The sequence below is a fragment of the Microcebus murinus genome, chromosome 4 (assembly GCF_040939455.1).
Source record: "Microcebus murinus isolate Inina chromosome 4, M.murinus_Inina_mat1.0, whole genome shotgun sequence".
Taxonomy (NCBI): Eukaryota; Metazoa; Chordata; class Mammalia; order Primates; family Cheirogaleidae; genus Microcebus; species Microcebus murinus.
In genome coordinates, this window is record NC_134107.1 from 32,709,262 (window position 1) to 32,978,951 (window position 269,690).

At 36.7% G+C, this 269,690-nt stretch overlaps 4 protein-coding genes, 1 non-coding gene and 1 pseudogene across 7 annotated transcripts; 3 read left to right on the forward strand and 3 right to left on the reverse strand.

Annotated features, from left to right (window-relative positions):
- Window positions 1-6,380: 6,380 nt before the first annotated feature.
- Window positions 6,381-29,825, reverse strand: PRRG4 (proline rich and Gla domain 4). 3 transcript variants are annotated; one of them, XM_076002049.1, is made up of 7 exons: window positions 29,725-29,825; window positions 29,337-29,635; window positions 28,551-28,675; window positions 22,983-23,146; window positions 21,421-21,469; window positions 20,449-20,581; window positions 6,381-10,845 (listed from the first exon to the last, which is right to left on the reverse strand). In XM_076002049.1, the coding sequence occupies exons 3-7, from the start codon at window positions 28,651-28,653 to the stop codon at window positions 10,611-10,613; spliced, it is 684 nt and encodes a 227-aa protein (XP_075858164.1). In that variant the 5' UTR covers window positions 28,654-28,675; window positions 29,337-29,635; window positions 29,725-29,825; the 3' UTR covers window positions 6,381-10,610. The 3 variants fall into 3 exon arrangements, with proteins under 3 accessions (XP_075858164.1, XP_012595304.1, XP_012595303.1); XM_012739850.3 differs by lacking the exon at window positions 29,725-29,825 and having other exon boundaries at window positions 29,337-29,652; XM_012739849.3 differs by lacking the exons at window positions 29,337-29,635; window positions 29,725-29,825 and adding an exon at window positions 29,020-29,296.
- Window positions 29,826-37,456: 7,631 nt separating this feature from the next.
- LOC142870467 (protein lin-28 homolog A) lies at window positions 37,457-38,140 on the forward strand. Its single transcript, XM_076001273.1, has one exon. It carries the CDS (start codon window positions 37,457-37,459, stop codon window positions 38,084-38,086), a length of 630 nt encoding a protein of 209 aa, XP_075857388.1. The 3' UTR covers window positions 38,087-38,140.
- Window positions 38,141-63,921: 25,781 nt separating this feature from the next.
- CCDC73 (coiled-coil domain containing 73) lies at window positions 63,922-186,792 on the forward strand. The gene is made up of 18 exons (XM_076002050.1): window positions 63,922-64,222; window positions 87,900-88,052; window positions 98,002-98,073; window positions 107,079-107,150; window positions 109,241-109,276; window positions 110,192-110,266; window positions 126,062-126,100; window positions 132,379-132,514; window positions 132,751-132,830; window positions 150,458-150,586; window positions 151,063-151,122; window positions 151,891-151,995; window positions 161,246-161,356; window positions 166,076-166,210; window positions 176,806-176,992; window positions 178,344-179,852; window positions 181,841-181,974; window positions 185,956-186,792. The coding sequence occupies exons 2-18, from the start codon at window positions 87,915-87,917 to the stop codon at window positions 186,169-186,171; spliced, it is 3,234 nt and encodes a 1,077-aa protein (XP_075858165.1). The 5' UTR covers window positions 63,922-64,222; window positions 87,900-87,914; the 3' UTR covers window positions 186,172-186,792.
- Window positions 78,019-78,123, reverse strand: LOC142870753 (U6 spliceosomal RNA). The gene has a single exon (XR_012919097.1). It is a non-coding gene; the product is annotated as a U6 spliceosomal RNA (small nuclear RNA).
- LOC105857472 (RRP15-like protein) lies at window positions 146,706-150,451 on the forward strand (annotated as a pseudogene).
- EIF3M (eukaryotic translation initiation factor 3 subunit M) lies at window positions 186,555-208,040 on the reverse strand. Its single transcript, XM_012739847.3, has 11 exons — window positions 207,901-208,040; window positions 205,269-205,401; window positions 203,758-203,896; window positions 203,370-203,493; window positions 203,112-203,206; window positions 194,768-194,851; window positions 193,689-193,788; window positions 192,987-193,068; window positions 188,200-188,343; window positions 187,216-187,276; window positions 186,555-186,750 (listed from the first exon to the last, which is right to left on the reverse strand). The coding sequence occupies exons 1-11, from the start codon at window positions 207,940-207,942 to the stop codon at window positions 186,630-186,632; spliced, it is 1,125 nt and encodes a 374-aa protein (XP_012595301.1). The 5' UTR covers window positions 207,943-208,040; the 3' UTR covers window positions 186,555-186,629.
- Between the last annotated feature and the right edge of the window lie 61,650 nt (window positions 208,041-269,690).

Below are 269,690 nucleotides of genomic sequence, written 5' to 3' on the forward strand. Positions count from 1 at the left end.
AGAACATTTATATCACCCTGAACAGAAACCTCTTATCTACTGGCAGTCATCCCTCATTCTCCCCTCCCTGCAATCCCCGGCAACCACTAATCTACTTTCTGTTTTTATGGATTTTCCTATTCTGGACATTTCATATAAATGGAATCATACAATATTTGTGGGCTTTTTTGTCTGGCTCCTTTTCTTTCACTTATTATAATGTTTTAGAGGTTTGCCAATGTTGTAACAGTATTTCATTCCTTTTTATAGCTTAATATTAGTAATATTCTCTTGTATGGATATACTACATTTTGTTTATTCAAAGACTGATGGACACTTGGGTGTTTCTACTTTTTTGTTCTTATGAATAATACTGCTATGAACATTCCTGTACAAGTTTTTATATGAACATATGTTTTTAATTCTATTGGGTTTATACCTAGGAGATGGAAAATTAAATTTTTCAATTTTAATTTAAAAAAATAAGAAGACATGAACTATTTAAGGAGTAATTTAACAAAATATATGCAACACCTGTACACTGAAACCTATAGACATTGCTAAGAGAAATTTAAAAGATCTCAATACATGAAGAAAACATATTATGGATTATTTAACATGTCTAAATTTTTCTATAAATTAAATGCAATACTAGTCAAATTTCCAGCAGTCTTTGATTTAGAAATTGACAAGCAAATTCCAAAATTTATATGGAAATGTAAATAGCCTTGCATAGACAAAATAATTTTGGGAAAAAACAAAGTTTGAGGACTTACACAATTTGTTTTCAAGACTTATTACAAAGCTACAGTCAGCAAGATACTATGATATTGGCATAAGGATAAATAGAGATCAATGGAACAGAACAGAAAGCCCCATATATATGATTAACTGATTTTCAACAAAGGTGCCAAGATAGTTCAGTGGGAAAAGAACAGCCTTTTAAATAAATGTTTGCTAAAGTAACTGCACAATTACAAGGAAGAAAATGAACTTCAATCTTTACCTTATATAACAAAAATTAGACTTACATGTAAAAGCTGAAACTATAAAATGACTAGAAGAAAACATATAAAAATTCACAACCTTGAGCAAACAATTATTTCTTTTTTTTTTTTTGAGACAGAGTCTCACTTTGTTGCCCAGGCTAGAGTGAGTGCCGTGGGGTCAGCCTAGCTCACAGCAACCTCAAACTCCTGGGCTCAAGCAATCCTCCTGCCTCAGCCTCCCGAATAGCTGGGACTACAGGCATGCGCCACCATGCCCGGCTAATTTATATATATATATATTAGTTGGCCAGTTAATTTCTTTCTATTTATAGTAGAGACTGGGTCTTGCTCTTGCTCAGGCTGGTTTTGAACTCCTGACCTTGAGCAATCCGCCTGCCTCGGCCTCCCAGAGTGCTAGGATTACAGGCGTGAGCCACCGCGCCCGGCCTATTTCTTAATAAGACACAAAGAACAGTGGACATAAAAAGAAAAGCTGATAAATTGGATTCCATTAAAATGTTAAACTTCTGTTCTTTGAAAGACACTGTTAACAAAATGAAAAGGCAAGCAAGCCATTACCTAGGAGAAAATATTTGTCAAATACATACCTGACAAAAGACTTATATCCTGAGTATGCAAATAACACTTGTAACTCAAAAGTTAGCAGATAAACCACCCAAGAAAAAAATGGGCCATGAAGAATTTGAATAAACACTTTATTTTTTATTTTAGCGTATTATGGGGGTACAAGTGTTAAGGTTACTTATATTGCCCATGCCCTCCTCCTCCCTCAAGTCAGAGCTTCAAGTGTGTCCATCCCCCTGAATAAACACTTGACAAAAGAAGATACATTAATGGCTAATATGCATATAAAAAGATACATAGCATCATCAGTCATCAGGGATGTGGAAATTAAAACCACAATAAGAGACCACTGGAGTGGATAACATTAAAAGGGCAGCAATAGCAAATGTTGGCATGGATGTAGAACCACTGGAACCCTCACACATTCCTTTTGGGAGTATAAAATAGTTCAATCACTTTGGAAAACAATTTGGTAGTTTCTTTTAAAGTTAAACATACCTATTACCAGAAATTCCACTCCTAGATATTTACCCAAGAGAACTGAAAACATATGTTTACACAAAGACTTGTATTATTAATAAATATCTTTAGTAGTTTTATGCATAAATACTCATCAATAGGTGAATGGAGAAATTGTGGCATATCAATACAATGGAATACTATTCAACAATAACAAGGAACAAACTACTGATACATGCAACAACCTTCTGCTGAATAAAAGAGGCCAGAAACTAAAGAGTACATGTTATATGATTTGATTTATATAAAATTCTATTATAGGCAAAACTAATCTATAGTGACAGAGAGCTGATCAGTAGCCTGAGGATGGGGGTCAGGAAATTGATAATAAAAGGACAGAATGGAACTTCTTGCAGTTGAATGATTGTTACATGGATGTCTACATTTGTTAAAACTCATGGAATTGTCCATTGAAGACAGCCTCATTATATGGCATGTAAATTATACACCAATAAAGTTGAATATAAATATGAAAAAATGAACAGGATGGTATTGAAGGGAGCTCAAGAAATTTCACCCCAGAATATGACTCCTTGGTATAAAGAACATTTTGAATTAAAGGACCTTAGAGAGCAACAGGCTTTGGAGGGGGCTTTCCCTGTATTTGCATAAACCAGACAGACCCATCAAAAGAACTATTAACTTCCCTTCCCTTCCCAGTTACCTCAATATATTGCAGCAAAGAAGTTCAAGAATAGCAACCAGGCCTGGCCCAAATCATTTGAAACATGATACCTGTCTCTCAGGTTAATTTAGTCAATCTATTTCCCCATCCATTTATCCTCCCTAGCAACCATTTATTGCCCCTAAACAGAATGATATATTCTTCATTTCCCCCTCCCCTCTAAAAGGAGGGTATAAAAATAGTATCATAGTATCATACAGAATAGTTAGGTTTTGGGGTTTTTTTTGTTTTTTTTTTAGAGACAGAGTCTTATTCTGAGTCTTACTCTGTAGCCCCAGCTGGAGTGCACCAGCTGGAGTGCAGTGGCATGATCATAGCTCAGCCTCGAACTCCTGGGCTCAAGCAATTCTCTTGCCTGAGCCTCCTGGGTAACTGGGCTTACAGGCACAGGCCACCACACCTGGCTCATACAGAATAGTTTCACTGCCCTAAAAACTTCTGTGCTCTGCCTATTCATCCTTCCCTACCCCCTAGTCCCGGGCAACCACATATATTTGTACTGCCTCTATAGTTTTGCCTTTTCCAATATATCGTTGGAATCACACAATATGTAGCCTTTTCAGATTGGTTTCTTTCACTTAATATTATAATGTGCATTTGAGTTCCTCCATATGTTTTTATGGCTTGACAGCTCAGTTCTTTTTAGCACTGAATAATAAAAATACCATTGTCTAGATGCAACACAGTTTATTTATCCATTCACTTACTGAAGGACATCTTGGCTACTTTTAAGTTTTGACAATTATGACTAAAGCAACTATAAACATCTGGGTGCAGAATTTTTTTTTATTTTTTTTGAGACAGAGTCTCATTTTGTTGCCCAGGCTAGAGTGAGTGCCGTGGGGTCAGCCTAGCTCACAGCAACCTCAAACTCCTGGGCTCAAGTGATCCTCCTGCCTCAGCCTCCCAAGTAGCTGGGACTACAGGCATGCACCACCAAGCCCGGCTAATTTTTTCTATATATTTTAGTTGGCCAATTAATTTCTTTCTATTTTTTTATAGTAGAGACGGGGTCTTGCTCTTGCTCAGGCTGGTTTTGAACTCCTGACCTTGAGCAATCTGCCCGCCTCGGCCTCCCAGAGTGCTAGGATTACAGGCATGAGCCACCTCGCCCAGCCCGGGTGCAGGATTTTGTGTGGACGATAGTTTTCAACTCCTTTGGATAAATATGAAAGAGCATGATTGTTGGATATGGTAAGAGTATGCTTACTTTTTTTTTTTTTGAGACAGAGTCTCGCTTTGTTGCACAGGCTAGAGTGAGTGCCGTGGCGTCAGCCTAGCTCACAGCAACCTCAAACTCCTGGGCTCAAGCAATCCTTCTGCCTCAGCCTCCCGGGTAGCTGGGACTACAGGCATGCGCCACCATGCCCGGCTAATTTTTTCTATATATATTAGTTGGCCAATTAATTTCTTTCTATTTATAGTAGAGACGGGGTCTTGCTCTTGCTCAGGCTGGTTTCGAACTCCTGACCTCGAGCAATCCGCCCGCCTCGGCCTCCCAGAGTGCTAGGATTACAGGCTTGAGCCACCGCGCCCGGCCTATGCTTACTTTTATAAGAAACTGTCAAACTATCTTCCCAAACAGCTATCCCATTTTGTATTCCCATTGCCAGCCAGCATTTGGTGGTGTCAGTGCTTTGTATTTGGGCTGTCCTAATAGATATGTAGTGGTATCTCACTGTTGTTTTCCTTTTTTGTTGTTGCTTTGTTTTAGAGATGGGGTCTTTCTCTATCATGCTAAAGTGCAGTGGCAGGATCATAGCTCACTGCAATCTTGAACTCCTAGGCTCCAGAATCCTCCTGCCTCAGCCTCCTGAGTAACTAGTACTATAGGTGTGCTCCACCACACCCAGCTATTATAATTTTTAAAATTTTTGTAGAGACAGGGTCTTGCTATGTTGCCTAGGCTGGTATTGAACTTCTGGCCTCAAGCAATCCTCTCACCACCTCAGCCTCTCAAAGCACTGGGATTACAGGTGTGAGCCACCACGCTAGGCCCTCACTGTTGTTTTCATTTATACTTCCCTAATGACATAGGATGTTGAACATCTTTTCATATGCTTATTTACCATCTATATATTTTGTTCTTGAGACAGAGTCTCACTATGTCACCCAGGCTAGAATGCTGTGGCATCAGCCTAGCTCACAGCAACCTCAAACCCCTAGGCTCCAACAGTCCTCCTGCCTCAGTAGCTGGGACTACAGGTGTGCACCACAACGCCCAGCCTGTATATTTTCTTTGTTGAAGTGTTCATTCAGATCTTTTGACGAGTTTTTAATTGGCTTGGTTGTTTACTTATTGTTGATTTTTAAAAGTTCTTTATATGTTTTTGAACACATTTTATCAGATGTGTCTTTTTCTATTTTTTTTTTTTTTGAGACAGAGTCTCACCTTGTTGCCTGGGCTAGAGTACCATGGCATCAGCCTAGCTCACAGCAACCTCAAACTCCTGGGCTCAAGCAATCCTCCTGCCTCAGCCTCCTGAGTAGCTGGGACTACAGGCATGCGCCACCATGCCCGGCTAATTTTTTCTATATATATTTAGTTGGCCAATTAATTTCTTTCTATTTATAGTAGAGACGGGGTCTCGCTCTTGCTCAGGCTGGTTTCACACTCCTGACCTTGAGCGATATACCCGCCTTGGCCTCCCAGAGTGCTAGGATTACAGGACTGAGCCACCACTCACGGTCCAGATGTGTCTTTTGTAAATATTTTTTTCCCAGTCTGTGCCGTGCCTTACTCTCTTGATAAAAGTATTTTTAAAGAGTATAAATGTTAACATTTGTGTATAACTCACTTGATCCAATAAAATTTTAAGGTGGTCTAAATATTTAACATGAAAGTAAGTGACATTTAGTAATAATCAATGTTCATATATGTGTATGATAGTATTATTTAATTTGTTTCTCTTAAGTTGGAAGTACTATGTTACTCCTATCATTTAGTATAACATTATTATATTTTCTTCTGATTTTTCAATTATATATAGATATAGGTCACAGAAATAAATTTAGGCCGGGCGCAGTGGCTCAAGCCTGTTATCCTAGCACTCTGGGGGGGCCAAGGCAGGCGGATTGCTCGAGGTCGAGAGTTCAAAACCAGCCTGAGCGAGACCCCATCTCTACTAAAAATAGAAAGAAATTAATTAAGCAACTAAAATATATATATACAAAAATTTAGCCGGGCATGGTGGCGCATGCCTGTAGTCCCAGCTACTTGGGAGGCTGAGGCAGTAGGATTGCTTGAGCACAGGAGTTTGAGGTTGCTGTGAGCTAGGCTGACTCCACGGCACTCATTCTAGCCTGGGCAACAAAGTGAGACTCTGTTTCAAAAAAAAAAAAGAAAGAAATTTAGTTTTAAGGAGTAATATATTATGTTTGCCTCAAAGGATACATTAAATATTAAAAACTTGTTACACAAAATAACAATTCTCAATTGCAACTATATTGTTTAAATAGAATGCTAGCTATACTTAGTGAAAGATATATACAGCAACACCATGCTATAAACATTATTTTGAAAACATGCAATGTGTTTTCAGATTGAATTCACGTAATGGCATATGTCATTATGTGCCTTTATATGACAAAGAGGAGTGTTTAAATAGAACAGGCAATAAATATTTACTTAGTACAAAGTTTATTTACATGTAGAAAAAGTACATGTAACAGGAAACTTATTAAAATAAAAACACAATAAGGTTTTAGGAAAAAATATGTATTCAAAAAAGTGGGCTGCTTTTTCCAGATAATGAAAATACTGATATATTTGTACTGGGTTACCTTAAGCTATTAAACTGTTAGGGAAACATTTTTAAACTGCAAAAAAAGTTGCAAGACACACACAATACAGAAGAATGAAGGCATCAATATATGTCATACATGTTCTAAAATGGCCACATAGGCAGTATTGACAAAATAATTTAGTTTTTTTAAAAAATTATAGAAATGCTAGACATTCCCCCAATAGTATAAGTGTCCTATATCACATTTCAAATCAAACTAATAAGTAATAAAGATTTAATTAAAACAAAGCCAATATGAATAATATTAAAATTGAGCTTTTGTTAAGCTCTAACAAATCTTTTAGCATTGAAAATTCTCTTGTATATATATATGAAGAGCATGCACACACATAAATTATCTGAGAAACAGAAAAAAATTGATTATAATTTCAGAGGCAAACAGGAAATCAAAGACATGGAGGACACTGTTGCTCTGCAGTTTTTAATTGTTCCGCATTTCCCCCCTTCTCTCAAGGGCACATTGTTAACAGATGCAAAACTTTGACACAGTCAGAGTCTGTGCTCTCTTTAATTTTTTTTTATTTTAAAAGGAGAATATTCTATGTATAATTTTCTATCCTACTGAAGGTATAACCTTATAAATGTGTATTTGTCTTTTTCAAGTCCAATTCTCCTTTCTTTCAAAGAGACGGGGTCTTGCTGTGTTGCCCAGGCTGGAGTGTAGTGGTTACTCACAGGCATAATCCCACTACTGATCAGCACAGGAGTTTTCACCTGCTCTGTTTCCGACTTGTGCCAGTTTGCCCCTCCTTAGGCAATCTGGTGGTCCCCCGCTCCTCCTGGGAGGAACTTAGTACAGACACCCTATTGGCATAGTGGAGACTACAGCCCAGAACACATGGACTCAAGTGATCCTCCTGTGTCAGCCTCCCAAGTAGCTGGACTACAGGCACCACTGTGCCCAGCTCCAATTCTCCTTTTATACCTATATTCATGTATTTCCTGATTTTAACAGAGTAGAAAACTGATCTAATTATATATAAAACCCTATGTCAAAATAGACTTAATGGGCCTGGCCCAGTGGCTCATGTCTGTGATCCCAGCACTTTGGGAGGGAGAGACAGGAGGATTGCTTGGGGATGGGAGTTCAAGACCAGTGTGGGCAACATAGTGAGACCTGTCTCTAGAAAAAAATCTTTTAACAATTAGGTGGGCATTGTGGCATGCACCTGTATTCCTAGCTAATCAGGATGCTGAGGTGGGAGGATCACTTGAGCCCAGGAGTTTGAGGTCACAGTAAGTTATGATTGAGCGACTGCACTCTTCAAGGCTGGGTGACAGAGCAAGACCCTGTCCCTTAAAAAAATAGATTTAATGGTTAACACTTATCAATTGCCTGAGGAAGAAACATGAACAAATCAAACAAAGCAACAAATCCATCACCAAGTGTACAACAGGAATAAAAAAAGGTGAACAAGACAGAAATATATGTCAGTGATTTTATATTGAGATATTTTCCTTTCAGTCTTTATAAGCATTTGCCAATAAGGGTTCTGTCACATTTTCCTTTTTATATTTAAAGTATTATGATCTCCACATTGTATGCTCTATAAGTACCAGTGACTTCACAATCTTATTGATGAATTCTAGATTCATTCAAGCTAGAGCAACTGTTTTACACAAAATGAGGGCAGATGACAAATCTAGGCTGTTGCTGGGGCAGAGTGGGGTTATCACAGGTTCTGAAGCTAGCATTGTGGTTAGATTTTGGGGAGTCAATAGAAAAAAATGAGTTCATGGAATATTTCACATTAAGATTCAGCGAGAGATACATACATATCCTATATTTCTATTTGTCATAAGTATTTCTCATGTGAGTGAGAATGTATAAACATATATATATGTAATATACATATACATATAAAATAATGTATGTATAGATGAAAAATTCTTATACATTTCTCTCACCAATTTAGAATTAAATGACCATTCCCTGTATTTCATAATTTGAGGCACTGTAATTTTATAGGCACGAGATGGGACTAGAAAAATATGCACACTTATTCCAAACCCAGCTGTCCTCAACCTGTTAGATTGTGGGCAAGTTATCCTTCCTATGCCTTAGAGTGATTATTACAAAGTGAGCAAAGTAGAATTTGGCTATAAATTTTTAAAGAGGACTTAAAAAAGTGCAAAGTGCAAAGTTACATGAGAAAAAGTGCTTATTTAAAGCAAGATATGACCAATAGAATTTTTATAGGTAACATAGGTTTTAAAAGAAAAGTTAGACTTCCTAATTACATCTCAATGTTGCTAGATGATTTATTTGTGAAGCAACCAAAGAGACTCAGAGAATCTGAAAGGTGTCTGGCAGTCTGTAAAGATGAAGGTCTTACTTTTATCTGCCTTAAGATCATGCTATCTTTAAATGGAGATACACACACTCACACATGCACTGTGATACAATTTATACTTTATAAACATTTAATTTGGAAGGAATTATCAAATGTATGTGGGTTTGCAGTCTTACCCCTACAAAAATTATAAAACAAAATGCCATTTTGTAAATGATCCTAAATAATAAGAAAATGCCTAGCAAAAACATAAAGAACAGAATTTTCTGTTCTGTTTTTCAGAAATATGTTATTTTTTGAGCTCCTGCAAAGAGGAAACAAGTTCACATTTATATATACATACCCACCCACATACATTGGTACACACATACTCCAGATGTTTATAGCTTATACTCTGCTACATTCTTAAGGAAAAACTGGTTATGTATGATTATAAGACTAGATAAAGAATGGGTTAAAATGATTACTTACAGTGTTTTTCCTTTGTATTTCGACGTATTATGAGATGGAAAGGGCTTCTGGTAACTTTAATCAATGTTATTTTAATAGCAGAAAAGTAAATGACTTTTTCCAGATTCTCAAACTATTATTTATAAAGTTCAACAAATTTTCAAGATAATCAAATGTAGTTGTAGATATACATTATGTATATGTAGAAAATGTAGCAGTGAAGATGGGAGTATCTACTCATCAGTAACATGGGCACGTTTATCAAATTCTAGTCACTCCCAGATTGGAGGCCTATTTATTTATCCGATAGTATAAGAACCCTTATAAATCCTTTCCATTGTAACCCTGTACCTTCTGAAGAACTAACTTCATAGCAAGCAGTATTTTTTAGAAAAAGAAAACTATCGGGTCAGCCACAGTGGTTCACACCTGTAATCCTAGCACTCTGGGAGGCTGAGGCAGGAGAACTGCTTAAGGTTAGGAGTTCCAGCCTGAACGAAAATGACATCCCTACCCCTACCAAAAATAGAAAAAATTAGCCAGGCGTGGTGGTATGAGTCTGTAGTCCCAGCTACTCAGGAGGCTAAGGCAGGAGGATCACTTGAGCCCAGGAATTTAAGGTTGCAGTGAGCTATGATGACACCATTGCACTCTACTTTGTGGCGACAGGGCAAGACTCTATCCTCACCCCCAATAAAAGGAAAACTACTGATCCTACTACCCATAACAAAACATGACTGATAGTAAGAGTTAAGAACCAAAACCTACAAAATATGGTGACTACTTTGTGATAATTTAAAATATAAAACCACATGATTATATTAAGGTCACAGATTAATATTGAAACAGCAAATTCTGTGAAGTATTTCCAACCAAAAAGAAATCCTGATAAAGAGTACATCTAATACCCTGATTTTGGATAATCTTAATGATTAGAAATTCTTACTTTTAAAATATTCAACACAAGAAATCCACAACCTTTATCTGTACAAAGGATACAAATAGTTCACTAGTTTTAACTATGCTATCTATAACATAGATTTTTTTCTGAATCATGAAAACATTAAAAAGTGCTTTCTTCTTAACCGCAAGGATGTGGAGTCGAAGTCTCTTATCAAGCTGATAATGATCAAGTTCAGGTCAAGTTGCAGATATAACATCTGTGGTGCAGTACATGTGTTCATTTCTCCTTTATTCCTTGTAGTTTATCATAAAGAGCTGAATACATAATGTGTTTTTTGGTTCAGGGAGAACAAACCATTTAAATAACATGAATTTCTTATACCAAGATGGCAAGGTGGACTTAGTGAGATGGGTGAGACATAGATTTTTTAAATACCCTAAATCCTTTTCCTGGACCAGGGTATGGTGGTGGCGGTGAAACATTGTGTTTTCTGGTCAGTGCCACTGCTTGTTCATAAGAAGGTAATCCTGTGTCTTCCACAGAAGGTGACAATGGAGACAAGACAGCTTCTTCAGGTCTTCTAAAAATGATGGAGGGAGTGTGCCTACCCCTTCTTGCGTAGACGGCTGAAGAGCTAAACAGAGAGACAGGATTCAGATCTCGGAGAAGGCAGCCTTTTTTGGGGTAAGATGGCAGTATTTAAAAATCCAGCTGGCTATTTTGATAAACACAGAACACAATTTACGAATACAGCAGTTTTATTTTATCCACACTCTGGAAGCATCTAGGTATAGGGGAATGACCAAGAGCTTTGGAGTCAGACATGAGTTTGAAACCTGATCCTGTCACTTCATAGCTAGATGAGCAAAGGCAAGTTACCTAACTCAGTTGCCTCTTCTCTAAAATGGGGTTAACAATAACTACCTCAACAGAGTCGCTTTGTGCAAATTGAGTAAGATGTTGTATGGAAAGCTTCTAGCAATGTCTGGCACGCTACAACAAGGACTCAAAACACATGAATTCTCTTTTCTCCCACTCCTGAATTAGAACTTTCTCAAGGCCGGGCATGGTGGCTCACACCTGTAATTCTAGCACTCTGAGAGGCTGAGGCAGGTGGATCGCTCAAGGTCAGGAGTTCCAAACCAGCCTGAACAAGAGCGAAACCCCGTCTATACTAAAAATAGAAAGAAAATTAATTGGCCAACTAAAATAAATAGAAAAAATGACCCGGGCATGGTGGCGCATGCCTGTAGTCCCAGCTACTCAGGAGGCTGAGGCGGAAGGATTGCTTGAGCCCAGGAGTTAGAGGTTGCTGTGAGCTAGGCTGACGCCATGGCACTCTAGCCTGGGCAACAGAGTGAGACTCTGTCTCAAAAAAAAAAAAAAAAAAAAAAAAAGAACTCAAAGTATGATGCAAAGCCAAATCTTGGCCTTATTGAAAGGTGGCACAACTCCAAGCCAAGGAAATAGATGCCACAGAGATAATCACAACAGCTGATGCCCGTCCTTTTCCTCTGTTCCCTCCTGTAGTCCTGCTGCCTGGTCAAACCTTCCTGAACAGTACTTCCTTCATGTCACTCTTCTGCTCAAAAGTCTAACTGCAGTCTACTTTCCACTGAATCAAATTCTAACTCCTGTGCCTTCTTTTCAAAACCTCCCTTATCCTGGCCTCGCCTTATTTTTTTAGAGCTCTCTGCTCTTGCCAAGGCGGCTTCTTTACACTCCCCTCTATGTGTAGTGAATTCTTAGGCTTTTCTCTCTGCTTTCACCGGTATTGTTCCTTTTCTTGAAATATTGTCTCTCTCCTCCCCACCCCTCACTGATCTAAACCCAACAATTTTTTTAAAAATGTGGCTCAGTTCAAGTCCCACCATTTTCGCAAAACCTTGTCAGCCAATGAAAATTGAAATGCAAGAAGAGTCTGGTGTTTTAAACCTATGGTTTTCCCTTCTTGCTTGTGAATTACAAATTGTAATTTAAACATCAGTAAATCGAACTGTTTAGACTGTAAAGTTGGCTGTCTATAAAGAATCTATACATAAATTAACCTCCTATAGTTAGGGCTAATGAGATCATTAAAATTCATAGGTAACCCTCAACCTCTAGTCAATATTTACAATATTCTCCCCATCAAAAAACAGTTTAACAGACCCTAAATACTGCAAACTTTTCCAAACTAAATCAGCCAATTTGTCCCTTAGAACACCTTTTTCTTTTGGAGATAATAATGAGATTTGAAATTAGAGGGAAGGAGAGAGAAAAATTGCAGAGAGAGAAGAAAAGCAAAAGGTCTATGTAAGTCTGGGAACTGGATAATCAGCCTGTCAATCATTGAGAGGTGACTGAGAGGATCACAAGTTTACTTAGAGGGCTCAACACAATTCCTCCTCTGTCAGAAATCTGGAACGTATTCATGGTAGGCAATCACTTGCCACCGTCAATAGCTTGTGATGAAAAGTTCTATTTGTTTGCTTATAGGAAATGGTAGAGACAGATATTTTATTTGAACAAATACATTTTTCCATGTTCACCTTCAAAATTTAACATATACAAATGATGTAATAATTATATCAGCTATTAAATATCCACACAATGTCTTCTTACACATCACACACCCTACATGATTGAAATCAGAACGCATGCACTAGTAGCATCTCGACCTGCAACATCGTATTATGCCTGTTTTCCTCCACAAAGTATAGGAATGAAGAAATGAAAAGATCTTGTCTACGGCCATACCACCCTGAATGCGCCCGATCTCGTCTGATCTCGGAAGCTAAGCAGGGTCGGGCCTGGTTAGTACTTGGATGGGAGAAATGAAAAGATCTTGTTTTCCATTTCTTGGCATGTTTTTACAGAGGAATCAGGCAAGCTTTTCTGACAATGATCTTATTTTTTATTCTTTTCTTTCTCAAATATTCCCTCACTTTTAGGCTTACAAAATATAAAAAGAGAACAAACAACTCTGCTGAAAGAATTTCTTGAGATAATAAATGAAAGGTACTTTAGTGTTAAAAGTTAATACCAACCTAAGAGAATGTCTAATAAACTTAGTTTGAAATTTCCCCTAAAAGTCAGAGGGTTGCTGTGAGGATCAGAGTGAGACTACAGATATAAAAAATGATCTGTGAACTACACAGCATTACACTGTACTAACATTGAGTATAACTAATTTTACTTTTAAAATAAGAGATATCGTAAGGTTTGAAATTTTACAATAACATACAAGAAGACAGGCCACAATCATGGTGCCAATTAATGTTCTCTTTATTTTTTTTTTAAAGACGAGGTCTCACTCTGTCCCCCAGGCTGGGCTCCCAAGTAGCTGGGACTACAGGTGTGCATTGCCATGACTAGCTAATTTTTTAAATCTTTTATAGAGATGGGGTCTCATTGTGTTGCTCAGGCTGGCCTCAAATCCTGGCCTCAAGTGAGACTCCAACCTTGGCCTCCCAAAGTGCTGGGATTACAGGAGTGAGCCATTGAGCCCAGCCCCTTCCTTGTGTCTTTGAACTCTTGCTTCTGTCCTCATGCAGGGAAGAAGGTAGGAATGTTTCACAGACAAGAAGGTGTAAGGGGAGAAGACACAGTGGTGCAGAAAAGTAGAAAAATGAAGAAAAGCAGAGAAGAAGAGAGAAAGAAATGTCAAGCACGGGGGCACTGAATAATAGTTGGGCTATCACAGACTTTGAGAGAAATTATTAAATATGAGGACATACATTATCTTTTCTAGAAAGACTTTGTGAATCAGGTAGAAAAGAAGGAAATATAAAGAAGCAGGAAGACTCTCCAAAGACAAATTTTGCCTATTTCTTTATTAACCTTGTGGAGTCCCCCAGCTTGTAGAGAAAGCCCTATTGAATAAAGTCTTAGTGAAAAGCCCTAGAAAATGGAAAGGCCTTGCTCATTTTCTCTCTGTGAAATATGGTAAATTAATAGAGGTCTGTCAGCATAAAGATAGTGGTTTAAGAAAAATTAAACAAATTCTTCCTTGGTTTCTCTCACTTCTCAAATTTTTAGAGGATTTACAGAGACAAACTGCTCAGTCCATGCCCATCAGTCACATACTGCCTCAGGGAGCTTTTCAAGCATTCGGTCTCGGGGCTAGAATGACAGTGCATGTTCCCTCTTCCTCTGCCCTCTTAGCTGGCACCTCCTTTCCTTTCTGTGCCCTGACTGTGGGTATCCTTTAAGGCTCTGTCCTTTCCCTTCTGTGGTTTTATTACACTTAGAGAACTTGCCTACTCTCATGTTTTCAACTTTATCCCCCACTAGGTGAATCCCCATTCCACATCTGTTGTCTTAAACTCTTACCCTTTCTTTCATTTTTTCCAGTTAAAAAAAATTTTGTCACCAAAAAATATATATATAACATAAAGTTTGCCATTTTAACCATTTTTTTTTTTTTTGAGACAGAGTCTCGCTTTGTTGTCCAAGCTAGAGTGAGTGCCGTGGCGTCAGCCTAGCTCACAGCAACCTCAAACTCCTGGGCTCCAGCAATCCTCCTGCCTCAGCCTCCCGAGTAGCTGGGACTACAGGCATGCGCCACCATGCCCAGCTAATTTTTTATATACATATCAGTTGGCCAATTAATTTCTTTCTATTTTATAGTAGAGACGGGGTCTCGCTCTTGCTCAGGCTGGTTTTGAACTCCTGACCTTGAGCAATCCGCCCACCTCGGCCTCCCAGAGAGCTAGGATTACAGGCGTGAGCCACCGCGCCCAGCCCATTTTAACCATTTTTAAGTGTACAATTTGGTAGTATTAATTACACTGACAATGTTGTACAACAGTCTCCACTATCTATATCCATAATCCTTTTATCACCCCAACAGAAACTCTACATATGAAGCAATAACTCTCCATTCCCCCTGCTATGGCATGAATGTTTTTGTCTCCTTCCAAACTCGTATTGAAACTTAATCTTCAATGCAACAGTGTTGGGAGGTAGGACCTTCTAGGAGGTGTTTAGGTCATGAAGGCCTTGACCTTGTGAGTGGATTAATGCCACTATAAAAAAGCCTTGCAGGAGGGGTTCCCTCTCGCTCTTCTGCTCTTCTGCCATGTAGGAAATAGCTTTCCTCCCCTCTGGAGAATGCAGCATTCAAATCACCATCTTGGAGACAGAGACCAGGCCCTCACCAGACACCAAACGTGCTGGCACCTTGATCTTGGACTTCCCAGTCTCCAGAACTGTGAGAAATAAATTTCTGTTCTTTATAAATTACCCAGTCTCAGGTATTCAGCTATAGCAGCACAAATAGACTGAGATACCTCCTTCCTCCCAGGCCAAGGTAACCTCTAATCTACTTTCTGTCCCTATGGATTTGCCTATTCTAGATATTTCACATAAATGAAATCATACAACAGTTGTCCTTTTGAATCTAGCTTTTTAAATATGGTATAATGTTTTCAAGGTTCATCCAAGTTGTAGCATGCATCAGAACTTCATTTCTTTTTATGGTTGAATAACATTCCATTGTATGAATATATCAGATTCATGCAATGTATATGTATGTATATGTATATTTTCTTTGAAGAAATGTCAATTTGAGTCCTTTATAGTTTTAAAAATTGGGTTGTCTTTTCGTTGTGTTAGTCTTTTTTTTTTTTTTTTGAGACAGAGTCTCGCTTTGTTGCCCAGGCTAGAGTGAGTGCCGTGGCGTCAGCCTAGCTCACAGCAACCTCAAACTCCTGGGCTCGAGTGATCCTTCTGCCTCAGCCTCCCGGGTAGCTGGGACTACAGGCATGCGCCACCATGCCCGGCTAATTTTTTATATATATATCAGTTGGCCAATTAATTTCTTTCTATTTATAGTAGAGACGGGGTCTCGCTCTTGCTCAGGCTGGCTTTGAACTCCTGACCTTGAGCAATCCGCCCGCCTCGGCCTCCCAAGAGCTAGGATTACAGGCGTGAGCCACAGCGCCCGGCCGGTTGTGTTAGTCTTTATTAAGCTATCTTTAAAATATACCTTATTTTGTTCTGTCAAATCCAAATTTTATTTTCTTCCTCCCAGTTTCCACATATATATATATATCTTCAGCACAAAAGTTTAGATTCAAATCACATTCTTCCAACATCCCCTAGTTCTTTCTAATCAGGCATCAAGTCCTACAGCTTCTTTTTCCTTGAAGATAAATCTAGACTCATGATCTCACATGTGAATTGCAACACAAGCATCTTACTTGTTTTCCTCCGTCCTCCAGTTTCTCCCTCTTCTAGCACAAATTAATTAAGAAACCAGAATGTGAGATCCATGGTGGCAGGCACTATACTATGTCTGTTTTACTCACCACTGTGTTCCTAAGACTTAGCATATTACCATTTCTCGAAAATCTTTCCCAAAGGCCATTTTTCCTTTTAATCCTCTGCATAATTGGCCCACCCCTCCTTGTCTAGCAACTCAGATATAAACTCCTTGTGGCTTCCATTCTAATTATCCAACAATTTCCCCAGTCACTTGCTACTCTTTATCAGAGCTCTTAAATCTATAGTCAAGATTATTTTGCTTATCATCTCCTACATGAGCCTTGGTAGTAGCCATCTTTGCTCCCACGATTCTATCTCCTTAGAACACCCTTCTCCAGTAATTTCCTCTGGAACTCATGTCCTCCAAAGTGACTAGTTGTATCCCACACTGATCATATGCCTGCTTGACATTCTGAGCCATTTACGAGGAGAGTGAATGTTCTATATCTCATATGTTTATATTCAAGTTGCTTTTGTTATCAAATGGCCTCAATCAAATGGTCATCATTCCATGTCTTTTCCTCCACGTGCCATAATACACTTTCTACAAAATACAGATAATACTAAAAGAGAAGGTGGTGTGGCAGTGGTGAACAATGTATGGTTAGCAATGATGTGTGATGTGGAAGGCAAATCTGGGCTAAGGGAAATTTCAGAGGCCAAATACATTTTTTGTAGATCTGCTAAGTTTGAATAAAATTTATTTACAGTATAATATCTCTGATTTACCTGTATTACCTTCTAATAATACCTTTTAATTCTATTTGAATGATGGATAACCTGTAGCTTATTCCAAGTCCAGATCTATTTTTAAAGAAACAATGAACACTGGATACGAACACAAAATTCTTACACAAACTTTTAAAAGAATCTTAGTTTGCAAATTAATAATAATAGCTAACATTTACTGAGTACTTGCTACATACCAAGCACATTATATTTTTTTATTTTATTTTTTTAACATGTCTACAGATTTCTAGAACATTTTAAATACTTTTTCTATATAAAATTATTTTTCCTTATAATTCCCCTATGAAATACATATAATTATTATCTGTGCTACCATACTGCACAAAATATAGTGTAGTCCGTGTAAATGGCACCTCTCTAGAACTATGTCATGTGATGGTTCCAATTATTATCCTCAATTTACTTATGGGGAAACTGAGGCAGAGTGGACAGTTTTTTCTAAAAAGAAAAAACTAGCAGGTGTGGTGGTGCATGCCTGTAGTCCCAGCTACTTGGAATGCTAAGGCAGGAAGATTGCTTGAGCCCATGAATTTGAGGTTGCTGTGAGCTAGGTTGACACCATGGCACTCTAGACCGGGCAACAGAATGAGACTCTGTCTCAAAAAAATGAAAAAGAAAAGTAGAATTATGGGAATTTTCATTTTTGATATTATATCTTTCTATTATATAATATTTGAATGTTTAAATAATGCATGTATTACTTTTTAGGCACAAAATACGATAAAATTTCTTTAAAGACCCTAATCTCCATTATTGATACATTTTCAGATGTTCTCATCACAATGGAAATGATTTTTAAGTGATTCATGGCAGATAAAATGAAATAGCCTACTTTAAACCTTCTTCAAAAGAAAATACTTACACTAAATTTTAGGGGAAAATATACTATTTATATTTATGAATTTCACTTAGATCTATATGTATGTAAAAGTTTTTTTGAGCCCAGTCAAGTGAAGCAGTAGGAGTGCAGAAGGAAAAAGTTTCTTTTTTAATAAATAACTTTGAAAACTTTAATTCTGGCTGGGCGCAGTGGCTCACGCCTGTCATCCTAGCTCTCTGGGAGGCCGAGATGGGCGGATTGCTCAAGGTCAGGAGTTCGAAACCAGCCTGAGCAAGAGCGAGACTTCGTCTCTACTATAAATAGAAATAAATTAATTGGCCAACTAATATATATAGAAAAAATTAGCCGGGCATGGTGGCGCATGCCTGTAGTCCCAGCTACTTGGGAGGCTGAGGCAGGAGGATCGCTTGAGCCCAGGAGTTTGAGGTTGCTGTGAGCTAGGCTGATGCCACGGCACTCACTCTAGCCTGGGCAACAAGTGAGACTCTGTCTCAAAAAAAAAATAAAAATAAAAAATAAAAAATAAAAACTTTAATTCTGACAATATAATCAAGGGCATAAAATGTATTCTTGTCTTTGGTAAAATAAAAAAATATTGCGGAATTTTAAGAGGAATCAGAGTCCATTTCCTTCATCTTACAGATTAGGAAAGCTCGAAATACCAAGGAATATGCTTCAAGCTCCATTGTTAAATAGTGGCAGAATTAACATGATAATCTTTGTCTCCAAATTCCAGTTTGATACGCTTCCTCTACATGTCATTCTATTTTCAATTTATATCTGATATGAAACAATTAAGAATAACCTTACATCAATTAAACATTTATGATTAAAGTCTTCTGGTTTCCTATATGTTTACTTTTATATTGCATTTAGACTTGAATAGTTGTACAATACTCTTTTAAAATGGACAAAAACTAAAAAAATTCAACCAATTAAACATAATTTTTAATGCTATGTTGTTTTAATTAGCTTTTTTTAAAAATAGTGACTGACAATAGAATTTTAGAATCATTATATAATTAATATTTTGAGAAGATCTTCACATAGTTTTCAAATTCAGGAAATTTAACACTGGTTCAATATTATTTAATATCTAGTCCATATTCAAATTTTCCTCCAAACTTTCCTTTGTAGCAATTTATGTTTCTGGGCCATGATATAGTCCAGGATCTACTATAATTGTTACATAATCTACTTTAATTTGCAACAGTTAGTTCCTTAGCTTTTCCTTTGTCTTTCATGACAGGGACATTTTTTGAAGAGTGTAAGCCATTTTGTGGCATTTAAATTTTACTTGATGTGAGTTTAAAACCATTCCTAAGTTAGAAAAAAAAGAATCTTTTAATATATATGATAAGGAATACTTTCTATTCTATTGGAAGGATACCAAAACACTGCCCATTTTTGCTAAAAAGATAAATCAAAAGACCAGTTATCACAACAAAGTACACCTGGTCACCATGATGAGCTAGTTCATAGAATGTGAAAGTGTGATTAGAGATATACAAGCATCAATTTCTAATAGCCTGTTTAGCATCTGGTGCTTTTTTTTTTAATAAGGTTATTTCTGCATCTATTCATCCATACTTACTGGGAAGATAATTGGCACTTTTATTTCAATAAGGATACAGAACTTTTATTATACAAACAATTATGGCCTTTATGAATCTTTATGAAGCTTCATTAATGTGCTATTGTCCTTAATTGGTAACCATTTTATTATTTTTTATTTAAAGTATCAATAAAAATAGTTTAATTAAAAAGCCAGACACACTGTTTCTATTTGGGTAGCCACATAGATCTGTTAACTCTGTGACTAAGAGGAAAAACTACAGGGCTTCTTGCCTCTGGAAATAATGTGGAGTTTCTGGGATCTGCCTCTGGCTTAAGAAGGAAATACTGAAAAATTGAGCTGACATATGTGAAACTTCTTGTATTATTGAAGAAGCTTAGAAATTGCATCATTAATTTGTTTATGTAAGTGTTAAATTAGATGACGGAGTAATTGTCACAGACTAGAGGAGCCTGGGAAGACAAGACAACTAAATGCAATGTGGTATTGACTAGATCCTCGAGGAGAAGGAGGACACTCATGGGAAAATAGATAAAATCTAAGTAAGGTCTGGAGTTTAGTTAACATTATAGTTATGTACCACGTCATTTTCTTAGCTTTGACAAATCTACCATGGTAATGTAAGATGTTCATAATGTGGGAAACCGTGTGAAGGATATATAGGAACTTGCTATACTACTTTTCCAACTTCCCTATATATCTAAAATTATTCCAAAATAAAAAATTTATTTAAAAAAATACGCAGCCATTTCCTTGATCCATTTAAAAATAACAATGTAGAATGTATAATAATGAATTAAATATTTTTACTTGGTACTTACCCTGGATGTTGTTGCCTATTACACTTAGTGATACAAAGATAGTAACCAAGTAATCCAAAAATAACCAAAAATACTCCAGCAGCAATTAATCCAGTAAGAAGGCCCATAACGTCGATTTTCTCTCTGTTACCATCTTAAGAGAAATCATTAAAATAACATAAATTTAACATAATATAAATAACATAAATATAACTGTACAGTATCATTTATGATTTCAACAAAGTTAACACTGGGTCTAAATAGGGTCTAAACACATTATTAAGTATCTAATCATTGATACTGATTTCTCTGAAAGTCCACACTAGCGAATCTACCTGAAAAAATTTAAATGACACTTTTAAAAGCCCTAGATATAGCTATTCATTCTTTTATTTATTTTAAATAAGTCATATTAAATGGATAATATTCAAAACTAAGTGGAATAAATATATTCTTTGCTCAACTAGACATATTTTGTTATTAACCACAAAGATATATTTTTAAGCAACTTGGGGTAACTCTGCAATATAGTCTCCCATAGGGAGCCCTGTTGATGAGGAATTGAAAGAATAGCTGGCAAAAAATAAACATCCGACTAAAAACCAGTTAGAGATGATCAATACAGATAGGATAAAGGCTTTCTTAATTAATTAATAAGTTATTTATATCTATTCAACAATCTTAATTTACCTAGTGTAGGCATTCCATTTACTTGTAATGATAAAAGGATCCTACTTTTATTCTGTGCAAGTCTTGACTTAGCTGAGCTGTTTAAAACAGCTTTAAGCCGATTATCTCATTTCTGTAGTATCTCACCAAACTTGATTTTCAGTGTATAAACAGACGAATGTAGTCTTCTCTGTCTCTTAATTGAGAAATATTTCTTGGATTTATAAAGTATGTATGTTGAGCAACCAAACTCAAACAATAAAACTAAAATGTATGACAATAGGAGTCAAGAAAAACATTAAATTTGATCAATTCTTGCTTTACCTGATTTTGTAGTTGGTCCTTTTATTGAATATTCCTGCCAAAATGCCATCTAAGAAAAAGGTAAAATTTCCACATTTATTCCATTTTTTTATTATCATTTCATTTGGTACCAAGGACCTAGACTAGGGGTGGTAAACTCTTTACATATGCCACAAGTAGGAGACCAGTTCATTCAAGCTGGAGGGCATGACTCACTCTCATTGAGTCATGCCCTCTCTCTAGGTAGCTCTCATTAAAGCGCTCCCTAAGATAAATTGCTGTAGAGGAAATTTTAAAAAAGTACTAACAGCCGCCACTGTCTCTGCCATCTCTCTAACTGGTCAAGGGATTACGGCCAGTCCCAGCTTTCTACTACTGTGTCCTGCTATTCTTCCTTCACCTGACTGGAGCCCCATCTCAGGCATAAGGGAAAATTACTGCATTAGAGAGGAGGTGAAAGTACCAAAGGTAGAAATTGAGGCTGTGGAGCCAATGCCGTATTTGAAAAGGAGTCTGAATTCTATGCTAGGTGAATTCTATTCTATGCCCTCAGTTTGTCTCAGGAGATTTTATTGAAAGGCATTTATTGATTTCAGAAGACATCCCTGAGACAATTTAAGTTCAGTGTTACTTGAAAGAACAGAAGTGGATAAAACAAAAGTGGATAAGGAACCATGATAAAATGAGAAAATGGGTTTGTGAAAAACAGAATAAAATCCAAACAGGCACAAATACAAAATATATACTTTGTTTTCCCTGTTTAATAGCTGTGGCAAATACTTGTATAGGATGGGAGGCTGGACACAATTACAGAAGAATCAAGAAAGAGGTTCCATTACCACCTGCATTCAAAGGACACCTGGGGAGGTTCTTATTGACCAAAGAGTAAAATGGGACTCTTAAAAAAAGGGAAAAAGGGGCTGGGGTTATTTAACCTATTAATACTAAAGTAAAGAATCTGGGTCACTTAACATTCTTTAAGAATATGCCCATTTATAACAGGCACAGTGCTATCTGTTTTGTACTTTATCAAGATTAATAGATAGTATTTAATTTTCTTTTTGGGAGAACTTCTAAAAATTTTTCCCTTATATTACACTCACAAACCAAACAATAAACTCCTGAATACAGGGGCTATGTATTTTGTATCCTCAGTGTAGCAGAGCACTTGGCACATAGTAGATTATAAGTAAATACTGGAAATATAAATATGGGTAATCAAAAAAGGATAAAGTCACCATAGGAGAAATTGCTCAGAGTCATAAATGATAGAAGCCTGAGTTAGAGTACTAACGCAAATAATATCTTAAGTTTAATTCACTCTGCCCCCTGATTATTTTGAATATAACAAACATTAAACACACAAAAATCACAACATAGTCAATACTTTGCTAATTACTATAAATCCAGTGAATTAAGAATAAAGCCTAGTCTAAAAAGGTTAATTAGCATTTTAAGGAAATAAAAACAGATACACATCCTTGATTTTGTTTAAAGCATAAAATCTGTAATAACTGAAAGTTCCACTTTCTCAAGTACAATTTAATAAGTTTCCAGGAAACCAACATAAACAACCAAATTACCGTTTTATCTTCATCCACAAAAATCTCTCTGGCTTCTTCATAATTACAAAGTTCTTCAATGCACTCCCTTTCTAGGTCACCAGGAGTGAAGAGCTCCAAATCAAATCTGTTATAAAGGAGGCGTCTATGTATGAAGAAGTTTGCTTCTTCTTTTGATGTAAAGACTAATAAAGAAATAAAAAAGATTTCAAAAATAAGGCACAAAATTCCTGTTTTATTTATTTATTTATTGAGACAGAGTCTCACTTTGTTGCCCAGGCTAGAGTGAGTGCCGTGGCGTCAGCCTAGCTCACAGCAACCTCAAACTCCTGGGCTCAAGCAATCCTTCCGCTTCAGCCTCCCGAGTAGCTGGGACTATAGGCATGAGCCACCATGCCCAGCTGATTTTTCCTATTAATTTCTTTCTATTTATAGTAGAGACAGGGTCTCGCTCTTGCTCAGGCTGGTTTCGAACTCCTGACCTCGAACAATCTGCCCGCCTCAGCCTCCCAGAGTGAAAATTCCTGTTTTAAATATGGAAAAAGTGAATAGTTTTCTTGGTGTGGTTAAATTATATCAACTTTCTTATATGGCTTTAAAATCTGACCCAAAAAAATAATATCAGTAAAGAAAATTTCTGATAAATATGAAATATAAATATTAGCATAATTCTAGAAAATACTTGAATTGATTATGTCCAAAATTAGTAGCATAAATGAAAATTATTTGTATATCACTTTTCCTTCCAATTGTTTTTCCAATAAATGACAGGTCAGACTATTCTATTTCTAAAGGATTGGTTCCCTATTACGTCTACCGAGAAAAATTAGTGGGCATAATGGATAGAACATTGGACTGAGAGTTAGAGGAAACATTTTTGGTTTTGATTTCGCTTAAGCTATCAGCTGGGTATCATGGGATAAATCACTTATCATGTCTAAGCTGCCATTTCTTCTTTATTTGTAAAATTGGGAATTGAACTAATCACTAAGATCTCTTTAGGTTCTAAAATTATAAATTAATACTTTTATATTAAAATTGTTATATTCAAGTTTATACTAAAACATAAAATTCTAAACTTTTAAGTTAATGAAATCATAAATTAGTTATAAGATTAACTCAAAGACATTCACCCCTTTCTCCCAAAGGAGCAGCTCCTTCCACCCCAGACACCAAATATATATCCATAATGCGTTGGGAGACTCCCTTTATATTTGCTGAAAAGGTAAATGGTAAACTTAAAAAGGCTGAGCACAGGTTGACACAAATCCAAAACATCACACTATGGTAGTATTTTCAAAACTCACAAACTTTAAACTTTTTCTGGTATCAAACAAACAAAACTTAAGTGATTTTGTGCCAGATCATATTACCAAGACTAGAATTCAGAAACTCTCTGAGAACCACATTGAAATGCCTGAAAGAATTTAAAAGTGTTGTTACTTCTCACTGCTAACCATTACTAAAGGAAGAATATATTAAAGTAGGTCTGGAAAGCTAATACATACTGATTTGTTAGTGACCTTAAGTTGGGCATTTATTCTTAACCCCTTGAGAAGTCACATTTCATCCAAGATATTTTTTCTATGAATTAATTATCTTTCCAAATAGGTCTGAATCTTCTAGAGCTGTTTTGTCCAATACAGTAGCCACTAGCCACATATGGCTATTGAGAACTTGAAATGTGGCTAGTCCAAATCAAGATGTACTATAAGTATAAAACACACACAGGATTTCAAAGACATAGTATGGGGGGAAAAAAAGAATGTGAAATAGCTCAATAATGTTGTATATTATTTATATTTTTCAATTATGATTTTTGAATACTGGGTTAAACTAAATACATTATTGAAATTAATTTCATCTTTTTTTACTTTTAAAAATGTGGCTATTAGAAAAATTTTAATTATTTATGTGGTTCACAGTATATTTCTTTTGGCCAGTACTACTCTACAATGTCTATGTTATAAATAGCAGATTCGGACTATTTAAACCTAGGGGGAAGCTAGAATGGGATACTTGGTGATAGTTGTTTTAAGAGGTATTCTAAAAGACAGATGGAGAGGAGCCAGTGTGGTGAAATATTTCTATTCTTCTTCCTCCTTTGTCTTCTTGTAGATTTTATGCTACTAACAAATGGAGACAGAAAGATTTTCCAAGCTTCCATCACCCCTCACTGGGATTCCTACAATGGCCTTCTAAGTGGTTTCTTTGTTCCTCTACAATTTGCTTTTTTTTTTTTTTTTTTTTTTTTTAGACAGAGTCTGGCTTTGTTGCTCAGGCTAGAGTGAGTGCCCCGTGGCATCAGCCTAGCTCACGGCAACCTTAAACTCCTGGGCTCAAGCAATCCTGCTGCCTCAGCCTCCCAAGTAGCTGGGACAACAGGTATGCGTCACCATGCCCGGCTAATTTTTTCTATATATATTAGTTGGCCAATTAATTTCTTTCTATTTATAGTAGAGACAGGGTCTCGCTCTTGCTCAGGCTGGTTTCGAACTCCTGACCTTGAGCAATCTGCCCATATCGGCCTCCCATACAATTTGCTTTTAACATAACAGCCAAAGAGATCCTTTAAAAAGGTAAGTCAGACTTTGTTCCTATTTTTTCCTACTTTGCTTTTCTAAAACCTCCTAATAGTTCCACCTCCTGCAGAGTAAAAACCAAAGTCCTTACAATGGCCTACAAGGCCATATATGATATGGTGATCTGGTCCAAAGCCCTTACCCCTCTGACCTTCATCTTCTACCACTTTCCCTCCTATATTCTGTTGCAGCTACGCTAACTTCCAACACACCTGCTTCTTGTCGGCTTTTGTACTTGCTATTTCCTCTGAATAAAACTTTCTTCTTTCAGTTTGCCCCCCTCACCTCCTTCAGGATTTAATTCAATGTTACCTTGAACCCCCATCGCTACCCACCCACCTCTGGCATGACCTGTCCACACTCTGCTTTTCACCATAGCACTCATCACCATCTGGTGTTCTATATGTTTTACTTATTTATTTGATACTACTCTGTTGTCCTCACTATTAATAGAAGGGAAGCTCCATTAAAGCAGGGATATTGGTGCCTGGCCCATAGGAAGTGTTCAAAAAATTACTGAATGAATGAACAAATTCAGCTTTCCAATATTAGGAAGAAACTCTTGACCTAAAGTCTACCAGTTGAGGCAATTCATAGATATAGTCTGGTGTTTCTCAGGTTGGCATAGGTTTAAAGTATTAAACCAGTGGTGAAGCAACCCATAGCCTGCCTCACTTAGCTATATTCTGCATGTCATCTAATTTCAGAATGCAGAATAGAAATCTGCCTCTGCATTGCCACTTCTCAGATATGCCCAGGATCTTTACATTTTATTGACTAAAAAAACGGTGCCAAATTTCCCATTGACAGTCTTCTGCTGAAGTGGTTATCTGAGTTATAAAAAATACCCCCCCACACAATGAGATTTAAAAAAGCTATTTTTAACTTACAGGGAAATTTTTTAAAAGCCACATTTTTGTTTTTCCCAAAATAATATTTATGTGGCAATCACAAATATATTTATGACTATCATGATAGTATGATTAATACTATATTAAACATGCCTTCCAGGGGTTGCTGTTTATGCTTTCCCTCAGTATGAAAGTTCTGGTTCTGTTAGTGACTGACCTTAGACTTAACCTTCAGTGCCAGATCAAATTTTTCTCTGCATCCCTTATGAATCTCAGGAGAAATACTGTCTTATCTTATTTGGATTCTAAGTAATCCTGAAAAGAGGCAAAATTCCCTGACCCTGGAGCATCCTTGGCTCTCAGCAAGAGCTTGTATTTATTTTCCTCTTGATCATTGCCAGAGGATGCACTGGACTTTGCATCTGCTTCCTTAGATTCTCTTCCCTTTTCTGTTTTTCCTTAGACTGTTACAAGAGGCTTTCCCTGTATTCCATTGTTATACAATATTCCATTCTCTTCCTCTCCTCCCTCTTCCCATGTTTTCTAAGTAAGTTCCTTTTAAGTCATTTCAACTCTGCTCTCAGGATTTATCAAAATTTAGCTAAAAGTCCCCTTTTTCCAGTTACTTTTCATATCTCCATTTATTATATCCCATTTGCATCTGGAAAGCATTGGCTTCTGTGGGGGACAACTCTCCCAAGGCACAGTTACTGGTACTCTTTGCTCTCACAATTCTCCGTGCCTACTTCTGTTATAGAGCTTACGGAGGTTATCTGTTTACACCCTGCCTCCCCCGCCAGATGAAGAGGTCCTCCAGGGCAGGGATTACAGTGTCATTTCTATGTCTCCAGCACCTAGCACAGGGACTAACATATGCCATGTATTCCTAAACTGGCTACTGACTGACTAAGTTGGCTTTTCAAATGTGTAGGATCCCTCATCTACATTTCCCACAGACATCTCCAGCCCTCTGCACCCAAGAATGATCTCTAAATTCCCTCCACAGTTTGTGATGTCCTTGAGAGTGTCTTTTAGGCCTCTGTCCTGTAAATGAATGAATACACTCACTGTATATTCATTCTGGGGAGGTGCATCTGGTCCTACTGAGTATGAACCTTTTAAGTACAACCTTTTATATGGCTGGACTTATATATATGGTACAACTTGGGAGGTACCAAGAAGGATCCCCTTCCATAATCTCTCCTTATCCCACCAGTAGCTAGCCTATTCAGTTGCCTAGAATTCTGTTATCAGAATTTGATTCCTTTGGGTTAAGGGACTGTCCTCTCTTAAAACACACACACTGTATACATACAGAATAAGCTGTCTTAATAATTAATAAATCAGCTAGGAGTATTAGTGTAACAGATCCTTCCCAAATGAAAATGAGCTGAGAGTAGCATCTGATGAGAAGGGATAAGGGACAGGAATGTGTGGGGAAGTAGATTCAAAACTGCTGGCAGTGGGTGGAGAAACACAGTTTCTTCTAACTAGACAGATAAAGGGATACTGAGAATCACAAGCAATTTTTTTTCTTTTCTGGTTTTGCTAGGTTAGGCTTTTACAATATAGGCAGGAACCAATTTGTTTATGACCTGGAATTTAACAGCTGTGGAATTCTAAACTAGCAAGCCCCAAACCTAATCTCTCAACCATCTGCCTCAATCTAGACAACCAGATATTTGAAAGTCAAAAAGATCATTTTACATCCCACCTCCATCATTGTACAGCCTAAGACATTCAAGCCCAAAGGGATTAAGTACCCTGCCCAGAGTTAGGCGGCAAGTCCAGACTAGAACATGGACTTCCTGTCCATCTTTCCAGGAAGAACAATTATGCCCACTATAATCACCACACAGCTTGATCTAGAAAAACGTCACTAATTTTCATAAGTCAAAATAGCTTTTCCAGTTAACCACAGACCAGGTCTTATATTTATCAAAGGGAACACACAAATAAAGTTATATACATTGTAAAGAACATAAAAAACACACAACCTTACCAAATAAACCACAAATTAAAACGAAAGCATATTTTAGTGCTTCTACGATTGATGGAGGCATGTAATTTCAAATATTGCACTTTCCCACTTGAGAGCCACAACGTGTGGCTCCAGTTTCTAGAAGGGTTTTCTTAGAAACTGACACCTTGCTTACCTTCTTCTCCCGCATGCTGAGAATCCTGCGGGGTTCTTGTGCAATGAGGAAACGCGAAGGTAACCATGGGCAGCTGGCTGAGTAGAACCAGAAGTGTAAACATAGTCTGGCAACTGTCAAACAAACTAAAACAAACAAACGAACAAAAAAAAAGGAAAAAGAAAAGAAAAAAATCAGAAAACCCCCAGGCTCGGCACTTGAGTTGCTGTGGGAACTGAATCACCGACCTGTTGTCGCCGCGCGAAGGCGCCCGGCGCGGTTTCGGTGGCCCGAGCCCGACGCGCGCGGGGAAAGCGGCCGCGGGAACGGCCGGGACCGAAGCCGCGCCCCGGGACTCGGCCGGGGGCTGGCCGGGCACCTGTCGCCGCGGTCAACTCTCACCCTCGCCTTCTAACGCGACCCCGTCCGCCGAGGTGGCCCCCTCGGAGCAACCCCTTCCCCGCCACGGCCCCGCCGCCGGGCCGCGCACCTGTGTCCCCCGGCACATGTTCCAGCCGCCCCCGGGCCGGGGTCTGGTTTTGGAGCGGTTCCTGAGGCCGCCAGGCCCTCGATCTCCGGGCCCCCCCAAATCTCGGCGACGCTCTGGGCCTCGCTCCCCGCAGGGCCCGGGTGGCGCCCGCGCGCACACGGAGGGAGAGCCAGGGGTCCGCAGAGGGGATCCGGGGACACGCGAGGCGCGGGCTCGTGCTGCGCTCCCAGGAAGGCGCCGCCGGAGCTGTGGGGAAGGGCGGAGGCGGCCACCGGGGGCGCACCTGGCCGCGCGCCTCCTCCCGGGGGCCGGCCTACCTGCGGCGGGAGGGCGGGGGCCGGCGTCTCGCGGAGTCCGCGCTGCGCTCTCCCCGCCGCCGCGGCCTCTGCCCTGGGCCCGGGCGAACCCGGCCGCCCGCCGAGTTCTGGCCCCGCCTCGGCGGCGCGGGTGGCTGGTTCTCGACTCGCTTCTAGACCCGGCTTCTCGGCGAATCCAGGGGAGCAGTTCAGTCCCCAGTGCTCGGCTCACCTCGGCGCGTCCGGGACTTTTCGCTTTGGGTTCCACTAGGCTCGGGGTCCTGTGGTTACCCCTCGGCCGTCTGTTCTCAAAGGGTGGTCTAGGAGAACGAAAGCAAACTATTTATCAGAGAAAATGCACTTTATTAGTAACATGAAATGGAAAACGACCTTAAACTCAATCGATTACATTGGTTCTCCAATGGTGGTCCGCCAGGGATGTCCTCAAGATCCTTTCAAGAGGTCCATGAGGTCGAAACTATTTCCATATGGTGACAACACATGATTTGCTTTTTTCACTTTCATTCTCTCAAGAGTGTACAGTGGAAATTTCCGGAGGCTATTTGACATGAATGACATCATCACTTTGCTAATTAAAAGAATACATGTGTGTACTTGCTTGCATTTTCTATGGTAGTAGGTATAAAGTATCAATATGTACATTTTAGAGAGATTTTGGTGGATTTATAGAGATTAATAAAATTCATTTGTTCTCAAAACTTCTGTATTTTTATTAGCTATCTTTGTTCATATCTACCAGGATAGCTGTAACTTCATTATTCTCAAATAAGTTATTATCTTGGAATCTTGAACTTTTCCTCAAGTCTATGTGGAAACACAACAAAAAGTAAGTACAGTTTGTTGTCTTGATTTGAAATAATATTTTGAAAATTTCTCAGTTTTGATATGCTATATGGTAGATATCATTAGATATAATTCACGTAAGTGAAAGCTCTTTAGGACGCTCAACAAAGTTGAAGCATGTATAGAGGTCATGAGATCAACGAGTTTGAGAACTCAAGTAATGAAAGCAGCAGGTGGAGAGAGGACCTATGCTAGGTGAGGTTCACATTCTTCCTTGTCCAAATACAATTATTTGGAACATTATTTAAGGTTCCATGCTTTGGCCAAAGTGGCCTGGCATTTGCTGGAGGCCAAAGGAAACATTTTTTCCTCCTTTCTAATCTTTGATTAATTAAATATTCACCAATTTTTTTTCTTCCCATCAAGGCTTTTATCTATTTTATTCTGATTATTGAGAATCAACTGAATTCTTCCTAAGTTTTCTGCAGAAGTTTTTGTTTTCATGGACTTTTTCTACGTGGTACTTTTTCTTTTCCCTTCTTCCATTCTTCTTCTCTTCACTTTCCATTTGTCTACCTTGTGGTCTCTGACCTGTTTCCATGATGGATTCTTCTTTCTCCCTCTTAATTAAGCATTTGGAATCAGACTGTGAAGAGGCTAGAAATGTAATTTCTTATAACTGAACACAAGAACAGGAACCATCTTCACTAGAACACCCATTCTTCTGTGTATTCATTCAGTTAACCTGTAGCACTAAGCCCTGGAAATAGGGAGAAAACACCACAGCCTCTGTTCTGGAGGAAAACTGAATCTGGCTGAAATCTGTAGCTGAGAATGTGGGCCTGTAAAAGGTCTTATCAAGGGCAAGGACTAACTTTTTCATCTTGACATCCTCCACAGCACCCAGCAGAGTTCCTTCTATGTTGCTCGTGCTCAATACGTTTTCGATGGGTGAAAGCAATTTATTTTCAGATGCAAAAAGTGCTTCACACTGCTTTGGGGAGAGGCAGATGGTCTCTCATGTTATGGAATCAGCAGATGTGAACTTTGATGACATTCCTTGGTAGAAGGAGTCCACCCATGTATCTGGATATTTGGACCAAAACAAGTGAGGCTTTGTGCTTACATCAAATATCAGTTTACAGACTAAGAGGAGAGGCGGGTAAAGAAATGGAAGTCTGTTTCTCAGGGGTGAATTACATCCCTGTGTGTTTCCCTGCAATACTGGGTTCTAAAGAATGTTAGAGCATTTGGCAGTATGCACACAAAATTTGATCACTACAGAAGATGTTTTGAGGTTAGATGGCTAAGAGAGAAAAGAGAATAGCCAGTAACAACAGTGTCCAGGATTGTTAATTTCTTCTGTTACTTACTCGCTGTATTCCTTTTCTTATTTTGTACCATTTTCTTTTTAAAGTGACAATATTCTTATGTCTTTCTTCCAAAGCATTTTAAGTGTTCTCACAGATAGTATTTCTCTTATTCTGGTTCTCTATAGAGTTGGGCCAGATATGATTCTCATTTTAAAAAGAGGGATACTGAAGCATGAAGATGTAAATGAATAGTCATTGGCCAAGTGATACGCTGGTTATTGACTTTTTCTAGTACTTTTATTTTTTTGAGTTTTTGTCAAGCAATGAAGGGCAGTAGGTGAATAATTATTTAGTTTCAAAGGAAATAAAAAAAATCAGAGCAATGAGATTAATGGACTCAGAGTAATGTGATAATTTGTCTCTAAGTTTGAGCACATACCCACCCACTTGCCTGAGTGAATTCAAGAATGAAATGAAAACTCACTTTACTGTGTGGGCATGAGGATTGACTCAAAGACTGTGACAGGAAATGTTAAGGTTGCAGCCATGAAGCTCTGCAATGTAAGGTCACAGCCACATCCTTAAAGACACCTTGATGATTGTATCATTAGACTACTCGGAACAGGAGATACGACTTTACTGAACTTGGTGTTTCTGTGACATTTTAGCCTTGACATTTCAATATCAATTGTTTGCTGTTTTAATTTATCCCAGTAAAGTCAGCAAGTGGGAAGTGAAAGACTCCTACTGTTAGCTGGGCGCAGTGGTGCACGCCTGTAATCCCAGTTACTCAGGAGGCTGAGGCAGGAGGATCCCCTGAGCCCAGGAATTCTAGGCCAGCCTGGGCAACATAGAGAGACACATACCCCCACACACACACACCATTGTCCTGTCTCTTAAAAAAAAGAAAAGACTCCCATTGTTCAAGGTTAATTATATATCTGTATGCAGGTATTTTTCAGATTCAACAAATAGGTAAAGATTTTATTTATTTATTTTTTTATTTATTTTTATTTTTTTGAGACAGAGTCTCGATTGTTGCCCAGGCTAGAGTGAGTGCCGTGGCGTCAGCCTAGCTCACAGCAACCTCAAACTCCTGGGCTCAAGCAATCCTTCTGCCTCAGCCTCCTGAGTAGCTGGGACTACAGGCATGCGCCACCATGCCCGGCTAATTTTATATATATATATATTAGTTGGCCAATTAATTTCTTTCTATTTATAGTAGAGATGGGGTCTTGCTCTTGCTCAGGCTGGTTTCGAACTCCTGACCTCAAGCAATCCGCCTGCCTCAGCCTCCCAGAGTGCTAGGATTACAGGTGTGAGCCACCGTGAAAGATTTTATTTTAAACATTTTTTTTAAAGCCATCCAAGGAAACCTTTTGAGAGAGCTTATATTTAATTCTATCATTTAAAAACTGATTGTTAATAACAAAATGATTAAATAAAATAGAACAGTATGAGAGGTCATCTGGTTTCATGTCATACTTTGGGTAGTAATAGGATTATATGTCCTGCTTAAAAAAATAGTTAATCCTTATAGTCCTTACAGAGCATGTAGAAACTTGGATTAATGTGGATGTATGTCACAGCTGGCCACAGAACGATCACTGTGTACAGGTTTTGGCATTTTTACAACTATAATTAATTCCCTCATCACATTCATTTTATCATTATAGTCTTACTTTCTTTTTTTTTTGAGACAGAGTCTCGCTTTGTTGCCCAAGCTAGAGTGAGTGACGTGGCTCAGCCTAGCTCGCAGCAACCTCAAATTCCTGGGCTCAAACAATCCTCCTGCCTCAGCCTCCCGAGTAGCTGGGACTACAGGCATGCAGTCCCACTGTGGCTGGCAATAATGCAGTTTTAATGTTGCTGGTAATGATTATAATAAAGAACACATATTAAATGGAAGTTCCATTAGAAAATCTATAAACCAGGATCCTGTTTATCCTCCTTTGGAGAAAGAGTCTCTGTTATTTTAGGTGCCACCCTGGCTTGAAGCTCTCAAAGTGTTAATGGAGTTTTGAAATATAAAATGTAGATTTTTAAGTATTGTTTCTTTTACTGATGTTCTGTAATGGCTTTAGTAAAGTTTATGTCTGTCCCTCCCCATCCTGAATATTCCTACCCTGACAGTTCATTGAGATCTAAGGGACAAAATTCACCCCTCTTTGTATTTTTGCTGCTTTAGTATCTCACCTGGCACAGGGCAGGATTTCCTAACTGTTAAGTGAATGAAAGAATAAGTATTAAATAAATTCTAGTCCTAAGTCTGCTTCTCTCTAGCTAGATGACTTTGAACAAATCACTTCTCTAAACTTTCTCTGCCTCTTCTGAGACATTGAGGTTTCGGTATGAATGAACTCTGAGATTCCTTCCTGTGCTAAAACTCTATGGTTCTTTGATCTTCCTTGATAACAGAACTGGTAAGAGGGCTCTATTTAAGGAATTTTCTATTTATTCTTTCCTGTTCTGGATAGTCTTGAATTACTTGCTTTTATATAATTTATATATTATATAAAAAGGAAATCCATAATAGAAAAATATAAATTTTAGAATTTGTCCACACATACAAATTATATGTTTTATAAATTGTTCACCCACAATTATATAAAGTCGGAAATCTCTATGTGGCAAAAGAGATATTAAAACACTTTTAGATTTACTTCAGTGGCCTCTCTACTCTGATAACTTGATTTACACTTCTCATACCTGTGTTATCAGGTGACATGACTGCAGAATCTTTCTATTATCAGAGCTTCTATTTTTTTTTTGAGACAGAGTCTCACTTTGTTGCCCAGGCTAGAGTGAGTGCTGTGGCGTCAGCCTAGCTCAAAGCAATCTCAGACTTCTGGGCTCAAGCAATCCTTCTGCCTCAGCCTCCCGAGTAGCTGGGACTACAGCCACCATGCCTGGCTAATTTTTTCTATATATATTAGTTGGCTAATTAATTATCTTTCTATTTATAGTAGAGGCGGGGTCTTGCTCTTGCTCAGGCTGGTTTCGAACTCCTGACCTCGAGCAATCGCCTGCCTCGGCCTCCCAAGTGCTAGGATTACAGGTGCGAGCCACTGCGCCCAGCCAGAACTTCTATTTTTTATTTCTTTCCAACTTTGCTTTCTTTTTCTTGGATATATATTCAATTTATATATCTTTCTTGTATTTCTACTATTGTTTTCCCTGTTTTAGCTCTGCCACTGCCTCAATATTTTTTTCATTTTCTCTTTACTCCTCAGATTTTAGAAATTTAAAATTGGGGCATATTGATCTGTCTTTCATCTTTAGGGAGAACAATGTCTTTTCTTTCTTTTGAGGCACATATTGTATCTACCATGACATTGTTTATATAGTGTTGGACACTCAATAAATACTGGATGAATTAAATTATTAAGAATTTGTCAGGTTTTTTTTTTTTTGAGACAGTCTGGCTCTGTTGCCTTGGCTAGAGTGCTGTGGCGTCAGCCTAGCTCACAGCAACCTCAAACTCCTGGACTCAAGTGATCCTCCTGGCTCAGCCTCCCAAGTAGCTGAGACTACAGGTATGTGCCACTATGCCCGGCTATTTTTTCTATTTTTGGTTGTTTTGGCTAATTTCTTTCTATTTATAATAGAGATGGGGTTTCGCTCTTTCTCAGGCTGGTCTCAAACTCCTGAGCTCAAGCAATCCTCCTGCCTCGGCCTCCCAGAGTGCTAGGATTACAGGCGTGAGCCACTGCACCCAGCCTGTCAGTTTTTATTATTATATGTTTTTATTATTCTTTCTATTTTTGTTTGTATGTTCCCCTTTTACCATTTCCTAATTTTATCTTTTTCTTCCTCTTTTCACTGTTTCTTATTTCTACTAAGTTGTTACTTTGAAAATTTTTTCTTATGCTTCTCAACTCTTTCTTATTTTCTTTCCCTCTCTAAGGAATTTCTGTAATTTTCTTAGGTTGAACCATTTGAAATTGCCACTTTTATAAGTCAAAAATAGCCAAATATCAGCAATATCATATGGTTCAACAATCATTTTCCTCAGTGCCTAGCACAGGGCCTGGCAGATGCTCAATTAATACTTGTTGAATAAATTAATAAAAAATGCTCTTTTTTATCACTTTCGGTCAACCTATTCTAGGAAATTTATATTCTAGAGCCTGAGGGCCTAGATTACATTAAGGAGAGAGCTCTTTTCCAATTTTGGACTCAAGTCTTTAGTAATAAATGATCTTCCCAAATTTGCTAATTACCTGATTCTCTTAGTCCATGTCATCAACATGCTATAGATAAATCTGAGGATGTACTTGTCAGCAAACACATGGTGACCCACATTAATATTGTTCTATACCTTTTTATATGAATATTAGTAAACATCAATTTATAAAGCATGCATCTTTTTGTTTTGTGCTTGTATATATATGTATACACACAAAAAGCTGAAATATATTCAAAGAGAAAAAGCTTTTCGGACATGGCAGAGACTGAAAAAAGTTTAGGTTTCTTAAAATACATTATTATTTCAGTCTCATTAGCAGTAAAATGACATATCTGTTATTCCCAAACCATTAACCTCTGGTAATCCACTTCCCTCAATGGGCCTTTGAGATTTTATGCACACTGAAATAATAGCTGCGTGCATGTTGGAGAGGAGACTTATTAATTGAGGAAACATTTTAAGCTTCCTGATTTGCTTGATAACTGCAATTGCTGATCCTATCCATTGAGATTTTATTTATTTTTTTTATTTTTTATTTTTTTTCTTTTTCTTTGCAGCAAGTGGTATGTATGCATTGAGATTTTAGTTCAAAATGCTTTTAATACTTAAATATGTTAACTCACAAGCCCATCATTTCTAACAATTGAATAAAATCTTTAAGGCACTGACAAACAGGTGCAGAAATTTTAAGAGATTAGTCTCAGGAAGGTTAGTAGGTGAATCAGAGGGAGCATTGAAACTAGGTTTTCTGGTTTCTACCCAGTAGGATTTCCACTTCACCCCCTGGCATTTGAATTCTACTTAATCATTCAGTAATTGCACTCATGATTCATTCCCTATGACTTATGACGATATTGTCTTGTTCACTTTTAGTCATCAAAAGGTGAAATTCAAGATCTGACTCTGACATGTGGAATTACCTTCTCATGCAATGAAAGGCGTTTTAGCTTTTCTTTCTTTTTTAAAAATAAAATTCCAATTTTTTTTGAGATAGGGTCTTTCTCTGTCTCCTGAGCTAAAGTACAGTGGCATCATCATAGATCACTACAAAAATTCCAATTTTTTAATGGGAAAGCAATCCATACCCATTGTAAGACATCCAAATAATATGGAAGTTTATTAGCAAAAAGACACTTTTTCCAAGAAAAAACTGTTAAAATAAGTTTGCATACAGCCCAATCTTTTTTTCAATGAACTCTGAAGAACTGTTTAAATACTTACACCATAGGAAATTTCATTGTATTAAGTGATGGTTCCTTGGACACATTTAATATTGCAAATATTTCTTTACACAGAATCTATGATAATGCATAATGTTTTGAAAATGTGTTCTTAAAAGTTAGTTACCACTCTCACATCTTATTGTTAAATAAGTTCCAGATGGCATTAAGAATTAAATTAAAAAGTTATCCTATAAAAGAACTAGAAGAAAATACAGGTGGATAGTGTCTTCCCCTGGAGTGAATAAGGACTCTCCAATAATAAAGGCAAAGGAAAAATGATACAGGAAAAGATTGACAGATTTGATTTTGTAAAAATTAAACAGTTTTAGATGTCATAAGACACCATTAAAACAAATGGCAAACTGGGGGAAGTATTTGCAATATACATGAGAGATAAAGGGTTAAGATCTTTACCCTTAAAGTGTTATAACAAATCAGCAAGAAATAAGATAATTTAAAAACAGATATAGGTGGGCCCTCCCACCGCTATTGTGCGGGGGAAGATGTAGCAGCCTCTTCTCCGAACCACCCCTTTGCCTCCGGACTTCTCTGGGGCCAGCAGCCGCCTGAGCAGGGGCCAGGGGCCAGGGGCCGCGGGCTCAGCCGACGACCATGGGCTCCGTGTCCAACCAGCAGTTTGCAGGTGGCTGCGCCAAGGCGGCGGAGGAGGCGCCCGAGGAGGCGCCGGAGGACGCGGCCCGGGCTGCGGACGAGCCGCAGTTGCTCCATGGTGCCGGCATCTGTAAGTGGTTCAACGTGCGCATGGGGTTCGGCTTCCTGTCCATGACCGCCCGCGCCGGGGTCGCCCTCGACCCCCCTGTGGACGTCTTTGTGCACCAGAGTAAGCTGCACATGGAAGGCTTCCGGAGCCTGAAGGAGGGTGAGGCAGTTGAGTTCACCTTTAAGAAATCTGCCAAGGGCCTGGAATCTATCCGAGTCACTGGACCTGGTGGGGTGTTCTGTATCGGGAGTGAGAGGCGGCCAAAGGGGAAGAACATGCAGAAGCGCAGATCAAAAGGAGACAGGTGCTACAACTGTGGAGGTCTAGACCATCATGCTAAGGAATGCAAGCTGCCACCCCAGCCCAAGAAGTGCCACTTCTGCCAGAGCATCAGCCACATGGTAGCCTCGTGTCCACTGAAGGCCCAGCAGGCCCCTAGCGCACAGGGAAAGCCAGCCTACTTTCGGGAGGAAGAAGAAGAGATCCACAGCCCTGCCCTGCTCCCAGAGGCCCAGAATTGAGCCATAGTGGGTGGGGGCTATTCTTTTGCTATCAGGAAGTTTCAATGAGCAGCAGAGTGGAGAAAGTGGGGATAGGGTGGGTTGGGGGTGGTTGGCACTGCCATGTATCTCAGGCCGGGTTCATGGCATCACCCCTTCTTCCTTCTTGGTGGGGGGAAAGGGTGAGGCAAAGGAACCCTACCCATGCTCTATCCAAATGCAAGGGAGGACTTTATGGGGAAATCACCCTAGAACCTGAATGCTTTATCTGAGACTCCATCCCCAAATCTCTAGCTTTTGAAAGTGGCCTGGATAGGAAGTTGTTTTCCTTTTAAAGAAGGATATGTAATAATATAATGCCCATGCCAGAGTGAAACGATTAAGTACAAGACCGGACTAATGGACCCCACCCATAAGCCACTACATTCTGTGGGAGGGAATCTCAGGAGTAAGGCAGGGTTTTTTCCATATCTTGTATTCTTATACCCATTCTTAAGATAGGGTGCTGGGAACTGTCCCAAGTGATGGGTAGTGATGACAGGCAGAAAGGGTGGTTGAGGGAACAGCTGCAGACCTGCTGCTCCTAAGCTCACTCTCACCCCATTCTGGGCCAATGTGATTTTATTTATTTGCTCCCTTGGATAACTGCACCTTGGGTCCCACTTTCTCCAGGATGCCAACTGCACTAGCTGTGTGCGAATGACGTATCTTGTGCATTTTAACTTTTTTTTCTTAATATAAATATTCTGGTTTTGTATTTTTGTATATTTTAATCTAAGGCCCTCATTCCTGCACTGTGTTCTCAGGTACATGAGCAATCTCAGGGATAAGTTCGGCAGCATCTCCAGGTCTGCACAGCAGGAATGGTTTTTGTTGTTTTTATCACCATAGAGAGCAACTATTTGGAGTGCACAGCCTATTGAACTACCTCATTTTTGCCAATTAGAGCTGTTTTTTCTGCCATAGTATCTACTTGAAACCCCTTCCACCTTGAAAACGTTTCATGGGAGACTAGGTTCTAACTGGGTTGCCCCATGACTTGATCGCCTTCTACTGGAAGATTAGAAATTAGTCTAAACAGGAAAAGGTGCTGCAGAGAGGTTAGGAAAGGCGGGGCTAGGTGGAAGGCCCAGAGAGGAAGTCAAGGTTAGGTGAGGGTTGTCTAATCCTAGGGCACAGGACATGCTTTACATACTCGATCCATCCTTCACTGGGTTTGGCTAGACCTACTCATGCACAACAGCGTGTATGTGTGTTTTTGTAAAAACTGTGAGTTAGTAAGGATAAGTTTTAAGACCAATACCCCTGTACTCATCCTATGCTGTTGAGGGATGGATATATGAATTGAGGACTAAAATCCTTAACCTTTCAAATGTCTTAGGTTCCAGGGAGACCCATAAACGAGGGCCTTTTGTGGTGCCCTGAGCCAGTGTCCTGCCCTGCTGCAGTAGTCATTAATAGTGTCATGGTAGCTGAAGGAGCAAAAGGGGGTTTCGTTTACATGCTGTGAGATCACCGCAAACCTACCTCACTGTGTTGAAACGGGACAAATGCAATAGAATGCATTGGGTGGTGTGTGTCTGATCCTGGGTTCTTGTCTCCCCTAAATGCTGCCCCCCTCTAGTTATTGTATTTGTCTGGGCTTTGTAGGACTTTACTGAGTTGGTGATTGCTAGGTGGCCTAGTTTGTGTAAATATAATGTGTTGGTTTTCATGTTCTTTTGGGGTTTTATTGTTTACAAACTTCTTTTTGTATTGAGAGAAAAATAGCCAAAGCATCTTTGACAGAAGGTTCTGCACCAGGCAAAAGGATCTGAAACATTAGTGTGGGGAGGGCCTCTTCTTCAAGTGGGGATCTTGAACACCAACCTTTTTCTTTTGTGTTCCCCATGCCCTGTTTCCTATTTTCCACCAGATCTTCTGTCCTAAAAACTTGTCTCCTACCCTACCCTCTTTCCCATCCCCCCCAAAAGAAAACCTACACACCCACACACATAATGCATTTAATTCTTGGGATGCCTCCACAACTCTTCAATGATTTATGCAAAAATCCTGAAGAAGCTAGGAACCCTCCATCCCTTGTTCCCAACCTCTTAAGTCAATACCATTTCTTGATGGTGATTCATGCCAAACACTTGCAACAACTGCTGTATTTTGGATGGATCAAACCTACTTAATCTGTAATCTGAAAGTAGAGAGATGCAATTGGGGGCCTTCCATATAGAAAGTGAGGGCAGGAGACCAAGAAAGGGATTATGAATGTATATCCAAGTCACTCAGGAAATTTTATTATACAGGTGCAAGAAACTTATGTCAAAGTGGCCACAAGATTGTTTAATAGGAGACGGACGAATGTAACTCCATGTTTACTGCTAGAAACCAAAGCTTTGTGTGAAATCTTGAATTTATGGGGAGGGAGGGAGGGTAGGAAAGCCTGTACTTGTCTGTTCTTTTCCTGATCCCTTCCCCTTATTCCTGAACTGCAGGAGACTGAGCCCCCTTGGGCTTTGGTGACCCCATCCTGGGGTATGTTTATTTGATGGTTGATTTTGCTGTACTGGGTACTTCCTTTCCCATTTTCTAATCATTTTGTAGCACACATGCTGACTCTTTTCCCTTCCTTTCTACTTTCCCTGGGAAAATACAATGAATAAATAAAGACTTATTGGTACTGAAAAAAAAAAAAAAAAAAAAACAACCAGATATAACATGGAAACAACTCACAAAAGAAGAAATGCAAATAGCCAATAAGTAAAACCTCAGAAAATGTTCAGCTTCACTAGCAATCAGAGATAACAATTAAAATGAGATTCTATATTTTGCTAGTTTGATGCAAAGAGAAAAAAATTATACATTCAGTGCTGGGAAGGGTGTGGAAAAAGGGCAGTTTCCATTCACTAGTAGAATAACCATTTTAGAAGGCAATTTAGCAATTCACTTCAATAAGCGCGGAGAATCCGTTCTTAAAAGGAGGAGATTACAGGAGATTATAGCCGCACCTTTTTTCAGGAACGTAATATTGCACTTTTGCATTGCTGATTTGTAAAAATAATATCTCGAGTCATCTTCTAATTACGTATTTATTCTAGGCATATCAAAAAAGTTCTAGTTTATTCTTAAAATTAAAAAAAACACAGCAAGTTGACTTCAATAACTGGCTCCCCTCTCCACTCCCAAATGACCTGTCAAAAAGTTGAATGATACTTTTATTATTTTCTATTCAAAAAGCAATACTTATGTTTATTGTAGAAAAATTAGGAGATAAGGGAAAAAGAGAAAATGCCAAACTCTACCTCCAAGTACACCACTTAGAATGCTTCATTCCAATCATTTTGCCAGGATAAAGTGTAAGTATGTATTATACATGTTGTCAAATTAACCTCCAGAAAGGATCACTAAGGTATATGTCCACCTTCATATAATAGAAAATGACAAGTATTTCCCTTTGTCAACATTTTAAGAACATGGTTTAAAAATAGCCTCTTGTTTTAATTAGGATTTTTTCATGTACTCATTGGTTAGTTGTAGTTCAAAACATTAGCCTTTTTTGTCGAGTTGCATTTAAGCCAAGTATAATCCCAAGATTTTTGGAACTGTTTTTAGTTGGGCCTAGGCTGTTCTTGGAATTTCTATGGAAGAATAAATTACTATTTTATCTAGGGTTTGTCCTGCATGCAAATTGGAATAACTATAATTTATAGAGGTTACTCAAATCATTTCACTTTTGCATTTAAGACCACATTAAATATCTTTCCCTTTTTAAAAAAATCACCTTCTTAATGATATCTCCTTAAATGCTGTAGGGGACATAAAGATGAATGGTAATATAAAAACCATTTTTTAAATTGAGATAAAATTTACATAATATAAAATATACCATTTTAACCATCTTAAAGAATACAATTTAGGGGCTTTTAGAATATTTACAATGTTTTGCAACCATCACCACTATGTAATTCTAGAACATTTGCATTATCCCCACAAAGAAGCCTTGTACCCATTAACCAATCACTCCTCATTCCCTCTCCCTCTGTCCCCTGGCAACCAAATCTACTTTCTGTCTCTGTGGAGTTGCCTATTCTGGACATTTCATAAAAGTGAAATCATAGAATATGTGGTCTTTTGTGTCTTCCTTCTTTCTCTTAGTATACTGTTTTTAAGGTTCATCCATGCTGTAGCATGTCAGTACCTTACCCCTCTTTATGGCTAAATAATAATCTATTGTGTGGATATACCACATTCTGTTTAACCTGCATCAGTTGATGGACATTTGGGCTGTTTTCACTTTTTGGCTATTATGAATAATGTTGCTATGAACATTTATGTGCAAGTTCCTGTGTAAATGTATATTTTCAAATTTCTTGGATATATATATATATATATATATATATATATATATATATATATATATATATTTACACACACACTCAGAACCGTAATTGCTAGGTAATATGGTAACTCTATTTATAAGTTTTTGAGAGGTATATATTTAATAACATTCTTGAAGGCTTAATATGTATGTGGCACTTGGCTAAGTACTTGACTTACATTTTCTCATTGAATCCTCACAACTTTCTTCAGTAGGTGCAATTATACTGCCCATTTTATAGTGTTCAAAGATATTAAACAACTTGCTCAAGGGCATATAGGTATTTGGGATGGGTCCAGGATTTAAACTAACTCAGTCTGGCTCCAGAATCTGAGCTCTTTACTATTCTTATTGCCTTAATACTTTTATAGTCAGTCTCAAAAGGGCAGAGGGCAGCACTCATGTAAACAAAACAAAACAAACAAACAAAAAAAAACAAGGCAAAATGAACTAAGACATGTAAGAGCCATTGTAATGTGCTTAGAGAATTGCATGTGGTGTGTGGAATCAGGAAAGGCTTTCTAGAGGAGGGAGCATTTGAAGTGAACATCAGTTCATGGGAACAAATTCAAGAAGAGGAGCTGGGGTAAAGGCCAAGTAGGTGAAAGGACTATTAGGATTGGCAAGTCAGTTTCACCTCAAGTGCCAATTCCAGTTAATTGGTAGGGGCAGTTTGTAGCACTATGTGAGACATTGTATCCCAGCTCAGTGGGAAAGAGTGCGATGATTAATTAGCAATGTCTGCCATGGGCAGGGGAGGGGAGATATACTGTATTCATGATATGAATATTCACCACTGAATGATTATGACATGGAGATGAGAAATTATGGGTCATATTTTAAAAAACAATGACTGTATGATTTTGACTGGATCATAGAGTATGTGCAAGAAAGAGGAGGCTAAAATAAGATTAGAAATATGTGATGAGGTCATATTGCCAAGTGTCTTAAATGACAGACTAAAGAGTTTGTACTTGAGTCAGTAGGCAGTGGGGAGTCAGGGAAGATTTTTAAACAGAGAAATAGTGTCATAGGATACTGCTGTAAGAAGATTAATCTGGCAGTGGCGTACAGAATGAATTGACGTGGTGAAAGATGAGAGACAAGGAGACTATTTAGGGCAACGCTGAAAATTTTAGCGGGTGGTGATAAAGCGCTGTCAAACCAAGGAGCTACCATTTTCCCCATTAATTTGATAAAGATTAAAATGCAGGTATGAGGAAATGAATATCCAAATAATCTGCTGGTGATACATTGGTTCAACTTTTTTGGAGAGCAGTTCGGCAACACAGACACAGCCTTAAAAATGGTCCTTTCGTTTTAATCCAGTGTCTGGACATTTATGCCACAGAAATAATCCTAGATATGTGCAAAGATGTAGCTCTAAAAATGGTTCATTGCCTTGCTATTTTAAAAAAACAAATGCAGCCCAGATACTGGCTGTGCAGTTTCTCTTGTCACCAGCCAACCTGAATCAAGACTTGGCACTTACTTACATTCACCATAGAGAGCTCACTGCAGGAAAACCATTTAGTCAGCAATGTTGAATTTACTAAAGATTATGTAGGGGAGGTGGAAGACAGGCTTTAAAAAAAAATGGAAAAACCGCTCAGCTTGATGAATTCCCCATAGATGTTTCTTCTGTCTTCATAGTGCAAAACTGAGATCCATATCTCTGTGACTCTTTTCCACACAGCATTTGGTCCTGGTCCTCCTCCTCTTCTCTCTTTAACTGTACAGAGTCACTTTTTTCCACTTGACTTTGGGCATCAGAGTCTACTCTGAGCAGGCCTCTTTTTTAAAAAGCAAGTTTATTTTTAGAAAAAAATTGTTATAAATATTTGTGGATGATATAAAAATCACTGATGCGTCACACAAAATATTGGGAATACTTCTATGTTAATAAGGGGGGATTTGTTAAATAAATTTTGGAATAAATGATATAAAATAATTTTTTCAGCAAAGGACATAATGAAAAATGTGAAAGATAATTCACAAAAAGGAAGAAATATTTTCTAAATGGATAATTGATGAATAATTGGTATTCAGGATATATTAAAAAAAATCTCTAGCTAATCAATATGAAAAAGAAAAACCAATAAAAAATGATCATAGGAAAATTCACAATGGCCAATAAATATTTGACAACATGCTCAAGTGTTACATTAATCAGTTAAGTGTAAAATAAAACTATCACCTGATTGGAAGAAATGAAAAAAAAATTCATTTTCAAGGATATAGATCAATGGGAACTAAAAGTCACTCTTAGATGGAACAAAATTGGTAAAAATTACTCCAGAAAGCACGTTGGCATTATTGCAAATTTGAAGATGCCCATACCTTACCATTGAGCAATTCTATTACTGGGGCACTCTCACCTCCATGCAACAGGGGTTAGGTGGAAGAATATTCTTGGCAGTGATGTTTGCAATAACAAAAAAATCATATCAACCATCAACAGAAACAATGGATAAATATATTTTGGTATGTTCATCTAATGGCATGCACTATAGCATTGAAAATAAATACATTAAGGCAGCATGCATCAACATATAATATAACAATTCTTCACGAAATGTTGAGTGAAGAAAGAAAACCGTAGGAACATATTTATGTTTATGCCACTTATGTAAAGTTTGAAAGCATGCACAAAACTAAACAACGTATTGATTAGGGATGTACTCACAAGTAGTAAAACTAAAAGAAAAAGCAAAGAAATAATAGAAAAGAAAGAAATGACAGGAGAGTAATTAGTTACTTCTAAGCATGGGAGAGAAGATGTAATCAGGGAAAGATAAAGAAGAGGCCTTAGTGGTATGTTTTATTTCCTAAAATGGGTGGTGGGTACAACCAGGTACACACACAAGAGTGTGTGTGTGTGTATACTTCACAATACTGTTCATATATAAAGTAGTAAAATAAAATCTCAGAGTTGTTTTAATGAAGAATGGTGGAAGAGTAATGAATTAAGTGGGAACTGGGTTTGTACAGGAGTCTAAAATGGAGCTTGGTGTGGTGGTATATGTCTATAGTCTCAGCTACTCAGCAGCCTGAAGCAGGAGGATCCCTTGAGTTCAGGAGTTTGAGACCAGCCTGGACAACATATTGAGGTCCCATGTTAAAAATAAATAAATAAAATAAAATAAAATGCAGAAAGGGGGAATTAAAGAAAGACTTGACTTCACAATTTTGCTCAAGGTTTGCTGTTTCCAAGATCATGGTTCTATTTCTTCCCACCTGAACCTCACAAAAAGAAAATCAGGAAAAGTTACATATTTTCTTCTACTATTCTGCATAAGGGATTACTACCTTTCAGAGCATGAGAACCAAAAGCATGAAAAGTCTAATAAAGGAATTTCCTTTTTTCCACCTTTAAAGGGCTTGATGAATTTGAAAGAGGACTGGTTTAACAGTCAGAAACTTAAGTTTCTAGTTTTGCTCTGTCCTTAATTGTGTGACCTTGGGTAAATAATTTAGCCTAACTGAACCTCAGTTTCCTAACAAGATGATTACTAAGTCTCAGCTTTAAGTTCAGTTATTGTATGAGTTAGAGAGTCTCTCAACCAAAAAGAAAGTGGGCATGTACATCCATCATTTTAATAAAGATATATTCTATTAATTTGGAAAAGCTGAAGACAGTATTAATTTTCCTCCCACAGTCTTAATGAAGAAATAAAGAAACTAATTTTCCATTACCATTCAAGGGGCAATCCACTCCTTCACAGATTGTGAAATTAATGTAACAGATCCAACCAACTGAACAATCTATGCATCTTTCTTCTTTCCAATTCCAAGCCTTGGAACTGTATTTTATATAAACAAAGTTTTAAAAGTTAACTAAAAATTAATGCAGTTTTAAAACTTAAGTTTATATATAATCTAATGAACTTAGAGGAAAATATTTGCAGTTTCTAGTATCTTTGAGTTAGTAACATTCATTATTAACTATGTCTGAAGCACAGCAGATATTGTGATCTTTACTAATTATAATTTCCGTAATTAAAATAACTTGTATCCATAATGTGTTCTTTTCCTGAGGTGTTCAGTGTAGTTAGCAGATATTAAATCATTTATCTTATACATCATATCAACAAAGCCAGTAGGAACAAGTATTGTTCTCATTATTTAAAGAAGATTAAAAATCAAGGATTAGGTCATGATCACATAGTAATTTTTTGTCATGAACATTAAGACTGGAACTACAGAAATATATATATTCCTCCCCCATCTGCCTTCCTTCCTTCCCTGTTGTGTGCAACTCTAGTGGGACGCGGGGCCTGCCTTCCACTAATGAAACCAAAGAGGGGTAATCTTCCTCTCCCTGCCTTGTGGCAGCCAGGGTAAGGGCACTTTACCTAGGCTCCAAGATTTGGACACTCCAGTCCAGGGAGTGACACCCATCTGCAGTCAGTAGTGTCCTGTGGTGTGACACCATTTCCCCTCCTGCTGCCCCCTAGTGTCCTAGTCAGACTCTTCTTTTGGTATTACCTGGATTGTGGCTTTTGCTACCTTGATTTCTGCCATTTTCTGAATTTCTTCCTTCAGGTTACTCATTGATTTCGTGAGCTCCCAATAACCTTCCAGTAAATTCCTGTTTTGCTTATGTTAGCCAGAGATGATTTCAATTGCTTGCACCCGAGAATATAGATTGCCTTAATCTTTCTTTTGTTGGAAGGCACCTTTTTTTTTTGTTGCCCCAGCTAGCGTGAGTGCTGTGGTGTCAGCCTAGCTCACAGCAACCTCAAACTCCTGGGCTCAAGCAATTCTCCTGCCTCAGCCTCCTGAGTACTTGGGACTACAGGTGCAAGCCACCACCCCCGGCTAATTTTTTGTTTCTATTTTTAGTTGACTGGCTATTTTTTTTTTTTTCTATTTTTAGTAGAGACGGGTCTCGCTCTTGCTCAGGCTGGTTTTGAACTCCTGACCTCCAGCGATTTACTGTCTCAGCTACACTGTTTTATTTCACTTTTAATTTAAAGGAGTCTCAATACTGATAAAGATGGACTAATAGGGAAAAGATTCAACCGTCTTTCTTTTTTTTTTTTTTTTTTTTTTTTTTTTTTTTTTTTGAGACAGAGTCTCACTTTGTTGCCCAGGCTAGTGTGAGTGCCGTGGCGTCAGCCTAGCTCACAGCAACCTCAAACTCCTGGGCTCGAGCGATCCTTCTGTCTCAGCCTCCCGAGTAGCTGGGACTACAGGCATGCGCCACCATGCCCGGCTAATTTTTTTTATATATATCAGTTGGCCAATTAGTTTCTTTCTATTTATAGTAGAGACGGGGTCTCGCTCTTGCTCAGGCTGGTTTTGAACTCCTGACCTTGAGCAATCCACCCGCCTCGGCCTCCCAGAGAGCTAGGATTACAGGCGTGAGCCACCGCGCCTGGCCTACAACCGTCTTTCTTAAATAACTTAGAAAACCAGAAAGCAACAACAATAAAAATTTAAATTCATTGGACAGAAGGGAGTGAATAACCATTATTCTTGAAAGAAGAGAAACAAACAAGATGAATTCTACAATTACAGCAATCTACTTCATGGAGGCAGTTTTCCAGCCACAGCACAAGTAGAAAACCAAATAGAAAGTCTAAGAATCTTGCTAAGTTGATGAGATTGAGTTGGAATTTGGGAAGGCCAACATGGCTAGAGTTTGTGGAGAGAGGCAAAGATGTGCTGAAAGGCAGCTTTTGTATGTTACTTTCTCTTTTAGGAATTCTTATTAAACATGTTTTTCTTCCATGCATTTATTCCTATCCTCGTATTTTTCTTCCCTTTATCCTTTATCTCTTTAATTTGGTTAAATTTGCCTCCTGATTTACTAATTCTACTTCCCACTTTGTTGTACACTGACTTCAATGTAATTTTAATTTTGGTAATCATGTTTTGACTTCAATCTTTTCTGTTCTCAAATTGTTTCATTTTTATGAATGCTTATTTTGCTCTCATAAATGCAATTTGCTCTTTGATCTTATTAAAAAGTATCAGAAAATTTTCTAAACTTTTCTCATGTTTTTTGTAGTGAATTTATTTTAGAGGGAGCCATTCCTCTGATTATTCTAGGTTGAGGTGGGCAAGCTAAAGCTGCCTATTTTTGTAATGTGAACTAAAATAAAATCTTAAGCCCTCTACCTACCTGACTGAATGGACCACCTGTTGGCCAAGGGGACCCCCCCCCAAAAAAAAAAACTTTAAGGCTGAGTTGCCAGCCATGAGGAGAAGACAGGTCAGACATACCTAGTTATTCCCTGTCCCTTTTGGAGTTGTTCTTTTTAATAGGATGATATAAAATCCTTAACAAGCCTAAGGCCATGTAAGACAAAGGTTACACCACACCTGCAGGTCATCAATTTACTTAACAGATCACTTGAGTCTCGGTATATGTCCAGTGGTTTGTCTCTGATTAAAGACTTCCTTATCTTAACTTAAAACATTCCAAGTCTTTAGACAAAGCTTCATTTCTTTAACCAACTAACTACAAATCAAATCTGAAATCCCCCGCTTAGTAATGTCCTGCCTTTTGGGGCCAAACCAATGTATGCCTTGCATGTATTGATTTATGACTTTACATGTAATGCCTGTCTACCTCAAATGTATAAAACCAAATTGTAACCCAACCACAGCGGACCACTTGCTCAAGGTTTCTTGGGTGTGGATCTCTGGGCCATGGTCACACATATTTGGCTCAGAACAAACCTCTTTAAATTATTTTGCAGAGTTTGGGTTATTTTCCTTTGACAGTAATAAAGTTTTATTAGAATGCAGCCACACCCATTCATTTGCATAGTATCTATGGCTGCTTTTGCACTATAAAGCTGCAATAGTTGCTTCCTTGTTACAATGTAGGACAAAGTTGTGACAGAGTCTATATGGCTTGCAAAACCAAAATATTCACTACCTGGCTTTTCCAGAGAAAGTTTCTTGGCTCCTTTTCTAGGAGGTTTCTTACTTTTGAATTTCAGAATGTTTTCATAGGTTCAGAGATATTTTTAAAGTTTGCATATCAGCAGTTATCAATAAGGGCTTAGTACTCCAGATTCAAATGGGGGCTTTTTCAAATTTGCCTACCAAATGAGAATTCTCAACTGTGCCAACCTTCTTTCTCACACAACCCTGTTTTCACTGTTCATACTGTCCAGAAAATTTCCTGACCATTCAGCCTTTATGGCCAGCTCTGTGATTTGGACCCAGAGAGGCTAACTACCTGGAAAAAGTGTACTTGGAAGATGAGCTTTTATCTCCTTGCTTTTTCCTGCTTCTCATCTATGTTAACACAAACCAACAGGAATCAAAGTATTATTTTAAGAGGTTTTGGCTTGACATAAACAACAATCAATAATGGAAATAAATTTGCATTTTTAACCTCCTTGAACTGATTTCCTGTTTACAGCATAGGTTATAAAAAATACAATGTGAGTTAAACACACTTATTGTCTTGGGTCAAATTAGTTTACCACTTTATAACAAGAAAAGAAGACTTTCCAAAAATGGATCTTAGATCCCGTGAAGGCCACAATATAAACTGCAGATTTGGGATTTGTTATAGAGTATCTGACATTGGGAAAAGTATTTAAATTCTCTGGGCTTTTAACTGTCAGAAGTTGTAGTTTGAGTTGAGAATTGTATTTCCTTCTGGCTCTCAAATTCTTTGATATTATTCCCAGTGCAGTCCGGAGCCTGTCCCTGCTCAGCTCCAGTGAGTCTCCACAGCGGTGGATTTGTTGGCTCAGAGGGCTGCTCAGGAGCAGGGGGAAAGGGCATAAAGATGTAGAAATTGACTGAAAAACAATGCCATAGTTTTCCCTCAGACTCTTCTAGGTCTATCTCATTATGTTTTGTGAAATTGTTAATTGACCTTACATGGGTGTTTCAAGTCACATTTGGCCAGAATATGAATTTGTATGTTAGATAAATCTGATCTGAAGAATTTCTTCATAAAATTACCTCAAGTTAGTTTTGTGTTTTTTAAAAAATTTTTATTTATTTATTTTTATTTCAGCATATTACGGGGGTGCAAATGTTTAGGTTATGTGTATTGCCCTTGCCCCACCTGACTTAGAGCTTCAAGCATGTCCATCCCCCACATGGTGTACATTGCACCCATTATGTGTTTTTTGAGACAGAGTCTCACTTTGTTGCCCAGGCTAGAGTGAGTGCCGTGGCGTCAGCCTAGCTCACAGCAACTTCAAACTCCTGGACTCAAGCAATCCTACTGCCTCAGCCTCCCAAGTAGCTGGGACTACAGGCATGCGCCACCATGCCTGGCTAATTTTTTCTATATATATTAGTTGTCCAATTAATTTCTATTTATAGTAGAGACAGGGTCTCTCTCTTGCTCAGGCTGGTTTCGAACTCCTGACCTCAAGCAATCCACTCACCTTGGCCTCCCAGAGTGCTAGGATTACAGGTGTGAGCCATTATGTGTTTATATACCCATCCCTTCTGCCCCCCCATCTGCCAGACACCTGATGAATGTTACTACTATAGATGCACTTAAGCATTGATCAGTTAATACCAATTTGATGGTGAGTATATGTGGTGCTTGTTTTTCCGGTTTTGTATTTTATACTTTTGTTTAACTTAGATCCGCATTTTGGGTACAGTTTCTTACACTTGATTTGACTCACTGAACTATATAAATAAAGGGGCCCAACAAACATTTTAGTATATTTTACAGCAGTGTAAGTTTTAAGAGCTCTTTTATCCTTTTTCTACTTATATGGAATGACTATTAATGTCACAGGGATTTACTACAATTGAAGTGAAGGGAGCCTGTGCCCTTGAGAAGTTTGTAGGCAGTCTGTAGTATATAAATGATATTACCTGTTTATGAACATCAGATAAAAGTTCAAATAGCATTAACATGAAAAGCATAAAATAAGATGTTAGAGACGTCTATATTAGCAATTGAAGAGAATTTAAAGGGAAATTGAATTATTCATAATTATCTGGGCAACTGCTTCAGTTTTTCACTTTAAAGTTGGGAGAATATTGGGAGAAACTCACTACTCAGGGTGAGTAATGGAAGTACCTTCTTTGAGCTATAAGGTTCTGTATGTTTGAGTTAGTGTATCAAAGATTGCAAGGATAGAACTACTTTCTGATTCTTTTCTCTGTTCTCATAAGGTGGTTTTTATCTGTTTCCACTCCTTTATTCTGTAGTTTGAGTCAGGGAAAAATGGGCAAGTGTCTTATCTATTTTCTATAACTAATTTTGGAGAAGGAAGGTGGTGGAGGTTTGGTAGAAGATAATATTTATTACATACTTTAGCATAAGTGGAGGCTGTTCTTAATCTCAATGTAGAATATTCTTACTTTATATATCAAAGGCACTCAAACAGGCAGGGCTTAAGTAAACCTTTATTTTGAGGTTATAGACTAAATCTTTAACCACAGTATGGAAGAAAGAAGGAAGAGAGTATGGAAAGCTCAGGGTAACCCATCCACTATTTTTGGAAGAATTCTTGACCGATTGAACAGACAAATAGTTCAGCATTTGAAACCATAAGCAGAAGGTAGGGTCAGTTAGCTGTTAATGTGAAAATGGAGTTAATTTTAATTCTCTGACCCTCCCTGTGATTATAAGCAGTTCTAGTTAGTAGAGAAAACTCTTGACCATGAAAAGTTACTAGAAATGATATCTTCAATTTGACAAGAATACCAGGTTTAACAAATTACCCACAAAATAGTTACATACTGGACATTAGGTCATACTTCAATTAAAGAGAGCCAGAAGGCAGGGCTTGGTGGCTCACGCCTGTAATCCTAGCACTCTGGGAGGCAGAGGCGGGCGGATTGCTCAAGGTCAGGAGTTCGAAACCAGCCTGAGCAGGAGCGAGACTCCTGTCTCTACTATAAATAGAAAGAAATTAATTGGCAAACTAATAGATATAGAAAAAATTAGCCAGGCATGGCGGCGCATGCCTATAGTCCCAGCTACTCAGGAGGCTGAGGCAGGAGGATTGCTTGAGGAGTTTGAGGTTGCTGTGAGCTAGGCTGACGCCACGGCACTCACTCTAGCCTGGACAACAAAGCGAGACTCTGTCTCAAAAAAAAAAAAGGGAGAGCCAGACATGATTAACAGTATAATGTTCAAATATAAAGAAAAATCTATAGCATTATGTCACATTATACTATCTAGGGTAATCAATTAATGCATTTCAGGCATGGCAACACAGGATAGCCATAATTTGGTGGTGACATAAAAGGTTCAATGTCTAGTCCTTAAGTTAAAGATATAAAATTCAATTTTATTTGTTCTCTTATGGAATTGATTTGACTAAAGAATTGAATTATGTGAACTAAATTGATAAATGATTTATTCAATAAGAAGTTCATGCCATTTAGTATATTAATCTATTGGTGAAGATAAACTAGGATCAAAAGTTGTTACAGTAAAGGTAAATAGAGTGTCAGGAAAAAAGGGATGATCTGAAGCCACGATAGCCAGATATAAGAGTTCTCTTCCATAGCAAAATTATTAGTGAGTGGTCCACAAACTTTGGTGTAACAATCACCAGGAGTTGCTTGTTAGAACAATTTTTAAATTATAAAGCCCAACAACATTTTGTTAGGAAGAATTCTGTATAAAGTATATGTAAGCCCATCGATTGCTCATTGATGCTTGTAACTTGCTTTTATATTTTGGTACACAGCTTTTTCATTGATCATCTATCATTTCTTTACAGAAGTGTACAATCTTAGCATGATGGTGTCATGTCATACCAACCGATATTCTCACAATTGGTGATACTAATGAAGACTCTGAGAGATAACAATATAGTGACAAAATTTTTGATTCACTAAATAAGATTAAATTACGGTTGGTATGTTTTGATATTAAGCACATTTTGCTGTGTTTGAAAATTGGTCATACATTTAAGATATTAGTAACATTTTATAAACAGAATTTTGAGTTAATTAGACATTCCATATAGTAATCATTCCAGAGAAAAAGACAGAGAACATAAATGTTAACACAGTAGGCAATCATCTATAAAGTGTGATATTGGGAAGGTCTGCCTGGTAGAAAGTATCTTTTCTCTTAGGATGTTATTGTGACTGAAATTTGGCTATCAGATATATTGGTTTACATACTATTAGATATTGAGCATGACTATGTATCCAGTGCTTTATACTCATTATCTCAAATGACTTTCATAAAAATCCAATAAGGTATGTAATGTTATTATCTCTGCTTTAAAGATGATTAATTTAAGGCCCTCTTCTCTATACTGTCTTGCTAAGTGATCTAATCTATTCCCATGGATTCAACACTATCTTTATGCTGCTCACTTGCAAATTTATATCTCCAGCTGAGACCCTTCTGTGAGCTTCGAACTCACATTTTCAATTGCCTTTTTGACTTTTCCAAGTGGCTGTACCATAGAGACCTTAAACTTAATATTTGCAAAAACAGAACCATTGATTTTTGTAGCAGATGCTATTGGTTGCTTATTCAACTCCATTTTCCCTTTCTTTCTTATTGGCAGAGTCACAATATTGTTAGGTTTTCCATACCCCTCCCCACCACATGGCTTGGGGAAGATGACTCTGTCCTCAGGTCCAGGGGTAAATCTTGGTTATCTCATTCCTTTTGTCAGTGATTGGTTTAAGATAGGAACGTGAGTGAGTTTCAGCCAATGAGATATGAGGGGATTCTGCTGGGACATTTCTGGAAATGATTTTTCTTCCTTCTAAGTAGTCATTACACAATATAGTCTTTTTTTTCCTTTTTATATTGTTGTACATGGACGTACTACTCAACTGAAAGCAATCTTGCTACCAATATGAGAATGGAGCCACCATTGGAGGAGGGCAAAACAAGAAGAATTACTGAGAAATAGAGCAAATAATTTAACAAACCACATCTGGAGCCCTCCATCGCTTGACTTATCTGAAATAATAACTTTCTTTATTATTTAACTCAATTTAAGTTGAATATTTCTGTTACTTGCAGCCAAAGGCATCCTGATAATAATTTCCACCCCATACACTGTTGACATTTCTTTCTTCTCCATTTTACACCATCTACCCAGTTGCTCAAGCAAGAGCCCTAGAACTCATTATTTCACTTTTCTTCTCTGATTTTGTTCAAACTCCATCAGTAAGTCCTAAAACTTGGAGGAAAGGAGGAAGAGAGAGGGAAAGAAAAGTATACTATTACTCTGATGTTTCTATCTTAACTAACTAGGAGAATGATGCTATTAACATAAGTAAAGGAGTACAGTAACATAAGTAAAGGAGTACAGAAAAGTAGTTAGTTGAGGGGGCCAAAAAGATTAATTTTATAAACTTGTTGAGTTTGTCTTATTGTGTTTTTTTAATTATTATTATTATTATTATTTTTTGAGACAGAGTCTCGCTTTGTTGCCCAGGCTAGAGTGAGTGCCGTGGCGTCAGCCTAGCTCACAGCAACCTCAAATTCCTGGGCTCAAGCAATCCTACTGCCTCAGCCTTCTGAGTAGCTGGGACTACAGGCATGCACCACCATGCCCGAGTAATTTTTTCTATGTATATTAGTTGGCCAATTAATTTCTTTCTATTTATAGTAGAGATGGGGTCTCGCTCTTGCTCAGGCTGGTTTTGAACTCCTGACCTTGAGCAATCCTCCCACTTCAGCCTCCCAGAGTGCTAGGATTACAGGCATAATCCTGTTTTTCATTAAGTTTTGAATTAGAAGTTCAGAAAAGCCTAGTCTATTAGAAAAAACAAAAGTCTTAGGAAGAATATGCTTAATCCCAATTTTCTAATAAGAATAACTTTTTATTTTTTTCCCATGTAGACTATATCTAAAATAAGGTTAAATAAAATCAATAAATCATAAATTTGTAATAAAAATCTCTCCCATAGTATATGTAGTACATCTTCTAGATAATGATTTACAGTTGGTTAATCTATCATCCTGATTTTTTTTTTTTTTGAGACAGAGTCTTGCTCTGTTGCCCTGGCTAGAGTGCCATGGTGTCAGCCTAACTCACAGCAACCTCAAACTCCAGGGCTTAAGTGATCCTTCTGCCTCAGACTCCTGAGTAGCTGGGATTACAGGCATGTGCCACCATGCCAGGCTAATTTTATTATTGTATATATTTTTAGTTGGCCAATTAATTTCTTTCTATTTTTAGTAGAGATGGGGTTTTGCTCTTGCTCAGGCTGGTTTCGAACTCCTGGCCTTGAGCAATCCACCCGCCTCGGCCTCCCAGAGTGCTAGGATTACAGGCGTGAGCCACCACACCTGGCTTTATCATCCTGATATTAACACCTAAAACTCAATAGCTAATTGACATGTTACAATATTATATACCAAGTGATAAGCCAGAGTGAAAACCCAATATAACTAAGAGTGGGATTGGAGTGTTCATAACACAAGGAAATGATAAGTGCTTGATGTAATGGATACCCCAATTACCCTGATTTGATCATTACACATTGTATGCCTGTGTCAAAACATCACACATACCCCATAAATATATGTACCTTTTATATACCCATGATAATTAAACATTTCAAAAGAAAAAGAATCTTACCTTCTGTAGATGGGGTTCTACACTGGGTCAAGGTTTTTTGGTGATAAGCAACAGAAATTAACTCTGGCTACTATAGAAGAAAAAAACATATTAGAAAGATTAATTGCTAGCTCATAGAATCAGACCGTGGTGAGCAGGAAGGAGCCAAGAATGCAAGGCACAGCAAGAGCTAGTCTCTGTCATAGTGAGAGTCTTCCTACGGCACCGTGTTAAAGCATTGAGATGGTTGAACAGAGCTGCTGCTGCTGGCCCTGGTGCTCCTCTACACTCACATCCACCCCATTGGCCCTTCAACTCCTCCACAGCCACCTCCAATAATCTCTGATCCTCCTACACCAGTAGTCAGCATTTTAGAGGGATCATCTAATTGAGCCTCATTCACACGCCCTCACCTCAGTTGCCAGGGAGCTGGCAAGGGAAACAGCTTTTTTCCTTTAGGTTCCAAAGTGAGAGAAAACGGATTGCTTTCTATTTTTTTCTGGGATACTGCAACACTGGGAAGGAAAAATGACAACTATATAAATCTTAACTTATGAAGAAGAGAAAAACAGGGAAGTAATTGAAGTGTGTGATTTCTGAATTTATCAGTCCTATGTGAAACATAGTGTGAAAAAAATTGATAACCATTATCTATAATTTCCCATGATGTCATTAGATGTTATATACATAAACATACTCTTGTGGATTACCCTTTCTTCCTGAGGGAATGCTATTGAGACATTCCTAGTTTCTTTTGTTGATTTGTTTAATTTATAGAATATTCTCCTTACTAAAATAATTCAATCAAGTCATTTGTTATAATAGTTAAAATGTTTCAAGTGAGGGCCACCAGGAGAATAATATGCAGCTTCAAGGAAAATGTAAAGTCTTTCTTTTTGTCAGGATGTCACAGCCAAAGAAAAGATCAATTCTATCCAGACTTCTTGGATAAGGATTACGTCCTGAGTTATGTGGCTCATTGCTTCAAATCTTTTCCTTTGCTTTGTTTGATGTGATGGTTAATTTTATGTGTCAACTTGGCTAGGCTATAATTCGTAGATGTTTGGTCAAACATCAGTCTGGATGTTGCTTTTTTTTTTAGATGTGATTAACATTTAATCCAGTAGACTTTGAGTGAAACAAATTGCACTCTATAATACGGATGGGCTTTGTCTAATCAGTTGAAGCCCTTAATTTAAGGGCTTACGAGACAAATACTGAGATCCCCCAAGGAAGAAGAAATTCCACTTCCAGACTGCCTTCAGACTCAAGCTGTAGCATTAGCTCTTCTCTGTGTCTCCAGCCTGTTGTCTTAGCCTACCGATTTGGGACTTGCCAGCCCCCACAACTGCATGAGCTAATTCCTTAACATAAATCTCTTTCTGCATCTATATGTACACATCCTATTAGTTCTGTTTGTTTGGAGAACCCTTACTAGTACAGTTGGGAAGTCTTGACTTGCCATGATTTTTCTAATAGGCTAAGCTTACTAGAGTGGGAGCTTACAAGGATTAAATAGAACTGTCTGACATTGCTGTCTCCAATATAGTTGCCACTAGCCACATGTGGGTTATTGAACACTTAAAATATGGCTATGCCATATGTTGAAATGACAATATTTTGATATACTAGGTTAAATAAAATAGATTATAAATATTAAAACACAAAGAAAACCCAATATATCCAGCAAATTTTGGAGAGATTTCTACTACAATTTGTGGTGCTATCAATGATTATATGAACTTTTTGAGTGACATGGAACTTTGACTATAAGTATTTAGCCATAAATATTTGCTAAATGAATATTATGTGCTGAACACTCTGCTGAGGTTGCAGATACAAAGATGAATATGATACATTCCTTGCTTACAAGCATGGAAACAAATAACTATGATGAAATGTGATAAGTGCTGCATCTATAACAAATTATGAGCACTTGTTTTCACCACAGCATTTAAGTGGGCTGTAAAACCCTGTTCATTTACTTTGTGCATATAACATTATTTTTTGATATAGATATATCTCTTGTTATTCTCCTAGGGAGTCATTGTGCTTATTCACAACAAATTCTAACTACCTCCAGGCTTATTAGTCCAGGATAGGAAAACTATGATTCTAGAGAACTTAGTTTGGGAGATATGTAAATATGCTCACTCCCTTTACTACATCAGGTAAAAATGACATATTTTCACTCACTGACAATTATAGTTAGGACTGGATTAAGACATTCTGAGGCCTTAATCTATGTTAAATGTAAAAATAATTCCCAATGATAACCAAGATTCACATTCTATTCACTAAAAATGAACACAGACTTTATAGTGAAAGAAGATTTTAATTTGCATATATGTAAAATTACATTAGATTAATTGAGAAACTAAAATGGGGAGAGAGAATAAAACAGGAAAGAGGGAGGGTGCAGAAGAAAGAGGAAGAACTTACCATCAGCTTGGCTTGGATTTAGATACCTGAGCAGCCACCTAAAATATCTTTGCCCATTCATTCATTCAATTAATACTTATTGAATTCCTAAAAATAATAATGACAATAATAATAACAGCCAATACTTACTGAATGCTTACTATCTGCCAAGCACAGTGCTATGCACTTTATGTATGTTATCTACCATGTTTGTATTTCAGAGGTAGGTATGGAGTACTTTGAATATTCCTTATCCAAAATTCTTGGGACAAGGACTGTGTCAGATTTTGGATTTTTCTGGAGGCAGTTTGAAATATTTACACATACATAATGAGATATTTTGGGAATGGAACCCATGCCTAACACAAAATTGATTTATGTTTCATATAGACCTTTTAAACATAGACTGAAGGTACTTCTAGATAATATTTTAAATAATTTTGTGCATGAAACAAAGTTTTGGCTGCAACCTGTCACATGAGATCAAATGTGGAATTTTTTACTTGTAGCATCATCTTGCTGTACAAAAAGTTTCAAATTTTGGAGCACTTTGGATTAGGAATGCTCATCCTATATCATTTTTTCTTTTTTTTTTTTTTTTTTTTGAGACAGAGTCTTGCTCTGTTGCTAGGGCTAGAGTGCCGTGGCGTCAGCCTAGCTCACAGCAACCTCAAACTCCTGGGCTCAAGCGATCTTCCTGCCTCAGCCTCCTGGGTAGCTGGGACTACAGGAACATGCCACAGCACCCAGCTAATTTTTTCTATTTTTAGTAGAGACAGGGTGTCTCACTCTTGCTCAGGCTGATCTCAAACTTCTGAGCTCAAGTGGTCCACCTGCCTGGGTCTCCCAGAGTGCTAGGATTATAGGCGTGAGCTGCCATTCCTAGCCTTCATCCAATATGATTATTTCCATCTTACCAATGTGGATTTTGAGGCACAGAGAGGTCAAATGCCTTGCCCAGAGTTACGATCTAGTAAATAGCAGAGTCTGGATTTGTACCAAGCCATTTGCTCTTAACTAGTATGCTATGTGTCATCCCCTGTACTAACCTTAGGGGATTTAAAAATAAATTTGACAAAGTCCCTGTCCTCAAGGAGTTCACAGTCTATTAGGAGAGAGTAATTATATACAAATAATTGCAGTGCAGTACGATAAATACTTCAATAAAGATATGTAGAGTATAGTGATTGCACCAAGCAGGGAACGATTAATTCTATTTAGATGGGAGCGGAGAGTTAATGAAATTTCAGAGAGGACATCTGTGAACTGGAATTTAAAGGATGAGGAGGTGTTTTTAGGCAGGCCTAATGACAGTAAAGAACATTCCAGATAGAAGGAGCAGCATGTACAAAGGCTAAGGGAACTGTGGGTTAGTGTGGAGGGAGGGTGAGAAAAGGACTACAAGGATATGCCAGGCAAGTGGAAGAAGATGCATGGAATTCTAAACATTTTTAGTATGTTTATTTTTTTGATAAGGCATGTCTCCATTAGCTACTTATTCAAAGAAAAACAGCCAATCCACTAAATAAAATTCACTATAAAAATATAACAACTTTTATAAAAATTTTAAACATTGAAAGATTTAACCATTATTTTCACTTTTGGGATATCACTTTCAGGTCATGGTACATGTGAAAATTTTGAAAAACATAATTTCCATTTTATTATCTTGTATTAAAAAATAGATTTTAGGGTCAAGTGGTGGCTCAGGCCTGTAATCCTAGCACTTTGGGAGGCCTAGGCAGGAGGATCACTTGAGGTCAGGAGTTGGAGGTTGCAGTGAGCTATAATCACACCGTTGCACTCTAGCTGGGGCAACAGAGCGAGACTCTGTCACAAAACAAAACAACAAACATTTTAATTATGTTTGCATAGATAGATCAGGCAGTTTCCATCCAGCTACTAGAATAAAAATTCTGGAGTTCAGAGAGGAAAAAACAAATTAGGCAACATGCCTTACCGAATGAAGTCTTTAGGCTTCTATCTGTGGGGTATACATTATGTAAGTAAGCATTGTGAGAAAAACCTTTACTTGGGGAGAGATGTCTCGCTTAAAATGTATCCTCATTTAGGCTCTCTGAGTTTCACAGGCCCTTCTATAAAGAATCCTGGGCTGGGGGCAGGTGGGTGGAGTAAAGCTTTCCTTTGGGGTTTTCCCCCTTTAGATGTCAGGCTCATCCTTGCTCCTTTTCCCAACATGGTTGACTTAAAACCACAAATTCCATCACTGACAGATATAGGCAGTAGGTATCATTGTTTCTAGTATGAGTCCATTAAGCTAAAATGGTAATCTTATGATAAATAAAAATTCTATGTAATAACAATGTTATGACTATAATAAAAAGGGGTTTGTTCCCTCACAATTTTTCCATTATTTCTGGGGTAATCTTTAAAGTATCATTTTAGTGCATTATAATTTACTCAATCATGCTTTTATTTTGATATTAATTATTTCCATTTTCATTCTATTATAGATAATGTTGTAATAAATATCTTTGTTTATATGGCTTTTTTCTCATGTTATTTCCTTAGGATGAATTCCCAGGAATAAGGGAAAAAATAGCATTTTTATAGCTCTTCTTGTGTTTTACCGTATTGCTTTCCAAAAAGGTTGTACCATTGATAAAGTCATTAAAAGTATGTGTGACCACTTTAATCACCTCTTCACCAGCCTTAGGTATTATGATTTAACAAAAAATTTGCTAATAAGAATTAAAAACTACCTCAAGTTTATTTTGATTTGTCATTCTTTGAGGAACTACTAGGATGGTCATTTCATGGGTTCTCTCATTGCATGTAAAAGAAAATTTTCAAATATGGCTTAAGGAAAGTCTACATAGTTATAACTGGAAAGTATAAAGCTTTAGACTTTATTACGTTTTGTTAAATACTTTAACAATTAAAAAAATCCTATGTGTTTAAATGACCAGTTACCTCATTCTAAAGTTTCCTCCAATCTTTCTCAGAATTCAAACATATATTTATAGTTTTAATTAGTGTACCTATTGTTAGGTCCTGTCTTTTTCATTTGAGATTACTCACATTTTAATGCATTGAAATAGTATACTTATTTTTAAAGGTTATAAAGAGTTTGAATTTATTGGTATATAATATAGTTTTTCAAATGTAAAAACTATTTCAGAATAGTTATTTTAAAAATTTCACTATTCTAAATAGTAGTGCTATAAACACCTTTGTATACTGTTTTTCCTTTTCCTGTTTCCATTTTATTTTTCTCCTTGGAATGTTATCTCAAAAGTGGGATTACTGGGCAAAGGATATGCTTAGTCTTATTGCTCTTGTTAACATAATAATGAGATTATTTTTAAGTGATTAACCAAGATCTTGTTTTAAATTGAAACCAAGGTGTTTTCCATTGTAGTAGAAACATCTATAATGAACACTTTAGAAAAGTAGAAATGGCAACAACAACAACAACAAAAAAAAAATTCTGAAAATTATTTCAAATCTCTCTTTTAGGAACAAGTTATATTTTATATTTATCAATTGTCTTTGTCCATTTGTGCTGCTATAACAAAATACTACAGATTGGGTCACTTATAAAAGACAGAAATTTATTTTTCACAGATCTGGAGGCTAGGAAGTCCAAGATCAAGGCTCCAGGAAGTTGTGTGTCTGGTGAGGGCTGCTTCCTGCTTTTAAGATGGTGCTTTGCAGCTGCATCCAGAGAGGAGGAATGCTGGGTCTTCACATGTTTGAAGTGGTAAAACGGGCTAAAGACCTTCCATCAAGCCCTTTTATAAGGGTACCTGATCCTATTCCCCCTGCTGACTCAATCATCTTCTAAAGGCCACACCTCTTAATATTGTTGCTTTGGGGATTAAATTTCAACATGAATTTTGGAGGAGACAAAAACATTCAAATCATAGCACTGATCATTGAGAAAACCTTATAGAGTTAGAAAAGGATCCAGAGGTCATTAAGTTCAACTCATTAACCTACCTACGACTTAGTTTCCTTATATGCAAAAAGTATTTAGTAACAGGATTGTTGTGGAGACTAAAATGAGATAATGTATGTAAAACACTTAGCTCATTGTCTGGCACAATTATAAATTACCAGTAAATATTACTTATTAGAGTATAGCTGTAATGGTTAGTATATACCAAATGAAAGATAATAATATCCCATCCATTCATTCATTGCAATTTATTTGGCATTTGTATACCAGACATGGTGCTACAATCTGGTATGCAAAAGTGAACAAAACTCATCTCTGCTTTCATGGAGTTTGTGTTCTATAGACAATCAACAAACGAAGTTAGATGGTGATCGTGCTATGGAGAATAATGTAAGGTGGGGCAAAATAGGGGACATGTGTGGGTGTTACTAAGGGTAGGCAGGGACAGTCACCCTAGTAAGATGATATTTGGGCAAAGGCATGAAGGAAGGGAGGGAGTAAAAAGAGTTCCAAAAAGATTTTTACTTAGAAATGTGGTTAAAATTTTGAGGGCAGGAACCATTTCTTTCGGATTTGGGTAGCAGGCAAAAACTATGTAGGCCTGAAACATATTATGTTCATATTGAATGAATATTTAATGTAACATATTGAAATATATTGCTAGTTAGGTGCTGGAATAAGTGTGATAACCAGTATAATTAGAGCTACAGTTTCTTTTCTCTTTAATATTTCACTTTAAAAAAATAAGCAACATTTAATTTTTTAAACAGATAACACATTCACATGATTCAGACATCAAAAAGCATAAAAAGGTATACGATGAAAAGTCTCTCCCTCTCTCCTGTCCTTATCTATACAGTTTCGATTGTTTCCCACAGGTATTCTCCTGGGCTCAAGTGATCCTCTTGCCTCAGGCTCCCCAGTATCTGTGACTACAGGTGCGCACCACCACTCCCAGCTAATTTTTCTATTTTTTGTAGAGAAGAGGTCTCGATATGTTGCTCAGGCTGGTCTTAAACTGCTGAGGACAAGCAATCCTCCTATCTTGGCATTCCAAAGTGCCAGGATTACAGGTGTGAGCCACCATGCTCAGCCCTAAAGACTTTTTTTTTTTAACATGGCTTCATAAGCCAATAAATGTTTTACTTAACACATTAACTGCCATGTGAGTTGTATTTAATTCATGCTAGTTTTGAGCCTGGGGCCTTGTGAAGCATATATTACTCACACATCTCTTTACTTTGGGAGCTGTGTGAACTATTTTTCAAGTTGCTTATAATTCTTGCACAGAAAACAATGAAAAATAACAAATTTTTCATTAAATTAGAAAGGATCATTTTGTTTTCAAAGTTTTTATTCTATTTTTCTAATAAAACATCATGATCCCCAGGAAAAATTTTTTTTTTTTTTTTTTTTTTTTTTTTGTTGTTGTGTGGCAGTAAGTGTGTTAAAGAAAAGCATTAAACATCCGGAAAGATCTTTTCAGGAGCTTGTATCTTTAAAAAAAAAAAAAATCAATCACGTGTTGCCCCAGATCCTCACGGTTTCCCACTCATCCTCAGCTAATGACTGTTTAGCCCTAAACCGGAAGTGCCCTAGGGCAGAGGGGAAAAGGTCAATCGGAAGCTCGGAAGCTCCTGCAGCAACCGAAGACGCTTCCCTGAGGTAATTTGGAGCTGACTAGTTTTTTACTGGGCTGTTTAGGAAGCGCCCTAATCTTTTCACCCAGGGTCCACTTAATGATTTGCCCTGCACCTCTGGTTGCCTGACTTACTCTTCCGCGGCTCTGGCTGCCGAGGGGCCGCGTTTCCTGGAGTCTCCTCACTGTCGTGTTGTGTCTAGAATCTTCCATTGCAATCCAGAATAAGCTGGCACCTCTGGCCACCGTCTTGATCTCTTTGTACAGACTTCTCTTTGCTTTTCATGAAACGGTATCAAGGTTACAGGTTAGTGATAAGAATCTTGTTTATTAATCATAGGGAAGCACGTTCTATACATGTGCCTTACGTGTTTTTTGTTTTTGTTTTAAACCTGGTATTTGTCTTATGAATGCGATGTGATAATATTGGTCATTCTTGTGAAAAATTTCAAACAATTCTGGTGCTCAGCGTTTTTAACATTTCAAATTGTTACTGGTGAATCTCGACTTTCTTTGGTGGATGTTACTTTGCAGAATGTTTTTTTTTTTTTTTTTTCAGAATCTTTTTAAGTATAGTACAGAGGTGGGAGGATCACTTGTGCTCAGATCATCCTATCCTGGGTGACAGAGGGAGACCCCATCTCAAAGAATAAATTTCTTCTAGCGCAATGAACAGTCTTGCAAGTGTGTAAATCTCCAAGGAAATTTCTCTATTTTTTTCTTTATTCGTCTGGTAATTTTATTCCTTCTGAAGTGCCTTGTACAAGTAAATTAAATGGAATTTCCCTGGGACTGAAATGACTGTCCTGCTAATCCAGATAATGCCAAATCATAGATATAAATTTTTCATAAAAATTATTTATGTTATTGTCATAATCTTCCACTCACTTTGCTTTTGGAAATAAGTGTTAACTTTTAAGGCATTTTTTTTTTTTTTTTTTTTTTTTTTTTTTGAGACAGAGTCTCACTTTGTTGTCCAGGCTAGAGTGAGTGCCGTGGCGTCAGCCTAGCTCACAGCAACCTCAAACTCCTGGGCTCGAGTGATCCTTCTGCCTCAGCCTCCCGAGTAGCTGGGACTACAGGCATGCGCCACCATGCCCGGCTAATTTTTTATATATATATCAGTTGGCCAATTAATTTCTTTCTATTTATAGTAGAGACGGGGTCTCGCTCTTGCTCAGGCTGGTTTTGAACTCCTGACCTTGAGCAATCCGCCCGCCTCGGCCTCCCAAGAGCTAGGATTACAGGCGTGAGCCACAGCGCCCGGCCCTTTTAAGGCATTTTTGGGAACCTTTATAATCACTACATTCCATTTAGAAAGAAAATGTGAAGTTTCCAGCAAGCATCTTTCACTTAGAAGATTAATTGAGATCCTCTAACTTTTGATTATTTGCTATTTTTGCCTTAGTTTTGATAAATTCCTATGGCTTTCTTTATTTTGTACCTTGAAGGAAAAATACTTATTGACATATTCTAACTTCTCAGCAGCACCCAGATTGGTAAAACACAAAATAAAATGAAAAATTAAAAAAAAAAAGAAATATTCTAACCTGAAAATCAGCAAATACTATGTGGGTGGAGTTTGCTCTGTAGTCCTTCAGTTCTCTAGCCATTTCTTACCCTCCCTGGTTTCAGGGTGGCCTTGAGGTAGTTATTAAATTTTGAAAATTTAAATTCCTCACTGTGATGATTATAAATTGTGCTAATGTAGCTTGAGAAAATATTGTAATTTTTATACTGCTTCATTCTGTAGTGTGAGAAACCTAATTATCCATTTTTTAAATCACAGTGCCCACTAGGCGGCAGCACAGCGTTTTTATTATATTAATAGTTTCTTTAGCTCTGTGTATTTCATAATAACTGTACTGGTGGTGTGATAGTGCTATTCTGATAGTAATAGATATCATATGTTGAATGCCCTTTACATTCCAGGAGCTGGAATAAATGACTTATGTACATTATCTCATTTAATCCTAAGAAACAAACCCCAAAACCTGTGACATAAGTATTCATGTTATTCTTAAACCACATGAGAAAATTGTGGGAAGGATTAAATAACAATGCAAGGATGATAACTACACAGCCAGTAAGTGGTAGAGCTAGAATTAAAACCCAAGTATTTAACCACTTCTTTGTGCTAACCAAATTCAGATTATGTAAGTTTGACTAAATTATGAAGGATGGCTGCAATTAAGATGAGAAATATGATTGTGGGTATTCTGAAGGAGGTGAGAATTGAGCATTGTTTTATATAATGTGCCTCAAGACAGTTGAAGGTGTACTGTTTCCAAAAGACAGTATTTCCTAAATTGTGTTCCAAGGAGCACTAGTCCTCTGAGATGCTTCAATAAAAAAAGGTTCTTGTGGCCAGAAATGCTCTTGGAATTTATTAAAGACTCTAAAATGTTCTGCAATAAAGAAACTTCTTTAGCCCAGCTTTTTTTGAAATAGCGTTCCTGAACTTTTTTGATTATAGTCCACATTATGAAATATATTTTACATGTAGGCTAGTACAAGTATATGTATATACACCTGAAATAAAATACACGTGAGGCAATATTTACCTTTACCATAAGCAATGTACTGTTATATTTTCTATTTTATTTTTTTCTAGTCTAGCTTTTCATTTAAAAATATTTTGTTCAAGACTCATTACATTGATTTTGTTTTTTACTTTTTTGAGACAGAGTCTTGCTCTGTTGCTGGAGCTAGACTGCAGTGGTGTCTTCATAGCCCACTGCAATCTCAAACTCTTTGGCTCAAGCAATCCTCCTGCTTCAACTTATCCAGTAGCTGAGATTACAGGCACATGTCCTCCTGCCTTGGCCTCTCAAAGTGCTGCTATTACAGGCATGAACCATCACACCCTGCCTCTTACATTGGTTTCTTGACTCACGAGTGAATCAAAGTCCACAGTTTTACTATCATGGGATCCCATTTTTTGATGAAGCACTTATTAATGGAGTATACCTTGGGAAATTGTGTAAGGGCTGTAGTTGAAGAAAGAGATTGATGTATTGGTAACAAAGATTGACAGGTAATGTTCTTTTCTCAGTTTTGGTTACAGTTGAATGAAACAATGTTGCTTACTGGGAAATTATTCCTTTTTTTTTGAGACAGAGTCTTACTCTGTCACCTCAGGTAGAGTGCAGTGGCATCATCATAGCTCACTACAACCTCAAACTCCTGGGCTCAAGGGATCCTCCTGCCTCAGCCTCCCAAGTATTTGGGACTATACACGCACGCGCCACAACACCCAGCTAATTTTTCTGTTTTTAGTGGAGAAGGGTCTTGGTCTTGCTCAGGCTGGTATGTAACTCCTGAGCTCAAGCAATCCTCCCTCCCACCTCAGCCTTCCAGAGTGCTAGGATTATAGGCATGAGCCACCATGCCCCCCCCAGCAGAAATTATTCTTCGTAATCATTTCAGGGCACTAGGGAAGGAAGAACATACAATAATTTTGTAGATTAAAATCCTGAAGTATGTTCTTTGGAGTACATGTTCCCCAGAATATTAGTTTGGTTTATGAATTATGAAATAAAGTGTTTCATGGTCAAGGTAAAGTTGGGAAATATGGGTTAAGTAGGTTCTAACTATGCTAATGGGAATATTAATTCTTTTTTTTTTTTTTTTTTTGAGACAGAGTCTCGCTTTGTTGCCCAGGCTAGAGTGAGTGCCGTGGCGTCAGCCTAGCTCACAGCAACCTCAAACTCCTGGGCTCGAGTGATCCTTCTGCCTCAGCCTCCCGGGTAGCTGGGATTACAGGCATGCGCCACCATGCCCGGCTAATTTTTTTATATATATATCAGTTGGCCAATTAATTTCTTTCTATTTATAGTAGAGACGGGGTCTCGCTCTTGCTCAGGCTGGTTTTGAACTCCTGACCTTGAGCAATCCGCCCGCCTCGGCCTCCCAAGAGCTAGGATTACAGGCGTGAGCCACAGGGAATATTAATTCTTAAGATGGGGAGTTGGTATGAAACATATTCCCAGTTTATTTGACTGTGGAACCTATTTTTAGAGATATATCTTGTGGACCTTGTGCCCCTTAGAACACACTTTGGAAATGGTCATGTAGATAGTTAAGGCAGAAATACTTTTGTTGTAATGTATATTTAGGTGAACATTCAGGTAGAATTTTTTTTTTTTTTTTTTTTTTGAGACAGAGTCTCACTTTGTTGCCCAGGCTAGAGTGAGTGCCGTGGCTCACCCTAGCTCACAGCAACCTCAAACTCCTGGGCTGAAGCAATCCTGCTGTCTCAGCCTCCCAAGTAGCTGGGACTATAGGCATGCACCACCATGCCCAGCTAATTTTTTCTGTATATGTTAGTTGACCAATTAATTTCTTTCTATTTATAGTAGAGACGGGGTCTCACTCTTGCTCAGGGTGGTTTCGAACTCCTGACCTCGAGCAATCCGGCCCGCCTCAGCCTCCCAGAGTGCTAGGATTACAGGCGTGAGCCACCACACCCGGCCCAGGTAGAATTTTTAATTGTAAGTTATTTACATTGTTTTCATAATTCATTTATTTGCTAATCTCAATAGGATAGAGAAATGCATCAGGGGCCAGTCAGCTTTCCTAATTTTCTTATGACCCATGGAAATTTTCTGTTAATAGTAAGAAAAGCTTTTATGAAACTCTCTAGCACTGGTTAATTTCATATAAAACTAAAGCTTATTTTAAATTTAAGTTTAATGAGCAATACATTTCTAGCTTTTTTAAAAGAATCACTTTTTATTAAGACATTTTGGCATTTTATTTTGTTTCACGTTTGGAAAAATTTGGAGTTTAGTTATAAGTGTTTTACGGAGTCTTTAAAGGATTTTCCTATATTTTATTTGTAAGATGGCCAAAATTAGTGTTTATGTACTTGATTCAAAGGTATCTATTATGGTGCCTTAGTATATATAGCATGTTTGGTAGTTTATTTCATGTTAGGGTTTTATGATGATCCTTATGGAGAGACTTTCTAATACTCTCATTCTCTTCATGCATATCAGACAGCTCATGTTTAGTTTAAGTATTTCTAATTTCTAAAACTTATATATGAAATCCTCACTTCTCTTAAAACAAGTAGAAATTTGGTAATGATTTTTACTGTGAATAGAGAATATTTTACTCGTAATAGTGTATTTTCTTTTAAGAAACTCAAAATGTTTCTCATAATTTTATATAATTTATAGTAATTTAATAAAACATTTATCAGTGTCCCTGGTGCTCCCAAGGTTTATTTCCTACTTGGAGCTTAATAAACCTTCTTTAAACATGAAACAATCAAGAAAAAATAGGATCATTTATGTCAGTATTACAAATTGACAAAAGAAAGTGCAAAATATGTGAAATACACAGGAGAATGGAGCAATATATACAATAAAGTGCTAATCATATGATTTGGACAATAAATATGGTTCAGAAAAGGAGAATTTGGCATGAGTAGAATTCATAAGAAAAGCTTCACAGAGGAGATGAAATTTTATCTGATTTTTAAATGTTTAAACAGAGGATATCGGGCAAAGCATTCCATATGAGAGAATAGAATGTGTTAAGGTGTTAGTTCAAGCTCCTTGACATGGCTTAAAACCCCTTCTAAGACTTGTGTGCTTCTCAAGCCTCATCTTATCTTCTCCCAGCCTTACATGTTAGACTCCAATCTTCTCGTTTAAAGTGATATTTCTTCCATTTGTGACTTTGCTTATGCTGTTATGTCTTATGTTCTTAATGTCCTTATCTGATTTTTCATTTTACTAACATCTTAACATTTTAAGATTGTAAATCTCAGCGCAGAAGTCACCTTCTTTAGAAAGTCTGACCTTCCCAAGCCATGCCTGATTTTTCTCGTGCTGGATTAGAAGCCCCGTCTTTGTGCTACCATAATACTTTTCACAGATCTCCACCATTGCACATGATCACATTATAATTATTTTTGTAAATCTGTATCTCTCTATCAGAGTTCCTTGAAAACAGGGTATATATTTTAAAATCATTACATTTTGAATATAGAAGGGGCTCAATAAATATTTGTTGAATGAATAAATGAATTCTCTTTCTGTCTCCGTTTTTGTTTATATTAATATTTTTAGCCTTTAAGGTTCTCCTTAGTTCTAGCATTTTGAAGTTTATTTAATAAGATCAGGTTTACACTTGATTTTATAATCTATTATTATTTTTTTTTTGGAACTCAATGGTCTTTGTATCTTGGCCCTTTCACTTATTCTTCATTCTACTTTCAAAGAAAGAGAAGAGTGTTACTCCTCCCCCCCCCCAGGCCAAGCATTCATCTTCTATACAATTCCCCTCTAGTCAACTCTCAAACCTCACTTCTTTTATTATCCCCTCTTTTTCATATATAATTGCTTGATCTTTTTGGCTTCTTTCTACATAATGTAAGATGTTTGAGTTTCTCTCCTATGCTCTACATTTCCTTGATTACTTACTTACGACCTTAAACTACTATCTTATATCTTACTTTGCATCTCCTATTTTGAAAACTGCTCATCAATGACCTCCTACTCTCCAAAACAGTTTATATTAATGAAAAAAGTTAGTAACAACTAATCTTCTTATACTTCAGCCAAATGCAGTTTCCCCTTGCTCAGGGTCTCTGTTTCAAATCCTTCTCTGTGAACTGTTTCTTGAATTCTCAGAAGCCTAAAATCTCTTCTCCATAGGTTAATTAAATCAGAATTTTATAGTGAAAATTATACTAGACACCATCTACTCTAATTTGCTATTGTACTTACAACTGTTTTTGCAATGAGACAATATATTTACAAATTAACAAAAAATTAAACTTAGTTTAGCATCCTTATTTTCTAGATGGTGTGAATGAGGCTTGTACACTGTGACTTTGAACTCTTTGAACACTTACAGCACCTTTTTTTGTTCATCTACTGTGTCTTTTATATCATGGCTGGTGTTATCATATTTACTTGAATATGTGTTATCATACTTACTTGAATATGTACTTTATCCACCTTTCTAGACTATAAATAGGTGGAGGGTAAAGACTATTAACTCAAATTTGTATTACTTGTAGTTTTTTTTTTTTTTTTGAGACAGAGTCTCACTTTGTTGCCCAGGCTAGAGTGAGTGCCGTGGCGTCAGCCTCGCTCACAGCAACCTCAAACTCCTGGGCTCAAGCGATCCTCCTGCCTCAGCCTCCCAAGTAGCTGGGACTACAGGCGTGCACCACCATGCCCGGCTAATTTTTTCTATATATATTAGTTGGCCAATTAATTTCTTTCTATTTTATAGTAGAGACGGGGTCTCGCTCTTGTTCAGGCTGGTTTCGAACTCCTGACCTTGAGCAATCCACTCGCCTCGGCCTCCCAGAGTGCTAGGATTACAGGTGTGAGCCACCGTGCCCGGCCCACTTGTAGTTTCTTAACCAGAAATAGTTATTGAATTCTATCACTGTTATTCTTTATTGTGTCTATATAAGAAGCCTAATTTAAAAAATCCATATATGGACACATTTCCATTTCCTTCATTACATAATTATTCCTTTTAGGTCTTTCTGGCTTTGTGATAGCTTTCTAAAAGTTTGTCTATCACACTTTGATTGCACACACTGCCTTCTTTGATTCTGGGTTTACAAGTATTTTACTGCCTTTTCCAAAGGATCTGAGTGATCTATTCAATTCAGTGCAATATACAATGCAACAAATATTGTTAATAATTGAGTGCTTGCCTTTCGTAAATTATTATATTTGGCAGTGTGAGAATACAAAAGTAAGACTTGTAATTGGTCAAGGAGTTTACAATATAGTGGCTAACGCAACTGTTACTGTACAAGAAAGAATATGATGAGTGTAAATGTAATCATGTCCAGTTTGGCATTTGTGCTATATGGGACATTAAAGACCTTATAGTCCTTTAGTTTTAGAGAGGGTACACATTCGGAAATGTAATATTTATAATATCGTTAGATCACAAAGGGTGTTGATGGAGTTAAGAAGGTTCCCAATGAATCCTGTAGTAATCCAAGATCAGATAATTAGTGTTTTTATGTTTTTAGATCACATTTTTTCTTAATCATAGTTTTTCTTAATCTTTGTCACTCTACACATACACCAGCTTGTGTATAATTAAGGAAAATAATTTTGCACACAAAGATTCACTTTTTGTGACAAATGTCATTCATATTTTGCATTTGAATACTAATAATAGTATATAATTACTTCCTTCATAATTACTTATGAAGGAAATATGCTTATAAGACTGATTTGGCATGTGGTTCAAGTCATAAGAATATTCCTAAGAATAAAAGGCAATGTGATTAAACCAACTTATGTGATATTTAAGGAAAAAAACTTAGGAGTTATAGTTCTTTAACAAAATTTTTGGGGAAAATGTTTTAGTTACTGAAAAATCAAATTGTTTTTCATATTTGTAAAGCTGTTGACAATTTTGCTTATATTCTTTGAATGTTTTAGCTAATGTCAAAGCCTACCGATTGTTATTATGTGAAATGATAGTGTGAAATTGATGCTGTTATAAGTATAACAATAAGGACGTGACTCATGTATTTTATGTACACATGCATTCAACTGTAGTGACAAATGGCTTCATGCTGTGTGATTAAATGCATATTAGCGTTTGCCCTAGGCATTTGATTATTACCATCTTTACTTCATTACATTACCACAGTGTATGGCCATATAATTTATAAGATAATACACACATCACTTTGTTGCTGATAGGAATTATTCTGTTTTATGGATGGTGTCCTTTAATTTTGCCTTTCATGGATTATAAAATTGGTTAATATCTGCTGAAGTGAATCACTGGAGAAGCAAATAAAGATGTTGGCCTCAGGTCACAGTGTCATTTGTGATACTGGCAAAATCTTACAGGCTCATTTATCCCTGTACATGATTGATAACAGTATGGGTTAAATGGAGAAAGCTTTGCTTCCATTAAAGGATCATCATGAATGAAGACCTCCCACTTAAAAGTCAGGCATGATGAGAAGACAAGAGACTATCTACAGGTCAAATTAAATAACTTAAATAATTTAAGTAGAATGACAGTGTAATTTGTCCATTCTGTGTTATTACTCTGACCCCTATCAGGATTATAGGCTAACTTACTTTCTACTGTGGAGTATTTAAGATGTAATTTTTAATAAATACCTTCAAAGATATAAAAGCCTTTATACCTCTTAAACTGTGAAAAAGATTTTTGTTATGTACTTTTAAAAAAATATTTTAAAACCTGCAGTACCTGTAAAATATAAAATCAGTAATATGATGAATCTCAAGATAATGTTTTAAGCACTTTATATTATATTTGCTTTATTTTAAAATATATATTTATAATAAAATATTTGTTATAAATAACAAGTATCTATTATAGCTGCAAATATTTATTACATATTATAAATATATATAAGAGTATTATCAATTACTATAAATAAACGAACTATTTACAAATGTTTATTAGTAACAATTTGAAGCCAAATGTTAAAAGATAGTCAGCATTTTTAATGGCTACTTTCCTATATGGAATCTTTGTTTGAGTTTATTCGAACTGTGGTTCAAAATAGGGGAAAGCATATGCAGTTTTCCAGATGCCTATAATAAAGGCATTATTGGAATGTGAGAATATTTTGATCTGTTAAAAGTAAAAAATGGATGAAGCTTCAATGGAAATATTGTATGTCTTTTTTAGATGATCAGAATGTCATGTCATGTTTTATACATATAAGTATTCTTATTTCTTCTTCATTGGCTTTTTGTTTTATTTATTATTTTTTTTATTTCAGCATATTATGGGGGTACAAGTGTTTAGGTTACATATATTGCCCTTGCCTCTCCCCCAGTCAGAGCTTCAAGCATGTCCATCCTCCAGACAGTGCACATCACACTCATTATGAATGTATATACCCGTCCCCTCCTCCCCCCTCCCATCTGCCCGACACCCAATGAATGTTATTCCTATATGTACACTTAGGTGTTGATCAGTTAAAACCAATTTGCTGGTGAGTACATGTGGTGCTTATTTTTCCATTCTTGGGATACTTCACTTAGTCAAATGGGTTCCAGCTCTATCCAGGATAATACAAGAGGTGCTATATCACCATTGTTTCTTGTAGCTGAATAATACTTCATCTTCACTGGCTTTTGAACCCCTATTATAAACCAGGACTTTATATACATTACCTTATTTAATCCTTACATTCTTTGAAATAACTATCATTATCCTTGGCATACAGATGAGGAAACTGAAATCTAGAGAGGTCACGCAGCTAGTAAGAGGAGAGAGAATTTTAATTCATATCTGTTGTGGATTCTGACATAGGAATCTACAGAAATACTTATGTCTTTTTCAAAAGTGCAGAACAAAAATCTACATTTTATTATACAACTTCAAAACTGCTGCACTTCTCACTGTGCCAAGTTGTCTGTAACAGCATTATAAAACTTTTTTGACAGTGGCCCACAGTAAGAAATGCATTTCAGGCCAGGCGCAGTGGCTCACGCCTGTAATCCTAGCACTCTGGGAGGCTGAGGCGGGCAGATTGCTCTAGGTCAGGAGTTCAAAACCAGCCTGAGCAAGACTGAGACTCAGTCTCTACTATAAATAGAAAGAAATTAATTGGCCAACTAATATATATAGAAAAAATTACCCGGGCATGGTGGCACATGCCTGTAGTTCCAGCCTTTCAGGAGGCTGAGGCAGAAGGATTGCTTGAGCCCAGGAGTTTGAGGTTGCTGTGAGCTAGGCTGATGCCATGGTACTCACTCTAGCCTGGGCAACAAAGTGAAACTGTCTCAAAAAAAACAAAACAAAACAAAACAGAAATCCATTTCACATTTTGATCTGGTATATGTACATGTATTTACATTTACATATAATGAAACAAAAGTTTTATAAAATTTATCATCTGTGAAGATCGCTGATTAATCTAATCTACTCTGTTTTGTTTCATCATATAAAATGATGAGTGCAACTAAACTTATTTTATATATTTTAGTCTAAGGATTCTGTACCAACTTAAAACATACTCAAAGTTTCCCCCTCCATTGTAGAAATTAATTATACTCTTCATAGAAAAATAGAATGCAAGGGACAAAATCACTCACACTTTTTTATAAGCTTTGTTCAGAAATATAGGGATCCACCTGCCATTTCCTCCTCTCCAGAGCAACTACTTAAAACTATTTTAGCTCATTCTTTAGACATTTACTTCCATATCTTTAAATATGCTTGTCATTGACACTTCCTGATTTTCAGTTTTACACATTATCTAATGACTTCCCATAATGGAAAATGAGGATTTAGCTTTCTTTTATCTTTTGTCCTAATCATTCCCCCTTCACATACTATCCATCCTCAAATAGTTATATCATACTTTTGATTATATCAGTGTTTAGAATTATATTATTATGACTACATAAATGGTATTCACAGCTGAACTGTTGTAATATTACTATCATTATTTTCCTCACCACCTTGGAATATCTTATTTCTTCCTATTGCTTTCTTTTTGATGTATTCATTATAATTCAACCCTAGACTTTTCTCAGTTATGCGATTTAAAAATAGTTGGTAATCTGTTAATTTAATCATGCTGAGGCAATACCAGAGCCTAATAAACCACTCTAATCTGGATTGGTTGCACTATCTCTCTTTTCATATAAGTGTATCTTGGTATCCTCCTCCATCATGCCAGGGTTCCTTTCCTCCTCTCTTTCTTGTATAGAATTGCTATAGACTGAATGTTTGTGTTCCTCCTTTGCCTCCAAATACCTGTTTTGAAATCTAATCTGTTGGTATTTGGAGGTGGGGGCCTTTGTGAGGTGATTAAGTCATGAGGGCAGAGCCCTCATAAATGGAGTTAGTGCCCTTATAAAAGAGATACCAGGCCGGGCCCTGTGGCTCACACCTGTAATCCTAGCACTCTGGGAGGCTGAGGCGGGCGGATTGCTTGAGGTCAGGAGTTCAAAACCAGCCTGAGCAAGAGCGAGACTCCCGTCTCTACTATAAATAAAAAGAAATTAATTGGCCAACTAAAAATATATACAAAAAAATCAGCCGGGCATGGTGGCTCGTGCCTGTAGTCCCAGCTACTCGGGAGACTGAGGCAGAAGGATTGCTTGACCTCAGGAGTTTGAGGTTGCTGTGAGCTAGGCTGACGCCATGGCACTCACTCTAGCCTGGGCAACAAAGCAAGATTCTGTCTCAAAAAAAAAAGAAAAAGGAGACACCAGAGAGCTCCCTCACCCCTTCCACCGTGTGAGGATACAGTGAGAAGATGGCCATCTATGAACCAGGAAGTGGGATCTCAATAGACACTGAATCTGCCCGCACTTTGATCTAGGACTTCCCAGCCTCCAGAACTGAGAGAAATAAATTTCTGTTGTTTATAAGCCACTCAGTCTATGCTATTTTATTATAGTAGCCTGAAGAGACGAAGGTAAGGGGATTTCGTTTCCTGGATCCCATGCCTTCCTCTTTCTTGGAGAAATCCTTAAGTAGCTTCTTGAGCACAGAAGGTAAATTGTTTTGGACACTGCTTTTCTGAAAATATCTTCTGTCTTCACACTTGACATGGCTAGTAAAATTCCAATCTGGTAATCATTTTACCTTAAAATTGAGGGTTTAGTTTCTTATTCTAGCTTTCATTGTGGATATTGAAAATTTCAATGTAATTCTTGATCTTTGTATGAAAAATTTTTTTCCCTTCTGGAAGCTTGTAGGATCTTTCCATCTTCTCTAGTGTTCAGTTATTTTACTGTGATGTGTCTTGGTGCTGGCATTTGATGGGCTCTTTTAATATGCAATGTCAATTTTTTTCATTCTGGGAAAATTTATTTTGAAAATTATTGATGACTTTTTTTTCAATTTCTCTGTTCACTCTTTTTGGGACTTCTAGGGTTCAGTTATTGGATCTTTGGGATTAATCCTTTGATTTTCTAATTTATTTCTTCCATTTTATATTTCTTTGGCTTTTTGCTCTTTTTTGCAAGATTTCTTTAACTTTGTCTTCTAACCCTTCTATTGTATTTTTCATTTCAGTTATCTTCATGTTTTAAAAGAACTGTTTCTTTCTGTGACTCTTCTTTTTATGGTAGCATTTTTTTCCTATAGATATAAAATATACTCTTATCTCTTCATAAGAATATTAATCATATTCATAATATAATTATTATGATATTAATCTGTGCTTCCTTTGAATTGCTTTTTAAATTTTTCAATTTGTTTTGGTATTTGTCATTGAAATTAAACACTTTCCCTTAAAAATTGGTCTTTAACTCTCTTCTCTGTATTTAAGAATGTGGCACCAAAAAGTGAATTGGAAGCTGTATATGCATCGATAGGGCTTATTGACTGTGGTCTTCATCTTAGGGTTATCTGACTAGAACATTTTGTGAGGAAATTCTTGGTGTCATATTATTAATATTTATGGTTTTTTTCTTATCCAGGTCAAATCCCCTAGAGACCATACTTCAATCTAGTGCCTCAAGAGCTTCTTGGCTGTCAGCAGCTGTGGGAGCCCTGTGGAGGAGAAAGGCTGGTGGGGCAGGGTGTCTCAACATTTGCTACACAAATTTTTCTATATAGTAGCCACTCCCACCCCTTCTCAACTGTGTCTGTCATCCCCCATTCCAGAGGCTCATTTTAGTCATCAAAACAACGTTCAATCTTCTGTCCAGGTGAGGGAGGAGCAGTCATCTGGCTAACTAGAGAGGGAGAGGGAATTGGTATGTCGACCCTGTTAAATAGACTTTCAAGTAATCATCCTGCTTTTGGCTTCACCTGTACCTTCAACTTTAGAGGTCCTAGGTATCATCAGACCCTTTGTTGTCAGTGGAGGGGAGAAAGAGTAGAGAGTGATGTAAATCCAATTGTGTCTTAGTTTTTATTGCTGACTTAGCTTTCTCAGGTCTGGTATATATTTCTTCTCCTCTATCTGCCTGTCAAAAAACAAAGTTTTGTTGTTTTTGTCTCATCTCCCATTCTCTTTGTCCTAAGGCATATGCTTTAAATCACCCACCGTCATTTTAGTGGAGTGGAACTAAATACCTGTGTTCAACCCACTTTCTTTATTTGGAAGACTCTGAGTTCTGCTTTTGTTATTGTTGATAGTAGTTTTTTTAAAATATGGAACACTTCATGAATTTGCATGTCATCCTTACGCAGGCCAGGCTAATTCTCTCTGTATTGTTCCAGTTTTAGTATATGTGCTGTCAAAGCAAGCACTGATACTAGTTTTTTTTTTTGAGACAGAGTCTCATTGTGTTGCCTGGGCTAGAGTGCCATGGCGTCAGCCTAGCTCACAGCAACCTTAAACTCCTGGGCATAAGCAATCCTTCTGTCTCAGCCTCTCGAGTAGCTGGTACTACAGGCATGCACCACCATACCCGGCTAACTTTTTTTTCCTCTATATATTTTTAGTTGGCCAATTATTTTTTTTCTATTTTTTAGTAGAGACGGGGTCTCGCTCTTGCTCAGGCTGGTCTCGAACTCCTGACCTCGAGCAATCCGCCCGCCTTGGCCTCCCAGAGTGCTAGGATTACACGTGCCCAGCCTGATACTAGTTTTTAACAAAACCTTAATCCGAATATTTTCTGTTATTATAAACTCCTCAAGCACAGTTTTTTTTTTTTTTTTTTATGAGACACAGTCTCGCTTTCTTGCCTAGGCTAGAGTGAGTGCCGTGGCGTCAGCCTAGCTCACAGCAACCTCAAACTCCTGGGCTCAAGCGATCCTCCTGCCTCAGCCTCCCGAGTAGCTGGGACTACAGGCACAAGCCACCATGCCCGGCTGATTTTATATATATATATATATATATATATATATATATATATATATACACATATACATATATATATATATATTAGTTGGCCAATTAATTTCTTTCTATTTTTTTATGGTAGAGATGGGGTCTCGCTCAGGCTGGTTTTGAACTCCTGACCTAGAGCAATCCGCCCGCCTCGACCTCCCAGAGTGCTAGGATTACAGGCGTGAGCCACCGCGCCCGGCCTCAAACACAGTTTTGAGAGGCAATGTAATGTAGTGGTTAAGAGTGCAACTCTGGAAAAAGATTACTATGTTCCACCCTTTACTGTGTAACTTTGGGCAAGTTACTTCTCTATGCCTCAGTTTTCTCATTTAGAAATGGAAATAATAATAGTAAAAATGTCTTATAAAGTTGTTTGGAGAACTAAATATAAAATGTTAGAAGAAAGTCTTGCATGTGTGAAGTGCTCAACAAATATTAGCCATTATCATTTTAAGTGACTTGCATGCATCTATTCCATTAGGTAATGATAAATTACTTAACTTTTTTTTGTTTGTTTTCTTTTCGAGATGGAGTCTCTCTGCTGCCCCAGCTAGAGTGCAGTGATATCATCATAGTTCACTGCAACCTCAAACTCCTGGGCTCAAGCAATCTTCATGTCTTAGCCTCTGAAGTAGCTGGGACTACAGGTGTGTGCCACCACACCTGGCTGATTTGTCTGTTTATTTGTAGAGACAGGGTCTTGCTCTTGCTCACCTTGGTCTTGAGCTCCTGACTGTAAGTGATCCTCCTACCTAGGTCTCCCAGAGTGCTAGGGTTAAAGATGTGAATCACAGTGCCAGGCCTTACATGCTTTTAAAAATCTATTATCATTTAATTTTTTTCTTTTAACATCTTAATGTAGAAAATTACGTTTAATTGATTTTCTGTTTTTATTTATTTATGTCATTCTTTAGAGATGGGGTCTCTCCTGCCTAGGTTGGAATGCAGTGGTACAATCATAGCTCACTGTAGCCTTGAATTCCTAGGCTCAAAAGATCCTCTTGCCTCAGCCTCCTGAGTAGCTGGGCCTACAGGCTTGTGCCATCTCACCTGGCTAATTAAAAAAAGTTTTTTAGAGATGGAGTTTCACTGTGTTGCCCGGGCTGGTTTCAAAATCCTGGCCTCAAGCAGTCCTCCCACCTCAGCTTCCCAAGTAGCCGGGATTATAGGTAAGAGATGGTAAATGAACCTTACGTTTCTGTGATAAAGCCAGGTTGGTTATGATATATTATTTTTATCCATTGTCAGGTTCAGTAGGCTATTATTTTGTTTAGAATTTGGATCTAATTTCATGAACTATATTGGCTTATAATTCTTCAATTCTGTTTTATTGATTCCTTGATTTGGTTGTATCTGTATGCTTTATATCCTTTGAAATTTTGTTGATATTTGCTTTATGGTATTTTTAGGGTAAACTGTGTGTGTTTGAAAAAAACATATTCTAATCTTTCACTTTCAAGCCATCTGTATATTTATGTTTCATATTGGTGTCTTGTAAACAGTAGAAAGTTAGAATTTTAAAAATCCAAACTGACTTTTTTTTCTTTTGACTGGAATAGATAGTTCACTTATGTTCAATTTCATAAGCAAGATATTTGAATGTGACTATAGGATCTCATTTTGTACTTCTTATTTTTGGATAAACCTCATTTGATTGTGGTATATAATTCCTTTTATATGTTTGTGGATTTGGTAGTAGTTTCTTGAGAATTGTGTCTGTTTTATTTATAAGGGATATTGATTTGTGGTTTTATTTTCTTGTGATATCTTTGTGTGGTTTTGTCATGAGGGTAATACTGACTTCATGGAATGAGTTAAGTATTCACTTCTCTACTATTTTTGAAAACATTTTATGAAGGATTGGTGTTACTTCTTTAAATGTTTCGTAAAATTCACCAGTGAAGCCATCTGGTTCTGAGCTTTACTTTGTGGGAAACTTTCTGATTACTAATTCAATCTCTTTGGATGTAATAGGTTTATTCAAATTTTTGTGTTTCTTCTTGAGTCAGTTTTGGTAGTTAATTTGTTTCCAGGAATTGTCCATTTATCTAGGTTCCCTGGTTGGTTGCCCTACAAGTGTTCATAATGTTCTCTTGTCATCCTTTTTCATTTCTGTAAATTTGGTAGTAATATTCCCTCATTCATCCTTGATTTTAGTCATCTGAATCTTGTCTTTTTCTTGATCAGTGTAGCTAAAGGCTTGTCAATTTTTTTGATCTTTTCAAAGAACTGTTTTTTTCTTCATTGATTTCTCTTGCCTTCCTATTCTTTCATTTATTTCTGCTCTAATCTTCATTATTATTTTCTTCCGTCTGTATGCTTTAGGTTTAGTTTGCTCTTCTTTTTCCAGTGTCTTAAGGCGGTAAGTTAAGTTTTGCTTTGAGATCTTTTTTTCTTTTTTAATATTGGCATTTAGATCTATAAATTTAAGCACTCTGTTAGCTGCATTTCATGAGCTTCAGTACATTATGTTTTTGTTTTAATTCATCTAAATATATTTTCCAAATATAGGTATCCCTGGTGATTTCTCCTTTGATGCATTTGCTTAATTAGGAGTCTGTTGTTTAATTTCTACATATTTGTGAAATTTCCAAATTTCTTTATATTATTGACTTTTAATTTCATTACATTGTGGTTGGATAACATACTTTCTATTATTTCAAACTTTTAAACTCACTGAGACTTGTTTTTTGACTTAGTGTATAGTCTAACCTGGAAAATATTCCACGTGCACTTGAGAAGAATGTGTATTCTGCTGTTGGGTGGAGAGGTCTATAGATGTGTTAGGTGTAGTTGGTTTATAGTATTGTTAAATCATCTATTTCTTTGTTGATCATTTATCTAATCTAGTTATCCATTATACAAAGTGGGATATTGAAGTTTCCAAATATTATTGTAGAATTATCCATTTCTCTTCTTAATTCTGTCAGTTTTTGCTTCATGTAATTTCAGACTGTTCTAGGTACATATATGTTTAAAATTGTTACATCTTCTTGATGAGTTGACCCCTTTTCATTAAAAAATGTCCTTCTTTGTCTCCAGTAGCACTTTTTGTTTTAAAGTCTTTTTTTCCCTGATAATAGTATAGTTTCGCCAGCTCTCTTTTGGTTGCTGTTTGCATGATACATCTTTTTCTGTTCTTTTATTTTCAACCTGTGTTTTGGTTTTGAATATATAATGTGTCTTTTGTTGATGGCATATACTTAGGTTATATTTTTAAATTCATTCAGTCAATCATTGTCTTTTGATTATAGTGCTTAATTCATTTATATTTGAAGTAATTACTGATAAGGGAGAATTTATATCTGCCATTTTGCTATTTGTTTTCTATATGTCTTATTGTTTCTCTCCATTCTTTAATTACTGCTTTCTTTTGTGTTAAAAATATTTTCCCATGACCATTTTAATTCCCTTGTATTTTCTTTTACATTTTTTTTTTTTGGCGTTATTTTCTTAGTGGTGTCCCTATGATTACAATTAACATTTTATTTTTTAACAATCTGGTTCAAATTAATACCAATTTAATTTCAATAGTATATAAAGATTTTGCTTCACTATGGCTCCATTCCCTCCCTCCTCCTTTGTGCTATTATTGACATGCAAATTACATCTTTATACATATAAACCTATTTTTTTTTTTATTTTTATTTTTTTAATTTTAGTTATAACACATGAGTAGCTGTTGTATATATAAACCTATTAACACAGTTTTATAACTATTGCATTTTGTCATTATCTTTTAAATCAGGGGAGAAAAGAGTTATAAAACAAAGAGTTACAAACAAAAATATATTTATACTGTCTTTTATATTTACGTATATAGTTACAGTTATTGTGCTCTTTATTTCTTTGTGTGTATTTAAGTTACTGTCTAGTGTCCTTTCAATTTAGCCTGAAACACACCTTTTAGTATTTCTCGTAGGGCATGTCAGTGATATATTAACTCAGTTTTTTCACACACATATAGTCTGTGTGTCATAGTGATCTGAGAATATTTTGTTGATATGGGAATTTTTATTTCATTTGAATGATAGTTTTACTGGATATTGATTCATCTTTTTTTACAGCACTTTGAATATGTCATATCATGGTTTCTCATGAGAAATCTGCTGTTAATATTATTGAGGATCTCCTGAACATGACAAATAATTTCTCTGTATACCGCTTTCAAGATTATTTTTGTCTTTGCCTTTTGACAATTGTATTATAATGTGTTTAGGTGTGGATCTCTTTGAGTTTATCCTACCTGGAGACTTTGTTAAACTTCTTGAATGTGTAGATTAATGTTTTTCATCAAATTGGGGATGTTTGTAGTCAGTTTTTCAAATATTCTTTCCTGTTTTTCCTTTCCTTCTGGTACTCCTATGATGCATAAATTGGTATGCTTGATGTGGTCCCAGAAGTCTTAGAGACTCTGTTCATTTCTTTTCATTCCTTTTCCCTTTTGTTCCTCTATTTGGATAATCTCAATTGACCTATCTTCTTCAGGTTTGCAGATTCTTTCTTTTGTCAAATCAAATCTGCTGCTGAGTCCTCTAGTGAATTTTAAATTTTAGTTATTATATTTAAATTCCATAATTTCTATTTGATTTTTTTAAAAGTTGGTCCTGTGTTGTTATTGTTATTTTCTGTTTTGTGAGACATTGCTCTCATGCTTTCCTTTAGTTCTTTCAGCATGTTTCCTTTAGTTCTCTGAACATATTTAAAGTAGCTGATTTAATTTTTTTTCTAGTAAATGTAACATATAGTCTTCCTCAGGAAAAGTTTCTATTAACTGTTTTCTTTTCCTGTGTATGATCTATAGTTTCTTGGGTTTGTTTTCTTTTTTACATGTTCATAATTTCTTTAAAAAACTGGACATTTAAAATAATATACAATGTGTAAACCATGTATTTAAAATGTAATGAATGTAATATGGCAACTGTAGATACGAGATTCTTCCTTCTCCACAAGGTTTATTTCTTGATGCTTTTTGTTTTTGTTGTTTCTGTTGTTGTTGCTGCTATTTGTTTGTTTAGTGACTTATGTTCTAATTCTTTAAGGTCTGTATTTGTTGTGTGTGATCATTGAAGCCTTTATTTGGTTAGCTTAGTGGGGATCAGCTAATGATTTTTCATTGATGCCTGCACAACCAATGAATCTTCCAGACTTTGCTGAGATGCTCTTTGTGCATGTTGAGGCATGCCCTCAATGCATAGGCAGGCAGTTTACAAATCTGCCTATTGACATGTAAATAAATATTCACTGCTTGATTGTGCAAAGCCAAAAAGTCAGCCAGAGGTGAGAGTTTAGGACCTTCTCAAGTCTTTCCTCAGCATAAGCACAGCACTACCCCTGTGTGTAGCATTCTAGAGTCCCAGGAACATGTCAAAACTTTTCAAAGCACCTATGTATGTCTCCTTTCCTGGATTTTCCTTTTAAATTTTTTTGTCTATTTGTTGTGCATTCCAAGTGTTATCTTTGCTTCAGGTCATTGTAATTATGAACAATCATCAGTAATTTTCTTCAGAAGATGCCTCTGAGGAAAAATGCTGTTCTCACTAGATGAACTCTGTGTCAGGTTAAATAAAGATTAGTGAGTGGAGTTTTCTAGAGAACCACCAGACAGGTCAGTTAATAACAATTCTCTAGAAATAGGGGTTTGGAGGTGTTCCAACTCCATTTTAACTCCTAGTGGCTGCTATGCCATTGATTGTAGGGTCATTGGTTTTCAAGGCTCTTATAGATCTGGGGAGAGGGCAAATTAAAACAACACAAAGCTTCCATACTTTACCTAGACTTGTCTGTTTTTCTCTATAAATACCCTGGATTGCTGTAAGTCTTTGGTTAATTTTCAGAACTTGAAAAAATTGATTGTGACAGTGCTTTCCAGTGTTCTCACTTGCTTTTATAGAGGAAAGGATTTTTGGAGGTTCTTACTAATTTCATTCCTGCTGATGTCATTTCTCTCTTATTCTTGGAAGTTATTTTTGCTGGGTATAGTAATCTAGGTTGGCATTTTTCTTTTAAGCACATTGAAGATATCATTTCATTGACTTTTGGCTTCAAATACTGCTTTTGAGAAGGCTGCTGCCACTTTAAGATTTTTTTCTGATTACTTTGGGTTACTTTACTATCATAGGTGTGGATTTATCCATTGTGCAATTTTTTTTTTGTAATTGTGCAATTCAGTGGGATTATTGATTTGTATATTTGTTTCTTCTTCAGATCTGGAACATCATCAGGTATTAGCTCTTTAAAATATAGTCTTTGCCCCTTTATTTCTCTCTTCTTTCTGGAATGTACTATGGCTTCTCACTTTATCTTCTATTTTTCATAACCTTTCATTTATACTTCCCATTTTTTAAACTCCTGGCTGCATTCTAGTTACTTTACCTGATCTTTTTTCTCTTTCTCTTTTTAAAAAATTTTTTTCAAGCTGTTCAGTCTTCTGTCAAACATACCAATTTAGTTATGTATTTTTGTTCATATATTTTAATGAATATCTAGAACTTTCACTGGGATCTTTAAAAATCTCCTCTTTCTTGCAGATGTTTTCAAGCTTGACTTTATTTGTTTAAATATAGTAAACATAATTGTTTTATAGTCTGTGTGTCATAATGTCAAATTATGTAGTATGCATGTGTCTATTTCTATTATCTATTTTTTCTGCTGGTTCTCATAATGCTATGTTTCCTTTCATGCCTGGTTATCTTTGTGTGCTGCTCATTATCCTTGAAAAATTACTTGTGAAGATTCCTTCAGTACCTAGAATAAAGTTAGATTCCTCTAGAAGAAATTTTCATTTGCTTCTACAAGATTCTTATGTGCATTACCAATTTTGAAACATTTTAAATTATATTAATAGATTGAGGTTTCTTTCATCATCCTATAAGCAACTTTTATTAATAAATTCATACAAAATTAAGTTTTTTACAACTTTCTGAGATAAGACTTTTTTCTCTTCTCTTTGTCTTCCCCTCCCTTTTCTTCTCCTTATACTTTATTTGCTTGATGCTAAGGCAACTCTCCTGTACAAGGTGGGTTACTTTTGGTTCAACTTTACCTGAGAGATTAACTCTTCTGAATTCCATTTAATATAGTGTGACTTTTATTAGACTCCCTAATTTGGCAAGCCCTAACTTTGAATTCCATATCTCTTAAATCAGAGTCTAGCAAAGCCATAGTTTAATTTTGCTTCATTTACCAGATGCCCCCCAGGGTAAAGAAGGCTTTTTGTTCTCAGTTTACTTCTTGGTTCTGTGTCTCTCTTAGAATGACTTTGGCTTCATAATTTGTTATTATCTTTTCAGGTCATTAATACTTTTAAGAAGATTTAGAAATATTTTATTTAGGATTGTTAGTTTTTAATAGGAGGGTTTGTTCAAATAACATAGCTTATCATTTTCAGGAATGGAAGTTTTCCTGTTAGAAAGTTTCTTGCATTCACACCTGTGTTAGTTAATTTTATGTGTGTCAACTTGGCTAGGTTATGGTACCCAGATATTTGGTCAAACACCAGTCTAGATAACATTGTGAAGGTATTTTTATGGATGTGATTAGCATTTAAATCAATAGACTTTGAGTAAAGCAGATTACTCCCCATAATGTGGGTGGGCCTCATCTAATCAGTTGAAGACCTTAAGAGCAAAAGAGGATTCCCCAAGAAAGGAGGGATTCTGCTTCCAGACTGGTGTTGGACTTGAGCTGCAATATCAGTTCTTCTCTGGGTCTCCAGCCTGCTAGCCTATCATAAAGATTTTGGCCACCACAATTGTGTGAGCCAATTCCTTAAAATAAACCTTTTCTGCCTCGTGTGTGTGTGTGTGTGTGTGTGTGTGTGTGTATGTATGTAACTCTTTCACATATCTTTCTCCCTCACTCCCCACACTCCCTCCCTACATATGTAAACACACACACGCACACACACACATTCTATTATTTCTGTTTCTCTGGAGAATGCTTATTAATATCTTACCTGTAAGAATGGCTAAAATGAAAAATAGTGATAACACCAAATGCTGGCAGAAAATTGGAAAAAGTGGATTACTCATACATTGCCAATGGGAATGTGAAATGATACAGCCATTCTGGAAAATAGTTTGGCAGTTTCTTTTATGACTAAAAATGGACTGAGTATTCATTCAACCCAGCTCTTGCTCTCTTGGGCATGTATCCCTAAGAAATGAAAACTTATGTTCAGATAGAGACTTGTACATGAATGTTCATAATAGCTTTATTCATAATAGCTCCAAACTGAAAACTGCTCAAGTGTTCTTCAACGAGTGGTTAAATAAATAATAATAAATAAATAAAAAATAATTCATACCATGAACATGTGACAACATGGATGAACCTAAAAAAAAGGCCATAGGTTACATTTTCTGGGTTGAGAAAGTTATTTAAGTCCCTTGGTTTTTAATAAAAGGCAGTTTTCCCAGGCTTCCTCTTCCAACTTTGTTAAATTTAAAGATTGCTTTATGGCCAGGCACAGTGGCTCACGCCTGTAATCCTAGCACTCTGGGAGGCCAAGGTGGAAGGATCACTTGAGGTCAGGAGTTTGAGACCAGCCTGAGCAAGAGCAAGACCTTGTCTCTACAAAAAAATAGAAAAATTAGCCGGGTGTGGTAGTGGGCATCTGTAGTCTCAGTTACTCGGGAAACTGAGGCAGGAGGATTGCTTGAGCCCGGGAGTTTGAGGTTGCAATGAGCTATGATGATGCCACTGTACTCTAGCTAGGGGAACAGAGTGAAACTCTGTCTCAAAACAGGGAAAAAAAAAAAAAGATTGCATTGCTGTTAATTAGTATTCACATCACCCATCATCCTTGCAAAGTAGCTTTATGTGAAGGCAAAGTTTAGGAAGCAGAATGTGTATCCAGCTTTGGCATGAATCAATCACTGAAGGGCCAAGCCTTGCCTGCAAGATTATGAACACAGCCTGTAGGAGACTGGTGTGTAGAAGCAGAAAATCTTAAACTTTGAGGGTACTCCATTACCAGAAAAGGCTGCAGCCATAGAGAAACAGAATAGGACCATTGTTGCTGAGTGTTTTTTGTATCAATGTTAGAGTAAGAGTGATAACAAAAACTGTTATTTGGTATTGAACTTGGAAGATTATGGGATATAGGTTGTTGCATTTTTATGGTAACCATCCTTTTAGTTGGAAAACCTAGGTAAATGATTTTTTTGGTTAAAACCTTTTTATATTACAGGATATAAATATTAACATGGAGGATGATTTCAAGACTGAGTCATCATCATCTACCTTTACTCTTCAAAGTTCTTCAGAGACATTGCTTTCTATTCAGCTATTAGATTTCAAAACAAGTTTATTGGAAGCATTAGAAGAGTTGCGTATGAGAAGGGTAAGCTCCTTTTTTTAAATGCTTTTTTAATAAGAGAAGTTGATTTTCTTCAGTTATTTTGTTTCTCAAGGGGAAAAAAAGACCTAAAATCCCCTCTTGTTTAGAAAGAAAATATACAGTCCAAATAATGAAGTAAAAGCAAATAGGACAGATTAAGTCAATGATCAGGGAATGGAAAATAAGAATTTGGAAACTAAAGCAAAAAATAAAACAGGAAATTTTAGATTGTTAATACTTGATAAGTCAACTAGTATTTATTGAGTCACTGGAAATACACAGATTGTACTATAGTTAGATACTAGAAAAGGAACTGCTTGTGGGGAGATTATGTTTTTGTTAAAGTTATAATAGAGGTGCCTATGAAATGATTAAATAATGAAATAAGGCAGCAAATGATTAAGTGACAAAATAAATGTATGTAGCAAGTGTTCTGGATTCAAAGAGTGAAATATCCTTATTTTAAAAAGTCATAACTGATATTTTTAAAAAGGATATATATAGTATAAAATTGTAAAATATGTTGATTTCAGCAGGAGATCTATATTATGCAAATCACCTTAAAAAGTGTTTCATTTCTGAGACAGGTATGTGAAACTTTGAAAACTTTGAAACTATGTTGTTAACTGTATAGAATGGATTGGAGCTTGTAAGATTCTGGAGAAAAGAAAATACACTATAAATCTATTGCAATAATGATCTAGGAGTGAGTTCACTAGGACTTATATATGACTGTGAAGATAGAACAGAATAGGCAGAAAGAAGAATCAGTAGAATTTGATGACATCCTGAAAATAAGCTACAAGTGAGAGATCTGAAATGTTTTTATTATAATATGAACCTGTTCTAGGATATAAAATGTTGAAATTTATTGTTATAATAAGAAAATTTAAATATTACAATGTTCATTTTATATAAAGCTACTTATTAGTGTAACAAAAGTCTGTTTAAAGATGAAATCCTACTTAAAAAATGGTATCTTAGATAAGTATTACAAAGAACTATTTTTATAAAATTAGTTTAAAATGTTACCTTTAAATAAAATAACTTTATGCCACTATTTAACACTTAATATTCTGTTTTAAACATTATATTTTAGTCTGTTCATATTTCCAACTTAAAAATATAATCTTCTTATAAAAATCTGAAAAATTTTAGGTTAACAAAGGAACAGTGTTAGGGTAAGGTGGTATCTCATTGTGGTTTAATTTGCATTTCCCTAATGATTAGTGATGTTGAACATATTTTCATATGTTTGTTGGCCATTTGTATGTATATCTTCTTTTGAAAATCTGTTCATCTCTTTTGCTCACTTTTTGGTGGGATTATTTGTTTTTTTTTCTTGCTGATTTGTCTTAGATTTCTTGCTGATTGTTTTCTTGCTGATTTGTCTTAGATTCTGGATATTAGTCCTTTGTCAGATGTATAATTTGTGAATATTTTCTCCCATTCTGTAGGTTGTCTGTGTACTCTGTTGATTATTTCTTTTGCTGTGCAGAAACTTTTTAGTTTAATTAAGTCCCATTTATTTATTTTTGTTGTTGCTGTATTTGCTTTGTTGTTGCCAAATTTAGTCATACATTCTCTGACTAGACCAACATCCAGAAGAGTTTTTCCTATTTTTTTCCTAGAATTTTTATGGTTTCATGTTTTATATTTAAGTCTTTAATCCATCTTGAGTTAATTTTTGTATATGGTGAAAGATAGGGATCCAGTTTCATTCTTCTGCATGTGGCAGTGAAAACGGAACAGTTATACACTGTTGGTTGGAATGTAAACTAATACAACCTCTATGGAAAACACTACAGAGATTCCTCAAAGAACTAAAAATAGATTTATCATTTGATTCAGCAGTCCCACTGCTGGGCATCTACCCAAAGGAAAAGAAATCATTTTATAAAAAAGACACCTGCACCTGAATGTTTATTACAGTGCAATTCACAATTGCAAAGATATGGAATCAGCCTAAGTGCCCATCCACTGATGAGTGCATAAAGAAAATGTGGTATATATAACATGGAGTACCACTCAGTCATAAAAAGGAATGAAATAATGTCTTTTGCAGCAACTTGGATGGAACTGGAGACCATTATCCTAAGTAAAATATTTTAGGAATGGAAAAACAAATACCACATGTTCTTACTTATAAGTGAGAGCTGAAGAAAGGGTATGTATGGTCATAAAGTGGTGTAATGGATGTTGAAAACTAAGAAAGGCAGAGGGTTGGAGGGAATAAGAAATAAAAAAACTACCTCTTGGGTGCAGTGTACACTATTCTGGTGATAATACACTAAAAGCCCTGACTTCAGTATTATACAATTTGTCCATGTTAAAAAAAAATTTGTATCCCTAAGTGTATTGAAATAAAAAATAATAAAGGTAAATAATTCTATTACCAGGGTTTGATATGGCCTAATTGTGTTAGAGGCTATATTATAGGAAAGCCTATCCTGATATATCAAATGCTGCACCATTTTCAGTACTTTTAGACATTATCTTTGGAAGAGGAGAAATAGTGTTTTTAATAATCACATGTAAGAATATATGCTACCCACGCCTGTAATCCTAGCTCTTGGGAGGCCGAGGCGGGCGGATTGCTCAAGGTCAGGAGTTCAAAACCAGCCTGAGCAAGAGCGAGACCCCGTCTCTACTATAAATAGAAAGAAATTAATTGGCCAACTGATATATATAGAAAAAATTAGCCGGGCATGGTGGCACATGCCTGTAGTCCCAGCTACTCGGGAGGCTGAGGCAGAAGGATCACTCGAGCCCAGGAGTTTGAGGTTGCTGTGAGCTAGGCTGACGCCACGGCACTCACTCTAGCCTGGGCAACAAAGCGAGACTCTGTCTCAAAAAAAAAAAAAAAAAAAAAAAAGAATATATGCTACCTTCAATGAAATTCCTAGTTGAAAAGAAAGCTTTCTTCTTAAAAACGGGAAAAAATTTCTCTCTTTCATGGAAAAAGATTGTTTTTATTTTTCACATTTACACCGATGGCAACACTTTATCTACATTCCTGGATTTTAATTTTTTCCCAACATTTTATTAGGAAAATTTCAAACATACATAATAGGTGACTAATAGGTGAAAGAATTTCATAGTAAATAATCCATATACCCACTGTGGTAGACAGAATAATGGCACCCATGGATGTCCATGTCAGAATCCCCAGAACCTGTGAATATGCTATCTTGGATGGCAAAAGGGACTTTGTTGATATGATTAAATTAAGAATTTTGAAATGGAGGGGTTTTGCTGGATTATTTGGGTGGACCCAGATGTTGATTCTCATAAGAATCATAAAGCTGTTTACAAGAGAGAGACAGGAGAATGAGTCAGAGAAAGAGATGTGATAATGGAGGAAGGGGTTGTAGTCAGAGAGAAAGGGAGTTGAAGATGTTATGCTGCTGGCATTTTGAAGATGGAAGAAGGTTCTGAAAGCCAAGGAATGTATGTAGGTGGAAGCTGGAAGAGGCAAGGAAATGGATTCTCTCCCAGAGACTACAGAAGATATGCAGCCCTGCAGGTACCTTGGACTTCTGACCTACAGAACTATAAGAGAATAAATTTGATAATAGAATAATTTTGTAATAGAATTGTTTTAAGCCACTGAGTTTCTCATTATTTGTTGCAGCAGTAATAGGAATCTAATATACATATATCATCTAGAATCTATACTTGATCTCATATATATCCGTTTGTCTTTGATCTTATTTTTTGATGCATTTCCAAGTAAGTTGGAAGTTATACACTTTAGTATGCATATTATTAACTAGAGTTCAATATTTGTTTATATATTTTTTCTTTTAATATAAAACGTATTATGGCTGGGTGTGGTGGTTCACACCTGTAATCCTAGCACTCTGGGAGGTAGAGGCAGGAGGATCGTTTGAGGTCAGGAGTTTGAGACCAGCCTAAGCAAGAGCGAGACCCCATCTCTACCAAAAATAGAAAGATTAGCTGGGCACAGTGGTGTATGCTTATGGTTCCAGCTACTCGGTAGGCTGAGGTGGGAGGATCGCTTTAGCCCAGGAGTTTGAGGTTGCTGTAAGCTGTGATGATGCCACTGAACTCTAGCCTGGGCAACAAAGCAAGACCCTGTTTCTAAAAAAAAAAAAAAATCTGGGAATTTTCTTTTACTTTTTATTAACCTTTAAAAATTGGTTTCTAGCTTATTTCTACTATATGAGCTATATGCTCTATATAATTTCAGTCACTTAATATAAGTGGATATTTGCTTTCTGGCCAAGCATGCAATCCATTTTGGTAAATATTCTAGCATTGATGAATTATATTGATCAACTTTGTCAGTCTTGTTAAAATCTCCTATATTATTATTGAGTTTTTGTCTATATTTTCCGTCTTTTTCTCTCTCCATGTTTCAGACTGGCTATTTTCTCTTGTCCTTTCATTTCCTTAATGCTCTCATCAGTTTGTTATAAAGTCAATATATTGGGTTCTTAATTTTATTCATTGTATTTTTCAGTTCTAAAATTTCCATTTGGTTCTTCATTTATAATTTTCAGTCCCTGTTGAAGTTCATTTTCATGTAATTTAAGTATATTAATCACATATATTTTAAAGTGTATGCCAATAAACTCTAACATATGGACCTCTTGTAAATCCATTTGTATTGTCTTTTTTCCCCCCTCGATTTTGGTCATTTGATCTTATCTCCTGGAATGTAGGGTTAATTTTGATTGAATGAATGACTTTGTGCATGAAAAAAGGAAATTTGAGGCTTTGGTTGGTATTATCTTTCTCTAGAGAGATTTACATTTCTTTCTGGAAGTTAGTGTTGGGCAGATAATTTTACTAGTGAGAGATTGACCTGACTGGAGGCCGAGTTTCCATCTTAGTGAGGGTTGGTTTATTTCTACTCTCTACTCCAAGAGTATAGCTGCTTGGGGTTTTACCTAAAATCCTGGGATATTTGCCAGCATTCCACTTCCTTGGTGGGCCCTGAACACTAACTAAGCCTATCCCCATAAGACTGCTGGTAGATCTGCCTCATTTTCTTACCTTCTAGTCAGCTGTCAAATGCTGATTATCAACATCACCTCTCTATGCTTCCCTTCTCTCTGTGATCTTGGAGATGTATTCTAAATCATCATTCTTTTTGCAGGATCATGAAATTGTATAGTGTTAGAGATGGAAGTGACCTGAGATAGCTTCTAGGCTAACCTAAAACCCAGAGACTTTAAGAAACTAGTACTCAGATCTCTTATTTCTTGTTTAATACTCTTCCATTAATATATCTAATAAATCACCTGGAATGAATAACGTAGTCAACACAGTTGAGCTATACTGTAATGGGTTAGATCTCAAAATGACTTTAGTTATAATGAGCAAAACACAGTTAAGTGTTTTATAAGTAAATAAGACAACAAAATACAGTAGTCTACCCCTTCAGGGGATAAGTTTCAAGACCCCCAGAGGATGCCTGAAACCTTGGATAGTACCAAACCATATATGATGTATAGTATGTTTTTTTCCTATACATACATACTTATGATAAAGTTTAATTTGTAAATTAGGTACATAAGAGATTAACAACAACAATAATAAAATAGAACCTTTATAATAATATACTGTAATAAAAGTTACGTGATTGTGGCCTCTGTCTTACAATTATCTTATTGTACTGTACTCACCTATTTTTGGACAGCAGTTGACTGTGGGTAACTGAAACCTTGGAAAGCAAACCTGCAGATAAGGGGGGACCACTGTAAAGTCAGAGAAAAAGACTTTTCCTACTCTACTAAAGTGTATTTCCTGCTTAACTATACAGTAATTGACAAAAGAGAGAGGGCACATTACTCATTTTTTTCCTTGTGGACCTAAATTGATAATGTTAGTACTTGAAAAAAATGGAATGTTTTAAATTAATAGTAATTAACAAATTAACAGTCCTAATCAACAAAATACTTTATATTGAATCCACAATGTGTGCATTTTAGAAGTTAGACACCATTACTGATAAATGTCCTTATCAGATAGATCCACAGACTTACTGATAAAGAGTAGGGATGAACAATAATAGCGCAGGAGTAACAAACTCAGCTCCAGTCAGGATACAGGTAGTTGGCATGTGATGTGAGTAGGGTGGGGATTATGTTGAAAAGCCTGTATCTTCAGTTCAACCTACAGCTGCCATGCCAGGTAGAAAAATGGGTATTGTGCTATCAGCTCTTTCAGTTGTTGAAGAGAAACTAGAAATCCAGATTGCAGTATGAAATCTATCAGATTCTAAAAATTGGAAGTAGGTTGAAAGTTTTTAAACAAAATATATTTCTGAGCCAAATTATCTGTACAATGGGGATAAAGGACCTCTACCAGAAAGCTTTTAGGCTTTTAAAATATGCATTCATTTGATAACATTTTACAAATCATTTCTCAGTCTATGCATTAAGAGAATTGAAAATTTATTATGTACTACATGCCATGTAAATTCATAACTATACTATCACATAGTATGTATTATGTATCATAATAGACTTATGAGCAAAGTATTATGATAGTTCAGAGAAAGGGCACATTACATTTATTAAATATCTAAATAGGAATAAATTTTAGAATTCTAAATTAGCAATAAATAAAACTCAATGGGATTTTGGGTAGCCTAAAATAACAATAATTTTCTAAGAAAGTTGTGAGGGAAAACTGGGTAATTAATGGTATAATATGTGGTAAATAACATTAAGCAGCCCTTCAATGGCCCATAAAATTAAAAATGCTATAAGAAGAATCATACTCCTTTCTGATTATTATGATTTGTAGAATATATTTAATATGTCTTTATACTACATGGAAAACTGTTAAAACGAGAGTTAGCCACATTGCCAAAAAATAGCATTATAATATACTTCTATATTAGGATTTTATTAATTTATGCTTTCTATTAAAATCATTAAACTTTTTATTAGAACTTTCATTTTTTTCTTCTGTCCATTAGCAGCTTAAAAAAGTTATTAATAAAAATTCCTTTTAAATTGTCAATGAGAAAAACTATATTAGATTTAGTAAGAAAATTCTATCTAACTTCAATAAAGTATCCCAGAATATAGAATCTTGAAAGTGTTTATTTTTTATTAGATGCCTTAGGACCACAAGGATTTAAGTGTTTTTACAAAAACAATAAAAGAGGAGTAATTTGATGGTTTATTTACTCTTTGTAACCTTTAGAAAGTGTCATGCTTTTTTTAAAGTGCTTGCTTCAGGCTGTAGTTTTACAAGATGGGCTGTGTATTGGTCAGGCCTTTTCAATTCTTGACCCTGAACAGATTTAGGGACATAGTACATACAGCAGGCACACGTCCAAATAGCCCAAACTGTAAGTGGGCACTTTTACATTCCTTTTCAAAGTCTTAATCCACCTCTTACGAAATTGTTCAAATTGGTCTCTTATGTTGTGTAAGAAAATACTAATCACTTTTCCAAATAGTTTCTTAGTCTGATTAGCTTAAAAGTATTCAAGATAATTATCTCTAATATTCATGGGATAGGCTAGAAGTTAATGTTTTTAAAAAATCTTTTTCCCAATAGTATTTAAACCACTGTTTTAACATGACTTGATTTAATATAAAGATTTCTGATATAGAAAAATATTAATATTAGAACATTCAAAAGCAATTCTTATTCTTTTGTTTTTCATTCAACAAATTTCTAGTTTTATTTTGAAATGTTGTAATGAATAATCAGAATGTAGTTGCATATTTAACGTAGGTTAAATGATTTTGAATGGTTTTCTAAATTTTGGAGGATATGAAGATTAAATTCGGAAGGGTTTTTTCTTTTTCTTTTTCTTTTTTTTTTTTTTTTGAGACAGTCTTGCTCTGTCACCCTGGCTAGAGTGCAGTGGTGTCATGATAGCTCACTGCAACCTTAAACTCCTGGGCTCAAGCCTCCTGAGTAGCTCCTGCCTCAGTCTCCTGAGTAGCTGGGACTACAGACATGCACCACCATGCTCAGCTAGGTCCGGTTTTGGTAGTATGGTAAACAAGCCTCATAAAATCAGTTGGCATTTGTTTCATCCTCTTACATTTTTCTGGAAGAGATGTGTAAAAATGATGTTAATTCTTCTTTAAATGTTTGGTAGTATTCTCTAGTGAAACCACCTGGGCCTGGAGATTCCTTTTTAGGGAGGTTTCTAATTAGATATTTAGTTTCTTTATTGTTACAGGGCTATTCAGATCGTCTGTCATCTTGGTTGAGTTTTCGTAGTTTGTAATTTTTGAAGAATTGGCCCATTTCTGTAAGTTGTCTTATTTATGAGTATAAAGTTATTTATAGCATTTATTTATTATCTTTTTAATGACTATAGTTTTTTTGTACATAGTTTCTTTTAGCTCTTTGAGCATATTTGAAATGGTTGATTTAAAGTCTTTGTGTAGTAAGTCCAACGTCTGGGCTTCCTAAGTTTCTATTTTTTCCCTGTGTATGGGTCACACTTTACTATTTCTTTGCATGTCTTGTAATTTTTTGTTGCAAACTGTATTTTGTGTATGTAAGCAACTCTGGAAATCAGATTCTTCCCCCTTTCCAGGGTTGCTGATTATTGTCCTTTGTTTGTTTAGTCACTTTACCGAACTGATTTGTGAAAGTCTGTAGTCTTTGTTGTGTGTGGCCACTGAAGTTGCTGTATTGTTAGTTTAGTGGTTAACTAGTGACAGATTTCCCTAAACACTTAGAACCAAAAGAAAAAAATCTTCTAGTCTTTGCAGAAGGGCTCTATGTATGTTTGCTGAAGCACACCTTCAACATTCAAACCAGGCAGTTTTCAACTTTGCCTATTAAAGTTTTCAGATTTCTCTAGTGAAAACTTATGTTTATGGTGTGGGCTAATTCAGGAATATTACATTATTTTAAACAAAATCAGAGAGTTTTTCTAAAATGACTGCTTGGCTTTGGGCCTTTTCACTTGACTTTGAGTGTTCCTTTGTGCTACTTCCCAGAGAAAATCTGTCTTTGTAACTCTCCCAGCTGTATCTCCCTCTTGTTTTTACTTTATGCTTATTGGTGAGGTGGTGGTGGCAGGATAGGGAAGAAGGGCATTCATTCTCTGATATTCTCTGTAGGCCTCAGTCTTAGGTGAACCCAAGTCTCGGGATAAATTCTTCACGAGTGTTTTGGTCCCTCCTTCATAAGTAATACTGGGCCTAGCATGTATTCCTGCCACTGGTCCAATGATAGAACTGTTGTTGCTTTGTTTTTCCAGTCATCCTCCTCCCAGCTGCTGTGGGTTTCCACAAGTGCTCTCAGGTGGTGGTAGTTTTTATTGCTCTTCTTGTAAAGCTTTTGTTCCTTAGGGGAAAGGAAGACAGATGTGTCTAGACAGAGTTTTCAGTGGGGACTGTGGTCCCCCTGCCCACATGCACAGGTTTTGCACTAGTGTCCCTAGCTACAGTTTTTGTTGCCCTTCTCCTGCAGATTAAGTTTTGTTCTGTAGGGATAATAGGGAAGATGGTTCATGACTGTTCTTCCCCTGTACAGCCAGTACCATAGGGAGAAGCTTTCTCGGGATTCTTCCCAACCTTCCCTGTAAGCACTTGGTGGGTTTCTTAGAAGAAAAGCCTGCTAGAGGGTACAAACTTTCATATTTTGGGGACCCCCAAGGGATTCACATTTTTACAGTAGTAGCCCACATTTTGCTCTTAGTAATTTATTAAGGACTTTTAGCTGAATCAATCTTCTTACTGGTACTCAGTGGCTTATGTCCTAGGTAAACAAATGTTGGGGTTCTATTTTTCCCTCCAGACACCTGTCTCTACCCAGATTTTGAGGTATTTGATAGATCTGGGACCTCAGTTCTATCATGGATTTGTCCATTTAATTTGCAATTTGTCTAGCTTCTTTCTTGTTGTAAGGGTAAGAGGATACTGTTTCTTTCTCTGATTGGTGAAACTGGAGGTTGTAAAGTCTAATTTTCATAACATTTTTCTTTTTGACTTAGGAAGCAGAAACTCAGTATGAAGAGCAAATTGGTAAAATTATTGTGGAGACGCAAGAGCTTAAATGGCAAAAGGTAAGTATTTTTTCCCTTCAGATTAGGATGTTTAGCATCTATTTTAAAGTATATTCTAATCCTTATTGCAAAGTTAATTTTTACATTTTCTAACATATTTGGGGGTAATGCATTATTTTAAATAAAGTTTTAAGAAAATCCCAAGTAAAACTGTTGGTAACATTTGGACTACGAAAAGACAAGAATAAAAACTTTGTTCAGCCTTTTTGTATTATAACACTGAGGATAACTCTGAAAACTACTATGCTGTGAACTATTTTATATCTGAGAAACATACTGTATGTTACAGGGGAATTAGAATATTTTGAAAGCAATGAAACCTCATACCTAGTGCGTATTTTCCAAGAGTGTTGTTATATAATGTAACAAAATACAAAAAAAAAAAAAAAAGTATCAGCTCTTATTTTCTCTGTAGCTTTATTTGTAGGGAAGTATTTATGGTAGTATTTCTCATGCCTTTCCATCCAGGTAATCTTAACAGCTAAAAATTGCAAGCTTAATTATGATGGTCCCTATTCGTAGTATTTGGCATTATTGAAACAGGAACTTTTGGGGTAACAAATCAGAATCAGAATTCTAGACCAAACTAGAAATTATTGGAATTTTGAGCCCAGACAGATTTGCAAGATTGTGAAGAATATAAAACCAAGGTTGGATTATATGAGGGAAAGGTTGGAAACAGACCTATCTGTAGAGAGAAAGAACTAAGTACAAATTAAAGCTCAAAACAGATTTTAGAATGTGAAGTCATATCTTGTTTTTGTATAGAAAGAGTCAATGGTATAAAGTTATCAAAACTTAGTTTCACTAAGTTAATCAGTAAGTCTAATAAATCCAATTTAAAATATGAAGAGCATGTTTAGGGCACTTAAGCTGATTCAAAGGTTTATGTGGAAATAAACATAACATACAAGGGTGGCAAGAAATTTTTATGAAAGAAGAGGATGAAATGCCATACTTGATTTTAAACATATTATAAAGCTATAATAATTAAAATAGCTTGGTAGTGTATATAGTTATTCAGTGGAACATAACAGAGGCCAGAAATCTAAATACATGAGATAATTTAGTGAATGGTCAAGTTGGCTTTCAAATCAGTGGGAAAAAGTAGATTATTCAAGAAGTGGTATTAGAGCTGGGTTCCATCTGAAGAAAAAGCCAGATTCCTAACTTACTTTACAAACTTGTAGGAAAAAGGGAACTTTTGTATGTTGTTGGCAGTGTAAATTAGAAGTGCCTTGTCGCATTCCCCAAAATATCACCAAAGAACTTTTTAATAAAGCAGCTATGTTTAGTAGAACTCATTGCAGTAAGTGAAAACACTACAGAATCTTAGTAGTGTTTCAAAAGGGGCAAATCAGAATTGGAATATATAGAGGGCTATGAGGTCCAAGTGGCTTTAGACAGATCTTTTAAGGCAGGGTATTGATTGGGATTGGGCAAATTTTGTAACACAATATTTTAAAATTAGTGAATATAGCAACACAAGGCTCTTGACGCTAATCTTGAGACTAAATTATTGTTTGGTAAATGAGGTGTTTACCCAAATAAACTATTGTCTCAGATAATTTTTTTTGTAGTTTGAAACAGTGATATAATTTATTGGTTTTTATAGTCTTATATTTACTGGGTGAAGGTTTCCTGGAACAGAAACTAAGTTGTGTTGACACAGGTATTCTCCATTGTTAGTACTAATAGTTCTGTTGTATTGATGCAGGTGGTTTCAGTTCTCAGTCTCCCTTAGCTGCTTTAGCCTGAGCTGGAGAATGGAACTTTATTATTTAGAATGTTATCAGTCAAGATTTATGCTGCTTGATGAGTCATGATAGCATATAAGGTTATTTCTGGTGGTGTGTGTGTGTGTGTATCTAGATATCAATTTTTCCTTTTCTTTTCTTGGATGATCATTTGTTGGATAATTTAATAAGATAGTGGCCGCGCTACATTATTTAAGACTCCAGAAGTTGTATATTTGAACACACCAACATGGAAAAATACTAAGGAAAAGATTGTTATCAGAATTTATAGATCACTTCTAAGCCAGCAGCCAAGAGTACCTGTATTAAACCAAAAGAACAGAGACCATCCCCAAATCACAACAAATTTCAGTTACTAATTGGACTCATACCATAGAGTGACCAAGAATGTAGAGAGCAATATTAAGGATAAAGACCTTAGAAATATCATAGTTAATAAATAATGTGTTTACTCACTTAAGGTTCTGGATTATTAACAAAGAGGAAAGCAAATATCTAGGAAAATAAAGAATAAATGTCTGCAAACCAAAGCATCACAATCTGTGGCTCTGATTATCTAGATTGAATATTGGTGTTTATGTAAAGAGTCATAGTAAATATTTCAGGCTTTGTAGACTATGTGGTCTCCGTGACTACCACTCAACTCTGTTGTAATGTGAACACAGCTCATGAGCAGTACTTAATAAATGTGGCTATGTTCCTATAAAATGTTATTTATAGACACTAAAATTTAAATTCATATAATTTTTAAAGTGATTTGAAGTATTTTTAAAATTCTTTTTCTTTTTAGCCATTAAAAAAGTATAAAAACAATTCTTAGCTAACAAGCTATACAAAAATAGACAGTTGGCCAGATTTAGCCTGTGGGTCATAGTTTGTTGACCCCTGATCTAGATTTATTCTGTAGGTCTTGGATGGAGGCTGTCTATATCATATGTTTAATAGTTTCCTTCTTGATCTAAAGCTCTTCAGTGGAAGCTGTTTCTTTCCGAAGACAACCTGCTTCTGAAATTTTCTCGACTTCTTAGTTTTAAATTTCTTGATGAATGGCAGTCCAAGTATTGACGAGTCAAACCTAGTATCTGTTCATTTAGGAGACATGAGTCCAAGGATCTATGCCCCGGAGTTTAGCTCACGTGCTAGTAGTCCAAGTACCTGATACGATGCATCATTTTCAGAAGACATTATCTTCAAGTTTTAAGTCATACAGAGGAAAGGCAACTTTTATCTGTTGGTGATGAGACTATAAAGAATATTGCATGAGTCCCTTGGAGTACTTTACCACATTTGTCTGAAGTAAGGAAGTGTCCAAAATCAGAGAAGTAGTCAACTTTGTAGAGCAATTTCTAACAAGTTTAAATGGTGAAAGCCAATGAGTGTCAAGAGTATTGACTTCATGGTATTGTGAGTTAGAGGTAACCTTTTCTTGCTCATGGAAATTCAAGAGTGTTAGATTTAATATGCCATTAGCTCTTGACTTTTCCTAAAGATTGAGGATGATGGAAGCAATGAAGTTTCTAAATAAGTGACAAGGCTTTGCAAAGTTCTCTAATTGCAGTCCTGGTAAAAAATGAATGCCTCTGTCACTGGAGATCCTCAGGTTGGAAATACAAAATCAAATGTTTTTTTCCTACTTATAGACCTGTAGCTCTCTGGCAAGAAAAAGTTTCAGTTTATCCTAACAAGATGTAAGCAATGATGAGAAAACACTCAGAACCCATTGCAGGGGTTAATTTTAGGAAGTCCATTTGGAAGTGATTATAGGGACCCTAAGACTTGGATTTACAGGGATAAAAGTTTTACCAGAATGGTGCTGATGACAGAAATGTGCAACAGAGACATCCTTAGCAAGCATAATAAAATTTCCCCACCAATGCTAATTGAGTGTAATATTCAGTTTGTTCTTGCTCTGATGGATAATTTTATGTAAAATTTTTGCAAAGTTCCATTGAGGTCCTCTGGTGCCACCAAGTGTCTGTCCTGAAAGATTTTCTTTCTTTTTTTTTTTTTTTTATTATATAGACTTCTGCTTTGACTAAATGAAAGATTTTCTTTTTGTAATTATAATCATGTTTTCTTTTTAGACTCTGGAACCAATTGTGAGCATTACAAAACAGCCTTTTTAAATTTCTCCAAATATTTGGCTTTTTGGATATCACAAGGGTTAGGACCCTGTGTGTCATAAAGATTAGGACATTTCCTTTAGCATTTATGTTATCCCTTTTGGTGTGGCTTTATGATAGCCACCTGCTTAGGAAGCATTAGAGCACTTAAAATTGTTGACCATGTGAAATTGGGATTCCTACCGAGGTCAGAAACCCTCACTGTTTCTACAGTATTACAAAACCCTAGATAACTCCAAAGGTGTAGCTGCTATTAGTGTTAACTCTATTATCTCTTAATAATTGGCAAGTTTTGCTGAGTAGTATAAATTCTGTCATCTGGGCTGGTTAAAACTCTGAGAAGCGAGTCATAATTTAGGTGTCACTTGAGACTGTTGCAGTGTATCTTGCCTTATATTTTCCCCATTTCAATTTCAAAAAATGACCTATCAACAAAAAAGATTAAACCTAGATTTAATCTAGGTAGAGTTCCTAATAAATCTTTTTGAAGTATAGTCATTGCTCAGAGACTAGATCATCATGGATTTCCCCTTCTTTGGATAATGGAGAAAGAGTACCAGGCTTTTAAAAAAAGTTTCTCTGTAAGCAACATTTGTGAGAAATAAAGATCAAAGAGATATTTTACATAGGAAGTTACTGATCTTCAAACTATGTCTTGAAACAAAGTTTGCCAGGTACTCTGTTCAATCCTCATCTCTCTTAAGACTTTAGTGTGTGTGTGTATATATATATATTTTTTTTTCATTAAGAGATAAAAAACATTTAATTTTAACCTTTTCAAATGTTTATATGTTATATATAAAATTAACACCATATGTGTATATATACATCTATAAAATGAATAATATATAAAAAGTAAAATTAATCATGTGTGCATGTCTGTAAAATTAGGTAAGATTATATGATGGATTTATTAGCAATTTTAGGGGGCAATTGTCAAATAGTATTGCATAGCTTTTGCAAATTAAAAATTAAAAAAGAGGAATGAGTTAGGTATTTTAAAAGTTTTCATGCCTCTTTATTTAAATTTTTATTTTTTAATCAAAGAATTGTATATATTTATGGGTATAATACAATGTTTTGGTATACCTATATGTGTGTGTGTATGTATACACATACATGTAGTGGAATGGTTATATCAAGCTAATTAACATATCTATTACCTCACATACTTATTTTTTTGTAGTTTTAAAAAAATATACTTTATTATTAATTATGGTCACCATGCTGTGCAATTGATCTCAGAACCTTATTCTTCTTGTCTAACTGGAACTTTGTATCCTTTGATCAACATTTCCCGGTTTCCTCCACCCCACATCTCCCACCTCCCAGCTTCTGTTAATCACCACTCTACTCTCAACTTCTAAAGTTTGTCATTTTTAGATTCCATATGTAAGTGAAATTATGTGGTATTTTTCTAATAGAGGGCTTTAAGGTATTATAGTACTGAGTGGAAATATGTGGGGGAGAAAGTAATAAGAGTTCATAGGAGGTGAGCGTACTTCTTAAGAACTGTGTTTTTGGTAAGCAACAAAGATTGTACAGCATGAGGAACCATGAAATTTAAACAAATCCTTAAACTAAGCCAGTAGAAGCCTCTACTAATTTAGCAGCTGATAATATTGCCCTTAGACAAGGAGTTGGCTTTTGCCAGTAGGTCTAAGGGAAGACTGTAGTAAGAAATTGGATTCTGAGGATTCCTTGTGGTATTCTATTAGAGTATTAAGGGCTTACCTACATTGTTCAGGTACAAATAGGTCAAAAAGCTTTATGATGATTAGGAAGGTCCCAAGGAAGGGGGCTGTTGAAGAGCAATTTTTTTTTTTTTTTTTTTTTTTTTTTTGAGACAGAGTCTCACTTTGTTGCCCAGGCTAGAGTGAGTGCCGTGGCGTCAGCCTAGCTCACAGCAACCTCAAACTCCTGGGCTCGAGTGATCCTTCTGCCTCAGCCTCCCGGGTAGCTGGGACTACAGGCATGCGCCACCATGCCCGGCTAATTTTTTATATATATATCAGTTGGCCAATTAATTTCTTTGTATTTATAGTAGAGACGGGGTCTCACTCTTGCTCAGGCTGGTTTTGAACTCCTGACCTTGAGCAATCCGCCCGCCTCGGCCTCCCAAGAGCTAGGATTACAGGCGTGAGCCACAGCGCCCGGCCTGAAGAGCAATTTTTAAATCACAAAATTCTTGTTTAAGTTCCTGAGGGAGAGATTCCATTATTGAGGACTTAAGTTATATAGAGGTATAGTGATTTTAGAAATGTTTGGAACCCAGTGTCTGCAATGGCCAGTGAAATGCAGAGAACTTCTTAATTGTCTCTTAGTAACCAGACTTGGAAAATAATTGAATGGGTTATAATTCATCAGAAGTGATAGATTCACCCCCTTGGGATAAATCATACCCTAAATAGTTTACTTTGTTCTGATAAAATTCTGAACTTTTTTTGGAATTTTCATGTCTTTGCTAAAACAGTAAGTTGATAAATGGAATCAGTCTTAGAGCTCCTCATCTTTAGAGCACAGCAAAAAAAACCTTGTCCACATACATATAACCGTAGTGTTACAGGGAAATTTAAGGTCCTTAAGGTTCCTCACTAAATCTCCAAGGTATAATTGTAGAGGTAAATTGTTGACTTTCTCAGGAAAAAACAAATAGGTGTTGACTATCTTGATTTAAAGGGACACCATAGAAAGCAGAATACATATAGTGTTAAAATGTAGTGATAAAAATAAAATATATTGGTAAAATATGCAGCCTCAGATAGCACTGAAGATAAAATAGTATTTGGGCTCAGTATTATGAAGAAGTGAGTAAAATTTTTACTTTGTTTATGGCCTTAAGGTCCTGAACAAATCTTTATCCTCACTTAATTTGGTTTCTTGACTGGGAAGCAAGAGTGTTTAAAGACTGATAGAATGTATAATTCATCCTTTCTCCTTTGGACTATCGGCTTTTGTTCTTCTTTAGCTTCTGGTTTTAGAGGTATTTTGTAAATGTAGGTAGATGTTTAGATGGGTTGATCTGAACTTTGCTGCCAATATTAGTAAAACTTTTTGCCCACAAAGGTACCACTTCATGGAGCTCTACAATTTGGTTTGATCATGCACAAGTGTACCAATAAGTCAATATGCAAATTAGCTATGATCTGATTATGAATAGGAAAGTCCTCAGGGATCTTACAGAAAAGATCAGGGGAGAATTTAATGTTGCAATTCAATTTACATAATAGATCCCCATCTTTTAAGTTAATGGGTGTGATGTCACAAAGGAGAAAATAATATTTCTTATTTGGGGATCCAAGGGTAACACTTATAGGCTGAAACAAGCCTAATAATCTGTGGATTATTAGAGATACCCACTATCTGAGTAGTTCATTCACTCTGAGGGAGAGGTTTCTTTTAATATTTAGAGAAATTTCTCTTTGCAAGTTTGAGGATAAAATGAGAAGTTGGTGCAGGATTTTCCCCCAGAGCAGTACCGCTGATTTGCCCATTTGATTTTTTTCCCCCTTTATTTTCTTAGCTAGAACATGACAATTATTTTTATAATGTCTTTTCTGCTTATAAAAAGTAGCTATAGGTGTACTTTACCAAGAGGTCCATTCCTCCCCAGTGCTCGATGAATTATAGTGGGAGTATTTAGTTGTTTTATCTGTAAAGCCATCAGTTTATTCTGATTTTGTTCTAAGCCCTTTTTGAAGATCTGGATTTGGAGATTTGGTAATACAGCTATTTCCCATTTCAAATTTGTTGCATATTAAATCCTTTGTTTTTGGATTTAAGACTATTCACAAAAAGGGAAGAGCTAGATGTTACATCTTCAGAATCTACTCCACAAAAAGCCTATTCCTGAAGTCTCCAGTTGACTCATTCTTTCCTTCTTCCTTCCTTGCAGGACTGGATTAGAGTTAACTTTATTTTCACAGGAAAAACTTTGGGGATAGCCTCTGATTTTGTCAAATATCTAAAGCTTTTCTAAATCTGTATGGTTTCCTATATAGTTCGAGATTTCCTAAGTCATTCTGGGGATCTTCTTTCTTTGCCTTTTTCATTCAATTTTTTTTTTTTTGGCATCTAATAATATGAGCCAACTGATATAGATCATGGAACAAGTAGTATTAATTTTTTAAATTGGCTATGGGAATTAAAATATTTTAAACTACTTCAGAAAAAAGTTGTATGGAAATAAAAATATCATGGCATACTACATGGCTTAACATTGAATAATAATTACATAGTCATGGCAGTGTAAATAATGAGTATTGATTTAAGCCACGATTTTGATATAACTCTATTGGAAGAATAGGGGAGGTAGTGTGGGGTAATAGTTGTATAAAAAACCTGAACTTCCAACTTTTGTAACAGGAGATCAATACGTACATTTTTAAAATTGATAACGTAATTATTTAGAAATCTGGAGGCAAATACAAGATAAATTTGAAAGTACCACTTTGAAAAATTTGAAAAAATTGAAAAAATTGCCACTTTGAGGCCTAATTTTTAAATAAGAGTTATTAACTTTGACAAAAATAGAAGAAAAAATTTAAAGTCATCTTGACTGTAAAGAGCAGAACATACAACTTCCACCAAAAAAGGAGGGAGAAGGGAAGAAAAAAAAATGGAGTCATATATGTGGGTTTTTTTTTCAAAAATTCCCTGGGGTAGTTTCGGTTTTATAAAAAATTATTTCAGTGAATTTAAAGATGTATATGTTGACAGGTAAACATTAGTGCTTAGATAATAACATTTGTTTCTCTGGAAATTCTAAGCCTATATAGTCTCCTTATGTACTAGGACTGTTAATATAATAGGACTGTTATAATAATAACTTTTAGTTAAAAGGGGAAAGCTTTCCTTGAGGAAAGCTTCAAAGCAATCACGTCCAGTTTAAAAATTTAAAAAGCAATGTGTTTTTATTATGAAGAAGCAACTGGAAGCAGTATTTTTGTATAATGATTCCATGACAATTAAAAATTAATAAAATTGGTTTGAAGTTGCGTTTCAAGAGCATAGCATAATATAGGCAAAAAGTATATTTAACTTTTATTTAAATTGTGAATGCAATTAAGATTTAAAATTGAGTTACTAGAATTTATATTTTAACTTCTTGTAATTTTTAAAATAGGAAACTCTTCAGAATCAAAACGAAGCATTAGCAAAGCAGCACAAAGAAGCGATGGCTGTTTTTAAAAAGCAGGTAATTTCATAAGGATAGACAAGAACTACAGTTATAAATACTGCATTTCCTTTTCCTTCCGTGAATATTATGGCAAGCTGTTCTCTATACTCACCAAAGATGAAAAAGACAAGATGGTATTATGGAAAGTAGGAAATGAATAAAGTATATAATAGTCGAATAAGTTAAGGAAATTGGGGAATCTGTTTTCTTGGAGATGGAGATGTGTTTTCATCTGTCTTAAATAATTTAAGTAACTGGGTTGTGTGTGTTTGTGTTCTTTCCCTGCTCTTTCCTCTTTCTCTCTTTTATTAGACTATCCTAGAATCTTACCTTTTTTGTATTACCCCACTTTACCCAAGTAGATTGATAACATTATGATGAAAAATTGAGATGTAAGTAGGGGTATGTCAAGGATGAGGAGAGGTAATTATTACATGCCGAAGCCTCTGTAAATGTCAACCATCAGTAACTAAGAAATAAAAGTAGAAAAATAGAAAGAAAAGATTGAATAAATTAATAGCAACACCTTCAACCAATTTGAATTCTGTAGCTCTTCTTGACTATCTCAAATTTTTCTTTAGTTCCTAGTTAGAAAATACTAGTTTAAGAAAATGTGTTCATGTAAAATATTCTCTGAAAGTTTTTTCCTTATATTTATCTTATATCATCATTTTTTCTTCTTTTTTCCTTCTTTTTTATCTTCATCTCTATACAAGTGTGTGTATTTAGAAAAAGAAAGGCACCTAAAGAAATAAGCCTATATAATTTATGTCGCTAGTGGGTTAAAGGTTCTTGATAATTTACACCTTTGTATGAATGTTTAAACAAATGACAGACTTACTTCCTTTAATTTGAGATAGACCTAACCAAAGTTAGGGAGTTTTATTTGAGGAGTAAGGAAGCAGAAGCCAAAAGCATAGCATAGTATTCTCTAGGAAAGAGCAAGTCTGTGTCTCTGCTATCACAAGGACCTTTTGGGCAAGGTAAGAATACACATTTCTGAAGGGTAGAGGAGAAAGTGCTCTTGTGTTCTTTTTTTTCCATTGTTTTTTGTTTGTGTTTACCTCATAGAAAGGGTTCTTGAATATAAGTGGGAAGTGTGAAAAAGGATATAGGGAAGTTCCAATGAAAAATTTTATTTCTTGAAAATTTTAGCTAATATCCTTATTGCTGCTTAGAATATTTCATAATTTTCCTTTGGCACATATACTTTCATTTTTCTATTTTGAAATATCATTTTTTAAAATGTTATTAGACCACTGCATGAGTTGAAAAAAAATTTCAGAACATACATACTGTCAATGCAAATACAAATGATATTAATTCAAAAAATTACACCTTCAGAAAATGATACATGCTATTATTTATGAGTAGATGGCAAAATATTCAGACATTTAAGGAAAAAACTTCTGGAAGGGAAAATGAAACTATCAAGGTTGATTGATATCTCTAATCAGTGTGATTAAATTGTCCATTTACAGCCAGGCGCAGTGGTGTGCACCTCTGGCCCCCAGCTGCTTTAGAGGCTGAGGCAGGAGGATCACTTGCTCCCAGGAGTTGGAGTATAGCCTAGACAATATAGTGAGACCTTGTCTCTAAAAAAGAGTTAAAAATAAATGAATTGTTCATTTACTGACTGGCTTTTTTTCCTTAGACAGCGTCTTGCTCTGTCACTATGGCTAGAGTGCAGTGGCATCATCATAGCTTGCTGTAGCCCCAAACTCCTGGGCTCAAGTGATCCTCCTGCCTCAGCCTCCTGAGAGCTAGGACAACAGGTGTGCACCACTATGCCTGCTAAATTTTTTTCTATTTTTTTTAGAGATGGTGTCTCGCTTTTGCTCAAGTTGGTCTGGCACTCCTGACCTTAAGCAGTTCTCTCACCTCTGCCACTCAGAGTGCTAGGAATTCAGGCATGAACTATATCATGCCTGACTGATGGGCTTTTTTATCCTTTTATATCTTTATTTTATTTTCTGAATCTGAAAGTAACATATATTAAGTTCAAACAATATAGATGTGTAAAATGTTTCTGAACTCTTCACTGACCGGTGTAAATCACTGTTAACAGTTTACCTACCTGTATTTTAATTTTTTAAATTGTTTATCAGTTGCAAATGAAGATGTGTGCCTTGGAAGAAGAAAAGGTATTTATTAATTTTTTAAAAATAATTTAAAACATAGCTAAATATATTTAATTATCAGTTGTTTACCATAATAGAAAAGAGCAGTAATAAACTAATGGAGAAGGTTAGCTGCTTAAAATCTTGGACCCAAAATAATCATGTTACTTGACTTCTGTCGTTTTACAATTCAGAATACTGAGGCCTAGCAAGGTTAAATGACTTGCCAAAGGTCTCACTTTAAAGTGGCAAATTTGGGACTAGTACTCAGACCTCTTCAGCCCCCAAATTAATGTTCTTACCATGCTACTGCAATGTTTCTATTAACTATAGTATGTTTCTAGTGCCTTTGCAATGTGATTACCTTTTTTAAAAAACGTTGAAGTGACTTACATCTGGGTGAAGACCAACTGACAAAGAGGATACAACTTCAGCAAACCTAGAAATTTATCTGGCACTAAATATTTTCTCTAGTTATCTAGTAGTTAATACATATTTTATTATATCAGTGAACATATCATTTACAGTAATTATAGTTTATTTTTAGCAAAAGACCTTCTTTTAAAAATTATCCCATATCCTTACAGTCATAAGATAAATAAATGTACCTGTATTTTATTTATTAAAATATATTTATTCTAGTTGTACGAATTAAATAATTATAAAGTTTATATATGTTCTCAGGAATGCTCTACTGATAAAATGATTTGTTATAATATGACATTCCATTTCATGATAATTATAAGCATATAATGGCTTTATTATAATTTTATGATATTTTCAAGTTATTAGAAATGTAATTTATAATGTAGATATGAGGTTAAAGCCTGTGAAGTTTTAGGTTTAAAGTAGAGATTTTGGTTCTTGAGCTCTTATATTTTACCCTTTTGTAATATCATTTACATTGGAAAGTACTGAAATATAGTCTTTTATTTAAAGGGAAAATATCAACTTGCTACAGAAATAAAAGAAAAAGAAATAGAAGGTTTGAAGGAAACATTAAAAGCATTACAGGTAAAGTAACTTAGTATTGCTTAAAGAGGAATTTGGCATTTTAACATTGTATCAGTAAAACACCATTAAATATGTAAGCTGGCAAAACAAAGCTGACAAAAATTTGTATGTATTATATAATTTAATACTTTTTTCCTGAGAACCTTGAATTTCAAATTAGGATTTTTGCTTTATCATAGTTTAAGAAGAAATGTTAAAATAACTTTCATTATTTCCTATAGTAATACAGTTAAATAGAGTTTTTAACACTTTATACATGAGGAAAACATGTAAGGCCTATATTTGTAACTGATTTATTTACTCATGGTCCTTAAAAATTAAAATAGCATTAATTGAATCTTTATTATGTGGTATGTACTGTGCTTATTTTCTACAAATACAAAGATTAAGAAAACATCACCTTTGCCCTTAAGTTGTTTGTGGTCTTGTACAGAATACAGAGGTATTCAGCTAATGATGATTCATTCAATATAGATTTATTGAATGTCTGAACATTTTTATCAGGATTAAGGATATAGCAATGAATTAAAAAGATTAAAAAGAATTTAAAAAAGAATTAAAAGGATTAAGGATATAGCAATGAATTAAAAAGACAAAAATCTCTGCCCTTGTGAAGCTTACAATCTACTGGGGAAGACAAAAAATTAAATGAAGTAAATAATCAAATGAAGATATTCACATGATTTCAAAGTATCACCCTATAGACATTAATTACAAAGAGCAAAATATATTTTTATAATGGAAGGATGCTGAAGGTCACCACCTTAATCAAGTGATGAAGTCTAGCAATGTTAATAATGATACAGGCTTTCCATGGGTCCATAATAAAGAGTACAGAACTTCACCTGTGTAATTTTCTTGCCAAAAATATTAACTGAAATCTAATTATGAAGAAACAATGAGACAGAATCACAATGTATGGGACATTCTGTAAGACAATTGGCCTTTTCAAAAACTTCAATGTCATGAAAAACAAAACCTCCTCCCCCCCAAAAAAGGTGAGGGGAACTACTTTTGATTAAAAGAGAACAAAGAGATATAGCAACCACGTGCAATATATGAACCTTCATAGATCCTGGGTCAAGGAAAAAAATTACCAATAAAAAATTGAGAAGGCTTTTGGGGGATATTTGAATATGACTATATGTTAGATGGTATTATTGAATTGTTAACTTTCTTAGGTATAAGTATTATGGCTATATGCCAGAAAGTTTATATTTTTAGAAAATGCATGATGAAGTATTAATATTTATGGGTGAAATTATTTAATAGCTATAACTTAGTTTCAGATAATTTAAAAAAAACAAAAAGTATGTATGTGTATAAACACAATGAAGAGAAAAGTAAGGAAGAATGTTAACAATTGATCTTGTACAGGAAGCTGGAGATGATCATTCTTACCTGAAGGATATGAATAAGACTTGCAGGTGTAGATTTTTTAGCATATCTCTTTTATAAAATCTATAGTGGTTACTCTAGGTGGGATTTAAAAATGTATTTGTGTGTGTATATGTGTATTTATATATAGATATAGAAACATACATATTTGTCACATGCTACTTACAGCAACATTTTACTATTTTAGGTGGAGTGTACAAACCTTAACCACCATTCAGGTTCTTACCCTTCGCACTTCATGATACAGTTATCTTAATATTACCTTTCTGTACATTAAGCATCATATCAGACAGTGTTATAATTTTTTCTTTCGGTCATCAAATATAACTTTAAAAAGTCAAGAGGAAAAGAATAGGTTATTATATTTACCCAGAAATTTCAGCCTTTATTCCTGTCTCTAAGTTTCCTTCTGTTATGATTTCCTTTCTGTCCAAAGAAATTCTTTTAGCTCTTCTTTTAGACCAGGTCTTCTGGTGATAGATTTTCTTAGTTTTCCTCATCTGAAAATGTTTTTATGAACTTACTTATGGCAAAAATTAAATAAAAAGCTGAACAAACAAAATCTAAAACAAAAAGACAAATGACAAACTAGGAAAAATTATATGAATCTCAGATCACAGACACAATGAACTTATTTCTAGGAAATGGAAATGGCTGTAAAAAGACCAACAACACAAAAGAAAAATAGGCATGAAGAATATTTGTTCATGAAGAATATTTTCTCTGGATATAGAATTCTGTAATAAGGCAAGAAAAAGTAATAACAGACATACAGATTAGAAAGGAAAAAGCAAAACTGTCTTTTTTTGCAGACAAAATGGCCATTTTATACCAAACTTGATAGCATCTACAAAGAAAGTACTAGAACTAATAAGTGACATTAGCAAGGTCATGGAATACAAAAATTAATTGTATTTCTATTGCAATGTATAATCAGAAACTGAAATACACTTATGATACAATTTATGTCAGCAGCAAAACTTAGGGATAAATTTAATGAATAATGTGCCATATTGTAAACTGAAAAGTATAAAACATTGCTCAGAAAAAATAAAGATATAAATAGTGAGACAAAATATGCTTATTGATTAGGAGTCAGTATTTTTAAGATGCCATTTGTATTGCTTTTTCTGCCAACTGCTTGTTCATGCCTATTTTTCTTTTGTGTTGTTGGTCTTTTTACAGCCATTTCCATTTCCTAGAAATAAGTTCATTGTGTCTGTGATCTGAGATTCATATAATTTTTCCTAGTTTGTCATTTGTCCTTTTGTTTTAGATTTTGTTTGTTCAGCTTTTTATTTAATTTTTGCCATAAGTAAGTTCATTTATTTTTTTTTTTTTACGGCTTTTGGAGTTTGTCATGGTAGAAGGGCATTCACTATAAAGGAATTTGCTCATGTTTTCTTTTTTTTTAATTTTGAATATTACGGGAGTACAAACGCTTTGGTTTCGTAAATTGCCTTTGTACCACCCAAGTCAGAGCTACAAGCGTGCCCATATCCCAGACAGTGCACACCACACCTGTTAGATGTGAGTGTACCCATTTCCTCCTCCCCCTTCCCACTCACCTAACACCGGATGACTGCTACTTGCATATATGTGCACATAAGTTTTGATTGATTAGTACCAATTGAATGGTGAGTACACGTGTTTGTTTTTCCATTCTTGTGTTACTTCACTTAGTAGAATGGGCTCCAGCTCCGTCCAGGATAATACAAGAGGTAGTTCATCATTTCTTTTTATGATTGAGTAGTACTCCATGGCATACATATACCACATTTTATTTCTATCCACTCTTGTACCAAGGGGCACTTGAGTTGTTTCCACATCTTTGTAATTGTGAATTGTGCTGCTATAAACATTTGAGTGCAGACGTCTTTTTAATGGACTGTCCTTTTTTTCCTTTGGGTAAATACCTAGTAGTGGGATTGCTGGATCAAATGGCAGTTCTACTTTTATTTCTCTGAGGTATCTCCATACTACTTTCCATAGAGTTTGTACTAGTTTGCAATATCCCAGCAGTGTGTGAGTGTTCCCATCTCTCTACATCCACTCCAACATTTGTTGTTTTGGGACTTCTTGATAAAAGCCATTCTCACTGGAGATAAGTGATATCTCATTGTGGTTTTGATTTGCATTTCTCTGATGATTAGAGATGTTGAGCATTTTTTTCATATGTTTATTTGGCCATTAGTCTATCCTATTTTGAAAAGTTTCTGTTCACGTCCTGTGCCCACTTTTTAATGGGGTTGTTTGATTTTTTTTCTTGCTAATTTTTCCTGAGTTCTATATAGATTCTAGTTATTTGCCCTTATTGGATATATAGCATGCAAATATTTTCTCCCATTCTATAGGTTGTGTATTCACTTTAATGATAGTTTTCTTGGCTATGCTGGAGCTTTTTAATTTAATCAGGTTCCATTTATTTATTTTTGTTGTTGCAGTGATTGCTTTTGGGGCCTTCTTCATAAATTCTTTGCCTAGGCCTGTCTGTAAGAGTTTTTTGAACATTTTTTTCTAGAATTCTATGGTTTCATGCCTTAGGTTAAAGTCTGTTACCTATCGTGAGTTGATTTTTGTGAGTGGTGAGAAGTGTAGATCCTATTTCAGTCTTCTATATGTGGCTATCCAATTTTCCCAGCACAATTTATTGAATAGGGATTCTTTTCCCCAGTGTATGTTTTTGTCTGCTTTGTCAAAGATCAGATGGCAATATGAAGATGGTTTTATATCTGGGCTCTCAGTCCTGTTTCATTGGTCTATATCTCTGTCCTTGTGCCACTACAATGGTGTTTTGGTTACTATAGCCTTGTAGTATAGCTTAAGGTCTGGTAGAATTGATGCCTACCAATTTGTTCTTTTTGCTTAAGGTTGCTTTTGCTATACGGGGTCTTCTCTGGTTCCATACGAAGTGTAGAATTATTTTTTCTAGATCTGTGAAAAATGATGTTGGTATTTTAATAGGGATTGGATTAAATCTGTAGATTGCTTTAGGTAGTATGGACATTTTAACAATATTGATTCTACTTATCTGTGCACGTGGTTGGTTTTCTATCCATTTATATCCTCTGCTATTTCCTTCCTCAGTGTTTTGTAGTTCTCCATGTAGAGGTATTTCACCTCATTAGTTAAATGTATTTCTAGGTGTTTTATTTTCTTTGTTGCTATTGTGAAAGGCATTGAGTCTTTGATTTGGTTCTTAGCTTGGCTGTTGTTGGTATATGTGAATGCTGCTGATTTATTACATCGATTTTGTAACCCGAGACTTTGCTGAATTTACTTGTCAATTCCAGTATCTCTTGGCAGAATCTTTGGGGTTTTCTAGATATAAGATCATACTGATAGTTTAACTTTTTCTGCCCCAATTTCAATACCCTTGATTTCCTTCTTTTGTCTGATTGCACTTTGTTCAATAACAAAGTGCAATGTTAGAGGGCAGCCATGTCTTGTTCCAATTCTAAGTGGGAATGCTTTCAGTTTTTCTCCATTCAGTATGATGTTAGCTGTGGGTTTGTCATATTTGGCTTTTACCATATTGAGATAAGTCCCCTCTATACCTATTTTGTTGAGTTCTTATCATAAAAAGGTGCTGAATTTTGTCGAATGCTGTCGCGCCCGCCTCGCCAGCAAGGAAGACGCGGCAACTGGAGTTCTTCTGACCGTGCTTTAATGGGGTTCCCTTTAAACTTGCATGATGCGGAAGACCCTGAGCACAAGCTCTCACACACTTATATACTCTAAGGAAGGGGGGAAGTGATGGGGATAGGTTAAAAGCGCTCGAGGGTTATTACTGATAGGCCAAGCTAAGATCCTTCATATGCATACTTATAGAACAGGCCAGGACTTACTCTGCGCATGCGCTGAACTTGTTTACTACAGGCGGGCCACCGGAAATCGGCGCCATCTTGTAATGGCGTTGTCACCGCGCCCCACATCTCCCCGTTTTATTAATTTAATGAGAGCTGAGCAACCGTTCAGCACCGTCCTTCAACCGTGCGATCAAGGTTGCAGAGCCTCACTTTCACCAGCAACCACCTTACCTCGTGCAATGAGCAAAACTCGGAGGTGTGCAAAGGCTGGCTGTGGGATAGGAGACATGCCTTATCTGGTGCAATGGGAGAAATCCCTCAGAGTGCAAAGGCCATGTCTGCCAAAATACCTGGGGGTAGGAGCGGGTGCAACCCAAAACTAGGCTAACCCTTAAGCATGGTCAACCACACCTGTGTAGGCTGTCCCAGTTCAAGTGCAGCAAATGCCTGTGCCAATACCACATGGTCCCTCTGTCTCTGGGCCTGCAGCCTACAGATGCACCACAGTCCGCCGCCAGCCACAGCAAGCAGCAAGACGGCCGTGGCTGCAAGACCGAAACAGAGTCATAGAGCTAGGAGCTTTAACAGAAACAGGAATGTATCTAGGCAAGCGGGTAACAATGGCAGAGGGGTGAGACGTGGCATTCTAACACAATGTATAATTGCACGTATTAGAGGAACAGTTCACATGTGTACCAGAGGGTTTTTCCGTGGATACCACCCAGATAAACGGGGGCCAAACACAGACAGGTGTAGGGGCAAAGGTCGAGTTTCGCCCTCCCGCAATCACCCTCACAGAACCTTCAAAAGAGTCGCTAAGATTCCATGCGAAACTAGCATTCCCTGCCATACCCCCAGCCACCAATGGACAGGGGGGCCAAGTCCGTGCAGCTTCCGTTAACCCCACACAAAACACAAAGTCCCCTTCAAGGAGAAGGATCTATTTCCCTCCAGTTTACTATTCCGCGTGTCCAACGGCATGTACGCAGTGCCCAAGGAAACATTAGTAGAAGAGAAGCGAGGGAAAACTGATGCGTCATGTGTCACAGGCAACGGCAGGGGAAGCACTGACAGGATCCCCCAGCGTGGCTCCACTGCCATCCTCGCGATCATCCATACTGTCGTCAGGAGGAGTAGCCACTGGGTCCCCATGCTGCTCTGGAGGCTGCTGCACCGTTCTAGTCAGCCGCGTGGGCACCCAGATGGGATTGTCTTGGTCCTGTGGAAAAATACAAATAGCTCCCCTGGATCTCATTAACACTGGATCCGGGCCTTTCCATAGATTAGACAACACATCTTTCCACTTCACTAATTCTTTCTGTGGCGGAGCAGGCGTGACATGCCTGTCTGCTGCCGAACGTCCCTTGACATCTAAATTTAAAAAATTTAAAGTAAAGAGAGCAAAGGAAAGGCGTCCTTTGGGTGATAGCCCTAGCTGTAGGGCATCTCCCCCTTTTTGTTTTTGTAAGTACATTTTGAGCGTGCCGTGAGCACGTTCCACGATGCCTTGTGCTTGAGGGTTGTAGGGAAGACCGGTACGGTGCTCCACACCCAAGCGAGTGCAAAACTGCTGAAAAGATTTTGAGGTATAAGCTGGGCCATTATCTGTCTTAATAACCCGGGGCTTGCCCCAGGCTGCCCAAGCTTCTAGGCAGTGAATGATAACGTAACTTGCCTTTTCTCCAGCCAGAGGCGTGGCATGAAGGACGCCTGAGCACGTGTCAACAGACACGTGAACATACTGAAGCTTCCCAAAGGATGGGACGTGAGTTACATCCATTTGCCACATATGTAGAGGACGCAAACCCCTAGGATTCACGCCCGTATGAACAACAGTGCGATAAGGAGCACAACTTGGACATTGCAGTACAATCTCACGAGCATCTGCACGCGTGATGCTGAACTTAAGTCGTAAGGTTTCAGCTGGCACATGATAAAGTTTATGAAAGTCTATGGCGGCAGCGTGGCCATCAGACACCCAGAGGGCGCGAGTGGCGCGATCTGCCATAGCATTTCCCGCAGCCATAGGTCCAGGTAACAAGGAATGAGCTCTGATATGCTGAATGGAAAATGGGTTTTTCCTATTTTGAATAGTATTCCTAATTTCTGTAAATACAGAAAAGACAGTACTCTTGGCAAGAATGTGAAAGGAGTTCTCTAACTGTTTAACTGCGTTGACCACATAAAAGGAGTCTGAGATGATGTTGATAGGTTCAGCGATGGTACTGAGAACCAGACCGACTACAGCACACTCTACTAGCTGAGGAGAAGAATAGTTAAACTGTTTTGTATACACCTTGTCCTGAATGACATAGCTCCCAATACCTGTCTTAGAGCCATCGGTATATACATTCAAGGCATCAACCAAAGGTAGCAGTGAAGTTACTCTTGGGAAAATAAGCTCGTTCCGCATTGCAAACTGCAACAAGGCATGTTTGGGATAATGGTTGTCAATGCTCCCTGGGAAGGTGCATCTCAATATGGCCCATGCATCATCAAGAGTGGCACATAGGGTGTTTACCTGATTGGCAGTATATGGACAAATCAGGCTATCAGGGTGACGTCCAAAATGGGACACAGCCAAACTAATACCCTTTAAAGCTATCTCGGCCACACAGGTAGGATAATGGCCAATCACCTTTCCTGGAGAGGCTTGAGGATGCACCCATAAAAGGGGACCATCCTGCCAAAGCACTGCCGTAGGGAGCGTAGGAGAAGGGAGTACACAGAGGGAGAAAGGATCATGGTGTTGAATGCGCACTAGTTGCGCCTTTTGAATGGCTTCTTCTACCTTATGAAGAGCCTTTAGGGCCTCAGGAGTCAAAGTTCTAGGAGACGTGATGTGTGAGTCTCCCTCTAGAATCTGAAATAATGGCTTCAGTTCTGCTGTGGTAAGACATAGGAAAGGTCGAAGCCAATTGATATCCCCTAGCAGTTTTTGAAAATCGTTTAATGTTTTTAAGGCATCTCTTCGGATGGACAGTCTTTGAGGCACAATTTTGTCAGGGAGAATGCTACTACCAAGAAACGCGCCTACTTCTCCCTCTTGCACCTTTTTTGGAGCGACCAGCAAGCCTTTTTCCTTTAAGTGAGCCTGAAGGGACGCATAAGCTTGGCGAAGTACGCCATTATCACAATGACACAAGAGAATATCATCCATATAATGTATAATTCTTACCTTTGAAAACTTCTGCCTAACTGGCTGGATAGCTGAGGCCACATAAAGTTGGCACATAGTGGGACTGTTAGCCATGCCCTGAGGCAAAACCTGCCATTGATATCTTGCATCAGGCTGCTCATGGTTTATGGAAGGAAGCATGAATGCAAATCTGCTTTTATCTTGTGGATGCAAGGGAATAGAGAAAAAACAGTCTTTAATGTCCAAGATAATTAGACTCCAATGTTTAGGCAAAGCTGAGAGAAGGGGCAGTCCTCTTTGAACAGGCCCCATAAGCTGCATCTGGGCATTAATTGCTCTAAGGTCATGCAACAGTCTCCATTTACCAGACCTTTTCTTAATCACAAAAATAGGAGTATTCCAAGGAGAATGAGAGGGTTCAAGATGCCCAAGAGTAAGCTGCTCTTGCACTAGCTTATGGGCCGCGAGTAACTTTTCAGAGGGTAAGGGCTACTGAGGTACCCACACTGGCTCCTCTGTTTTCCAGGGTATGGGCAGAGGATCCCCAGCGGCGAGCGGCCCCTAAGAAAAACCCAGCCCTTCCCAAGGCGGGGCATGCGGAGGTGGGCGGTACCGCTCACAACCTGCCGCTTCCTGAAAAACCGGTTCCTCTTTCTTTTCTAGTTCCTCCCCCGCCTCCTCCCCTGAACTTGAGGAAGTAAGAGAAGAGGAAGAAGAGGAATCATCCTCAGAAATATTTAATTTCTTAAATTCTGACAGAAAAAGGCTATCTCCTCTGTCTTCTGTCCTGTCCTTTCCTTTGTTATTTTTATTCCTGGTACCTTTACATTTCTTCCTCTCCATTTTCTTCTTTCTCTCCCTTTGCAGGTCGGGCTGCGCTTTCCCTCCCTGCGTTTTCCTTTTTTGAGCTCTATATTCCTTTTTTCCACCTTTTACCGCGGTACCTCCCTTACTGCTTCTCTCTGAGCTTGCTTCTTGCAAGTCACTCAGTGCACTTTGGCTAGCTGCTACGCGCGGGCCTGAAGTCTCATCATACAGGCATTTCATGATAATAGGCCACAAAAGGTGCCGCAGCAGAATATTACCCATTTTTTGGAAGCAGGGGAGTTTTGGCCGTCCCACACGTCAGTTCTGAACTCACCTCTGTCGAGGTCGTCTCCGCTGGTGCCTCAAAGTTGTTTCAAGTTCCCGGGTTTCGGCACCACTTGTCGCGCCCGCCTCGCCAGCAAGGAAGACGCGGCAACTGGAGTTCTTCTGACCGTGCTTTAATGGGGTTCCCTTTAAACTTGCATGATGCGGAAGACCCTGAGCACAAGCTCTCACACACTTATATACTCTAAGGAAGGGGGGAAGTGATGGGGATAGGTTAAAAGCGCTCGAGGGTTATTACTGATAGGCCAAGCTAAGATCCTTCATATGCATACTTATAGAACAGGCCAGGACTTACTCTGCGCATGCGCTGAACTTGTTTACTACAGGCGGGCCACCGGAAATCGGCGCCATCTTGTAATGGTGTTGTCACCGCGCCCCACAGAATGCTTTTTCTGCATCTATAGAGGGGATCATAGGTTTTTGTTTTTACTTCTATTTATGTGGTGAATTACATTTATAGATTTGTGTGTGTTGGACCATCCCTGCATCTGTGGGATGAAGCCCATTTGGTTGTAATGCATTATTTTTTTGATGAGCAGCTGAATTCGGTTTGCTAGGATTTTATTGAGAATTTTTGCATCTATATTCATGAGGGATATTGGTCTGTAGCTTGTTGTTGTTGTTATTGTTGCATTCTTTCCTGGCTTTGGTATCAAGGTAATGTTGGCTTCATGAAATGTGCTGAGGAAGATTCCTCCTTCTTGATGTTCTGGAATAATTTCTGTAAGATAGTTACCAGTTCTTCTTTGTAGGTCTAGTCAAATCCAGGTGTGAAAGCATCTACTTTGGGACTTTTTTTCAGGGGGTGGGGAGATTTTTTTTATTGCTGCTTCAATTTCGGTACTTGATATTGGTCTTTTCAGGAATTCCCTTTCTTACTCATTGAACCTAGGAAGGCTATGTGTTTCTAAGAATTTGTCTATTTCCTTCACATTTTCAAATTTCTGTACATAGTGATTTTTATAGTATTCAGAGATGATATTTTGTATTTCTGTGGTACTATTGTAATTTCTCCTTTTTCATTCCTGATTGAGCTTATTAGAGTCCTTTCTTTTGTCCTTGTGGTTAATCTAGCAAGAGGCATGTCAATTTTGTTTATCTTTTCAAAGAACCAACCTTTTGTTTCATTAATCTTCTGTGCAGTTTTTTTTATTATCAGTTTTATTTAGTTCTGCTCCAATCTTGGTTATTTCTTTTCTTCTACTGGGTTTTGGATTGGTTTGCTCATCCTTTTCCAGTTCTTTGAGATGATTCATCAGATTGTTGATTTGTGATCTTTCTGTCTTTTGGATGTAGGCATTAATGGCTATGAATTTTCCTCTCAGGACTGCTTTAGCTGTATCCCTCAGATTTTTGATAACTTGTGTTCCCTTTATCATTAGTTCAAGGAATCTTTTGATTTCCATATTAATTTCCTTCTTGACCTATTATTCTGTAGTAGGGTGTTTAGTTTCCATGACTTTGTGTACAATGAGTTACAAGAGAAATATTTTTAGGAAGAAGAAGAGAATCGATTCCATACCTCAGGTGGAATGAATAAGAGTCTGGAAGACATTTGTGATATAGTAAAGAATCCTTATTTCTTGTTTCACCAAGAAAGTGCTGATAAGAAACTCTAGGGAAAACAGATGACTGCACAAGAAAGATATAAAAGAAATTAAAATTTGGAACGGTTTTGAGAAATTGATAGAGAGTAAGAAGAGAAGTTATTTTGGTCCTGAGCCTCGTAAAATCATCCTTCAAGTACTTCACTGGACCTATAGAAAGGGGAATGAGTATTAGCACCGTTTTGGGCAATGCATTAAACAATATCTATCTCGATTGTGATAATGTAAATACTGTTGGCTTCCACTTCTAGAATTAACCCATAAACAAAGCATGGAAAACTTAATTATGGTTATAGAACAAAAACTTAAATGTTATTAACTTTTATTTATAAGTTTAATTTATATATATTTATATAAGTTATTTATAAAATATGTTATCTTTTAAATATAACTTTATATATAAGTTATATTAGCTTAAATGTTATTAACTATGCAAAAGTAATGATGTGGCAAGAAGTTAATATTGATATCCAGCAATAATTTTTCAAGTTGATAGAACAAGAAATAGAGGAACAAGTTTACTATTTAAAGTTTACGTAGCTATAAAGTTTAGTGATTCTTACCACACCTCAGATGTCCAGTTTAAAATGATCCCAGTAGGTGAACTTGTTTTCTGATTATGCGGAAAAATTAAAAAATCATTCTTATAATTGAGAACAGAAATTGCCATTGTAGTTGTATTTCTGTTGTAAAAACACCTCTCTAACTTTTTCTTACAATGTTTTGAACTAGTTATAAGTTTTATCTTTTGTTTTGCCTAATTTCTTTTTACTTAATAAATCTTGAAAAAATATTACATTTTTTCCTACTAAAAAGTTGTCAATAAAGGAATGTATTCATTTTGTTTAAGTACTTTATCCTTTTAGCACTCCTTAAATTGTTTTATTTGCTGTCATTCATGAATATTTAATTATCTAAATCATAAAGAGTATTTCAGAGCAAAAAAAAAAATTCCTCGTATGGCTGACCTTCTATGCAAGAGCTGTAAAAATTTATTTTGCCTTGTTTAACCTGTGACGTAGTACAGGTGATGTATAGGGTATTTCATGGTCTGCTGAACATTGTGATTCTCCTCCCCCAAAGTTGAAGAAATGTAGGTGAAGTTTCTGTTCAATTAAGGATCTGATATAAATCCAGTAGGCAAGGAAGTATCTTAGCCAATATGTAGCAACTTTCCTCCCTCCTGTACTTTGCTAGTTGCTTAGTTCTCTTTCTCCCTTTTTCCTTTCATAAGATCATACTCTACTATGTGCTAAGTAGCAGGAATTCGAAATCAGATATGTGCCTTTTCTTATGGAGCTCGTAGCAAAGGAGTCTACTTATTGAACTCCAAAACAAAAAGTCACACACCAAAAAACTGAATTACTTTTGCTTTAATGTATTCTTTTAATGTGTTCCATTTCTATTTAAACATGGTAACTTGTTAGTTTATTTCAAAGGGATGGGTTTAGAACAGGGCAGCTTTCTTGCATCTAAATTATCTGACAAAACTCTATAAAGATAATATGCCTGGGGGCTAAATAAACATACTTTGCTAAATTTTCTGTAGATTTTAAACCAACTGTTTCTGCCTATCAGTGACTTATTACATAGTCCTGTGGTAAGACACTTTGCTTCTAAGCTTCAATTTTCCTTTAGTTAAGAAATTGAACTACATCAGCATTTCCTAAACAAATCCATCTGAGAAGCAATAACATACCTATATTCTCTACCCTCCTTCCTAACAGGAGTTAGGAAGTAGAGAAAAAGGCTTCATTCAACTTCCCAGAAAAGACATGAATGTGGTGAAAACGAGATTGGGAGTATTGGGATAGATATCTCTAAGATTTTCAGCTCTAAAGGCCTGTTTTATTTCACTAAATTTAAACTTACTGAATTTGTAAGATATTAATTCCTCTTACAGAACTGAAGGCATATTTAATACAAAATGAATTGTTTCTACTATTGAAACCTAATTTTATTAGGCCATACCTAATCACATTGACAAAAGGAAATTAACTTCCCAGAGCTTTGAGTTTATACATTTATCTATGAGGAATTCTTAGACATTTGAGCCACTATGTCTAGCATTTAATCTTTTTTATCCTGGTTAATGACAACTCTCTTTTTCCAGTTGCATTTATTTTTCAGCTCTCCCTTCAGAGTATATCTAGCATCTAACCACTTCTCACTATATCCACTACTAGTACCCTAGTCCTTCATCATCCTCTTTCATCTGGATTATTGCAGGAGCCTATTAGATGGTTTTCCTGCCATAATCTCTGTTCCTTTTTAATGTTAATAGAGTGATCCTTTGAAAAACAAAGTCTGTGTCATTTTTGTGCTTAGAGCTCTCTAGTCCTTTGTTGTAAATACCTAAATCCCTATCACAAATTACAAAGCCTACAATTATTTGAGTCCCCCTACCTTCCCTTGCTCCTCTCTGAACTCATCTTTCGCTGTTCTTCCCCTTGCTTACTCCATTTCAGCCACATGGGCTTCCTTGCTGTTCTTTGAACACACTCAGCATTGTCCCATTGTCCCATATTAGAGCCTTTGAACTTGTTGAAATGTTCTTCCTTACTTCTATCCAAGTCTTTACTCAAAAGTTGCTATCTCAGAAAGGCCTTTTCTGATTTCTGTAATCCGATTTATTATTTTTCTTTTAGCATAGCTATTTAGCATTTATCAATGTCATCTAATATAACATATTTTAACTTATTTATATTACTGTCTATCTTGCCAACAATTTAAACGGCAGGATTCTTTTTTGGTCCAGCATTATTGTACCCCCAATGTCTACACTAATGCTTTACTTCCAGTAAGGACTCAATATTTTTTAAAGAAATGAATCATATATAACCCATTCTACCAAAATAAAATTATCAGCTCATTCATGGCAATAGGCTAAAAAATTTCATAGGAAATGTGAAGTAATTATCGTACTCTTGCTTAAAGTTTAGCAAATATAAGTAGAGGTTAGGAAAATGAGCACTCATACATGGCTGGTTGGAGTTTGATTTGATCAACCACCCCGGAGAACTATGTAACAATTTTTATTTTATTTTTTTTTATTTTTATTTTTTTTATAAGAGACGGGGTCTCGCTATGTTGCCCAGGCTGGAGTGCAGTGGCTATTCACAGGCGCGATCCCACTACTGATCAGCACGGGAGTTTTGACCTGCTCCGTTTCCGACCTGGGCCGGTTCACCCCTCCTTAGGCAACCTGGTGGTCCCCCGCTCCCGGGAGGTCACCATATTGATGCCGAACTTAGTGCGGACACCCGATCGGCATAGCGCACTACAGCCCAGAACTCCTGGGCTCAAGCGATCCTCCCATCTCAGCCTCCCGAGTAGCTGGGACTACAGGCGTGCGCCACCGCGTCCGGCTGTAACAATTTTTAAAAGTCCATAAGAGAATAAACCAGGCGAGGCGCGGTGGCTCACGCCTGTAATCCTAGCACTGTGAAGGCTGAGGCGGGCGGATTGCTTGAGATTAGGAGTTCGAAACCAGCCTGAGCAAGAGCAAGACCCCATCGCTACTATAAATAGAAAAAAATTAATTGGCCAACTAATATATATGGAAAAAATTAGCCAGGCATGGTGGTGCATGCCTGTAGTCCCAGCTACTCAGGAGGCTGAGGCAGGAGGATTGCTTGATCCTAGGAGTTTGAGGTTGCTGTGAGCTAGTTTGACACTAGGGCGCTTACTCTAGCCTGGGAAACAAAGTGAGACTCTGTCTCAAATAAAAAAAGAATAAACCTTAGGCATTCTGCTGCTTGGAATTCTAATATGAATAGCTAGGTACAAGCATGTTTATTTCAGAATAATTCATAATAGTATACAATTGAAACATGGTAACATTTAGGTAAACTGTGGTAAAGTTAAACAATGGAATACTATATAGCCATTAAAAAATTATGTTGTATATTTGTCATAGAAAGCTATTTATTATGTATTAAGTAAAAATAGGTTGCAAAACAGTAACTGGCTCTCTTTTAAAGTATAAATGTATAAAAAAATCTGGACATATCGGTGTTCATGACTTATCTCTGGGTTGTGAGATGGTTTACAAGAGTTTTTATTCTTATGCTTATCTTTTTTTTTAGCTTTTAAAAATTATTTGTTTATTTTTCTTCCAAAAGCTCTTCTGGAATTTGCTTATCTTTAAAAACAAATCATCTACAATGAAGAGCTAATATTATATGAAGTAGCAAACTCTCCTAGACTGCTCTCCCTATCTCTCTTTTAGAGATATCTAAATATTTATCTCTCTAGAGATAGAGAGATAGATAAATAGAGATAGAGAGATAGATAAAGATCTAGATCTTTATCTTTTAGCTTCATTTTTGTCTTAGTCGTTATCCCTAACATATTATACTTTTTACTTGTATTTATTGTCTACCACCACCCCTACTAGAAAGAAAGTTTCTTAAGGGCAACTTCTGTTCACTGCTGTATCCTAGGAGTCTAGGAAAGTGCCTGGCATATAGTAGGTGCCATAAATATGTGTTGAATAAATATATGAATATATTGTTTTTGTTATAAGGAAGAGGATTATTATAAATAAAATTTTGGAAAAAATGCCACTAAAAATAAATGCTATATAGAAGATAAATGCCACATTTTAGAGCATATAATTTTAATATCAGAAGGAATTTGTTGTAGATAATTAAAGAATTTTAATGAGATTTTCTCCTCATTTTTCAAGGTTTCTAAATATTCTTTACAGAAGAAAGTGAATGAAATGGTAAGGAAATTATAAAATATATATATTTCCCCACCTGGATTAGTAACATAAGCTGCTTAGTATTTTTGTGAATATAAATGTGACTTTTATAGTTAAAAAAGAAGTAGTTGAAACTGAATGTTGCTACCACTTTTAAAGGCCTGACTTGATTTCAAATATTGCATAAATGAATTATTTCACAAATTTATTTCCAGATTATATAGTGCTTATACAGGCTGAGCATCCCAAATTCAAGAATTCAAAATGCTTCAAAATTGGAAACATTTTTTTAAAATATTTATTTATTTATTTATTTATTTGAGACAGAGTCTCGCTTTGTTGCCCAGGCTAGAGTGAGTGCCATGGCGTCAGCCTAGCTCACAGCAACCTCAAACTCCTGGGGTCAAGCAATCCTGTTGCTTCAGCCTCCCAAGTAGCTGGGACTACAGGCATGAGCCACCATGCCCGGTTAATTTTTTCTGTATATGTTACTTGGCCAATTAATTTCTTTCTATTTATATAGTAGAGACGGGGTCTCGCTCTTGCTCAGGCTGGTTTCGAACTCCTGACCTTGAGCAATCCGCCTGCCTTGGCCTCCCAGAGTGCTAGGATTACAGGCGTGAGCCACCGCGCCCAGCCCAAAATTGGGAACATTTTGAGCACCAATATGGTGCTCAAAAGAAATGCTCATTGGAGTATTTTGGATTTCAGATTTTCTGATTTGAGATGCTCAGCTAGTATAATGCAATTATTCCAAAGTCTAGAAAAAATGTCCAAATCTGAAACACTTTGGCCCATCATTTTGGATAAGGGATACTCAACTTGTATATTATAAAATTTTACAGAGTTCCCTGAAATATTCTATTAAAAACAACCAGGCCAGGTGTGGTGGTTCATGCCTGTAATCCCAACACTTTGGGAGGCAGAGGCAGAATGATTGCTTGAGGCCAGAAGTTTGAGACCAGCCTGAGCAACATAGCAAGACCCAGTTTCTACAAAAAAAAACAAAAGGAGGCCGGGCGCTGTGGCTCACGCCTGTAATCCTAGCTCTTGGGAGGCCGAGGCGGGCGGATTGCTCAAGGTCAGGAGTTCAAAACCAGCCTGAGCAAGAGTGAGACCCCGTCTCTACTATAAATAGAAAGAAATTAATTGGCCAACTGATATATATATAAAAAATTAGCCGGGCATGGTGGCACATGCCTGTAGTCCCAGCTACTCGGGAGGCTGAGGCAGGAGGATCGCTTGAGCCCAGGAGTTTGAGGTTGCTGTGAGCTAGGCTGACGCCACGGCACTCACTCTAGCCTGGACAACAAAGCGAAACTCTGTCTCAAAAAAAAAACACAAAACAAAACAAAAAAAAAACCACAAAAGGAAAAAAAAAAAGAAAGAAAAATACCAAATTCTAAAGTCTCTTATTTCAATGATATCTTTTCTAGGTATTTATGCAAATATGTAGTTGTTAATTATAGCCTGAAAAAATTGAAATATATGAAGTGGTATTTGGAATATGGCACTCAACCTTTATGATTCTACACATGGAATATAGTACTACACTTGGGATGTGGTCCTGATCCTTTTTTGTTCAACAAGTGTTTATTGTGCATTCTTCTTATATAGTGTATTAAAAATTAATATTTTTGTTTTTACAGCATAACATTTTATGGAATATTTATGGAATTATTTATGGAATTTATGATATTCTTCCTTTGTAGCCTTGTTTGATTTAGAAGGATTTTTTTTTCTGTGTTTTTGAATGAGCAAAATTCTCCTATTCTGCTTAAATCTTGAGAGTGCATTTCGGGTGGGTTTATGCTATTTAGTCTTCTTCATTCTTTGAAGCAATATGTAAAGCAAGTAAAATTAATTTTCAAGTAAGCTTATATATATTAATATATGAGAAGTAAGAAATGAGACATCATTCCTTATGACATTACAGAAAGTGTTTTGCTTCTTGAAATTATTTTGGTATATTAGAAAATAAAAGAGCCATAGAAAGATTGATAAGCTTGATTGAATAAAAGATGTGAAAATTCTGTTACTGTTCAACTGGAAAGAATAAAAATAATATTGTCAGACTATTTTAAACTGTGATTTTAATTAAGACACTGAAAAACTAGATTCTGGTTTAGTTTTAAGTACCATGACATTTGTACTGAAAGTCATCTTCAACGCAACAGTGGTTTTACACAAAATATAGTGAAATTGAATAATGTACCCTTTGACCTGGGAGATAAGGCTACAAGTTAAAGATCAAAGGCAACATAAAATGTGTTTTATTCCACTTTAAAATTTCATCAAACAAATGCTTATAATCTTTAAAGAACATGGAAACTAGGAAAAGTTATTCCAGTTTTTGGCCACTTCTGAGCTTTTTGTTATTGTGAATTACAACCTTTATACCTACCAAAATCATTTTTGAGTTATAGTCATAATATTTTTTCTAATAGTTTAAAGCATTACATCACTTTTCATTAAAATAGTTTTATATATTGAAATATTTAATTTTTGTGCTTATTTTGGCAGAATGTTTTTTTATTTAAAAGTTAAAAGTAATATTTTCTCTACACATTTTTATATATATTATAAAAGAGCATTATGACTTTTAAAGTATATGATCTGTAGGTAAGCCCTTAAACTGCTAGTAAGTTTCTGTCTTCTGGGAATTCAGTAAGTTGATTTTCTTGTAGAGGTGGCGATATGTTCCTAGATAAGTTAACACAATCATGAATGAAAAGACTTGTCTATCCCAAAAAGTACCCAAATCTCCCCCTTGAAAAAAATCACAATTATTATCAATAATAAGAAAGCAACAAAGCATGTTAAAGAGAATCTTTAGAACCTTAACCATCATGGTGATTTGGTCATTGATAAAAATCTTTCCTGTTGAGTTCAGTGATTACTATATAGATGACTATGTTATATAATTGAATTTACAGGTTACTGTTGTATAACTGAGTAGCTAATACAGCTTAATAAAGTAAAAGCTTATCAAACATCTTTAAGTCATATTTCTCTTTTTGTACATCATTTCTTTTTCTTTATTAAATTAAAGCAGTTTCAATATTGCAGGTCTTGATGTGGTTTGAAATAAACCCATATTTTCTTTCAGAGTAGAATGTAGAAACTGAAAGACTTGTCTGGAAATAACTTTATGATTATAATATGTATATCTGTACACACATATTAGTGTAACTTTAGATTTCTTAAGTGATCTATGCCTATACTCGTGACTAAAAAGGGAAAAGTATCTTAAGGATGCCATAGGTTTTTAAAAATTGAGTTTTATATATTAGTAAATATATTTCTAACAATTTATGTGTAAACATTTAAAAATCATTCCTATTTTAAATGCCTCAAGACTTTAAAGTAAAATTTTGACTACACATGTACATAATTATGCATGGGCTGTCTGTTATTTCTCTAATCTTGATTTTCATAGATTAGATTTATTTAAAATGAGATATGCATTTATTTAGAAAGCAGTGAATCCTGACCTTATTTTCTTGTGACTCTTTGATTTAGTAGTAAAATGGTGTAAAAGAAATAATAATTTGAATCAATTCATGGAAGTAAAAAGAATAAAAACAATATATACTTAACTATTAAGTCATCTCAATAAAGTAATCTTTACTATTAAAATATATGTAATATTAAAGTTTTAATAATAGTAACATCAATTTATTTGTATTTTTAAAAATGTTCTTACATCTCTTGGGTGTGATTACTAATTACTTTTTTTTGCTGTTTCCCAAAGATTTTAAATTATTCTTTGATAGTCATGCAGTTAGTGGGAAACTTGACAGCTGACCGCTTCATCTCTTTATCAAAACTAAATCACAGCAGCTAACTAGGTTCATACAGGCATATAGGGGCTAATAAGCTATAGGTGCCCATGTGATTTGGAAGTCTTAATAGTGTTTATCATGGCCATTAAATAGGCTAATATATTTGAAAATTAGAATATGTCATGTAAAAAAAGGAAACTTCATTTTCATTGAATTCAATTTTGGCCTCAAGCAAGGGATGTTGGAATAGATATATCACAAATTAATGTTGATAAAGCTCTGTGCATAAGGACTACCCATGAAATATCTTTGATCTTTGCTACATTTTTAGTTAACAGGATTATTAACTTTTGCAAGCATTGACTGCCTGTTTACTTTTTTAGCTGAAAGGTTAAGAAAGCTTTTGTGGGATCATGCATTAATATGTAGTAGACAACGTTCTAATAAAGGCTATACAAATATAGATTTAAATTGAAAAACTTTAAAATACCTTGAATTGAAAATATGCTGTTGGCCCAATTTCCAGTGAAATCATGTTTGGTTTCTACGCATCTGCTGAGAGCTGATATAACTCTTTAGATCAAGAATTAAATGGTATTTTAGAAGAAAAGAATATATGGCCTGTTGTTCATTATCTCCCACGGTAGACCTAAGCTCTCCCAGGCTCTCCCAGTTGACACTTGTCAACTTGTTTGCATTTATAACTGCTGCACAATTAATTCAAATGACTAAGTAGGGAATTTGAAAAGCCCAACAGAATGTATGGGAAACTTTCAACTGATATATCATGCTCATTACCAATGATGTTATCACTTTGTTTAAAATCATTAAAAAGTAACTTTGAAAAAGTTAAGACTGCCTTCAGACTTGCTAAGATAATATATTAGGTACAGCTTAAATTGTAATGTGTGTTCTTTCTTAATATTGAAGAAGGTTTTTTCTTTTTCTAAATGAAAGTTAAACTATTGACACTTTTGTCAGTTAAAGAATAATAACAAATCATTATAATTGTGATTTTTTATGCGACAGGCTCTGTTCTCAGTGCTTTATATATATTCATTTTCTCATAGCAACCCTATAAGGCAAAAATACTATTATAAATGCCACTCTAAAAACAGGGTAATTTACCCAAGGTCACACTAAGTCACAGAGAAAGGATTTAAACATAGGCAGAATAGCTTTTGACCACTGTGCTCTGTATTTGGTTTTAAACAGTACAAAATGGCTCTGGTTAACTTAAGTAAAAAGAAATTTAGTGGAGACATTCACAGTCAACCAGAGAGTGAAGAATTGTTTGAGAATGAACAGGAGCCAGAGTAATTCCAGAGTTTGTGAAATAGGATATAGGAACCCTCAACAGAGGTCTCCTATCAGTTTGGGTATGATCACTCTGACCTTCTTTAGTTTTATAGTCTTTTTGCTCAAGATTCAAATTTCAGGAAGGTAAAAATCAATTGGTTTATTTTGAGTAATATGCCATTCTCTTGATTACGATAGAGTAGGACGCCTGAATTTTAGTCCTGTGAGATTATAATGAGGAAGAAGTATTGCAGTAAAGTAAATTGTGGTACCATTAGTAAGTGAAATGGATGCTGGTCAGGTGAAATGTAACAAATTTTCACTGTTAGAACCCTATATAAACAACAGCAGCTTATTCAGAAAACAAGTACTGAGTGCTAATTTAGGGACCTACGCTGTTCTTTGTTTAGCACTGCTTGTCATAGAAGGTGAAGCAGTTGGAAAAAAATAGATGAAAATTGTGAAACCAATGATTCTGCTAATGTCAAGTCAAGATAAATCTTTAACAAGTGTTATTGATTTTATTAATATGTTTCTTTTTAAGAGTTAGTCATATTCCTAAGTATGGTAAAATTAGCTCCTTTAGCTGAAAGCAGTGGAGGCTCATATAAGTAGGGTCCAATTTTTACCAGTTTTGTCTCTAGTTCTAAGTAGACTTTCTCCTATATTGTATTGTCTCCCTGTCAGTGAGAGATACTGTCCTTGTCATTTCATTTCTCAATGTAGTGAGAAGGTGCTATATTCATTAAAATTGATCTCAGAAAAATTACTTGGGTTTTGATAATGCACATTAAAATTACGCTATCAAATTGAAAGGACAAAGCATCAAAACAGTAATTTAGATAGGTCCTGATTATTCAGGTGATTTAGAGAAAAAATGATTTCCTAAAGTATTAAGAGTATATTGCTTTAATTTTCTCCCCACTTTGCTTAGTGCTGGACTGATGAACATTTTAATAAATAGTTGATTTTGAAAAATTATAAACATGGGAAACATAACCTGAAGTGACTGCTTACAGGAAAAAAAATGTTTGCTTTAGTTTTATATAGATTTAGGAATACCTCCTAATGTTTCCTCCATATGGTATACTCAGTACTTTTTCATGACATTTATGGTATATTGTTAACAACATTTATTTACCACAAAATATTTTAATATATATTTATATGTGTGAGTTTTATATATATAACATTTAAAATTACTCTTCAAAATAGGAACAAAAGGTCCAGTTACATCTTCTGGCTAAAGAGGATTATCATAAGCAACTAAATGAAATCGAGAAATACTATGCCACTATAACAGGTCAATTTGGATTGGTAAAAGAGAATCATGAAAAGTTAGAACAAAATGGTATGTGCTATCTTATTTTAAACCTGCATATTTAATAGGGAATGTTTAAGTGGACTTAAGTTATTACAAATAAATTCAACTTATTCTGGTAATAGTAAATGGCAGTTTAATGATTATTATTGAAATTAAATGATTGTTATATACATTGCAGTGGTAATATTTTCCCTGTTCATGGTAGTGATACTTTCTTTGAAATGTACATTGAATATAATTTCCTAAATGTCTTTCATTTGCAGTACAGGAAGCAATGCAATTAAACAAGAGACTTTCAGCTTTAAATGAAAAACAAGAATCTGAAATATGCAGTTTAAAGAAGGTATGATTGATATAGTTTTATACTATTAAGTAGAAATTATAGTTTAAAATAGTCTTGTAGAATATTACAAGAAAACAATTGGGTAGATTTTTTTGGTGGAAGGATAAATAAAATATTTTAAATACAGATTCATAAAATTCAAGTTAGGATTCCAGTAAATGTAAAAAATTCCAGTCCATGCAAAATATTATCTCTTTGACTTGTGACCAATGGTGTACGTATTTATGGTGTACGTATATATATGCATACTCAGTAAGGATTCACTGTATGCCAACCTTATTAGTACCATTCATTCATTCATTCAATATTTGTTTGAGTGGCTTCTGTGCCCCAGTACTGTGGCACTAAGGGTACAGCTATGAAGAAAATAAACCATGTTCCTGCTATTAGGAAGTTTATAGTCCAATGGAGTGGTTAGACATAAAAAAATTTATTATACAGATTAAATAACTTAAAACTTGTGAGCTGAATAAAAAGTAAAGGATGTGATGATATAATAACTGGTAACTTTATTAGATTGGGGGTTATAGGGTGGAGGATGGAAAAAAATAATGCATGTGCAAAAGCCTTGAGGCAGGAAAAGGTTTGGTACTCTAGTACTCTAGTTCCTCTTAAGGAACTAGAAAAAGTCTAGTATTGCTAGAGCATCATAAATGAAGGTGTGCATTAAGTACTTATTGTTTGCTTACTGAGGACCAGTATCCTCTTTTCTTCTCCCTAACCTTACCCAGATTTTTTGATGCCTCCAGCTTTAGAGCTGATCCCTAAATTGGCAGAAGGTCACAAACATCTTTCTTTCCTCTGGTCATATTCATTGATTCAGGAATGGGCAAATGATCTTAGCTAGTTTTTGGTTATAAACCAGGAAGAATGTAACCTCCGCTGTGCTGGCAGTCAACCTATAACCATGAGAGAAGCTGAAAAAGAGAAACCTAACAATGTGGATGTCAGATTGGTGTGACATAAAGAAACCTGTTCTTTGATGACATTGTTTAGTGTCTGGATCAACACACCCTGCATTGTGTCCTACTTCTAGACTATTTAATTATGTGAGCCAATAAGTCTCCATTATTATTTAAGACCATTTGGTTAGGGCCAAGACAGTTTTCCATTATTTGCAACTAAAAATATCCCAACTGATAGGAAGAGAGGGTTGGTATGAGAGAAAGAAGTAGGTAAGTCTTTTTTCTTTCTACAGAGAATGACCTCTAATTTCCCTTCCTCATACCCTTCAAAGCCCCATCTCAAATAATACCACTTTGAATCATTTTAGGACCATCACCTTACCCCTGAGAAATTAAGTACCTATCCTAACTGGCACTCCATAAATGTTTTGGAAACATTTACTGAGTACCATTTAAAATGCACTTTATTTGTAGTTATTTATCAATGTGTAATATGTCTTCCATTTGTCCCTCCAGATACAGACTTACCCCTTGAAGACTTAACTATATGGATTGCATCAGTGGGCTTCCATATCTTCTGGCCTCCTGTTGAGCTGGGCCAGTGGAAAGCCTAGGCAGGAGACAGGAGAAAGGAAAGAGTGAATCGGGGTATTTATTTTCCCTGTTCCTTCCCTGTAAAGTAACTTCAGGCTGGCCATATCCCTTAAGAAGTCACTACTTCTCTCAAATTGGCCTAATCTACCTGATACTCTCTTTTTTGGGTTCCAGTAACCTCTCTTGTTATCCTTTTTAGATTAGGAGTGGTGACAGCTCCATTGCTGTTAGCCTCTGGAACTTGCACCATCCCTTGTAGTTCCTTTATATCCTGTCCATGCCTTTGCAAATAAACCATCTTCAGATTATCCTAATTTATGTGTGCCATCTGTTTCCTGTTGGGATTCTGACTATACATTTGGTTAAGGTATAACATTAGTAAACCAAAGCTATGAATTCAGTTTCTGTATGGGATAGTTGATTCAATACAGAGAAAATTCTGTTTCACAGTCAAAGATTGTACCTGACATCTCACCTAGTCATTTTCCAACAATATATTTTGGATTCTAAGGATAAATGGAATGGTGGTATTCAGATACATCAACTTTTTTTTTTTTGAGACACAGTCTCACTCTTTGCCCGGGGTAGTGTGCCGTTAGTGTGCCGTGGCGGCAGTCTAGCTCACAGCAACCTCAAACTCTTGGGCTCAAGCAATCCTTCTGCCTCAGCCTCCCAAGTAGCTGGGACTACAGGTATGCACCACCATTCCTGGCTAATTTTTTCTATATATTTTTAGTTGGCCAATTAATTTCTTTCTATTTATAGTAGAGATGGGGTCTTGCTCTTGCTCAGGCTGGTTTTGAACTCCTGACCTTGAGCGATCCTCCCACCTTGGCCTCCCAGAGTGCTAGGTTTACAGGCGTGAGCCACCATGCCGGCCCAGATACATCAATTTTGAGGAGAAAATGATTTCTACTAATTTGGGTCAGTGTTGTCATCTTGACTCTAAAGGATTCTGCTGTTTTTGTTTTTTTGAGACAGGGTCTCGCTCTGTTGCCTGGGCTGGAGTGCAGTGGCATCTTCATAGCTAACTGCACCCTCAAACTCCTGGGCTTGAGCCATCCTCCTGCCTCAGCCCCCTGAGTAGCTGGGACTACAGACACATGCCACCATGTCTGGCTTATTTTTTCTGTTTTTGGTAGAAGCAGGGTCTCACTCTTGCTTAGGCTGGTCTTGAACTCCTGACCTCAAGCAATCCTTCTGCCTTGGCCTCATAGAGTGCTAGAATTACAAGTGTGAGCTACCTTGCCTGTCCAGATTCTGCTTTTAAAAGGATAAAAAAACCAAAAAACAAATCCAAGCATATATACCTTTATATAGAGAGAGACTTTCACTATTTTAATATAATTTAACATATTTTCATAATAAACTATTTTTCAGAGTAACTATTTTAGGTTCTCAATAAAGTTGAGTGGAAAATACAGAGTTCCCATTATCCCCCTGTTCCCAAACAGGTACAGCCTCCCCCACTGTCACATCTTCCACCAGCATTTGGGGTTGTCAAAGTTTTGGATTTTGATTGGTCTGTAGTGGTATCTTGTTTTGATTTGCGATTCCCTAATGACATATAATGTTGAAAATCTTTCCATATGCTTACTTGTCATCTGTATATCTTTTTTGTGAAGTGTCTTTTCAGGTCTTTGGCTTATTTTTAAATTGGATTGTTTTCTTATTGTTGAGTTTTAGGAGTTTTTTGTGTATTTGGATAGCAGTCTTTCATTTTTATTACATGAATCTCTTGCAGATATTTTCTTCTAGTCTGTGGGTTATCAAATTTACTGATCTTTTCAAAGAAACAGCTTTTCGTTTTGTTGATTTTTTTCTGTTGATTTTCTGTTTTCAGTTTCATTGATTTTTCTACTCAATAGTTTTTATTATTTTATTCTGCTTACTTTGGATTTATTAAATAATTTGCTTTTTTTCTTAGTTGCTCTTGTTCGTTGTTCCTGTTTTTCTCTACTACTCTTTTTTCTGCCTTTTGTGGTTTTATTTGAACATTTTACATGATTCCATTTTCTCTCTTTTATTAGCATATTATACTTTTTTAAAAACTGTTTCATAGTTGTCCTAGAGTTTTCAAAATATATTTGTAACTAATTCAAGTCCACTTATAAATAATACTGTGCTGCCTCATGGGTAGTATAATGAACTTATAATGACAAAATATTCCTAATTTCTCCCTCCCATCACTTGTATCATTGCTACCATCCATTATATGTATACATGAACATATACATATATGCACAGCACAAACATACATAATTGAATACATTGTTGATATTAGTTTGAACAAACTTTTCACACACACACAAGCATACATAATTGAATACATTATTGATATTATTTTGAGCAAACTTATCTGTTAGGTTAATTAAAAATAAGAAAAATAAGTTTTTATTTACCTTCACTTATTCTCCAGTGTTCTTCCTTTCTCTGTATAGGTATAAGTTTCTGATCTACATCATTTTCCTTCTGACTGAAGGACTTCCTTTAACATTTCTTGCAAGGCAGGTCTGCTGGAAAAAAATTCCCTCAATTTTTACTTTCTTTATTTGTCTTTTACTTTTTTTTTTTTTTTTTTTTGAGACAGAGTCTCGCTTTGTTGTCCAGGCTAGAGTGAGTGCCGTGGCGTCAGCCTAGCTCACAGCAACCTCAAACTCCTGGGCTCAAGCAATCCTACTGCCACAGCCTCCCGAGTAGCTGGGACTACAGGCATGTCCCACCATGCCCAGCTAATTTTTTATATATATATATATCAGTTGGCCAATTAATTTCTTTCTATTTATAGTAGAGACGGGGTCTCGCTCTTGCTCAGGCTGGTTTTGAACTCCTGACCTCGAGCAATCCGCCCGCCTCGGCCTCCCAGAGAGCTAGGATTACAGGCAGGCATGAGCCATGGCGCCCGGCCTTGTCTTTTACTTTTGAAGGATAATTTCTCAGGTTACATAATTCTAGGTTGGTGATAGGTTCCCCCCTCCCAACTCAACTCTTTAAATATTTCACTCTACTCTCTTCTTGCTTGCATGGTTTTTGAAGAGAAGTTGGATGTAATTCTTTATCTTTGCTCCTCTACAGGCATAGTGGTTTTTCCTTTCAAGACTGCTGACTTCTTTTAAGATTTTTTATCTTTGATTTTCTGAAGTTTGAATATGATATACCTAGGTGTAGGTTTCTTTGGCATTTATCTGCTTGATGTTCTCTGAGCTTCCTGGATCTATGGTTTGGTGTCTGACATTAATTTGGGAAAATTCTAACTTATTATTTCCTCAAATATTGGTTTTGTTCTTTCCTCTTGGTATTCCCATTATGCATATATTACACCTTTTGTAGTCTCACAGTTCTTGGCTATTTTGTTCATTTATTTTTTCAATCTTTTTTCTCCTTGTTTTTCAGTTTTGGAAGTTTCTGTTGTCATATCTTATAGCTCAGAAATTCTTTCCTCATCCATGTCTAGTCTACTAATGAGCCCATCAAAGACATTACTTATTTCTGTTGCAGTATTTGTCTCTAGCATTTCTTTTTACTTGTTAGAATTTCCATCCCTCTTATTATTCATCTGTTCTTTCATGTTGTCTGCTTTTTCTATTAAAGCCTTTAGCATATTAATCATAATTTAAAAAATCCTGGCCTGATAATTCCAGCATTCCTGCTATACTTGATTCTGATTCTAATGTTTGTTTAGTCTCTTTGAACTGTGTTTTTTGCCTTTTAGTATGCCTTGTAATTTTTTGTTGAAAGGTGGACATGATGTACTGGGTAAAAGGAACTGTGGTAAATAGGCCTTTAGTATTGTAGTGGTATGGTGTCCTGAGGAAGAGATGTGTTCTTTAGTCCTATTTTTAGGTCTTAGTCTTTTGGTGAACCTGTGCCACCAGGCTGTGAGCTTCACCAGTGTTTCTCAGATTGTTTTCCTTCCTCTTAGGTGGAACAGGATAGCTGGAGGGAGCTGGAATTGGGTATTTCCCTTTCTCTAGGTAGGTTAGCCTCTGACATAACCCTAGCAAGTTAGGCTTTGGTAAAATAGTTTCTCCTGAGGGCAAGCCTTGTTAAAAAGAACAAAAGAACACAGTACTCTGGTGCATTTCAAAATGGTTCATTTTCTCTTCCCCCTGCCAAAAGTGCAAGGGGCTTTTTCTCCAGTATTCACTGCGAGGACCTGGTAGATCTCCTGGAGGTAAAACTCACAAAAGTGTGCTTCCCCCCTCTACTCACCCCCCAATGATTGGATACCCCTGGAGCTTTTCACACTCAGACTTGTCCACACTGAGCCCCCAGCAATTTGTATGATTACAGTTCTGGTTTTCCTACCCTGGTGCTGCTTCTCATGGAGCTTTTTGATCTAGTAAATTGTGATATTCTGTATTTTCCTGTCTGTCTCTCCATTGCTGGGGGCGGCAGTTTGCTGTGTGACCTCACTTTTCTGACAGATCTAAGAAGAATTATTGATTTTTAAAATCCTGTTTACTTCTTAAGATGGAGTTGCCGCTCTAAGCTCCTTATATGCCATCTAGAAACTATATTTAGCTATAATTTTACTAAAATTAAAATTTTATTAAGGATATAGAGACATGGGCATAAGTTTTGAAGCAGGGTGTTTTGTGTTACCAGATGGATGACAAATACTTTAATGAATAATTCAAGCAATCAGGAAATTTATTATTTTCCATTTTAACACTGTTTCAAGGAAAGCAGGGATAAAAGATTGAGGTGCCTTGTAAATACTAAGTCAGAGTTTCAAAGACCATTAGTATTTATAACCTTATTGACTGTTATATGGTAGGTCTTTGATCTTATAACTGCTAATAAATTGGTTATATATTCCCCGGTTATATATTCTTTTACCTGAGGGATCAGAAAGTAAGAGCATAGTTGTAGCTCATATCAGAACATTAGAATGGCTGGGTGCAGTGGCTCATGCCTGTAATCCTAGCACTCTGGGAAACTGCTGCAGGCGGATCGTTTGAGCTCAGGAGTTCGAGACCAGCCTGAGCAAGAGCGAGACCCCATCTCTACTAAAAATAGAAAGAAATTAATTGGCCAACTAAAAATATATAGAAAAAATTAGCTGGGAATGGTGGTGCATGCCTGTAGTCCCAGCTACTCGGGAGGCTGAGACAGGAGGATTGCTTGAGTATAGGAGTATAAGGTTGCTGTGAGCTAGGCTTGATGCCATGGCACTCTAGCCCGGGCAACAGAGTGAAACTTTGTCTCAAAAAAAATAAAACAAAAGAACATTAGAATGGGTGCTGATAATCCTCTGTTTCTGCCCTTAAAAGTCTTATTTCTATCTTTAAGGGGATAATTTATATATAGAAAGCATTTTTAAGTCACATCCTAGAAAATTAAAGATGGCTGTTTTTAATATAAAGCGAAGAAGTTATAATTTAAAAAATTTGTCTATTTTTTTTTTTTTTTAAAGGTTTTTATTTATTTATTTATTTTTTTGAGACAGAGTCTCACTTTGTCGCCCAGGCTAGAGCGAGTGCCGTGGCGTCAGCCTAGCTCACAGCAACCTCAAACTCCTGGCTCAAGCAATCCTTCTGCCTCAGCCTCCCAAGTAGCTCGGACTACAGGCATTCACCACCATGCCCGGCTAATTTTTTGTATATATATTAGTTGGCCAATTAATTTCTATTTATAGTAGAGACGGGGTTTCGCTCTTGCTCAGGCTGGTTTCAAACTCCTGACCTCGAGCAATCCGCCCGCCTCGGCCTCCCAGAGAGCTAGGATTACAGGCGTGAGCCACCGCGCCCGGCCTTCAAGTAGTTTCTGCATTATTATGAAAAGATTATGCCTCATAAGTTTTTATACTAAATTATTTTTTGCATTAAATAAAAACAAATATTTCATTGTAACATAATAGACTATTATATTTCCAAAATACAGTGTAAGACGTTGACCTGTAGATGGAGATGAGGCTCATGTAAATTCATGGAGGGATACCCTTAGTGGATTTATGTAAGAAGGTGAAGGTCTTTCCATACGTGAGTGAAATGGTGTTGCTCATGGGAACACTTGCCTCTTTATCTCAGGTCTTAGGACCTGGGCTAGGGCTACCTAAATGTACTGATATGTCATGTGATAGTGGTCTCTGTCTCTACAAAGTATTATTACTATCAGTGTCCATGCTGGAAGAGAGATTGTATGGAAAGGTGAAGTGAGAGAATTTTATTACCTTTGAGATTTCAGAGTCTGAGAAACTGAAAGGGTGAGAATTTTAAAATATATTTTAAGAGCCAATTTTTAATATTTTAGACATTCCAGGTATACTAATATTATCTTTTATATATTTTATGTAGCTTTTAACTTTAGGAAAAACTTTTTCTTTTTTGCTTTCTTTTTCAGACGCTAATCAAGTCTAGTAACACTGGTTATGTCACTCATTTAAAACTTCTAATCATTAATTTTCCCAAAGATAATTTTCATTTTTCTTATACTGTTCTATGATTTTGTCCAGAACAGTTAACTTATTGGTTTGTGATAACATGGAATTCCTTTTTTTGTGGTGTAAAGTTAAACAGACCAAAATTAGTTGTTAGATAAAACTAGGTATTACAGTTCTGAATGCTGGGTTCACCATTATGGCAATCATGAAGAATTCCTGATACTATCTATGAGCAGCATTCATAACCTCTGCTATTTGTCTGAGTAAATGTCAGAGCACTCAAGGAGATAGTGATATTAAACAGACTACCCCATACCAGAAAAGGGAGGGGTAAAGGAGAAAAGAGCACAATATTTATGACTCTAGGAACTATAAGTTGTAATTTAATGAGATCAAAGCATGTGCTGTTTATTTGCTACACTAACAGCTTTGAATTAAATGGTTAGAAAACAGACAGTGTACTAAAGTTCAGGATATTTTAAAGGCTTATAAAGACTATAAAATCAAAAGCATATTTTTCAGTGGAAAATCATTTCATGAGGTCTCTAATTTTAATTTATTATGCTCTTAAGATTAATATGTAAGAGAGAAAGAAAGATGTAGGAAATTAGTTTTTACTTTTGTCAGTCATATACTCATTTTCTACCCCTACCTTTCTTTTCCTCACGTCCTTGTTGTTTCATAACAATAATTGTAATAAGAATTGATGCATTTTAGGGTTTCTCCTATAAGACTTAACTGATTACAACAGCTCCACATTTTCAGTTGTTGAAATATGCAGAAAAACATGGAAGTCTGTTGTATTTTATAACCTTGAAGGAGAAAAAACTTTTAGAATGCTAATCTTGGCCAGGCACAGTGGCCTGTAATCCTAGCACTCTGGGAGGCCGAGGCAGGAGGATCGCTTGAGGTTAGGAGTTTGAGACATGAGCAAGAGTGAGATCTAGTTTCTACTAAAAATAGAAAAATTAACCAGGCATAGTGGCACATGCCTGTAATCCCAACTACTCGGGAGGCTGAGGCAGGAGGATCACTTGAGCCTAGGCGTTTGAGGTTGCAGTGAGCTGTGATGATGCCACTGTACTCTAGCTGCAGCAACAGAGCAAGAGTCTGTCTCAAAAACAAAAAAAGACCAAAATATGAGACTCATTTGCCTTTAAAATGCCTCATTCATTGGAAAAATCTGAAATTCCCTGTGACTGATCAGTTGTTATTCCTCCATACTTAAACTGGATTCTATTTCTATAATAACTAGTTCTCTGTAAACTATTATCTTCTACAGACCATCTCTAAATTTCATAGAACCATAACAATATAATCTGTCGGTTTTCATCTTTCTTTAACGTTTTTTCAAGATGTTGAAGATCAATATTGAAGCAAATAAAGGTAGAGAGAGCCTATATGACTTGAAGGGAGAATTGGAGGAAACCTGGAGCTATACCTGTTGGCTTCTTCTTTCTTTTAGTAGCCCCATAGGGGCTCCATGAACTGCTAAGACTTTTCAGAGTGCAATCTGAAAATTGTTAACTGGATCCAAACTTTTCTTTTTTTGGAGAGGGAACTGAGACTCAAAGAGAGTAAGTGAATTACTCAATGTTAAGCAGCTTATAAAAAGATTCTCCACGTACACTCATTTTGTTCTACATAATGTTTGTAATTAGTACTATTCTAAACAATCTGTAACTTTCACAATGTTAGCTGAAACTCTATTAACATTGTGATAATTCCTCAAGATCCATTCCACCTCAGATGATAAATCTGTCACTAAGCCAATTAATGTCACTCCATTCTTCAGACCAGTATTTGGTTCGGGAGTGAGCATGTGATCCAATTTTGGCAAGCAAGAAGTGGTTTCAAGGAAACTTTTGCTTTCTCTTTAAAAAGATTACCAGAATGAGATAGTTGCTGTATAACACCTGAATTAGCCTCTTGCTAATAATAATCCAAGGAAGAAGAGTCCAAGAATAGAAAGTGAAGAAATGAAAATAACTAGTCTTTGATAATATATATCAAGTGCCTGAATCAACCACCATTAGAACCCACCTAACTTTAGGTTCCCTGTTAATACGAGTGTACATTTCCTTAGTATTTAGTTATGTTTTTCTGATTCTTGTAACCAAAACATCCTAATTGACACTCTGATGCTTTGTGTTTTTCATTACAGAATATTATGTTTTATACAAAATGATGGATGTTTAAAATGTAACATGGATTAGTTTTATGACATTTATGTGATGGTTCACTTTTCTAAGGTCTTCTGCTATTCTGACAAATTCCTCTGACTCCCTAATTATCTTTTTCCTTCCATTTTATACTAAGGTCTCTGTTTTTCTTTTTTCAAGTCTTTCTTTCAGTGAGTTCATACTTCTTAATTCTACCATTCACTTTGTGTACATGCCTTCCCATATATTTTTTCAGTTTCGCATTTCTCTTAATTTCCAGTTCTATATTTTCAACTACCTGTAGATCATCTCCTTTGTGACTTATTGGTAACTTCACTGTTAACAGGTCACACATTGGATTTTTCATTCTCCCATCTCCTATTATTTCCTCACCTCCAAAATTCATATTACCCATCTTTCAAAGGAAACCATCCTGCTGTCTGTGAAGGTAAAGTAATCACTGGTACATTGAAACTTTATTTGGAGGAATTCATCATGTGTAGCCTTTTGTAATTCCAAAAAATATAAATGGAACTTTTTTGGAGAATGATATTAGTGTATGGTTCAGGCTTAATGTGCTTTTTGGCTTTCTTAAGAGTGTCTCAGAACATTTTCTCTCTTGTTTAATGTGGTCTTAAATATATTTTTCATATCTTTCATCAGGGAAGCAGAATTTCTATTTCCTTTCCATCTTCAAATTTCTCTCTTTCATAGTTCTTTATTTTAATTTTAAAATATTAAGGGGGTACAAATGTTTTTGTTACAAGGCTTGAGTCAGGGTTATAAATGTGCCCATCACCTGAATAGTGTTCATTGTACTCGTTAGGTAGGTTTGCCCCCTCCTGCTCCCCCTCTCTTCTGCTTGATTTCCAATGACTTGTACTTCCCTCTGTGTACTTGTTTGCCTGTCAGTTAGTTCCAATTTATTAGAGAGTACATGTGGTGTTTGTTTTTCCTTTCTTGAGATACTTTGCTTAGGATCCAGTTCCTTCCGAATTGCAGCAAAAGGCATTAATTCATCCTTTTGTATGGCTTAGTACTACTTCATGGTATACATATACTACATTTTGTTAATCTACTCATAAATTGATGGGCATTTGGGTTGATTCCACATCTTTGCAGTTGTGAACTGTGCTGCAGTAAACATTCAAGAAGTGGTGCCTTTTTGATAAAATTACTTCTTTTTCTTTGGGTAGATACCCAGTAGTGGGATTGCTGGATCAAATGATATGTCTATATTTAGTTCTTTAAGAAATCTCCATACTGTTTTCCATAGGGGTTGTACTAATTTGCAGACCCATCAACAATGTATAAGCATTCCTTTCTCTCTGTATCTGCATTAGTTTCTATTGTTTTTGGACTTTTTAATAAAAGCCATTGTAACAGGAGTAAGGTGATATCTCATTGTGGTTTTAATTTGCATTTCCCTGATGATTAGTGGTGATGAGCATTTTTTCATATGTTTATTGGCCATTTGTCTATCTTCTTTTGAAAAACTATTGTGCATGTCTTTTGCCCACTTTTTAATGGGGTTGTTTTTTTCTTGCCGGTTTGTTTGAGTTCTTTATAGATTCTAGATCTTTATTGGATGTGTAGTTTGCCAAGTATTTTCTCCCATTCTGTAGGTTGTCTATTCATTCTGTTGACTATTTCTGTAGCTTTGCAGAAGCATTTTAATTTAATCAAGTCCCATTTATTTGTTTGTGTTGTTGCAGTAATTGCCATTGGGGTCTTAGTCATAAATTCTTTTCCCAGACCAATATTTAGAAGTTTTCCCTACATTTTCATCTAGAATTCTTATAATTTCATGCCTTACATTTAAGTCTTTTATCCATTTTTCTCTTTAACATTTCATAGACCCCTTTTCATTTCTTCCAGCTTCACCTAGACACTCTGAAATCATCTTTTCATATTGAAAATATTTTTTTTAGAGACAGTGTCTCACTCTGTTGTCCAGTCTGAGGTGCAGTGGTGCAATCATAGCTCACTGCCACCTCAAACTCCTGGACTCAAACGATCCTTCTACTTCAGCCTCCTGAGTAGTTGAGACTACAGGCGTGTGCTACCACGCTTGGCTAATTTTTAAATTTTTTGTATAATGGTGTCTCACTGTGTTGCTCAGGCTAGTCTCAAACTTCTGGCCTCAAGCAATCCTCCTGCCTCAGCCTCCCACAGTGCTGGGATTACAGACGTAAGCCACTGTGCCTGGCTTCTGGAATCATCTTTTTTCCTTCATTCCAGTCTATTAGATTTTCCTTTAGAATGTCTCATATTTTTCATTCTCTTGTTTTGTAATAGTATAGACACTCATCATGTCGTGCCTAGATTAATATAATAGTTTCTTAGCCAATGTTTTCTCTAGTTTTTATTCACTCTTTTTTTTTTTTTTTTTTTTTTGAGACAGAGTCTCACTCTGTTGCCCCGGCTAGAGTGCTGTGGCATCAGCCTAGCTCACAGCAACCTCAAACTCCTGGGCTCAAACAATCCTACTGCCTCAGCCTCCCGAGTAGTAGCTGGGACTATAGGTATGCACCACCATGCCCAGCTAATTTTTTCTATATATATTTTTAGTTGTCCAGCTAATTTCTATTTTTTTTTTTTTTAATAGAGATAGGGTCTCGCTCTTGCTCAGGCTGGTCTCGAACTCCTGAGCTCAAATGATCCGCCTGGCTCGGCCTCCCAGAGTGCTAAGATTCCAGGCATGAGCCACCACATGCAGCTTTTTTATTCATTCTTTTTTGCCAGACTAAGTTTACTATATTACTAGTTTAATGTATCAGTTTTATGTGCCTGACATACAGTAAGTACCTAGTATATGTAGAAGGAATGTTAAATTAAATAGTTCTCCTTTGCCTACCAAATCAAGTCACAGACTTCTTCAGTAGGCTTTCCAGAGCTTCCATGGTGTGGGCAATTCTCCATATTCAACATTGTTTGCTACCATTTCCTATCAAGCATCTTCCTTTCATGTTAGTCAAAATCCTTTATTGCCATTAGCATAATTCTTAGTTCTCCTGCCTTTTTGCTTTTGTTTTCTTCCATATTCCCTTACCATGCTTGAAATGCCTTCTTTCAATTTGCTTGTATTAAACATGGTTGGGCCAAGAAACAGATGGCACATTTGAAATGGGTAATTGGGAAAAGTTTGAAAAAGCTATTTACTCAGTTGTGGACAGAGGTAAGGAAAACAAGGGGTGCTGAAGCAACCCACAGATAAAAGTAGTGGGGGAATGATTACCACACCTGAAGGGACAAGGGAATGAAAGCAGATGCTAGAAAAAAGCCACTAGTCAGAAGCTGTGATCTTTGGTAAAAGTACAGAGCCATTGCCAATTTGTGATCAGGTAGAGAGGGAGCTGGGGAAATACCTCACTCTTTCTCTGCCTGGCTTATTTATTTATTTATTTATTTATTTATTTATTTATTTATTTATTTATTTATTTATTTATTTATTTATTTAATTTATTTATTTATTTTTTGAGACAGAGTCTCGCTTTGTTGTCCAGGCTAGAGTGAGTGCCGTGGCGTCAGCCTAGCTCACAGCAACCTCACACTCCTGGGCTCCAGCGATCCTTCTGCCTCAGCCTCCCGAGTAGCTGGGACTACAGGCATGCGCCACCATGCCCAGCTAATTTTTTATATACATATCAGTTGGCCAATTAATTTCTTTCTATTTATAGTAGAGACGGGGTCTCGCTCTTGCTCAGGCTGGTTTTGAACTCCTGACCTTGAGCAATCCGCCCACCTCGGCCTCCCAGAGAGCTAGGATTACAGGCGTGAGCCACCGCGCCCGGCCCTGGCCTATTTATTGATCTAGTGATACCTCCAACACATTTAACCTAACCAGAGGCCAGAACATGGGAGGTTGCTCAGATTTCAGCCACACAGGGCATAGAAGCAATGTGGAGAAAGGGTATGAAGTGAATCAGGAAGGACAAATGGAAGCTATCCAACATACTACTCATACTTAAAAGCCCAGCTCAAGGTCTACATCACCTCCTCCATTCAAACTTACTTTCCTTACTTTGCTATATGCTAATTGTTCTATTTGTACCAGACATTAATTTGTCTGCCTGCTTTTCTGAGAAGATAGCCCTAACTCTTGACTCACATGGTTAGTTTAGCAGTTATTTTATGCATTGCACATGTCCAAAGGTTGTACGTGACCTAAGACCAATGAGTCCTTTCTCCTGGATTTTGAATTTGAGGTCAAGATATAATTGGATGAGTTTCTCTCTAGGGGGCTGAATTTGTAACAGGCAGAACTCCGGAGGTATTGGCAGTCCTGTTTTCTACTGCTCCTCTTTCAGCTTCCTTGATACCACACTTTGTTGGATTCCCTTCTGCCTCAGTTGACTGTAATTCTTAGCCTTCTATATTGACTTCTCCAATCTATGTATGTTGGAGTTCCTTAGGACTCAATCACTTATCTTCTATCCTCTAATAAATCTCTCAGTGATTTTACTTGTTTCCATAGTTTTAAATACTATTTTAAAAACTGCACAAGAAATGTTTTTATTTTAGAAAAATATAGGCGGCCGTTAGGACTCACATGTGAATGAAGGGGAAAAGCTGAAAAAATTCCCAAAGAAGATGAAAATGGAAGCCAACGCCATAGCATCGGAGCTGGAAGATGAGGTCAAAGATGCTTCTGACAGCGAAGGTGCTATAGGAAGCTGTGAATTATAGCAGGGTGATTTTTCTTCTGATGATGAAGCAATAAAAGCTGACAATGAAGATGATGCTGAACCCTATGATGAAAATGAAAATACTACAGAATCCAATGCTGAGACTAATGTGGGCCGGGCATATGCCATGGCTAATATCCTTAACAAAAAAATTCCTAAAAGTAGACACTCCATTCTGGTCAAAAACAAAGCACTGGAAAAGGAAAAAGAAAAGTTCAAGAAAGACTAGAGAAGAGAAATCAGCATGATGAGAGGCTGGAGTGGGAAATGATCCGCAGAGTAGAGCCAGATGTTGTCAAAGACAAAGAAACAGAAATCTTCAGAGAATTGCAACAAAGGTTGTGGTGCAGTTATTTAATGCTGTTCAAAAACATCAGAAGAATGTTGATGAAAAGGTTAAAGAAAGCCGGGCGCGGTGGCTCACGCCTGTAATCCTAGCACTCTGGGAGGCCGAGGCGGGCGGATTGCTCGAGGTCAGGAGTTCGAAACCAGCCTGAGCAAGAGCGAGACCCCGTCTCTACTATAAATAGAAAGAAATTAATTGGCCAACTAATATATATAGAAAATTAGCCGGGCATGGTGGCGCATGCCTGTAGTCCCAGCTACTCGGGAGGCTGAGGCAGCAGGATTGCTTGAGCCCAGGAGTTTGAGGTTGCTGTGAGCTAGGCTGACGCCAGGGCACTCACTCTAGCCTGGGCAACAAGCGAGACTCTGTCTCAAAAAAAAAAAAAAAAAAAAAAAAAGGTTAAAGAAGCTAGAATCTTTTCTATTAGAAAGCATGCTAAGTTAATATCAGCTGTTTCCAAGAAAGAATTCATCAGTGTTTCGAGAGGAAAAGACGGAAGTACAAATGAGACAAGTTCAACTGGGAAGAACCCAAAAACTAAACAGGCTGCAGTGAAATCAAGAAGAGGGCCCAGGTTGGACTAACCTGTGTGATGATTTCGTGATGGGAGCATTCATGAAAGACTGGGACAAGGAAAGTGACAAGGAAAGTGATTGGGCTAGATGACAACAGACCAGGATCTGCAAGTGACTTTGATACTTAAAGCATTGTAGGAGACACAGTCTGCAACCATTCTATTTTTCCTAGAAAAAAATTTTATTCTCTCATAGTTGGGGAATTAAAAGGACACCATTTGTAAGAAAGCCAAAAGACTTTTACCAGCTTTGGTAAAGGAGGAATATTGGTATTACCCCTTTTCATGTAAATCTTATTAAAATTATATTTTCAACCCTTAAAAAAAAAAAGAAAAATATAGGAAACACTCATCATAAGCATAATGAAGAAAATAAAAATTACCTATAATCTCACTACCATCATGAACCAGTTTATTCCTATGAAAGAGTGAAAAGTTTGTTGTTATTTATCCAAATAATAAAATCTTTTTAAAATGAAGTATATTAGTCAAGATTCTTAATTGCAAGCTGATTTAGTCAGCAAAGGAATTTATTGGAAAGATACTGGTCATCTCAGACTTTAAAAATGGTTAGAAACAAGGGTGGCTATGCAGTATCCTAGACCACAACATAAAACCAGTTTCCACTGCTGAAAACTATCTACTACAGCTTGTACCATCGCTGCTGACCATAGTGGATGCTGCTACTGCTGCCATGGTATCACTGTCACCCATGGAAGCTTGAAGTTACTACACTCTCCCTACTGTCTGCCAACAGACTGATTTGCAGTAGTCCTTGTTCTTTGTGATACAAGGTCCTGATCCAGTATCCAAGGCAGGTAAATCTGATTAGCAGAGCCTGGACTGATGCTTATAAAGCTAGTATCTGGCATTTCAGCTTCTCTGGTGGTCAGTAGTCTCTTATATTGTAGAGTTTTTCTAAAATACAAAGGGAATTCAGATGCTGTGTAGTGAAGATTGTGAAAATCAGATCCCTGAGTATTCAGTATAGTCTATACAGAACAGCAGCAGTATAATCAGAAGTTGATGTTTCAGGATTTTAATATGGTTGATTGGTATTTGCTACACTCAGTGGACAAGTAACTTCACAAATGAAGGCTTCTTTTATATCTTCAGTTCCACTCTCTACAACATAGTAGCTATTTTTCTGAAATGCAAATCTTGTTATGTTATTCTCCTACTCAAAATCTTTCAATGGTTAATTCCCTATTTTCTGTAGGATAAAATTGAAACTCTTTAGTTTGACATACAAATCCCTCTCAATATTTGAATCCTGCCAAATTTCTAGTTGCAACTACAAATACTCTACTCTGTCCCCCAAAATAACGTATTAGCTCCAGTTGTATCTTATTAGTTCTGTTGTCTTGAAAAATACCACGCTAGCCTTTGTGCATGTAGAACCTTTCACCTGGAATATCTACCCTTTTTTGTCCTCTTTGCAAATTTATCTTTGAAGATTCAGTTCAAATATCACCTTTCTGTGTAATGCCTTCTCAAGGCCTTCAAACACTTTCCTTCTTTATGTTTCTTATACATTTCTGTAACATAGCATTCATCACATTGTGTTGTAAGAATTTCTCACATAAATGTTTCTTATAAACTTGGGAATTGAGATTTCTTTATCATCTTTTTATCTCAGAAGATGTTGAATAGGTGATGAATGAAAACACCCTAATTCTGGCTGGTTACTTCATTTAGCTAGTACATTCTTTTTAAGATCTAGGGTCATGCATTCTATCTTTCTGATTGGCTTTGCCTAATTCATAGCCAGAGATTATGTTCCCACCTTTGCTAATCTTCCAAGGAAACTAGGGGAGATAGACCTTGATGAACCAGTAATGTTATCTTGATTTATAAAATATAGCAAATTATAATTATAGGTTTAAAGATGAATTTTGAAGCTGTCAGGAAAGTACCTTGCTTTGATAAAATATACATACTAATTTTCTGTTTGATATGTCTCTTATGTTAAGGAACTAAAAAAGGTAGCCTCAGACTTGATAAAGTCCAAGGTCACATGTCAATATAAGATGGGAGAAGAAAACATCAATCTGACAATTAAAGAACAGAAATTTCAAGAACTTCAAGAAAGACTCAACATGGTATTTGGTTAAATGTATTCAAGTTTATAAAATTAGAATTTCAGGATTATAACACCAAAATGGTCCTTGTAAAGTAATATATTAATATATAGTAAAAAGATTAAGGTATTAGGAATTTTTTCTTTTATTAGATATTTTTTGCCATCAGCAAGACTTTAGGACAATAAAATTTGGCTTTAACCATTTTATTTCTACTTTAATATGGTTTTGATTAATCTTGTGGTATTGAAGGTATCTCCAGAACAGCTTTGGAGATGAGAAATTTTGTAGTTTTTAACATTTACAAGTTTGCACCAGACTGTATTGGGTGTATAATACCTTCTTCAGTTGACTGAAGTCACTGTTACAACCACAAACAAATATGGGTCCTCTGAGGTAATAATAGGTCATGACACCCCCAAATTTGTTGAGCACTGAATTTAATGTAGGATTTGTTCAATTTTATATCGTAACTAAAATTGTGCAAATTTTAAAAGGAATTGGAATTAAATAAGAAGATTAATGAAGAGGTTACCCGTGTTCAAGCAGAAAAACAAGTAAGCAATTTTGGAAGCCAGTAAATAGTTTAAAAATCAGATACAATGTGGGAAATAAACATGTTAAATAATATATGCAGTCATGCCTAGCACAGTGCATAGCACATAGTAAGCACTCAGTTAATGTGTATGGAATGGACACGTATACTTTTTAAAGCAGTCTCACATATACTTCCATTAAAAAATAAATTTGTTTTTTTCCTTGATAGTTCAGACCAGTGGTACCCTAGCAGATAATTATTGAAATGCATTTATGCTTAGTGTGTGCTTTTTCAGGATAGTATGCTCTTATTTGAATCTGTTTGATATTTGTAATTCTTAAAGGTGTGCGAGAGAAAATTACTCCTGTTTCCTTTTTCTGATTCTGAATGCATACCATGACATCCCATTATGACATTTTATAATATTATAGCCCATATGACATTTTATTAGTGATATATTTACTATTTGGGAGGCAAAAGCCAACAAATGTTTAGTTTTGAACTCTTCATATTTTTCAATAATGTCTTAGAGTCTACAGTCATTTAAAAAACTATTAATTATTTGAGGGAGTCTTGGAAATTTTACTTTGTAGGAAATCATGTAATAGAAATTATTTTAGATATTAAATTGCAAAATGTTTAATTAATTTAATATAAAGTATTAAAATTAACTGTAAGAATAATGGGTTAATAAACTAGAAAATATATTTGAAGAATGAGTTTAGAAACATAACTATTATCTTAAAACTTTAAAAAATTGATATAGTATATTTATGTGTTTTTCAAGGATATCATCATTTCTTTCCAACATATGCAGCAGTTACTTCAGCAACAAATTCAAGCTAACTCTGGAATGGAGGTAGAATTGAAGGTGCTAAAAGAACACAATCAGGTTTATATATACATATATATTTTAGTATATTTCCATCTAATGACTTCCCTTGTTTAGTTGCATTCCTCTTTCTAATTTTATTGAGATGATTTTGAATTCTAGAGGTAAGATACTGACCTCCTTCATCAATTTGGTATCAGTGCCTAAAATAATGAATATATATTTTTCAATATTTAAGTCATTAGTTAAATGTTAAATTTTATCAAATATCTGACTTCATTTTGTCACAGGGTGAATGGGATTTTTTCTTTGTCTTAGAATTGTGGCCATGATCTAATACTGAAAATACAAGGTGAAAATGTCAACCACATTTTAAGAGGGCAATCAGTCAGCTCTCAGAAGTTTGGGACAGATCCCTCTTTACAGGAAGATGATAAAATTGGCACTATTACCACAATAATCACCTCATCATCCTCTTTCTAGTATATATAAGAAAATGATTGGGGAGGGAAAGACATTATGGTCATTGATATTTTGAGAGTGCAGGCTTCAAAGATTTTCTCTTACATCCTCTCATGAAGCTAAGTGAAGGAGTCTACAAGAAAATCTCTTGTAATGATTGAGGTACAACAAGGAGAGACTGCCATCTTGTTCCTTGAATAGGTACTTGAGATGCTGTAGAAAGCTAATGGTTTACTTTAGTGTTGCCAGTGGAGTAGAACATGATATGTTCATGTGGAATAGGTTGGCATATGTTTCTTAAAGTTTGGAAGTTTACCACAAACATAACAACTGATGCCCAGTTTTGGTCTAGAAATTTCAAAAATAAATTTTTGGAGTAATCTGCACCAATGAGGCTTAAAGTGTATTATGCTTGTTCTAATACTATGTGACTCTAGAAGGGTGTACAAGAGAGAACCTTGGTGGTTCCTTGGCTCCACATGAAGGAATGTAGAGGTTGGGGGAGGGGCAGGAACTGCCCTGGGTGTCACTGGGCCAACTGATGGGTTGTCCAACTCCGAGAAGTTGGGGGCATGTTCAGCTGAGGTGGCCAGTAGAAGATATTTCTGCCCCTTTGAAAGAGCTTCTTGGTAGCAAAGGAAACAGGGTAAAGCAGAATGTTTCCCATGAAAACTACAGTCACCTCCCACATGGAGACTACCATCAGTAGAGACCAGGGCCAGCTTCATAAGTATATAACCAGTGCAGTTGCATAGGGACCCATACTCAGAAGGGCTTCCTGCTTCAGGTTTAATATTTCATGGTCACTGTCTTGAAGTTTTTGTTAATTTTTATCTTTGAATTTACATTTTGTAAATTAAGTCTTGTGGGACAATGGAGTATGTGCTGGAGGTTTGAGTGAGGCTTAAAGCCTCAGCTCAGGCATTGTCCTTTCCCCTCTACCTTCCAGGTCTGGTTCTTAGCTGCTGGCTCTTCTGCCCTCTGCCACCCTGGGCCCTGCCTGGGTGCTGCTTCCCTGCTCCTATCCCACCACTGCTGCAGGCCAACTGGGTCACATTTGCAGGGAAAGGCCTATGTTCTGCTGTTAACCTTACTTGGTGGGCACCTAGGTGTAGGCAGGGAGGGTCTAGGTTGAGTACATGTGCCCCACAGCATTGTGGGGCGAGGCATGGCAATAGTTGGCCCTGTTCAGGTCGGCAGTGCCTTGACATGTTAGGCAGGAGACTTCGCTGGGGCCTGGGGCGGGGCGAATCCCCAGTCCAGGTACTGAATGCATCACTCTGGGTGGTTGAAATCCCTTGGGAGTCACCCATCTGACATTGGTTGGGGTGAGGGGAAGATTTACTTCCCCACCTGTGGTCAGGTCATGGTAGAAGGGTCCAGCAGCTGGCAGGAAGGGAAGCCTGGTAACTGGTGGATCTTGCTCATGCTCAGCTGTATGATGAGGGCCTTAGACACGTGTGAGGGTCTGCATTTGCCCTGTGAATATCCTCTAGCCCAGGGGATCATGACATCATGACATTAAATAGAAAATTAAAAGCTCCATGACAGGTTGAGAGGGAGAGAGGGGCTGCAAGGAAAGGAAAAGGTTTTATATTTTAGTGTCTTTAACAGTACTTTTTCTCTACTTTTTTCATTTTGTACCAAACCCAACAAATTATGCAGAGTCTATCATCATTGAATGGAATCACATTTAACCTGAGCAATGCAAATTAATCTAACCATTTATGTTCTGTGGTTTGTCATGTTAAGTTTTGCCTGCCTTATTTCTCTTGCCTGCCCCCACTACGTTAGAAGAGGGAGAGAGAGGTGGTATGCTGGAGTCAGACCTCTCCCTTTCTTTAATCCCTTCATCTATTCCAGTAAAAGTCTAGTAAAAAAATTTCTCTGAAAGTCTAGCTGTGTAAGCAAATATTGCCTTCCCATCTCCTCTTCCCACCCCAAAGTTGGATAACTGGGGTTATTTCTATAATATATTGAACCTTTGTCCAAGAAACATATGATATAATTTAACCAAATTCTTTATGAATAACTGTTACCATGGGCATCTCCTAATCTATTTAAAGGAGTTGAAATGTAGATTTTTTTTTTTAGGGTAAGCAAATTATTAAAGATTAGCTAATCCAACCATTTCATTTCATGATAAAATAGAGGCCCAGGAATTATAAGCAGTATAATTCAAAGCCTCATAATTAGTGGCAAAACCAGGATTAAATATTTGACCTGATTCTAATCCAGCACTATTTCTACAACATTATACCATTAAGATAATTTTCCTAGAGCTATGAGAGCTGCCAATTTTGTTAGATCAGTTATGCCAAGACCACAGTTATTATAATACATTGCCCCTTCATGAGCTTTAAGTCCAATACTTATGTATTGTTGAATTCTAAAGAGCCTACAGTAGTCATAGATGTGTAGTTTTGTGTTTCTCAGAGTTAACAGTGACTATAAATATGATTCCAGGATATTTTAACTATAACTGCTAAAATCTTAGATAATCCAAATGCCTTTCTCTCTTTTTTCCCCAAATGCCTTTTTCTTTATCATAATTATTACCTGAGCCTCGATAGTACAAAGAGAAACTAGATTTTTTACAGTAAAATTTCAAAGTATCATCAAGAACAGGATAGAACTATCAGTTTTTTATTTGGGTTAGTAAAGATATTAAAAAAAACAAACAATACCATCTATCATTACTGTCACTTTATAAGAGAACATTTTATCATCAAAAGTATATTAAGGATATAATCTCAGGATAAAGGACAGTCCTTTATAAGAAAAGACACTGATGACCTTATATTGACATTTTTTGCCATGGACTAGTGAAAATTTTGTCATGGATCAGTACTTGTCTGCAGACTGGTGTCTGAGAACCATTGATATATAGCATAACAAAATATTAATGTTGAACTGTTGCTGCATTACGCTGCACAGATATCTCAAGTGTTTTCTTGAAGAGCATTCTCATTCCACCTGTACTAAAAGGGATCATTACTCTTGATAATGGCCAACTGTTTTTCAGTGCTCTGCAATCATGCTGTCATCTGTCTTACTCTTTTAGTAGTAAAATTTAGAACATAGCTAAATTCTCATGATAGAAAATATTTTCTATGATTTAATTATAATTTTGTACAGTTATGAGTATAGTTATGTTCCCTTAGTCATAGTATTAGCAAGGATAGTTTACTTAGTTTATTCCTATAGTCACAGTATTAACTAGGACAATTTACTTCGTTTTTGGTAGATTAAAGCAGTTGCAGATGGTTTCATTTGACCTTTCACAATATCCATTTTTTCAGAGATGGTTTGCAGATTTGTTAATTCAGATGCAAATAACACAAAATAATTTCCTGATAGAATATAAACTCCATGAGGACAGCAACATTTTCAATGGTGTAGCATAGGAACCTTAAAGCAGTGTCTGGCCACATAATAGTAGCTCATTAAATCTTACTAAATGAAAGAATGATGAACAGTGAATAAACTCACAGTCTTTCCAAGTTCAGATATTTCCTGGTCAGGGCTACCAGTGAAACATGTTGAATTGAACCCCACAGTCATGTCTACCTCCTTTTGAAACTGCAATAAAATGGCATTAATAAATCCACAAGGATAAGGAAATTGGGGAAGGAAAAGATAAAAATAAAGTATTAAAAGTGGGAACCAAATTGACAATTAGTAATTTACTTAGCACAGAGGAAATAGAAACCTAAGTCAAGATGCAGAAATGGTCAGGAATTACAAGTATCATGTGCCCCTCTAGAAGTAGGGTATACAACTGAAGCCAAAAACTAGAAGATTTATATAAAAAGCTATTACAATCCTAGATTCTATTCCCCATGCTATGCAAATAGGCAGCGCCTCTCTCCTATTTGGCAGAAGATTAGAGGTTTATTGTTGGAGAGTTTGAGGGATAGCAGAGGCTGGGAGGGGATCTTGTGGTGTGCTGGAGCCAGCTTTTGTACCAGTGAGTGCTGGTTATTAGATATTAAGGAATTTTGAGAACTGATTGTTAAACCAATCATAGTGTGACATTGACCATGATGGAAATATATAACACTAATGAAAATAGTAAATGCTACAGATCAGGCATTTTTTTTTAGAATCAGTTCACCAGTACATTACTGGGAGTGTGATATTGAAAACAGGGTAGAAAGTCTAAATTCTAAATGATGAGACCTCCCAGCTCAGTTTCCTCATTTAGAGGACAGCTAGCCTAACTCCCAGGCAAGAGAATGGTTCTCCTTTCAGGGGAAACTAACCTGCCCAAGAGAAAAGACTGTAGCTGCTGCAGTTAAGCTCTCCAATGAAATAGCTCAGTCAGATCAACCTATAGTGAAACCCACCATTTGACAAAACTTTCAACCAGCCTTTTAATATCACATTCTTACATATGACCAGATAGTTGAGGATTACTGGGCATTTGAAGAAAGCTTCCAATATGAAAAACAGACAAAACAAACAAATTAGGGTAATGAATAAACCTTGTAGAAACTAAGAAAATATATTTAGTTAAAGGAAATAAGAATAAATAAAATAAGAATTAGAGTGTTTCTATAAAGAAACACTCATGGCCAGGCGTGGTGGCTCACGCCTGTAATCCTAGCACTCTGGGAGGCCAAGGCGGGCGGATTGCTCGAGATCAGGAGTTCGAAACCAGCCTGAGCAAAAGTGAGACCCCATCTCTACTATAAATAGAAAGAAATTAATTGGCCAACTAATATATATAGAAAAAATTAGCCGGGCATGGTGGCACATGCCTGTAGTCCCAGCTACTCGGGAGGCTGAGGCAGGAGGATTGCTTGAGCCCAGGAGTTTGAGGTTGTTGTGAGCTAGGCTGACGCCACGGCACTCACTCTAGCCTGGGCAACAAAGCGAGACTCTGTCTCAAAAAAAAAAAAAAAAAAGAAAGAAAAGAAACACTCATAAGAGAGTCCTTAAATACATTAACAAACATAAAAAGTATAGTGGAAAGGCTGGAAGATGATGTTGAGATAGTCTTCTAGAAAGTAGAACCAAAAGACAAAAAGGAAACAGGAGAGAAAGAAAATTAGAGAGTCATTCCAAGATGTCTGATGAGTTTTAGAGAACAGAGAAAATGGAGGGAGGGGAAATGATCAAAGAAATAATACAAAAAAGTTACCCAGGCCTGAAGGATATGAATTTGTCTTGCCCAATACCAATGCATATCATTATGGAATTTTGTACTACACATAAGGAGAAGATTCTAAAACTGTAGGGAAAAAAAGTAGGTCATATGCAAAAGATTAAGAATGAGAATGGTGCCAGGCACAGTGGCTCACACCTGTAATCATAGCACTTTGGGAGGCCAAGGCAGGAAGATCACTTGAGCCCAGGAGTTTGAGGTTGCTGTGAGTTAGGCTGACTCCATGGCACTCTACTCAGGGCAACAGAGTGAGACTCTGTCTCAAAAAGAAAAAGAATGGCAACATAATGACTTCAGATTTTTCAGTGGCAACAGTGGAATAATGGAATACAGAAGACAATAGAACCATGCCTTCAGAAGTTGGGGGAAAATTGAGTGCCACACTATCCTCCGTCAAACTAATTGTAGAATAAAGACATTTTCAGACGTGTAGGATCTCCAGAAATTTACCATCCATGTGTCCTTTATCAAGAAGTAATATTAACATAAAGTTTGCACTAGACAAGGGAGTAAATCAAGAAAGAGGAAACTGACATTTAGGAAACAGACCCATGACAGAAGAGAGAAGGATAACCTGATTTGTACAGCAGACTGAGAAAGTAATAGGTCAAAATTGTAGTGGAAGGATGATTGTCTCCGAAAAACTGAGATTACCTGAAATGGTTTCTTTTAGATGAGGGTATGGTGGGGACAGGAAATGATTGACATCTGTATACTGTTTTAAGAACATGATTCTCTTGGTCATTTATTACTAGAATAGGGACTGTGGTTTGTTCTCCCGTATCTTCTGTAAACTTTATCTTAAAATACAGTATGTTATTAGTAAAATAGATACTGTAAAATATTTGTTAGAATGTTAAAGTACTAAGCATCTATTAGTTATATACCACTATAAATATTTAAAAACTGCTCTATTGTAGTCATGCACCACATAACAATGTTTCAGTCAGTGACAGACTGCATATATGACAATAGTCCCCATAAGATTATAATGGAGCTGAAAAATTCCTATCACCTAGTGACATTGTAACCATAATAACATCATAGTGCAATGCATTACTCACGTGTTTGTGGTGATGCTGGTGCAAACAAACCTACTGCACTGCCATTCATAGAAAGTATAGAACATACAATTATGGATAGTACATGATCCTTGATAATAAATGTGTTACTAGTTTATATATTTACTATACTTTATGTTGTTACTTTAAAGTATATACCTTCTACTTATAAAAAAAGGTTAACTGTAAAACAGCCTCAGACAGGTCCTTCAGGAGGTATTCCAGAAGAAGGCATCGTTATCATAGGAGATGACAGATTCATGGGTGTTATTTGCCCTGAAGACCTTCCAGCGGGACAAGATGTGGAGGTGGAAGCCAGTGATATGGATGATCCTGACCTCTAGGCCTAGGCTCATTTGTGTGTTTGTATCCTGGTTTTTGAAAAAAAAGTTAAAAAAAATTTTTAAATAGAAAAAAAGCTTATAGAATAAGGATATAAGTAAAAATATTTTTATATAGTTTTACAAAATGTTTTTACAAAAGAGTCAAAAAGTTAAAAATGGAAAAGTTTACAAAATTACAATCAGCTAAGATTGATTTACTATTGAAAGAAAAAATTTTAAAATAAATTTAGTGTAGCCTGAGTGCACAATGTTTGTGAAGTCTACGGCAGCATACAGTAATATCCTAGGCCTTCACATTTACTCACCACCCACCCACCCACCCACTCACCCACCCACCCACTCACCCAGAGCAAGTTCTAGTCCTGCAAGAAGTACCCTATACAGATAATACCATTTTCTATCTTTTACACCATATTTTTACTATATCTTTTCTATGTTTAGATATCTTTAGATACACAAATTATTGCTATTGTGTTATAGTCGCCCAGAATATTCAGTACAGTAACATGCTGTACAGGTTTGTAGCCTAGGAGAAATAGGCTATACCATATAGCCTAGGTGTGTAGTAGACTATACCATCTAGGTGTGTGTAAATACACTCTGTGATGTTTGCACAATGATGAAATCGCCTAATAAGACATTTCTCAGAATGTATCCCTGTCATTAAGCATCACATGACTGTGTATATAGCTATAAATTAAGGAAATATTACTTTTATGAAAATATTTGTTGGCTGGGCGTGTTGGCTTATGCTTGTAATCCTAGTACTCTGGGAGGCTGAGGTGGGAGGATTGCTTGAGCTCAGGAGTTCAAGACCAGCCTGAGCAAGAGCAAGACTGTCTCTAGTAAAAATAGAAAAATGAGCTGGGCATCATGGGATATGCCTGTCTGTATTCCCAGCTACTGGGAAGGCTGAGGCAGGAGGATCACTTCAACTAAGGAGTTTGGGTTGTAGTGAGCTATGATGATGCCACTATGCTCTACATGGGGTGACAGCAATACTCTGTCTCAAAAAAAAAACAAACAAAAAACCTCCAAAAAACCAAAAAATTATTCTGAGATAGAGGGAATCAAAATAGGTATTTATTGGGTGCTCTCAAAGTGCATAGCTCCTTATGAACTAGAGGAGAATATTCATGTTAAAATTGTAAAATGCTTATAAGGTGCCATGATTTTGCATAATTGTAACTTTGTGTATTGATGTTCTATTAATATAATTCGATTCTATTAATATAATTGAGAACTCTTAAGTAGATGAAATATATGAAGATTTTTAAATGAGATGGATTTATATATAGTAATATGGAAAGCAAGCAAGACTTAAAAAAACATAGTATAGAACAGATATGTATGATATGGTCTCATCTGTATTTTAAAAGATATATTTTATATACTTGTATGTTTATAGACAATTTCTGGAAGGATACAAAAGAAGTGGTTACTTCTGGGGAGGAGAACTGATAGAGGATAACTTTACCTTTATCTTTCTATATCCTTTTGTGTGGCTTGAATATTTTACCCTGAATGTACATAGCTTTAATAAAGATAAACAAATGAACTTAAAGATTCCAGATGTATTAGACATGTAGGTAAGAGTTCTTACTATTTATCTTTTTATAGAAGTTTACTTGGATTATCAGCAGACATTGAAAAACATAATATTAGTGACACTGATTTAATAGCTTTAAAGGCCTAGTGTTATAAAACACTTGGTATTATTTTTACTCTTTATAAGTTTATTTTGGGGGAGGGGTAGCATGGTGTTAATTACATTAATTCAATGAGGTAATTAAGTTAATATGGTAGATATTTAAATTATGCTTAAAAAGTATTAATTTGAAATTAAAATTAAACTTGTATTTAAGGGTTTTCTAGCCAGTTAATTTCTAAAATGGATAATGGAAAAAGTGTTCTGTGGTAGTTAAATTTCTTTAGTAGGGTTAGGCTGTATTATGCTACATTTCATACTTTTCAGTGGTGCACTTTATATTACTTTTTCAGTACATTAAAACTTATGCAGTGAAACTGAATAATGGCAATGTTTTTATACCCTTTTATAGCCATTTCTTTATCATAACCTCCCCCTATTTCCTGTTAACTAAACTATAAGCACCTTTCCATTAATTTATTAAAATTATTGTTGAGATAGCACATTATCACTGATCTGTATGGCACTTTCAGCATGTTAGAAGCAAAGGTCCAAGCAACATAAAACACATCAAAATTCATTAATGTGGTATTGATTATTTTTTGGATAATTAATTTTATTGCAGACCCTTGAAAGAGATAATGAGCTGCAAAGGGAGAAGGTAAAAGAAAATGAAGAAAAGTTTCTTAATCTTCAAAATGAGCATGAGAAAGTACTGGGAACTTGGAAAAGACATGTAGGTTTATTAAATGGTAAAATATTAAAATATTTTAAATAGTTGTAGACATTTAAAATAACTATTAAATGCAAAGAAAATATTGTAGAAATAATACAGGAATAAAGTCAGACACATTTTTTTATATTCATATTTCCAAAAAGGTGAATGGTTTTGAAAAGCTAAATTTGATAAAATTCCCTGTAATGTTTTCATGCATGGAAGACCACATAAATACATGTTCGTGTATATATACATACATACACACACACATATATATATATATACACACATATATATAATTTGAATGATCTTCCATATATGTCAAAATTAATTTACTTTTTCATAAAACCATTGCATGGTATGTTAGTAAATGATTAAAATAGAGAATTATATATGTACTGTTATTAACTGATCTATTTTGCTTTTCTCAGCAGTTTCTTGAGATATATTAGAGCCATGTTTAGATCACATGTGCAGTAGTTGAGTTCTATAGTATTAACATTTTATCCATAAGAGTTGATAAGTTATAAACATGGCTGTTTCCTTAAACCACATTTGTCTATCTTACAGTAAATTTTAATTTCAGCAAAGTAGATAAAATAATAGTGTAAAATGATATAAATTCAAGTTGTGAAATATGAAGGTTCATTTTAAAGATTGATAGATCCCCAAGATTGATTATTTTAACGTCAACTATAAATTCTTTTTAAAGAATTAGCACAGTAGAAAGTCACTATTTATGAGTTTAAGAAGCTATATTTTACAAAAGTATGATTATATTTTACACTATTATATGAATTATATACTATATTGTACTATATTACATATTATACTTGTATAATGTATGTTTGAATACTAGCTTGATAATATTTTCTGTAGATTTTATTTGATTTAAATTTTTACATAAGTAACTCTTGATTTGATTCGTTTGAAGCTAGTATTTTGCTTAATTTATAGTTTGGAGAGATCAAGTCTTCACTGATTTTGATAAGCTTTACTCAAATCTAAGAAAAATATTTTGTACTTAATTTTATCAGAATACTAAAAACTTAATAATCTCTACCCTAGTAAAGTTTATCATTAAGCAACAAGCATACCAATCTTCATTTTAGCTTCAGTTAGTCTACATTGCATCCCAGTACCTCCTTTTCATCCCCAATGTTTAAAAGAAATAGTACTGTCAGGATAAGGACAACTATAAGTGAAAAGGAAATATAAACTTAAATATGCCAAAGATGCCAAAAAAATCAGTTGAGCTAAGAAAATTAAACATTCATTTTCTCTGCATCATGCCACTTTCCCAAGGAAAAAGACAATTAAGAAAAATAATTCCACTGATGAGGCCTTGATCTATAAATTTGGATACAATTGATTTTATCTTAGAAATTTTAGATTCTATAGTCATTTCACTTCCATGATGCCTTACTATTAAACAAAATATAAATAAGTAAGAAAAAGCTGCCTTGGTTCTATAAGAGTTTTCATGAATGTGAGATCAGATTTACTCTTTAATTTTATTTCTGTCTCTAAGTTTTTCATCATTCTTGAGTGAAGGACAATAGTAGTACAGCTGCTGAGATTGGATCAAGATGTGTGAAAAAATACAGAATCTGATAAAAATAAGTTGGAATCATATAAACTGCTATTTTATATTTGGTCATTTAAAGAACAGTGAAGGAAAATGCTATGCTAATAAAACTTAGTACATATTTTTAGATAATTAAAATTCATTGAAATATTAAAATAAGTGTTATGTTTATCTGTTTTTATTTTGACTAGTTATATAATCAGTAGATAATATAGACAGACAATAAATGAGGATGTTCAGAAATTAGGGAAAGGAAGGTCACAGAAGGAATTCAATTCCTTTGTTGAATTCAATTCAACAAACACCATTTGTTGTACATATACCAATGTGTTAGCACTATCCTAGACAATGAGTTTTCAGAGACGTCTAAAATACAAAGATTACCAAAGAGCTTCCACCCTCAAGGGACAGATAACTACGGAATTAATCATGGTAGTGCAGGGTGCTTTTTAGTATTATTAACAAAGAAGTATGAAAGCACAAAATAAATCATATCCTTTAGCTAGTTTGGAGAAAGTTTTAGAGAAAAGATGACACTAGAATTTGGCCTTGAAGGATGAATAGGATTTCACCAAGCAAAAGGTACCCATTATCTGCCCTTCCCAGTTCCATCCTTTTGTTGTTCCATTTAGGCAAGAATAGAAACCATCATGGAAGCCTGAAAACTGCATTTTCAAGAATCACCTGCTCTGAATAAAAAATAGGATATGTGGATTGTGACACTGGAGAATAGGCTGAGATCAGCTTTCGAAGGGTTCCTTGCTAAGGGGTTAGGATTTAAATAATGGGAAGCCATTGAGAGTTTTAAAGCAAATAAATGACATAAACAGACTTGTGTTTTAGAAAAAATAACTCTTGCAACACTATGGAGGGTGACTTTATGGAAAGAGACCAGTAAGAAGAATAATTGTAATAATCTAATAATGAATCTATGAGGGTGTGAATTAGACTAATAGTATGGTAGTGAGAACAGTGAAGAGGAATAGATGCAGGAAGCATTTTGGAAGTAGATCTGGCATGATTAGTGACATTTTTTATATAGTGGGTATTAGGAGGGGAAAAAGCATCAAATATGACTCTAGGATTAACATAACTCATAGAATGATAATGTCATTAACTGACATAAGGAATGTAAAATGAAAAGCAGATTTGCTGGATGAAAATCATGAGTTTAATTTGAGAACTGTTGAATTTATGGTGTCTACAGGACATCTAGCTTGAAATGCATACTATCCATTTGGAAATGTGAATCTAAGGAGAGAGGTTGGGGAAGAGAGAGAGATTTAAGATTTACTAGCAAAAGATGAAAGTTGAAGTTATATGTGAAATAAAATCATCTATGGAAGGAATAGAGGACTTTAAGAGAAAAGAGCTTAAAAAAGAAACTTTGGGAATGCTAGCGTTTTGAGTGAGTGTGTGTGTGTGTGTGTGTGTGTGTGTGTGTGTGTGTGTGTGTGTGTGTGTTGGAGCAGGAGAGGAGCAAAAGCCTGATAAGAACAGTGAGAAAGATAGGAGGATAAAGAGAGCAGTACCATGGAAGCCAGGAGAAGAGGCTGTTTCAAGAACAGAGTAGTCAACACAGTCAGATGCTACAGAACTGTTCAATGGTGTGAGACTTGGGAAAAAACTATTTTGCTAATTTGCAGGTGACATTTGAGAAAACAGAACAATGCAGGCCAAAGTTAGGCTGTTGAATGATTGGGGAAGGGTCAGAATTTGAAAGTATCCAGTGTGGACTATTTTAAGAAGTGAGAGACAGCCAGTCTTGGTGGCTCACTTCTGTAATCCTAGCACTCTGGGAGGCCGAGGTGGGCAGATTGCTTGAGGTCAGGAGTTTGAAACTAGCCTGAGCAAGAGCGAGACCCTGTCTCTACTATAAATAAAAAGATATTAATTGGATAACTAATATATATAGAAAAAATTAGCCGGGCATGGTGGCTGTGCATGCCTGTAGTCCCAGCTACTCGGGAGGCTGAGGCAGCAGGATTGCTTTAGCCCAGCAGTTTGAGATTGCGGTGAGCTAGGCTGACGCCATGGCACTCACTCTGGGCAACAAAGTGAGACTGTCTCAAAAAAAAAAAAAAAAAAAAAAAAAAGGAGAGACAGAATAACTGGGTCAATGAGAAAAAAAAATAGGAATGTGAGTAGAGCATATTTGTGGGCTGAGAAGATGCTGGTTTAGTGTGAGAGACTGAGAATAGGCAGAAGAAAAGAAAATTGCTAGAGCTAGGATTAAGGGAGATAGGAGAGGATGGGATAAAGAACACATGGAGAGTTTAGCCTTGGAAAAATACTTTGCAGAGATAGGTTAAAAGATAGTTAATAGAAGAGATGAAGGGAAAGTGTTGTGAATTTATGTCTGCTGGCCTCTATATAGGGATGTATAGAGGAATATTAATTACTAAAGTATTAAGAATAATTACATGCATTTTTGGGATTTGTGATAGGAGTTTTAAAATTGTTCAAGAGAAACTTTTATAATCTTCCGTGACAAAAGAGTATTTTCTCTTCAGTGGAATTACCTTGTCTCATATTTGTGCTTTCTATGAAAGACTGCTCTCCCCAAGAAAAGATTATGAAATTTTATAGACAGTGAAAGTCCAATTTATAGATGTAAATATTAGGCTGAAATGTCAGTTTTCTATGGTATCACTTAATGTTCAGTACTCTTCACCTAGTTCAAATCTGTATATCCAGTTTACAATAAGAAAATAAATTTTTAAGAAGGCAGTGGAGGTGTAACTTTTATAGAATTTGTATGATTAAAAATAAATTCATAAATTCTCATTTGTAACAAGAGGTGGTTTAATATAGTAGTTAAGAACACAGCCCCTAGATTTAGCTTTGGATTTGAATCTTGACTGCACTTTATATCTGTGTGAACTTGGACAAGTTACTTATCTTCTGTGAGCCTCATATTTCTCTCCTGTTATTTGGGCATAATAATACTTCATAGGGTTTTTATGAGTATGCAATTATATTTATTAAGTACTCAGCCCAGTTCAATAAATGGTAGCTCTTACTATTAGTAATTACTTCGTGATTGGTTTTATTCTTTTACTAATTCATTACCAAAACTTGTGTTAATAAAGTATTTTCAGATAAAACATATTTATATGCCTGTATATTTTGTTTAAATTTTATAATAGGTTGAAGAACTTAATGGAGAAATTAATGAGACTCAAAATGAATTATCATTACTTAAAGAAACTCATATTAAGTTACAAGAACATTACAACAAATTCTGCAATCAGAAAAAGTTTGAGGAAGACAAGAATTTTCAGGTAAAATTCAAGTATGTTAGGGGGGCACAAAGTGTTAAAGAAATTAAGACCATCACTGATGATTTTCTCCTTGCTTTACAATTTAAGTTTATCAACTTTTAAAAAATTAATATATTTCATTTTTAAAGAGCTCAGTGACAAAAAATTGAAAAATGAATATAAGCATGTACATTATTAGTTAATTTTTTTATACAGTATGACATAAGGGTTGAGGGTCACTTTTTGAATATGGATTTACAGTTATTCCAGCATATACATTTGTTAAAAAGACTGTCTTCTCTCCCATTGGACCTTCTTTGAAAATCAGTTGACCAAATATATGTGGGTCTATTTTTCTTACATGCTTCATTGATTATATGTTTATATTTAAGTCAACACCACACTGTCTTTATTAGTATAGCTTTTTAAGAAATCTTAAAATGTAGCATAAGTTCTTCAGTTTTGTTTTTCAAAATTGTTTTTGCTATTCTAGGTCTTTAATATTTCCTTATCACATTTGGAGTCAGTTTTTCAATTTCTATTTTTAAAACTCTGAGATTTTGATTGGGACTAAATATTCTAGTCCATGAACATGGTATAGCTTTCCATTTACTAGGATATTTAAAAATATCTCTCAGAAATGTTTTGTTGTTTTTAAGTGTGTAGGTCTTAGAAATTTTTGTTTAAATTTATCCCTGAATATTTTATGTTTTGATTCCTATTGTAAATAGTATTTCCATTTTTTATCTTTATAATTGTTCATTACTTATATACAGAAGTGTAATTTTTTTTAGATGAGGTCTCACTATGTTGTCCAAACTGCACTCAAACTCCTGGTCTCAGGCAATCCTCCTGCCTTAGCCTCCTGAGTAGCTAGGATTACAAGCATGTGCCATTGGACTCAGCTTAGAAGTACAATTGATATTTGTACATTAATCTCATTTTTAGATTAATTTATTGTTATAGTAGTTATTTTTGCTGAATTTTGGGGTTTTCTATGTATATGATCAAGTTGTTTGCAAATATGTGACAGTTTTACTTCTTTCTAAAACTCTTGCATGCATTTTATTTCTTTTTCTCAACTTACTGCACAATCTAGGACACTCTAATACAATGTTGAATGACAGTTGTGAGAGTGAGCATACTTGCTTTGTTTCTCATCTCAGATGGAGGGTATTAGGCTTTTACCATTTCATATTATGTTAGCTGTAGGTTTTTTGTTTATACTTTTCATCAGGTTGAGAAAATTCCCTTCTATACATAATTTGCTGAGCCTTTATCATGAGTGAGTTTTTATCTTGAATGGGATGTTAAATTTCGTCAAATGCTTTTTCTAATATAGCTGGATTTGAATTGCTAATGATTTGTTAAGGATTTTGCATTGATGAGGAACATTGATCTATAAGTTTTGTTTTTTCTTATGTTTTTGCTTTGTAATCTTTGATCTGGTTTTTGTGTCAAGAGTAATATTGGTCCCATAAATGGATTTGTAATATATTCCTTTCAATGTGTAGTCTTGGTATTATTTCTTTATTAAATGTTAGGTAGATTTACCAGTGAAACTATCTGGACTTTTTCATTGTGGGAATATTCTTAATAACAAGTTCAGTATTTAAATTATTTACAGGGCTATTCAGATTTTCAATTTCTTCTTGTATTGATGTGCAGAAAAGAGTTAACTTAGTGGGCCTATGGATACTGTCTTTATAAAGACCTGCTTATAAAGTTGGCCTTTGGCTGATGGTTGGAAACTTGGATTTGGGGGGGCATTCTCACCATTTTCTAACTGATAAACATGGCTCACTGTGCCTAAACTGTTAGTGTAAGCAATGTGTTTTATTCTGAACATCTGTTTCCTTTCTAAGAGTCTAGAGTTTTGGCACATGTTAGGCAGAGGATGCCTGCATCAGTACCCCACCCCCAACCCCAAACCTTGGGCACTAAGTTTCTAATGAGCTTCCCTGATAGAAAAAGATTTACATATGTTGTCACAATTCATTGCTGTAGGAATTAAGGTGTCCTATGTGACTACATTAGGAGATGACTCTTGGAAGCTCTTACCTGGTTTCCTCCAGACTTAAACTCATGTGCTTTTTCTTTTGCCTATTTTGGTTTGTATCCTTTTACTATAATAAACCTTAGCCATGAGTAAGAGTATATGATGAGTCCTGTGAGTCCTATCAGTGAATCACTGATCCTGGCGGTGGTCTTGGGGACCCCCAACAGTCATTTGGGGTAATTTTTGTCTTTCAAGGAGCTTGTCCTTTTCATAAATTATCAATTTATTGGCTAAGAGTTGCTCATAATATTCTCTTATTATTATATTATTCTATAGGATCAGTATTGTTGTCCCTATATCATTCTTGATATTGATAATTTGTATCTTTCTCTTTATTTTTTTCCCTCCACCCCTGATACTTATCTATCTTAGTTTAGTTAGAGGTTTTCCAGTTTTATTAATCTTTTCAAAGAACCAGGTTTTGGTTTCATTGCTTTTCCTCTCATGTTTATTCATTTGCTATTTCATTGACTTTTACTATTATTAATAACATTCTTTCTTCATTCTATTTACTTTGGGTTTAATTTATTTTTCTTTTTCTTCTGGCTGCTTAAGGTTGAAACTTAGATAATTGATTATTTGCCTTTCTTCTTTTCAAATATAAGCATTTAAAGCTAGATGCTTTCCTCTACGTACTGCCTTAGTTGCATCCATGAATTATATGTAGTGTTTTCATTTTCATTCAGTTGAAAATATTTTAAGATTTTTCTTGTGCAGTCTTTTTTGACCCATGGGTATGAGTATGACCCATTAGAAGTATGTTGTTTAATCTCCCAATATTTGAGAATTTTCCAAATACCTTTCTGTTAATGATTTCAAATTTAATTTGGTTGTGGTCAGGGAACATTCTAGCTAAGACTGATTCTTTTAAATCTATTAACGCTTGTTTTTTTGCCAAACATATTGTTATTGGTGAATATTTCATGTGCTGTTGAAGAATATGTATCCTGCTGTTGGCTAGTGGAATGTTTTATAAATGTCAATTAGGTCAAGTTGGTTGATAATATTATTCAAATTCTCCATCCTTACTGATGTGTGTGTGTGTGTGTGTGTACTTGTGCTATCAGTTATTGGGAGAAGAGTGTTGAAACCTTTAATTATAACTGTGAATTTGGCTTTCTATTTTCAGTTCTGTTGGTTTTTGCTTCTTGTATCTTTAAGCTCTGTTATTAGGTATATGATTTATGATTGTTATGGCACATTTATGGTTGTTATGACTTCCTGATTAATTGACCTTTTTATCATTATGAAATGTCCATCTTTATCCTAGTAATATTTCTTGTCCTGAGGTCTCTTTTGTCTGATACTAATAGAGCTATTTCATCTTTTATGATTAGTGTTTGTATTATATTTAATATATCTTTTTCATCTTGTTACTTTAATGGCAGTATTCACTTTTTTATGTTGAATAATAACATGAGGAAGTCCTTTATTTTCTCTTTGAGAACTATTGTTTGTATTTTGTTGTAGCAAAATATATATAACATATAGTTTACTATTTTAATCACTTTTATGAGTATAGTATTAAGTTCAGTGGTATTAAGTACATTCACATGTGGGCATGGTTTTATGCCAATAAAATTATATTTAGGAAAACAAGCAGCAGGCTAGATTTGGCCCTTTGACCATGTTTTGCCAACTCCTGCTCTAGGGTGTAATTTATTGTACTATATTTTCAAATAATATACCAAATTTATGATAAGGTAAGAAACTTATAAAACTACATTATCGTTTTCTCCAGTCCTTTGTGCTATTGTTATCATACATTTTATTGTATGTTACAAACCCCACAATATATTATTTATTATACTCTTAACAGTCAATTACATGATAAAGAAAATTAAAATTAGATAAAATATCTTTTCTATTCATCACCATATTTACTGTTTCTGTCATAAATCATTCCTTTGCATAGCTCCAGGTTTCTACCTGTTATCATATTCCTTCATCCTGAAGAACTTCCTTTAACATTTCTTTTTGTGTATATTTGCTGGTAAGGAATTCTCTTGGCTTTTGTCTGTCTGAAAAAGTACTTAATTTTCCTTAATTTTTAAGGATATTTTTACTGGATATAAAATTTTAGATCGATAATCTTTTCCTTTTGTTAATTTTAAGGTGCCATTTCTGTTGTTTTGCTTTGCTTCTGGCAATAATTCTGGGACAATTCTTATGTTTATAATCCCTCTTTATAAATGTCTTTTTATCTCTGGCTGCCTTTTAAAGTTTTTCCTTCATGACTGTTTTTTTTTTTTTTTTTGAGACAGAGTCTCACTTTGTTGCCCAGGCTAGAGTGAGTGCCGTGGCGTCAGCCTAGCTCACAGCAACCTCAAACTCCTGGGCTCGAGCGATCCTTCTGTCTCAGCCTCCCGAGTAGCTGGGATTACAGGCATGCGCCACCATGCCCGGCTAATTTTTTTTTTTTTTATATATATATCAGTTGGCCAATTAGTTTCTTTCTATTTATAGTAGAGACGGGGTCTCACTCTTGCTCAGGCTGGTTTCGAACTCCTGACCTTGAGCAATCCGCCCGCCTCGGCCTCCCAGAGAGCTAGGATTACAGGCGTGAGCCACCGCGCCCGGCCCCTTCATGACTGTTTTTAAGCAGTTTGATTATGATGTACCTTGGTATGGTTTCTTTGTATGTATCTCTCTTTAAGATTTTTTTTTTCTTTTTTTTTTTTTTGAGACAGTCTCACTCTGCTGCCGGGCTACAGTGCCATGGCATCAGCTTAGCTCACAGCAACCTCAAACTCCTGGGCTCAAGCAATCCTACTGCCTCAGCCTCCCAAGTAGCTGGGACTACAGGCATGCACCACTATGCCCAGCTAATTTTTTTCTATATATATTTTTAGTGGTCCATCTAATTTCTTTCTTTTTTTAGTAGAGACAGGGTCTTGCTCTTGCTCAGGCTGATCTTGAACTCCTGAGCTCAACTCCTCAACTCCTGAGCTCCTGCCCACCTTGGCTTCCCAGAGTGCTAGGATTACAGGTGTGAGCCACCGCACCTGGCCTTTCTTTGGGATTTATTGCATTTCTTGGATCTGTGGGTTTAAATTTTCATCAGATTTGGAGAATTTTTGGTCATTATTTCTTCAATATTTTTTCCTTCTCCCTTTTCTCCTTTTGTGGGACTTCATTTACACATATTAGACTGCTTGATATTGTCCTACAGGTTACTAAGGCTCCACTTCATATTTTTTTCAGCCTTTTTTCTCTCTTTGCTTCAGCTGGCAGTATTCCTACTGTTATGTCCTGAAATTCATTTATCTTTCTTTCTAAAATGTCTGATCTGCTAGTAAGCCTAACCAGTGAGTTTTTGTTGCAGATACTGTATATTTCATCTCTAGAATTTCCATCTAGTTCTTTTTTTGGTATTTTTAATTTTTATTTTCATTATGTTCATATTATTATCCTTTAAATAGCTGTTTTAAAGTTCCTTTATTAATTCCATCATCTCTGTCATTTCTATATTCGTTTTCATTGCTTTATAAGAGATAACATAACAGGTTACATTTTCCTGCTTCTCTCCCTGTCTAGTAATTTTTACTGGATTAGAACATTTTGAATTTTACATTGCTGATTGCTAGATTTTGTTGTCTTCCTTTCAAGAATGTTGAAATTTCGCAGGCAGTTAAGTTACTTGCTGATAAGCTTGATCAATTTGAGGCTTGTTTTTAAATTTAAGGAAGAATCTAGAATAGCCCTTAATCTAGGGCTAGTTTAAACCTGCTAGTAGGGCATGATCCTTCTGGGGTCTCTACAAAGTGTCCCAGGTATTCAATAAGTTCTTTCCACTCTGGCTGGTTGGAACCCAGATCTGTGGGAGCTCTGGGAATTGTTCAGCTTACAGCTCCCCTGTAAGTCTTCATGGACTTTTACTCCTCACATGTCTAGTTTAATATTCGGCAATAGACTGAATGTGCAAATGCCTGGAACTCTTTTTCTGCATAGTTCCCTCATCTTCAGTATTCTGCCTTACAAATTAATACCCACCTCAGCCTCTCCAGACTCTAATTCCTGTCTTGCCAACTCAGTGAGACCATCCTACTTTACTTTGCAAGAGTATCTCCTCCTCGTGCTGTGGTGTAGAGTATCCAGGCAGTAAGCCTGAGTAATCATAAGGTTTATTTATCTCATTTTTTCCTTTCTCTCATAGAACACATTTTTTCACCATATGTATTCCATTGTCTGAAAGCTGTTGTTTCATACATTTCATCTAGTTTTCTAATAATTTACAAGAAAATTGGGAAGGCAAGTCAGGACTCTGACATAGCTAGATGTATAGGTCTAAATTTGAAAAATCAAATGCTAAGTGATCTAGGGAATTGTACTATCTTAAAGAGCTCTGTAATTAGTCCCTTTTAAAGCAAATATTTTTATTTTTTGTACTACACATATACTTTTTATTAAATATTCTTAATACATGTCCTTATTCACTTATTTAATTCATTCTTTTACCTATGTACTTATTCAATAAACATTTATTGAATGTCATCTATGTGTCACATACTGTGGAAGATTGGGGGAATACTATGAAAGAGACACATACAATGCTCCAGGGAACTTCCAATCTAGTAGAAGAAATGGGTTAAAAAGCAATTGTAGGCTGGGCGTAGTGGCTCACGCCTATAATCCTACCACTCTGGGAGGCTGAGGTGGGCGGATTGCTTGAGGTCGGGAGTTCGAAAACAGCCTGAGCAAGAGTGAGACCCTGTCTCTACTATAAATAGAAAGAAATTAATTGGCCAAATAATATATATAGAAAAAATTAGCCGGGCATGGTGGCTGTGCATGCCTGTAGTCCCAGCTACTCGGGAGGCTGAGGCAGGAGGAATGCTTGAGCCCAGGAGTTTGAGGTTGCTGTGAGCTAGGCTGATGCCACAGCACTCACTCTAGCCTGGGCAACAAAGTGAGACTCTGTCTCAAAATTATAGTGTAGTGTGGAAAGTGCTTAAATAGCATATCTAGAGCAGGTTAGTGGCTCAAAGGAAGGAGAGATCAACTCTACTTAGGTGAGGAGGGGATGTTCTTTATCATTATTGATATCACTGGACTACTCTGGCACTTTCCTAATACGTCTCTCTGCCTCCTGTCTTGCAGACTTCCTAGGTGCAACCTATCAGTGATTCATAGAAATTAGTTTGGTGGTTTGTGACCCAGAATTCTTTTAAAAATGAGATAGAAAACATTAGAATGTATCACAGTATATCAGTGTGATATATTTGGTATACTCATTGAATTATAAAACATATTTCTTTTTTTTTTTTTTTTTTTTTTTTGAGACAGAGTCTCACTTTGTTGTCCAGGCTAGAGTGAGTGCCGTGGCGTCAGCCTAGCTCACAGCAACCTCAAACTCCTGGGCTTGAGTGATCCTTCTGCCTCAGCCTCCCAAGTAGCTGGGACTACAGGCATGCGCCACCATGCCCGGCTAATTTTTTTTATATATATATCAGTTGGCCAATTAATTTCTTTCTATTTATAGTAGAGACGGGGTCTCGCTCTTGCTCAGGCTGGTTTTGAACTCCTGACCTTGAGCAATCCGCCCGCCTCGGCCTCCCAAGAGCTAGGATTACAGGCGTGAGCCACAGCGCCCGGCCAAAACATATTTCTTATTGCTGATTTCAGACAATGAAGTTTGGAAAACATTAACCCATTCTTTATACTGCAGCCAGAATGGTCTCTCCAGTCAGATCATATTATTTATTCCTTGTTTAAAACACTTCAGTGACTTCCCAGAGTCTTCCTGGTAGAGCTGAAACTCCTTAGCATCCTGTATTAAACCCTTAATGACTTATCCCAGCTTGCCTCAAGCCATCTCTTTCTATTCCTCTCCCAGCGTCTAAGCTCTAACTAAACTGTATCACTCATAGTTCCTTGAACAGATTCTAATCTTGCTTGCTCTCAAACATCTATATATACCATTTGTTCTCCCTGGAGTGCCTCCTTATCCCCATATGACTCCATATTATACCTCAGGTATGTTTAGTTATCACCTTTTCTCAGAAGCCTTCTGTGACTCCCCACAGCAGGGAAAGGACTGTTCCTCTGTGTGCCTATAGTAGCTTGTATTTATCCCTCTCAGAGCACTTACCACATTTTATTAAAGTTGCCTGTTATTTCTTTTCCTATCTTAGTACCAAACTATAAGTTTTTAGAGGGCAGGGACTGTATTTTGTTTATCATTGTATCCCAAAAGCTTAGTGCAGTGCTTCACATGTAACATGGCTTAATATTAGGTCATTAAATATGAAATATCTGATTTCAAATAAAAAATGTAGTATATTATATCTCAAACAAGAAGCAGTACCATCAATCAAAGTATGCGCCTTAACTATCAACCCAATTTTGCCATCTTAATGGTAGCTTGTTTATGCCAGCAGTGAAGAAGCCTGGAGAGCAAGTGGCGATGAAATCACAAAAGGCATTTTCCACAGCTTTTTGAGAATTGAATATTTTTCCTTTCAAGAAGTGGTCCAAAGCCTGGAGGAACTGGTAGTCAGTTGGCGCAAGGTCTGGTGAATACAGTGGATGATGACAGATAGTTTCCAAGTCTAGCTTCTGTAGTTTGAGCAGCATAGTTTTTTGTGACACATAGTCTTGCAGGAGAATTGGCCTCTCTATTGACCAGTCTCGGTTGCTTCATGGCAAGCATCCTTATTTCATCCAGTTGGTTGCAGTAGACATCTGCTATAATTGATTGACCAGGTTTCATAAAGCTGTAGTGGATAACAGTGCTGGACCATCACACACACGCTATTAGATTTTGTTGATGAATGTTCGGTTTTAGACTGTGTTTTGTCTGAACACTTGCAGTTGTCAAAAAATCTGAGTAGAAATGGTTTGCCTTTATGTCGTGACAGCAAAGAAAGGCAAGCTTCAAGATGATTTCATCTCTGAGGCTCATTTAATTCATACAGTACTCATCTATCCAGCTTCTTTACCTTGCCCATTTGTTTCAAATGCTCCAATATTGTTGGAATAGTAATGTCAAATTTTGCTGCTAATTCACACATAGGTGGAGATGGATTCACTTCCACTACAGCTTTCAGCTCATCATTATCCGCCTTGGTCCTCAGGTCACCCACATCGCTCATTTTCAAGAATAAAATCACCAGAATGGAACTTCTCAAACCACCAATGTACTATGCATTCATTAGACACATCCTTCTGAAACACATTGTTGATATTTTGAGTTGTCTGTGCTGCATTGGTTCCACAATGGAACTTATTTGAAAATAACACGAATTTTTGACTTATCCATGGTTTCACAAAAATTGCTCTAAAAAAATAATTTGAAAGATAATCACACGCCAAACCATGCATTTGAAGGACTGAGGACATACCTTCACAATAAAAATAAAACAAGATGTGTCAAAGTGAAATGTCAGAGATATCAACTGTCAAACTTAATACTTAAGGAAATTGGACATTTGATACTTAATAACCTAATATATAGAGGAAGAAAAACCATATTGAATTGATTCACTGTTTTAAAGATACATACAAATACTGCTTAGCCAGATGAGGTGGTGAGCACCTATAATCTCAGCTACTTGGGAGGCTAAGGGAGAAGGATCACTTGAGCCCAGGAGTTTGAGGATATGAGGCGCTATGATCACACTTGTGAATAGCCACTATACCCTTAGCCTGGGCAATATAGTGAAACCCAGTCTCTCAAAAAAGAAAAATACTGCTTAAAACAATTGCCTGCCATGTCAACCTTAGTTTTGTTGATGTTGTTTTAGAGGTGGTATCTCACTTTGTCACCCAGGCCGGAATGTAATGGCTGATCATAGTTCACTACACGTGGGCCACAATGCCCTGCTAATTTTTGGTGCTGCTTTTTTTTTTCTTAGAGATAGGGTCTCACTATGTTGTCCAGGCTGGTTTTTAATAAAGGGGTGGCTCTTCTATTACATAGAATATGTGGTATTATATATAATAATGTGGTATGCATGTTTGAAAACATAAAGATCTCCATTTTGTTTAAGACTATATAAAATGAACATAAAGTGATCTTGTTATGAAGAAAATATATTAAACTTAGTTTAAAAATCGTTTGGCTCTGGCCGGGCGCTGTGGCTCACGCCTGTAATCCTAGCTCTTGGGAGGCCGAGGCGGGCGGATTGCTCAAGGTCAGGAGTTCAAAACCAGCCTGAGCAAGAGCGAGACCCTGTCTCTACTATAAATAGAAAGAAATTAATTGGCCAACTGATATATATATATATAAAATTAGCCGGGCATGGTGGCGCATGCCTGTAGTCCCAGCTACTCGGGAGGCTGAGGCAGGAGGATCGCTTGAGCCCAGGAGTTTGAGGTTGCTGTGAGCTAGGCTGACGCCACGGCACTCACTCTAGCCTGGACAACAAAGTGAGACTCTGTCTCAAAAAAAAAAAAAAAAAAAAAAAAAAAAAAAAAAAAATCGTTTGGCTTTGAAATGGAAATTGCTGTATTGTCGAACTGAAACATTCCACTTTTATCAGCAAAGATTGCACAAAGGTTTTATACCTTTTAACAATCTGTTTTTACATTAAAGGAATCTTTTCCATTTTACTAGAATGTTCCAGAAATAAATAATGAAAACCGTGAAATGTCAACTGAAAAATTAGAAAACACTATCAAACAGAAATATTCTGAGCAAGAAATAAGGGAAGAAAATACTGAGAGTTTTTGTTCAGATACTGGATACAGAAAAAAGGAGGAAAAGAAAGAAGACCCATTTGTGGAAGAAATCATTATAGAAGGTAACTTTAAAATTATATTGATATTTTCTAATTTGTATACTGAATTTTTTTTTTCCAAAATAAAGACTCTGCCATAGTGCTGTGCTGGGCCCTCTGTGGAATTTAGAGGAATTATCAATTACAGTCTTTGCTTTGAGAACCTTGCAGTGTAGTTGAAGAAACATTTACCTTTTCCTATGTATATGTCAACAAAATAAGCATCCTTCAAACTATTCTTTTATAGTCGGTATTTTTGGGAAAACTACATTTATGTCTCCCCTCTCATCACTTATTCCTTGGCTTTTTGTATTCTGGTTTATGCCTTCACTGCTTTACTGAGAATGTTCTTTGGGTCACCAATAGCCTTTTGTTGACTAGACCTAGAGTACTTTTCTTAATTCAAATGACCTTTCTGTAACGATTGAAATAATTTACTAATTCTTTAATCTTTGAAAAAGAGTTGTTTAAAGATGATGCTGATTAAAGGTGCTCAAACCTAGGCTGAACAACCACTTGGTGGAGATGTTGTAGAAAGAATGACTGGACTAAAATAGGCCTCCCAAGACCTGAAATTTGTATTCTAGATTATTTTAACTATATTAAAAATTTGAAATCTATTGTTAAAACATAGATGAATAAAATTAATGTCTTGATTAAGTATACACTGCCCAAAATTATTCCAGAATTTAAAAATATTCACAGGGCAGTGAATAAAAAAGTGATGATTGTCAGTCCCAAAGAAGCCAGCTAGCAATTTCTGCATGTTTCTGGACCTGGGTAGTAATAGAAATTAGTGTAACCTGTTAGCATAAGTTCATTTTTATCAGCTGTGTGTTTATATGGAATTCTGCTGTCTGCCCTAAAGGAAACAACAGACTAGAGCAGGGGTCCTCAAACTATGGTTCCCCCGGCCACATGTGGGTGTTTTTGCCTGTTTGTTTTTTACTTCAGAATAAGATATGTGCAGTATGCATAGGAATTTGTTCATAGTTTTTTTTTAACATATAGTCTGGCCCTTCAACCGTATGAGGGACAGTGAACTTGCTCCCTATTTAAAAAGTTTGAGGACCCCTGGACTAGAGAAATAAACCATTTTGTAATATCTCAACTTCCCCTTATTTGAGCCAAAAATACTTTTGCTGTTATAAAATAAAAATTTAATGTGGGTAGAGCCAAGTATTTAGCATGTTAAATGTATGCTTGTTATAATAAAGGGAACCTAATATTTAGGTAAAATTAATGTCATCAAACTTGTATAATTATTGGCCAATAAAATACTTATGGCTAAATATGTTTTTATAAAATAAGTGACATATGTTTTATAAAATCAGACTTTAGTGTATAATATAAAATTTTACTGTGTTCCTGACAGATTTACAGCTTTTTGAAAAAAACTTCAAGAATGAAATTGATACTACTGTATCTCAGAACGAAAATCAAAGTGAAATCTCCCTAAGCAAAACCCTCTGCTTAGAAAGAGAAGTAATTCGTCAAGGACAAACCTTGAATGTTACTGACATTAGAAAATCAGTTACTACAGAAATAAAAGACATGATGTGCTTAGAAAAAAACAATGGACATACAGAATTTAAAACACCAAATAATCCTTTTTCAGTGGTAGGTATAGCAGTAGAAACAGAAAAGATAAACCTAGAAAGAACTGAAAGATTAGAATTAGATCTTCACTGTGCAGATACACACCGGGAGGATGAAAACAACACAACATCATTTAACAGTGTTTTATACGAGACAGCTCACAATGCAAATCATAATAAAGATGTTTCTGAAAATGAACCATTCAAACAATTCACTTCACTCCTGGGGACTCAAGAAAATGCTACAGAGAAAGAAAATAGAGACCAAACCAAAGCAGATTTGGATTCATCTTTGGATGTAAAGAAGAATCCCATTCTGTGTCAGAAACCTAGTTTACAGGATTCAAGTAATGTTATGTTAGATGATAAACAATGTAAAATAAAACAAATACAACTGTTAAATAAAAAAAGTGAGTGCAGCACATTACCTTTTAAACAAGCTTTAGATTTTCAGCAAGTCTGTAATGATACTTCAGAGGAACCTGAACTAACTGTTCCCTGTGATACAGTAATTGATCACCCCATTTCATCTGCATTCAGTGATAATTTGAAAGTACTTAAGAATGCAGATAAAAATGTTAACAGTATGCCTATATCGGTGAAATCCTATTCAAGCCCTGGGGAAAGAACTATATGGAAAAATATGAATTATATTCAAAACAGTCAGTTTAAGAACTGTATAGGATATTTAGAAAACAATGATGTGACCATTTCCCATCTTCAAGTTAATGATGAGAATAGTCATGCTTCACAAGCCAGAGATGTGAAAACTGCTGTTCACCCGAAAACTTCCACAGAAATACGGTTTTCTAATAAAGAGAGACAGATTGATGAGAATCAGATAACTGAAGCCACAAAAAATGACCTCTTGCTTTTTGTGAATGTTAATGAAAGACAGCATACATTGTTAAATAACACAGAGAAAACAGAGTCATTAAATGACATCGTTTCAGGAAAAATGTACAGTGAAGGACAGCTGGAGGAATCACATTCATTTCATATAAAGCCATCTGGAGATTTAGTAAACAGAAGTGGAAGGTCAGCCTTTGATCCTTCAACTTCAGATAAAAAAACTGAGAAAACTCCAGTATACATGAATTTTTTAGAACCCAGTCCTTGGTCAAAAGTAAATCAAATTGAAAGTCAAACAGTGGGCACTTCAATTTCTAGCATTTCTTTGTTGCTGAAGGAGAGAGCAATAGGTCCATCAGAAAACAAAAAGATAATTTCAGTGGCTCTTTGTGAAAATGTTGGTGTGAATGACATCAGAAAAGATATTGGATCAGGTAAGAAAATAAGGATATGTTTTAATTCTTAAAATGTGTTTTTCTACTTATTCTTGATAAAAAGTCTCCAAGTAGATTCTTTAAAATGAAAATGTTTATATTGTTTTTTGCCTAAATCTAAAGTGCTGCATACATATGCGCATATGTAAAAGTAGGAAAGGTTTTATTAATATTTAAAAGGAAGTGAATTTCTTTTCACCTAAATGTGAGCCAGTATTATCAACGTATACAATCACATTTTGGAAATTTTTAAGTTTTTTTGCCATCATCAAGGAATAGCAAAAACAACAATTCCAAACATTAATTTTAAATTAGGAACAACTACCCAATCTGATTCCCTTTAAAAAAAAAAAAATCTACAGCAAATGCAGTGAAGTAGTTGTAAAGTGTGCATGTATGCTTATTCCTTTTCTTTCCATACTCTCAGATCTTTAAAAGTTTCCTTCCCTCTGAACCACATTTTAGTTTCTCTCTTACTGTTGTCACTTTCTTTGCCTAATTTTTCTCCCCCTTTCCTTAACTTTTCCATTTTTATCCCTTCATTAGCACATAAATCCAGCTTTCTTCTTTTATAAGCAATACCGAAGCATAACATTAATATATTTCCTATCACTAATATTTGTCACTGTTTGAAACACTTTAAATTAAACCCCATAATGTTTTTAGTTAAATACTTTCAAATGTTAAATACTTTATTTTTATTTTTTTTTTTTTAGAGAACATACTGCTGCAGAATAAATGTTAAATACTTTAGAGAATAGAGGGGCAGTTCTATTCTTTAAAACTTCCATATGAAATGACTTAATTTCCAAATTTTGCTTTATAATACCCCCCAAAATAAATAGGTGAATGGATGTGACTTAATATTGATGGGTGTTGAAGTTGGGCGATGGGTACATTGAGGTTCATACTCTACTTTTGTGTTTGAATTTTTTTCATAAAAATGTTTTGAAATAAAAACATACTGTATCTTGAATAACTACAAGGTTATTAAAGTCATTCTTACATTTTAAGGGAATTTTGCTGGGTTTAACCAATGCATTTATATCAACTAAAGAAATGTAGGTTACAAAGGAAATTTTGTATGGTTCTTTTATAATAGGCTCCTTTTACAAAGTAAATTGAGAAAAATTTTTAAAAGAATTTTTGGGGATTAAAAACAAAATAAGTATAACACGTTTACTAGCACCAATAGAAAGTAATGTAGGGAAAAATAAAAAATATAACCTCATCTCCCAAACTGTAATTTTTTTAAAATAATAAAATGTATTACTTCAGATTCCATTAGAGGTAGCCAAGTGCTGCTTTAGGGGCTGGTCTACCATTTACAATTTTCTCAAAGGTCTTTTCTACTAAGTTAAATTTCAGTGATATAAATAAGATATAAGGGAAGATAATCTAAAATTCTATAGAAATTCAACTTGTGAAATACTCTTAAACATGCCATAAGTATCTTTTAACCTCTACAGTTGACATGTTTCCTTAAATCATTTTTATCTATTTATTAAAGCCCAATGACGCCTTCTAAACAGTCCTTTGTTGGGATTCTTACTGTGGCTGATTTCTTTAAAGATCATTTATAAATCTGGCATTTAGTTGGTTCAGAGTTTTTCCACTGAATTGGTAAAATGTTCACTATATAAATGTTTATACCTGTGGCAATGCAATGACCAGGGGAATAAGGATAACATTCTATGTGAGTTATTTTGTTTTAGAAGATGTTTATACTGTTTCACTCCTTTTAATGTGGAATTATAGTAATCAGGTTTTAGAAAGTAGCAATAATAAAATCTTATGTTTTCTGAAATGAAATGCCTAATATAAGAGCAAAGTCTAGGAAAACTATAAAATATTCCGAGTAAAAGGAGTATAGAAATTGTTGCTTTTTAAATGCAAAAACATAGCATCAGAGAAAAACAAGTTTAGTCACTAAAATGAGTGCCTAGAGAATAAAATTCGGTTGCTGCCATTTCCTCTTTGTCAATCAGATCCTACCAGCATTAACAGAGTTGCTGACACTTTGAATAACTGGAGTATCCATCCAGATCCCAAGGGAGAACCCAGTGAAGAGAGGAATGCAATTGCAAAGACTTTTTATGATTCTTCTTTTCCCACAGAACATGTAAGTCAATTAAAAATATTGCCGAGCAGACCTTGGTGAGCTAATTCTACAGATATGTGTAGAACTGTATGCATCTGGATGCTTTAAGACCTAACTGATCTCCAAAATAATATCAAGAGGGCAACATGGCACCATTTTTCACAATTAAGGTTGATAGAAAACAGCAGGAAAAAGTCACAGTGTATAAATCAAATAGATATAATGCAGCCTGTTTTGTAAAGGAGAATGTGAGGCATCGGATTATGTACTTCTGTTTTTTACTCACCTAAATTTGGAAATAGTGGCATTTGAGTATTTAAAAGTTTGTATTAATAAAAGATGACGTCTAAAAAAGCTAAGTCAGGTCCAGTTGTTTTTAATAATGTTTAGGTTAATTCAATTGTTTTTGGAACCTGGCTATTAAAATGAAAGGAATTTATTTAAAATGATTTTAATTAGAACACAGTATGTGAAAGGATCAAATATCCACAATGTGATACAATAGTAAGTATGGCTCTCTATATTAAGCAAAGTATTTGTAGAGATTATATGGCTCCCAGGAGTCCATTTGTCATAAGAAAAGCAACTAATTATAGAAGGAAAGTTATTTGGTTAAGACTTAAGTTTTATATCTTAGTGTGTAGAACTTTAGCAAGAAAAAGTCTGTATTGTTCAAAGTCAAAAAAACAATTGTACGTGTAACTGCTAAAAAGTGACTTCAAAAAGTTAGGAAAGATTACTTATAAAACAATAACTGCATAGTGACAGATTTTAAAGTCATTGTATATTTTAAGTTTTAGAGATGCACATTAAACAACTTTGTCTTTAGTACATACAAAATGAAAACTGTAGTAGTAACACATCCTTAACAAGTAAGTTTTTAAGAATACTTTTATATTTTCTTTTTTAAATAGTAGAAACCTCAAGTGAGACAGTATAACTCTCCCTCCTGGAGAGTTGAAATAAAAATCAGAATCTAACACTTTTCACATTTTCATAATTGAGCTCAGCAACAAAAGTATAGTTTCAACTTGGTGTGTATCTTTAAAATGTGGTAACTAAAGAGCAGTAATTTTGGCACTGGGAAAAGTTCAGACCTTGGCCAGTTGGATAAGTCATATAGTCAAAGCAAAGGGGAAGTTTGAGAGCATCAAAGCTAGATGCTCATTTCTAATTAGGTTGAATACTGAACACTTACATGATAGCTGTTGTATTTTCAAACAGTTTAAAAGGGTATATGATGGAAGTTTCAGATCTCCCTGGAAAGTCCATTTTTATAATTAATCTAACAAGGAAGTTCTTTGTGTCTAATTCCTAATGCTTATCCTGCAATTAATGTTGCTTTTAAGAATTCATGTTTATATAATGATAATTTCTTCAAAGAAACAGTTCTCCACTATCCTGTTAAGGTAAATAATTTTTTCTATTTTACATATAGGGAAACAGTGACAAATGTGAAATAACTTTCCAAGGTCATCAAGACAATCTGCAGTGGACCTAGACTAGATGTCTTGGCTCATAGTCAAATGCTATTATTATACTTTCTCAACTTTGATAATAGAAAAAATGTTTCTTCTCAAAATACTGGTAGATATAAAACAAACTCAGTACTCTAGCTAAATAGACATTTTCTAAGTGCTTATTACTGTGTCCCAAGCACTATGCTAAGCATCATTGTTCTAGTTTAAGCTTGATTATCAATTGTTATGTAATGTGGGACAAATCCAAAAGTAGTATTTTATTAGAGGACCACCACACCCATTCCTTTGCATATTGTAAAAGTTGCTTTTGCACTGCAGTGACAGAATTAAGCAGGCCATTTGGCCTACAAAGCCAAAAATACTTACTACCTGGCTCTTTACAGAAAAAGTTTGTTAACCTATTCTAAATGAAGACAAATGTATTACAGCCCGAAAAGGAACAGAAATTTCTTTTATTTTTCAACATATTTTTATGTACACTCTGCACATTAATTCTGTTAAACTCGGGGCAGGTATTAAGTGCCAGGCTACTTTCTCTCTACGCATTCACAGCAACTTGAAACGCTAAGATATGTTTTTTTGTTCTTGAAGAGAGTTAGGTTGGTAGTCTGCTACAATCTTGATGATATCCAGGAATTAGGATGGAAGAGAGGACCCCAAATAAGCAAAGCCAGCCACTTTTTTAAAAATACCATCCCAGGCTGAAATAAAAGGACTAGTACCAAGTGAGGGGAAATTTTTAGGCCAAAAAGTATATCTTCTAAATCAGGCTGTGAAAGAGGGAAGTAGGGGGTGACAAAAATTTTTTTCTAAAACAGATAGGAAGAGAACAAGCAAAGTTTTATGTCATCATCTATAAGTAAAATTACTACAGCAGGCTACAGTAAAAGCTCAGGTAAGCTAAAGGACCAGTTTTGTTAAGTACAAACCTTAGTCTATACTGTTATCTCTTGTTTCTCTGCAGCCCATCCTTGCTCCTGCCCCTCCTACCAAGTGGGTAGTTATGGAGAAAGAAACTAAATCAGATAGGTGAAATGTGTCCTTTCTTTCCCACATCTTAAAGAATCAGGATTTTGGGAAACTGCTAATTTGTACTTGGATGCCCAATGTACCAAAATGCACAAAGCATTTTGATGGCAAGATAGGACCATTAAATAATACAGATCATCAATCATATTTCTTCAAAATTATTAGCAACCTAGATTTAGATTTGATCTATTTCTTCCCATCTATCCTCGGTATTGATCACTTGGAACTGTGAATTTAACCATTCTAAACATTTAAGCTCATTTAAAAAATTAACTTATTACTACATGATCTCACAATGAAAATGACAATGTTATGACACTTTTACTAGTCAAACTAGAAAATATTTTAATATAAGCAATACCTCAGAGGTCTTCAGAGATTTATGAACAAATGATTCTTTGCAGCTTAATTTATAAGTGATCTTCTCTTTACAATTTAAATGTCCAACAATTACATATCCTCTTAATAAATTTTTAACAGGCAGAAATGTTAAAAATGTTTTTACATAGCATATAAACTGATTTAAAATAGGATCCCAGTATTTAAAATATATACAGAAAAGAGACCAGAAGATTTATGCCAAAATGTTTAATGGTGGCTGGGATCTTGGATGATTTTAATTATTATCCTGTTCCATATTTCTAAAATACATGTGTATTTCCCTTACAACTAAAAAACAAAATACAGTAACTTTTATTCTAAAACTTAATATATTCTCTTTGAATAGAAGATTTTATCTGGGAATCTATCTGAAGACAAAAATTTTTTTTTCATGAAAGTAACTCAAACTTATGTTTGGTAGGGATACACTGGAAAGAACAGTCAGTAGTAGGACATAGTTAAATCATTACACATGCATAAAAGGGAGTATTTAGCCAGGCCATTGACAATTGTTTATGAAAAATTTTAATGAGCTAGGAAACTGCTCACAGAGGAAAAGGCAAGATATAAAATTCTATAGAATGATCAAATATGCTAAAAATAGGGGGAAAAAACTAGCAGCAAATAATACCAAATGTTGACAGGTCTATTTGGGTAAATGGATTACTAATGATTTTTAGTTTATACTTTTCTCTATTTTCTAAATTTCCAATATTTTATTAGAAAAAAACCTTAAAATGAGTTATTTTTTAATGGAGTGTTAAAAGGATGACCCAATGCAGTGCACTGAAAATAGGGCAACTTCCAAATATCTCATTGCTCTTTCCTATTTCTTCAACAATGGTGCTCTGAAGCATGAGAGGAAATACAAAGTAAAAGGTAGTTTTTATAGTTTACTTCCATTATATTAGGGATTTTGAAGAGGTATTACACAAGCCTACAAATTCACATTGTATAGTTTTCTGGTGCCCAAATTACTAAGGTTGTTGCAAACCAGCCAAGAATATGGTGACTTTATCACATAAACATAATAATTGCAGAGGATTCACAGATTTTCTTTGAAGTCTTTTGCATAATAATTTTAATGGTAAACTGGTTTGGTTTTTCCTAGGTGAAAACAAAACCTCTGGAATCAACTCTGCTACAAAGCCATTTCCAGGCAATCAAGATCAAAGATACTACTGACTTGGTGGCCTCTTCTGTTGAAGATGACTGGCAGAGGCTCATAACAAATCAAATAAATGAAATTGAAAAGTCACTAGCCTTAGAAAATGAAAACCAACCTAAAAAAAGAAAAGCTGAAGAGATGTCAGAAAAAACAGATTAACTGAAATACTGGTATAGTTTTTACTAGGATGAAATGACTACATTACATTTAAAGCTTTACAATTGTCTTCACTTTTCCAATCTTTTCTGATGTGATGAAATATTTTACATCATGACTTCTAAAAACATTATGTACTCTACAAATTTGTCATTTAAGAGAGCTATCCATATATTTGCAGAGTTTGCTGTGAGCATCCAATACTCTTTAAATTTTTGTCTTCCCCATGTATATTTCTTTATAGAGCTTGTTGCTCCTTCAATATCCTTCCTAACAGAACTCATACAAGACAGACATTGTGACCTTTTGTAACTATTACTTTGTATCCCCTGGAATTTGTGATTTTAGTTTAAATTTGAGACAATAAATGTCCAGACTAGTCAAAATTTTAATTTATAATGTTTTACTATGATTTAGGGGTTTTTCTCCCCAAAAAAGAACAAAATTATATGCATAAAAATTCATGTATCAGAAAGACTCAAAAGGCTGTTTTTCACTTTGTTCAAGTTTTGTTTCCAGGCATTAAGTGTGTCATAGAGTTGTTGCCATTGCTGTTTTCCAAATGTCCGATGTGTGCTATGACTAAAAATTGAAAAATTAAAAACAAAATGTTAGTCAACCTTTTATCCTTTGGTATCCTTTATAATATCCTACACATTTGAATCTAGTTAAAAGCAAGATTAAATATACATAAAAGATATAATTTAGAATTCTAAGTGAATTTAAGAATTACAAGCTCATTTTTAAAAATTCTTTACCATATTGATCCCAAACCACCTATTCTCCTGAACAACTATATAAAGCAGATATAAAAGTCATTAGTATTCTAGCCAATGCTTAGCCATTAAATGAAATGTGCTGGAAAATAGGACTCTTTCATTAAATAAGCTAATCACATTCAGTCTGAACTTTAATAAAATTATGATAAATAGCAACTATTTAACTACAGTCAACTGATAAGTACACCACCTTGGTTCTCTAAACATTTAAGTGAAATAATCAAACTAAATTGTTCTATAAAATGCTGCAAAGTATTAAATGTCTTACCTGACAACTACTTTTCTCTGGGTCTGATCAATTTTGCAGTAGACCATTTTAGTTCTTACCGCTGGAAAAAGAAGTTTTACATGGTATGTTATATGGACAATTTTCAAGAAAAACAGTTATGGTATGAAACTGACCAACCAGGCCATGATAAAACTTTACACTGTTTTCCAGCATTATTTTACAAACTGACTGTTGGACTCTAATAAACAAAAGCAGTATGATGAAACCAAGAGGAAAGCCATACATTTGTCTTGTCTTTATTAATATTACATACAGTTTTTACTAAGAATTCTAGGTGTTCTACCCCCTAATTTCATATGAGGGAAAAAACTGATTTTCCAATAAGTTATTACTTCTTTATAGGACTGTTTGAGACTTAGATCATTAGGAAAAAAACCATGTCAATGGTTCTGTACATTTTATTATCTTAAAGATATATAATAAATATATAATAAAGATTCATAATCCCAACTTTCAAACTTACAGCTCAGGAAAAAAAAATCCCTGATTACCAGTTAAATCACTTTATAATTGCTGGGGAAGAAGGTCCTGTTTCTAGACTATAAATTTCTAATGGTTAACATCTGCAGGTCATTTACTATGTGCCAGGCACTGTGCTTTACCTGCACTCATTCATTTAATCCTCAATCACAAATGAACTCCTACAACCCTGTTTCACAGAGGAAGACCTGGTCTCAAACTCAGGTCTGATACTAAAATCTGTGCCCTTATAACCACTAAGGTATATTACCTAAAGGCCTTTGTTCTACATGATTTCCAGGGATAGAACAAACACCACAAACCACACAATTTAAATATTCATTCAACTTTCACTCTACTACACATATCTCCTAATTAAACATAACACATTTGCTACAAAAGAATCTTGGTCAGCATAAGGCTCGGTTTCAAGATAAAAATATTACTATGTTCACACAGAAGAGAAATTCTAGAAATAAATGAAAATGTTCTATCTGCCCTTACCATCAATAACAAATGCTTCAACATCATCAGCTCCAATCTGAAGTTCTTGCTGCATTGTATCAAAAGAAATTTCTTTATTTTCCACTGCCATTCCCATAAAAGTAAGTAGTCTCATTTTTGCCATATTCTGTTCATGTAATAGACCTAAATAACATAACAGTGAAGCCTGATGAGTATCCATACTAATTAGTCAAGACCTATATACACTTATATCTCAAGTTATGGAAATTACCATTTGAGCACTTATATAGGATAATTTTGACAAAATTTCTTACATTTACAAACCATAAACTGACCCCACAATGAAGTTACAAAGTATTTAAAGTTATTTTTCTAGAACTATATTTCTTTATTACTAGTGCCACAGGTGATAGGTTCAAAGTTAAGAATGGGCTATAAAATTATTTTTAGGCCCTAAAAGTTTTGTATGTTTTATATTGTTCATAGTTATTTTAGGAGACAAAATCTACAAAGTACATTTCATGAGAATGTTTTCTATTTAGTGAATTACCTAAGCTTATTTTCACTAACACCTTTTCATTTAAAAACAAGCCTTAGCTACTTAGTGGTTTTTCTGTGTCAGTAGTGCTGGCAAATGTGAGGTTTTAAAATATTTTCATAATCATTTTTAGTTATGAAAACATTCCACTTTGCTTCAGGTCACTTTGGATTTAATACTTAAAATTTAAAACTGACAAAATCTGTTTACCATTTATAGGCCAATATGGTTAGTACAATATAAAACTAAACAGTACTAATAACCACAATAATTGTTCTTTATAAGGCAAAAGTAGAAAACTGAATACATAATTCAAATTCTGCATTATAATTTCTAATGAAACATACTATTAACAATTATTCAGATCACAATTTGTTAAGCATAGAAGGAAACTTAAGTAATTATCTAGTCCTGATCCTTTCACTTTAAAAAACAAAACTAAGGCCGGGCGCGGTGGGCGGTGGCTCACGCCTGTAATCCTAGCTCTCTGGGAGGCCGAGGCGGGCGGATTGCTCAAGGTCAGGAGTTCCAAACCAGCCTGAGCAAGAGCGAGACCCCGTCTCTACTATAAATAGAAAGAAATTAATTGGCCAACTAATATATATAGAAAAAATTAGCCGGGCATGGTGGCACATGCCTGTAGTCCCAGCTACTTGGGAGGCTGAGGCAGAAGGATTGCTTGAGCCAGGAGTTTGAGGTTGCTGTGAGCTAGGCTGACGCCACGGCACTCACTCTAGCCTAGGCAACAAAGCGAGACACTGTCTCAAAAAAAAAAACAAAAAAACTAAGGAGCAAAGAGATTAAATGACTTACAGTAGGCAGTGCTAGACCTAAAATATAAGTTCAATTATAAAATAAAGGACTATAAATGAAAAAAAATTTATAAATCCTAAATATCCAAATTATAACCTGGTCTAAGCAGAAGCAGACTTATAACACATTATTATATATACTTGTTTGGATGCTAAATTATGAAAACAAGTTTTTAAAACTAACCTAGATTTATATGTTCCTTTTCTCTGAACTTTCAAATTTGCAATGTAAAATTTGCAAATAATCAATCATGTTCCCTCTAATAATTCAGAGCTTCAAGTCTGTACTGTTAAAAAAGTTATCTAAGCACTCCATAAACAAATTTGAAATTTATAACATTCATATATTAGTGGAAGACTGGGGAAGCCCATTATTATAGAGCATGATTGTCTGTTAATTAGCTGTAATTATTATTCAGGCTTCCTATTTGGCACAGATTCAACAAAAACATGATCATCATAACTCAAATGAATGAGGTACACAAGTAAGTATTGCTAACTGGGTTTAATGGAAATCTACAAGCATCAAAAAATCAATTAGTGCACATTAACCCTAATTAACAAATGCAAATTACATTCTGATTAACTTTCTGAAGCAAGAAGGTAGCAACTGGATAACACCAGATTACATGTGGACATGTTAGGGCAATTCAGTTGACACAAGATGATGCTATTGTTGGCCCAAGTTGTCAGTGTTAATAAAAGAAAATGTTTTGACAAACCAATTGCCACCTGTAGAATCTAGACATTTGTAACCAGACTTTTAGCTGTAGTAAATGTCTAGATATACATCTAAAACCAAAAATATATACATTTAATAAAATGCTTTTGTGAAAAGCATCTTACATAAACAAATTTCTAATAGAAGATCATTAATTTGAATAGATATTTAAGATACAAATAGCAAATGAGGGAATTTGATTTCTAGCTGGCACAATTAATTAGCAATGTTATGAGTTTTTTTCCTATCAGAGACCAAGTATTAAAGATTTTCCCAAAAATTACTTGAACATTCCCAGTTCAATGGTCATATACAGTTCTATTTCAATATGATGATAGAAACTCCTAAAATTTCTAAAATATGATTTAAAATACTCTTGAAATAAAAACTTATCAGAGGAATGAAGAATATTTCTGGAATGAATTACATAAAATCATTATCTATGTTAAATGTGGAAACGTAATGTCTAAAAACACTTCAAATCAATGTTTAAAGTCACCTTAAAACAGAGCCAAATTTAAAGCCTTTAGGACTCCTGTTCTGAAAAATCAAACTATTAAGTCAGTGAAGTACGGGTTAAAGACTTGCAGGAAGCTATGCTTTGTTTCATAAAGCTAGAATACTACCTTTAAAGAGGAAGTCACAGTGTGCTGTGTCATATTTCAATTTTAAAGTTATAAAAAATCTAATTTTATGGAAACATTTATTCATTACTAATATGTCAAAACCTTAATGCAGTAATAAAAAAATGTGCATCATTGAGCAATTTCTGCATTGTCACTGACCCCTGTCTTAAAATGCTGCAATATAGAAAACGCAATTTTAATGCATGCAATAGCTTATGAACCAGTGCTCCTTTGAAACAGTCAATTACACATCAATGGGGGAGTGTCAAAGTGTTAATTACTACTCCTTTTTCCTTGGTGCGTAAATAAAGAGGTTGCTGACATTAACATTCCATCACATAGCTTCATGCCACATAACAAATTAACTGGGACAGAATGTGGTTTTCTGGGTCTAGTGCACCTGGCAAAGCATTCTATACTAACACACTTGCATCTACTTTATCTTGGTGTATTTCAAATGTCTTATTATGTTCAGAGTAAGTGAATCTTCCCCAATTCCAGTGGCTGAACAAAATTTACAGGTGACAGGAATTAATGATTATAAAGTCAAGGACTAAGTAGAATCAAAGAGATTATAATTATACTCTTCATCTATATCTCAAACAACCAGGAAGACTAAGAATTTAATTTTAAAATGGAAAATATAATCAACATCTAACATATTTTGATTTTCACCTAGTGGGAAACAAAGCACCTTAGTTTCATAGTTGACTTCACTGTCAAAAAACTGGTAGTTTTAGAACATTAAAACCTGTTCAAGTGCAAATTTTCTAAGTTTTCTCTTTGTAATTTCAGTATGTTAAAAACAAGCTCCAGAACATATATATATATGTACATACACACACACACACACACATATATATATATATATAGAGAGAGACAGAGACAGAGTCTCACTCTGTTGCCCAGGCTAAAGTGAGTGCTGTGACATCAGCCTAGCTCACAGCAACCTCAAACTCCTGGGCTCAAGCAATCCTACTGCCTCAGCCTCCCGAGTGGCTGGGACTACGGGCATGCACCATCATGCCCAGCTAATTTTTTCTATATGTATTAGTTGGCCAATTAATTTATTTCTATTTATAGTAGAGACGGGGTCTTGCTCTTGCTCAGGCTGGTTTTGAACTCCTGACCTTGAGTGATCTGCCCGCCTCGGCCTCCCAGAGTGCTAGGATTACAGGCGTGAGCCACTGAGCCCGGCCCCAGAACATATGTTAAAATACAGAACTGCACATATATGTTCAAATGAGGTTTGCTCAATGAAGATTACTAAGATTCAATTTGGCAAACATTTACTGAACTCTGATGTGCTAGACAAGACAAGTCAAAGATAAAAAAACTAAGACTTACTATACTGTCTTCAACAAACTAATTTGGAAAGTCTCTACTATCATATAAAATTACTACATCTCCATTTCTATCTTTTAGATTTAATTAGCAATGCTATATGCTTTTGTTAATGGGGGGTCGGGGAACTAAGCATAAAATGCCATGTTAGAAAGAAAAAAACTATTCATCACAGTTTCGTTACTACAACTTAAAAAAGCACCGAAAATACAGATCACCACGCACCTAAGGAACAAGGTCTTCTACAAAGAAATGACTTGAAACAATAACATTTAGCTTAATAAAGTGCCTTTAATCATCAAATTTTATAAGCTCTTAAAACAAGTACTTCCAAAAGCTACCATTATGATCAAAGTAATGGTAATCCTTTCAGTTGCTTTTCTTCTCCTTCCCCCATCCCAAAATTTTAAAAACACATACATCATTGGAACTATTTCTATCTGAATCTCCTCCAAGCACCTGATTCCTGCTATAACTTTACCTCAAAGAATCATGATAAAGAAGAGCTGGAGGAAAAAAAGGCCCAAGTTATTTGTTTCATTGTCTTTCACTGCTTTCTATCACATAGGCTACCTCTTACACCTTCTCAGTTTCTGATTCCCACCTGATTCGAAGTAATCTTTTTTTAAACTGTCCAACTATGTTTGTGCTGTTCTAACATACCCCACTTGTAGAGTAATCTACAAATAAGGCCACAACCATTATCTGCTGTATCTCACAGTGCTTAATAGTTAGAGTAGCGTTTTCATCTCTCTACCCCTTAAAGAATAAACCCCCACACTTACCAAGTGAATCAATGAAGTCTTTATTATTCTGATAAAACTTGACATATGATGCCAATTTAGCACTCACAAAAATGGTTAAAAGCTATACAGGTAAGAGAAATAAAAAAGATACTATTAATACAGAATCAAGATTTATACTCAAGATATTTTAAAGACACTGACTCCTAACAATAAAACTTCTATATTTCTTTTAGTACATTAATATCAATCTGATTCATCAACTTACCACTCAAACCATCTGCTTTCACACGGCTCACTTTAAAAATGAAATAATCAGTAAATACAGTGATCTCTAAATTATTCAAACTGAAAGATGGTGCTTAATGGCATAGTCCAAGTGGAAAAGAATCCAAAATGTATTTATTCTTGCACTTGAAAAGTGTGTTTACATGTTTTTAGATACCAGATTTAGCTTCCTAATTGGGGCTACAGACAGTAATAAAGAGAAATTTGTAGTATCTAAGTTCATAACGGCCATGCAAATGAGGAGATGAAGGAAAGGGAGGAAGAATAGGACTGTGTTCAGTGGTTGGAGAAAAGCTAGTCCTGAAATATCAGTTCCTGAAATAAAAAGAATAAATAGTTCCCATCTTTCTGGATCTCTCAAATAGTCATTTTTATTAACACAAAGAAAAAGTACTGTTTCAGTTATGTAAGATTTAGGAAAAGAACATCCTTCACATTAAAGGATAAACTACTTACATCATGAATAAGCTCGCCTTCCAAAAACTTGACTGGTTTTAAAGTAAGAAGGTGGTCAAAAAGAAATGCATTTGGATCTTTCAATGCTCGTACAATACACCTTAAATTGGAAAACAAGAATGCAATCTCAGAGTTTTGAAATCCTAGCTTTGCACTTTTTGCAAATCACAAAATATATTTAATTCAGTAAAATATCCAACAGTCCAATATATACAGCATTAAAAAGGCCACAGGATGGGGTTAAGACAGGCCAGTAAATCCATCAATAAATATCTACTTTAGCAAAATGAGATAAAACAGTTGTAGATAAATTATAGCTGTAGAGAAAGTGCCAAGGTAATTAAGAATAGCAAAAAGCAACAGCACCAAATGCCAGACACTAAGTGCTTTATATGCATTGTGTCCCAGTTATTCCTCACAACAACCTAAGAAACACATATTATCATCATGCCCATTTTATCTAGGATGAAACAGACTCAGAAGAACAAGTAACTCGCCCAATAATAAGCATTAAGTTGGCATGGAGTAAGAATTTGAATGCAGGCAGTTTGACCTCAAAGTCAAGGATCTTTACTACCAACTACCCTTTTTAACAACTCATTATGTATAGGTCCACATGAAGCAATAACCTAATAAACAAGTTTCATGATTCTCATTTCTCAGATTTAAAAAACTGATCCTGTTCTTATTATTACTAGTTAGATCTAGGACTGTTTAAGGCCTTTATTCTCATTAGCAAGGGACTAATTTTTGGCAAGCCACCAACTTTCCATCTACATGCCTTAATATTAAGATAACTGACCCAAGACTAGGTTCTATTTCTTAGGTTGCAATCATCATCCCTATACCAGCAATATCCCATACAGTAAACATCATGCAGCTATTTCACATGCAATCTACTGTTCTTCCAGTATCGCTCCTGGATTTTAGTATCTATATTAGAATCACCAGGGAACACACAGTATCAAATGGCTTGGCATCACTGGTGATTGCAAGTATGATTTGAGTCATATAATTTAGTACTGCAGTTAACCTCTAAGTTGCTGATAAGCCCTCATTAGAACAATATTTAACTGTACCTGTGGGCATCAACTCGAGCCTGGGAAGCATTATCCTCCGTGTAACTTCCGAGCAATTCCACCATAACTTTTGAAGCAGCGTCACTAAAAAGAAGTACTGCTTTAGGAATGTGAAGTATTGTTACTGCCATTCATTCATTTAAAAACTTTTTTTTTTTGAGATAGGGTCCCATTTTGTTGCCTAGGCATGAGGGCAACCTGAAACTCCTGGACTCACGTGATCCTCCTGCCTTAGCTTTCAAGTAGCTGGCCCTACAGGCGTGCACCACCAGGGCCGGCTAATTTTTCTGTTTTTTGTAGGGACAGGTCTTGCTATGTTGCTCAGGCTGGTCTCTAACTCCTGACCCCAAGCAATCCTTCCACCTCAGCCTCCCAAAGTGCTAGGACTATAGGTGCAAGCCACTGCACCTGGCCTAAAGATATTTTTTAAGTGCCAGGTTCTATGCTGATGATATATACAATGGTGACTAAAACAGACATGGTCCCTATCTATAGAAAAAGTCACAGAACTTTCCTTTTAGTAGAAAAGACAGACAGCTAAGGAAAACAACTAATGAGTTTGTGCTATGAAGGCAGTAAGTGGTAATATAATAAAGTAACAAGGGCAGAAAACTCAAAGAGGAGGCTACTTTATATAGCGTGAGCAGGGAAAGTCTCTCTCTGAAGAGAGGATAGGTAAAATGAGACCTAAAGGATATAAAATATCCTTTTACATCCTTCTCCTGGCCATGAAAAAGCCTGGGGTGGAAGGAGGGTTAAGATATCTTTCCAGGCAGAGGGAAGACCAAGTATAAAGGCTCTGGGTAGGAAAAAAGTTGTGTGTTCCAGGAACTGTTTGGACAGCATACATCAAAAGTTGAACTAACACCAAATATTTAAAGAACTCCACTTAAGATACCCTTCCAATTAAATTATCCTTAAAATTATATAGATGATCAATTTTTACTACAGAGAAAAGAGTAAAATAATTAAATGCATTCAATTTGTACTTAGAAATGTTTATCTTCATCCTTCATTATTTCCTTTAAAGTGATCAATATTTAGCTCATAAAAAGTGTATAGAAAGCTTTGCTAACTAGAAAAAAGGTTGTTTTGTCATTTTCTTTTTTTTTTGTAAGTATATACAATTTTGTCAATTAAAAAAACATAACCCCAAAACAATACAATACAGTTACAAGACAGTCTTTTAAATTAGATATCTTTTCACTTTTAAGAAACTAGTGTTTTTATGTTTTCCATAACTAAAGCTAAAGCTATGGTGACATATATGTCATTTCAGACTCTCTCTTGCTTGTGGTGGAATGGCTGTGAATTCTCTTGAAGACCTCACTGTAGATTGCTTGGGACATGCTGGTCTTGTATATGAACATACATCAGAGTATTTCTGTGAATAGTGGTTGTAAAGTGAACACTAAGCCTTTTTTCTTTTTTTTTTGAGACAGAGTCTCGCTTTGTTGCCCAGGCTAGAGTGAGTGCCATGGCATTAGCCTAGTTCACAGCAACCTCAAACTCCTGGGCTCAGGCAATCCTCCTGGCTCAGCCTCCCGAGTAGCTGGGACTACAGGCATGCGCCACCATGCCCGGCTAATTTTTTCTATATATTAGTTGGCCAATTAATTTCTTTCTATTTATATAGTAGACGGGGTCTCGCTCTTGCTCAGGCTGGTTTTGAACTCCTGACCTCGAGCAATCCGCCCGCCTCGGCCTCCCAGAGTGCTAGGATTACAGGCGTGAGCCACCGCGCCCGACCCCAATAAGCCTTTTTTCAAAAAAAAATTACTAGATCTTTTAATTCACGTTTTGCATTTTGAAGTCTGACTAATGTACAGGATAGATTTTATAATTTATTTACCTAAATGTTTGTTAATATTTCAAATATAACTTTACTTTTAAACATATTTTTAGTTATGTCTGATAAGAAAAATTCACATGAAGATTGGATTCTAATATAAACTAGGTATTGATTGCATAATGAATATTAAATATTTATATCTTTTTGTGTCATCCTTTAGGGTGAAGAAAAGTTCACTTTTATTGAGGGCTGTGTTAACCCTCTCTCTCTTACTTTGCTGGCTAAAGGTCCAAATAAGCATACTCAGACACAAATCAAGGATACCTTAAGAGATGGACTTCATGCCATCAAAAATGGTAAGCTCTCTTTTGTGATGGATATGAACCTCACATTTTAATAAATGTGTCATGGTATGTATGGCATTTTAAAAGATCTGTCATGTCAGATTTTTAAAATCTGTCATGGTATGTATGGCATTTTAAAAGATATGAATGATTTCTTTTCTCTCATTTTACTTTGGAATTTGTAATAGTTTGGATTGTTTTGTCATTTTCTAAAAACACCTTTTCCCCACATTTGGATTCAACCTGGGTAAAATCAGTAGGAACGGTATCATTTAAAAAGCTAAATGGTATTCCATAACTTCTTTCAAAACTTAGGTTTACTAATACATAGGCATGGCTAAGTGGTAAGCAGCATTTTATTTTATTTTTTTCCCTTTTTTTTTTTATTTCAGCATATTATGGGGGTACAGATTTTAAAGTTTCAATAAATGCCCATTTCCCCTCTCCCCCCCAGCATTTTAAATACAGTAATATGAACGCCAGGCTTGGTGACATGGGGTACAAATGTTTTTGTTATATGGATACATTGTATAATGCTTGAGTTGGGGCTTTTAGTGTGCCCATCACCAGAACAGTGTTCATTGTACCTGATAGGTAAGTTTTTACCCCTCATCTAGATAAAATAATTCATTTAAAGTGAACAGCATAGTATCTGACATATAGTAACAGCTCAGTTACTAGTGTTATCCTTTAAAATGCAGGATACCATCTGTACTCATCAACCACCAATATAAATAAATCATGAAGGGGGTATCTGTGAATGTTAAAACAGACTTTCTTAATGGGATGATGCAAATCTCAGAATTCTACTATTTAAACATAGGAAAAAAATATGTATTTTATATGTACTAAAGAAGAAAACCAAATCTTAGAATTTAAATCAGCAGAGTCAGAAATTTAGTGTTTAAATAACTATTCCTCTTCCAGTTTCCTAATGTGGGTAGCATTTAACCACTCAGTGCCTATTATGTGCTAAAGACTTTCTTGGGAATATGAGACCTAGATCATAGGCTGAAATCTTGAGTGATACCAGCATGTAAAGGAGCAAAGAAAGTCATTTACAAAGGTATCTGCGAATGAACAGCCAAAGAGGTTGGAGAAAAACAAGGAGAGTGGTGTCACACAAGTCAAGAGAAGAGTTTCTACGAGGGAACAGGTACCATGGTCACACGCTGCTGAGGTCAAAATGAGGCTCCTTGCCTTCATTAAGCCTACTTTTAACTAAGGGCATTAAATGCTAGGATAAAAGTAGTAGAAGTTGCTATAAAGGGAGGCACCTGCCCTAAATATGAGAGGGGAGTTTGAGGCAGAGATGAGAAGTTGAGAATAGTAAACCACTTAGACCACAGTAGGCAAACTTTCTATAAAGGGCCAGAAAGTAAATTTAGGCTTTGCTGTCTCTATGGTCTCTGTGCAACTACTCAACTCTTGGCAAAAGCAGCTGTAGACAATATATAAATGAATAGGCATGGATGTGTACCAATAAAATTTTATGGACACTGAAATTTGAATTTCATATAATGTCCACGTGTCATGAAATATTATTTTCTCAACCATTTAAAAATGTAAAAATCATTCTTAGCTTGTAGACCATATAAAAACATGTACCAGCCCCTGGTCCCAACTAGAAAAGAGCATGGTGCTTTTATACTGGACACAGGTTCACTGTGTCTAGGGTGTGATAAGCAAGAGGAAGACGGTGTGACGTGTGTATGTGTAAGAGATGGAGACAGAAATTGAGAGAGGGAATATTTATATAATCCAAAGTTTTCATATTCTGCAACTGCACCATCCAAAAATGGCAAGGTGGCCTTCATCACATACAACATGCAACAGCAGGTCAGAGCTCATGTTAGAAAGGCCTTGTATGCTATACTAAAAATTTTATACTGTGGCATAAAGCAAATGAAAACGTAAATAATAATATGCTTAAATATGCTTCAGAAAAAACTGTGGTTGCACAGTGCAGAATACAGAGAAGACCACTTCAAAGACTGTTGTTGACAACCCAGAGAATTGACAATGACGGCCTGTAGAGATGTAATCACTGAGGAGGGAGAAAAAAAACAGACTTGGTAAATAAATAAAAGAGAGAAAAGAATCAAGGATGTCATGGAGATGTCTCGCTTAGGCAATAGTCATGCCATTTACTGACAAGGAACATAGAGACTTATCATTATACATTCATTTTAGTCACATTGAGTTAAGGCATTTGTGGGCCACAGCCAAACAGAAAAGGTAGAAAGTGGTAGGGCATAAAGATCTGAAGCTCAGAGGAGAAGCCTGAGTTACAGTCATGGGTTTTTATTCCATATGTAAGAGAAGCCATGGGAACAGATGAGATGACCTAGGAAGAGAGTAGAGTGAGGGAAAAAAGGTCTAAGGCCAAAATCTTGAGCGATACCAGCATTTAAAGAAACAAAGATAGTAATTTACAAAGGTGTCTGAGAATGAAAGGCCAAAGAGGTGGAGTCACCCAAGAGAAGAGTTTCTATGAGGGAAGAGGTACCACAGCCACGCTCTGCTGAGAGATTAAGAGAAAAGTGTCCACTCGACTGCATTATTCTTAAAAATGAAGGAAGCAAAACTCAAATACAAGAGATTAACTTTCCCCATCGGAAAACTGGGAGAAATTCATGGCTTTTACACTTGCAGTGCTTTAAAATATTTTAATCTGAATGCCTTGGGAAAGGCGTACACTCTCTAGTTCAATCTACCACTTCCTATTATCTCACATCTCCGTTTCTTGTAGTTGCTGCTTTTGCCAAATATTTTTCTTTCCCTAGAAATAGTTATTCATTCAACAAATATATACTGAGTGCCCACCAGTGTTAGATACTGGTCTAGTAATGAAAGAAGCAAAGTCTCTGCCCTCATGAAACTTACTTTCTAGTGGGGCCAGATAATAAACTTTAAATATACAGTATGTCTATTAATAGCAAGTGCAAAGGAGAATAGTACAGGGATGGGGGAAAGGCAATGAGGGGGTGGGAGTACTACCACCTATACAGGTGGCCAGGGAAGGCACTCCTGATGACGTAATGGTGGGCAGACTTAAGAAGGGAGGGAGCCACATGGATACCTGAGAGACGAGTGCTCTAGGAAGAGAGACAGCGCTTTGTCTTTCACTCTGAAAGAAGCCACAGGAGGGTTCCGAGTGGAAGGGAGACATAATCCAATCTTCCACATTGAACAGAACAGACTGTAGCAGGGATAAGAACCAAAACAGGGTCTGGTTAAGAGGCTACTTGAAGAATCAATAAGAAATGATGGTGACTTAGACCAGGGGTCCTCAAACTTTTTAAACAGGGGCCAGTTCACTGTCCCTCAGACCATTGGAGGGCCGGACTATAGTTTATGCATACTGAACATATCTTATTTTGAAGTAAAAAAACAAACTGGCAAAAACGCCCTCATGTGGCCCGTAGTTTGAGGACGCCTAGCTTAGACCATCTGCTAGCAATAGAGGTAGTGAGAAGTTGGCCAGTTTAGATTTATTAAGAGCGGACAGGTAGATTAGATGTGGGATATAAGACAAAGAAGTCAAGGGTGAACTCCAGGTTTCGTCTTGATCAATGGAAGAATAGAAACGGCATTTCCCTAAGTTGGAGAAAATAGAAGAGGTTTAGAAGGAAACATCAATGGCTCACTTTTGCAGATGTCAAGTATGAGATACCTTTTTGAACATCAGAATGGAAACATTACATAGGAATAGACATCTGGAATTCAGGGAAGAAATACAAGAGGTACAAATTTAAAAATCATCCACCTATAGATGGTGTTTAAAGCCATGGGACTTAAGGCATCCTGAGGAGCATCTGAAAGTGTACAGGAGTTGCTGTGCTGACTAGGAAGCACGATCAGCATCGACTGGCATTGTGGCAGTGAGGGCAGGGATGCTGTGTCTTGCAGTAGACTTAATCTAGCAACACAAACAACCATCCTCTCCAAAAATGCATTTGGCCCCCAGCCACCTCCACAATGACAACAAAAAAAACCCTCAACAAAACAACAGGAAATGAATGTAATAGAGCAGAAAAAGTTCCAGGACTGAATTACTCCAATGTTTGGAGTTATGGAAGATGAGGAGGAACCTATGAATGTGGAGTTCTAAATGCGATAAGAAAAGAATCAGAGAAACAGAGAGGGCCCCCAAAAGCAAACTGAAGAAAATGTTTCAAGAAGGAAAAAAGCGATCATCTGTGACAAATGCTGCAAATATTTTCTAATATGTTAACATCAGGACATATCTAGTAGACAACAATGGGTATTCATATCCTATCTCGACTGTCTCAAACTTAGCCTTGGAATCCTTTAGAACATTACTTTAGTTACTTCCCTTCTGCACCTAACAGGCTGAAGACCTACTAACAGCAATTAAGAGAAATCATCCAGTGAGTTTATCATCTCTGATAAGCATGAAACATTCACAGGGAAATCACAACACCTGTCATTTAAAATTAACTGTGCCAGGCCGGGCGCGGTGGCTCACGCTGGTAATCCTAGCACTCTGGGAGGCCGAGGCAGGCGAATCACTCAAGGTCAGGAGTTCGAAACCAGCCTGAGCAAGAGTGAGATGCTGTCTCTTCTAAAAATAGAAAGAAATTAATTGGCCAACTAAAAATATACAGAAAAAATTAGCCGGGCATGGTGGCACATGCCTGTAGTTCCAGCTACTCAGGAAGCTGAGGCAGTAGGATCGCTTGAGCCCAGGAGTTTGAGGTTGGTGTGAGCTAGGCTGATGCCATGGCACTCTAGCCCGGGCAACAGAGTGAGACTCTATCTCAAAATAAATAAATAAAATAAATAAATAAATAGAAAATCAACTAACTCTTAAAGGTAGGCTTATAAAACTCAAAAGGATAGGAAAAGGAATAATATCCAACACTTAATGTTTTTTCAATAATGACACCATCATTTTAAGAACTTTATATGTGCATTATCTTGATATAGTTGACAATCTTAAGGTAAGTACTATTATTATTTCTTTGAAGTTAGACTTTGAAGTTAGACACTGGGGTCCAGATATGTTAAGTAATTTATTCAGGGTCACACAACAAGTGGTTTAGTAAACTTAAGATCTGAACCCAAGCAGTCTGATCCCACATCCTGCACAAAGTCTGGATTAAAATGTGAACTCTTTCTCTCATAGTTTTTACATCTCCATACTTTTATGTCATTTGAAATGGTCTTTGTTATAAGATACTTACTCTTAACACTTTACTGACAACTGGCTAGAAAGCTGTCATAAGTGTGCCAGCATGTAAGAGTGTCCACTGCCTCAGGATGAAATAGGCTATATAAAGGCAAGATCCCCTGCTATCTTCTTTTATGACATAATGTTCCAACTTTCACAACAAAAAGAGGAAATGTAATACAAACATTTCCTCTTGTATTTTAATTTAAATGGTCTGCAAAAAACTTATATTACTTCACCTAACATAACAGAGATATACTAATCTTGCTGATCCTAATGCAGTAAACATTCCAGCAGTAAAAGCCAGTATAAAATTTATACAAGAAAATGAAACTGAAGACTGTTACTTTTTCTGAAAATGTTTAACCACTATGTGAAAAGAGAAATTGAAAAGCTAGTGCAAAAAGCTAGAAGTATCCTTTATCACACTAAATAGCACTAATTCCATAAACGGGGCCAAACATCATTTGGCAGGCATCTTAAAACTGGGTATATGGAAGAATATTTTGGGCATAAAGTTTTTTGGGTTAAACACAAGACTTAGAAACCCAAGACCTTGCAGAAGCCCAATAGGTACTTAACTTGGTATAGTCTACTGCAAAATTTCATCTCTGGGGCATTGTGTATATAGGAGACTGACTGTGGTGACTTCTGATTGATAGATCCTCACAACCATTAAACAAAAGTGGTAGCACTACCCTGTACTAAAACTTCAAAGCACTATTAAATAACTTAGGCTAATGTTATATATAGCTTTGGGATTAGTAATTATATACCATTTTTAGAACAAAAGCAAGTTTTGCTTTTTAAAAAGTTTGAAGATGGGGGAAGACTACTTTCATCTTTATAGTTACCTTTACTCAGCAGGCAAATTTTACAGAAATAGATTTATAGCAACTCTGTGGAGAACAAAGCAGAGCAAATTACTGGCCCTACTTGTCTTTAAGACATCCCCACCTATTTATATTATTGCCTGCTAAGTTGTAAGTTAGTTCATTACTTCTGAATTACCTTTTCTTGCAGTCCACAAGTGCCTCATAAAGTAGTCTTAAAAGAGTGTGTTTTTTTTCAGTGGTGAGATTCCAGTCAGAAATCCATTTTCTAACCTATGATGAGATTAACAAAAGGAGAAAATTTAGTAACATAGCTCAATAGACTTTCACAATTTAAAAGCTATCACTTAGAATACACACATCTGCTAGCTATTTTAGCTATAATATAAAAGCACATTTCTGATAAACAGAACAAATATTCCACATAGTAACTCACTTGATCCAGCTCAGTTGGAATGTACTGGATGGCCCCACAAGATGCTGCCACTTTAATGAGGCTGCAATACACTGTATATCTTACAGGAGTATTCTTATCCATCCCATGGAAAAGGTTGCTCAGCCTGGTTAACAAAATAACACTTGAGATTAGCAGACAGGGCATTAAGTTCAGGTTATCTACACTCACAACGCAGGTACTATTAAGAACTTCACATTACAAAGGAGGGAACTGGGGTATAGAAGGTTGGACTGACTTGTCCAGTGTCACAGCTAATAAGAGCCACAGCTGACAGTCAAGTTCCAGAATTCCTGCTTTGAACCATTAAAAGTTATTGACAGAAAAACAGCCCTTTAAAATACCAAGCCTTTTTCAGTTCTTAACTTACAACTGCAGTCTCAGAGATGGACGTTCGCCTTCACGAAATTTGACCAGCTTTTCACACAGGCTTTCAATCAAAGCTTCTTGCTTGTCTGGTTCCAGGATCAAGAGGAGGGAAACCACGCTGTTCATCACACTTTCAACATCTACACAAGTATTGATAACACAATCAACGACAGCACAATATTCAATGTGTCTACTTAAATATGCATTTCCAGTGTTTCAATACAACGAAGACCATCAGACATAAGATACTTGCAACTTGTATGATATATTTTACTACAGAGGAAGGACATTGTTATCTTAAGATTTGGTTTTTAACTACTAAAACAGAGACTGATTTACATGTTTATGTACACCATACACACTTTCTATTTTTACTGTCATGATATTCAATCAAGTGGCAGATACTGGCAAGGTTTTAGGCTAGGATGCTTTCTCAATTAAGGAAAGCTTTATATATACACATATAGAAAATTATTTAGAAATTAAAGCTGTCAATTTTCTAGTTGGGTTACTCATTTTCAAGTATTATAAATATTAACCATACCCCAAGTTTAATCCCTTTTTAAAGTATATTGCCACTGAAGCAAATATCCAAGTTTAAGCTCTAAACCTTAACTAGAGATCAGGACTCATAATTCTTGAAAGTTCCCATCTTACCTTAATAAGTAGAAAATAAACCTAATAATAAAATGGCTTTTAGATTACTTGAAAGTATATATCACTTGATATTAATCTAAACCTCATGAACAGGAAAGAGCTTTCCCCCCCTTCAGTTCATTCTGAAACTATCAGCATTTAATGTGTATAACAACATTCAAGAAATAAATATACCTGACGTTAAAAAGATATTTCCTTAAACAGCCTCACTTAATAGGTAAAATAGATTAAATAAACTGAAAGCATATGCAAACATAAGATTAAAAATCATAGAGCCTAGACTCTATTTAACAATATATTGTATAGTTCAAATAGCTAGAAGAGAAGAACTGGAAAGTTCCCAACTCAAAGATAAAGGTTCGAGGTGATAGATATCTAATTACTCTGATTTGATCATTACACATTGCATGCATGTATCAAAATATCACATATACCCCCAAAATATGTACAACCATCGTGTATCAATTTTTTAAGAAGTCCTAAGATCTGAAATTCAAATGATAAAAACATTTGTGGGTCTGTGGGTTTCACATCCACAGATTCAACCAACCTTGGATAGAAAATATTTGGGGGGATGATAAAAAATATTACAACAATTAAAAAGTACAGTATAGCAACTATTTATATAGCATTTACATTGTATCAGGTATTATAAGTAATTAAGAAATGATTTAAAGTATATAGGAAGATGGGCATAGATGGCATGCAAATCCACAGGTTTTAGTATCCACTGGCGGCCCTGGAACCAATTCCCCCTCCATCCAACCTTGGATACCAAAGGACAACTTTGTAATTCACAAGAAAATTTTAATTCTTCTTATTAATAAGAAATATTAGAAAAAATTAAAAACAAACCTTTATCATCTTCCTTCAGACATACATCACAGGCTTCAATAATTTGAGCTAAATCTACATGAAGTCCGCCTTCCGCGTTCTCTTCTGAGATCTCAGCTCCTTTAGATTTCAGATAGGCACGAAGCTCGGCAGCCTGTTGAATGAAATAAGGTTACAATATATCTACAAAACTGACCATGAATGCCAAAACACAAAATCTCAACCCATTCTGTCGTATTTCTCAAAAAACAGAATGCAGACACTGTACTCAACAACTTTAAATTATGTTAAAGAACTCCTCCCACAACTCATCTTCGTGACACCCGCACAGGAGCTAAAGGTTTTTCTCCACAAGGCCCAGTGAGGGCTTCTTAAGACCCACTACTGCTTATGTGGATCACCTTCGGAATTTCTCTCATGCCATCTGTACCCTGCTAGACTTCCAGTATATAGCAAAAACCTTTCTAATATAACTCAAAAGGTTTCCATGGGGGAGGGGGTGGTAAAGGGGGCTGTTGGGAAGAAGAAATCAATCCGACTTGGTAAATTTAACTTTTTTGAAAGATATGAAAATTTTTCTGGCTCTCAAATGTACATATAAACACAGCGACTAGAAAAGTTAGATACTACCTTGGCAAAAGGGTAATCATTTGTTAAGTATTTGAGAATCTATTAGAGACAAGCATTTTGGGAGATACAAAGATATAAAGATAATGTCTGCGAATGTTGCTTCTGAATAAAATATTTATATCAAATTGATCTACTATGTAACCAATCTCTTACAATGCAAAGTGAATATCTGGGTCAAAAAGCACCTTTGGTCCCATAAAAACACAACTACGTATCACATTCACTCATTTGGACATTTCCTACCGCACTGCCTACATATAATATTTAATAAATTTTTCTTTTGGCAACTTCTTACTATGGCAGCCAAACAAAAGCAGATGATTTTAAAATGAAGTGAAACAGGCAGATGAAAAAATACCATTGGTAATGCACAGGTATCATATTTTCTAGACCAAACCAAAAAAATCGTGGTGGAGGCCATTAAGATTTTTAAACTCCAAAATATGTTTAGTTACCTCAAAAAAGTATATTAAACCTATAGCTCTGATGGCACTATCCTTTCAGATAACAAGAACACAGTAACTTCATACAGGAGTTGGTATTATAAGCAAGATTTCAAAAAAAACCTCCACTGTTACCACCTCAGGGAGAACAAAAATAACACTGGAAAGCATGCTTCTCTATGAAGGAAACATAAAATATGGTCCAATCAAGAAAAAAGGCACTAGTCCACTTTCTGCTTTGTAGACACAAAGCAAACTTTTTCTGATAACTATTCAAATAACAGTTTATTGTTTTTATGTCATCCTCACTGGCTACAAGTGGTTGTGAAACAGTATAAGCAAAGAAAAAAAAAAAAGATTAACAACTCCATTTCTTAATTCTAACCAAGCTGAGAATGTGATCTAAGTTAAACTCCCAAAGCAATCACATATGTCCCTGTGAAAGGACTGCCTAGTGTGAAACTGATGAATCTCAAGAACAGAAAAATAAACTAAGAAATGACACTTTAAAATACAGTAAATGCCATATTTCTCCATCCACGGGTGCATTAAAAAAAAAATCCAATACTTTTTCAGTAACCTAATAACCAACTGCTGGTAACATGCTTTCATTCCTATTCAGTTTTGGTCTTTTATACCTTCCAGTCTTATCTCTGCTAACTCCCTCCCCATCCTTGAAATTTTTCCTTTTTTTTCATTTTCCCTAACTTGCTCTTCAGAGCTGCAGGACTGCATTTCTACCACGGAAAAAAAAATCGCTTCTGCAATTCTAGAATTTATCTTAGACTTGTAAAAACATGGAAAACAAAATTTCCATGTTAGTGGAGTAGCAGAAATAAAATGACAAACTCAGGACTTCACAGAATAGTTTTCAGCTATACAAAATTAAAGAATATCATTTCACATTTAACTCTCACCAATTAAACTTGTTATGGGGAAAATGAGAAACATCAGCCTTGTGTACCAAAGAGCAAACCCCAAACGGGAAATTTAAAACTATCATAAGGATCTACTAGGTGTATACTTTGAAGTACAGGAGGGTGGAAATGACCTTTTCGGGATACAGAACTTGCACTAGTACTTGCACAAGTGATACTAGAAAGCACAGGTCTACATACAAAATACGGGTCACCTTCGCCTTTGTGATCGCAAAATAATAAAACCATTTTGATCTTCAGTACAAAATTATTTTTCCCTAGACTGCTTACACCGACTACAGATTCGCCTCCTCCTACTCCGGAAGCGGCTGTATTTGGGGGACGGAAGCAGACACCATTCCTAATTAGTCAAAAACTACTGTATCATCAGAAGTGCCTCCAGACAGGGGGAGTCCCAACGCCAACCAGGAAGCTGGCCGTGGAGTGTCGGGGCCCACGCTGGGACCGCCGGCCGGCTTGCTGGTGCGAACCGAGGCCAGGAACACGCGCCCGTGCCTCGTGGGAGACAGCTGTGGGTCTCCGCCCAGGAGCCAGCTCCGCGAGGCGGCGTCCCGCCCGCCCGGCCCGGGCTCGGCAGAGGTCCCTCACGCCCCTGAGGCAGCCCCAGCCAACCCTGGCGGCACCCGCAGCCCAGGAGCACACCTGGTCTTCCTCACTGATGTCGATGAAGGCCGGGACGCTCATGGTGAAGGCCCAGGAACTGCGGACACTCCACTCGTAAACCACGCCGACCGGAAAAGGGAGCGTCGCCGCGCGCCGGTGCCACACAATCACTTCCGGGTCACTCCGTGCGGTTCACTTCGCGGGACCAAGAGAGCCAATCGTGCCGCGCGCTCTCTCCGCGGCTGGGGGCGTGGCGGGCGCGCCTGGGTGGGACTCGCGGGCAGGACTTGCTGCGCTGGTTCTAGCCAAGTTTCTCGCGGCCTCTGGCGTTCTGGTCCGTGTAGCATATGGCCCTTCGCTTTACCTCCGCTCCCGCGCCTCCCTAAGCCCTCCTCTCTGAAATTTTAGGCTTGTTTGGTCGTGCCAAGTGCTGGTGGGTTTGTATAGGCACTGGAACTCTCATATACTGCGACTGAGAATGTGAAATGATACAATCACATTGCAGAAGAGGGGCAGTTTATTAAAAAGTTCAACATACACCCATCATATGATCCAGCTATTCTACTACTAATTATTTACCCCACCCAAAATGAAAGTGTATGTCCATACAAAGATTTTTACACGAATGTTCATTGCAGTTTTTAAAAATAATAGCTTTATTGGGATAAAATGCCATATCATAAAATTAACCCTTTTAAAGTATACGATTAAGTAGGTTTTAGTATTTTAACAGTTGTGCAACCATCACCACTATCTAATTTTAGAACATTTTCATCACTCCAAAAAGAATCCCTGTATCCATTAGCAATCATTCCCCATCCTCCCCTTCCCCAGCACCCCCCCACTTCCTCACTAACCCCTGGCAACCACTGCTCTACTGTCATATGAATTTGCCTTTCCTGGACATTTCATATAAATAGAATCATAAAATATATGGTCTTGTATGTCTGGCTTATTTTATTTAGCATGTTTCCAAGGCTCATGTATGTTGTAGCATGTATCAGCTCTTTATTCCTTGTTATTGCTTATAATATTGCATTGTAATGGATACACTACATTTTGTTTATCCATTCATCCAAACATTATTCATAATAGCCTAAATGGAAACAATCAAAATCCAAATCCATGATGGTGGAGAGGAAAGAGGAAAGAAGCCATATCCCCAATGATGTCAGGAGGGTGTGGTGCCAGCCCATAACTGTGTACCTCTGAACTTGTTCTACATAAAAGGAAACCTCCATCTTGTTTAATGCATTATTGTATTGATTTTCTCTTATATACAGATGAACCTAATCTTGATTGACACGGAGAGAAAAGTTTGAATGCCCACCAGGATATTTTGATTGTTTCCATTTTGGCTATTATGAATAATGTTTCTCTGAACATTCCTGCACAACATTTTGTGTAGACATATGTTTATATTTCTCTTGGGTATACACCTAGGAGTGGAATTCCTAAGTCGTATGGTAACTTTATGTTTAGCTTTTTGAGGAGCTATTTTCCAAAAAGGCAACAGCTTTATTTTTAGTAGCCAAAAACAGGAAACAACCCAAATGTTCATAAAAAAAATTATTGCATATTTGTGTATTGGACTACTACTCTGCAATAAACAAGGGTTAATTATTGATACATGCAACAACATGGTTGAATCTCAAAATAATTTTCCTTTGTTAAACCCAGACATACACTGTATGATGCCATTTATATAAAATTCTAGAAAATACAAACCAATCTGTCAGTTCTTCATTACAGTGGCAGCACTATTGACTGTTGTTGTTGTTGCCTGGGACAAGGAGGCAAGGAGGAGGGAGACATGGATTGCCAAGAGACATGAGGAAACTTTATGGGGTTGTGGATGTGTTCATTATTTTGGATGTGGTGATTGTGTCATGGTCGTATCCATATATAACTGGACACCTTGGTTTGTGCTTGTAATCCTAGCACTTTGGGAAGCCAAAGTGGAGGACTACTTGCACCCCAGAGTTCAAGGCCAGCTTGAGCCAGAGCTAGACTCCATCTCTACAAAAAATCCTATCACTTTTTAACAAGTGTCTATTCAAAGAAGGTGCAATAAGTTTTTGTTGTATTAGTGAATGATACCCTAAAAAATTAACTCAGTACATTGATTTGCAACAAATCTCTGATAATTGTTTCAAATTTTAATATCATCTGAAAAAATTTAATTTTGAATTAATATGATTACAACATTCTAGAAAGACATAGAAAAGAATTTTTTAAAGTGTGGCAAAGACTGTCAACCTGATATCCACCCTGTTATGCCTTAGTAGTAAAATTGTAGTTGTAGATGTAGTAATGTACCCTTCTATGAAAGTAAATTTATCAGCCTTCTTACAGCTAGATGTAGCCAATGAGGTGCAGATGAAAATTTTGAGAGGGTCTCCTGGGAAAGCTCTTTCTGAGAGCCAACTCAGCTTGGAAGCTGACTCTTTTGCCCTTGCCCTTTCTTCCTTTTTGCTGCCTAAAATAAAGACTTGATGATGGGTTCTGCAGCAACCAAATCAAAGACGTGGCCTTGAGGGTGGAAGCCATGATAGTGGAGAGGAAAGAGGAAAGAGGAAAGAAGCCATATCCCCAATGATGTCAGGAGGGTGTGGTGCCAGCCCTTAACTGTGTACCTCTGAACTTGTTATACATAAAAGAAAAGGAACCCTCCATCTTGTTTAATACATTATTGTATTGATTTTCTGTTATATACAGTTGAACCTAATCTTGATTAACATGGAGAGAAAAGTTTGAATTCTAAAGTCAGAATTTTGTAAATGAAAGATTTTTGTAAGTGCAAATTAACAAATTTTTTATCATGTATATTTACAGTGGGAAACTTAGAATCTCTCTCAGTGCTGTTGTGATGTAACACTGAATGTACAAAGCTCCTATCATCTTAGGATCTCAGAGATTTATAGCTAATAATTAAATGTTATACTAGTGATGCACCATATGATTGTAGTGAGTTTATAGGTGAAACAAATGATATTTAAGTCAGTTGATTGGTGGCTCACTGAAATATATTACATCTGAGCTGTAGATCCCGCTGTAGAACTAATACAGTACCTTAAATCTCAAACACTTAGACCATTTGAAAACATTATTCTTCCCATTAGTCATTGTAATAAGAAAAAATTTATAAGGTTAACCTCTTCATTTCAAGTGGCATAGCTGGTTATTGAAACATTCATAAATATGTTGAATCCAAAGAAGATATATTCATCATTTATGTTTTTAAAATGATTTCAGAAAGACATGGCCATACCAGAGGGAAAAACTTAATGCACTAGTTACGAGTCTAATCAATTGCAAACAATGCGAATGCAAGAGTAATTTTATGAGCTAATAATTTTTGTTTGGGGGGGAAAGTTATTATCTTGAACTCCTATATGAGCCACACTAACCACAACCATATGAGGTATTATTTTATTTTACTTTATTTTATTAAGATGAAGCAACAGAGGCTCAGAGGAGTTAGGCAGCTCTGGTCCTAGGAAACAGAGCAAGGATCAGTCAGCAAGGTTCAGGTCTGTCTCACTTAAAAATGGCTGCTCTTACCTCTACTTTTTTGTCGTTGGTGATTTCATTTTAAAAATAGGGTCAGGTGCAGTGGCTCATGCCTGTAACCAGCCTGGGCAACACAGCAAGAACCTGTCTTTACAAAAAATAAAACAAATAGCCGGGCGTGGTGGCACAAACATGTAGTCCCAGCCACTTGGGAGGGTTAGGCAGGAGGATTGATTGAGCCCAGGAATTTGAGGTTGCAGTGAGCTATGATGACACCACTGCACTCCAGCCTGCATGACAGAGTCTAAAAATAAAAAAATAAAAATAGAATGTAAAAATTCTTGATGTAGAATATGTGCTTTTAAGGTAAACTTTTGTATTGAAGTGTAACTTCAGTAAAAGGCACAAATTTTCAGTGTACACTTTGATGAGTTATACACATATAACAATCATCTAGGTAAAAAAAAAAAGCATTCATTAGCTATTAGGGAAATGAAAATTAAAATCACAGACAGTGAGATACCACTTCATACACACTAGAATGCCCATAATAAAAACAAAACAAACAAAAAAAGACAATAGCAAATGTTGAAGAAGATGTGGAGAATTTGGGACCCTCAAACACTGATCGTGGAAATGTAAATGCTGCAGCCACCTTGGAAAACACTCTGGCAGTTTCTCAAAAAGCTAGACAGAGTTATATGGCTCAATAATTCCACTCCTAGGTATATATCCAAGAGAATTGAAAGTATATTTTTGTACACAAACATGAACATGAATGTTGATAGCAGCATCATTCATAACAGCCAAAAACATTCATAATAGCCAAACCTCTAATGCTGATGAGTGGATAAACAAACTGATACATTTATACAATGGAATATTATTTGGCAATGAAAAGGAATTAAGGACTGATATATACTACAAAATGAATAAACCTTGAAAATACTATGCTAAGTGATAGAAGCCCAAAACAACACATATTGTATAATTCCCTTTGGCAGGAATTGGGGGCACCTATTTGAGGAGGAAGAACGGGGAATGATGACTAAAGGGTAAGAGATTTTTTTTGCAGGGTGATAAAAATGTTCTTCAATTGTTTGTGGAGATGGTTGTACAACTGTGTGCATATCCTAAAAATCATTGAATTATACCCTTTCAATGGGTGAATTGTATGGTATGTGATTATATCAATACAATTGTTTTTAAAAAGAAATAAAAAGTGCACAGGAAAGGCACCTGTTTCATTACTGGTAGAGGCTGGTTCAGATGCTATGGCTTTTGATCTGTGAACCAAACATGCTGGGTAACTCTCAGCCCAGAAGTTGGCATGGGCAAGGCTAGACAGGGAGGCCTTGGATATGGTAAGACTCACGCAAGGGAGGAGCATAGAACTCATGTCCTCTGTGGCCAGCTTGTCCAAGAGAAACAAAAGGCAGAGACAGTTTGGCTCCCCATTCTGCAGGCCCAGTGGGGAAACTTCCAGTTTCTCAGCCCAAGGCTACTCTTCAAGGGAGGCCCACTTTCTCCTGGAAAATGGTGGACCTGAAATGAGCCTGTCTCGTTTGTCTGCCCACGTGCACCAGTCTGATAAGTCACTCAACTTCCCCACTGGGCAGAGTGAGATGAAGCTACAGAGACACCAGGAGTGTCAACGTGGACACTTTGTAGAGCTCCCTTCAGCTGGAAGGGAGACATCAGAAGCAGGGAGGGACCACTTCTCCCAACACTGACCAGTTCCACCCTTTCCATTCATACTGCTCTTCAGCCCCTCATCATTTCTTGTCTGGACTGTTGATGGCATTGCCTAATTGTTCTCCCTACCTCCACTTCTACTGTCATACTACTCATTCTTTGAGATTGTGCTCAGGGAACCTTCAGAAGAGATGTTGCCTAAAGATTCTATTTGTCTTGTACAGCATTAAATTTTTTTGAGTTAATTGCTGTGGCAGACTCTGCTGGTAACTTACCCAATACATATACTCTCTTTTTACGTTCCTAGTACCACCTCGATTTTCTTCAGAGTGGCATCACACCCAACTAAAGAATTACATTTCTCAGGCTCTTTCACCAATGGCAGTGGGGAAGTGATGTCTTTTTTTTTTTTTTTTTTTCTTGAGACAGAGTCTTGCTTTGTTGCCCAGGCTAGAGTGAGTGCCATGGCGTCAACCTAGCTCTCAGCAACCTCAAACTCCTGGGCTCAAGCAATCCTGCTGCCTCAGCCTCCCTAGTGGCTGGGACTATGGGCATGCGCCATCATGCCCGGCTAATTTTTTGTATATATACTAGTTGGCCAACTAATCTCTCTCTATTTATAGTAGAGATGGGGTCTCGCTCTTGTTCAGGCTGGTTTCAAACTCCTGACCTTGAGCAATCCGCCCGCCTCAGCCTCCCAGAGTGCTAGGATTACAGGCGTGAGCCACCACGCCCGGCGTGACGTATTTTAGTTGACAAGGTGATAGGAAAGTAGCTTTGTGGAAAGAACTTTTCTGGAAAGTTCTTTGAGTGGAGGCATACTTAACTTGCAGGAGCCTTTATCCTTTATCCTTTTGCCTTTCCCCTTCTTCCTACCTTGCATGTGGATGTGAAGATTGGGATCAGGCAGCAATTTAGGAGCCCCTGAGGTAACATGCTGAAGATGGATTCCACATGCTGAAGGGAGGAGTGGAAAGCTAACGGGAACCTGGGTCCTGGCTCATTATGGAACCACCTTTTCAACCCTGTGGAACTTACCCTTGGATTTCTAGTTTTTCAAAGAAAAAACACCTTATTCATTGCAAGCCACTGTATGTCAGTTTTATTTTGTTACTTTCAGCCAATCTAACTGGACAGATTTGGTACCAGGAGTAAAGTGCTTCAAGTAATAGAACCTAAAATTTGGCACTGGCTTCATTAAAGAACTAAGGCTTGACGGTGGGGACACAGATTTCATAGACAGGGAAGAATATGACCCCTGTTTTACGATGTCAAAACATTCTCTGTGGAAAACTGTCTCCTTTTGTTTCTTGGGACATAAACCATGATGTTTTATGCCGTTGTTAGGGGAAAGAGTAGATATAATTTATGGTGACAGATTCTGGTTACTTCTTGCCACTTTCAGCATAGTCCCAAAGGATAGGGGTAAATTCAGACTAGAGCGTAGCTACTTCGTAAGCAGAAATGGATAGGAATACAGTTTAGGCTGAGAGCCACTCTCTGCCTACAGCCTCCAATCTCAACTGACTGAGAAGTCCTTGCTCTGAAGCACTGCAGGTTGTAAAGCCGACTTCTGCCCCTTGTGCTGATACTGGCAAGGCTAGCTGCAGCAAATGGATAGAATGGAACCTCAGGCCTTTTTAAAGAATCTCCCTTTAGGAATTCTTAGCCAGAAATACATCTGTGTGTGTGTGTGTGTGTATATATATATATATATATATACATATATATATATATGAATCAAATCAGCACATTTAATTTTTTATCCTTTTTTTTTTCTTTTTTTCTGAGACAGGGTCGTGCTCTGTTGCCCAGGCTAGACTGCAGTGGCATCATCATAGCTCAAAGCAACCTCAAACTCCTGGGCTCAAGCAATCCTCCTGCCGTTCAGCCTCCCAAGTAGCTGGGACTACAGGTATACACCATCTCTCCCGGCTAAGTTTTCTATTTTTGTAGAGATGAGATTTTGCTATGTTGCTCAGGCTGGTCTTGAACTCCTGGCCTCAAGGGATTCTCCTGCCTCAGTTTTTATCCCTTAATAATCATTGTTTTCTAGTTGGTCTACAGCTGGGCCCTGATAATGCATGCAGGCTCAGCTACATGTATACATATCAAGAGTCAGTCTTAAAGGTTTGAAATCTTGGGAGCTGGCTTTTGACACAGTTCTTCTTTCTGACCCTTGTGGTCCTATATATTTCTGTATTTAAATAGGAGGTTCAAAATAAACAACTAATAGTGCCGTGATTGTAAAGACAAAGACAAAGAACTTCAGTTTTAAATGACTTCAGTTCTGTCAATCCCTGTAACTACTTGAAGTTTTTGTGTTTAGAATTTAAAACAGTGAAACAGAGAGTGAATTGAAAGCCATAATATTTTTTGGATGGTAAGTGCAAATTTTACTTCATACATAATATATTTTATTGAATTTGAATATCTTTAAAATTGAAATTTATTTTAAAATGTATTTATTTATTTATTTAAGAGACAGGATTTCACTATGTTATCCAGGCTGGTCTTGAACTCCTGGCCTCAAGAGATCCTCTAGCCTCAGCTTCCCAAGTAGCCGGGATTATGGGGATGAGCCACTATACCTGGATCAAAATTTCTTTTTTGATATTATTAATTGTTTTAAAACTCATATATGTATGTGTATATATATATATAAATTAAAGAAAAATGTTGCTATCCACATTTCTTTTATGGTTATTATTATTTTAGTTTTATTTCCTAACACTTACTGACAATTATTTTGTCATGTAGAGGAGGAGCGTGTTAAAAAATAAATATACCCCCGCACGTTATCAGAAATATATGGCCCAACGAATCTGTACAAAGTGAACACGCCATTGTATCCAGAACCCAAGTCAGGAGATGACTTTACAAGAACCTCAAAACGCCCGTTGTGCTCCCCTCCAATCACGACACTCCTCCCCAAGGGTAACCACTATTCTAGATTCTGACAGCATGATTGTTTTTGCCTGCTTTTGTGTTGAAAATACATGAAATCATAAACATGTACTCTTGTTTCTGGCTCCTTTTGCTCAATATTATGTTCGTAAGATTCATCCCTATTGCTGCATGCAATTGTAGATCCTTCATTCTTACTGTGTGGAGTAGTATTCCGTTGTGTCAATGCATCACGTGTGGTTGTATATGTGCAGTTTTTATAACAAAGAAAGTGTGTTCTGGAGCAATCGTTGTTTTGGAGGTAGAAACAACCCAATTAGATTTGAATCGGAGGTGAAGACACGGTCCTCTCAGGAGTTTTGTCTCCCTTTTCTAAACATATTATTTTTCTGGTTTTATATCCTACCTCCCTATACACCCTAGTCAAGCTATTAAAAAATTACTTGCAGTTTCTCAAATGGGAAGATTCTCCCCACCTCCCTCTGAACGTGGTTGTTGTACGTGGCTGTCAAGGCTCTCTCTTCACACTTCGCCCCTGCATGAAGCCTAAGCCTTTCCTGTCTGCTGCTTTCACCTCCACCCTGCCCCCGGGCTGTCTCCTGGGCTACCCCTTATCTGGGCTCTCATTCCCAGCAGTGCACAGCACTAGGGCTGCTCTTTCGCTGTGTATCCTAACGGTTTAGCTCACTCCTCTCTCTCCTGGACCAAAGGGACTGTTCGTTCCATGTAGACCCGTAGCCTCAGTGCCAAAATAGCAGTTGATTAATTAATGCTCTGTGAATGTACTGTGCACTTCTTAGGTGTCGGACATTGTTCTAGGTGAACAAGACCAGCAGAGGTCCCTGCCCTTGTGGGACTCTCACTCTAGCAGGTTTCATCTGCCCCACCTGCAGGGGTCTGAGTAGGAATTTCTCAGCTTGGAAGGTGGGAGGCAGTGAGAGGTTTAAGCCCAAAAGGGCGTGCTGGGCAGAGGAAGCCATGTGCCCAGAGGCTGGGGGAGTGAGAGGGCCTCGGGAAATAGTGGAAGATGAAGCTGGCCAGGATCAGAGGCCAGCGTGTGAAGGGACTCACATGCCCTGCTAAGGAGTTTGCACTTTACCCTGAAGACAGCCAGAGTCCTGTTGATGATTTTATGCAGGGGAATGACATGTTTATATTTATTTGGAGGAAGATAATTCTGGCAGATGGACTGGAGTGGTGAGAGACTGGGCAAGTCACTTAACCTCCCTCTTCCTCTGTTTTACCATCTATCAAAGACGGTGACCCATATCTGCTCTACTTACCTCCTAGGACTTTGGTGAGAAATAAAAGAGATAAGCGATGTGAAAACACTTTGAAAAGTATATGGTACTGTAAAATCGCAAGCTGGTGCTGTTGTTATTTCAGCTGTGCTGCCTTTGGGAATGTGGTTTTAAAGAAGCCCAAAGAATCAAGGAGAGAAGCAGAGTAATGACTCCATTTCTGTTCCCGTGAAGAATACAACCCATGATAGTTTAATATATATTTTGACACTTCGCTGTGCGAAGAGCTGAGGAAGTTTTATGGCAAATAGAGAAACCAGCCCTGGGAAAGCTTACAGTCTAACTAGAGAGACACAATACCTCTAGGAAAGGAAAACCCACGGAGGTGAAAATATGATACAATCCAAAAGGAAAGTGCTCGGTTGGGGGCAGATGGGAGAATGGAGACTCCCTGTAAGAAAAGAAAGTCATGTCATTTGTCCTAATGAGGTGATGATTTGCTAAATAACACCTCTGCTGCTCTACCCCTCCAATGAGGCAGAATGGGAAAAGGAAAGAGGAAAACATTTTACCAGGTAGAAAAATTTGTTTCTTAATTGGTTACACTATGCAATTCATTTCTGTAAAAGAAATGCTTTAAAAACAGATGATGACATTTTGATATTTTCAAAATCATGAGTGTCTTGGTAACAGACATGAGTATGCCTCTTTGCAGAGACTTCTTGGCTCAGGCTACCAAGTGCTTTTCCTTCTTAGGTATTTGTTGGGTAGAGACAGATCCTAGGCATTAGGATCTTAAATTATGTCTTTAAGTTCTTTTTTTTTTTTTTTTTGAGACAGAGTCTCTCTTGTTGCCCAGGCTAGAGTGAGTGCCGTGGCGTCAGCCTAGCTCACAGCAACCTCAAACTCCTGGGCTCAAGCAATCCTACTGCCTCAGCCTCCCGAGTAGCTGGGACTACAGGCATGCGCCACCATGCCCGGCTAATTTTATATATATATATTAGTTGGCCAATTAATTTCTTTCTATTTTATAGTAGAGACAGGGTCTCGCTCAGGCTGGTTTTGAACTCCTGACCTTGAGCAATCCGCCCGCCTCGGCCTCCCAGAGTGCTAGGATTACAAGCGTGAGCCACCACGCCCGGCCTAAGTTCTTTTTTAAAGACAAGTTTAAGTGGCTTCTACCTCCTTCGAATAACATCTTTCTATCTCTTGCTATTCCCCAATAATTTCATGAATATACTATATGACATTTGAAATTGTATATCCATTTGTTTTTCTTTTGTGGATTATAATGACAAGGTGTATATCTTTGTAAAAATGATCAAACTCTCGGTGTTTGAAAAGTACTAAGAAAGGATGATATAATAAATTGTTTAATAAAGCCTGGCTTCTTCCTGGCCTTCATAAAAATATTGTTCAACTTATTAAGTAGTCTTCAAATTTGGCAAATTATCCTTTTACTCAAGTATTTTATTTTATTTATTTAGAGACAGAGTCTCACTCTGTTGCCTGGGCTAGAGAGCCTGGGCTCACAGCAACCTCAAACTCCTGGGCTCAGGTGATCCTCCTACCTCAGTCTCCTGAGTAGCTAGGACTATAGGTGCATGCCGCCACGCCTGGATAATTTTTTTCTATTTTTAGTAGAGATGGGGCCTCCCTCTTACTCAGGCTGGTCTCCAACTCCTGAGCTCAAGTGATCCTCCTGCCTCGGTCTCCTAGAGTGTTAGGATTATAGGTGTGAGCCACCATGCCTAAGCCGCAAGGATTTTAGGTAGGAATCAAATATTTTTTTTTTTTTTAATTTCAAGAAATTTAGTGTGAGGGGAGTGCAATGTTTGTTGTCACGTGGATAAATTGTATCATTTGAAGTTAGGGCTTTCAGTGCATGGAACTCCTTTAATAAACTATTTTGGTAAAGCAAGCATTAAACCGACATGCAGTTCTCAGGATATTAAGTTTTTAGCATGGGATTAGCACATGATCATCACCTCACGAAGCCGATAATCTGGTTAAGAAAGATAGGATTTAAAAATAAGAAACAATTAGCAGAAATACAACAGAGGATAAAATATGCTTAACTAGGAGGCACAGGCTACAAGAACTCTGCGAGTGAAGTAGCCAGGCTAGAAATGATGTTTTAGTTTCAAAGCTGATGTATCAATGTGTGCAGCTGAGAGTGAATATAATATGGCCAGTTCTCTAATCCAAGGGTGTGGACTAACGGAAAAAAGCTCGGAGCATCCGGCAGGCCTGGGTCCTAACCCATGCTCTGATACTTTCTAGCCACATGACCTTGGGTAAAGTACTTAACCTCATCTATGAATACAACTTTTAGTAGCACCAATCATGACTCTTGTGAATAAATGGCAGCAATTTCCAGAAAGGAGGTAAACATATCAGCATCTTTGTATTTAGTTTCATCTCTTGCCACCTACCCAAGACAAGACTTTTAGCCATGGGGGGGGGGAGGTATTTTCCCCCAAGCCCTTAGAAACAGGGAAAAGGCAGTCATTTTCCCTTTGACATGTGGGGTTATACCTTTGGGTGGTGAGAATGTGCAGAGGAAACACAATTGAATGGGCAGGGTGGGGTGAATTATGAGCAAGGCAGAGGTACTAGGGCTGAGCGGAAAAAAAAAAACAGCAGGCCACTGGTAGGCGTAAGCAGGGGAATGTCAAAGGCATGGAAAGTGGAGAAGGGGCGGGGGGGGGGGGAATGGGAATGGGCAGGAAAAATCAGATATGAAACGTTTTAAAATACCATGTTGTCCTCTTACACTAAAGGTAATACATGCATTGGAGCAAGTTGGGAAATCTAAAACATATGAAGAAAATATTACCCAAAGTCCTTTGCCCTGAGATAATCATTGCTTGTGTTTTGCCATATTTCCTTTCAGACCCTCCCCACTCATTACCCCCAACAGACATTTAGGGAGAAGAATATTGAGGTAAAGATGACTTAAGGTTTACAGGTTACTTCCTCTGGGAAGCCTTCCTGGATTTCCATGCAGAATTCATCTTCTGTGCTTTACAGTATTTTATACATATGTAGCAGGGACCAAAAATAATTTTTAAATGAAATGAAATAAATGTGCTGGCAGAATTCTTTTTTGAGGGAAGACTGTTCTTTTGTTTGTAAGAAAACCAACATATAACGGGCCTTTTGAGTTATGCAAAGTTTAAAGCAAATCCTGCATTGGGATAGAGCAGTTAGGGATGAATTGTTAAGTCGCTTTGAATAACAACGTAAAAGGCAATCTCACTGTGATCAGGGAGATTAAATAATTTCCGTAGAAATTATTATTATTATTTGAGACAGGGTCTTGCTCTGTCACCCAGGCTAGAGAGTGCAGTGGCATGATCATAGGTCACTGCAACCTCAAACTGCTGGGCTCAAGTGATCCTCTCAACTGAGTCTCCCAAGTAGCTGGGACTACAGGCGTGCACCACCATGCTTGGTTAATTTTTCTATTTTTTGTAGAGACGGGGTCTCGCCCAGGCTGGTCTTGAACTCCTGGCCTCAAGCAATCCTCCATCCTAGGCCTCCCAAAGTGCTGGGATTATAGGTGTGGGCCACCATACCCAGCCAAAATTATTTAAACTGAGCTCTTACTTGCTGGAGCCACGGGAGAGATTTAGGCGTGCTTCACTAGGGGTAGGGACTAAGGAGAAGCTGTACCAAGCTCCTACCTTGAGGCCCAAGAGCTGTCTCCTGCAACCCAACAGCAGGCTGAGGGCTGAGCACAGAGATGTCCTCTAAGTGACTTCCTTTTAAGGAGCGTCATCCATGAACTCTAGGTTGTAGCAATGTTTCTGTAAACAGTACCGTCTTTTATTAGCAGCGCTTGGGGGGTTAAAGAAAGCAATTACAACTTCTAGGAGGGCCACAGCCTGCGGGGCGGACAGCAGCCTGAAGAAGTGGATGAGGTTCAGGAGGAGGCAAGGGGTGAGGAGCAACAGCGAGGGGGGGTTTGGGGATTGTCACAAAAACAGCAGCCATGGTAAGGGCACTCATGTGGTCCTTATTCTATCAAGTGCTATTCAGAGACCTCTGCAGATATTCACTCGTTTAATCCTGGCAACAACCTTATGAGGCAGGTATATTCTTGTCCCCAGTTCATAGCAGGGAAACTAAGACACAGAGATGTCAAATACCTCCGAGGTATCTAGAAAGCCCATACACTGTGGTGCCCAAATCTGTGCTCTTAACTGCTGCCCTCTAATGTCACTTGGGAGGGGCCCATGCATTCTGCAATCCCTTCAGACAATGGACATTGAAAACCAGAGGGAAAAGATCACACGTAAAAGCCTCAGAACTTGGGGACTTCATCAGAGCACTTGCCAGATATTTTCATTTTCAAAACATTTTTTAATTTAAAATACTTAATTGACAAGTAAAGATGATATATATTCAAGGTGTAGAGTATAATGATTTGCTGTCTGTATACATTGTGTAATGGTTATCACTATTAAATTAACACATCCCTCACCACCCACACTGGACATCACATCCCTAGAATTTGTCCATCCTATGACTGAAAGTTTGTACCCTTTGATCAACATCCTCCTGTGTGCATTTGAGTCAAATGGCTTCCAGATGTTTTAGTTCATGTATCTCTTCCATCCACTAGGCTTACTTCTTCACAGACAAGAATGTTTTCTATTCCCTCTGGATCCTCAGTGCCAAGCACATAGTGACCACTCAGAAAACATTTAACTAAAAGTACACATGGAACACAACAATGACGACTCCAGGGTGTAGAATCTGGTTTACTGAGAGCATAGTATAACTATTGAGAGACAGCCAACTCCTCGTGGGAAGATCTATATAGCTTAATAAGCATGTTATTACTGTGAATAATTTTAATAGCTTTTTTGTCTTCCTTCCTAATGAAAATCTGCATTTGGTGATGGGCTGAATTTTGCTTTGTAATTTTCTCTCCCATGCCAAAGATTCAAAAGGACAGAAACTGATCTGATATTTACAGCCTTGAAGATGACCAAAATATCTGAGAACAGGTAATAAGAGCAATCTATGAACTTGATAAGATTTATAGCATGTTTAAATCTAGTGTCTAGCCCTAATATATAACAAAACACAGTGGGACATTCCAGTAAAATTCCCACAGTATGTATAAGGTACATGGAAGAGCTAGCTAGTGCCCCAGTGCCTGAAATTGGAATCTCATGTTCCCTACTAACAAGCCCATGGAGAATTTTAAACTACTAATATGCTGCAGCTAACAATGTTCGACTACATATATTAATAACTTGTGACAGAATGCTCTGAATGATGTGGGTTTGGTATTGTTGCTATTATTGCTGGTGCTAGGTTAAAGCCAATAATAAAAGCAAGATTTTACTTTAGAACCAAAAGACAAATATGAAAAATTCCAAATATATATGGAATTAGAAAGAACAGTATAATGAACTCCCGTGTACCCATTATACAGTTTCAACAGTTATTGATTTATGGCCAGTTTCATTTCATGCATTGGTCCTCACTCCAACCACAATTATTTTGAAGCAAATCCCAAACACCATATCATTTGTCTATAAATATTTCTGTAGGTGTCTCTAAATGATAAGGACTCCTTTTTTTGATTCACCACATCTAAAAAGTTAATCATAAAACTCAACAATAAGAAAACAAGCAATTTCATTAAAAAATGTGCCAAAGACCTTAACACACACCTCACTAGAGAAGATATACAGAGGGCAAATAAGTATATGAAAAGATGTTCACATTATATGTCATCAGGAAAAAACAAATTAAAATAATAAGGAAATTCGACTGCAAACCTATTAGAATGGTAAAAATCTCGAACACTGACAACATCCAGTGTTGGCAAGAATGTGGGGCAACGGAGCTCTCATTCATTGCTGGTGGGAATGCAAAATGGTACAACCACTTTGGAAGACAGTGCAGAGGTTTCTTTAAAGACTAAATGTGTTCTTACCATATCATCCAGCAGTTGTGCTCCTTCCATATTTATCCAAATGAACTGAAAACACAAAACCTGCACTTGGGTGTTTATAGCAGTTTTATTCATAGTTGCCCAAACTTGGAAGCAACCAAGATGCTCTTTGGTAGGTGAATGGATAAATAAACTGTAGTACATCCAGAATATTATTCAGTGATACAAAGAAATAAGTTATCGAACTATGAAAAGACATGAAGGAATCTTAAATGCATATTACTAAATGAAAGAAGCCAGTCTGAAAAGTCTACATACTGTATGATTCCAACTAGATAACATCTTGGAAAAGGCAAAGCTATGGAGACAGTACAACGCCAGTGGTTGCCAGGGGGTGGGTGTGGAGAAGGATGGATGGGCAGAACACAGAGGATGTTTAAGGTAGTGAGACGACTCTGTATGATACTGTAATGGTGGATGCATGTCATTATATGTTAGTCCAAACCCATAGAATTTACAACACCAACAGTGAACCCAGATGTAAACTAGGGCCTTTGGGACATTATGATGTCAATGTAGGTTCATCAGTTGTAACAAATGTACCACGCTGGTGGGCGGTGTTGACAATGAAGGAGGCTGTGAGTGTGCAAGGGAGACGGTATATGGGAAATCTCTGTACCTTCCTTTTGATTTTTCTGTGAACCTAAAACTGCTCTTAAAAAAATAATCTTAAAAATTAATCGTAATTCCTTAACATCATTAAATATTTAGCCAGAGTTCAAGTTTCCCTGATTGTGTTATTGTTAGATTATTACAGCTTGTTTGAATAAGGATGCACTAGAATTTAAACCTTGTGATTGATGGATTTGTCTATTGAGTCTCTTTTAACTGATAGATTCCCCCTCCATCTCTACTTTTCCTCCCAATTTTGGTTCTGTAGGGTACCTCACATATGAATTTTATAAATTGCACCTACCTGCTATTGTTTAATATGTTCCTTTCTCCTATGTATTTTGGTTATTATGTCTAGAGCTTTGATTAGATTCATTTTGGCAAGTCATGGTTTCCAAGTAATGGTGTGCACTTCTCCCAGCAGACACATTTGCCTGGTTATTTTAGTTTTTGTGATATTGCCAGTCAAGGATCATCACTATCTCGATCCATTAATTCATTAGGGGTTGCACAATTCACTAATTCATTAGAGGTTACTTTGATTTTCCTAATTCTATAATCCCTTCACTATTTATCAGCTGAAATAATTCCATAAAGAGAAACTTCCTCTCATCAATTATTTGATGATTCTGAGATATAGTTTGTACAAGAGAAGAAGGATAAATGCTTGATTCTTTCTCTTTATCTACAAAATTGTAAAAGAATAAGTTGATTCTGCAGCATTCTTCAAAGATGATAAAGGAGGTGCTTTTTAAGCATCAGTTTAAACTCATGGATCTATGTACGCTTGCTATATTTCAATCCTTTGGAATTATTGGCCAGTGGGAGCATTTGTAAGCTGTGTCTTGAGTCCTTTTAAAAACCTTAGGAGTCTTTGACGGGCATTCTAACTTTCACAGAAAAATGTTTCAGGCTCATCTGGTAAATTTCCTACCCGAGATGGAATCAGCTGTTTCTTCAAGGAGCTCTGAGTTATTTTAGAGGAAAATGGTATTTAGAGACCACAATCTGAGAACTAGGGGGAAAAGGAATTAAAATTTTTTTTCTAGATTCAAATATCAAAACTTTTGAATATTTAGAGCACCATCCATTTATAGAAACTCCCAAGACTCCTGAAGGTTTTTTCCTTACAGAATTACTACTTTGATAAAGCACTGTGTTCTTCGGGCATCTAAATTGAAAAAGAAAATTTATTACCTAGAAGGAAATAATGGCAATATCATTATTTTGCACTTGGGGCCTATGGTAGGCTGATGGTGTGTGCCACACCCAGAGATGTCCATGTCTTACTCTCTGGAATCTGTGAATGTTACTTTATATGATAAAAGCATATGTGATTAAGTTACAGATCTTGAGATGGGGAGATTATCCTGGATTATCTGGGTAGGTCCTAAATGTGATCCCAAGTATCCTTATAGGAGAGAGACAGGGAGATTTGGCTAGAGAAGAGAAGGCAATGTGACAACAGAAGCAGAAATTGAGCAGATGTAGCCACAAGCCGAAGAATGCCAGCAGCCACCAGAAGCTGGAAGAAGCAAGGAGTGAATTCTCCCCTAGAGCCTAGAAAGAACCAGCATGCTGACCCTTGGATTTTAGCTCCATGAAATTTATTTTGGACGGCTGTCTTTCAGAACTATAAGCGAATGCATCTCTGTTTTAAGCCATTCGTTACAGCAACAACAGAAAACGAATACAGAGCTTCCGATAAAATGAGAGATAGGATGTAGGGCAGTATGTTTTGGAGCATAACAAAAAATAAGAAAGGCTGTGCATTTTCGAAGGCTACTGGGATCTGGCGCAGGCCTTGTGTTTAGATGAGAGAAAGCAAAAGGGCTAGTTAACAGGGCAGTTGTTAAACTTCACCTTCCACAAGTTTAGCAGCTTGAACTTCTGCTCAAGCAGCTCTGGAGATAATATGTTTGGAGGCTGTACTTCGGGAGATCTGGTTGCAGGCAGCCCAAGCCAGGTTTTAAGGAATGTGTGAAATTCACGGGAGCAGTTGGGTGCTGATGGGAGGGGATTTGGCAAACCCACAGTGTTATGTGGGGCTGGCCGGGGATGAGTGGGCAGCAAAGGCTTTCAGACTCAATATTCTTGGTAATAACAATAACTGTTAGCAGGTAATAAAAGAGCTTTTCATCAACAATCAGTAGTGGAATAATTCGAAACATATTTTTATGAAGAAAGGAGAGGTAATGGCCTTGTGTAGTAGTAGGAAGGCAGGAGCTGAAACCATTGCTTTTTTTTAAATGAGGATTTGGAGGCTGGTAACTGCAACCTTGTGCTCTGTGTAGCTTACATGAGAAAGTGGGACTCACCCTGCTGATCTAACGCTTCGTAAACTCTTATCTCTGACTTATGGTTTCGAAGACAGACACAGTACGCACTGGCTGCATTTTGCTTCATGCTTCAAAAGTTTAAATAAATAATCCTTCACTTCAGTTCAGCAGCTATCAGGGAAAATGATATTGTTTTTACTCATCCTAGCAAGGGGAGGCATTTCTGAAGTACCCACGCTTTCAAGCAGAAAGACAGCATTTCTGCCAATGAAGCGTGTAGTGAGTTCCCAAGTCACAGCCTAACTTTTTAGCACAAAGGAAAGATGAATGCCCCAATCTAAACTTCAGCTCTAAACTTCAGCTGCCTGTTATTTTTCCTGTATATGGTCAGTGGTTTCCATAAAATCAGTATGAGAAAGGCTTTTGACAATGATGTTTTCTTCTCTTAGATAACTGAAAGATTTTGACATTTAGGTGAAAAAGTCAGAATAATTTGCAGGATGGGTTGTGCAATTCACGAGAGAGCAGCAAATTCACACTGGTGTTGAGTAGCCTCAAAGGGCCATGGCAAGGTTACTGTACTTAGGAAGAAGAGAAATAGATGGTCTTTGAAAATTCCACTAAGTTTTCTTTTCATGAAAGTGTATCAATCCCCATTAAAAAACACAACTTGATGACTTTGACTTCCTTTGGCAAAATAACTTTGAGAGTTTGCCATGAATTAGACATCAAAGAGAACCAATAAATTTAATGAGTAGTTTTCAACACTAAAGACTCACTTGTTAGTATGTTTCACTATTATTATATCCATGTTAAGAAAAAAATAATCTGTATTCTAATTAAGGATATGGCTTTCAAGCTTTAATACAAAGAATGTGCCTAAGACCTATGTCATGTATAGGTAGAATGACAGTGATGTAAAGCCTTGTGGCCAAGAATATGCCTCGCCATGCTTAGAACATTATCATTCAAGATTCACAGCTTTCAGTTAGTTTTGTCTAGACTCTTCTCTGCCATTGCAAAAGATGCTATGTTGAGGTACACATTGTCAGATTTTTTTCCACTGGGAAAATAGAAAGCAAGTTTGGAAGTGTTGAGAAATAGGGATAGGGTGAAGCTGAAAGATGGGGGAGGGGTATTGAAAGAGGAGGTGAGATGGGCTGAAATCACAATCTTGCATGGGATTGACCTGGCTCTTCCCAGTATGGGGGGGCCTGCAAACTCAGATGTCTACAGGGCACACAGGTAACTTACGTGGGTGATGTGGGCCTGGGGTGGAGACTGTGGCAAACTAGATAACAAGCCTTGTCTAAAAAGGCCAACACCTAGTTCCAGCCCATGGTTGTAAGGCACGTGATCAGATACAAATATGGACTTAGTCTTACTAGAGCTTCTGATTTTTCAAAAATCCTGGAAATCATAGCATTACACATAATCCTCTGATTTTTGAAATATAAACAACTAATTACAATATTATTAAAACATTGTGCAGACTAGATAAAATATATCTGTAGGCTGAATGTGGCTCTTAAGTTAGGAACAAATTTTACTTTTGGGCATATGTAGATTATTCATGAGAAAAGGGCAGGACTCATATCTTCTACATAGAATGTCCCAGGTAAGAATGAAGAAGGAAAATAATCACTTAAAAGGGAATTTTAAAGGGCACTTTAAAAAAATGTTCCTTTTGGCTTTAATCTTATAGACTGTACTCATTTCCAAAGTTAGTTAGGCTGGTGTTTTTCCCTCCCACTCCTTCAGTGAGGTTGTTTCATACAACTGGAATAGAGTCAGATTATTTTGTCACATTTTTCAGGAGGATTGCTCAGCTTCCTAAATGAGTTTTAAAAAATTTGCATACATGAAGGTTCACTCTTGTTTTGTGAAGTCTTATGGATTTTGACAAATGTATAGCATCATTTATCCATGTGTACTGTAAGATACATCACACAGAGTAGTTTCATCCCCCTAAAAAATTCCTCTGTGTTTCATTGCACAAATCATTTTTTGGTCTAGTCACCATGAACTAAACATAAGAGATAGTATGGAGCTCAATCTAAAATGATGCCATTTTAAAGATTAAAAATTTATTTTCAGCTGCAGAAAGGGAATGTATTGGCAAGATTTAGTTGCAGGAAACAGAACTAACTTATAATTTTAATCACAAAGTGACTTAATACAGAGAATTAAATACTCCAATTGTAGGTTCTAGGTTGGACCTCAGAATGACTCCCAGAGCAACACAGATAAACTAACTCTCCAAGAGAGCTGCTACCTCTGCCCTAATTGGATTCTGGAGATCAGGAAGCCGCCACACAGTCCTGCGACTGCCTTTGAACTTCACAAATATAAAGGCTGTCCCCCCCTAACTTCCTTCAGTAAATCCCAAGGTCTCCATAACTGAGATTGCCAATAGCTTTAGCCAAACTGTGGGAAGATGGCTCCCCCACCCTACCATCCAACTCCCACAAAGTGCATCTAACTAACGGAACCCGGTTCAAATCTAGAAACCCTAGTGCAGTGGGTTGAATGGTGGCTTCCCAAAAGTAGGTCCACCAGGAACCTGAGAATGTGACATTATTTGGAGATAAAAGGTCTTTGCAGACATAGTTATGTTAAGGATCTCAAGATGAGATCATTCTGGATTATCTGGGCAGGCTCTAAATTCAATTGTAAGTGTCTTTATGAGAGACAGAAGAGGAGAGAAGACAGAGAGAGAAGGCCATGTGGAGACAGAGGCCGAAGTTGGAGTGCTGTGGTCACCAGCGGAAGAATGCCTGGAGCCACCAGAAGCTGGGAGAGGCAAGGAAGAAAGAGCCCCCCCGGGGCAGTGCAGCCAACACCTTGACTTTGGACTTCTGGCCTCCAGAACTGTAAGAGAATACATTTTTGTTGTTTTAGGACACCTAATTTGTGGTAATTTGTTACAGCTAGTCTAAGAAATAATGCACTTAACTTCATGTGACTCAAGGAAGTATTATTTCAGCTTCCTAAACTCTGCTGTATATTAATACTCCTAGAAAGAGGTTGGATGGATGCTGAATGCTTATCTACCATGTCTACTGCTTGGAAATTGGAGGTTCCACAGATCAGACTAGAACAAAGATTTCTTCTGAGCATGTCTATTTGGTGATAGCTAACATCAAACCCATTTGTTTACATTGATAAAACCACAGATTAGTCCTCATGTATACCCCCTTAAAGGAATTGCCACCAACCGAGCACACATAAAGTCCAGTACCAATGACAATGTCCTCTTCCTTTAAAAATGTTGTATAAAGACTCTTGGGCCAAGTCTAACTTGGCTGAATTTACTGTGATTTATGAAGCATCAGAAGGTGTCTTACTTTTATTAAAAAATCTTGAGCATTCTTTATTTCCACTGCTATTTGCACAGTAGTCTTCCATGGTACATGACTAAATGCCTCCTGGAATTAAATATGGGCTCAAGGGATCCTCCTGCCTCAGGCTTCTGAGTAGCTGGGACTACAGACACAAGCCACCACGCCCGGCTAATTTTTCTTTTCTTTTCTTTTTTTTCCTTTCCTTTTCTTTTCTTTTCTTTTCTTTTCTTTTCTTTTCTTTTCTTTTCTTTTTTTTTTTGTAGAGATGAAGTCTCTCTACTCAGGCTACTCTGGAACTCTCAGCCTCCCAACGTTGTAGGGTTACAGGTAGGATTACAGGCGTCAGCCACTGCCCCTGGCCTGCAGCCTCGTTTATATGCTCATAAACCACACGGAGGGCTAACATATCAGTTATAACAACAGAGGCCATTTGTACAGAGCTGTAAGGTTTTCAAAGCCTCATCCTGTCCATATTTCATATCACTTTTCTATTGTCTATGGGGAGGGGCCAATGAGGAAATTGGAGCTTTGATGGAGAGACATGGGAGGACTAATTTGGGAGCATCGGGCATGGTCAGAGGTGACAGCTTAAGTGGAGGGACACATCAAAGGGCTCCAGGCATCACAAGGGCACTCAGGGCCAACAGGGGCCTGAGAATGCCAGAGAGGGAGCTGCAGACAAGAGCACGCCCCCATGACTTCACTGCTTCAGTGTCTTGTACTTCCACTCAGAGGGACATTCTTGCTGCTGCCCTGCATGCACGACTTTGATTTACTCTCTCAGTGCTCTCAGCAGCACCATGGTCCCTGCTATTTTCAGAGGCATATATTGATGTTGAGTGGTGAAAATCTGGGACAATATTTTGTTGTGGAAGAGGATGGAGGGGCTATTGACTTATAGCTGCAACCCTAGCTTTTGGTGACTTAATTCATGAACTTTTGTTTACCAACTTATGCTTGGAATTTAAAAGATATTTGTGTATTATCTCAGTATATTAGCAGCAAGTCATATTCTCTAAGTACTAGTTATCAGCAGGTATTCTTGTGGCCTTTTTACAGCAAAGAGTCCAGTGAAAAAACAACTGTATTTTTAACATAATGTGAGCCTTAATGATGAGAAAACCACTTAAGTGGAGAAAAGACAAAAAAGAAGTTACTGTGTTAAACTAACAAATCCTGAAAAACAGGAGCAGCGATTTTCAGTTTAGTGGTGGTTTTTTGGTGCTGTGTTTTCAAATGGGTTTCAAAGCAAAAGCCCCTTTGAAGAGTTGATAAAATGGAGTATGGGGGTTTACATATTGATTTGGTGGTGTTGATAGTCTTATTAAAGCAAGGCCATAGAGGTTGGGTCACATTCTTTCCATGACATTTTAATGAGCAGTTTAGGGAGGGTGGTTGGCGTGGTGATAGTAAGTGGGAACGAGTGGCAAAGATTAACTCACTATTCATTTGCCTGACTGCAGAATTTAATACTTCACTGTTGCTGGTACTGTCAACACACGGGGTAGAAAATATAAATTAGATTGTGCTTCATGCATATCATATATAATAACTTCACTTGCTAATGTATTTTTAAAGTTTTTCAGTTGTTAATAACATTTTCTTCCCAAAAGTTTTATAAGGATCATGTGTTAACAGCATATTTATATTTTTATTAAGATATAATACACATACCATAAAATTCACTTTTTTTTTTTTTTTTTTGAGACAGAGTCTCACTCTGTTGCCCGGACTAGAATGCCATGGCATCAGCCTAGCTCACAGCAACCTCAGACTCCTGGGGCTCAAGCCATCCTCCTGCCTTAGGCTCCTGAGTAGCTGGGACTACAGGCATGCGCCACCATGCCTGGCTAATTTTTTTTTACATATTTTAAGTTGGCCAATTAATTTCTTTCTATTTTTAGTAGAGTTGGGGTCTCGCTCTTGCTCAGGCTGGTTTCGAACTCCTGACCTTGAGTGATTCACCCGCCTTAGCCTCCCAGAGTGCTAGGATTACAGGCGTGAGCCACCGCACCTGGCTGAAATTCACCTTTTTAAAATGTACAATTCAGTGTTTTTTTCAGAAAGTTGTATAACCATTACCACTACCTAACTCCAGAACATTTTAATCACTCCAAAAAGAAACCCCATACCCACTAGCAGTCTCTCCCCAAGTACATTTATACTTAATTGACTTATGTATAAAAAGCTAGAGAGGGGTTATCCAGGAACACATCGTCTATGAGAATCAGGTGCTTAAGATGTACCCTTAAGATGGTGTGAAGGTGTCACTTTCTGGGATGAGCCAGACTGACTGTTCCAGGCCCTTGATTTTTCAAATTCTTGCCAATTTAATTTTTATTAACAGATGCAAATCTCAGCTGCTTCCAGAGCAAAGAATAATACAGACAGTGAACCACTAACAGTGTGTGAACCGAATTTTGTATCATTCTCTTTCAAAAAAAATTTCCCCAGATTTTAATTTATCTTACTAGTTAATAATAGTAAAAATTTAATAACCTCCTTGCAAAGTTAACAGCAGGAATTTGGAAACAATAAGTAATGGATCTAAGATGATATCTGGCACAAAGCCACTAAACAAACTATGATCACTGTTACCAACAATGCTAATTTGTGCCCCCAGGTAATATAAAATTCGTAGATATCAAAACACTTTGTATCCACTCATTATCTATTTTTCAGAGGAACCAAATAAAATCCTAACATGGAAAACACTTTACAATAAGCTAACAGTATATTGTTATTAGCAAGGGCAACGATTTATTGTCATGTAGCTAACAGTGGATACCAATATTTGCATACTCTTCGAAAGGGGGTAGCAATAGAATAAAATACCAGTAGTGAGTAATCTAAAAAAAGTAACTGAATTTTTACCCAATTGAATAATAAAGTTTTAAAGGACTGATTTTGTACATCTGAATAGAGTGTGAATAAGGATATGCAGCTTTTATTTCAAATACATCCTTTTATACATAACACTGAGAAAAAAGGTACATTTGTTTATGTTTACATTCACTATGGTAGTTAGTAGTTAACTACTGAGCGCCACCATTTCACGGAGTATTTCATGGGTTTTAGGGTGTGACAGTTTTTAAAGACGGCCACGAATTCTTTGACCCTTTCCCTTCAAAAGATGGGATCTATATCACTGCCATTTGAAAATGGGCAGGCTTACGACTGCTTTGACAAAAACAGTGCAGGGAAGTGATGCTATGTGACCTCCAACGCTGGGTTTTTAAAGGCCATGCAGATTCCTCCTTGTTCTCTGGAACACTGAGGCTCTTGTAAAAAGTCCGACCTCTCAAGCTACCAGGCTGGGGAAGCCTTCTGAAAGCATTCTGGTCAACAATCCTAGCTGAGCCTAGCTTTATGGCCACCCCTGTCAAACCACCAGACCTGTGAGTGATGCCACCATGGATTCTACAGATGAGCTCGCCTAACTGCTGAATATACCCGAGTGACTTCTGTTGACACCACATGGAATAGCCATACCCTGGCCAAAATCCTGACCCACAGAATTGTGAGATATAATAAACAGAGCTATTGTTTTAAGCCACTGAGTTTGAGGGGCGCTTGTTACACAGCAATAAATAACTAGAACTAGGGGTCATCAGTCTGTACCATCTGCTACACTGTTGACCCTTTGAGTTGATTATACTGGGTAAGTGGATATTCCCTTTCTCCCTCATAGCTCTAAAGGTTCTTCCAAAGGGAGAGCTTCCCAGAAAGAGACAACTATTTCAATTCCAGCCTGTTCTTCCTTCCTGCATCTCTTGCTTCATTCTCCATCTTTTTGTTTGTTTGCTTTGTGGTAGTTGCTATAGGCCTTTGAATTTATGCTAGACATTAGTTGTTCACAAATAAATCAAATAATCTGAACTAAAGCTTATGCAAATGGATCTGGAAAGTTTACAAAAAGTAATATCTCGAAGGATTTTAAAACTCTTTCCAATTGCATTTACCCAATGTACCCTGAATGTTCTTGAAGTATTTTCCTTTGTTAAACTGGATATTCATCTACAACGTGAAATGGGAAATTGCAGTCATTATTCTTGATCTTGAGAAATACAGAAAATGGAAACAAAGAGATATCGGAAAACTGAGACATTAGTATATTTCTTTCTAAATTAGTATCTCTCTTACCCTAAAGAGAAAAGAAGAAAAATCTATGAAACCCAGCCCACAACGATAGATCCTAAGCTAATGAAGTATTTTTAAACTTGGGGGAAATGTTTGATTCCTATCTTGGCTGAAGATTTAAGAATCATCCATCCCTGACTACAGACACAGTATGAATAACATAGGGATGAGTTGGTATTGGAGAAAGAAGTCATCTGGATTAGTAGCTAAAGCCTTAGGGTATCTTGGGGACATATATGATGAGTCCGTGTTTCCTCCTATCTTTCACTGAGAACACAGCCTATGCTTTTAGTAAATTTTTGTATGTCTCACCATAGGCATAGGTCAGTATATTTTTTCTTTTCTCTTAACAGTACAGCTGTGAGTTTCTGAATGATGGTTGACGAATAAAAGCAAAATTTATGTAAGCACAGAAGCTTTGCAACTGAATGTGTGTGGGGGAGAGGGGTCAAGGTTATTGGAAGAAAAGGGAGAGAGGGAGAGAAAGAGATAACATGAAAATGAACAAAATAATTTTCTTTTGGCCCAAGACAAAGATGTGTTCAACATCACACTTGCTGCTCATCAGTTAATGTTAGGCATCTTTTTTCTTCTCCTGACTGCATTTCCTAAAGAAGGGCAATATATGTGGCTGTTAAATTTTCTGAACTTTTCATCAGGATTTAAGACCATCTTATAGACTTTCCAGTGACCCCTAGGAACCCCATTGGAATCCCAGGATATGGCATCTAAAGTTGGAAGAGACCTTTGATACCATCTAGTCCTTGCTACTCATGGTTCGGTCCAAGGACGGGCAGCATTGGCATTGCCCGAGGGCTTGTGAGACATGCAGAATTTCTGGCCCCAAGTCAGACCTACTAAGACTTTTTAAAAAGTGGCTCAAATGACTGGTGTGTATATTGTACATTAAAGCATGAGAGGCACAGATCTAGTCCATCCACTACCCCATGCAGGGACCAAATGGAATGAACGTTGGTATAACCTAAGATGATGAAATTATCATGATAACCGCAGGTACAGAGAGTTTAAAATTACATTTTTAAGTCAGAAAACTACATATAAACTAAAAACTCCCAACAAAATGGTAGGAAATCAAAGAAGATGAATGTAGAAGCTTTAATGGAAAGAATTGAGAATAACATCAAGTAACATCCAGTAAACAGCTGGGTAGGGGATTGGGGACCTATGGGACAGATTGAGAACCACTGGTCCAAGGAGCGGGATACTTGGAGACTATTGTGTACATTTTGTAAACAGAGGATGCTTCTCAGATGATTTTTCAAACAACCCTGTTCTTGTGGGTGCCTGTCACAGACCAGGAAGTCTACAGGAGAACTCCAGTGCTGCAGTATTTGTTTGTGTGTTTTAGCACAATTTTGTCTGAAGCAAGTAAACCATGTTTTGGGAATGTTGTGGCAGGTGTTTTTTTTTAAATCTTTTTTCAAGGAGAACCGCTGAGTTCAGAGGAAATGAGTACTCTTTTATTTAAATTTCCTGAGATTAGAGGAAGAACATATTGCCAAACAATGCCTCTTCACTTCAAAACCTCTCTCCATAAATTATTTGAGGATATCTTATTAAAAGTCTGTAAAATTTCCTATTAAGAACGGTTGATTGCAGTCCAGCCCATCATAGCTTTGGTGCTTTCCCTGAAATACCACAGCTGTCGGGAAGAAATATATTTTGAGACAAAAGGTTTTGTTTCCCCAGCAATAAATTATTTTAGTGATATCTCAAGATAGATAAAACTTTCACTTATGTTTGAGTGAAGGAAGATTCTACTGATAACTTGTTAAAAAAATCTATAAAAAGAATAAGAGAATGTAGATGTAGATAGCAAATTAAAATCAGACTTCCTTTAAGTTTAGCAAAGCAATTATTTGTAAAGCCAGTGAAGATTATTATAACGGATAATGAAGTGATTTACTGGAAAATGTGGAAATGACATTCTATATAGCCACATCTCTGCACAACATCAAGTTGGTATTTTCAACTTTAACCTTAGAGCCATTAAGACAGAAAAACTTACCTCTAGTAATATTTTATGTAAATTGCTAAACAGAAACCCTACAAATAGTGATGTAGATCCTGAGTGAGGTAGGAAATGCCTTGTTTGCAGTGCTGATGTAATAATCCACGGATTACATGGGAGATGAGCGTTTTGAGACATAGCTGTTCTGCCTGATTGTGACGGGACAGCCCCCTGGCTTCACTTCATTCCTGGTTCCCTTGTCCATAAACAAGGAGGACTTTTCACAAGAAAATGTATTTTATCAAACACATCCATTTTTAGAATTGCAAATATCCTTTTACCCACTGAGAAGAGAATGATATACCAAGCAAGTTGCTAAAGACTTTTAATTTTTTTAAATTTCTTATGAACCTTTTCAGGGGACATTCTAAAATATTTTGTAAGCCAATAAAACTTCCTTTTTTTTTTCTTTTTTTCCTTCTTTTCAAGGCTGGTGTAAAGCCAATGAGAAAAATATTTTATGTTTTCACTATTTCTAGAGAGATGTTAATTAAGAAGGATCCAGTCTATATTTCATTCAGTCCCTAAAAGTAATTCTATTGGATTATGATAAATGCAGACCTTGTTGATATTTAAGTTTCAAATTTTAACAGTGGGTAGAGTTGGGGGTGGTTAAGACTTCACATGGTTCAATAGTGGTATAACTCACCAACTTTGATGATAATAGCAACGTGGTAAAAAAAATGCTGGAAAACATTGAAAAAACAAGAATAATTAAAAATGTGTGATAAAGTAATCCTAATTACCTATTAATTTTGAGTTTGGAGATGATGAATAAGTTGTGTCAACAAAGTGTTCCTATTTTTTTCAGAAATTAAAAAATTTAGGGACTCTTTACAACTTTTTAAAATAAAAAAAAATGTGTCTCCAAAACACATAACCTACAAACCCCTGCCCTTTAGTAGGGTATGTGAAATTTTAAAATGACCCAGCCAGGGTGCATATTATTAGCAGTTTTATGTTTGAACAACTTCATTTTGCCTCAAATCCAAGATCTGCACACAGCGAATACATGCTGCCTGCCAGAGCCTGCAATTGTTAAAAGAACATTAATCATTTAAACAGGGTCACAAGCAACAAAGGCCAATGAGGGTTCAAAGTTTACAGGTTCAGGCATTTATCAGGTAGAAATAGGCTACATCTCAATATTTTATAAAATATCCTTTTATGAAAAAGCTATCAGTCAACATCCAGGCTGGTAAAACTCTGCTTATTCCAGTGAACAAAATGAATGGCGACAATGAATCAAGAAATCCTTTATGAGTTTATGTTTTTGCAGGACCACCATGGCTTGAACATACGTTTTCAATTTCTATAAGGATGTGATTATTAGGTGGGTATGTCTTCCTTCCTCTGGCTAAAGCACAAGATATATCAAAATTGTATCCACTTCTGATAGGCAGATTAGGATTCATTGATAGGCAGAGGGGTTTCACTAAATGGCATGCAAATTATGATTTTCCACTGACTTTTGTGATAGTTTAAATTATTTTTATTGGAGAGGTATAAAACAGAATGCTTCAGTTTATATTTAGCTTATTTAGTTGCATCAACTTTGTCATCTACTATTTGATGGTGTCTTAAAAATTAGTCTAGGTATACTTGCACTTTTGATCTAAGTTTTAGGTCAAGTGTTTTTCCCCATGTGTTGGTGGCTCCAAATATACCTTTACCCATTCATTTGAAATCTTGACTTTTAGCTACCTTAAACTTTTCAAGTTCACAGAAGAAACAAATGCTCCGTTTTTTGACATGTATGACCTTGCATTTAACCAAAGAGCACATTAGTCTCTGAGTTTATTTCTTAACAACTTTATTGAAATATCATTCGTAATACCATACAATTTACCCATTTAAAGTATACAAGTCAATAGTTTTTAGTATATTCACAGAGTTGTGTAGCCATCACCATGATCAATTTTAGAACATTTCATCACCCCAAAAGGAAACTACATCCACTAGTAGTCACTCCCATTTTCCCCTAACTGCCACCAGCCCTAGGCAACCACTAATCTACTTTCTGTCTCTATAAATTGCCTGTTCTGGATATTTTATATAAATTGAATCATCCAATATGTAGTCTTTTTTGACTAGCTTCTTTTATTTAGCATAATGTCTTCATGGTTCATCCATTGTAGAGTGTGTCGGTACTTCATTCCTTTTTACAGCCAAATAATATTCCATTATAGGGATATACCATAATTTGTCCATTCATCAGTTGTTGGAAATTTGAGTTTTTTCCACTTTTTAGCTATCATGAATAATGCTGCTGTCAATATTTGTATACAAGTTTTTGTATGGACTTATGTTTTAATTTCTCTTAGACATATAACCGAGGAGTAGAATTTCTAGGTCATATGGTAACTATGTTTAACATTTTGAGGAACTGCCAGAGTGTTTTCTAAAACAGCTGCACCATTTTACATTCCCACAAGCAATGTATGAATGTTTTAATTTCTCCACATCTTCAATAAAATTTGTTATTACGGTCTTTTTGATTAGAGCCTCTCTGAGTTTATTTGTACCATTGTTACAATGTCAGAATCAGACACTGAATGAGCATTAGACTACAAAAAGTATTTACTTCATAGAAAAATATTTGATTAATTATATTAGAAAAGGTAGTTAACAGAGGTATAGCATTAAATTTATGTAGCACTTTCAACTTTTCAAAAGTTTCACATCTTTCAGTATACTGTAAAGGATTAAAATCCCACTTCTAGAGTTAATACCACCATTCCCCATCCATGAATCCCATTGGAACCTGGAAGTTTTCTATAGTTGTCATAGTTAAGAGGTTACAGGATAGGCCAGGTAATATGATGTCTGGTAAATGGGAACATGATAAAGGGACTCATACAAGATCTCACTGAAGCTTTGTCAATACGGTGCCAACATTTGTCAAAAATATAAGCCCAGTCATTTTAAAAATTAGCTATATAAGATGCTTGGATTCTATAAAAGCATAATTTTCATTGACTACACAACATTCCTTCCTATAAATGGATCATAATTTTCTTAAACATTTCTTAATTTTTAGATGCATAGGCAGTTTCCAAACCTCACTATGATAAGTAATGTTGCAATGAATATAATAGCAATTTCTCCTATGACAAAAGAGTTGATAGACTGAATTTCCTATTGCTGGCTTTAGTTTCATGAAGATGCAGTCTGAGATTATCTTGAGACTGCATAAAATTGATGCAAAGCAGACCGAGCTTCACTTAGCAAGGGGCTCATCCGAAAGACCCCTATGAGCCCACTAAACGGGCATTCCAGGAACTCAATTTATCTGTCTTAAAAGGTTAAGCTCTCGTGTTGACTCTGCCATGATTCAGGCCCGCACTCCCAAGAAGGCTACATATTTGAGGCTGCTGTTGGCCCTGAGTAGCCATTCTCTTTAGCTATACCAGTGTGATTTCTTTACCTCCACAATTGGAAGACAAGGACTCTGTGATCTAACAGAAATTTCTCTTCCCATTTGAGACTATGCAATATAGATCTCTCCTTACTTCCAAAGAAGTAGATTTCACCATAGTGGAAAGACTGAAAAAAATCATATAGGACATTGCAGAAATAGCTTGTTATACTTCCACACACAAATCAAATACTAGAAGTAGCATATTAACTGGAATGAGTACAAGATTAGGAGTCAGGAAAGCTTGAGTCAGTTCTGATCCTGTCACTTACTAGCTTTGTGACCTTGCATGAGTCACTAAACCTCTCTGAGCATCAGCTTCTTTTTAATAAAATTGGAGCATTTGATTAGATGGTTGCCACAGACTTTTCCAGCCCCAAATTTTTATGGTCTCCAAAACAAAAATATTATTAGACCGACAAATGCATAGAATTTTCTGAAGAGTGTGAATGATGCAGCTTTGGTGTATGTGTGCCAGTTCTTATTTGTTTGTTTGTGGTGGATGTTATGTGATACTATTTGTTTGACTCTTGACAGTTTATAAAATAGTTACATACATTTTATAATTTGATCATTCCACATTCTTATTATCTCTATTTTGTATATTAGAAACTTGAGGCTTGGAGAAACTCAGTGACTTGCCGAAACTCATGCGTTAAGGAGCAGAGCCCAAGGCCCAAATCCAGTCCTCTATATATATCTAGAGTCCGTATTCTTTTCCCCACATTACATTGCAGCTTCTGTTTTATAGGGCAAGCACACTGAGAAACCATTACTGTTGAATTTTAAGACCAGATTCTTAAGGGCATGGGAAGAGGTGTCACACTGGACATAGGTAGAATGTCCCACTGATGTTCAAACCTGATACCTCCCTTCAACCCGTTCAATTTGCCACCACCTTCTTTCCATCTGTCCCCTCATGGCCAAGTTCTTGAAAGACACTTTCTCACTCCCCATTCACTCCTTGAGCACTGGGGTCTGCCTTCTGCTTCCACCTCTTCTCTCACTAAGACCCTCTGTGGTAGGCCCCAGTTGGGTGGCCCCTTCTTCTCCCCTTTCCCTAACTTAGCTCCAATATTTGGGAATAGACCCACACTGGCCATTTTGGGCTATGTTATCGTTCCCATGGCAATGGCTGATTATTTAATAGTAGACAACTAACCTGAGCAGAGCCCACCACCTCCTAGGAGTTTGAAACTTGAATAGAAATCAGAAGATTGGGAGTGGTCGCAGCTGTGCAAGTTCCTACAGCTGCCCTGATTCCTGCCTGGGTGTCCACCGCTGACTTTATAAGCTACTGCTTTTCTTGCTTAAACTATTTTCTGGCTTGTGACCCAGATTCATCAGCAATCCTTTTTCCCTTTGAATCCAATGGACGGTGTTGTCAGTTTCATTTCTTAAAACTCTTTCTCCCCTGGGCTTTCCAGATATCCGCTCCCCATTCTCTTCCCACACCTTGATCTCCACCGTAGTGTCCTCAGGAGTTCCTCTCCACCTGTGGCTCTAGGCTGTATCCTCAGACTGCTGGGCTGCTCCTTCTAACATTCCACCCTGATGATCTATCTCAGGCATCCTCGAACTACGGCCCTCGGGGCCACATGCGGCCCACCGAGGACATTTATCCAGCCCACCGGGTGTTTTGCCACCACTGCCTGTCCGGCTTAGCAGCCGACTCGTCCCGGGCCCACAGTGCGCATGTGTGGAACGTGTGCCGCACTCTCCAGCGGCCCTCCAATAGTCTGAGGGACAGTGAACTGGGCCCCTGTTTAAAAAGTTTGAGGACCCCTGAACCTGCTCCCATGTCAGCTACCTGTTGGGGCCTCCCTCCAGCTCTACTAAAATACTTTTCCCTTTAATGTGTCAGTCTCAATCTTCAATCTCCCAGTATTTGCTCATGTCCTACAGGGACTGTCACCCAGCCCCAGCCCCTTTTCACTGGATAGCCCTTCCTCATCCTTTTGGCCTCAGTGTGGATATAATGTCCCACAGCAGGGATCTTGCAATGCTTTTGCTCTCAAACCTACCAAATTTATTTTGAAAACCTCTGTATCCCTTTGCATAATTTATATTGATCATACGAAAGTGTTATCATAAATTTAGATAGTTGTAAAGGATGTAATTTCTGGTTCATTGTAAACATTAACATTCAAAAATAAAACTGTTATATCACTCTTTTAAATGTATCCAATAGAATTTAGACACTTCAATGATTTGGTGCTCCATCATGCTTCCCCTCCAGTTTATGACTGGCAAATAAACTTTGTATATATCTAAGGTATACAATGTGATGTATACAATGTGTGTATATGTATTTGAATACATATACATTGTGAAATGGTTAGCACAATCAATGTAATAAATACACCTATCACTTCACCTTTCTGTGCCTATGTGGTGAGAACATTTAAGAGCTATCCTCTTGGTAAATTTCAAGTATACAATACAGTATTATTAACTACAGTCACCATGATGTACATTAGATCTCCAAAACTTTATCATCCTTCAAACTGAAACTTTGTACGCCTTGGCTCCATTACCATTTAAAGGAATACACGAACCTACTCTTCTATATTAGTCAGAAATTTAATATCACTTCTCTTTCCCCTTGAATTTATATTTCATTCTAATTTTCCTACATAATTTCATCATATGTAAATTATTTTAATCTTGAAATTCTTTTATTAGTCATTCTTTCATATATCCCTACAGCAGAAATATGTAAATAAATTAAAATAGAAATTTTTAAAATAAAAAAAATCCTATGCTCATAAACCTTTATGAATTAAAATTCTTCATCTCGATTAAGTTTTCATTATAATTACACAATATAGTGAAGTACACAAAATCAAAAGATTATAAAAAATAAATTCTGAGCCGGGCGCGGTGGCTCACGCCTGTAATCCTAGCTCTCTGGGAGGCCGAGGCGGGCGGATTGCTCGAGTTCAGGAGTTCGAAACCAGCCTGAGCAAGAGCGAGACCCGTCTCTACTATAAATAGAAAGAAATTAATTGGCCAACTAATATATATACAAAAAAAAATTAGCCGGGCAGGGTGGCGAATGCCTGTAGTCCCAGCTAGTTGGGAGGCTGAGGCAGGAGGATTGCTTGAGACAGGAGTTTGAGGTTGCTGTGAGCTAGGCTGACGCCACGGCACTCACTCTAGCCTGGGCACCAAAGCGAGACTCTGTCTCAAAAAAAATAAAAAAATAAAAAAATAAATAAATTCTGATACATAATGGATACTCAAAAAAGTAAAATTAATGAGGAAGATGGGCATTTTAAAAATTGATTTCTATATTCATGGATGAATATTACTGATGACTAGAATGAAACATGGTTTTTGCAACAATTCTATTCTAATTTTTCTTTTGTATTTAAGTACTGCGAAACCTCACTTATAAATTGAAAAAAAAGAAGCTTTATTAAGACGGTGTCATTGAATACTTTGAACTCCTTCCATAAAACATGTTAAAATAACATAATTATCTAGCACCAGTAATTTTTAAAGTTTTTTATTGGCTAACAACTAGATTACATCCTTTTTAAATTTTGTAAAAGGACTTGTGCTTCAGATATAAAAATAATTTGATTTCTCAATTGCTGGGAAGTTAACCTCAAGTTTTAATCAAAGCTTATCAAATGATTATTAGTTACATTTGTTATTCTTTTGCTTATGATGTTGGGATGTATCCTATTTAACCCATTACATTCAGAAAGAATTGGGAATATTAAACTTTTTTTAATTTCAGTACTCCTTTGTTAATGCTTTTTTTGGCTAAAATTATTTTATATTGCCACATGCTTTAAATATATTTTTATCAGGTTCTTGGAGCTTCATGTTGTACTCATTCAATTTATAGAAATAACCCTATACAACCTAATTGGTAAAACCAGTCCTCACTCTTAAAGTAGATGCATTTGGTCTTTCTACGTGGAAAGAAATCAGCTGCTTTATGGTCTATTTGGCTTCTGGTTATGTGAGTGTGTGTTTTACTTAATGACATCATAACTGACCCGGCTGTTCAGTTAATGTTCACATTTCTCTGACTTTACAGCTTCTTGTGTCCTGCTGGCATTTCTGAAGAGCAATTGTTGTCTGGAAATTGAACATCAGAATGAGTTCATTTAATCTAAAAACTAATTTCTTCTTAAATTTTTATTATTATATGGTTTATCTGATTCAGTTAAGACTGGTTAAAGAATGAGATGCAACGATAGAATTGTCTTGATCGTATGTTGACGTGATTAAATTATATTGATCACGTGACAGCCAGCCTCAAATAATCAGAATAGTTACAATGAACAAGTACTCAACAAATGCTTGCTGGGTAAATGAATAATGAATAGGAAAATCCCGAACAGATATGTAAGTGGTTGCTTGAAAATTTTCCAGTAAACTGTGTCTACTTCTGAAATTTCTTGTAACTGATTCTAAATCTTCCAAATCAAAAGCTATTATAGTAACAGCAAATTACAGGTGTTTTCTGTCAGGCACTATTCTAAGTGTTTTGTATGTATTACTTAATTCTCACAACAGCATGGGGTTGCTATAAAGATTAAACATGTGTAACATTCTTACACAAACATAGAAATCTGTATCTAGTATTAAGTTAAAAGATTAGATGATACTTTTGGGGATGGTTTTGACAGATACCCACTTTGAACGTTTGGGTTTGTTGTGGTGTCTATTGTAGGTGAGATATATGTGCAATACACGCAATCCTCATGTTAACACATGGTTAAATCTGGAAGATTAACCCTCTTCTCTGTATGGGACCCTTTCAAGATATAAAGCAATTAACACCTTCCTCTTAAGGATGTGTGCCAAGTATTTGCTGATAAAAACAAACCGTGCCCTTGGACAGGAGTAGCTTAGAGACTGCAAATTCCTTCCATCTGCATTGATGGCGGGAGACATACTCAGTGATTCTGTTCCTGCTGGTCTTTTGGTACGTCTGCCAGCCCAATGGGCTAGGTCAGAGGGAAACAAGGAAGTTACAGGTTAGGTGTACATGCACTAAAAATATAGGCTGAGCAGTTCTACCAAAAAATGTGTACAAAGTCATATGAACACTCTTAGTACAGTTAGTACTAGTACTAAGACTAACACATCTCCAGGGAGTCCTTCAGAGGAAGAAAAAAAGTACCATTTAACAATTAGCTCCTGCTCCCTGTTGGTTATAGGTTCCTTCCAGGGGCCATTACTTCCTCTCACTTTCAGGCTGTGCATGCATGACAACTGTTCTGCCCCAGTGTCCACAGAGAAGCTTTGGGGCAGAAAGTGAGGAACCCAAGCCCGTTGTGGTGGCATGTCTGTATTCCCAGCTACTTGGGGGGAGGCTGAGGCAGGAGGATCGTTTGAGCCCAGGAGTTCAGGGCTAGCATGGGCAACATTGCAAGACCTTGTCTCTAAAAAGAAAGAAAGAAAGAAAGAAAGAAAGAAAGAAAGAAAGAAAGAAAGAAAGAAAGAAAGAAAGAAAGAAAGAAAGAAAGAAAGAAAGAAAGATGATTTTAAAATTCAAAAACTAGAACCCCAAAATATTCTAGTTTTTGAATTTTAAAATTCAGAGCTGAGATGAAAGATAGTTTTGAGGCTCTGATATGCTGACCAAGCAGAACAGGCTGAGAAAATTGCAGTAATGCACAACAGGTTCTCTCTTGATATATATATATATATATATATATATATATATATATATATATATCTTTTTCCTTGTGTATTTATAAGAAATACACAGCAAAAGCTATTAATGTGTTGGTTCCATTAGCAGAAGAAGAACTTTACAAACAGTTAAATCTGTGGTCCCCAATCCCCAGGCTAGGGACTGGTACCAGTCTGGGGCTTGCTAGGAACCAGCCACACAGCTGGAGGTGAGCGGCAGGCGAGCGAGTGAAGCTTCATCTGTATTTACAGCCGCTCCCCATCACTCACATCACCGCCTGAGCTCCGCCTCCTGTCAGATCAGCAGCGGCATTAGATTCTCACAGGAGCATGAACCCTACTGTAAACTGCACACATTTGGGATCTAGGTCACCCACTTCTTATGAGAATCTAATGCCTGGTGATCTGAGGTGGAGCTGAGGCGGTGATGCTAGTGCTGGGGAGTGGCTGCAAATACAGATCATCATTAGCAGAGAGGTTTGATTGCTCGGAGACCATAATAAATCAATTGCTTGCAGACTCAAGTCAAAACCCTAACAGTGAGTGGCAAGTGACAATGTAACAATAATAGAAATAAAGTGTACAGTAAATGTAATGTACTTGAATCATCCCAAAACCATACCTCCCACCCTCAGCCTGGTCCATGGAAAAACTGTCTTTCATGAAACTGGTCCTCAGTGCCAAAAAGGTTGGGGACCACTGAGTTAATGATGCCTGATTTATATGGACTAAATCAAATGTTTCAAATAGATACCCAATTAAATCCACTTCAATAGTGGTTCTACTTTTTAATTCAATTCATGATATCAGAGGGAAATATTTGAAAGTTCATTTGGTTACAGGTGAAGCATCTTTCACTATTGTGAAAGTTATTATAAATTCAGTTTAAAAGTCTTTCATTGAAGATGAAATTATTTATGTTTCTGGTAAAAATACAAATATGAATTTTGGTGGAGCATAGTGTTGAGGTAGAAACAATGCTCTTATTAAATTAAGAAACTTAATTTGGAGTAGAAAAGTACTTAGAATTGGTTGTGGTGCACATATAATTCATCAAAAGTGTCTGTGATACTACTGTTGACTAATTGGTTGTCATCAAAACAAATCAAGTTGGCTTTCCCAATTTTTAAAGAAGAAAAAATTGGAGAAATTACTCTACCTGATTTAAAGAATTGTGATGAAGCTACATTAATCAGATAGTATAGATTTAGTGTAAGGATGGATACATAGATCAATGGAATAAAATATGTAGCCCAGAAATAGACCCACATATATATTGTAAGGAGATTTAAATCAAAGGTGTCAAGATAATTCAATGGGGAAAGAAAGTTTTTTCCTCCCAGCAAATGGAACTATTTCAACTGGGTATTCATTTAGAAAAAGTAAACATTGTCCCCTACCTCAAACAGTGCACAGAAAGTAGTCATTATACTGATGGAAGTGGATCATACACCTACAGGTCAAAGCTAAACAATAAAACCTTTAGAAGAAAATATATAAGAAACACTTTGTAACTTTTGGAAAGCAAATATTAATATTTCTTAGATAAGACCCAAAAAGTATAAACCATAAATGAAAAAAGCTAAATTGTATTTTCTTAAAATCAAAACTCTGCTCTTCCAAAGTAAATATTAAAATAAAGAAAAGGTAAACCACTGACTATAAGATGATATTCACGATACATGTAGCTGACAAAGGACTTGTATCTAAAATACATAATGAGTCTTTATGACTCAATAATAAGATGAAAACCCAATTTAAAATGAGCAAATGTATAGAAACCTCACCAAAGAAGAGATATGAATGTCCAACAAGCATATGAAAAAATACCTGACATCTTTAGTCATCAAGGAAAAGCAAATTAAAATCACAGTGATATAGCACTGTGCACCTATTAAGATTGCTAAAATAGAGATTCATAATACCCGAGTGTGAGTGAATGTGGAGTAATTGAAATTCTGGTGCACTGCTGGGGGAATGCAAAATGTATAGCCGCTTTGGAAGATAGTTTGTCAATTTCTTCTAAAGTTAAACATTTACTTTTTGTATGATTCAGCAATTCTGGTCATAAGTATTGTTCAAAAACAATTAAGACATATGTTCACACAAAGACTTGTACATGAACATTGATAGCATTCAGAGTGACCTTATTTATAATTGCTCCAAACTGGAAAACAAATGAATGGATAAAGAAATTGTGGTATATCCATACAACTCAGCAATAAAAGAAGAACATGCTACTGAAATGAGTGACTACATAAGAGAATTGCAAAACGTTATATTGAGGGAAAGGAGACAGATCCAGAGGCTATCTACTATATAACTGCATTTATATGAAATTCTAGAACAGACAAAACTTATCCATAATTTAAGAAAGAAAATTAATGGTCCTGTGGGATCAGGAACACAGGGTGGTTCCTAACTACAGAGCGATATGAAGCAACTTTTTGTGATATAAATATTCTATAGCTTAATTGTGTTTGTGGTGACATGGGTGTGTACCTATGTCAAAACTCATCAAACTGTACAACTTAACAGGAGTGCTTTTACATAGGTAAATTATACCTCAATGAAGTTGGTTAAGAAGGCATTTTATAAATTATTTGTACTAAAATATTCATAAGTTTTATTTTTAAAAATAAAACATAACATCTTCCATTTAGTATAATTTACTCTTCAGGACCTATAGAGTAACTATGTTTTTAAAAAACTATAGTCTACAATATGTAATCAATTACACATATCAAAAGTTTCAAACTGACTTTTAAGAACAGATAATTTTATGAAAAAATTTAAAATAATACTTCTTCAGAAAAATACTAGTGCCATAGACTGAAGACAGATACGACCAAGAAAATGATTCCAGTATGTGAATATGCACCAAGGATGAGTGTTCTGATTACGTTACTTGTAAATGTTCAGATGAACATAAAATTATAAAAATTCTGCTTGAATGTCCCCAGATATCTATCTATCTAAATACAGGTAGATAATTTTTAGTATTTTTAAATAATTTTATTTTTGAAAATAGTTTTGGGATAGATCTTTTTAAAAGATTTACCAATATAATGAAAATGTGTTGGTCAATAAATATTTCAAAAATATATAATTTAAATTATTTCTTCACCCCTTTTCACTCTCAAATGTGTCCTGATCTAGACTGATAAATTATATAGTCACCTCACCTATGAATGCACCCCAAACTTCCCTAGTTGGGTGTTCATGAGTCTCTGCTTTCTTTTTGATACACATTCTGCTCCCATCAAATAGAACTATTCATTTGTCCACATCAAGCTCTTGCATTTTTCTGCCTTTTCGCAGAAGAATTTATGTTAATTCCCAGTCCTCAACTCCATTCTCATTTCCACATCACTGTATCCTATCCTGTCAACCCCCCAGCTACCTCCACTATAAAGCCCTTTGCTTTCGCCAGATCTCCATCCCCCTAGCACTTTAAATTCTCTTAGATGATTTATCACATTTTTAATCTCTGTTTAAGTGCATATTTAATCTCCTCTTGTTTCCTACAAGTGTTTTAAAGCCAGAGGTAGTATCTTATTCATTTTTGCATCATTCACAGCTCCTAGCACAGTGCCTGACATATAAAAAGTCGTCAAGTAAACGAGTATGTGAAAGAAGAAACACACCAACAGATGAATGAAATCTCTGTTTGCATGGGTGTTGAGCAAGCATGGTTACCACTGCAGCTAATTCATTGGCACCCATGGTGTAGTGAAACAGATTTTTAAGTCCTTTTGTAAAAATTAGATTTGTGATCATTGGTAAATTCCTAAATTCAAATTAAGGTATGGTTCATGTACATGAAGTAGTTAAAAATCTTTTTTTTTCATCCCTTCTGATTACGTGTGGTTTATTATTAATAGAATCCTTTTGGCATCTTGCTCCAAAAAGGAGCACTACTCGGGAGGCTAAGGCAGGAGGATCATTTGAGCCCAGGAATTCGAGGGCAACCTAAGCAACATACCAAGATAGTGAGATCTTGTCTCTAAAAAAAAGAAAAAGAAAAAAACCAAACAAACAAAAACAAAAAGCAAAAAGAAGAAGAAGAAGAGGAGGAGGAGGAGGAAGAAGAAGAGGAGGGAAGTTCTGAAGTATCCTGATTCAAAATTCCTGATCCACGGTTTCTTCTTCCACCAGGACAAGCGTTCCAGCCCAGATACAAGGATGCAGCCGACAGCCCTGATGCTGACGTGGGATGCCTATTGTTTGCAGATCCTGTCCCCAAGGTTCTTCCATGAGGAAGAGCCACGATTTTATCTGATCATAATTCAGGTTGAACTAGAGAACCCCAGACATCATTGTGTGTGTCTTCCACAACACAAGGCACGTTGCCTGACACATAGTAACATGCTCATGCTTTGAAAATAATTCACTAAATTAACAAATGAGCGGACAATCTAATCACCACATAGGGCAGGAAGGGCTGCCCTTTTGTCCAGAATTGTGAAACTGCGGGCCTCGCAGGGACGTGGGAGTGCTGTCCTGCTCAGCCTCCCAGCTTTCTAAGTTTAGCCACCACTCTGGAGGTAGCATTTAGCTCCAGTGACTTGGATCTACCGACGAGGATGACTCTTGCCACAATCTCTGCTCTAGGGCCAAAAACTCATGGCTGAATTAAAACAATGAAATATCGATCAACCAGTATTTACTGGGCACTAACTCTATGTATGTGCAACACTCGCATAATGCTTATAAAATTTATAAATGAAATGCAGGGCACTGTTCTTGACCTATAAGAACTTTGTATCTTTTTTTGAATGCAACATTAAAATACAAGACAAAAATACCACAAAACTCTATAAATAATACAGTATCAAATTGTGTGGCTCAGAAAATAAGGAGGTTCTGAGTTCAGAGAAGAAATTGATTGCCCTAAAGAAAGTTTTGCTGTAGAGGTGGTTGGTATTTATTTATCAGCAAATACCACGCAGATTGTTTCTGAGAACATATTCAGATGTTGCAGCCCAAATTCCTCATCCTGATTCCATCAGTGCTTACAAGGCAACGTTGGTTTTCTAAGTGTCTTGCCATCTGTCTGGTCCTGAGGGTGGGCAAGTGAGCTCCAGGCATGAGGCCTCCATCTAGGTGTACAGTGCAGGATCTAGACACAGTGTGGACCAGGCAGAGTATTTATGCAGCTCTAGCAGTGTGGAGCTAGAGGGAAAAAATGCAGAAGTGGAAACTGGACAAAGGGTAGAAACCAACAGCTGTTAGGGATAAGAAGAGTTAATAATCAGGAAGATGACTCATTGGGTCACAAATCAAGAAGCTCTTGACTGAGCGTGGTGGCTCATGCCTGTAATCCTAGCACTCTGGGAGGCTGAGGCTGGAGGACTGCTTCAGCAGGAATTCCAGACCAGCCTGAGAAGCAGTGAGATCCCGTTTCTACTAAAAATAGAAAAATTAGCCAGGCGTGGTGGCACGTGCCTGTAGTCTCAGACACTAGGGAGGCTGGGGCAAGAGGATCAGTTGAGCCCAGGAGAATGAGGTTGCAGTGAGGTACGATGACACCATGCACTCTACCCAGGCAACAGAGCCAAGATTCTATCAAAAAATAAAAATTAAAAAAAAAAGAATCTCTAGGAGAGTCAGGAGAGAGGCACAAACTGGCCTGCGTGTTTCTGGACCATGGACATTGTAGGGATGCTGGAAGCCCAAGGTGGCTGAGGGTGGAAGAGGGAAGGCAGGTGTTAGAATGCAAAGGGACTACACATAAGTGAGACCAAGGGTAGAGGAACTGTATTTAAACAACCACCAGTTAAAGATTAGTCAGTTCAGGTATTCCAGAAATAGGATATTGACCCAACTACTGTCTTGGGGACCCCCAGCCTGAGTGTAAAATTTTCAGTCCTGCCATTGCCGGTGCCATCATTTATACCAAGGTATGGAGGACAGACTTGGGTATTAAGAAGAAAACTTATTTAGACTGGTTTGCTGCATGTGACCTCTCACTTACCATACACCAGTCCACTGGCCCTTTTCCTCTTTTTGTCAATATAAAGCATATTTGCACCTCAGAAACTTTGCACATGACATTTTCTCTCTGGAGAATTTGTTTGCCTGGGTCTTCAAATGTCACCCCCTAAGACCACCCAGTCTAACATTGCTTCTGCTCCATACCCAGCTTGATGGAGCCTCTGGGGTATCCACCTTGTGATAGCCGCCCCCCCTCCTTGTCTAAGGAGACTCGAGAAAGCTGCTCAGTGGTGCTTGGTGACATAGCATGGGACAGGCTTGATGATTTGGAGGAGCCAAGGAAGACTCCAAGACCATCAAGCTAGCAAAGGTCATTTAAAGTTAGCTTTTTCTGAATTAGTTAAGATGAATAGAAAACAGAATGTAGTCAGCTACAGAATATGTTATGCCTCTTTGTCTGTTGAGAATGTAGACTCAATAAAAACGTGGGGATTCTTTTTTTTTTTTTTTTTTGAGACAGAGTCTCACTCTGTTGCCTGGGCTAGCGTGCCATGGCGTTAGCCTAGCTCACACCAACCTCAAACTCCTGGGCTCAAGTGATCCTCCTGCCTCAGCCTCCTGAGTAGCTGGGACTACAGGCATGCACCACCATGCCTGGCTAATTTTATATATATATATATATATATATATATATATATATATATATATATATATTTTAGTTGTCCAGATAATTTCTTTCTATTTTTAGTAGAGATGGGGTCTCACTCTTGCTCAGGCTGGTCTCGAACTCCTGATCTTGAACGATCCACCCGCCTCAGCCTCCCAGAGTGCTAGGATTACAGGCGTGAGCCACTGTGCCCGGCCAACAGGGGGATTCTTAGCACACCAGAAATTGATAGGTTTGGCAGTGCAGAGTAATCAAAGCCAAACATTCATGAATTCTTAAAGAAGTGAGAACATTAAAACCATAAACCAAAGATAAGAGTGTCAAAGCATCCTGCTGAGGTGCTTTTTAAAATTAAGCCATTCTTATACCTGGCATGAAAACAGACAAAAAAAAGTTCAGCTCATGATTTTAAGAGGGCTTGGTAGATCACACAGGCATTCACCACTAGAAACTAAGATAGCGATTTATTTAGATAAAGGCTCTAAATACATGAGCAGAGACTCTTCAGTCAATTCTCATTGACTCCATAAAAGACATTCAACTCTATGATTTTTATCACCTCTGTGGATCTTAGGGTTTTTATGAAGTAACATGTCTAAGATTTCTGAATCCCATGCTAGAACAAAGTGCTCTAACAATGGGATAGACTATCATAGGAGGACTGTTTTTTCCTTATCTGACATAAACTTACCCATCATTAGAAAGGCTCAGATTTTGGGCACCGTACCAATACCAAAAGATGAAACAGTCTCTTCCATCCCATTTGTATGTTACCTCAAAGCCCTGGGGCTATCCAAAATTTCTACTGGGAACTCCAGCTATTGCCACAAACAATTTCCAAAAACATACATCTTAGTATCCATGCTTGATCTAGACTTTAAAAAATGGATCCCATTTGAAAAGTGAGGAAGACATGGCCTAGAGGCATGGGGCCAAGGAATTCAAAGCCAAATCTATAAATTTAACAATCGCTCTTTGAGCGCTGCCCACCCCATGCCAGGCACGGGCTAGGTATAAAAAATAAACAATTATTCTGAAAGTTCAATGGATTCTATGTGGCTTACAAATCCATTTTCCATGAAATGCCCCAGAGGTTGTCAGCCCTCTTATAGAAGAGATTAAAACTTGGCCACATTTTTAGTTAATGATGGGGTCTGGTGGTTTCGAGGCCATCCTCTAAAGCTGTATCAGCAAAAACCTAATCTAAAAAGGCTTGTCCCCTACCTGTTCTTACGAAAAATGGCTGAGACTTAGAGGTAGGCGTGGGGCCTGTGCTTTGGGCGCACCATGACCTTTCTGGAGCGGCTCTGGGTTGGGTTCCACTTCAGGGCCCCCAGCCAGGCTGGCCCACGTGCGTGCTGCTGTGCACGGCTCCCAGAGTTCAAGGGCAGGCCTGACTCTCTTTTTAAAGCTCAGCTCAGATCTTCGGCCAGCTTACCCACTTAGGAAGTCACCCTGCCCTGGTGGAGTACAAACATTTATAAAAGATGGCCTGGAATTCTGCTCCACTTTCATTCCGACAGGCCAACTATTCCAAAGGCAAATCCTATCCGCAGCAGCGGAAAGAGCTGGACGGCGCATTCTCTGGGCTCTGGGCAGAAAGGGACGTGGAGCTGCCCCCTCCACGTGGGGCTGTAACGGCAAAGTTAAGGGCATAGATGAGCTTGATCTTTTTTCCCCACCTTTTTCTTCTTTCTTCCCAGAGAAAACAAGATTCATGGTGTTTTCCTTAATTTTACCTTCATTAATCTTGGTAGGTTTCGGCAAAGCTCGTTCCGTGAGCACCCTGGACGGGGAATGTTTTCTTTACCAAAGTTCACCATTCTCCTATTCAAATCCCTAATTTCCATGGTTTCACTTCAGTGCTTTAGTGCTCCTGAGGCCTTTCAGGAATGAGCTCAAATATCAACCCCGAGTGAATCTGAAACCTGATTCAGTCTCCTTATGATCTGATTAAAGCAATGAGGTTTTATAAATGTCACTAAAGAAATAGTCAAACCTCGACTGCTAGAGGTTGGCCAGGCAATAATTGCCTCCTGCGAACTTGTGGCTTATTATCTTTCGAATATTTGAAGCAGATCAGTGGTCTGGTGGTCATTGTGTGTCTTAGAGGGTTAAGATTTTACCGTGAAAAGCATTCCTTATAATACTTGGCATGCACATTCCAAAAAAAATCCTATCAAGACACTGGCAGTTTTAAAATTAATTATTTGAGCTTGAACAATTCAAAAGCACCATCAAATTAAAACAGGGTAATTTGGCACAGAGGTTATTGCTCATCGTGTCTTCTAATTACTTTTCTGTATTTTGAAAAAACAAAAACAAAACATTAAGTGCTGAGATAATGAACTTTGGGGGCGGCGTTCCGCAGCGGTCCCCTTGGCGATGGAAAAACAGGGCTGACTAACAAACAGACGCATCTGGTCTTTCCCAGAAAGATCTGGGTTGGAGGACTTGGCAACTCTGACCCCAGTCTCCTCAGGACACCTTTACAACACACCAGCCACAGACTCCACGCACGATTGTGGCAGGAAGTGGGAATAAAAAGAAAAACAGACACAATAATGCTTTTTAAAAAAATTTGGCCAGGTGCAATGGCTTACACCTATAATCCTAGAATTTTGGGAGGCCGAGGGGGGAGGATCACTTGAGGCTAGGAGTTTGAGACCAGCCGGAGCAACACAGCAAGACCCCGTCTCTACAAAAAGTACAAAAATTAGCCAGGTGTGGTGGTGTGCACCTGTAGTCTCAGCTACTCGGGAGGCTGAGGCAGGAGGATTGCTTGAGTCCAGGAGCTTGAGGTTGCAGTGAGCTGATGACACCACGGTACTCTAGCCTGGAAGACAGAGTAAGACTCTGTCTCAAAAACAAAATTCAACTTTAGCAAAACCTAACTGACATATAATTCAGTGCATCTATTTTAAGTGTGTAGTTTAATGAGATTTGACAAATGCACACAGTTGTGTATCCAAGATACAATCAAGATACAACACACATTTCTGTCACACCAAAAACTTCCTAGTGTCCCTCATGCTCAGTCCCCACCATCCATCCCACTTTCCAGCCCCAGGCAGCCCCTGGTCTATTTTCTGCCACTATAGATTAGCATGTTGTATAAATGGAATCACATAGTCTGTACTTTTTTGTGTCTGGATTCTTTCATTCAGCAAAATGTTTTTTAAAAATTCATGCACGTTACTGTGTGTATCAGTAATTTTGTTCTTTTTCTTTTTCTTTTTTTTTGATGCTGAGCAGTATTCCATTGTGTGAATGTTACCAAAATCAGTTTATCTGCTCACCTGTTGATAGACATTTGGTTTTTTTCCAGGATTTTTTTTTCTGTGTGAATAAAGCTGTTATAAGTCTTTTTGAGGACACATCAGGTCCTTTTTAAAAGAATTAAATGTAAAACATCTAAGAGGCTTGTGTAAAGGCCATAAGTTCAGATGTCAAAGGGGAGAAGCAGGTAGTGTCATGAGGAAATCAGGCCAGGTGTAAGACAGGAGTGGGTGGGGAAGACTACGACAATCTGCCCCAGGAAGAGCTTGCAACCCTAGATTGCAGAAATAATGTTCAGAAATCTGAAGTGGTAATGAACCAAGACTATCAAAAACAAAAGCTGTATTGGTCGATTCGTTCCTTTAGGTCAGGGAACAAAGTACCCTTTTCAGACCTTCCCCTCCCCATGGCCATCATGGCATAAAAGCTAAGAACATAAAATGTGGGCTTGGACAGCCTTGGGTTTGAATTCTTGATCCACGCCTACTAGTTGTGTGACCCTGAACAAGTTTCCCCAATTCTCTGAACCACAGTTTCCTTATTTGTAAAATGAGGCTGATATTAACAACACCTGTCTCATAGGGTGGTGGTAAAGAATAAATGAAATAAAAGCATAGTTGGAGTTAGCTTAAACATTTTCAGAAATAAGTGCCGATTTTCTCCCTTGCTTTGGGATACGTGGTATGCCAGACACTTTACTGGCATGATTTCATTTTATTAAATCCTCATCCCGTTTTGCTAAACAGGAAACTGAGTCTTGGAGAAGTGGTGAGATACATGATAAAAGCAGAGAATCAGAACCACAGCTCTGGCTGGACTTGGCAAACCAGAAGCCAGCAGTGTGACAGTCTCGGGGACCCTAGATGTATCTCTTCGCACATTTGGGGAGAAACTCACCTCACCCCAACCATCCCAGCCTCTGTGGCTCATCCGCAGCCTGCATCCGACTACTCGGGAGCAGCTGAGAGCTTTCCTGAGAGCACATCCCAGGCCAACTCTACCCAAGTTCTCAACCAAAGTGTCCCCCGACATGGCAACCTAGTGCTACCCGATTTTGTTCCCCAAGGCCTAGTGCAGTGTCTGGCACATAGTAGGACCTTGATAAATGTGACTCAAATGAATGAACATTCTAAGAATAACACAGCTGCTACCAACAAGGGCATTCTTCCTATCACCTGTACACGCACAAGCATACACATACAGTCTGACTTCATGAAAGACTGTAATAAAATGTAATTATATCCAAGTAAAAGGAGAATTAAGCAGATAATTTCCACAGATGTTCCTTTGGGCTTCTACAATCCCTACTGAAAAGTTTAAATAAAAGTCTATAATCCTGCTTTACATAATGCATGTGTGTGTATGTGTGAGTTGACAAGCTGACTTACCAAAAAGTTACTTAGAAGTTCAACAAACAAGAAAGATTACATTTAATTAAAATATTAAGGAATATCTGTATACTCAACGTTTTCATTCTTGTGAGATAACTTGTAACTCTTTGATATTGGTTTGTTTTGTCTTTCACTTGCTTATGAGAATTTAGGAGCAACCCTTACCAAGAACACCCTTTTTGAAGTTTCTCCACTTCTAGTATTGTTTGGTAGGATAGGACTTACCACAAGGCATAGGTCAAAGATTTTAAATGGTTGGGTGTTCTGTGAAGTGCTTGGTGGAACAGTTGAAAAAAATAGGGCTGGGAAAAGGGAAAATGAAGAGCTGCTATTCAACTAATGGAAAGTTTCAGTTATGCAAGATGGTTAAGTTCTAGAGGTATACTGCACAGCGTTGTTTTTATAGTTAGCAATATTGTATTGTGACACCTAAAAATTTGTTCAGAGGGTAAATCTCATGTGAAGTGTTATGGTCACAATTTTTTTAAAAAAAGAAAGAAGAAAATGTTTTTAGAAACTGCTAACTTCTCTCTGTGGGCCTTTGATGTAATGAGTTTTATGTTGGAGTTGGCTTTTTCAGAGTTGTGAGAGGTTGACTTGGGGGTCATAGAATCACACCTTCAGGGCTGGAAGGACTCAGGACAGCCTGAAGTTCCAAACGCACACTTTACTGAAAAAGAAAGTGAAATGGCTTACTCAGTTCACAAAGCCGATAAGTGGCCTCATTAAGTCTTGAAGCCCAGATCTTCTAATACCCATGCCAGTGCTAACAAATGCTGTATCTGTGTGTGTGTGTGTGTGTGTGTGTGTGTGTGTGTGTGTGTGGAGATGGACTCTTGCTATGTTGCCCAGGCTGGTTTCAAGCTCCTGTCCTCAGTGATTCTCCCACCTTAGCCTCCCAAAATGCTGGGATTGTAGGTGTGAGTCACTGTGCCCAGCTATTTTTTAAAAATTATGAAACTTACAGAAAACCAGAAAAAAAGTAGTACAATGAACAGCACAACCTCCACATATATCCAGACATTTTTAATATTTGCCACATTTGCTTTATTTCCCTGTCTGCTTCTGTCTATCTCTCTTTCTCAGTAAACCTAAGTCAAGTTTAAGGTTTATTTATGGTTTGCTTTGTCCTTTAAATATATCCCACTAAGGTGTACAGAGTACTACACTTGAAATACTACAGTATATTCGAAAGTTACTCTGAAAAATTCTTTTCTCTGCACAGTTATGAGATCAATTTGATTTGATATATAGTTAGGTTTATTTGTTTCTGTTGTGATTCAATTTTAAGGTTTGTTTTTTCCATTTGACATGTTTATTTTTAGAATATGTACAATTACAGAGTTCAAAAGTCAATATAAAAAGGTATCCTTAAAGAAGTCCCACTCCCATCCCCAACCTCTCTCCCTATAAATAAACATTTTCATTGTGTTGTGGTTTATCTTTCCTGTATTTCCTTTTAGAAAAGAAAGCTATTATGCATAAATATTCTCATTCTTCCTTCTTTCTTACATAAAAAGGTAGTGCATATACTATACATACAGTTCTGCATCTTGATTTTATTTTTCATTTAACCATATATCCTGGAGAACTCTCTGTTATCTGTTTATCATCCTCTTTTATGGCTGCAAAGGTATCTATTGCATAGAAGATTTGGCCAGTCCCCTATTGATGGACACACAGGCTATTTCCAATCTTCTACAATACTACAGTGAGTAACCATGTGCATAGGGTACATATTTATGGAGGCTTATCTTCAGATGGGATTCTTAGGTATAAGATTGCTGGACCAAAGGGTAAATGCATGTGTGACTTTGGCAGATATTGCCAAATTCTCCTCCATAAAGGTGTCTGTTTTGTATCCTACCAGCAATATATGAGAGGGTCTGTCCCCACAGCCTCATGGGGATATCAAGCTTTCAGGTTTCTGCCAGCTAATAGGTAAGAAATGGTATCTCGGTATAGTTTTAATTTGCAATCCTTTCATTATGAAGAAGTTGAGAATTTTTTCATGTGTTTCAGAGCCATTTGTATATCCTTTTTCTATAAACTGCATGGTTATGTTTTATGCTTATTTTTATATAAGGTTTTGTTGTTTTTCCTCTCAGTTTTAAGAGGCCCTTATATATTAGGGAAATTGGCCCTTTATAATAAAAGTTGTAAATACTCCCCACCATTTGTCTTTTGTTGGTATTGCTGTTGTTATTTGCTTATGGTGTTCTTTTTAATGCATTTAAATTTATCATTTTTTATATTGCTTCTAGGCTTTGAGTAATATTAATAGTTAGAAAGGCTATCCCCACTACAGAGTATAAAGGAATTAGCTTAGGTTTTCTTTTAGTAATTCTCTGATTTTATTTGTTACACTGAGGTCTTAGATCCATTTAGCATTTAATATATATATTTTGGTAATATTGTAAATTTTTGAACAAGTTTTATTTTGACATTTGACTTTTTCTTTGTTTATTTCATAATATTTTTAGGATTAATCAATTCAGTGTTTTTATATTTTATCATTGGCATCTTTTCTGATTTTAAAAGCATATATGTTATGCTTTTATATATGTTAATTATAGATAGAATGAAAAATAAATAAAAGTATAAAGATGCAGGAAAAAATTCCAGAGTTTATGTATGTACATATTTTAATTTTTGAAATCATATTTTACATTATTATGGTAATGCTGCCTATAAAATAATTTTATATCCTCTTTTTCACTTAACATTCTAGTATAAGCACTTTCCCATGGTATTAAAAACTCTTCATAAACATGCATTTTAGTACCTGCAAAATAGTCTATAATTCAGATGTGTTATTATTTATTTATCAATTATTTATTTCATCTAGAATGGAAGATACATTCCAAAAGAGGAATTGTTTTGTGAAAGCCTACGCACATTGTTTAAAGATCTTTCTTTTACATAATGCCAAATTGCCTTCTAGAAAGGTAGTAGCAATTAATATTGCCATCAGCAATATATGATACTATCACTACATCTTGGTACAGCATTTTTTAGAAATATCTTTTTCTTCTAGCAAACTTTAATTGAAAAAACAGTGAAATTTGAAATTTTTAGCATAAAGCAAATAAAACAGTATTATCTAGAGTATCTTTGCAAGGGCCAGTAAATTTTACCCACCTTTAAGGTTGTATAAGTTAATATAGTGACCTTTGAAATGATCAATGAAATGAAAACACTACACTACACTACTACAAAACACTACAGTGAAAGCACTACTAAAATTTCAGATGTATAATTTGGCACCCAAAGAATACAAAATATTTCATATTAATTCTTTTAACAAATATTTATTATCTTCTACATAATAGGCATTATTTGGGCCACATGAGATACACCAGGGAACAGACCGCCCCCCTTACATATTTCAGGCAGCTGGCCAAAACATGAATGCATTTGAGTTTGCAGCATCTTCTATATACTATGCTTTCTTGTATTTATTCTTTTCCAAATATTTACTCACTTATTTATCAAACACATGAATACATTGATTGCTCACATTGTGCCAGACAGCATTGGAGGATCTCAGGATAAACCAGTAAACAAAACAAAGAACCTCCCTCTGGGAACTTGTCTTCTAGTAGGGAGCACGCAGTAAACAATTCATATGATAAGTAAGTACATTATCTGTCTTAGAAGGCGGTAAGTGCTATGAGAAAAGGGGGTGAAGAGCAGATGAAAGTGGCTGTAGGCTATGTGGGTGAGGCATCCTAATCCCCAATTTCCTCTACTGGTTTTTCCCATTAATGTTAACATTTTACAAAACCACAGCACAATGACCCAAACCAGGAAATGAACATAGATACAATTCCAATTTCAACAGTTTTTCCTCTAATGTTCTTTTTCCATTCCAGAATTTTAATCAGAATGCCACATTGTATCCAGTTAATTCTCCTTCATCTTCTCTAGCTGGTAAATTTCACACTCTTTCCCACTCTCTCATGACCTTGACTCTCTTGAGGTATACTCCTTATGATGAGGAGTGTCCCTCCATTTGGATTTCTGATGCTTTCTTATGACCGGAGTGAAGTCGTGCATTTTTGGTAAGAATACTTCAGAAATGATGTGCCTTCTCATATCAAGGGGTTTTGGATGCCAATTCTTATTACTGGTGATTTTAACTTTGATCATTTTGGTTAAGGTGGTGTTTGCAAGGTTTTTGCACTGTAGAGTTACTATCTTTCCCTTTGTAGGTAATAAATATCTTAGGGGAGATACTTTGAGACTTTCCAAATCCTCAAACTTTTGCCTGCTGATTATAACATCCCCCGGGGTATCTTGTCTGCAATAAGTATTACTGTAATATTTGCCTAATGGTGATTTTGTAATGCCTTCTTTCCTTCCACATTTAGTCACTGGAATTCTATAAGGAAGAGCTAGCTGTCTTGGCCATTATGTAAATGAGTATGGACGTTTCTCAAAAAACTAAGAATAGAACTACCATATTTATCCAAAGGAAAGGAAACCAGCATATCAAAAGAATACCTGAACCCTATGTTTATTGCACCACTACTCACAATAGCTAAGATATGGAATCAAGCTAAGATATGGAATAAATGTCCATCAACAGATGAATGGATAAAGAAAGGTGATATATATACACAATGGAATACTTTTCAGCCATAAAAAAAAATGAAGTCTTGTCCTTCGAGGCAACATGAATGAGCCTGGAGTTAAGCTAATGGAATGTTAAGCGAAATCAGTCAGGCACAGAAAGATAAATACCTAACGTCTTGGCCGGGCGCGGTGGCTCACGCCTGTAATCCTAGCACTCTGGGAGGCCGAGGCGGGCGGATTGTTCGAGGTTGGGAGTTCGAAACCATCCTGAGCGAGACCCCGTCTCTACTAAAAATAGAAAGAAATTAATTGACCAACTAAAAATATATATATGCAAAAAATTAGCCGGGCATGGTGGCACATGCCTGTAGTCCCAGCTACTTGGGAGGCTGAGGCAGGAGGATCGCTTGAGCCCAGGAGTTTGAGGTTGCTGTGAGCTAGGCTGATGCCACGGCACTCACTCTAGCCTGGGCAACAAAAGTGAGACTCTGTCTCAAAAAAAAAAAAAAAAAAAATACCTAACGTCTTGCTCACATGTGGGAGCTAAAAAGTTTTTTGAGCACATAGAAGTAGAGAGTAGAATTATGGGTATTAGAAGCTGGGAAGAGGGAGGAAGAGGAGGCTAGGAGAGGTCGGTTAATGGATACAAAATTACAGCTAGATAGAGAAAATGAATTCTGGTGTTCTGCAGCACTGTAGGGTGGATGCCTATAATTTATTTAACTATAATTTATTGTATATTTTCAGAAAGCTAGAAGAGAGCATTTTGAATGTTTACAACACAAAGGAATGGTAAATGTTGGAGGTAATGGATATGCTAATTGTTATAGACAAGATTTACGGGCTGTGGGACAGAGAGACAGAGTCACCTAGGCTGTAATTATCAAAAGGAGTTTTATTGTCTAGCTCGAACTAGGGTCCGAGCCCCCAGAGTGCCAGCGCAGTGGCCTCTTCTTGGGGCAGGGACCCCCCCCCCTCACTAGCCATGTGCTAGTGAGCCTTTTATAACTAAGTTGTTTACACACTGATCATGCATCCACCCCTACAGTGATTCTTACTTCATCCTGCCCCTGATAGGCTCCAACCTGTTCCGGGTCCTAGCTGAGAGACTCCAGTTTCCTCGTCCTTTGTCTTTCTCCTCTGCATCCCATAATGTACTCATAATGCCTTGCAGTTAGCAAACAAGCAGTAAACAGAAGCTGGAAGGTGTCCGTAGTCCTAATAGCCCAGTATCTTACATAATTGCCCTAATTTGATTATACATTATATACATGTATTGAAAGATCACTCTGTATCCTATAAATATATACAACTACTAGGTGTCAACCAAAAATAAAAGAGAAAAATTCTATTAAAAACTAAAAATAGAAAAAAGAAAAGGAATAACTATCTCTTCTTAGATATTTATTCATTCAATTATGTATTTATTAATATATAGTATGAACTCATACATGTTTATTTTATTCTATGCACCAAGTCCAGTGGCATCAAAATTTATTTTGTTGCTCAAATTGTTCAAACTTATCCATAAGGAGCTCCTCAAGTTGACTTTTGTTTTCTCTCGATATGCCTCCATCTTATTTTGAGCACTTTCCTACCTTCTGGCTCCATAAATTTTTTCAGACTCCTCTTGTATTTTCCTTTCCCTGCCCTGCCACTTCTCTAAGGAGCTCTGGTTCCTTTTGCTGGAGGATGGTGTTTAGAAACCAAGACCTGGGCACTAGCTGTGCTCATTGAGACTGGGTGTCATTGCTTCCAGGCCTTCCCAGCAGACAACTACAAAATTATATATGTATAAACCATGTATATATACCCATCAATACCATCTCTATCATTTACATTTCTGTATGTATATATATGTGTGTGTGTGTGTGTGTGTGTATATATATATATATATATATGATGATTCCATATTGATACCTTGGATTCCAATCCAACACTACACAGTTCATTTTAACTTTTCCTTTTTCCTTGTTTATACCTTCTTTTTCCACCAGTGAAAAATTTGGCTGTGATTATTTATAATCTATTTACTTATTTATTGAATTACAGTAAACACTTAATGAAAAATGCATTTACTAAATAAAATAGAGCATTTATGATAGTTCTTTTTGTCTTTAGCCTGACAGTATGAGATTAAGATACTGTTTTTCAGAGTTAATTGAGTTATTTTTATTTCCACCCTTGCAGTGTGCTTATGTTATTCATTTGTTAGTGTTTATAATTCACTCTAAGTTCCTTCTATATCCTGATTGGTTTTGGTTGTTTATGCTTTGCACGTAGGAAGGGTTTAAGAAATATCACTATGGTTTGAAAAGGCAGAGCTATACAAAAAGATTCAGAGACATTATTAATCTTTTAAAAATCAGTTCTTGGTACAGTGCTTGGCAATTCAGTTAATATTGAATAGAATTAATCGCTGTATTGTTTACCTAAAATTTACTAAAAGAGTAAATCTTAAGTGTCCTCACCCCCCCCACACACACACAATGATAACTATGGTGGCAAATGTGTTGATTAATTTGATTGTGGTAATTATTACACAATATATATGTGTATCAAATCATCATGTTGTACAACTTAAATTTATATAATTTTATTTCTCAACTATATCTCAATAAAGATGGAAAAAATAAAAGCTTCCCAGGTAATTCTAATGTGGAAAAAAAGAATTAATTAATATGTCAATACAAACTCTTGATATTCTAAAAGCACAGCTACAGCAGTATTGGCAACTAAAATGATGGCATAGGAAAACATGGGGGGAGGAAATACTTAGAAGAACAAGTATTAACAGAATTAACAGAATCAAATTAAATCAGAGGAAAAATGGCTTCAGATTCTTACTTTGGCATTTTTGACTAAATTCTATACTTTTCAATCGGCACTTCTAAGGAGTTTTGCACAAATTTGAGAAATGCCAAACTTATCAAAGACTGAGAAGTGCCCATATCAGAGTGTATGTTAGTCAGAAAGCCCTTACCCACAATACTATTTTCTTATGCTCATGTTTCTTTATTTCTAAAGAACCAGATGAATCTTCTTTCCATTTCCTGTGTCTCACTGTAGAATTTCTTAAACTTTCAAACAAAAGAACACATTTAATAATTTCACATTATAAGTCTACATGTGTCCTCTAAAGAAATGCCATCGTTGACCACAAAAATTTAAATTTACAAATAATATAAATTTCATTGTTCAAAATGGGGTTGGGATTGGAGGAAGGGTTTCACCTCTGTCTGTTACCTGCTGAGGTGGGACAACTTCCATTGTCATTTTTTCCTAGTTCATGTTCAAAGAAAGTAAGCATAACATTCTTCATAAAGTCTATAAACATGTTTTCTTTTTTACAGGGGGGGGGTTGGGGGAAAATAAGGAACTAGATACATTATAACGATAACAAAGTACTCTTTATAGAGTTTTCTGAGGAGAGTCTGAGCTAGATTCCTGTCAGTCTTGACATACAGTCTTGTGTGTGCTCAGCCTGGTTTTTAAGCATCAAGTGGCCTAGACATTCCCATGAGCACTCCTTGTCTGCTAGCAAGCGAGGAGTGTTCACCTACACAGCACCTTTCCCCCATTCCCCACTAAACTCCTCCTTGGCCCTCATACTCCCTTTTCCTGCTAAATCATGCTCTCAGGAAAGAATCTGCATAATTTACTCCAGTTTCTACAAATTAAAGCCCACAGGGTGCGGGAAAGGAAAAGGAAACCAGGATTTGGGGGCATGCACCAGGCATTGGGCTAGGGGATCTACATACATTCCTTTTTTTAAAAAAAAATGTTGCACTTCATATCTAAAATTAGAAATGGAGGAGATTTGAGACCATGATGTTAAGAAGAATTTCAGTGAGAAAGTTAAAAAAAAATTTTTTTTTAACAGATAGAGTCATTCATTTTGTAATGTCAGAATAGCGACTCTATTCAACCCATTCAGAAGGCTGGAGGCAACACCATCTTTCACTTCTGCTTGTCTCTTCCTCATGCCCTGACTAGTCTAGTCCCTTCTATAATAGATTCTAAACAATATTAGCTGAAGATTAAGTTGTTTTTACTGCCAATCAGAACAGATCCTGCTCTCTGGTTGAGTTCATGTCACAAATATTTATTGAGTTCCTGCTTCATAAATCTCATTTCCTGTTAAAGGATGACTGAGGCAGGACACACAGGGAATAAAACACCACCCCTATCTTCAAGAAATTCACAGCCTAGTTATAAACATACGCACAGAGCGCGATTGGAGACTATGTGTGTGCGTTGGTGGCCAAGGGTCTCCATGCCACATAACGTCTGCTTCCTAATCTCTCTCGGTCTCCAAGGCTCTAGGACTCCCATGTGAAGTGTTCTGATTTCCCTCTAACCTGCCATAAACACAGCCACTTTCTCTGGCTCTCAGATGATAATAAACATGGTGGGTGTTTATTATCCCTCCATGAGGGCTGTCCCGTTTCCAGCTGGAAGGAGCCTCCTTATCCTTGTTAGTGCTACTCGGGATTTAGGGGCTTAGGTTTGGTGTCAGAGCACTCTTTCCTCTCCTGAGATACATTACTGTTTTTCACGCTTATCTTGATTCACTCAGCTGTATCTCTTTATTGACTCTCTTGCACCAACACAGGGCGGATGTGAGAACGTGCTGGTATCTTGTCTTCCTGGCGGGGTTGACAAAGACACCTGAGTGCCTCATCCCAAGAACATCCTCATCCCTGCAGGTTCTTTCCCTGCCAGTGGGGTGTGTGTGTGTGTGTGTGTGTGATCAATTCAGAACAAGAAAGGAGAATCGTTGGGTTGGCCACAACTACCGTGACCTTCTACTCTTCCCTCCTGTCTCTCTGGAGTCCTGGGTGTGGGATAGGATTCCACTTCGTGTTTGTTTTCTCAGGGATTGCCTAAGAATTGATGAGAAAGGTGACTTCTAAGTCTACTCTTGGACTTACCCCAGCTGGTTTCATTAAATGCCAGCTGTTCTGACAGCTGAGCGTCTTGGGTGTACCCTGCTTATTGAGATGCATTTTCTGAAGGGCCCTGCGCTCTTGAGGGCTGTGGTTCGGGGCTTGGTCATCCCACATGCGGTAACCACGGGGTGGGCAAATCTTGTCCCACAAGCACCTACCCCCTTTCCTCATCCTCAGATGGGGCCATGTAGTGTTGGCGAGAGACCTCTGCGAGGGAGAGTGCGTCTCTCGCTCCCAGCTTTGCCTTGCCTATGTCTCTCTATCTAGAGAAAAGCTGAAGACAGAGTATTTCCTAGGAAAGAGAAACAGACCATACATAGCTATGGCTACTCTGGTTTCACAGAGAAGTAAAACAATTGTGGGTTCTGTGACATACTTCCTCATCCCAAACTATTCATCGTTTTGGGAACGTAACACCTTGGACCTCCTTGAATGAAATTGAAAAGATAGTAATGAGGAAGACAAAGCAGCAATTTCTATTTTCTTTGTTGAGTGTCTCATAGAATTTGGGTAAAGACCTCACGGCTCTACCTAGAGTTACTAAACAGTGGCTGGGAAACGTCTACGATACTTTGGCCTATGGGGGGAAAGAAAGCAAGTTGCAGAGCAATATTGATCATATGTCTGTATGATTGTCTGGAGCGTGTATCAACACTTTAAAAGTGTTTTTAAAGTATTTACAAGCCATGGAAGGATAATCACAAACTGGTTATCATTGGCCACCTCCCGGGGCGGGAGCATAGAGTAAAAAGAGTGGATATGGGCTGATCGTGTTTTATTTTATATACCTCAATCTGTTTGAATTGTTGTAATAAGCATTTTTTTTTAACATTTATCATAAGGAAAAAAAATAAAGCATTTTGCTTTAAAAAGTAACCAAAAGGTCTGCTTACGTGAGGCTGAGAGTCGGATTAAATCAGAGTCTTGCTAATCAGGTGGGAGTGTGCTGGGCCGCCTTGAGCCCCTTGGACTGGGCAGAACTGCCCAGTGGTCTTCTCTGCCACATGGAGGAGGTTGAGGCTGGCTGTCGGCGACTTGCCAGCAGGAGCCTGGAGTTCCTCAGCCCTGACCCCCAGTTAGATGGATGTCATTGCAGGCACCAGGAGTGATCAATCAAGGGTCTGGCCAGACCTGGGGCTGGAGGGAGGAGCCTGAAACTGAAGGAGCTGATAACCAGGGAGTCTAACGTTGTTTCAAGCTACAGCCAGCACTGAGCGGGCACTCTGGGGGCGGGAGAGCATGCTAGCACTCTGCAAACATCTCGTTTAATCTACCACATGCCTATGAGTTGGTACTGTTATTATTACCCATCTTACCAATGAGAGACACAAGTTTAGAAAGCTAAGTAATTTGTCCATGGTCAACGCAGGTTTTTGGCAAAAATGTAGTTACAGTCACTATAGTTACAGTGTATGAGGTATATATGTGCACAGTTATGTATTGATATATTTATAGTATATACTCCTGTATGCCTGGTTTTTTGTTTTGCTTTGTTTTGAGACAGGCTCTTGCTCTGTCACTGGGGCTAGAGTGCAGTGGCATCATCATAGCTCACTGCAACCTCAAACTCCTGAGCTCAAGTGGTTCTCCTGCCTCAGCCTCTCGAGTAGCTGGGACTACACCATGCTAGGCTAATTTTTGTGTTTTTGTATTTTGTATTTTTGTAGAGACAGGGGTCTTGCTATGTTGCTGGGGCTGGTCTTGAACTCCTGGCCTCAAGCAATTCTCTTGCCTTCGCCTCCCAAAGTAATGGGATTGCAGGTGTGAACCACCACCCGTGGCCAAGTTTTTCCAGCACTTTCTCACACCTGGGTAACCTTCTCTAGTCTGAAGTGTCCTAACTTACTGGAGTTACCGGACTCCCTTCAATCTTCCACAGTGCCTTCCACGTCCCAGGCACTCATTAAACAGCAGTTTCATTGTATTTATTGGATACAACGCTGACAGGACTCAGGCCACAAACAACCTGGAATAGAAGCTCTCCAGGATGAAGCAGTTAGAAACAAGTCTAACTCGAAGGGGAGCCTTGGTAGCAACACTACCTTATGTAGAGACAGTGCCTCATTTTCTTTAGCCCTCTCTTTCCTCATATCTTTCTCCTTTTCCTCTTCTTTCTCTTATAAAAATATCTGAGTCTGTGCTCTGAGCAAGAGGAAAATGTGGGTTCTGCCCAATTTAGCTCTTCCTCTACTGATCTGATTAGAATAAACAAGGGCCTCCTAGGACTTGAAAAGGGAAAAAAAAAAAACCCTGACTCAGATCTTGGATGAATTATTGCGGAGAGGTTTTAATTGGCTGTGGTTGGCCTCTGACCTCTTGTACAGATTGATTTATGAGGTGAATTTGCCATCAACTGTTGGAAAAATTGATAGCAGCATAGAGTACATGGTAGGAGATAGAAGTTGCTGTTTGAATAGGGCTTGGAAAATATTTGTGCCATCCCAGCCCCTACCACACACACACACACACACACACACTCACACACTCAGTTTCCAGTCTGTGGACAACATATCCCACAAACGCTGATGGGCCCCACGCTAGCCCTACACGTTCTGCCTCTGAGATCGCATGAAGCTTGCCATTTTCCACTCTGCAGGAGAAAAAATATTAAGTTAATGTGTAGACTTATCTGTTCTATTTCTTCCCATAATTTTTCTTCAAGCTGCTGCAGGATTTTATATATGAAGTTTTCTCTTTCAGCACAAAAGTGGTTTGTTCTTTCTTTCCCCACCATTTTGGTTTTTCGTGTTGTTCTTCAGGGACAGTGATGACTTCTATTGAGAACCGCTGTCCTGGAGATTTGGGGAAAGCCCTCAGACTGGAGTGAAGCAGTTTCTCTCCCCTTGCTCAAAGGAGGGAGCTGGATTTAGAGGGGCTGCATGGGACAAAAGGAGGTGTGGTCACATGCGAAGCCGTGCGGGCTGGGGCCACATCCGCTGTGTGCCTGGTCCTGGGTACTTTAAGAATAATGGGAGGCCTGTGCTCAGTGATATTTCCCTTCAATTCATGCTACTTGTAGGATGTAGGACACAGTTCAGAGCCAATGAGCCATTCTTAGAAAATGGTTTAGAAGTAAGTGATGCATTCCTTTGTTGGAATTGTTGTAGTCCATGTATTATTCTGATTATACAGCCATCTGCTGTCTAGTTCCTGTCTTCTTCCTCCAATAAGCTTCTAAACCTTTCGTGGCATTTAGCTAGGTACAGAGTCAGTGCCTACTGACTTCATATGAACTGGATTCATTCATTCAACAGATATTGATTGAATGCCTACCACAAGCAGCCTCTGGTGTACAGTGGTGAACAAAACAGATGTGGTTCTTACCCTTAGGGGGGAGGCCTAGATTCTACAGGAAAGCAGGCACTGAACAAGGAAGACAGATGAAATATTTGTAAATTTTGTGGTACGTGTTAAAAAATAAAAGGGACAAGATGCTGTGTGAGAGAATAAAAGGGGCCGCTTGCTTTACAGCAGGTAGTCAGGGAAGGACCCCCTGAGGAGGTGACACTTGAGCTGGGACCTGAAGAAAGGAGGCAACCATGAGATGAATGGCAAAAAGCATTCCAGGCAGAAGGGACAGCATGTGCAAAGGCCCTGCATAGCACTGGGGTTGAATGGAGCTAAAGAAGGCCTGTGTGGCTGAGGCATGGTGAACAATGCAAAGGTGCATAGGTGGTCAGAAGGCTGGATTCACCGAAGGCCTTGCAGCCTGCGTTAAGAAGTCTCGACTTGGTTCTATGAGCTTGGTTCCATGGAAAGACGTGTTGGTCTTTATAGAAACTCACAAAAACCCTGCATTAAACCTTGGCCTAAGGAAGGCCTGTTGTCAGCCTTGAGCCAAATTAAACATGGTCATGTCTTTTGGGAAAGTTTAGTGTATCTCTTTCAATATTTTTTCAATGTACATTATATGCCTTGTTTGTCCATTACACATTTGCTTCCTTGTGTTCACTTAATGTGCCACAGGAGTGTCCCCATGTCATCAAATATTCTTCTACAGTATGATTTTTAATGATTTCATAAAATTTCCAGTATGGAGGTACCATAATGGATTTAGCCTATCTCTTATTAGACATTTGAGTCTAATAGCTTAAATAATAACTTAGTAACAGTATAATGACAATATTATTAACAATAATAAATAGTTTAAGTAACAATGTATAGAATTTACTTGCACATTAAACCTTTACACACATGTATCTGATT

Excerpts from the sequence above, each read along its gene's own strand:
- PRRG4 (XM_076002049.1), bottom strand. The coding sequence starts at position 28,653 with ATGTTTACACTTCTGGTTCTACTCAGCCAGCTGCCCATGGTTACCTTC. Across the intron at positions 20,582-21,420 it reads AGGACCAACTACAAAATCAG|ATGGTAACAGAGAGAAAATC; the intron begins GTAAAGCAAGAA and ends ATTTCTCTTAAG. Across the intron at positions 10,846-20,448 it reads AATAGGCAACAACATCCAGG|CTCTTCAGCCGTCTACGCAA; the intron begins GTAAGTACCAAG and ends CTCTCTGTTTAG.
- LOC142870467 (XM_076001273.1), top strand. The coding sequence starts at position 37,457 with ATGGGCTCCGTGTCCAACCAGCAGTTTGCAGGTGGCTGCGCCAAGGCG.
- CCDC73 (XM_076002050.1), top strand. The coding sequence starts at position 87,915 with ATGGAGGATGATTTCAAGACTGAGTCATCATCATCTACCTTTACTCTT. Across the intron at positions 109,277-110,191 it reads GTGCCTTGGAAGAAGAAAAG|GGAAAATATCAACTTGCTAC; the intron begins GTATTTATTAAT and ends TTTTATTTAAAG. Across the intron at positions 151,996-161,245 it reads TGCTAAAAGAACACAATCAG|ACCCTTGAAAGAGATAATGA; the intron begins GTTTATATATAC and ends ATTTTATTGCAG.
- EIF3M (XM_012739847.3), bottom strand. The coding sequence starts at position 207,942 with ATGAGCGTCCCGGCCTTCATCGACATCAGTGAGGAAGACCAG. Across the intron at positions 203,207-203,369 it reads TTCCAACTGAGCTGGATCAA|GTTAGAAAATGGATTTCTGA; the intron begins GTGAGTTACTAT and ends ATCTCATCATAG. Across the intron at positions 188,344-192,986 it reads AGACTTCATTGATTCACTTG|GTCTATTACATGAACAGAAT; the intron begins GTAAGTGTGGGG and ends TATGTTATTTAG.